Source organism: Balearica regulorum, chromosome 5 (assembly GCF_011004875.1).
Source record: "Balearica regulorum gibbericeps isolate bBalReg1 chromosome 5, bBalReg1.pri, whole genome shotgun sequence".
Lineage (NCBI taxonomy): Eukaryota > Metazoa > Chordata > Aves > Gruiformes > Gruidae > Balearica > Balearica regulorum.
The window spans coordinates 30,491,674-30,731,296 of NC_046188.1; the positions used below are offsets into that span (position 1 = coordinate 30,491,674).

Sequence of the window (239,623 nt, forward strand, 5' to 3'; positions counted from 1 at the left end):
TTGGCCAGACATGACATGCTTTACCTGCCTCTAACGTATTTTTAAATAACAAATACTGAAAGGTGATTATGCAGAATAAAGTAAACCAGATGCATTTGATACATTATGTTGTCTGCACAGGGAAACACTAAAGATGTCAGTGTCATGCCACCAACCTCTCCAAAATGTTGTGTGGTTCTTATTTTGGCTTTGAGGTACAGTTGTAGATTTTTTTTAATTTTTTTTTTTTCCTAAAATGTTCTATGGCTTCTCTGGAGAATAAATGATTTATTACATATAACAATGGAAGGGGAAGTGACATCTAAATATAGCAAAAGCAGGGCTGAAGATTTTGTCTGAGATACAGGTCAAAGCAAAAGCAGGCTTCCAAAGCCTCCTGAAGCAATCTGTGGTAGATTAACTCACATTCACTCACTCTGCAGCCAAATACCAATTTTGCTCTATGGTCCTATCCCCCCTTCCATAATCCCAGTCATCTGAAGTGCAGAATCAGATTCCAGAAGGTAGAACGTGGCATCAAATCCCCTTCCTCTGTGCTTGCACTCCAGCTGCCACTTGCAGAAGAAAACAAATGGGGAGGATGAGTACCAGCCTGTTTCTAAAAGTTGCTGGTAAGAAGCTAAATTTAGTAATGGCAAAGATTGATAAAATCCTATTCTAAGCTACAGCCTTATGAATTGCAATTGTCCAGCCTAAAATTGGATTTTTTTAAAAATCAATGTTAACATTCGTGTATTAAAATCTACATGAATTATCTCACTGCCAATGAAATGCAATATAGAATTGCTGAGACTCCCTGTTGCTACTAGAGGGGATTTTTATTTTTTTTAAATTATAACCTTCTCTGGGGAAGATTTTGATTATGGTATTTTTTTAAGCATTTTTTTTCTGCCTACTGCCTCAGTTCTCAGTACCCGTTTCTGCAAGAAAAGGAGGAGGTTTTATGAGAGACATATTTTCAGTGGAAGTACAGGCCTCAGGGATTCTGGAAACAATTTTGACTTATAGCTAAAAATAGAAGGATTATGCAATTTGTAAATAGAACCTATCATTATGAAGGCAAATGCTCTTAACCTCATCTTCTCTCATGCAAGGTTCACAGCAAACACGAAGAAAAAATTGTCGCGGATGTACGCACGTTTTTCAGGAAACACAGATACAAGGATAACTGGTTCAAGCTGTTGCCACCAAGTTTACCTGAAATTCAGTTAGAGGAATAAAAGAATTTGCCTGTAGGGAAAAAATCAGGTTTTCTTTTATGATACTTCTTCAACTATATTTATTAAATGAGCAAGGATGGGATGAAGAGGAATAATGGAAGAGCCAATGCAAGTAGATGGAGTCAAGTGACATAGTAATGTGGTCAGGGGAAGGGCAGGAGGGTAGATGGGCTTTTTTTAGTCCATATTGCTCCTAGTTCCCTTCTGAGGCCAACAACTCTGGGAATAATTTACTTCTGTAAAATGAGAATTCTTGAGCTGGTTGGGAGAGGTACTGAAGAACAAGTGGCCTTGAGTTGGAGCCACGACCCAGCTGTAGTTCTAGGCACCCTCTAAACCATACAGCAGATATAGATCCATGCGGACCCTTGGGGCTTCTATCCTGATTTTCCCACACAGCCACGGAGACGTGGCAAAAGGCCATACCCCTCCCTGTGGGTACAGGGAGGACAGTCGGTGGGCATGGTATGAACTACCAAAGTAGTTTTCTCTGTCTGAAACCTGAAGCTGAACCTGGGGAAGCTCTGAGTGAAAACCTCTTTTTCCAAGGAGGCCACTTCCTACCTTTCCAGTAGGCTTCTTTAAGTACCTGCTCACACAGGTGCCTGTTCTGGGATCCCACGGGACGGTGCAGCTACCACCGCTCAGGAACACTAAGATGTGTGTGTGTGTGCGTGTTGCTCAGTAACTGCTGGTGGCCTGGATCCATGCCAAGGCTGTTGGTAATCCAATGCAACTAGCCTTTGTGGATAAATCCAAATGATACCTAGAAGCGAGCTGTTCTTCATACTGGTCTGTGCCATAATGTAAGCATGTCTCTCCTTGACATCCTTCAGAGCAGCAGTTGCTGAAGCCTGTCATCGCATGCATATTTACCCATGCAGTGTCCTGCTCAGCTCTCTGCACTTGCAGCAACATTCAGAACCATGAACTGCAATGATTTAGGATAAGCAGCAGTCATTCATAAAGACTCCAGGAGCTTTTCTGGCCCAGACAGAAGAGGAAAGGCTGTTGGATATACAGGCTATCGATATGGAAGATGAGACAACTACTGCAAAGCTTCTGTGAGCAGGAAAAGGGAAGAGGGAGCGGGAACTTACCTGGTTTGTCAAGCTTGCAGTGGCCACCATGGCTGCAACACCTCTGCATACGACAGACCACCCTTCTGTAGTTATGAAAGAATTTTTTTCCATTTTATGAAATTTGCCAGAAACTTCAGTGGCTTGGATACATTAATGAGAGGAGACATAGCAGCTCGTGAAGTGCCTGCTGCTGCCTGTGGAAACTGGCTGTTCCAGACTGCGGTACATCTTGGCTGGATGAGCTTTACGGCTGGTGGTCAGGATTCAAAACTGTTCTTCACTGGTTTGTTCTGGGCATTAACGAAAGGAATGGCCTTCAGTGCTGTAATTTTCTCCTTCAGGAGGTAATGAATGTATTGACTGTCAGGGATTCTCTCCTGACTCTCTAGGTTTGTGAAGCTGTATGTCGGCTACACCGGATGCCCCCAAACCAACTAAATCTTTTTTACTTTTTTCCTATCTGTATTTCTAGTAAGTGCAAGAACTGAGGCAGACAAGCAAGTATTTAAAATCCAGTCCCTGTTCACGCTAATATCCCAGAACTATGTGCAACTCACTGTTAGAGATCTTTTCTGGTTGCCTGCCTTATGTTCATGTAGCCAACACCCAGCCATTGACTTGCTGAGTGACTTCTGCTGGGTGCAAGTGCTAGAGGGCAATAAGCTCCAGAGAGTGAACCAAGAGAGATGGCTGTGAAGATGGGGCAGGCCAGAGGGAAAAGCAGCAGGAAAGGAGCAAATACTGAGGCTGCAGAGGAAGCAACAACATTCTTGAGGGATTATTTTTCATATCAAACAAATGCTGAAGGATTAGGACATGACAGAGAGGAGGAAAGAAGGGGGAAGCAGAACAAGAGGCTTGTGCATGGGTAGTAAGAGAAGGAAGAGAAAATAATAATAAAAACAGTTACCTGGTTGACTCAATGCTTCAAAACAGTCTGTGAGATATCATAGCTTAATAGTTGACTGGAATCCTATCAAATATTTTACAAATTAAACTACTCTGATTTGTAAAGTTCACACAATTTTATGATATGTTAGCTTTGCTTGTTCTGGTTTGTACTGCCAATTATTTATCATCAGGAAAAAAAAAGAGACTGCCAACCATCCATGTAAATCAAAGCAAAACACTTTGTACTAGCAGCACAGGATGAGACAAGTTAATCACATCACTATAAAAAGTAATGCAAAGTTACTTGCATGCAATACTGGGATTCTATACCTGTTAACAACAGCAAAGCAGCCACAACTGGATCGCGTTCTATACGGTGTCTAAGTAAACCATGAAAACAGTCACTGCAATGACAGAAAGTTCAATCAGAAAGCACTTTTTGTTCCACACAAAAAAGAAAATGATAAAATGGTGTGCAAAGTAGGAAGACAAGTTTGAAATGGTGTAACTCATCAGCTGCAACAGCAAACACACGCTCTAGTTACCATTGCCTTTTCAGTACTGGTTACAACACCCATGCATACACAGTTTGTATGTTTTCACTAAGAGATTTTGAAATTACTTATGAGGAGTTACTTGAATTGCAAAATGTTCACCACTCTTCTGAGATTAGGATTTTGACGTAAACCAGTGGGTAGTCTTCAGAAATTAAGACCATTCCTTGGAGGGCGTTCAGAGGGCAGAAAGAATGCAGAGAGAGTTGGGAAGTGTTTGTCACTGTTTAGTGGCAGATGGGTTTTTCTAGGGCAGGTAGATGGGACCAGAGTGTGCTTACCGGTTCCTGGTTATCGTGATCCAACTGCCTGTAATTGCAGGCAACAGCTCAGTTCCTTCAGGGCAGGGAAGAGAGGGTAAATACCTTCAGCCTTTAATTATACCCTGTTCTTACTCCCCAGTTCTGAAGAAATGGAAGCTGCTGATAACGCAGTCTGCATAAAGTAGGGCCTAAGAAGGGAACTGATTTTCAAAAGCGCAAATAAATGTGCTCGTCACCTTTTTTGGGGGGAGAGGGGAAATGGAAACAAATCACAGAGGTGCCAGAGAAAACATTCTGTGAAGACTGAATATTGCTGTGTCCTTGTTTGTACTCCCAACCCAACCCCACCTGAGAAGGTCTAACTATTTGGAAAGTGCCAGTTTTATGGACCTTTACAGACATATATTGAGGCCACATGGACTATTGTCATGCAAATAAGATAGTTCTCACGCAGGTTATCTCGTTATGAGGTCTTAATAGTTGCTCAGTAGCAAATGCTCTCTAGAAATCAAAGCCTCTGAACTCATTCACCAATGCTGATAAATTGACCTTGATAACAGAGTCAGTCCAGTGCAGAATGATAGTTATGAAGTGGTTGAGCTTTTATACTTTTCCCATTTATAAATCCAAGATTATCCCATTTCTTAGCTGAACTACAAGTCAGTCACTGTTGACTCCTATTATACAAACTGGATCACTGGAACTGGTGAATAAACTCGGTAATGTTCCAACAAGGAAGGCAGTATTCTGAAAACAAAACCATCACCGGAAACCTCCAAAAATTGAATAATAATTTGACACAATTACTTGTCAGTTTGAGAAATTTGACTATTTATCACTATACGGTAAAGTGTTTACATAAGCTCAGTGTAGGAAAGCTTTTTTTCCTGGGTTGTTTCTGGTCTAATATCACACTACTCCTTGTTCAAACTAGACTAGAATCAAAAAGACAGATGGGATACTTTCATGAAAGGGTGGTAATGAGATTAACTTCATCTTTTTACATTTTCTCAAGTATTTGTTATATCTGATCAGTCACTGATGTTCTTTGGTTTTCAAGCTGAAGTTCGTGGAACTGGTGTAAGTATAGATGCAGACAAAAATGTGAAATGTGTTATCCTTTTTTTTTCTTTTCATGTTGGTCCACCACTTGCTGCTCTCTTCAGACATCTTCTGGTCTGATCTGAACTTTGCCATGAGGCTGAGCATAAGGTTAGCCTATGAAGAGTATTCTGATCCAATGGCTCTGAAAGCCAAAAGTGACAGCCTGAGCAACATTTAAGCATGATTTAAATAAAATCCAAACATTTTGGTAGCAAAACCTTGATTTAAAATACTGGAATTTGCTGGAATTTCACGTTACTTTGTATGTAAACCTTAGTCTGGAGTGAAAATGGGAGAAAGGGAGAAAAAGATTGGACAGACTGCAAAGGAAAAACTTGAACTTACTGCAGATTGGATTTAGACATGGCATCGTTTCTGGGAAGAAAAATAAGATAGTAGGGGGAGCTAATTTTCAGAAATATTACATCATATGTATTTAAGTGGTTCAGGTTTTTTGGAGAAGTGTTTGCAGTGGCCTAGCAGGTAGACACAGCCTGCGTCGCTACCCCATTTCCAGGCCTGAAGGTGCTGCAGGACCCACTGAGCCATGATCCCAGTGGGAGAGGAGGGGAAGCAGCAGCTGGGGGGGCTGGGTGAAGGGAAATTTGTACTTAGGTGTGCCTGTGAGATGGGGGGGGGGGGGGTGGTGGTGTCTGTGGTACTCCTGGCATCCTCCTTGATCTTAATAAAAGAAAGTCCTTGAGTGTCCTTTGAAGCATGGGAGAGTGTTGTTTGACAGATGGAAAACCCAATGAAGTATTTTCTCCATGTAAGTTATAAATTTGGAGAAGAACTATTTAAAGCACTGCAGAGACCAAAATGTGTTTCCTTAAAAATCTTTTAAACTCCTCTGAAAACTCTGCACCAAAAAAAGAGCTGGTGCTACTGGTATCAGGTATGTGCAAAGAAAATGGGAAGCTTTTCAAGGGAGTGGTGGGGTAGGTGTTGCTACAGTCCCAGAAATGCTCCACATCCGACACGAAAGTCTTAAGACTGACTGTGCCAAACAGCTCTACCAATAAAGGCTGCCTGAAAGAAAACCCAGCAGCATCACTGTGAAGTGATACTGAAAGTACTGGTTTTATTTCCATAATTTCTACTAATAAAATTAATTCAAATATTTAATTCACTTGCCAGTGTTATCTTTGTCTAAGGCCATCAGACAAGAGAATCCTCAGTGCCCTTCTTTAATGCAGCTACTTATTTCAAGATCAGTCCGAGATATATTAGTTTTGCATGATTTTATAGTCTGCTATTCTATATTTTTATAAATCACAACTCATACTGACAGGACCACTCACAGTATTAATTATTAGGTTTGCTTTTAGTCCTCATCTGTGATTTGTGCTTACCCTAACGCGTAAAGCATCAATTATCACGGAGCTATGCCAGGAAGTGTCAGTATGCATCAGCAGTGTGCCGGCCGCTGCCAGTTGCCAAAAGCTGCTTACATTTGCTGCAGCAGGAGGGTGGGGAGTGAAACAAACCTGGAGTTAACACAGAGTCAGCACCACTTTAAATAGAATTCAGCCATATTAGCGACATACTAACCTAGGGTGCCTTTTTTTAAAAAAAAAATAAATGTGTAATGTACCTCATGGTACAATTCTAATGAGCTACCTTTTCATTAAAAGTGATGAATGCAGATGCGTGGTAATGGTGACAGCGTTTTCAAATTCTTTTGGTTTGGAATGTCCCTACCAGTGGTCAGCTATGATTTACAGATTAGAGTTGATAACTACACAAATTCTGTATGCCAAATTCTGCTGCACAACCAAAGCAGCCATGTGGGGTGTCTAAACCCGCTATGTCAGAGCAAATCATCCTACAATAGGTATGGGTTAATACTGGAAGACAGTAACGAGTCAGACGTTTAGTTTATCGGACAAAGTTGTGTATCACTTTACAGCTAAGAACGTTTTGATGCTTGCATCTTCTAACCGTTTTAGGAGACGTCAGGGTATCAGACCCAGGATCCTGTTTCCTACCATAACTGTTAATCAAGGTAAAGAAGAAAAGCAGATGGGGCTATATTCTTGATGTTTTTCATTATTTTTATTGTTTAAAACAGGATATAGTTCTTGCTAAAGTATACATGAGGTGCCTGACCCTGAACACAGAAGTCTCATCTTTCTTGCCTAACACCGTGGGAGGAAGTCTCTGATTTTCAAATGTGCTTTTGGGCTAATTTCTGCCCACAGTTAAACGCACAAACACCTACTGATTTTATCCTGAATTTCATACATCAGTGGGGTACAATGTTGTCATAAAGGGTACAATTTACCTCTCTCTGTCTGTCTTAAGCCAGCTTCCTGAGATTACCTGCTTGAGATAACTTGCAAGTATATTTGCATATGACTTCTGTGGCCAATAACCAGTTGTTTTTCTCAAAACATTGCATATTACTTTCCCATCAAATTACTAGTAATGCTAAATGTTGGGCAATCTTACCAGGCAGAGGTACCAGCCCTGCCTGTGAGACAGGACTGGATTCTGGCTTTGATGTGTTATCTAAGTTTCCCAAAAGGGGAAGAAGCTCTGGGCTAGTGTGACGCTGGGAAGGCCAGCTCCCTGCTAGCTCTGCTCCCTGTCCTTCCTGTGCCGGGACAGAATCCTTCCTCTGGGTGCACCTTCCTTGTCTCGATGGGTCTCCCCTGGGCCCGGAGATGCAGGCTAGCTTGCAGCCGTGAGCCACATGGAGTGCAGATGCAGAACAGCTTCTGGTTTCCTCTTGGCTTTCTTTGCACAAGGAAAGCTCAATACAGTTGGGAAACCACTGATGTGTAGAAGTAGGGGTATGGGGCTTCAGAGTTAAGCTACTAAGCAGCTTCTCAGTATGGACTATGATACTCCCTGATCTGCTTTGTAGCTTTTGTCTGATTTTTCTGTTTACTGTAAACTCCAGGGAGATGTCTTTTATCACACGTGTACAGCGAGGCCTGAATCTCAGTTTGGGCCTTTCAATATTTCATATTAAAAATTCCTACCAATGACACAGATTTGTACTGGAACAGGTTGTGGCTGCCCCCTCCCTGGAAGTGTTTAAGACCAGGTTGGATGAGGCTTTGGGCAACGTGGTCTAGTGGAGGGTGTCCCTGCCCGTAGCAGGGGGGTTGGAACTAGATGATCTTTAAAGTCCCTTCCAACCCAAACCATTCTATGGTTCTATGATTCTATGATTCTCGACTATGAAATACTTGGGAATCACTAGCGCAATGTTCAGCAGCCCCAGGCTATTCCTTCTCTCATCAGGGTCAGAGCAGGGACTGGGACATAGATTAACTGTTGTAGTCAAGGAGCTGTAATTACATACAAACATAATTGTACATGACATTTTACTGCAAAAATGACATAGACAAATATTTCTACCAACAGTAACTGCTGACATCATCAGTGCAGCACACCACTTACTACGAGAACACACTGTGAGCAGGTAACAGTTCTCATCTAACTCTGATGCTCCCTAAAACGTAGCTTGCAAGCGGCAATCTCAATGCTTCTTCGCATTGAAACACAAGCAGAAAGTCTCCAAATGCAATATCAGCTCTTTGTACTCTTTACATCTGCAACTTGCCGCTCCTTAAATAAGCAGATGAGATCTGCCACTGTTGAACTTAATTGTACAGAAGGGAACTGTATTCTTGAGTCAAGAGTTATTGTATGACAGTGTCTAGTGGATTAATCTTCTGTTGGAGATAGACTAGAAATAAAATGTCTAATTCAGCTGCTTCAGTGTCTGGGTCTCACCTTAAAATGTCAAGCCAGCTAAGAATCTTGTACAAAACTTTGTCTTTCTGGAGACTCTGTTTAGCTAAACTTTTATAGTAGGTGCTAGTATTTGAGCCAAATTGCCTGCTGGCCCAAACTGCTGAGGCCTTTTTGACTTCAGGAGAACGACATTTCTTTACAAAGATAATTTGGCCTGCTGATTTTAAGGCTGGCATTGTATGAAAAAAACTGGGTAGAGTACATTCTTGCTTTGATGCAGGCTCAGACACACAATACTTAGTCATTTTAATAAGTTACCTGTGTTCACTGAGATCAGTGTTTACACAGGAATTTATATGGACAGCAAAACCCCAACGAGCTAATGTTTTACAAGATAAAAATATAACCCTATAACACAGAACTGATAGTAAAAGCATGTACAATATGCTTGCATAACAAAATAATGCTAGTGTCTTACCATAGATAACTAAGAGGCAATGCAAACAGGACACTGATATTAAAAGCTTAGTTGCAACAACTTGGGCTGGAATTAGATTGTAACTACTTTACAGGCAGCCTCACTTTTTAAGGTACTGATACCAAGTATATAGGAACTGAAATACAAAATCCTGTGCAGCACTTGGAGTAATGAGTGACCTGTTCATGGAAATCCCATCTTACTGGCATAAGTCAATGGGTGCCCCAAAGGTAAAATGTAGGGTACAACAAGGAAAATGGATATGAATCATTTATCCTGTGCTACTCACTCACTCATCATGTGGATCTCTGAGCTCTTACAGAGTTAAAACACAGGTGATGAAACTTTTCAAAAATAGGTCAATAACCATGCATTATATGCCTTAAGAAGTAAGTATACTTATCATTTTCTTTATGTTTGTGTTAGATAGTTAACTGAAAGCTCTTAGGCAAATAGTTTGATATTTATACCAATTTTCTCCCATGGCCACTGCCGTGGTTTAACCCAGCAGGCAGCTAGAACACCACCACAGCCGTTCGCTCACTCCCCCTTCTCCCAGTGGGATGGGGGAGAGAATTGAAAATGGAAAACAAACAAACTCGTGGGTTGAGATAAAGACAATTTAACAGGACAAAAAAGGAAGACGATAATAATAACGATAATAGAATATACAAAACAAGTGATGAACAGGACAATTGCTCACCACCCGAAGTTGATGCTTCGCAAGACCCTGAGCTGACCCAACTCCCAGCCCACCCCCCAGTTATATATGGAACATGACATCATATGTTGTGGAATATCCCTTTGGCCAGTTCGGGTCAGCTGCCCTGGCTGTGTCCCCTCCCAGCTTCTTTGGTGCCCCCACCTTGTTGTTGGCAGGGCAGTATGAGAAGCTGAAAAGTCCTTGGCTGCTTGGCAACAACTAAAACATCAGTATGTTATCAACATTATTCTCATCCAAAACACAGCACTACACCAGCTACTAGGAAGAAAATGAACTCTATCCCTACCGAAACCAGGACAATCACTTATTCTCCTACAAACATGCAGCTTTGCCACAAAGCTCCCTACTATCAGATCAAAACGATTTTCTTTAATTGGCCTGGGTCACAGTTTGAAATGTAGTGAGCGAGGGTAATGTTTTGAGCCTTCATCACTCTATATCCACTTTTTTCTTCTGTTTAATCCAATACAGCCTAGAATAAGTAAGTACATTTGAAACATATGAGTTTCTCATTCAAAACCTGCTGCTTCTAAGATATTTTCTAAACAGGAATGTATTAATTTGTTTTTAATGTTCTGGGAAGGGTTGTGTTTCTCATCCTTTTCCTTACATTCAACATAACAGAATGACTTTCAGGGCTGTGAGCTTTGGGGGTTATTTTTGCTCTTTTTGAAAACATTTCTGTTAAGGAAGTTCAAAAATAGTAGAGTAGCAAAAGGAAAACCAAAGTTAAGAAAATAGGAGGAATCCTCCCCAGCATCATTTACTACATTCACTAGCAATGGGCAAAGAATTAAAATTAAAAGTCCTTTGTCTCTCTTTGCAAAATAATTTCCCCATTTTCAGCCAGTTCTATTTAATACAGTTTGTAGCCTGGGAATTAGTCCAAAGGTTACAGTGAAGGACAAATCCCAATACATGCACAATATGATCTTTATTTATTAATAAAAGCTAATTAAGAGAAAATCAGGTACACAGTTTACTACCTGCAATATATTCCTTAAGAAATATGTATTCTTTCCTTGCAGGAATATAGACTTGAGAAGCTGCAGAAACCTGGTTTCATCTCACTACTACAATTCTAAATAAAGTAATTTCATCACTTCTGACAAGGATTTAAGTTGTTTGAATGGCACCTTTCCTACAAACCAATCTGAGGCTTAATTGAGCTTGCAGAGTGCACAGATTATCCTTCCAAATGAACAAGCCATTAGTGAAGTACAGTATGAGTGGGGCAAGAAAATTTTCCTGTTTCATTAGTAGACGATACAATTTTTTGTTGTCTGTCTCATGTACCCTAGGACAGTGCTAGCAGTGAACTTTGCCATGCTTCACCATAATATTCTGTTGATTTTTCCCCAGTTTGAATAAAGGATGTAGCTCTTTCCAGTTAGCAACTAATCCAGAAATTCAGGTTTCAGGAGCTTGAGATGATTGTTTCTTCTTTTTGCATGTCAAGACATTCAGCAGTGGTGAATAGGGCATAATTTCATTACAAGAATAGTACAAGGCATTAGTAAGCTTTGAAGTCTGTAAAAATTACACTTTCCAATAAAACTCTAAGTAGCTGGGGGTTTTTAATCCCAGAATATAGAAGAATCATTTGGTGATTAAGACACTTTCTTCTTATTCTAAGTCTTCTCATCAGCACAGATCATTGAAATTCTTTTATAATACTTCATTGAAATTTTGGGATCCACATCATATGCTTGGTAGGATTACATGTGTTTTACTCCCATAACAAAGGAGTAAAACTAGCAGGAACAAATCCCAAATCTTGATTAATCTTCTGATTCAGAAAGTTATAACTTAGTCTGTGCCTTTAAAGCCAGTAAAAAATACTGTGATCTGAGTCACTGATCTTCCCTTGCTCTTGTCTTGGGTTGAGATTTATTGCTTTTGCCTATGTTACCGGTGGATGGGGTACAGCTAACAGCCTGAAATAGATAACTGTTGCCTAATTTCTGCCTCACTTTCCCTTTGGCAATCAGAGGTGGAGGGGACATGAGTGAGGGCAGGCTGTGATTATGGGTTACTTTCTATTTTATGTCCAAATAAGTGATATAGCTGAAGGTAAACTGAGGAAAAAGGAGTTAGAATTATAGAATAATTTGGGTTGTAAGGGGCCTTAAAGAGTTCCACCCCCCTGCCATGGACAGGGACACCCTCCACTAGACCAGGTTGCCCAAAGCCCCATCCAACCTGGCCTTGAACACTTCCAGGGATGGGGCCTCCACAACTTCTCTGGGCAACCTGTTCTAGTGCCTCACCACCCTCACAGTGAAGATTTTTTTTCCTAATATCTAATCTAAATCTACCCTCCTTCAGCTTAAAGCCATTACTCCTTGTCCTAGCACTACGTGCCCTTGTAAACAGTTCCTCTCCAGCTTTCTGCAGGCCCCTGTATGTACCAGAAGGCTGCTAGAAGGTTAAGTGATATGAAGTTTACCCAATTCTCACTCCCCAGCCAGGAACATCAAAAAAGTAAATTTATATTAAAAAAACCCCAAAACAACCCACAACAAAAACCAAACCACATAGGTGAGTTTACTTAGGAATAGGCACTATAATGTATATGATTTTGAACAATAATTTCAGAAAGAAGATAATTTTGGAGTATTTGCAGTTTTCTGAAAACCATGCTCTTCTGTACATTTTCAGGTTTGTTCACTCAGCTCTGAGGACAAGAACTTTCCAGGAAGTTGACACTCCCCCGAGGAGGAGTCTAACAAGAAGAGCAATGACTCAGCCCTGTACCTCCACAAACACCGGCCACCATCATGTCACTCACATATTTATCACGTCAACGTTAGTCATGCGCTCGCCACATCAACATGTGTAATTGCAACACTTGGACTCCCCAAGAAGCAACCTGTCACACGGCGCCTGCCACAGCGGATTGCGTAAGACCGCACATTGCAAACGCCCGGCGCTGTGCAGTGGGCACAGAATTGTTCGGCGATTGCCAGGGCTGCAAAAACTGGCACGTACTTTTGGAAAGTCAAGACGCTGACACTGTGTTTGTGCTCCCCGGGCTTGTGCAACAGTGAAGTGGCCAAGAAGAGGCTATGATAACATAGGAGGATTTAAATAAAACAGCTTCTACCAACTGCATTTCATTTATGAAAAAGTAAGTTTTCTAGAAGAAAATCTTTTTAACAATATGCTTAAGAAGTAAATACATTTAAATAGCCAAATTCTGTAAAACTAAACCTTGCCTGATACAGCGAGGAAGTTTCTGTAGTATCTGACTTCCTTGCTTTGAAATGTGTAGTCAAAGTTTATTAACTTTTTCTTTAAAAGTCTAACTTCCATTATGAAATGTGTATTGAATTATTCATATTTTGTTTCTGGAGGAGTAGGAACTTTCAGTGTTTTCTACTACATTATTGTGTGGGTGGCAGAGAAAAAAGTGTTAAAGCAAAAAGGATAAATAATCCTTAAATATCCTAACTGTTTTATTTGGCTGGGCACAGCACTGGCCTTTAGCATAAACTGCTCAATTAAATTTGTGGAGGTGTTCAGAGTCTGTTTATGTCACCCTCTGATCTATTTGCTGGAGAGGAGTGATATTTTTGGAAACATCAACTTGGCATGTGTACAGAGGTGGGCAGGACAGCTAACAAAAACATCAGTTATACTAGGTTCTAGCTTCCGTATCAATTAAAAATATACAGAGGAATCTGAGGCTTCTTGTTCTGTTTGAATTGTAGGTGTATTTCAGTTTGAGTTTTGGCCAAAGTTTTGGATTTTCTGTAACAAAAGCCCAATCATTCCTATCCGAAGCTTGCAATCCTTACTATCATGCTGTGACATCAACAGTACCCATGACAGATTTTTCCTTCTGCTATCAGCTAAAACCATATAGAAAATGCCAGCCTGAATATAATACAAAAGCAGTAATAAATGTAGGGGGTTTTTTTGAGCTATAAGTGGAAAAACATTTGTGGGGTTTTTTTCCATCCCGGGAAGATTTTACAAAATTCTAGCCAAACATGACTTCCTTTCAAACAGAATCAAATCCTTTTGTGAACACCTGCAATGCCTTCTTACGGAGCAGTTGTCTCAAGTGTTCTTTACAACATGTCTCAGAAGCTCTCTGCATCCGCAGCCCTCCAATCCCTGACCCTTGCTATCCTCCATGGCATATATTTCTGTGGTTCATGTGTCCCTGACATAATATTATGCCAGTAATTGTACTGATGTTTTCTCTTTTAAAGCCAGGTTTTAATTTTCGGGTAAATACACAGCAAAAATGCTGATCATTGCACAATATCATGGTCTACAAAGGTCAGTCTACATTGACCCTATGTGACCTAATTTCCAAAAGCATCCTCAGTCACTTACATGTGTGGTCTGCTCAAGTGTAGTCATAAAGAGGAATTCTGTTTTATAGTATTATTTACGACTTAATATAGTAACATGCCTCAGCAACTCACAGTTCCATAAATGCTAAGACATTTCTGGCTCCAGTATTACTATCTTGTTTTTTTTAATAAAGGAGGAAGCACACATGCAGTGACTAAGGAAGGGATTAGGCCAAGGTCATACATGAAGTACATGTCAGCCAGTGTTAGATCATTTTCTAACTGAATAATATGTATTGTACAAGCATGGGGAACTGTAGTTGTTTTTGCAAGTTTCACACAATGCTTAGCGTGATTTTCTTCAAAGCAACTGTGACGGCCAAGAGCCATTACTTGTCACTTCAGTATGTGGCACTACTTGCCTTCCCCATCTGTCTGCACTAATCCACAGCAAAGTCCTTCTTCCTCAGTACGCTTAGGCCTAGCACTAAGCAAATGATAGCCACAGGCTGGAAATTGGGGGGTCTGAGCAAAACTTTGGTCATGGGAAAATTCAAATGAAAGCAAGTAATTCTGTAAAAATGACTGATGCAATTCTTATGTCTGTCTTATCTGCTAACTGTCCTCTTATTTGCTGGCGATGTCCTTCTCATTAAATATGAAGAGAGCGGTCACTTTTGAAGAGTTAGTCCTAGTCTGTGTCAGTGTGGTACAGAGAGGGAGTCTGAAAAAGTAACTTGAGGAGTGTCACCCACTGTGATATATTTCAGTGGAGTACTCTCTGACAACTGCCGAAAACAACCGGAATGCCCAGTCAGCACATGAATTGGAAAAAGTATTAATCAGACCATGAACATATATACTGTAAGAAGTATATAATCAATAAAGCAGGGATTATCTAGTCAGCAGATCATTTCTTCTTTTTCAGATTCACTCTGGGGAGAAGAAATCTTGTAATGAGGAACAAAAATCACTAGCAAATTCTTAAATATTACAAATGTATCACAATGAAAAAAAATCCTGATTCCTCAGTAAAGCTGTAATGCATGACTTGATACACTTCCTTTAATATGAAAAAAATTATAGGATATATCAAATTGAGCAATTAATGCAACAGGACATGGAAGTATTTATGTTTATCTATTCAGAAATGAATCTGTACAGCACTGAAAACTATGTCGTGTATTTTAAGTATTGTACTCCTACTTAATAGTATTTGAAATCCACGATTTGTATTCTTTGCATGTACAATACTTAAACTTTTGATTTTATTCCTAAGTCAATCTATATTTTGATAACCTCATCTTCTCCATGGATAACCATGTGTCTGTTCAAAGATACCTGAACCAGAAACTCCAGCCTATGTGAAAAAAGTGAAACATTTGATTTCAAAGTTTTTGGTCTTTATGATTGAAAATTAGCATTTGTTTTGGGTCTTCAGAAGAAATTCATGATGTTGCTTTAATTGAACCTCTCTTCACAATAAAAAGCAAAGGAAACTGTTGTAGCATCATGGAACAGGAATGAGGTCACTTAGCAGATACAGTTCTCCTAAGTTTGGCCTAATTCTGCTGCTGCTTCTGCACCAGTGAAAGTGAAAGAAGATCAAGCTTCTAAATTTAAAGACTGCAGACTCAGTCTTCCTACCACCTCATGTCCTTAACTTTAAGCATGTAAGAAGTCTTGCTGACCTCTGAAGGACAAGCATAGGCAAAGGATATACATGTAAATCTTGGCAGGGCTGGAACAAGTGGCCGTTAAGAGAGAGATAATACGGTAAGACAGAAAGGCTAAGCTGCCTTAGAAATCAGAAATAGAGACAAAGGAACTACTGTTCTTGTATTCTGAAAAAAAGCCCTACAGCAACTAAGAGAACACTTTCTAGAAGTGTTGTTACAACATCAAACGATAAAAATTTCTGCATTCGGCAAGTTTTAACCAAGCATGAGTGCTATTGCCTTTTTGTTCAGTGTGTAGTTTTAGCCTCCTAATTACAGGAAATGTCTATGAGGTAGGTAGGAGTGACATTCAAATGTACAATAATCTTATTTACCATACTTATATTAATAGGCTTAAATTCCTTAGAAAAACGCATGTCATCCAACAGAGAAGGAAATTACTTTGAAGATCCTTCGCTTTTAGTCACTTATTTTAAATTTATAGTAGTTTGCTACAAAGTCCTTTTAGTCCTTCATTTTAAATTTAGAACAGTTTGCTTCCTTTGTTTTTTGATCACTCACAAGTTAACTACACAGCATTTTAAGGCATGTGTGGCAGGCGGCTACTCCACTGCTAAACATGTCTCAGGCTACACGGTACAGTTGCAGTATCTCAAATTCACTACGGGATATGGGCAAGTTAAAACCTCTGCTCTGAAAGACCCATTACATTCGTTCACCATCACCCCGTTAATGGCAGTGCTGGAGGTGGATCAAAGTGTTTTCAAGAGGGGGCCCGGCAAGGCATAAGCCCCCCCTCCGGAAGTATAACTACTATATTGAAGTAAGTAACCTGAATATGGCATGAAATAAAATGACCTGTAACCATTAAAAAAAATTAAATCCCTATGCAGCCAGAGAAAGGCCACCCAAGGGGTCATGCTGGGCAGGCCTCGACTCCCACTCCGCGCCGTCAGAGGTGGCAGGGCGCCCTGGGGACGCGGGACCCCACGCCCAAGGCTGGCGCCCGGCCGAGAAGGCCCTTGCGGGGCCCGGGAGGGGGAGCCAGGCCCGAGGCTCCCCTCAGGCAAAGGGAGCCGAGCTGGAGCCCGGCACGGCGCGCCCCAGGGGAGCGCGGCCCCCGCGGCGCTTGGGTCGGTGGCTCCAGCCCCTCCAGAGGCAGGGACTGAAGCGCGGGCCCGGTCTTGCCCCGTGAAGCCGCCGGGCCTGCTGCTCCCGGCCCCTCTCGCCCCACAAGGCTGTCGGCCCCGGGAGGGTGGGGAGCCGCAGGCGCAGGCTGGAAGCCGGCAGCTGCTCTGCCAGCAGTGGCACGGAGAGGAGCGGAATCCGCCGCCGTGCAATGCCGGCAACGGTCCCCGCCTTCTGCAAGGCGGAAGGCGGCCCAGCCGCTCCCGCAGCGCCCCCAGCGGCCACTCGGCCGGTGCCGGCTCCTCCCCCCGAGGCCGCGGCGCGGCTTCCTTCCCCCTCCTCCCACCCAATCCCGTGCCGGGCGGAGCGCCATGGATGCCGCTGGCTGCCGCCTGCTGCGGCGCTCGGGCTGCCGCCTCCTCGTTTCTCCCCCTGTTTCCCCGCGGCGCTGAGGAGGGGTCGGCTCCGGCGAAGGGGCTCTGGGAGGCCGAGGTGAGTGGTGGGGGTGGGGAGGCTGCGCGGCCGCTTCAGCTGGCGCTGGGGAGACGGCGCCTTTCCTGAGCTGCCAGGCCGGGTCACCCTGTGAGGCCTGCGGCTCGTCAGGAACTCGAGCGTCGCTGCCCGGGCCTGGCGAGTCGGTGTCGGCGGGCCCGGAGGGAGCGGACTGGGAGGCTGGGCTGCGGACCGGGGCCCTGGACGTGGGGAGGCGACGGGTGCCCGAAAATCTCTGTGTGGGGGCTGAGGGGCAGAACGGGGCGGCGCTGCCGGGGAGCCCCTCACGTCGCCGGCTCCTGTGCGCGGGGGCGGCGAGGAGGGGAGAGGCGGTGCGAGGGCTCCCCTTCCCCGGGAGGCCGGCTGTGGGGAGGGGGCCCCAAATCCCCGTGCGCTGGCGTGGGGCCCGCCTGTGCGTGCGTGTGTGTAGGCCCGGGCGGTGGGGGGTGAGTTTAGCTGCGGCCTGGCCCCTTTTCTGGTGCGGTTCCCCTGGGAGCCCCAGCCTCTCGCCCTGCTCTGTTTTCTGCTCGGTGGTTCGTTTCCGTCTGGTTAGAACCCGTCTGGGGTGGAAGAACGGCAGGTGCTTGTGTTGAACTTAGCCCACTTTCACTGTCTTTCAGAATTTCCTTGTTTCTGTCGCCTTCACCCTTTCTTCTTCGTCGTGTCCCCCCCCGTCCCCCCCTCCCCAACTGAAGTTAATCATCTAGTGGCGTTAAGGAGACGTACTATACTTACAATACGATCCCACTTGTACTGGCTGAAAGTAGTTTTATTTAGTCTTGGAACAGGAAATACAGTCTGTAAACAGCACAGAGGATCATAGGCATTGTTTAAAGCACAGAACATGAATTTAGTAACATTTGAATTACTTTTTACAGTGAGACTTCAGCAATAACAGAAATGCGTATGAGGCAAGAAGTAATTGAGTGATCTGTAATGTCGTTATGGTCCTATATTATAAAAAAAATTATATCTGTCATACTTTTGTTTTGTCACAGTGAAACAGCACTGCTGATTCAGTGTCTTTTTCTCCATATAATACCTATTTCTGATTCCTTTTTGTAGAAGTGGCCTTGATGGAGTTATTTTTTAACTATTAACTCATTGGCAGCGAGTAAACAAGTAGGCAGACTTTGTCCAGATTGAGATTCTTCCACCTCCCCAAAATTGTGGGGACATTACCCAACATTTCATATTTAGCTTGTGAGTTTGGTACGCTAATTCTTTTTTTATAATCTATGTTTTAAAAAATAGTCAATTTTTTTCTCCTATGTTTAATTTGGACAGATTGGTTTGTGACCTTTGTTTTAGTTTTTATATGTAAATAGCAATGTTTGCTGTGTTCTTAGGCAAGGGGGATTGAGTTTGACTATTTGTTAGTAAAACACAAAGTAAAAAGAAAGAACATAGGTCAAAAATATCTCTTAACATTTTAAAGGGACTTTTTTGGTCTTCAGCTTGCATGTACAACTGTGGCATTATGCCAACAAATAATGTTGTTTTCCTTATATGTACAGGAATTATTTGAATTATTCACTGCATTTTTTTTAAAAGCTGTAAATTAGATACTTTATTTTTTCTAAAAAAACCTCAACAAACCCTTAACTCTTGAAAATGGAAGTGATTCTTAAATTGCCTTTTTTATCCTTTGACTTTAAAAGTTTATTTTTCTTATGGTCAAATGCTATTTTAAAAGATGAAGGATTAATAAAACTTTTGCAAAGAGTCTCCAAGTCTAGTGGTTTATCTCTTTTTTTGGTTTTTTTTTTTGTTTGTTTGTTTTGTGAGTTTGTATTTAAAATGTGATATTTGATGTCTCTCTATTTGAATCTTTAGTGAGGAGGTAATTAATCTTTCAGAAAGCTGAACGCTTTATAATAAAGCGATGTTAAAGGAAAGGGGATAGGCAAGACAGCCCTACTTGTCTCTGTTAGCTTTGAGAATATACAAAAGGGTTAAGCACAATTTTTCTTACTGAAGTTTTAATTTTGAGTTATCTTATAAATAAGAGTAGGCTCTAAGTCTTGCTTGATTGTCAGCTGGAACTAGAGATTTATTTCCAGTGAAACAGAACAAACTCATTACTGTTTACTCATGTATAAAGCTTGAAAAAAAAAAACACTGGTCAAATATGTGGACGTTTTCTTAATGTCATCCCAAAAATATGCTATGCGTTTTAGAGACAGCAAATCCAAAAAGTTTAAAGACAAGATTGTGATGATGATGATTTTTTTTTTTTTTTTTTTTTTACTTTCTAGGTTGAAACTGCAAAAGCCTGGGACTGGCTGAAGAGAGAGATAAATTGTGCTCAAGTTAGTCTGGCTTGAACAATTAAAGGATATTTTTGGTACTTTTTAATTTAAGTGGAGGCGGCTTTTTTTTTTTTTAAAAAAAAAAAAAAAAACCTAAACCCAAACCATGGCAGATGTGGACCCAGACACATTGCTGGAATGGCTGCAGATGGGACAGGGAGATGAAAGGGATATGCAGCTAATAGCACTGGAACAGCTATGCATGCTACTTCTGATGTCAGACAATGTGGATCGCTGTTTTGAAACGTAAGTAGTTTTGGCTTTTGTTTATGGAATGTTATTTTCCTCTCTCGGTAGTTGCATATAACATTTAACATTCCTAGAAACTTTCGGCCTTCAAAATGTTTTTACAGACTAAACTTGAGTGTAGATGACTGAAATCAAGAGTTTCTGTTAATGTTGTGTGAAGTACTGTTGCCTGATTAAAAATGTAGTGTGCTGTGAGTGATCTGCAGTGACTGTCCTGACACATGATCTGATTGTTTAATTAAAAGAAGTGTATTCAGAGTTACCATGTGGAAGTGTTAGGGGTTTTTTTTTGTTGGTTTGTGGGGTTTTTTTTAATTGTAGAGAAAACTTTTCTTTTATATTAATACTATAAAGATCACCTAGATACATTTAAGTATCCATACTCTTGCAACACTTTTCTCAAGACTTACAGAGCTCAGAAAAGGCTGCTCTATATCCAAACAAAAATCACAAATACTAGCGGCTGTTCGCACAACTATTTTGCCTCCTCTTTGAAGAATGTTGCTGGTTTTGCCACCCTGCATCTCAACTGCATTTCTATGCTTCGCGTAGCACAGTCACTGCTCTCTCTGTATTTCTCACGGCATAAAATGCTGATGTAACCACTTCTGTTACTTAATAGTGTTTCAGTGCATGTGTTACACTGCTTCCTGTGAGGGCTCACCAGTAGTATGGGAGGGAGGTAGCAGAAGTGTAAACAATCACAACCTTTAAATCTGACATCTCTTACATTATTTTGGTGTGTTTTCATATATACGTGTGTGTATGTATATGTTTCCCCAGTTCTTTTTTTGATGCTCTTGCATCTCTCCTCTTTTTCATCTGTTTTCATTACTCTCCTTTCTTTTGCATCTCAGAGTATGGTTAGTGTCTTTTCCTGCTTCTTAGGAGCATGGGTTTAGAAGTATTTAGAGAAGGTTGTTGTTTGTTACAGTGTTTAGTTTTGTAGCCTTGAAGAAGAGAACAGTTTTTGGGCCTATCTCTTAAAAGCTCTTCATCTTTCACAACTGCTTTTATTATAGAAAGTGTAAAATTCATACATCTCTAAAAATTAGGATTTGTAGTAGTTTTGTACACTACTTTAGAATTTGAAATTGCCTGTTCTTGGCCTTGACAAACTTGCAGGTAGCGTTTTGGCTTGAGACTCAGTGTAGGGAGATGCATTCCACTTCCCTGTCTGTCCCTTGTAGTACTGATACTGGTGAAGCACTGTTTTCAGCCTCAGAAGAACTGATTTACTGACTTCTTAATTTACTGCTGTAGAAAATAATTTGATAGTTAAGGATGAATTTTTGTGACAATTCTAGGTGAGCTTTCTGCTTCAGTATATTCAGTATAGAACAGAAGTTTGGGCATAAGCATTTGTAAGGATATCTTCTGCGTATTTGAGAATCAGGAAAGAAATGTCAACTTTTAAAATATAAACTAGTTGTGGGTTTTATGCATTTTATTTAGAACAGACTTTCATATCAGTGTAAATGAATTAAATAGTCCAAGTGCTTTTTTTTTTTTCTTAAAGTATAGGTAACAAATGCTCTGTTATTGCGGTGTTGTGGTTTTAAAATTAGTTTTTATGTCTGAGAGGAGAAGCATTTGAAATACCATTTGGCATTTTAACTTTTGTTTTGAGCCTTGGTATGATTTAATTTTACTGGTCTTCTAAGTTGTTGATATCTTTTGCTGTTGTAAGCTTCCCTCAAGGACAAACAGAAGAGAATAAATTGGGAAAAGGTTATCAAGGCTTCCTGCCTGTTCGAGTGATTTTACAGTAAAGTTAAAACTGCTGCTTTTAATTGGCACTGTGAATACACTGAAGATATGATTCCACAGTATTTGGTGAGCTGACATAGTAGCTCATTACCTTCAAAAGGGAGAGCTACTTCTTCTCATTTGTCACTCACCATTTTTATTCCTCCCAACCATATTCTTGGTTCATGCCAGCTTCAGGGCTTACTGGACTCCTGTAATTCACTAAAAGAGCAAGCTGCTCTTTAAACCCACTGAAGAAGCTGGCTAATTTTGTGCTGTTACAGTGAATTACAGCAGATTATAGAGTTGTCTGATGAGCACTGGAGGTGGAACTACATAACTGGAAATATGGGAGAGGCAGAAAAAGGTATACACTCTTCAGTGGATAACCTCTTAGTCTTGGGTGCCTGTGGTATCACAGCCTGAATTTCAAGGTGACTTTATTTTGAAACTCTGTAAGAAATAGACGATGTCTTGAAAAGTATTTCTAAAATCTTTCCAAATGACAGTTCAAGTAGCCAAAACTGTCATGTGCTGAGAGAGTGTAACTAAAATAATCATAGAATCATAGAATCATTTGGGTTGGAAGGAACATTGAAAGTAGTCTAGTTCCAACCCCCCTGCCATGGGCAGGGACACCCTCTGCTAGACCACGTTGCCCAAAGCCCCATAATCTTTGATAATATTTTAAAGTTGCTTTTCAGCAACGTTTTTAAATTGCTTGCCTAAATAGGAAACTTACCATGTGACAGAAGTGTTGCCAAACACATTTTTCAGAAACTAATTTTGAAAATGGTTTCAGTGTATGCCTGATTTATAATGTGAACATATTTTTCTGTTGGTAAGAAAACCAGCCTGTAGACTTTACAACATTTTTTCTTCTGTTAAGCAAGAAGAGCATTCCCAAATTTTTCTATGCTGTGCAGATGTTATTTCAAGATCTTGGAATTGTTTATTGCTATTGCTATTAATTATGTTGACTAAGAAAACTTTTCAAGAAAATTTTTCATCTGTGGAATTCAGCAATTGGAAGGTGGAATCCTAAAACAGTCACTTGGAGAATGAAGTGTGATGTTTTTCAGGGATCAGAGTGACTTTAATTATTTAGTATTGGTCCACTTTTACATAAGAAATTATTTGCTCTTATGACATAAGCTAAGAAAAAGCTCATCCTTTTAGTGAAGTACATCTGGTGATTAAAAGCTGTATATGGTGAGGACTGGCAAAGCTATGAAACAAAGGCATGAAAAGTATAGACCTGAATGCTCTGCATTTTCCCTAAAAGCATAACACTGTTTCCAGTCTGATTTCTTAAAGAGTTATGGGCGATGCACAGTCTCACTTAGCAAAGAAAGATCACAAACTTGGAGGAAAGGAGGAAAAAAAAGGCATTGAAATGATGGATTTAAAATCTTGTACTTCGTTATTGCAGTAAAGTAATAGGGATATTTTGCAAACATATTCTCAAGGAAATAGTATATTTTAAAGCTAATAATTTGTTTCTGTACAAGAGCAATGGATATTCAAATGAGAGTTTCAGATCAAATCAGAAAAACAGAAGTAGGCACAAATGGTGGTGGTGTATTTCGTAGTGTTCTGGCAGTGTCACAACAGATTGCGGGGTATGCAGCCAGTAACAGATAGTGGTGCCAAGTAATTGATGTTTCTTTACTTCTCCCCAGATTTACATATTACATCTGATTAAATTATTTTTAGTGTTACTCATACGTTAGCATTGCAGAAAGCAGCAGCATATTCATCTTCTGGTGATAATGAGTCACAGACACTGTTAGTCACTTAGCGTGAAGAATGGCTAACATTTTACCAGCAGCAAAAGCCACTAGCTTGAACTGCAGAAACTTAATGAGTGAGTAGAAATGGTTCTGTTAAGTAGTTGAATTGGAGTAAAATAGCTAAACTCGTTGTGATTATCAATGTTAGTCCCAAATTGTAGTTAAACTGTGTGCTATTAAGTCAACTTTAGCAGGAGTTTTAAGTATGCATTTTATATAAACATAATTGAAATTGTAATTTTTCAGTGATTAAATTGTTACAGATAATTTCAAAGATAATGTAGAGGCTGTCAGTTACAATCTCATGTTATTAATATAGCCCTCTTCCACATAGGTGTTTCAATTTATCCTTTTTGCCCTGATAGTTTCACTTTATTTTTGGTGAAATAAAATGAGAACTCCAGACCTGCACTTTCTGTTGCTATTTTCTTTCCCTATCTGCCAGAGTAAAAGTATTTAGTAAGGAAGATTTTAATTATTTTCCTTAATTACAAGGAAAACTTACAGAACAAGGCAGTAGTATAACAAGTAAAGTAAAACATGAGTAAAATCTTTTCCAGACTGAATATGTGAAATAGGCCTTGTTAATGCTTAGAAAGAGAAAGCGTATCTTCCCTTTCGGTTGTGCCCTAAGTCACCTCAGTGTATTTAGCATTAACAGATTTGGTCAGCAATGACTTATCAAGAGTTATCACCTTGCTTGAAAAATAAAAACAAAAATTTTACAAAAGGTCATAATTTAGGGTTCTAATGTGTAAAATGGAAATACTTTCCATTTATTTTTAGATCTTGTTTATTAATATACATTAAACCTTGTTCTCATATAGTAGTGAATACATACTTAGAACTCTACCTTGTATTTGCTAACATGTAATAACAAGTGTAAGAAGAAATACTAGTGAATCGAAGGCTGCGTTGATGTGAGCTAGTGGAACTGTGGTAGAATAATGTGGAACAGTTTAGCTTTACCTCCACCTGACCACTTAAAACTACAAGCTCCTGTGTTTATTAGGATTGTATAACTCCAGTAAATCAAAATGAGATTTACAAAGCTAATTTTTCTTGTAGAGATAAGAATAGGAATCCGAAGTGGTGGTTTTCAGGCCTATCTTTAAATTTTGGACTGACTTTAAAGCATCTTTGTAATTTAGACAGTGATGAAGTGCTCTTTAACAAATTTAACAATTGTGATAAAAGTAGCAGGCTGAGAGGGCAGTTCTAACCATATCAAGGTGGTTTCATGTTGTGTGTCCTAGAGATTTGCTTGTTTTGCTACTTTTAAGGAAAAAAAAAAGGCCATTATTACAGTTTTGTGCTGGAGTGCAGCCATGAGTAAATTAAGATAAGTATTTCTGTCAACAATAGACTGCAGTTTTCATTATTTCAAACCATACAAAGCATACGTTCTTTGTGAATTATTGGTTTGGATTAATGCAGACATCTCAATAATTGATTTTTTTTTAAAGCTTTACAGTGGCAAGACTCATGTGATTCCTACTGACTTTTTTGCCGTTTAATGAAGGCAGAAAGTGTGGCAGCAGTGAAATGACAGCACTGGAGTCATTCGCTCTGTGGACTCCCATTTAGTGGGATCTTCAGCATCCTATAGATCCTATAGAGTGCTTTTCTGAAATGGAAGTGGGGTGTGTGCTGTATTTTTCAGGGAGCTATCTTGTTACAGCATGATGTTTAGGACTATTTCTGATTTTTAAGGCTGGTTGTTGTTGCTGGGTGGTTGGGTTTTTTGCAATGGTAAGAGTTTTAACTTGCTAATGTCTTTCTGGTTGCTCTTTGTAAAATGGGAGGTATGGCCTCATTGTCATGGATCTTATGGAGATTAATTAGCCTTGTCTAGTCATTTTGATATAATAGTTACAAAGGCCGGAAGGGAAGATTAGGTCATCTAGATTGACATCCTGTCTTCTATCCTAGGCCCCTATAGTTTACCTGATTATTACTGAATTGAGCATCTTGTTTGATACAAGTATAATGTGTGGTTAATGCTTCTAGTAGGGCATCCTGCCTATTTTTACCCCCTGTTTTGCTATTTAATCTGCTGCCTAGTTGCTGTTGTTGTTAAAATGTGCTTGTCACACATTGGCCAGACTTCTGTATTCTGTGGTGGGCAGTCAGTGCACCTTTTCCGATTGAATTAAAAGCCAATACCATTGTTACTGTGAATGTGCTTGCATATAAGCATCTTGTCAGCTCCTGATCTTCCTTCCCCTCTCCAATTCTTAAATTTCCAAGTTTATTAGAAATATTGTCCAATGTTGCCTTCATCCATGCTGTTTATAGTAGTACATTTAACTGTTACCAGTTATACATCCCAAATTTAGTTAGATGTATCCAAAACATTGTACAGGAAGTGTGGTTTTACATATTTATCTTCAGAGTTGCTTTCCAGACTATGATTGCTTGCTTCTTAGACATGGCTTGATGTATTACCTAGACTAAGATCTGTAACTTGGCATTTGTGTGTGTTAAAGCACTTTTTGTTTAAATGAGCCCATACCTCTGAGTAGTCCAGACAATTCTGCTTAACTTAATACGCTGTCTTTGCCGCTACTTTCTAGTCTGTCATTTTTTCCATTGAAGTATCAGATGTATCATCCAGTACCATTTGTTTTGTTCAGGGCTTTGTGTGTGAGGTAAAATTGAAGTGATTCTTGTAAGTACCACACAAAAGAATTGCAGAATTTTAAGGCAGTGAATTAATGACCTTTCAAAACATTCCATCTCCTAATAGATTGGGGGAGATTAATAAAATAGGTGTTACAGGAATTTCAAATGGTGGGCTTCCTTTCTGGAATAACTCTGCTAGTTATTTTTTGTTTTAAATATCGGCCTCTTACAAAGGGGCTATATGCGAGGCATAGACAGAGTAGATGGTCAGTAGATTGGTAATGGAGAAGTACAAGTTTTCATGTTTAAATCTGTTCTCTTTTTGAGCAGAAGCTAGTGGGGAGATGTGCGTATTTAGGCACACTTAGAAAATCATGCTTTTTGTTTTAATTGCTTATTTTGTTTGGAAACGTTAAGAAATGTAATGTGTACTCAAACCGTTATCTGTTTGCACAATTGAGGTTCCTACTAGTGGAAATCGTAGGCAGAAATATCTGTAGTTTCAAGTTTTTTAATTTATTCAGCTATTGTGGACTAAGTTTCTGCAAAATATTTACAAAATGCTAGAGGTAGGAGAACAAACATGTGGAATTACTACCCTTAGGCATGGCATATCTTCTATAAAATACTGAAAAATGCAAAAGGCAGCCCAACACATCCGTTGTAAATTCAAAAGCAAAGCTAACAATTTATTTAGAAATTACCTATCCTGCAGAATTTGTTTCTTCTTGTGCATTTTTTCTGTTGTTTCATCTTACGCAACTGATATTTATTGAATATGTTAGCTGAGTACTTAGATGATGTGTTCCCTCCTAACAGTGAATTCTCAGAAGACGGTTCAACTGTTTGTCCTTCATTTAGCTAACAGGAAGTTTGAAAGTGTTTCTAAATGTCAAATTTGAATTCTAAATTTATTTTAATTTCTAATAATGCAGAGTTTCTGCTGGAATAGATACAAAATGGACTTGTTAATTCTCTATTATACTGGCCTGAGCTGTAATTGCAGTTGAGAATAGAGGTTCAGAGTTGTAAAAGTTTAATATTTTGTAATTGTGGTACAAGTTCCTAAATTAGCAGTTAAAGGGATGAGGAAGAAGCAACTAAAAATTAAAATCTAGCATGGTATCTCTAAAGGCTTATACATAAGTGGAAGTTTTCTTGCCTTTATTTGTTCTGTAACAGCATTGTAAGAAAACAGTGTATAATATGTTTTGGAAATGGGTCCAGAAGAATACATATAGGGAGCGCAGGTGTGCAGGCAGTTCTCTTGTGGATGATCTTGATTACTCTGTTGATGTTTTCTGGTTCATGTGTGGAAACAAAATGGTATTTCAGCAAAAGAAACAATGAGGGAAAGTCTGAGATCTGAGATTTCATTCCATAGAAAGACCTACAGAAAGGAAGAACAATCATTAATCAAAAATAAATTGGAATTACTATTGCTTTAAGAACAAATCATTTGTGTGGGATGTATGTTCTTTGAAACTTCAAAGTTGTGTGACACGTAAATATTTAACTAGTATATTTTTCCTCAAAAACAGTTACTAATGAGGTTTAAATTCAGCATCTTAATTTTTAGTTATTTAAAATTATTATATATTAAATACTTATTAAATAGTGTAGGCACATATAAATCCTTATTTTCCCACTTCTAACTGGTCTCGGCAGATGGTATGGATTACAGATCCAGCACAAGTGCTGGCAGGCAGCTGCGCTTGGTTTTTTGCCACAAGTCACATGTCTGGGAGCAGGCGCCCGAAGCCGAAGGCTTTGGCACAAGGCAGAGGGTCTGCATCAATCCAATCAAGCCGTACTCCGGAACTGAGTAACACATCCTAATGCTAGCAGTAGTTGTATTAACCATTTAGGGGTTGAAGTGGGGTTGTCTCTCCTCCCCCCGGCCTTTTGGGTTTTGCTTAAACACAACAGTAGTCTTTAAATTACCATTATTGTTGCTGTTTTCACTAAGGCTTTTAAGTGCATTGAGAATATAAAATATAATTACAGAAATGAGTTTACAGTGTCTATTTTTACTTTCTTGATTATCTTTTTGCACTGGCAAGATGTAAAAATCAGCTGAGTCACTTCATTTGAGTTTAAGAGCTTAGCACTGGAGGAGCTTACTGCTGTTGCTATTTAAGAATTTTGCATCCCTATGGATACTCCTGTTCCTAAAGAGGGGGCAGAGGGGAAGGAAAGATTGAGAAGTGTGTCAGCTGGAGTTACACTGATGATAATGCTGTAGTGATAGAATTATATTGATAAATTTCCCTAGCTGTTCTTGACATCAGTATGATTGTGATCTTTAGAAAATGTTTTTAGATAAATTACATTTTCTGCAGAGGAAGAATGTATATTAAAGAACTTTGTAAAGACCATGATTTAATAAATGTATTTTAACACTGAAAGAATGAATTATTTTTTTTTTTTAATAGAAATTGTACAGAATCAGCAGTTTTTAATGTTTAGTTCTTTTCTTGATGTCAGTACAGGGAACAGAGAATGCTCTGCTACTCTAATCTTAATGGATTAGAATATAAAGGGTAAATTTTGATACTGAACAGTACTTATTTGAGATCTTTTAAAAATGTGTCATTTACAAACCTGTCTCCCAGTAAGATCTTTGAAACATGGTGGGTGGAAGACTTGCAAGATAATAAGTAGCAGAAGCTCTTATCCTGGGAGTACAGGAATGAAGTTGGGTGGACATCTAGAACTGAGAGACTAAAGTAATTAGCAAGAGCTGTAGCATTGGTTGCAGAGTAACCTCATTAACTCACTGAAGTTGGTCTTTCACTAAGAAGTAGTACAGAGCAACCTCATTAATTTTCTAAGCTGGTCCCTAATCAATCTTCTTGAGATGACTCTTTTAAAGTACTTTAGGAAGTGCCCAATGTGATGTTAATATAGCTTCTTAGAAATTAAAATTAAAAATATTTTCCTTTAATTTTCATATTCATTAGAAATGTCTAAATAGAAATCTGAACTTTGGAGCTAACTTAGCTCCTGTTAACCATTATTTTGTAATTTGAAAGAATAAAAATTATTTAAAAACAGATTTTTTCTGTATTAAAACAAATTCACCACTATCTTTTTTTATTGTTTCACTGCAAGTAGGTCATTGTGAAATAGAGTGATTTCCACACATTCCCCAACTTTAAGGATACAGCAACAATGTGGGTTTTTTCTGTCATTATATATCTCAGAAAAGACATTGCTTCTTTTAGTTAATATATGGTCTAGATAAAAGCAACATGGTGAAACTGGTTTTGATATTGGGATGTTTTAAGTTTAGAAATTATGGACTTCGCTTTTTTTTTTCCTTCAGTGAGAGTTGAGGCTTGCAGTGATGAAAGGTTTATTTGTGCTCTTTTCTCGTGGAAATCAAAAGCATCATCTGTTAGTAGATGGAAGTGTACTGAAAGCTGAGTATCAGTTGCTGTCCTGTTGTATCAGTTCATTCAGCACTGTAGTTCTGCCCTCAGCCTCACTGCTGTCCCGGGAAGTTTTGGCAGCCTTGTTTTTCCCACGTGGACGGTTTTCTAAAGGCAAGTGCAATGTGTCCCCACTGTGGTAGAGGCATTACTCAAATGCTTTACTTCACTACCTGTCAAAGTACATTTTAGGTGTGAGCATAGTCTTAGTTGGAACAACATTAGGGTCCGTATTACTAAGGGGACCTAATTTGCTACAGCAAATACTTGAGACAGTTCTAGGTCCCTTTGATCTATTTTGGCCTTCCTAAGGAAGCTAGTAGGGATTTACCTTGCAATTAAGGCGTAATAGTGACACATGTATAACACGGCTTGTCTGACTCACTCTGGTTTCTACTGGTGTTGATTGTATTTGCTTACCTCATGCTTCATTAAAAGAGAGACTGGTCCTCAGAAAGTGCTCTTCTCAGGACCTGGATGCTAGAATTGCTTCCAGGTGAGCAGTGGATTTCTCTTTTCCTGTGCTGCCTTTGCTTATACAAGGTGCCTTTACTCAGGATTGGATCAAGTGAAAACTCAAGGACTACTTTGAAAGCTCATTTGCACAATTTTGAAGTGTAGAGACCATTCACTGTGTAAGGGCAAGACTTTCCCTTTTCTTAGGTATCAAGTGCCAGCACACGGAAATCTCAGTGGGGCTGTGGGACGGAAGGGAGTGGCATGCTTTGGACACCTGCTATACGGCTGTGACAGCATTGCATCCCATCTTCCATCATGTGCTGCTGTTCCCATCTACCCCTTCCAGTCCCTTCTCTGGCACTGCTCACACATGCATGTTCTTGTCCCTGAGACGCATAGAGCAGATGATCATAGTTTCAGCCACAAGAGACCCATATAATAGCTCAGTGCGGATATTGGGATTAGAGGGAGATCTCCGTTAACATAACTTGTGTACTTCTGTTTGTAACACAGTTATTCATAGAAAAGTAACCTACAGCATAATTACTGAAGTTCTTCAAAATGACAGCCGTACAATTTTACGCTGTAATTATTCCAGCAACCTGTGAGAAGAGTATGGCTGGAGCACTGGGAATGTGTTTGTCCGCCCTTCTTCTGTGCTATTACAGGCTCCATCATTGATCTAGACTGTGCGTGAGTGACAGAACTGGTTCTTTAGTTCCCTCGCTAGCAGGAACTTTAGGGACTGCTAAGGCCCAAGTAGACTTCAGCAGGCAAAATCGAGTTTATCTGTATGGCATGTGCGTGCTTATGAATATAATCTGTGTGCATCTTTTAAGAGTTCCTGTGTAACTTTTCTTCTCCACTGGAACGCTAGTTCGTGGTTTTCACCATGAAATAAACACAGCGATTTTTTTACTACAGAATGTTGAAGTTTGGGGGGTTTTTTGTTTGTATTGAGGATGTTTTGTGTGTTAATCCCTCTGTTTCAAACTGTAGCAATCCATGTGGTTTATCTAGTTGTGGAGTAAATTTGCTCTCTCTTTATTCAGCTGCTGCTCTTGATTTTACCAAATCTTCTAATGCCTGGACCAAATATTTTTGCAGAGGATGTATCAGTAATTATTACACAACCAAGGTCAAAGTTCTTTTGCGACCTTCAGTAAGCATAGCACTTTGTAGGTTGTATGTCTTCCTCTTGTTCTGAATATTAATGCTCTGAGTAAAGGAAAGTAGAGCATCATTCTTACCCGGTCATTTTGCATGCACATTTAGAGCTGCAATTCAGGCAGCAATTGTGGGCATAACGACAGCTGTGCAATTCATTCCTTTGATAGCTTTTGGGTGAAGCTGGAATAAAAAATTATCTTCCCTAGAAGCTTTCTATTAAAATAGCAGAAAATGCTGGTGATGGGTTAACTGACAGTAAACTGCTTTAAAAAAACTGGGAAGAAGTGGAATAAGGAAATCCAGTGTAATGATGTGATATGCTAAACAGTAAATCGTAGTTGTCAAAACTGCCAGGGTATCAAGATAAGATGTAATAAGGTGGGACAATTAGTTTGCATTCTCTTGTCTGATTCTGTCCTATTGTACAATTATCCTTTAGGTTTTCTAGGATGGAATCTGTTGTTTTGCAGCTGGTAGGGTAGGGAGATCCTGATCTGTGACAAGAAGCCCTCAGATGCTACAGTGTGACAAATACTAATGACTTATATGTCACAGGCAATAGATTAGGGGAAGCAGGTGCTAAACATTATTAGGAACTTTTCTGGGTAGGAGAAGACAATGCAGTGAGAAGTTCAGAGCTAGTCATGAGTGAGGCTCAGTCTTGATCTAATGTGTCTAATGATCACAAGACTGCAGTAAGTTAAGGTGGGAAGGAGGCAGTACTTTAAACTTGCAGGGTGTGTGCGTATGCATTCCTGCCTGATTGCTTATGTGATATTAATGAAGGCCAGTCAATTATATTTGTCCACAAGAAGCTCCTGCTACTGGATTATTTCGCTTGGTTCAGCACAGAAATTTACCATCTTATTCATCACAATCTGCATAATTGGAATACTGTTTAAATTCTAGGAAATAATTTACATATACTAATATGTGGGGTGTTTGGTTTGGGTTGATTTTTTTTTGATATTGTCTCAAAACAGAGTGAAACTCTATCTGAAGAGGCTTGGGCACAGCTTCTTGAAGGTGTATTTCAGAAATGCATACAAATATGACTTGATAATTGTTTTTTTCATAGAATTATAAAAAGTCTGTAGCTGACCAGAAAAGCTGTTATGTATGAGTGGTAAAGAACCTTGTATACTTGGCTGGCATAGTAAACGTATTTTTTTTTCCTGCTGATATCATTACAAGTTCAAAACATTAAACAACTGTGCTGCTTAGAACAAAGTATAGCAATGTATTGGTCTGAAATACAGAGCAGTGGACAAGGTAGCAGAGAGGTCCTGTTAGGCAAATTGATGTATTATGGACTGCATTAGCCAAATGTGTCTTTTGTATCTGAGAATACAACTGATGACTTTATTTTCAAAGTCAGTGTTGCTCTCTTCCTTTGGGGCTTGAAAAAACAAGTCGGATTTCTTGCCAGGTATGGCTTCTTTGAAAAAGTAGTAGCCGTATATAAGAGATTGTTAAGGCAGTGTTTATAAAGCAATAATAAAAATACTTTTTGACAGTCTCATTGGCAGAGACTCAGGGCTGATAGAATCCAGGTCTGTCTGGTTTGCTTTCTTCAGAGATACTTCAGACTTCTGCACGCATTTTATTGCCTGGTATGACTTTAGGAATAACAACTTAATTACTGTAGTGTGTGGAACTTGAACCAAATTGTTTGAGTTGAGAGACACATGAGGGGGAAGAAGATGATACAACTGTACGTATTGTGTGCTAAAATAATAAGCAGCAGCTCTTACTTGCTGGTTTGGAGACTAAGACAAAAATTCCGGTTTGATTTTTTTTTTTGCCATGTTCCTGATAACAATGTCTGAGAAAAATGAAGTTTACACTTCTATTACTTCTAAATTTGCATGAGCTGTAACAACAGCTGTAACATGAGCTTTATAGTGTCTTTGCATGTATTGTTATATGACTGCCTCTTTGTAAACCATCCTAGTTTTAACCTTTTTTACTACGCATTTTTCTGTTACACATTGATTACATGATTTGTTAGATTAGTTTGTAGTTGGCCCAGAGCATTCAATTAGAAGACTAGACTTTTTTCATTGTTAGGTAACAGACTACTGTTTAAAATTATTTAATGAGTTCTGCATTGAAATACAATTAATTAACTTTTAAAAAGAAAATATTAACTATAATATGCATCACAAATGTTTAGTTTGCAGTAAATTAGTGTGTACTGGAGCGGATAGTCTGTAAAATTTCATGCCACGGAGCCAGTGTGTTTTGTTCTGTTTTATTTTCAAGTCTATGATTTCATGTGTGTTGCTGCTTGTTTTGCTGCAGGAAAATGGAGGGGAAAAAAGAATTAGCACTTAAATTAAAGCTTCAGTGTTGCTTCTTCCCCCCCTCCTTTTTTTCTCTTCAGTCTTCATTATTATCCTTCATAAATCTTTATAAAGTGTTTCTGTGGTGTAATCTAGCTGTCAACTTCCTGGTTACTAGCAATATCCAACAAAACTAAAACAAACAAACAAAAACCCACCCCAAAACCCCCGAACTGAACTGTTAAATGAAACAAACATCAAGTACATAAGAGCTCAGAGGTTGAAGTAGCTTGAAATAATTTTCTGTGAAAACTCTTGTTAAAATTAGATCAGTTGCTATTTGCAGAAAGGATAAATAATTTATTTTTTCAGAACAAGTGAAGTTCTTATTATTGCTGCTTTTATAGGAATTCAATGTGCATTAGCATAGTCTACAAAATTAGTTGAAGTCTGGGTAGCTTTTTATTTTGAGAGCTAAGTAACTCCCATAGGTTAAGTGTATGACAACTCTACATGTTTCTTCCTGAAACCTTATGATACAACTTGGTTTCCTTATTGGAGGAAGGGAAATCATTCCTCTAAGTCAGAAAACAAATGTCCTGACAGCAAGTGGAGGTTGTTATTTGCCTCCTAATTGAAAAAGTATGGTCTATGACTAATGTAGCTAGAGGTTCTGGCAAAAAGTAATTTAAAAAAAAATAAATCCTTAAGTTTTTGCCAGTGAGCTGTGCTCTTTTAAGAGCATTGCTGATGCAGCACACTGGCATTTGTGTGCTGACAAAGAATTGGATATAAATGATAGGCTCTTAGTAACTTTGTATTTTTGCTGTATCTGCTCGGTCATTGAATCTCATGGACAGGTGTTCCACAGAATCACAGCATGGTGGGGGTTGGAAGGGACCTCTGGAGACCATCTGGTCCAACTCCCCTGCTAAAGCAGGATCACCTGGAGCAGGTTGCACAGGATCATCCCCAGGCAGGTTTTGAATATCTCCAGAGAAGGAGACTCCACAACCTCTCTGGGCAGCCTGTTCCAGTGCTCTGTCACCCTCAAAGAAGTTTTTCCTCATGTTCAGGTGGAACTTCAGTTTGTGCCCATTGCCCCTTGTCCTGTCGCTGCACACCATTGAAAAGAATACAGCCCCATCCTCTTGACACCCACCCTTTGGGTATTTGTAAGTGTTGATGAGATCCCCTCTGTCTTCTCTTCTCCAGGCTGAACAGACCCAGCTCTCTCAGCCTTTCCTCATAGGAGAAATACTTCAGGCCCCTAATAATTTTTGTAGCCCTCCGCTAGACTGTCTCCTGTAGTTCCTTGTCTTTCATGAACTGGGGAGCCCCAAACTGGACACAGTTTTAAGGACAAGAACAGATTTCTTCCAAATTTTTAAATTTCCAATTTCAAGAAAAAATTAGCCAGGTTCCATTGTGCTGTATGTTTTTATAAACTGTTAAGTCATAGAATAAAAGTAAATGGTAGATTTGCTAAGTATTGTTTTTAACTCCCTGCAAAAATCTAGAGGGTTTTTCTGCTGCTGTCTTTGGAAATCTAAGAAAAATGGTTTAATACTGCTTGCTAGTATTACAATGGAGACAGCAGACTTCCTTGCCTTCTACTTGGTTATATATGTGTGGTATGGACTGCGTATAGGCTAATAAAAGTACTAAATATGTGATTTAGCTTTATCAAAGCATCTCTTATTAATTTATGTCATTAAGGATCATTGGGTAATATATTTATTTGTCAGGCAGTATTATTTAATTACTTCATAAAGCATGGCTGAATCTTCAAGGAAACTATTAGCATTTTGCTGTCCCAGGATTCAGTGCCTTTGTGTGAATCACTATGCATACCAGATGGGATACTGAATGACCTCTGGGTTAGTCTTCAGAATGATTCATCAGCAAGTACTTCGCCTGTCTTCCAGAGCAAAAAGCATGCTATTTATTTTTGTTCTTTCTCTTTGGATTTAGAAAAATTTTAGGTAGACCAAAACCCTACTTTAAGAAAAAACTTCAATATTTGCCTTCTGTAGGTTTAGTTCTGATCTCTTACATCTAGGGATGGGGTATCCAGTTATTTTGACTACTGTCACAGCATATATTACCTTCACTTAATTCACCACCACCACCACCTTGGAAATCTTGTACCGCTGCAATGAATAATCATTATATTAAGTTATTTATTGTTGACTAAGTATGCTATTGGAAGATAAATTGTCTTATGGCATAGCTCCATGTCTTAGAGCTTTTGATCCAAATCAGTCTTAACCACAACTGCCATAATAGTGAAAAGCATTGTTATGACCATCCATTTTCGTTTGTATCCTATTATGTCAGAAGGACAGGAGGAGGACTGTTGGTTGCTTATCTTGTTATAAAGTTGTGGGGATGTTCTTGACTATCCTTGCATATGGAAATGAGGCTACCGATAAAGAGGACAGCCAGAGGCTACCAAGGCATGGATACAAAGAGAAAACGCAATAGAAGCAAGCTCAATGAATTAAATATGTTCTCAGTGTGGATAGGGAAAAAGAATGAGGTGGGGTGGGGAGTGAACTGAAGTAGGATAAAAAAGCAGGTGAGAATGTTTATACCATAGGGAAGTAGGACTACTCATAGAATTAAATTCCATAGCAAAACCAAAATCTTTAACCTTTACATTGAACAAAATATTTCATGGTGAAGTAGCTATTTATCATCATGAACCTTGAAGCTCTGTTAAGAAAAAAATGCGTTCTATTTGGTGATGTGAGATTAATTCCTAAAATGATTTCCCAAGGGGATAAATTTTTCCCTGTATGATTTTAAAATTTCAAGAAATTTTTTTTCTGCTAGGTTCCTCCCTTAATACAGCATCTTTTTGGATTCCTGATTTGACTTTTAGGGTGTGTAGGAGATGCCTCCATCGTAGCATTCTAAATGAATGCTCTGAACCAACTGTAAACTAATTGAGCAAATCATGCCAGCATGAAAAGCATTAATCTGTTAATGTGAAAGTGTATGACATTACTTAATGGAGAGAAATGTAATAATGTTTTGTTACTTTTTTTTTCCCTGCAGATGCCCTCCTCGAACTTTTTTACCAGCACTGTGCAAAATTTTTCTCGATGAAAGTGCTCCAGACAATGTATTAGAAGTAACAGCTCGTGCCATAACGTATTATCTGGATGTATCAGCAGAATGCACCCGTAGGATTGTGGGAGTGGATGGAGCTATCAAGGCACTTTGTAATCGTTTAGTAGTTGTTGAACTTAACAACAGAACCAGCAGAGATTTGGCTGAGCAGTGTGTGAAGGTGTGTATTCTGAAGAACCTTCTGTTTTTAATAAGGAGCTGGAAAATTTGCTGTTTCTGAAGAGCTTCCTCATATTGTAATCCTATTTATTGTATGAAAATGTGAAGCAAAAACATAGAATATGATAAAAGCGTACATGTCAGCAATGCTGCTTATCTTTACTGTCAGTCTGGTGCTCTTCAAAGCTGAGATTCCTTTAAAAAAAAAAGTATAGAAAAAGAAATTACATTAGAGAAAGTTTTCCTGTTTATCTTACATGACTAGAATGCTAAGGGCTGATTTTATGCTAAAAAGGGAATGAAGAATTGCTCCAGATATAGATAAATTACCTGCTGTAAAAAAAAATAAAATTGTTTACTGTCTGCTTGATAGCACTAGATGCAGCTTCTCTGCACCTTTGTGAAGTTTTCAGAAAAACTTACAAGACCCTTCAGATCTCTTGTTTAAAGCATAACTCCTGTCCACATGATAGCATATAGTTTGAGTTCCTGATTACTATGGCATCAGACTTGATGCATGTATTTCCTATTTACTTGTTCTTTTCTACTCAAAAATACATCACTGAAGTATAGGAGTAACAGTACTCTTGGAAGTTTCAGAGCTCTTAGTTGTGTGTTATCCAAAGACAGTTCTCCCAGGTAAAGATACTATTGTCTAGCTGTCTGTCATGAAGACTTGTTATGACTATGCTGTTGGGGGATGTTTTTGTATTTGCTCCTGTATTTTTGAATTAATTACTAGAGTACCGGAGGCTTTGGCCCTTTCTGGGTGTTGAGAAAGAGGGGGTTTTTTTGTTCTGTTTTGTTTTCTTAAGCAGTTCTGTAGATGGATATAAACAAATAACTGACTTTTTATGTGTACTTCATTCTAATTAAACTTAATTTTGTCATAGGTGTTAGAATTAATCTGTACCCGTGAGTCCGGAGCTGTGTTTGAAGCTGGAGGGTTGAATTGTGTTCTGACATTCATTCGTGACAGCGGACACCTTGTTCATAAAGATACTTTGCATTCAGCTATGGCTGTAGTATCCAGACTCTGTGGCAAAATGGAACCTCAGGATTCTTCATTAGAGATCTGTGTGGAATCACTGTCTAGTTTATTAAAACACGAAGACCATCAGGTAATGTAATAGTTGGCTCAATATGCTGTGAATTTAACTTCCATTATGTTTAATAAATGAATGGCTAGGTATTTTTATATAGCCTCCACAACTACATGTTTACACAGTAGTTGTTTATATTTGGATATTACAATAGTTTCCTTTACAGTTCTGATGACAGGAGGATAAAAATACTGCTTAGCGTTTGAGTTCAAGCACTGTTGTGTGAATATGATCTTATTTAACCTCTGAAAACTTTATTGAAAAATATCCTGTAACTTTTTTCAGTGCATTTTGAAATACTTTCTGAAGTAATTATTGTTCTATGTCTGCACCTCAGTCACTATAAAATTGAGCATAAATGAGACAAAAATCATTGTTCTATATCTGCACCTCAGTTGCTATTAAATTGAGCATAAAAAAAGGACAAAAATCAATTTGGTTTGTTTTTCTTTTGCTAAACTAAGAGAAGCAATAAAAACATCCACAATCAATGCTAAAATATTACATTGCAAGCCAGCTTGAATGGTACTACTATAGATGCAGCACCACTTCTTTATTGCAGTTTTATTAACTTGAGATGAAGTAGTCCTTGTAAAATTTAGAAAATGAATTCTAGAGGTGTTATCTGCCTACTAGTAGAATCCTTTTTTTTGTATGTCATATTAATGCTTTGTAATAGCTATTTAGCCAAATACTTGGAGTACCCTGGCGCGGCTTCTTGTCCATACCATTCTCAGTCCCCACTTCCCCCCCCACCTCTGTCCTCATTCCTTTCTCTACATCCCCGCTCACTCCCTAGTCTGATTTATTAAGTACATCGTATTTGGGAGACTAAATCTTTTTGCCTGTGAGCTAAGTTTTTGATATGTTTTTAGATCTTCTTGTAAGACCCAGTTGGCAGGGGACTGTCACACTAGCCATTTCAGAGCAAGCTACTGTGTTTTTTAGACACTATGTAACTTTATTAATGCACTGATTGTCTCGGACACGTTAATTCTGAAATTTAGACCATAAGTCTGTAGTATTTTAACTGTTTCCCAATTTATAATGCATTTGAAAAAGCAATTGCTGGGGCTGTTGGAGATCTGAATGAGAGTTCAAATTAACTTAATCTTTTAGTAGTTAAGCTTTAAGATAACTGTACTTGAGATTGGAGTAATGCAGATGATAGTAAGTAAATCTGTACCGGTATCCTTGAGAAACATGTTTTGTGTGAAACAAAATTTCAGGATTTACATTCAGTCTTGATGTGTATTATGGATTTGCCCAGTAACTTCCTTTGTAAAGTTTTGTTGTTCCCTCCCTTTTACACTGATGGATTTGGTCACTTTTTGTGTGGGCTGATGTTAGTAGCATCACTTGAGGGAAGAGTACAGACCAGATCAATGTGGCCCCAAGAACAGTTTATCTATACGTTTGGTTTTTTAACCTTTCTATTAAGCTTGCAGTTTGTGAGAAGAAATGTACATACCTTCCACAGTATTCTTTTGTTTTGTAAGCTGATGCCACTAATGCAGTGTGTTAAATAAGCTGAACCTTTCTTGTGTATTTCTGACAGACCTGGTAAAAATCCATAAAGTATATACAGGCTACATAAAGACTGGCAGAATTGTTTATCCATTGTGCTGGCAAAGTGCTGGAGCAAAATGCCAGAGGACATGAGTAGTGACCATTACAAGTTAAAGAAAAAATCCCTTGCAAAATAGTCCAGACAAATCAGAATGCTTGGTATGCGGGGACCATGCCAGAATTTTAGCATGCTTTGCATTTATTCAGGGTAAACTTTGATTTTCAAGCCCTTGCAAACTTAATGGAGATCTAAGATTTTAAATTTTCATGAAGTCTGGCTAGTGCTCTAATCTTGTTCTGTGTGTTGATGAGTAACTATCTTTAAGCTCATGGTATGTGATAGCTGACAATCATTTTGAAAATGGGCTGCGCTAAAAGTTGATGACTTTTTAGGGAGTAAGAACTGTAGTAATTTAGAGTTTGATAAAGAGTAGGTATTGTTGAATTTTTTGTGGGGTGTGGTTTGTTTTTTGGTTTTTTTTTTTTACTATTTCTTGATGCCAGTCTGGTTTGCTGCTGCTCATCTGTGAAGGCAAATGTGCCAGAGGCTACTCATCTTGATATGCCTATGCAAACCTCCTGATCTGAAAGATGGAGGCACTTTTAGTGTATAGATGAGAGAGGCAAAACCTCCCTTTTCAACACTGACATGAAAAGAAGTTGGATCCTTTCCTGGGCAGTGGCCAGCAGTATTTTTTTTGCCATATTGTTAAGAGGATCATCAGTAAGCCTTGTTTCTATAGTGTCACTGTTGTGTGGGTTTGGTTTTTTGGGTTTTTTTTTTTTTTGTATAGTGACAAACTTAAATTTTGGAGTTTGTATTTTATTGTCACAAAAATACTTGCATATCGCTGGGTCAGAGGTGCTCAGTGAACAATCTGGATTATCTAAGAGTAAAATCTACTTTTCCCACTTTGTCCTAGCTTTAGGCTTGGTCCAACTGAAAAATTTCTTTTACTTATAAAAAGTACGTAGACGTTTAAATCCAACTTTAATTATCAAACTTCACTGTCAATTTAATACTTTGGGAGTTCTGAGTTGGTGCCTCAGCTAATGACTTGTTTGATAGCATTTTAATAGAAAGCACCAAATTAATACAACATACTGTAATACTAGCATACTATTGATTATAAATATCAAATAATAACATATTACAATGTTTTATATTCTATTAAGTATAGAAAATAAAACTGCAAAGAAATTATTAGATTGTCTTCATTGCTCTTTGAGGAACAAATTTGAAATTCAGTAAATGTGTGAAAGTTAGGAATGCTTCATAGTGCATTTTCTAGGTATTTTGGTGGGTTTTTTTGGTTTTTGAGTTGTTTTTTTTTAAGTTTTGTTATTAGAAAGCTGCTTTACCAGTTTCTACCATCAGAACAACCAGAAGGTGAAGCACACTGTATTTCAATACCAAGCTGTGGGTTGCTTTTATTTTTTTCAAACTGAATTACCAGAACGGACAGTTGCTAGTGGGGATTATAAATAGTTGTGTTTCCTGTAAGAACAATATCTATAAAAACCCCCTGTTTTTAAAATGTACTTCCAGTATCTATTAATTTGGCAATTTGATTATTAAATGTGTTTTTCTAGTTTGGTTTGGTGCTTTGCTGATACAGTTAAGGAAATGCTCACAATGCTGAAATTTAAACAAAGATTTCTATATATCATCAACAGAGAGAAAGGAGGGAAAAAAGAAACCCAACAGCAACACAGTCCTTCAGTGAGCAGTTCAAAGCACTGCTGGTTTCCGACTCCCAAGTTTCTGGGTTAAAAAGCCTGTCTCCTCCATTCATTGATTTCGAAGGGAACCTGGGGAAATCAGCTGCTTCTATGTGTCCTGTATTCTTATGAATATCCCCTAAGCATCTTCCCATCTTAAGTAACAGATTTTTTTCATGTTTTCTCTTGCACTTCTTAGGTTTCAGATGGAGCCCTAAGATGCTTTGCTTCATTAGCTGACAGATTCACACGGCGTGGAGTTGACCCAGCCCCATTAGCTAAGCACGGATTAACTGAGGAGTTGCTATCTCGCATGGCAGCTGCTGGTGGGACAGTATCAGGACCATCTTCAGCTTGTAAACCTGGACGGAGTAGCACTGGTGCACCATCTACAGCTGCAGACTCTAAATTAAGTAATCAGGTGTCAACTATTGTAAGCCTGTTGTCAACCCTGTGTAGAGGCTCTCCAGTAGTAACACATGTAAGAAATCCTTTTACACTACAGCTTTTTGTTCTCAGAGTTTTTCCCTTCCTGTACTTCAATATTTGCAAGATTTGTGTTGCTATTTTATATACAGATATATAGATTTATTATTTTTTTTATACACACACACACACACGTGTGGGTTATTGATAAAGAGGGGAAAAAAGGAAACATTTCATATGGAAATGAAACCCAATTCTGATAGTATTTTCTAAAGCCCTGTATATTTTTTATTGTTCAGACTTTTAATTATTTCCAGGATCTCCTAAGATCTGAACTTCCAGATTCTATAGAAAGTGCGTTGCAGGGTGATGAGAGATGTGTACTGGATACGATGCGGTTAGTAGATCTTCTTTTGGTGCTACTGTTCGAAGGGAGAAAAGCCCTGCCAAAATCCAGTGCTGGATCTACAGGCAGAATCCCAGGATTGCGAAGGCTGGATAGTTCTGGGGAACGTTCTCATCGGCAGCTGATAGATTGCATCCGCAGTAAGGATACTGATGCACTAATAGATGCTATTGACACAGGAGGTAAGCAAAATACTCTGAAAAAGAGAATGAAATAAATAAAGTATCTTTTTTATTTTTATAATCTGTGGTGTCATAACAAATACTTAGGTAGTACCTTGAAATTCTTTATATACAAGTTCACTTATTTTGTTAAATATACAACAGGTCTTGTTAGTAATAATTCTTATGCTACTTTTTTTTTTAATTGCAATTAAGGGCATAAATGCTTTCCTGGAATTATTGAGTATGCTTCATTTTTTTTTTTTTTTTTTTTAAGACCTGCCTCTTATTTAGAGAACAATGAAGTTTAATTTATAGTTCTAGGAGCTTTAACTATTTTAATTAATTGTATCTTTCAGCTTTTGAAGTAAATTTTATGGATGATGTAGGACAAACTCTTTTAAACTGGGCCTCAGCTTTTGGAACTCAGGAAATGGTAAATTAGTTTTACAGAGTTTTAAAAACTCAGATTATTTATGTAAAGAAAGAAATAAAACCCCTGTTTTCTATTTTCTTGTTTAACAGGTAGAATTTCTCTGTGAAAGGGGTGCTGATGTTAACAGAGGTCAGAGGTCATCCTCATTACATTACGCAGCATGTTTTGGAAGACCTCAGGTAGCAAAGGTACGATTTAAACCTGATACTTTTAGAAAGTCTTACATACTATTTTTGCCTTGTTCTGTACAAAATGTCTTTGATGCAATATGTTTAACATGTGCACTGTCAAATAGTCACCCGTTCCTTGCAGTGTTTATCAAAACACAAATTTTTTGTTACGATAGGGCAGTAATATGAACAAAAGTAGTTTATATTAGCTCTACAGATATAAAAAGCATGTAAGGTTCTAACTTTGCTTACGAGCCTGAGAAAAGTGTAGGAAAGATGTATGAAAAACACATTGGCTACTTTGGAAGAAGGAATCTTAATGGTTTTTTCATATTTAAAAATACTTGTTCTCAGACACTCTTACGACATGGTGCAAACCCTGATTTGAGAGATGAAGATGGGAAAACTCCTTTAGACAAAGCTCGCGAAAGGGGGCACAGTGAAGTAGTAGCTATTCTTCAGTCTCCAGGTGAGTGCAGTCTTTAATTCCATGGCCTTGCTAGTGGAAATGCTTATTATGTTAAGTCAATTAGAGTTTTACTCTATTAGTAAATTTTTTTTTTTAAAAAATACAGTATTTTGTGACCGACCTTCCTTAACCTGCAAAGTACATATAAAAACCTTAATGTTTTAGATGTTCTTAAGGGATGGAGATTCCTGAAGAAACTGCTGAGTGGGTATGACCAATGCCAGTGGCTCTGCTCTTCATCTGTGGAATGGGGCTAGGCTGGGATTTTGCTGTGGGTTCAGAGGATGCCAGCCTTGGTAGCTTCTCTGGCATCCTTTCTTTCGAGGTGGAAACTGCACCTTACCTGTTCATGAGGCTTTTGTAGCACTGAAGCCACAGGTGGTTATGTGTTCAAATTTAGTTCGGTTTAGGGACTTTGAGCTTCTCCTATGAGCAGTCTTTGGTTGTACTTGTTATCAAACAGTTTTCTTCAAGAAAACTGCATTTTATGTTTTTAGGAATGCGTATTCCTGTTCAGGTACTCCGATGTTAATAAAGAAACCCCTTACATTTATTTGAAGGAGTTTTTTGGTTGGTTGGGTTTTGCCATTGAACATTTTGGGGAAAAAAAATATTTTCCAGGGGACTGGATGTGTCCTGTTAACAAAGGAGATGAGAAGAAAAAGAAAGATGCAAACAAGGATGAGGAAGAATGTAATGAACCCAAAGGAGATCCAGAAATGGCACCCATATACTTGAAAAGATTATTGCCTGTGTTTGCACAAACATTTCAACAAACTATGTTGCCTTCGATAAGGTAATAATTGTGATAGACAATTTCCCTGCATATTTTGATTTTTTTTTAATATGCTCTGTTAAAAAAGCCAAGGTGGACTTTTTTTTTTCAGTAAACAAATATAATATCTAAAAGTTTAAGTAATGCAAATGAAACTTAAACATATTTCTGTTTGAATAGAAGTGGTGATTTGAAAAGTGTTGCAAGTCTGATTTTTACTTAGTTTTTTAAGTAGCATTTTTTCCTTTCTGGGGAAGTAGTGTCTTGGAAAAATATGGTTAGTTAGTCAGAAGTGGGAGAGAGAAGCATACTCTTGACTATAGTAGCATAATGAAAGAAGATTATGTTCATATGGTACCTTGTATAGACTGTGTATACTGTGTATTTGGTTACAGCTGTTTGTAGCCACTATAATGAAGATACTAATTTAGAAGAGGAAAACTAATGAAGTGGTATTCATTGGAAAATCAGAAAGACTGGAAAAAGCTCTTTTAGAAGGTTTTAGAAGACTTCTTAACAGCTTAAGTGTTAATCAACTGGAGAAGATGCCTCTTACCGAGGGAATTAGAAGAATATAATCTGATTTAATACTTAAATACTGTGGGTGGCATAATGGTTGTGATAAATTGTGTCTGACCATAATCTCTCCAGCCTTTTACACTACAAATACAACATTTGCTTGATCTCTTATTTGTGTTCCCAGTGTTTATAGGTACTTTGAGGGGTGAAAATAGAAGATGGAAAGGGACCTTAGTGGAGAGAAACTCCACATGAGCTGATGATAGGAAGCTTAAGCTAGGTCATTTTAAATGACAAAAATAAGAAACTATGTTAACGATCTGTGTGTGATTAACTATTCTTGCAGATTGTGGAAAGAAGTAGTTGTCTCCCTATATTTCAAAGTTTTCTTTATGAATCAGGTAAATCATGTTTTTAAAAGTTAGTCAAAAATTCAGCTTCGACCATACACGAGTGGCTTCCAAATTAATTGTAGTTCTTAATATGGAAAGCTGCATGATCCAATGGTAATTTTAGACTTTAAAACTATAGTGATCCCATCAAAACATGGGAAGTATGTGACAGAAATGGAAGGCTGGATACCTGGGAGGAACATGAACTGTGCCGAAGTGATCACTAAGAGTGGATAAAGACAGAATGTAGAATAGGTTTACCTAGAGAAGGGTTGAGGAGAGAGAAATACATTAGACTCATAGTGCTGTAGAATCAAAATAAGATCAGTAGGTCAGTTATTCTTAGAGATAATCTAGGAGGTATTAACAATAAGCAATTTTGGTTCCAATAACTGGAACTGCAACTAATTTATTTTTTTTTGTTTTGAAAGCATGCATAAATGGTAGTGCAAAAGCAGTTTTATCTTGAAACTTTTTTTTGCTTTGATTACTGCTTGCTTTATTTTTGTAAGAATCCTTTCCCCCCCCTGCCCTGATCTCTTTTAAAGGAAAGCAAGTCTTGCCCTCATTAGAAAGATGATACATTTCTGTTCTGAGGCACTACTGAAAGAGGTTTGTGACTCTGATGCTGGCCACAATCTGCCAACGATACTGGTTGAGATTACGGCTACAGTTCTTGATCAAGAGGTAGGATGAAAGAAAATGTTGTCCCTTTATGAAACCAGTGCAAAAAAGAGGATTATGCTTATTGATTCCACGTACTTGTTAATAACTAATCCTAAAGCATTTATAGCATCCATCTGTGACCACATGTGAAGTTCAGCATGTAAAGATATTTTTAAATAAAGAGATCTCCTTTATTATTTCCTCTCCATCCCAATGTATTACAGGATGATGATGATGGCCATTTGCTAGCCTTGCAAATCATAAGGGATTTGGTGGATAAAGGTGGTGATCTTTTTCTAGACCAACTGGCTAGACTTGGTGTAATTAGTAAAGTGTCAACTTTGGCGGGGCCGTCATCTGATGATGAAAATGAAGAGGAGTCTAAACCTGAGAAGGTAAGTACAGAATTGATAGCTTTATTTGTTCCTGTAAAGCCAATGCTTCTAGTACAGTTTTCACTGTTATGAAACTGTCCAGGGCAAGGTAGTTAGGTTATGAAATTAATGCATATTGTACACCACTTGTTTTAATTGTTGTTTTCTGTAACTTCATTTTCTGTTGCTTCATTATTATCTGCTGGATTTTCCTATTCATACTTACTTGTGGTCAAGCTGATTGACACTTGATTTTTGAAAATGACTGCTAAACAAAATTAATCCTTTCTGGACAGAGTATATATTTTTCAATGCACATGCATCGAATAATTGCAGATGTTGTAAACATTGTTATGGAATATATTAAAAATATAAAAAAAATTATTTTGTACATAATGAAAACCTTAAGTGTATATTGAAGTTATTTACCAATTTCCAACAGTCGTATTACTGATCACTCAGAAGAACTGAATGGATAACAGACCACTTCTGTTATCCATTTAGTTAAGATTTATAGTTAAGCCTTAAGTGTATGCTTTTCTACTGTGGGTTTTGGGAGGTGGTTGTGGTGGTGTTTGGTGGAGTGGGGTGGTGGTTTTTTTTTTGTTTTGGGGGTTGGAGTGGGTGGTGTTTAGTGTTTAGATATTAAACAGCTGTCTGGACATGGTCCTGTGCAGCTGGCTCTAGGTGGCCCTACCCGAGCAGGGGTTTGGACTAGATGGCCTCCAGAGGTCCCTTTTAACCTCAACCATTCTGTTATTCTTTTCTCACAATACAAGTTTTGAACAGAGGTGGATGTCCCAGCCAGTAGGCTGTTATTGTTGAGTAGATAAATCTGTATCTGAAAGGGAAGTTCTCAAAAGTATCTTAGTCTATTAAAGAATACTTCTACAAGCAGAAGTGTAGTTCCTATGCTTTTGGTTTGAGTAATTCTTTTTCTCCTTAAGCCATTTTAAGTCTGTGTTTTGTGTGTTAGGGGTGGTGGGGTTTTTTTGTTTGGGTGTTTTGGGTTTTTTGTTTGGTTGTTTTTGTTGGTTTTGGAGTTTCTTAATGGGTTGGGCTTCTTTGGTTTTGTGGGGGTTTTTTGGTTGTGGAGTTTCTGTTTGCTTAATACAATTTTATTATAGGAGGATGAACCACAGGAGGATGCTAAAGAACTGCAACAGGGTAAACCATATCACTGGAGAGACTGGTCCATCATTAGGGGAAGGGACTGCCTGTATATCTGGAGTGATGCTGCAGCCCTGGAGCTATCTAATGGTAGTAATGGATGGTTCAGATTTATCTTGGATGGAAAACTGGCCACAATGTATTCCAGTGGCAGCCCTGAAGGAGGATCTGATAGTTCAGGTAGTTTCTTAACTTGGACTTGAACTGTAAAGTTTTGAGGCTGTTATATTTGTTTATATAATTTGATTGGAGCTATTTTGTTTTGCAGGAATTGGCTTACTAAATAGTAGAGGATGTAAACAGGTGGAAGGTGGTCAGTTAATTGTGATGCTTTTTATCAGATAGCATGTGACCATAACTTGACTTCTTGGTGAATTGTGTTAAGTAAACACCTTGCCAGTAAAAGCATATTAACTTTGTTTTTGTTTTGATTCTTCTCCATGCATACTTAATTTTTTCACCCCAGTCATTAAAAGCACTTTGTAGTGGCCGTCCCAGGAAAAGCAGGTTGAAATGGCAATTTGTTGTTTGCTTCTAGCTAGCAGAATGAAATTGCATGTGTTTGAAGACAAAGTAATGGAAAGTTTCTCATTGAGATTGGGAAACAAATTACAGTGTCTTAATTGTCGGAGAGAGGATAAGGGAACAGACCTTATGCACTGGAAATGCACAGGTGGCTTTAATTGTCTGTACAGAATACACAACTTGTTCTGGATGCAGAAACAACCCTCTTCTATTGTTTCATCTCTTTTGCAACAGTTCATACACTTATGAACCAGCAGACATAAAATGCTTTGCAATATTACTCTGTTTTCAACAAGCCATTGAGTGAAATAACAGAACATATTATGATTCAGGATAGAAATGAAGTGTTGATGACTTTATCCATCAATTTTGGGACATGCAGACAAAATGTGATGTAGTGTGTTTCTAGATTATGATGCCTCTGGAAACCACTTCTAGATTTCTTTTTTGTTTTTCTTTTGTCTGAAAATGTACCCTTGCATTCTTTTTAACAAGGCTGATACCTTAAAAAGTAAACGATTTCTGTGTTGAGATACTTCTTTATCATACAATATAATTTTAAGAAGATCCATGAGGTTAATTTCTTAAATCCTCATAGCCCCCCGAATGCTGATTCTGCTCTCTTCCTTCCAAATAATGCGGGTGTGGGATTTCACTATTTGTATCCAAGACGAGTGGAATGGGGACAGCTCAGATGAATTTGGAGTGAAAAGAACTTTAAAAAAGTCAAATTGTGAATTTATGATCATGTGTCTTTTCATATCATTCTTTTTTAAAAAATGAGAATAAATCCCAAGTTTTTGAACAAGATACCTAGCATGGATATTATGGGAGGGAAGGAGCTAAACTAGGATCAAATGAGGCTTCTTGCAATTTCTTGTCAAATAGATGTCTACTAAGAGCGCTGACATTGCAGTGTAACTTGCCTGAATTTTAACCATTTGCTCTAAGTGTGCAGCAGCCTCTCTACTTAAGAGATAACCTAGTATTTGTTAAGTTTAACTAAAGTTGCCACAGTACAGTATAGACTCAGAATAGTATCTTTAAGTCCTGAACTATACTATATGTTCTGCTCTCCTAAATCATTACTGATTAATCTCATGGTATACTTTTTAGTAACTTCACGACTGGCCAAGAATATAGAGGGTTGAGTAGTGGAATTTGTGTGTATTGCATGATGAAAGCTGGGACGGGAGGGGGAAAAACATATACTATGACCATTTTTGGAAGGTCTGTACTCACCCCTCTCCATATTAGCTTAACACTTGTTTGAATTTTTAGGAAAAAAAAAGTTCAATGCAAAAATCGAGATTTAATGGTAATTCTGAGGCTTTAAGTGAGTCTCAAAATTCTAAGGGAACCCACAATTATTCCCAACCATGTGTTATCATTGTATTTTCAGTGCAACATTCTATATAATGACTTTGTTGAAATTAATTATGGAAATTTGGAAAGGTTTCATGAACAGAATTTTTGCATATGAAATTTCAAAATTCCTTTTATAAATCTTCTCTCTGGATGCTATGAATTTTAAGCAATAAAGAATGTTATGCCTCAAGAGTGCATATTTATTTTTGCATAGAGATTATTTTTGTATTATACAACAGTAAAAATGGCAAATTTTAAAAACGCAGACCATAAGTCATTGCAGCAAAAGGAAAACAGCAATTTTACAAGTGCAAGGACTACAAAAGCTGTATTTATCAAATCGGTATGCTGAAAGATGAAGACACTTGTTGATGTTGAAGTTGAGATGTAATCTTTACGTTAGTGAGGTTATTGCATTTTTATATTATATGGAATTTTTAAATTACAAACTCATCAAATTTTCTGGAATTATGCCAATTAACATTTCAAATGTAGTGTGCAGCCTTTTAATTATTACAATATAAAAATACAGTTTAATTAAAATTGAGGTAGTTGTTTGGAATAATTTCAAGCTAGGTTACCTGCATATGCTAAAAGTAGGATATGATCTTGTTTTGTCATCTATTAAATATTTCCATACAAATACTACCTTTTAATCAAGTCTCATGTAGTGCCACTAGACTTTTTGTTTTGTTTCATGTTTTTCTCAGAGATACAGAGGTCCTCAATATTTTTGTAATTACTAAAAAGGGAATAGGTACATCTGCATTATAACTTGAATTAGCATAATGTCACTGTATTAAGGAACATAATTGTGGCTTGCTTTCTTTGAGGTGAATGTAGAAGTTCTACAAATGAGATCAATGAAAGTTTTAATATAGCTTTTTGACTGCCTTTGTGACACTTAATCTGAGCAAATAGCTATTAGCTCAGATTTGTCGATCGTCAGACTCTGTAAGGTTTTGTGAATTATTTTTTGTTTGTTTTTATAGGCTTCAACATCTTTTCTCCACTTGCTTTAAGATACGTAGTTGATTGCTGTTTTCCTATTGGAGGATTCATTTAATTTCCTATTTCTAAAAACTCACTTTTGACAATAGTTCATGCTGGCAACAATGACACAAATTATTTTTGCAAGACTAAAAGTTTATCATGGATTTCTTTGGTCTTCCGATTATAATTGTACAGATGAATTAATACATCTGTCAGTAGTACTATTGAGAAAGAGTTGCATTGTCCACTCTGATGTGATCATGGAATAAATCACTGTTGAAGTACATAAATATACTGGAAAGAAATTTAGAACACTTTAAGACCCTTAACTTCAAACTTAATTTTGCATTGAATGTACTCAGTTGTTTTGCTCTTGCGAAAAACAAAAGAATTGTTTGAAATTTATGATGGTGGAATCAATTGTTGGAAGAAAAATGCCATTTGTTTCTTTTTAAATAGAAAGTAGGAGTGAGTTCCTTGAGAAGTTGCAAAGAGCTCGAAGCCAAGTAAAACCATCTACCACAAGCCAGCCAATTTTGTCGGCACCAGGGCCAACTAAACTTACTGTGGGAAACTGGTCGCTCACCTGTTTAAAAGAAGGAGAAATTGCTATTCACAATTCCGATGGTCAGCAAGCTACAATACTGAAAGAAGATCTGCCAGGCTTTGTGTTTGAATCTAACAGAGGAACAAAGCATTCGTTTACAGCTGAAACCTCTTTGGGTAAGTATGTAGGTATGTGTTATGTGCAGGTAGGAACAAGTGCATATGAGGTAGTTTTTGTTGCTTTTCATACTTGTGAGAAATTGTGACTTTTCTAAAAATATGTTGTAGGGTCAGAATTTGTGACTGGCTGGACTGGCAAAAGAGGAAGAAAGCTGAAATCTAAATTGGAGAAGACAAAGCAAAAGGTTGGTGGGTCTCTGTGAATTTTACGCTTAGAGTGTATTTGAGTTAGTTTTATAACATGCTTATGGAGTTGTAATTCCCTATTAAAGGATTAAAATCTTCTCTGACTTCAGCTAGACACAATTTTGCACTTCTGCAGGTGCTTTTATCCAACAGTCTTAGTAAACGCTGTGGTCTTCTAGAGGAAAACTAATTTTCTATTAAATGTAAGGAAATCCAATCCTCCTGACCTATATTTGTATAATTCTGTAGGTTTTTTTCTTAGGCAAAAAGAAAAGATGTTATGATCGATACTGCGGTTGTATCAGAGGCATATGTTAATTCTGTTCACTAAATTCACATACTAATTTTTGGCTGGGTATCATGACAGATAGGGGCTTGGAAGCGAACAGTCTGTATTGTAAGAGTTATGGTAGTGAAGCAAAATGTATAAACACCCTCATTTTAGACTTCTCTAAAATTCTTCTTTCTCAAACTGAGGGGAAAAAAGAGGAACTAAGAAATCAAGTATTACCCTTTTTACAAAACCACAAAATAACAGTACGTTCTGCAGCCAGCTGATGCCAAGGGGTTAAGCTAATCTTCTGTCTTGACCTCTCTCGCAGTTTCTAACAGTGCAGCTAATATGGTTTGTACCAAAAATCTGCAGCATGTAAGGACACTTACATCTGAGGAAATGTGATGCTAAATTGAAAATTAAAATGCTGTGTGAATGAGGATAGGTGGAATGATAAAAGGAAGGCAGTGTTCTTTCATACCTGAGATGGCACTGTGTAGCTCCGAAGCTTGTGAAACATATAATTGTAGGACACATGATGATAATGAAAAGGAAAATGTTGTTTAATAAGAAATTGTTTTTCAGATCTGTATCTTGTGTGATCCATTACTTAGTAGAAAAAGTAATTCTTAGTATAAGGTCACATAAGGACTTTTTGTATAAATTGGTCTAAGGAACACAAGTAGAGCATTCTAAAACCCCCTTAAGCTTACCTCTAAAAAGATTGCCAGGTCCATGATATGGTTCTAAAGAAACAGATTTACAGATTGTGTCTTGTCTTTTCTCCTACCTTTTGTGCTGTAATTTAAATCATGATGTTAAGCTTAGTTTCTGTAAGTTTCAATAAGACTCTGTGTATTTCCATTTATTTCTCCTGTACTTTTATCCTTTCACAACATTTGCATTTCATGATGTATGATAGGTTTTGGTTCCTATTTGTTTGTGTCTGTCATGAACTTTAAAAAAGTTGACTAAGTTTCTAGTATCTTGGAGAATAATAATAGTCTAATTGCAGTAAGGTATGACTGCTGATTATCAAAATCCATTTGTAGGTACGCACCATGGCGAGAGATTTATATGATGATCATTTTAAAGCTGTTGAAAGCATGCCTCGAGGAGTAGTTGTAACACTGAGGAACATAGCAACACAGTTGGAGTCTGCATGGGAACTTCATACAAACAGACATGTGAGTGTACCTCCTTTAATTTATAATCTGTGATGTAAGTGGAAATCACATAATAATGTTCAAACAAGTCTGTCATGATGTAAAGGAAGGTTGTAGTATGTCTGTCTCGTGGGGGTTTTATATGCATGTAATTTCTAGTTATGTACTTTACTGGGACATTATTTTTCAAATGAAGGAAGTGGAAAAACTGTTACCTTGTTTCACCATGATTGTCTTTTTTGTTTTCCAGTGTATTGAGGGAGAAAATACTTGGAGAGATTTAATGAAGACCGCTCTGGAAAACTTAATTGTACTGTTGAAGGATGAGAATACTATTTCTCCATATGAAATGTGCAGTAGTGGCTTAGTTCAATCATTGCTTACAGTTTTAAATAACGTGAGTTTATAGAACATAAGTCTCTAAGAAAAACTTTCTAAAAAAAATAAAAATAATGTAGGCATGTGCTTTGATTTAAAAAAAAATCTATTATAAATGTGGCCTTTTTCCCATCTTGATGAAAATCAAGCAGACTTGCTCCATTTGTTAATATGGCCTATGTGTTGAATATATGCTATTACAACAGATGACTTTGGTTCAGATAAGCCATTAAAAATCTTTAAATTAACAATGGTCAGTTCTAATGGCTGATATTATTTAGCTTTTCACATACACTTTAAATACAGAATTCAGTGAGCCTGAGAAGATGATTTTGCTGGTATAAAGAATGAATATATTGATTTGTATTAGAAGTAACATTGGTTGGTTTGTTGTTGTTTTTCTTCCTCTTAGAATGTTGATTTAGATGTGAAACAAGACTGTAGTCAACTGGTAGAGAGAATAAACGTTTTCAAAACAGCATTCAGTGAAAATGAAGATGATGAAAGGTAAAACCAAAACCAAACCAAAAAAAATCTTTGCATCTGTGAAGTAGTATGGTATGTTTAAAATAATTTAAAGACAAAGGAACAGTTCTTTCCATTTCAATTTGTCTTTCTCTGAAGTAGAAAACTGGTCTTGAAAGACAGCATCTCCTATTGAAGTACCATTTGATTTTAAAATATTTTTAAATTTTTAAAATTTTACTTGAATTACTTCTGTCTGTAAGAGTCAACTATATTGAATGTACATCTGTTGACAAATATAAAGATGACTCTTGTTCATCACTGTGCGGATTAATATTTTTCTTACTGTGCTGTAACCATGTGACTAGAACAGATGATACCAATAGAAATAGCATGCTGAAGTATCTGCTACTGCTGGGTACTATTCTCTAAAATATTGTAGGATATTTTTTCTCTTTGTTGTGCGGTAACATAGTAACTGTTCACTTTTGCAGTCGTCCAGCAGTTGCATTAATTCGGAAATTGATAGCAGTGTTAGAGTCTATCGAACGTCTACCTCTCCACTTGTATGATACACCAGGATCTACATATAATCTTCAGGTAAACGTGCAGTGGTAACAATATATCATACTGAGTGATACAACTGAATGTTATAGGTGAATTTCAGGAAAAGTTACATTACGTCTGTATGAAGCATGTTCTTCTAAAGGTGGATAGAATTAGGTAAAGAACAATGAACTTTTTGGCATATATTTTCTGTGACACTTAACCTAAATGGGTGTTCCTCTACTGTCACTTTTACACTGTGAGGTGAAAGCAAATTTTGATTGAATAGATGTTTGTTCTTTCTTTTGTCTACCAGTATTGTTCTCTTTATATGGGAATATGCCCCCTAGTAAGTGTTCTTACTAGTTGAATGAGCGTTTTGTTGAAGACAATTATAAGACATATTTATTTGTGATGACTAGGGATGGTTATAATGGTTAAAAGGGTCCCTTCTAGGGCTGTGTGCTCATTTGGTAATACAAGATACCTGCAGGATCCGCCGCTCCTTATAAAGGAAAGCTGCAATTTGGCTAAAGATATTACTTGGTTTTGTCCAGTTTGTGCGGAGTCTTAATTTTTTCTATTTGAAATCACACTTCAGGATTTTACGAGATGGTAGTGAAGTATGAATATTTCTGTTTCGATGTTAAATTATTAACAAATAGTTGCAGAAAGTTGCAAAAACCACTGCTCCTGTTGAACATTTTGAAAAAGCATTTTCAGTTTTTATATCATTGTAGTAGCTAGTTACAAGATTTGGAAATAAAAGCTATGAAAACACATGAAAAGCGAGAAAAAATTAGCTTGAATGTGTAATTGACTGACACATTGACTGTCACATTAAGGAATTGTTTGATTAATTGAAAAAATGTTGTACTAGGGAACTACTTCTTAAAGCATTAAATTAGAATTATAGTTTGCTTAAATATTGCAACAAAAATACTTGATATGCCACTAAAACTATTGTTGTGAAATATATCACTTTTCTTAATATTACAAAACTTAAATAGAAGAGCCTGCATTAATCTTCAGCTACTCTTTCAGATATTAACAAGGCGCTTGAGGTTTCGTTTGGAACGTGCCTCAGGGGAGACGTCTTTAATAGATCGAACTGGTAGAATGCTAAAGATGGAGCCATTGGCGACTGTTGAATCTCTAGAACAGTATCTCCTGAAAATGGTGAGCAGCATACTACACACACAGTTCACATGGAATGGTTGCATTCTGCATCTCTAATACTTGATTTCCTTTGATTCATCTGCAGGTAGCAAAGCAATGGTACGACTTTGATAGGGCTTCATTTGTTTTTGTACGGAAACTGCGTGAAGGCCAAACATTTGTTTTCAGGCATCAACATGATTTTGATGAAAATGGAATTATTTACTGGATTGGGACAAATGCAAAGTGAGTTTCTTCAAAGCTAAATATTTTGAGGTTAGGTACAGTAAACTGTGATCCATGGGGCAGGGTAGGGAGAGAGGATTCATAATGAAATGAAATCTGTTATAATATTTTAGGAGTGAGAGGTATCTTTGCTTTTACTGTTGATCAATAGAATTACAATTTTTTTTGCTGTACTTTAATAGAAAAATATGAATCTCTGAAGTTGTGTTGAGAATTTGTTTGTATGCTTACCTAAGAAATGAAGGGGTGGGGAATTTGGGTCTTTTTTGTTTGTTTGTTTGTTGGCCATTGTTTTGTTTGGGTATTTTGTTGTTAGGGTTTTTTTGTTTTTGTTTTTTTTAAACACTGTAGTACAGAGATGTTTTAAACATATCTAAAGTTATCTAATTTTCTAAAATTATTACTATAATTTTGTTTTGTAATAAACTCAACTGTAATCTACAATTTACATAAAATGTCAAATGTTATTGATACCTGTTTTTGTTTTGTTTTCGGTTTTTTTTATATAAGTATAATTGAACAGTACATTTCTCTTTTTAATATAGAACTGCATATGAGTGGGTAAATCCAGCAGCCTATGGGTTAGTAGTGGTTACATCCTCAGAAGGAAGAAACCTGCCTTATGGCCGGTTAGAAGACATCCTAAGCCGTGACAGTTCAGCGCTCAATTGTCATACTAACGATGATAAGAACGCTTGGTTTGCCATAGATCTTGGCCTTTGGGTTATACCATCAGCTTACACATTACGCCATGCTCGAGGTTACGGACGATCTGCTCTCAGAAACTGGGTTTTTCAGGTATCTAAGGATGGACAGAACTGGACTACTTTGTATACTCATGTGGATGACTGTAGTCTCAACGAACCAGGGTATGTCTGTGTATTTTATTACTTTTTATAAAACTGAGCCTAGTTAAAGATGTACTTGGCTGTAGACCAATTTAATGCGTACTATAGGTATAATAATGTAACTGTATAAAGAAATGATAGGTGATCTAAATTATCAAGGATGGGCTGGAAAAATAAATGATTCATAAGTTCTCTGTATGGTTCACAAAATGGCATTTGTTCTTTTTCCTTCACTGTAAATTTTGCATTTGGTATTTTTTTGAGAGAATAGTAACACCAGCACTTGTCCAGAGTTTGTCCCTAATGTTGATAGGTTTTGTGTGTCTTGTATTCTTGGTAGCTTTCTGATTTTATCCATACATGATCAGCATTATTGTTTTGTTTGCCTTTGATACTAAGCTTTTTGGGTTTGCTTTTTTTTTTGTCCCACCTCCTTTCTAATAAATTTAAAGGTCTACAGCAACATGGCCTTTAGATCCTCCAAAGGATGAGAAACAAGGTTGGAGACATGTTAGAATAAAACAGATGGGCAAGAATGCCAGTGGGCAAACACACTACCTCTCCCTGTCTGGATTTGAACTTTATGGCACTGTGAATGGAGTATGTGAAGACCAGTTGGGTAAGAAAAAGAATGTGTACATCTTATTTGTTCTCTTAAAATGCTAATGAACATACAATATAAAAATCAGTGTGAAAAAGCAGGTTAACTTTTGCAATGGAACTTGCTTAGAAGCTTAAGCTAAAAATTATTCCCCATTCAATACTTTTAAGTATTTTCATTTCAATTTACATTTCTTGTAGGAAAAGCTGCTAAAGAAGCTGAAGCAAATCTGCGAAGGCAGCGACGTCTGGTTCGTTCTCAGGTGTTGAAATATATGGTTCCAGGAGCTCGTGTAATCAGAGGAATTGATTGGAAATGGAGAGATCAGGATGGAAGCCCACAGGGTGAGGGCACTGTTACAGGAGAATTGCATAACGGTGAGCAGGAATTGCCTGAATTTGTAAATGTTTGTAGCATGATTACTTCATGTGGAATTGGTAGCGTTAAAGTATTTCCTTTGTAGTGCCTTGAAGAAGTTTATAGAACTTGAAATATTTGGGCGAGAAGGAACTCAAATGCTACAACTGCTGTTGTTTATTTGTGAAATCCCATTTTAATGCATGAAAAAAAATTTCTTGCTGTAAATCAAACTTTTTAGTGCTTTGCTTAATTAAAATACCAAACTGTTATTTAGATATCTGTTACAAAGAAGAAAAAGTATACGAAGGAGATTGATGCAAACTGATTAATTAAGCTTTGGTCCTGCAAAATCTATAATTACTTTCTTCATTTCTTTTAGCTTAGCATTTGCAATATTTTTCTTGACTTTTGTTGTATCCTGTACCTTTCCTACCTTGCTAGCTTCATTGGGATCAAGTTGTTGTTGTTTTGGGTTGTTTTGGTTTTTTTTTAATTAGAAGCATGAGAAGTAATTAACTTATGGAGCAAAATAAAAACATGCAACATCCAGGGAAGTCAGTGCTCAGGAAGCTAAGATACTGAAGAGGCTCCAGAAGAGGTGATGATCTTGTCAGCTGAACATGCTTTCCACCTTTTTCCCTTTCTCCCCCTATTTTGGGGTATATAAGACTTGCCTTGTTTCTGAAGCATCTTCAGCCACTCTTAGCCAGATTTTTAAATTTATTCTGGTTTGTTGAGTTGTAAGCTCTCAAACATGGAGAAATATCCAAAGTACAATGTCTTAAAATGTTTTGAAACTTTGAATCTTATTTAAGCTATACAGGATAGCTTGTAGGGAATTCTTCCGTCATCTGTATATTGTTCTTATCAGATGCAACAGTATCCATAGCTACATTCTCACTTTGAAGACTTTAGGTATTGTTGGTGAGTAGTACTCTACTAAATTAGTGTTTTCATTCCTATGTTCCAGTAAAACTTTCCTATTTAAGCATAGGTGAAATTGAGGTTCGCTTGTCAAATGGTGATACCAAACAATGTGAAATGTGTATCAGCACACTTTTATTCCTGCCACAGCTGTCTTTCAAATACAATTTTGAAAATAGTATCCCATTAACTTTTTTGTCATTATTCACAAGCTTAGACAAATCTTGAGTTGCTTTAGGGCTGAATTGTTGGAACAGTAAAACTCCAAATACATAATATGTATTAAAATATTGTGCAGATTTAAAACTGTTTGTAACAAATATTTTAGGAAAAGGAACTGTACAAAACAAGAGCAGTTGTTTAGTTAATCCTTCTACAAAATACCCCGTTGAAATATTCATAAAGGTGAAAAATGATACTGTTGAAGCACAGTATGGAACCTTTTTTTTGTATTTGATAAGAAAGACAATTAAACTGTAGAAAGTAAAAAAAAAAAAAAAAATTCAGAGTTGTTTCACAACTTTACCTTTTAAAGGTTTAGTGACGTGAAGCTACTCAGATATAGCTCATGAAGATGGAATAAAATCGTACAAGAACAACATGATCTAAATCTACTCATGTGGGGATGAGATGTCTACTTACCATATCTGAAAACTTTACCCATTTTTAAATACTCTTCCTCCAGAGTGATATTTCTAAATAGAAAATTGCCTGTGGGCTTCTGTTTTGGTCTAGAAGTGATGAGTTTTGCATAATTATAAGGTAAAAGTGCACCTGACAGTATTAAAAAGAATATTTTACTTCAAATTAGCTCCCTTCTGTTTTATTAAAGAAAAATACATGTTTACATCTAGACTTGACATCTTGTAACAGAAGATGACTGAGCTTTAGAGATTTTATTTCTGAAGAAAATGTGTACGAATTAAAGTGGTGACACCAAGTTTTGTTACAGTTAATGTACAGTGAGAAATACTAGGAGGAGTTTTTTTTAGGTGACACTGAGATTGTGGTACATACTCAGACAAGCAAAAATAAATTCTATTTTGCCCCTATTTCTGTCCTAGTTAGCTAAATTTTGCATGTTACCCTCATTATTGCAGATTTATTACATTTAACTGTTTAAAAAAATACTGGTACTCTAATCATTTAATAAAGGAATTGCAGAGTAGCATCTCTTTTCAGTGCTATTTTGGTCCCAGTATAAAGTTTCATTCTAAGAAATGTATTCTCTTTGCAATGCTGAAATCTTACTTGAAGTAGTACTTACCTGACTGCTGTAAGACCTTTCCTATGAGTAGAAGTGTTGGGGTCTGTGTAAATTATTGAACTAAAAAGCTGAGTATCAGTAGATTAATTCTTTCATGCTAGAAGACAAGAATAAAAAAATCCCAAACTAATCAGTTTCATAAAATGTCTTCTGTCAGGTAGTTGTGCTCATACAGAAGCATCCAACAAAGAAAAACATCATAGAATGTCCTTGCAAGAATTACAGTTCCTTGACAAATATTAATATAAATTTCTGATATTAGAGAATCTAATCATAAAAATCTGAGAGATCCTAATAGGTCAGGTTCCTTCCTGAAGGAAACTACTTTTGGCTGGATTCTGGGACCCTGAAGATAGAGGCTGATCACGCTTGTTGCCTCAGCATTAACATCTTAAAATACCAAATTGTTTAGATTTAAACGCTTCCTTTTTAATTGGCATTAAGGGTTATTTAGTGATTTTATTAATTCAGATATGCAGCCCTTATGAGAAGCTGATCCCACATTGTGGAGCTACTGTCTGACACGCTCCTGTCTGCTTTCTGCTGGATCTCACAAACTCCTGTCCCTTTCCAGGCTGGATTGATGTCACCTGGGATGCTGGTGGCTCTAACTCTTACCGTATGGGCGCAGAAGGAAAGTTTGACCTCAAGCTTGCACCAGGGTACGACCCTGATTCAGCGGCATCACCCAAACCTGTTTCATCCACTGTTTCAGGCACAACGCAGTCATGGAGCAGCTTGGTGAAAAACAACTGTCCAGACAAGACGACTGCTGCTGCAGGCTCCTCAAGTAGAAAAGGAAGCAGCAGTTCTGTGTGTAGCGTGGCCAGTAGCAGCGACATCAGCTTGGGTTCGACCAAAATGGAGCGGAGATCAGAAAGTGTAATGGAGCAAAATATAGTTTCAGGCACTGACGTCCATGAACCAATTGTTGTTCTGTCTTCCGCTGATAGTGTGCCTCAGGCTGAAGTAGGGTCATCTTCCAGTGCAAGCACCAGCACCTTAACAGCGGACATGGGAAACGAAAATGCAGAGAGAAAGTTAGGTCCTGATAACTCGATACGTACTCCTGGGGAGTCCAGTGCTATATCCATGGGAATTGTTAGTGTAAGCTCTCCTGACGTGAGTTCAGTCTCCGAACTGACTAATAAAGAAGCAGCTTCCCAACGACCTCTAAGCTCTTCAGCGAGTAACAGACTGTCAGTCAGTTCTTTGTTGGCTGCTGGGGCACCAATGAGCTCCAGTGCAAGTGTTCCTAACTTATCATCTCGAGAAACTTCCAGCCTGGAGTCCTTTGTACGAAGAGTGGCAAACATAGCACGTACAAATGCCACAAACAACATGAATTTAAGCAGAAGTAGCAGTGATAATAATACTAATACTTTGGGAAGAAATGTCATGAGTACTGCAAGTAAGTACGCTATGTTTATTTTTAGTTGAAGCTTTTGTTGTTTCTTTGGCTTTCATTAGACTTAAAGAAGTTTGGATTCTATTGGCTTGATAGAGAAATGAACTTAGAACAGCCTGGACCTTGTGTGCACCAGTAGAACTCATGAAGAGCTCACAGAGTTCACGTCAACTCCAAAGTGTTACGTTCCCCTGTGATGTCAGATTACACTGTGGTGCCCATCAGATAAAAAATAATTCAAATTTTATGCCTATTATATGTTTAGGAAGAGAGCGTGGTTTAGCTGAAGAGCCTGGAAGAGTAGCAACAGTAGCTAATGTGAGATACTCTTGCTCTGTGTTGATTTTGCATACTCATGTTACATCTGCCTATTTCTGTTGTTTTTGCATTTTCCTCAGGAAAGGCAGTTTGTGTGTATTGTGAAGTCTCTGAGCTTAGGAACTAAGAACACAATAGAAAGAAAAAAGTAAACTGCAATATGATGAAATTTTAAGATTCCTGCATTCTATCAGGCTGAATAACTGAATATACTCTTAATACTGTGCAAGTTTTCTAAAGATGGTATGGTCATTAAGGCTTAGATTTGGCAAACTGTTCAGGCATATGAAGTGTAAGGAAGTTTGTAGTTAACAGTGATTTAAATGGCATTATGTACATGCTTTAATATTTGCATGTTCTCAGATTATATGGAGGATCAAGGTATTAGCAGGTAAGTTGTAAACCTGCTTGTTGTGAGTGAGTTCACTCTTCTGAATTTTCAGCATGCTCCCATCAGACTTGTTACTCAGCCAGCCTTATTAGGGATGTTGTTCAGTGATGATGATAGTATTTTAACCAGAGAGCTGCATTTCATGAGGTAGGTGAGTTAGAAAATGTAAAATTACCCAAGCCAGAAAGAAGCACTCAGTTTCTTGTTAAGCTTTCATGCTTTTCTAAGAATTCTGTGCTTCCTTATTTAAAAAAAAGTGGTGTTTGGTTTTAGCATTTCTAAATCGTTTTAATAGTGAGTGGTTTTTGTTGGGGAGGGTTTTTTAATGTATTCTTGCATTCATATTGTGATACTGGGGATGGGGGGAAACATTTGCAGCCTGCATTAAAAATGTAAGTAGGATAATCAAGGGAAGACTTTCAGTAATTGATCCCCTTTGAGGCAGACAGTCAGTGCCTCTGGTTCTTAAGTAGTTTTGTGCTGGGAGGAGAGCAAGCACCTTTGAAAGCCATAGTGAGATACTTCAACAGCATGCTTAACAGATTTCATGAATGTTTGATATCATACAGTGCTAAAGTTGGAAATAAGAATGTGTCAAGTAAAAATTGGATTTAATATATTCATACTTTTAAAATTATCCCTCACGTAGGAATTATTTTGTTTCATGCATTTTATGTAAAGAGAAACTGTAAGTGGGGGTTTGTGTCCCAAAAAGAGATCAGAGACTAAATTGAGCAATCTCACTGAAGTTATATTAGAGCATTGTAAAAAAGCTTGGACTTTGCCCCTCCTGCCTGTCCAGGTTTAAAAGTAAAGAGAACCTATGCCCAAAAACCACCCTCCCACCCCACTCCCCAACATTTCACCCCCTCAAAGTCGTCAAGTCTGAAATCATGATTAGTGATCTCTTGTTGGATTTGCTGTGGTGGTTGTGGGTGCATTTAAAAACAGTATTTGCCAGGAGTTAAGTGGTGTCTAGGGTAGCCAGTTTCAATTTGCTCTTGAATTCAGAGTAAATGAAATGCTGACACTTAATGGCTTTTTCTGTTTATTGTAACAGCACAGAGTTTACTGTGATTAATTAGAAGTGGGTGGAAGATACAAATATTGAACAGTTTACTTTCAAGTTCTTAAACAACAAAATAAAACCCCTTTGGATTGCAAAATTTCCGTGGTCTCATAGAGATGAGCATAGGCTTGTTAACAACACTAAATTTAAATTTCACTCTCTCCCTCCCCACGCGTAGAAATAATTTCGAGCACTATACCTACTTGTGTTGCCTTTGCTGATTTTTTTTTTTATTTGCATTTTTATTTACAAAGTGTTACTTATGTTCCTGAGGGGGAAAAAAAAGGAGTATCTGACAAACAACAAAAATAAAGTGTAACATTTAGTTTTCTCAAAAAGCTACCAAATGCACGTAGGGGAAGAATCTTGGCTGTATTGTACCATTCTTCAATGATAGTAACTTTTTCAAACCTTGATGATATAATAGTCTGAAATTCAGAATTTAGATTAATTTTTCTTGTAAGAAAGCAGTGCCTCAGTTTATATAAGCTGCAGTAATGAAAATGGTTACTTTAAAACTGAAAAACTTGCATTTGATAAATTTTAGAAAAGGTAGATAGAAAAATATAAGGTTTAAATTTAAGTATACGTGGCCCCTCAAATTTGCACCTGCAGAGGTGATTAACCTCCTGTGTTGGAAGACAACCATGTGAGAAAATGTTTTGAAGATTGGGATGTAAATGTGTAGTTACGCATAGGTATAACTTACTCTGTTATGTACACTAACTGAAATTCTTTCTATTGAGTTTATGGTGAATTCAGTCTTGTTTCAGTTGTTAACTAAAATGCATTTACTGTGTTTTACTTGAATATGTGGTAAGGTAATTTCTTAGTTGTTGCTTGCTTATTCTGAAAATTATTTATATAAATTATCCAACATAGGTAAGGTATTAAGTCACATGTTTCGCAGTACTGTCAGTTAGGCTTGTGCCCATCATGTGCTAATAGTTATGTGACAGATAACAACTCAGAGCTGCTTTAAGAACTTTAGAAAAATGCACAAAAATCAAAAGTTTCACATTTGTGTTCTTCTCTCAATTAATTTATGTGTAGTTAAACTGTTTTCCCTGTATAATATTATTGCTGTTTAGAGGTTAAATTACATTTTAGGCTTAAAGACAGACAGAGTATTGGAATAACAGATTTTAGAAATAGTTTTCGTATGTTGAAAATGAAATTAAGTAATTTCAGATTTACAGTGGGATTTGGGGATTTATTTAATAGAATTATTTGTTTTAAATATATGCAAGACAGTACACTCAGAAGTGGGCATCTGCGTTGTAGGGTGCACTTTTGTCCTGGGAAACCCTTCCCCTTTAGTCTGTTATTCTTTATTGTAAAATAACACCATTACATCTGATAAGTGTTCAACCCCAAATATATTTGTCAGCACAGGGCTCATGCATGTAAATTGTACTCTTCAAGTCATCAAATCATTTATTTTATCTTACCATATCTTTATCTATAGCTTCTCCTCTTATGGGTGCCCAAAGTTTTCCTAATCTGACTACAACTGGTACCACATCAACAGTGACCATGTCTACATCCAGTGTTACTAGCAGCAGCAATGTAGCTACAGCAACTACAGTTTTATCTGTTGGTCAGTCGCTTAGTAATACTCTAACTACTAGCCTAACATCAACATCTAGTGAGAGCGATACAGGTCAGGAGGCAGAATATTCTTTATATGGTAAGTTTCATTTTTAAATGAACATAAGCAGACTTCCCATTAATGATTTTTCCTTTTCTTCTGTTGTTATGATTTTCTCATGTAGTAGTTTCAAATACTTTTCAGTAAATAAACTTGAGCCATTCATATGTTACTAGTTCTGTAAGGCAGTAAGTGAAATAATGTTAATGTAGTAGTATTTTCTTATGTTTTCAGATCTTTATTTTCAGCAATTTCTATCCTACATTACTATTATTTATGGTATAGTCTATTTAGGTGCTTAATCTTTTCCTTAATCAAATGAGTTTATTATCTAATGTGGTTTGCATGTGAACCTCTAATTAAAATCAAAATGTTATTTCTTGCTGTGTTGTACAGGGATGCTACATGCTCAGTGTGAGGTACCTTGTATTACTCAGTGCTTGAAAAGCATCCGCTATTAGGTATATTATAAATTTAAAATAATATATGAGGTTCCGTGTATCTCGATACCATAACAGTAATTGCAAAAAAAATTGGAAAGAACACAGAAATTAAAATAATACGGAGAATGGAATTATTTGATTTGAGGAATAAAATCCAGAGTTATGTGGGCACTATACGTGAGAAACAGACATTAGGACAGAAGTTATTTGCAGGATATGAATATTGTGAAAGAAGATTGAAGTTAAGTAGACTGATAATATCTAGGAATTAAGTTGATGAAATGAAATCAAGAAAAACGTGGGCTAGATACGGGGAAAATACATTGCAAGATGCTATTCAAAGATGAGATACTTGATTTGTTTAAAATTTGATTGGATTAAGATTGTCTTCTATTTTGTCTCTCCTATAGCCTATTGAAATTGCTTGAAAAATATCTGGCAATTTCAATGGATATTGGAATTGAGCTGCTTGGAGGCAGTTGGTTAAGATATCTGCATATGCTATCTTCCTTTATTCTTTTAATATTTAAGTCTCATATTTTGTTTGGGTGACAAGTCTTAAATCATAAAGAACTGGGCAAATAGTTACCTTACAGTTTCTGTTGGGGCATTGGCAACAATTCAAAGGGTGTTTGAGTGGTACACGTAGTTTGTATAGAAAAAAGTAAAAGTTCAAAGATTCATCCCAGTCCACCTTGGATTGCTATGAACTTCTCTTTTCTGGTGTTGGGGGATTGATTTTTAAGCCTTAGTACTAGGTGGGTGAAATTAAACTTTCTATCTGACGTCAGCTTCTTGTTACAGAAATTAATTAGCAATTGAATCTTTAAAAATATCACTCTTAAGTGTTTATTTTAAATGTCCTTTACATTGTAATTTGAGGTCTAAGTCATACATTCTTAGTGGAAATTACATCATTAACCTGTTTTTAAAATTAATTAAACATAGAATCAGACAGTATACATTTGTGTACCATTTTTGGGGTGATCTTTTGTAATTTAAAATAAGCATAATTATAAAATGATATATGCAAATGAGAAACTGATCGAGTTTGCTGATCACTCTTAATTATACAAATGTTAAGTGCTTCTTTTGTTAGTCATGTTATTGACTAGACCCCTGGACTTTGTCAGGTGTATGCTTTTATCACAGCTTTTAATCTTGTTATGCCATAAACAATGTTTTCGTTTTCTCTTTCTCTTGTGTGAGATTTTTTTTTTACTCTTCCTAATGCTCCTGTTCTCTAATTTTCAAAATTTTGCTTTAAAAGTTATTCTTGTCTTATATATATGTAAATATATGTATGTATTATAGATTTTCTTGATAGCTGCCGAGCTAGTACTCTGTTGGCAGAGTTAGATGATGATGAGGATCTGCCTGAACCAGATGAAGAAGATGATGAAAATGAAGATGATAACCAAGAAGATCAAGAATATGAGGAAGTTATGGTACAGTATAGTTAGCATTTGACTAACAGATGCATTAAAAATTTTGGTTTTTTTCCCCTCAAGATGGGGTCCTAGCTATAGTCTTTCCATTAATAAAACCAAATGTATTTAGGACTATTGGTTTGGAGTACCTACACATGAAGACTCTGAATGAAATGCCAAAGTTAAAATCATGTTGTACTTCTCAGGGGCTGCGAACTGAATACTATTTTATGAAGACAGTTCGTTGTCCCTTTTCCCCATTCTCACATGTATTTTGAGTGTTAAGAAAGCTGTGTTCTCATGCATTCAAATGGGTGTGATAAAATTACAAGACGTCACTAGAGAGGATAGCTAACAGGGCAGTCCCCTTTCTGTACAAATTTGATTGTACCACCTTCAACATTTATTCCAGAGAAAAGCGTTTTTGAACATCAGCACACCCTGAGACCTTATAGGTCAGAATTAACATCTTAAGAACAGCCTGGGAACAAGTTGACAGACAGTAGAAATGATGGATCATTATTTCACTGGCTGATAAAATGGTATAACTTTGAGTAGGCTGCTGAATTTTGTAATGATATGGGTCTGGGATGTGTTTAACTGTAGGCCTGGGTGAAGCAAGCTGTAATAATTTAAGTATGCCAGAGGAAATACCGCTTTAAAAAAAAAAAAAAAAGACAGACAAAACCCAGCAGGTTGGTCCACATGGGTCTTGCCTATGTTATTGCGAGTTCTGGCTTTTCATTTGATTCTTCTTTAGTGGTATGATGAATCCTTTGTCTTCTAACACCGTTGATCAGAATGGATATTGCATGGTCCAAGAGAAAAAATCTAAGACTTCATTAGGGATTGGGGATAAATGTAAATATTGTTTTATGGAATTATCAAAACTTCCTCTTGTAATTAATATGCACAACTTTTAGCCATTTGAACCAAAGTATTTAGCACTTTAAACCTACTGTGTTTATGCTTTTAATAGAAACTCAAGTACATTACTAAATATTTCTTCTGCACAAAGATAGGAAGTTAGGAATGGGAAAGCCGATAATACTGAAATGAGTCTACAATGCAAGCAATAACCTTAGTTTGTAGATTGTTGATCACTTTTCAGAAACTATTAAATGGAGTTACTGTTGTTGTTCATGGTAAGAAGCAGAAACAGCTAAATTATTCTTTGCTTACAATTATACAGCAAGAATCAGATTGGGAAAAGAAAATTTTCCTTTCTTGGGTTCCAGTCCTGTTCCTTCTGAAATACTATGTAATTCTTCTCAAGGAGGAGTTGAACTGATTAAAAACTTGTAGAAAAGTCATAGGCAATTAGTACTTGTTAAGGCTTATTGGAAGTTAGATTTCTTCCCACCATAATAGTTCCAGTATTTTGGTATTTGATTTAATCTCTGGATAAAATGTGTATACGTTATACATCAATATATGTATACACTTTCAAAAAATTACTTCTTGTTTTCAGAAAAGTTAATGTGTTTATTTTGACACCATTGATTTTTTTTAAATTTTTGCTATTCCAAAGTTTGTGGAATACACAAAATATATATTCCAAGTTTGTGGTCTACAATACTCTGTATTTCCCTGTGTTCTGACACTTCATAGCAAGTTTTATTCTTTCCAAAAATTGTAAACGCATCTGTTGTAAGGTTAGCCCTTTTATGTTGATTTCTGTATGTCTGTGACTTTGATAATTCTCTTGATTCCTGCTTGACCAGTTAAATGGAACTAATACTGTTATGTGCCAGCTTTTGGTATCTTTTGTGCCAATTTTAGTTGACGTGACTGCTCTATTCCCTAACTAACTATTATTTTTTTGATCAAATGATTCTTTATAGCAGAATCTAAAAAACCAACTACTTTTTTTTTTAGGAAGAAGAGGAGTATGAAACTAAAGGAGGCCGTAGAAGAACATGGGATGATGATTATGTATTGAAACGGCAGTTTTCTGCACTAGTTCCTGCTTTTGACCCAAGACCTGGTCGTACTAATGTTCAACAGACAACTGACCTAGAAATTCCTCCACCAGGTATGCTGACAAGACATTTGTGATACTTGGTCTGGCTTTTGTATGGAGACTCACTGTGAAGGGCCCACTGGGCTCTGGGGATCCTATTGCTGTTAACCGGTACAACATGCCTTTCTGGCTGTTTGGCTTTTCTGTGTTTGAATAAGAGTTTCATCTCCCTGTGTAGGTCCAAGCATTATTGAGAGAAAAGTAAATTAAATGCTGTGTAAAATAAGCATATTCATGAATTTAACTCAGATTAGTGATAAATCTCTTGCTATGTCTGGGCCCACCTGCAGGGAAGAATCTGTGTGTTGAGCTACCCAGAATAGCTTTGATTGGAGAGGGCTTGTTGAAACAGTCCAAAGCAGAGGCAAGGAGAAAGCTAGTACAGTAATTGAGCTGTCTGTATGACCAGCAGCATAGCACCTGATCTTGCTCCTTAGTTCATTCCTGCTTAGCAGTGTGGGTGTAGTCAGTGTTCACTACCGAAAAGAATATGTAGGTTTAGCTTATGTGGTGGAAACAAGCTGTTGTAGATTTTGATGAACTGAAACAAGGTAATACAACAGGAAGATACTGTGTATGAAAAGAAGAATGCATGTGCTGTGATAATATTAAGGGGATGCTATCAAGATGTAAGGATCAGTAGGGATTTAAAAAATTCCTGTCAGCTTTACTCGCATAGAGAAGTGCTGCAGTTGCAGCCCTTAGATATAGTTCATAGTTACAACTCAGTATCATTTTTGACGTGTGCAGGAAGTTTTCATGCTTCCTTATTTATTACTTTATTAATGTTTAAGCCAACTTGTCATGTGTTATATTTTATTTATTTATTTAATAGATTCTCAAATTATTTTTCACATTCAGGTACACCTCATTCAGAACTCTTGGAAGAGGTTGAGTGCATGCCTTCACCACGTTTAGCACTTACCTTGAAAGTTTCAGGTCTTGGAACAACTCGAGAAGTAGAACTGCCCTTAACAAACTTTCGATCTACCATCTTTTACTATGTACAGAAATTGTTACAGCTTTCCTGTAATGGCAATGTGAAATCTGACAAACTGAGACGTATTTGGGAGCCAACATACACGTAAGCTCCAAGTTTGTTATTCTGTGTAGAAAACACTGTGACCATTTAGGAAATGGGTGAGAAACAATGTTAAGTTTTTCTTCCTCCTCTGTAGAAAGCAATGCTAGAATTAGTTTTTCTTGCATTTATGTGAGGATGTTTTTAGAGGTTTTAAAGGTAGTGCTGTGACTACGAAACAAAAAAAAGTCATAACTTCTAATGCTCAACTGTGACTTGTTAGTAATGTTTCACAAGTCAAGGAATTGACCAAGAGAGCAGAATTTGGTCTGCTTGGGATCTGCGTGGAAGAATCCCATGAGGGTGTAGTCCTAGACAGAAGAGAGGTCCAGGAGAGATGGTTGATTTTTCAAGGATTACTTCCTTCAGGCTCAAGAGCAATCCATCCCAATGTGTGGGAAGTCGGGCAGAGGCAGTAGGAGACCTGCATGGATGAACAAGAAACTCCCAACAGAACTCAAAACACAAGTAGGAAGCATGCAAGAGGTGGAAGAAGGGTCAAGTTACCCAGGGCGCAATATAGAGACATTGTCCCAGCGTGAAGGTATGGGGTTAGGAAAGCCAAAGCCCATCTGGAGTTGAATCTGGTGAGGGATGTGAAGGGCGAAAGGTTAGGGAACACTTAAAGAAACAGGATGTACAAGTCCGTGGAACCCAGTGGGATACACCCACGAGAGCTGGCCACTCTTGATTATCTTTGAAAGGTCATGGTGATTGTGAGACATTTCTGAGGACTGGAGGAAAGCAAGCATCACCTCTGTGCCCCAGAAGGGCAAGAAAGATCTAGGGAATTACAGACCAGACTGATCACCCTTTCCTTCATCCCTGGAAAGGTGATGGAAGTAGTCCTGAAAACCATTTTCAAACAGTGAAGGACAAGAAGGTGATCTGGAACAGGTGGCATGGATTTATGAAGAAGAAATCATTTTTAACCAACTGATAGTCATTTAGTCATAGAAGGCTAACTCAGTGGATGAGGAGAAGGCAGCAGTTGTTACTTTCTTCTACTTTTGCACGGCTTTCAACGCTTTCTCCCTCGTTGGCAAACTAATAAAGTATGGAGCAGATAGTGTCTGAAAACTGCCTGAACTGCCAGGCTCAGATGGTTGTGATCATTTGTATGAAGTCCAACTGCAGGCCAGTCATTAGTGGTGTACCTCAAGAGTCAATACTGGGTCCAGTACTGTTTAACATCTACATTAATGAACTGTATGATGGGACAGAACAGATCCTCAGCAAGCTTGCAGACAAAACAAAACTGCGAGGAGTCGTCGTTGTACCAGATGATTGTGTGCTGTTCTGAGAGACCTCATCAGGCTGGAGAAATGGTGAGACAGGAACTTCATGAAGTTCCACAAAGGGAAATGCAAAGCCTAGCAGCTGGGGAGAAATAACTGCTGCTACAGGTGGGGAGCCAACTGGCTGGAAGGCAGCTTGGCGGAAAAGGCCCTGAGGGACATGAAGTTGAATGCCAGCAAGCTATGTATCCCGGCAGCAAAGAAGGTCAATGGCATCCTGGACTGCACTAGGAAGGTTGAGGGAGGTGATCTTCCCCTTTTGCTCAGCACTGGTGAGACACATCAGGAGTGCTAAGTCCAGTTCAGGGCTCCTCAGTACAAGAGGGTCTAGCAAAGGGCTGCTAGGATGATTAAAGCATCTGACATGCAAAGAGAGTCTGAGAGATCTGGGACTGTCTAGCCTGGAGAAGAAAAGGCTTGTGGGATCTTGCCAGCATGTACGAACACCTGATGGGACACAGTAAGGAAGACAGAGCGTAGACTCTTCTTTGTTGTGACACATGAAAGGACAAGAAGAAAATGGCTGAAACTGAAATACAGGAAATTCCATTTGAACATAACATTTGAGCAGGGGTATTGGACTAGGACTCAGGATGTTCCTTCCAACCTCAACTATTCTCTCTACCCTAATTTGACTGTACTTGCTTTATATAGACAGAAATTATAAGACTATATGATTGTGTGTATTTTCCATTTACTACACCAATGTAACTTCTGTCATACTAGGAAACGGAACTATATGATAGCAAGAACTGCAGTAAGGTGATTGCAGTTTTTCTAACTTTATATTTCAGATTTCAGCAGTGCTCATGTGTTGCATCTATTTTCTGAGTTGTTTTGTGTCAAAAATTGTGTGCTGTAACAAAACTGTTTTCTAGTTAGAAAGCATGAGAAACAGTTGTAAATGTGCACATCTCCTAAATTAATACACAGCAAACTACCCTAGAATGTCAAAATTTTGAAGAGCTGGTGCATGTGTTGTGAAGAACCTAAAGTTGGTTTGGGAAATTTGCACAATGAAGGTTGTTTTATTACTCAAACTGCAGTTAAGGAAACATAAATTAAATACTTTGCAAGATAAATATTAAAATCTCAAAAATTAAATATGAGTTTAAGAACTTTGCTGCATCAGGGTATCCCAGATGTTCTGTGCAGCAAAGAGCAGTTGCTATTCCTGGTTTACATCATGTTATCTAAAGGTCATTGAAGTCTAACAAGCCAATGTATAACTTCAGAATTTAGATGATGTGCTATGAGTATGAAATATTAACTCATTGTTTTGATATCTAGAATCATGTACAGAGAAATGAAGGATTCTGATAAAGAGAAAGAAAATGGAAAAATGGTAAGACTTCTCTGTCTTTGTGTATATTTCTATGGCTGTTTAAACAAAAGCAAAACAAATCTTACTGCAGTTTTTGAAACGCTACATTAAAAAAAACTAACAGTTTTCAATTATTTAAAGGACATGAGTGAGTATATTTGTAAATGCATGCTCCTTTAAAAAAAGACAAGATGTAATGCATGTGAAATCTTAAAGACTTTACAAGCAGGAAAAACCAACACTTGGTGGTTCCTGTTGTAGGGTTGCTGGTCAGTAGAGCATGTGGAGCAGTACCTTGGCACTGACGAATTACCAAAGAATGACTTGATAACCTACCTGCAGAAGAATGCAGACTCAGCTTTCCTGCGCCACTGGAAATTAACCGGCACTAATAAAAGTATTAGGAAAAACAGAAATTGTTCCCAGCTCATAGCTGCATACAAGGTATATGTCTGCATCCAAACTTTTGTTGTTATGAATGGCTGTGTGCTTTGTTTTGCAGCTTTAAAGATTCTTGTGGAGGAGGGATATGCCATGGATAGGAAAGTTGAATTTTCACATGCCAATATCAAGTTTAGGTTTTGCTGCCTTTTTTTTTTTTTTGTCTTCTATTAAATACAGTCATGTTAAAATGCATTTGAGTCATGATTTGAACCATCCACAATTTAACGAAGTGTTCAGGTTAAGCACAGTAACCGTTCTGATTTTTCAAATCATTAACTTGGACTGTGCAGTCCTAAAGATAGTAACACACACAATTTTCATTCTTAACAATTCTTTTTTTAGGATTTTTGTGAACATGGGTCAAAATCCGGATTAAGTCAAGGGGCCATTTCTACTCTTCAAAATTCCGATATCCTCAGTTTGGCAAAGGAACAACCTCAGGCCAAAGCTGGCAGTGGGCAGAACTCCTGTGGAGTAGAAGATGTTCTGCAGTTACTTCGCATTTTGTATATAGTCGCCAGTGACCCTTACACAGCACGAACTTCTCAAGAAGGTACGTTAATTATCTAGCAGGGCTTCTTAATGATTTAGTGAAACCAAAATAAAGAAAAAATTTTGTCTTGGTATTTTCAGAAGGAGATGAGCATCCTCAGTTTAACTTTCCACCAGATGAATTCACAAGCAAAAAAATTACTACAAAGATTCTGCAACAGATTGAGGTATTACATTAACGTATTATGCACAATGTATATATGTAATACTGGTTTTAAGACTCTATTACACTCTTCCTTACTTCAACTGTTTGAAATTATTAGCTTTTTTGCCATTTTGACTTTTGAATCGTTTCATGTGTTACTTTCTTCCTTATATTTTTGGATGAGTAAATTCTGCAAGAACAGGCTAGTCTGAAAAAACATGTCAAGAAAAATGTTGTAATAGAGTTCTATCTTTTGGTTAGGAAGAATAATTTTTTTTTTCTGTACCAAACATCAATATTACCATGGAGTGTATGTATGTAATTGGATGATATTGTAATAAAGGGAATTAATTATGTTAGGGTTCACAAACATTTTATTATTTATACATTCCACATAAAGTTTTCAGAAATAGCATTTAGAAAACATTCTTGGTACTAGATCAGTTAGATGTGTTAAAAGGAAAACTTTTAAGATGTAGTTCTTCAGTAGAACCACATTTTCTTTAACAAAGATTTAAAGAAGATGAAGATTCTTGACTTGCTTGGCTCTTGTGTGCTTTTTGAGTGTTGGGTTTTTTTTATTATAGTTAAGTTGCTCCAATTATTCATTAGAAAAAAAAGTTCATTTTTTCATGTTCTTTTAAAGGCTGTTCGGGCACCCTGAATATCTTTGTAGTAATAATTTCAGCAGTCTTTTTTATTATACTTGTATTTTAGAAGGCACTGTAGTAATATTTCAGTGGGGATCATCTTTACTACCACCAAGTTTCTTTTGTGTCTTCAGTATCTAATGACTTTTGGGCAAAACTCAGAAGTAATTCTCTCCAGGTAATTGTATACTCTGATCTCCCTACAGTGCTTTGAATAGTAAATATCCCAGAGATTTACTACCTTTTTTTAGTGTGTTTGTGCCAAAGCACCCTGTGTTCACTCTTGAGTCCTAGAAACTCTCTGAAGTTCTCATTCATAGCATTTAAAAGGAGGAGGGGCGGACAGGGGGAAAGTAGCTGTTGCTGAGAAGGAAGAGACCTGCTCAAGCTCAGGTGAAAACTCTGTACTAGGGTGTATTGGGTGTCTATGTACTTAGTAACGAACCGGTTGGGACAATCTGAGTCTAATATTAGAAACGCTTTATTTATTTTTTTTCTTTGCATTAAACTACAGGAACCCTTGGCACTAGCAAGTGGAGCTTTGCCAGACTGGTGTGAGCAGCTAACAAGCAAGTGTCCTTTCTTAATTCCATTTGAAACAAGACAGTTGTACTTCACATGCACAGCATTTGGAGCATCAAGGTAAAAAAAAAAAAAATGAAGACTACTTCCTTTTTAAAAAAAAAAAAAAAAAAGGTTTTTTAATTGCTAATTCACAGAAGGACCTTATCCTAACAAGACAGATTTTGCTTGCCAAATGTGAAGCATTTTAGAAAGTAGAAAAAAAGGGAAGAAGATTAAAAACTTCAGGAAGACTTTTGGACACTTGAAACGTTTCTTGTTCATTGTGTTAGAAGTGTATGACGAGTAGCTTACCTTCTGTTTGATATTATTCAGGAAATTCCTTTGAAGAAATTTCATTTTTCGACTTTACATGAAGACTTGTTTGTGTACCTCTAGCTAGGTTATCATATCAGGCAGTAATTCGACTGGGTTGCAGTTCATTGCATAAAGGAGTAAGAAACAAAATTTTAAAAATCTGAAAATAAACATAAATTAAATGTTTTTTGAAAACATACACCAAAGCACATATCTTTTATAGTTTCTACAATGGTTTGGTGATTGTTTTGATTCATTTATTTTTAATTCACTAAAGTCTTAACAAAATAGACAAAAATCTAACAAATAGGTGCTATTTCAAAAGTTAGTATTAGCTGCATAATGAAACTGTAACAAAACCAGACATTAAAACATGTAAGGGTACCCTCTAAAGTGTTTTCTTACTTAAGAATCCTCAATATTTTGATTGCAGCAGTGATTACCTCAAGAGTATGTAGACAGTGTAAACCTTTTTGCCAGCTTACTTTTACATAGTGAGAAGGTAGAATTAGTTTTTGTGCATTTTCATGGCTGATTTTTTGTTTGTTTTTTTTTTTTTCCAAAGAGGAAGAAAAGTGTAGACAGTTGCAAAAATTACTGTTGTGTCTAACATGCAGTGGAAATGCCTCATGAAGAATGTAAAGTGGGGCATTTAGAAAGAAAGTAAAAAGTATTGTCTTGCAAGGCATCAATTGAAATCTTAATATGGAAAAATTGAACTTCTATGGAAGAATGGTCTGGAAAACTGGACCATGTGTGTTTTGGTTTTTTGTTTCATTTTTGTTTTGAAAAAAAAGTAATGTATTAGAAAAACTGTGTGTTAAAGGGATCCTTCAGGAAACATTTCATGGTATCTACTTGGTAAGCCATTAAAATATTGGAAATAGTTTTTAAAACTCATATACTGTATATGAACTGTGTGGACACGCACTTGGGTGTGTACACTTACTGTTTGTCATTACACTTGACCATACTTGCAAAATAACTAACAGATGGTCGCTTTGTAGATAGTCTGTTGCTGCATCAATGGCAATACATACAAGAAATTTGAACTTTGACTTCATGTAAATCCTGCTATTGGAGGCAACTGTTCTTCCTTCACTGATAGGGGTCTATGTGCACATGATTGCGCTTCACCTTTGGTTCTATGTTTCTCTAATAAGTGTGTAAGTAAGTAAATCTTGCTGTAAAACTTGGTCAATATCAATGGAGTGAGGTACAACTGCCTTGTACTGCCTTGCAGTATATAATGGAAGTTGTAATAAGTGTCTATCAACAATTTTGAGCATCTGTGATTAAAACATACTATAGTAAATGCTGCCCTCTGTTCATCCCACTGTACTATGAAAACTATAATAATTCAGATGAAGAATTGTATGTTTTCATTGGTGCTGTCTATTACATTAGAAGTTATGGCCGGCTCTTCATAGTAATTAAAAATGAATTAGTTTGCTAGACTCATAAAATATGAAGCAGCCTGTATTTGGGCATTTTGGATATTTCTGAGAAATACTTTGGGATATAACTAAAAAAACAAATAGGAGGAGGTAATTAGTACTTAACAGGGTAAGTTTTACTTAATGGCTGCTTTGAAGTTTTCATGCTGGTAGACGTCAAAGCTTTAAACGACTGGGTTTTTGGGGTTTTTTCCAGAGCAATTGTATGGCTACAGAACAGACGTGAAGCTACTGTTGAACGGACAAGGACCACAAGCACAGTGCGACGTGATGATCCGGGAGAATTCAGAGTTGGACGCCTCAAACATGAAAGAGTGAAAGTTCCGCGAGGTGAATCCTTGATGGAATGGGCAGAAAATGTCATGCAGATTCATGCAGACAGAAAATCTGTTCTAGAGGTAAAGCATATCTGCCTAGCAGTTGAGGTTAGATAGCTATTTCTGATGACCTGGCCGGGATATTGAATATCCTGTTCCACAACCAACACTTGACCATTTCACTAGGATTTTCTTTTATCATTAACACTCCTTATGTTTTTCTAGGTTGAGTTTTTAGGGGAGGAAGGAACAGGCCTGGGTCCCACCTTGGAATTTTATGCATTGGTGGCAGCAGAATTTCAGAGGACAGATTTGGGAGCTTGGCTTTGTGATGATGACTTTCCAGACGATGAGTCTCGTCAGGTATATTTCAATTTGCATTTTAAATTGAGTGCTTGTATGAAATAAAAATGAGCTAGATATCCAGGAAGGGAAGAATACGTGATCAGTGAGCAGCCACTCATCATGATTAAGAATGATCACTCTGTTCCACAGCTTGCTTTCTTACCTATTCTCTTTTTAACAGAGAAGTGGAGTATAATAAGTTAAACAGCACAGATATATAATTAAATTCACCTTTAACAATGTCAACTTTTTTTGTGTGTCTGTCTTAAATCAGGTTGATATTGGTGGTGGATTGAAACCCCCTGGCTACTATGTACAGAGATCATGTGGACTCTTCACAGCCCCATTCCCACAAGATAGTGATGAACTTGAAAGAATAACCAAACTCTTTCATTTCCTTGGAATTTTCTTGGCTAAATGCATTCAGGACAATAGACTTGTGGATTTACCCATTTCTAAGCCTTTTTTTAAACTCATGTGTATGGGGGATATTAAAAGTAACATGAGTAAGTTGATATATGAATCACGGGGTGACAGAGACTTGCACTGCACTGAAAGTCAATCAGAGGCTTCTACAGAAGAAGGGCATGATTCCTTGTCAGTTGGAAGTCTGGAAGAAGACTCCAAATCAGAATTTATTCTTGATCCACCAAAACCTAAGCCTCCTGCCTGGTTTAATGGAATTTTAACATGGGAAGACTTTGAATTAGTAAATCCACACAGAGCTAGGTTTCTAAAAGAAATAAAGGACCTTGCAATTAAAAGGCGTCAAATTTTAAGCAACAAAAGTCTGTCAGAAGATGAAAAAAACACAAAACTACAGGAATTAATGCTGAAGAATCCATCGGGTTCAGGGCCTCCACTTAGCATAGAGGATTTGGGGTAAGAGTTTTCATGTTTATTTATAAATATGCAAACAGTTTTATGTTAGAGACAAATGTCAATGTGTATAATTAAAAACGTAAGATCTCTCATTTTAAATAGTATCATTGCAAGGGGGAGTCATTAGAGATGCAGCACGGTCCCAGTTTGCCATCTGTAGCTATATTCTTGTTCCTTAGTTGCGGATTTTTTTCTTCTCGCTTGCTCAGTTTCCTAATGTTGAAACTTAAATGTGGCTGCACTGCAATGCCATATGACTCTAGAAACACCCAAATACTTGTAAAGACCTTTAGAAAAGTGCGAATCGGTAATTTCTTTGCTATGATAACTATTGGAGTTTATCAAGTTTTTTTGAGAGCTTTTAGAGAGGACAGACTGAAATTTCAGATTGTGTTAATAGATGCACAGTGCAATGTTTGAATCCCTGTTAAACAGAACACTTGCAAAAAGTTAGCAGACGTTGAAGACACAAAAGCGTTCATACCTGCGTAAACTTGTGTCGGGATGTCATCCTTTGTAGTTTCAGGTTATTTCTTTTGAAACAACAGTAGTTTATCTACCATTAATATTATGGGATATTTGTTAAAATCTTGTGCCACAAGGATTGCGTAGTCAGAGGTCAGTTAATTGTTTATGGCCGTGTTGGCTTTAGCATGGCTTGTTAGAGAAAGCAAGTAGCACCATTGGAGGGCCTAAATGTCTGGTATGTTAAGTGGTTCTATAGCTGTTAGTGCTGGAAAGTAACGTAAAGGATTTTTTGAGTTTGTGAACTGAATGAAATGGTTTGAGTAGTTATGAAGCTGATAACTTAAAGGTATCAAACTCTCTGAAATTTTCAAGGGTTATCAAATGCAAATAAATAATGGGTGAGTACATGCCTGTGCATGCCATAGATTTGAAACATGTATTATCTGTGTAGTCCATTAGTTCTGTACTGTGGTACTGCTGCTCATATCCGCAAAGAATGATTGGAAGTGTAGTGAGATACACTTGAGTGTGGGGGCTGCAGTTTATAAATCTGGTGTATTTGCAAAAGCAGTAGCAGACTTGTTTCCAATTAGTAACTATCTTTGTATTTTGAAGGCTAAATTTTCAGTTTTGCCCTTCGTCCAAAGTATATGGGTTTACAGCTGTGGATCTCAAGCCAGGTGGTGAAGATGAGGTAAGGAAACAACCTACCTTTACAATTTAAACAGCAGTTAATTTTTTCCTGTCTCAGCGGTAACTCTCATGCAAAGTGAATTCTTACAGTATTTATCCTTTGTCTTTGCAGACTGTAACAATGGATAATGCAGAGGAATACGTAGATCTCATGTTTGACTTCTGCATGCATACTGGCATACAGAAACAGATGGAGGCTTTCAGAGGTAACTTTCAATGTGGCAAAATATATATGCAGTTAGGTGGACTAGTTGGTGTTCAGGGTGCGCTGGGTTAAAGTGATGGCACAGAACAGCTTTCAAAACCAAACTGTTAAATTAAGATTGCAGTAGGTAAGATATTAATTTCATAACACCTTTGCATTAGTTATGCCATTTTTAATCTTGAAGAGGTTTTGTTTACCTTAATCAAGAAACTGTTGATTGGTTCTGGTTTGATCAAAATATAATTGAAATGCTGACGTTATTTTGTAAACATTCTTTTGACTTACGTGTATAACTGTATGTTGTGTAAATTAAAGATGGCTTCAATAGAGTCTTCCCAATGGAGAAGCTGAGTTCCTTCAGCCATGAAGAAGTTCAGATGATTCTTTGTGGAAATCAATCACCTTCTTGGGCAGCTGAGGATATCATCAATTACACTGAACCTAAACTGGGATATACACGAGATAGGTACTTACATTCTGAGTGATTTTAAAATAGTAGCTAAAAGATACATTAAGTGATAAAATATCCAGAATGTTCATTAGATAAAGATGCCAAACTGGATGGGATCGGTGGTCACTGAAGAGCAAGTGATTGTCTAAAACTACATGAAGTAACCATGTACGTTACAACAGATATGTTAGAAGGTACTTCGTGTTTTTGTGATGAGAGAGGAAAACAAAATTTAAAATACTAAAATGTGAACAACTAGTGGACATGTAATGACAGCTAACTAATACAGGCTATTAAAAATAGCATTTTTAGACTTATGGTTATAACTTCTGTTCAGTTGGGTGTAGTTGTTATTTGTCCCTTACTTCTTTCTCTTCAAGAGTAGTTAAAGAAAATGTACTGTGCAGGGAACAAATATAGTGGTGATTGGCTATCAGGGGTGGTCTCGATGGTTGGGGATGTGTTTGCTACTTACCACGTTTGGTAGCAATAACGTACAAATTACTTCTGGAACTATGTTAGTATAAGCATGCCGAAGGATCCTAATCAGTCTAAGCTGCTATGTGGAGCGATTCTTCTCTTGAACCGTGCCCTATATGCAAAGATGCAGCAGAGATTGCAGTGCCTGATGCCCGAGGACGTGTTTGAGCAGGCTGTGCTTTCTGTCCTCTCCTCCCCCTCCTTTCCCGGCTGGTATGGATGAGGGCAGCTGCAGCTGGAGATCTATTGCTGTCTGTTACATTTTTTTACATGAGGGTCCTTAACAGGATAGAAAAGAAAGCGTATTTAAATTGAAGTGGCTTTATACTGCAGAAGTGGTACAGAAAAAGTTTTAAGATACAGTCAGTTGGATTCTTCTCATAGAATAGGTTTGAGCTCTGTCTACTTCTCTACCCATTCATACGTAAGATACCCAAATAATGCTCCAAGATAAGTATAGAGAAAAGTTCTTATTTACCTACATTTTTCTGTGTAATACTCACAGGGAGACTAAAGAAGTATTTATATGGGGTTTATGTTTTATTCTTAATTCAATACTGAACATGCCCTTACGGTGACCGCTTAGACGTGACTGAAGATCATAATTGTACTGTCTCAAGAGAAATTAAAAAAACCACACTCTTGTTGTGTTATCATAACGAATTATTTTAATTTATTTTAAGCCCTGGATTCCTTCGCTTTGTGAGAGTCTTGTGTGGTATGTCTTCAGATGAAAGGAAGGCTTTTCTGCAGTTCACCACTGGTTGTTCAACACTCCCACCAGGAGGACTGGCAAACCTACACCCCCGGCTCACTGTTGTACGCAAGGTATGGCTTCTTCAGCTCGCCCTTCAAACCTGCTAATTTGGCTTCTGAATGTAATTGTTGCTACATTAAGAAATAACACTGATTCTGTTTGGTTTGGGTTTTGTTTTTCATTTATGACACTATACTAAGCTTCCAGTACTAACCTGTTCTGGGTCTGTTCTCTGACTTCATATCTGAATAGAAAAGAATTAATGTTCATTTAAGTCAATACATTTGTAAGTTGGTCTGTAGCTTTCCTGATGCTACCGTTTCTTGACAACTGGTGTTACGTATGCAGTAAATGCCGTGAATTAGAGGACCTTACAACTTGTAACTTCTGTATCGAGGGCTGTGAACAACTGCAGTGAAAAATACTCTTTCTTTTCCTCAGGTTGATGCTACAGATGCAAGTTACCCATCTGTGAATACATGTGTGCATTACCTAAAGCTGCCTGAGTATTCTTCTGAGGAGATTATGAGAGAGCGTCTGCTAGCTGCTACCATGGAGAAAGGCTTCCATCTCAACTGAGCCGCTGACCGCAGCATGGGACAGGAGAAAGTGTTTTTTGATACTAGTGAAGCCTCTTGTGTTTGTGTGCAAAAAATATGATCTCCACGCTGTGCTCTGATGAGACTTGCCTTTTTTTTCACCTGTGAGGCTTTAGGAACATGTGGAATAAGTTTGTTAGCTGCTAATGACAAAATAAATCCTTGTAACTACACAGCCAGCAAGAAATTGGCACAGAACACTGTGTGATGCTTCAAGGGCTTGCACAACTGGAAATTAAGGTGGTTCTGTTTGACTGTTCCAAAGAACAGATCATCAGATTTTCAGTGTTCACCGATACAAATTTCTAACAGTGTATTTGTGTAAAGTTTGTCATTTAATACCTTGTACACTACAGTTGCCATCACTGATCCCTGTTTCGCTGGCTTTAAGCTAAACTGGTCAGAAACTTGCTTCCTTAAAACTTAGAGCTAATGGGCATCTCCAGCTTTTTCTTTTTTAATGGTGCCTGCACTATTGGAGTATTTTAGTGGGTTTTTGCATATAATCATGCACAACCTTTTTTTTTTTTTTTTCCTCTTTCAAGTGGGAATATATTTTGATTTCTCAAATGCCCTGCTATATAAAGATCAAATCCTTAAGTGTGTTTGTGCAGCTCAACAATAAAGCTATTAAAAAACACTGGTTCCTAGTGCAAGGCACACTTAAAGCAAGTTTTACTTTTGGTTGTATTTTCTTTGTATATTATAAACATTTATTTAACTTGTTGCAGTTTGAAGTTTAAAGGAAACACCCAATGTGTAAGCTCAAAAGTAATCATTAAAATGTTTGCAACATATCAAACTGTCTCCTCCGAGTAGTTCATTAATACTACTTATGTTATTCAATCTCTGTACACGTTCTGAATGATGTGCCACGCTTTTTTTCAAGGTTTAGAAGAACTACATGGCAATAATTGATCTCAGAAACTCACCTCTGTGCTCAAATCTTTCAAAATTAGTGCACCTTTTTAAGAACTAGCCTGGCAGTGATAACGCTGCATGTGGTGGGTTTTTGCATGGGTGTGCTTCTGTGGGCCCGTGTCACCTGAGGTTACAGTTCTTTGTTACATTGGAGTAAAACCTGGGTCAGACATTGCAGCTGATTCAGCTGTACTTGTGATGGAATGCCTGTCTGGGTTTTGGTGTGTGCTGAGGGATTTACTGGTGAAAAGTGGCTTACAGTAAGATAATATGTCTTTAAAGACATTTAAGTACTTAATACGAGAGAAGAAGAATTACTATTTTAGTCGAATCTGTGTGGTAAGTTTTGTTCTGTGCCAGTTCTCTTTGGTAATGACCTTTGCTTGGAGCAGTGCTGAGGGAGGGCTTGCCAAAAGATTCTGCCTCCTGCCCATACATCAGGTTCATGCCAGATTTCTTCTCGTAGCATTATTCATAGGGCCTGATGGGCATCGTCTCTGAAAATTTCTCCAATGCAAAATTGACGGGGAATCCCCCCTCCCAGCTCCTGTGACTATTGTGCTTCAACAAAACAATTGCATAAAGCTTGCGTATCTGCTGCAGATCCAGCATTTTGCTGAACGTGTTGTTACTTTAAAGCTATGTGGACTGTTCTCCCACGCAACGCTTCCCTCGCTGCTCCTTAGACCCTGGTTTCTAGGTGCAACGTAGATACGACTGTTAGGTGCTTTCACACACCGTGTGTGCTCTTCCAGTGTCAAGTTATGCTTCATGGTGTAAAGGTTATGAAGGAGCAGCCAGAGACCTTCATTCTGGAAAGGTAAGTGACAGTAAGCTCAGATTGCAAACTCTTCCGTGACTTACAGCATACTGTACAGGTATGAGTCAGCATGTTGCATGCCTTGAGAATACAAGTTAGCGTAGCTATGTCCTCCTCCTCGAGAAGGAAGATCTGATTTGGTACCTCGCTGGTACTGAGAAACTTGCGTATCTTTTGTAAATGCTTTAATCGTGATGCATGGATAGAATATACAAGAGAAGAAAAATACACTGGTGTGCCAAAATAGAAAAGATTTTGTGTGATCTATGAAGCCAACATGATAAAAGATGATCAAACTTTTAATTATCTATCTTTTATTAATGTTATAATATTTAAGCGCCAAATACTTCTGGTTACAACTGACACAGTATGCAGGAATACCAAATGTATACTTCTGTCAGTTACATTTCTTTTGTAACCATGACTTACATGGAAAAGGGAGTGAAACCAGCTTTTTGATGAAGGATGAATCTAGTTTAAAAATAGTCATGAAGGTTACAGAACTTAACAGTACATTTATATAGAAATAAAAAAATCAGGTTAGTGCTTAAAGGAAGCACTGAAACTGTCTGAATTTATATTTCCGTATTTTCTGTCTTCTAGGTCTGGCACAAAGCTACGGAATTCAAAGTGATGCCCAGATGGTCATGTGTAAGTTCCCATTACTTTATCCTCAGTCAGATTTAAAAAATGTTGACTGTTCTTGAAAGGTTGCTGCTGCATCAGTAGAGCTGTCTCTGAAACAGAAGGTTCCACTTTAGGTTCAGCTGTATCTTCCGTTGGTACATAGGGTATAGGAGAAACAGGAAATATTTTCCCACTACTCTGAATATTGCATGAGTTGATCTTACAACATCTGAAAACTGCTGTTGGTACGCTCCTGATGGTTTCACCATCTGTAAAACGCTGTGGTCAGTTGTACACCTTGCTAGCTTTCTGCCACTTTGTCAAGCACAAACAGAGGGGCGAGAATTCTGTTCCTGTTTGTTTCCACGATGCAGCCGTTTAGCACCATTTCATCCAAAATGATGTGCACTCTGTCCAAATTGAACATGATCTAGAAATGTTTCAAGTTAAGTATATTTTGAACAACACGAAGATAATTCAGAGAAAATCTTAGGCACCTTAGTCTTTGATTAAAGTTTACCAAAACAGTTATTTCTTTATGAAAATTAACAGCCAGATAAATGAGAATAAATTGATCTAGGGCAACAGTTCAACTGATGCTTTTTTCCTGGCCACAGATAAGTCAAAAGTTTGTAGCAGAGAAGTTAAACCACCAACAGGATCCCATCTTGGAAGATTACCACATAGTAGTAAAAGAAAGGCCAACTTAAACTTAGATATAGGTGGTTAATTTTACCATGTATAGCTTGAATATAAAATGTTATCAAAGGATAGCCGCCTTGTATGTGAACATGCAGAAATTCTGCACTTCTTCTTAGCAAAGTAATTGTCAATCAGATTCTTAAAATTTGATTCTCAAATATAATTTTCCTTACCCTCAGTTACTGATACTATTTATTTGATCTGCTTGCAAATAGCTTCCTAAGGGAATATGCTGATATGTAAAGTTGAGGCACTGATTTAGTAATAAATCTCATAAAGGAGAGTAAAAGTAAATGGTTCATATGTAAAATACTTTCTAAAAGATATTTTCTAATGTTCACTTAAAGGAAAATAATCTGAAGCAATCTGAATTTGTACTGTTCTGATATATGAAATTTGTCCATAACCACATCTGGTTTTCCTTAATGTTATCTAACAGCATCTGTCAAAAAAAAAAAAAAAAAAAAAAAAAAGATGATGGGCCTGACTCCAGCATTAGGCAGTGGGCATTCTTCTGCATACATTAGTGTTTTAGGTATCCACTGAACTGCAAAGGGTTACTTAGTGAAAAAAGATTCTTACGTTGCCATTTATCACCATAACCTGAAACAGAAATAGGCACAGCAAAAACGCCTGCTGGGTACATCTGTGACGCCCAAATGACACGCTGTTCATAGCGAGGTGTGAATAACCGTTCAGCTGCCTTGCTCTCCACCTCCTGCTGGTCTTTAAATGTGTTCTTTCTGCTCAACACATCAGCTTTGCCTTAGTTTTACTCCTTCTAGTTCCTCCCTGTATATTGAGGATTGCTGCAGTGGAGCTAGCAAGATACTTTACGGTAACTTCTAAATGGATCACTTGACACTTTTTCTGCACTTTGATGAGTCTCTTGAGTGCCTTCTCTGCCCATTACGTTATTTTTGATGCCATGGTTTGAGCTCAGGAAGACAGCCTGGTTTTGCTGCAGTCCGTGTATTTCTGTTAGTGGACTTCCAGTTCTAATCAGTGGAGTTGGAAGAGCCAGGTTTTTGAGGGCATCAACGTTTTCCTCTGCTCAGCATGATAAAGCTTTGCTCTCTTTTTTTGAACGTGGCTCTGGCATTTAGGACTGCTCTGTCCCACGAATTGTAGTGAATCCAACCACAGCCGTCTGCCCTGCTGCTCTGCCAAAGGGCAGGAACAGTGGGAGTACTGAACTGTGACAACAGCTGCAGAGCCACGTATTTGTATGTACTTGTTCCTCCTAGGTGGCAAATGCAAGTGGTGGGGAGACCACTTAAACCACCAGAGCTGTAGTGATGCGAGCTCGTGAAAGTGAACAGTCTTGCGTCTGAATTCAAGAAATGGGTTTAAGTTAAGTAATGTTGACCATCCCCATGCCTAGTTTTTTAGCATCTGGCTTTGAGAAGGGAATTCCTTAATCTAAGTTAGGTGCCTTATTTTCTCTGCAATGAGCGGTGAAAGCCAGACCCATCAAACAATTCCCAGGTTCTAAAGAACCAGGGCTGAAGCCAGTACTTGGGAATGCAGAGAGGGATTTTTCTGCACTCCTTTCTCTCGGATTCAGAAGCCCAAGTCATTACTCGAGGTAATGATGGCTGGCTCGGTGTCTTTAAATGTTACTGCAGAAATGCTGCCTGCCTGAAACCTGTGCAGAAGGGAGGCTGGGCCTGTCCTCAGCCTGGGGAAGAATCCCAAGCCCACCTTCCTCTGTGGGCAAGCTTAGCTGAGCTGGTAGCAGCTGCACCTGCTGCCTTCTACTTCAGGTTGTCCTACTGTCTGTAAAAGTTCTTCAGTGGGATGGTCCAGCCTGGCCATGAGAGAAGCTTATGTTTTTGTCCCTGTCTTGGTGATTGCTTCTGCTGTGTATGTTGAAGTAAGAAGAAGGGCACAGAGTATCTCATATCAGCGTTGTATGTGACCACCCTTCTAAGACATGAAAAGTAGAAGCTTGACCTTGTTCAGGCTGAACTGTAGCATGAACCTGTGTGGCCAAGTTGATGAGAGTTCAGCTAGCAGGCAGCAGGCTGCCGCCTTCCTCTGCCATTTCAAATTGCCCTGAGTGCTCTGGGATGAGCTCAGAGCTGCCGCCGTATATTTGTGCAGAAGGGTAAGCAATTGGATCGCTGCTCCAGCAAATGCATTCTGCTTGACCAAGAGAACAGTGGCAGAATTCAGGCCTCCAAATAACTTTACTACTAGTTACTGTTATGTGAGGAAGAGAAACTATAGCTGTCAACAGGATCTTGGGTATGTCTGTGATTCATCACATAGCTTCTAATCTGCTGGCCTAAACTTAATCACCTAATTAAATTCTAAGTTGTATTTAAAATACCAGACTTCTTCCTGAGTCTGACCCTAGGCCTAAATTGTTTCTAAAAATCAGACTCGTGCCTTTCAATACTGAGGAGCAGTACTGTCCTTAAAACTTCAACAGTCTCAGTTTCTGTGGTTTGAGACAAAGGCAGATGTTTTACTTTTCTTGGCAGATTAAAGACTTGACACAAATTTCTTCCTATGGTATGCTTTTCAAGTAAATCAGTCTTTACACAAATATTTTAATCTGAGAAGTTAAGATTTCTTTATTCCAGTAATGTGACACTCTTTAGGAAGACAGCTCTTCTGGTGCTGCTTAGTTCACCCCTGGCACTGCTCTACACAGCGCAGGAGGCTCTGTTAACGAACTTCGATAACATTCCATTCAGGTTTCAACAAGTGATAAAGTCAACTCCTCCTGTCTTTTAAATTTTACACTCTACCACTGATTCACAGTTCCCACAGTGGAGCGAGAGCTCCCACCTCTCCAGGCCTTCCTCTTCCTTGGAGAGTCCCAGGGATCTGCAACCCAGAAGACTGGATCAACCAGGATCAGTGATGATGCAGCAGCTTGCCACTCCCACCTGATTTTTCTGCATGACCTTGTTTCAGAAAACATTTAAAACACACTTAGCACTGCTGCATTTCCTAAAGAGCTGATACCATGTCAAAGGAAGACTGAACCCACCCCATAAGTCTGTTGCAGCTGTTCTACTCAAACTCACTATGGTTAAATGAGACGTCAATTCCTCTGCAGGGCTATTCCAAAACTGGCCTACTCCATTCCAGAACATAGTGGTATGATTTCTGTCCATCTGTAACCTGTTAATCTCACACTTGTCACTCCAGAACCTGTGATTTCACCTGCAGTTTGAATGGTGATGATAATACCATTCTGGAAAAACCTTCTTGATTTTTGAAGGTCCCAAAGCATTCCTCACCCTCTACTCTCAACCTAACATCCCGGCTTCCTTTTTCGGTTCCCATCCCACCTCCCTTTACTGTGCTGTTCTTGGCAAACAGATTGCACAGGGAGCAACCTTGGCTTTATTCCCCTTCCTGTAAGTCTCGTGACTATCCTCTATGATTACATCTCGTCATACACACACTGCTTAGCCATTCACATCCGAGTGCCCTGCCCAGTGAGGGATGTGTATCTCTGATCCTCAGCAAGGCTCATCCTCACCACCTGTCACTTGTTTGGCAAGTGACCCCAAATTTCAGGGTTTAAAGCCCTGAAGTCATAGATCCACACCCAGCTGAAAAGCAGCACAGCAAACCAGTCTGAGCAACTGGCAACAGGAAAAAGGCACATTCCCTGTGTGCGCTGCCATGTGCTCCACCCAGAGCTGTCATTTAAGGTCCTGCTTCCAGTAACAATCCTGGCTGCCTGCAAAAGAGTACTAAGGGACTTTCACTAGACCCGTGCAGAGGGTAACAGGCATTTTTAAACAAGTGTGCAGAAGAAAACATGTATTTCTGTGCATTTGTAGATAAAAGTCTGTAATAACAGTTTTCAGGGCACCCAGACAGGAAATTCTCGTAAGTTTTTGGCCTAGGCAAAAGGTGAGCCCTTACCCTCTTTGGTTAGGGATTTCAGTCAGTGCTGTTGTGGCTGCGTACCTGGCAGGAGAGGTAAATGGCATCTACTACAACTGGTATTTAAATGCTACCTTGGCTTTTGGTAACTTTAGTAACTGCCCTTATTAAAGACATCCGTGGTACTTTCTATTCTCACAAAGGGTTTTTATGGCACTTACATACTAAGTGGAGGTAAATGTGACACAGTCCTGTGTGTCCTTCCCCAAAATGTTATATAGGCAGATAGTTAAGCAGGGGAGAAGGGAAGGAGGTGGGAAAGAAAGGAAAAAGGCACATGTAGAACTTGCATGTGATAACTAACTTCAGATAGAGACATTTTAAGATATCTCAGGCTTTTCCAGGCGAGTAATTAAGGGTGTGTACAGGCTTAAGAGATGATAAAGTGCAGCCAACACCTTGTGAGCAGGTAACACACCTGGGAGCACAAACAAAAGCTTTGTAGATTACAGCAGGGGCACTTATGGGGCAGATGGTTCACTACTGAATATACAGCATTACAAAACTGATTTCCATCCTGGCCCTTCATCTTCAACTAAAGATTAGTTGGGGGTTGGTTCTTTTTTAAATCGAGTCACACATTCTGACTTTATTTTTGCTAACGTTTACTTTAAGTAACTTAGTCTATCTAATGGTAGGTAAATTTTAGGCACTGAAACCCATTTAATGCTTTCTGAGCATGTCTTCCTCAAACGACTGTGCTAACATTAAAATAGGAGACAAATGAATGGTGCCTTCAAGTTCTGTGATATTCTAGGATATTTGCTCCTACATTGAGGTTAATTTTTGCCAAGGTTTGAAGGGGGCTGATCTACCTGATGTAAGTACATGTTCCCTGACATCACAGACCTAGAGAGAAACTTTCACCCTTAATGAATATCAATTTTAAGCTAATCTTTATAGGTTTCCATTTCATCCACTTATTTTTACAGTACAAACTTAAATGTATCCTTATAAATTCTCAGAATAAATTCATCATTCAATTTTCTTACCACTTAAATGCTCTGTAGTCTGAAAGTGTTATTCCATGGGGGACTGAAAAATACAGTTGATTCACAATGAAGTGTTCCCTGTATCAAAGCGTTTTATCTATCCTAGGAGTAGCAGCAGCTAGTTGCAATGGAATGTAATGGTTTTTTTGGATCAAGACAACATTCTTCAAATGCTTGGTCCTAGAGCACCCTGTCTTCCCCCTCCCCTCCCACAAGGGGAACGTAAGTATCTCTTTCTTCCCTAAGTTAATAATGTGTCTTCAAGTAAGCTTTGCTTCACCAGTTCAAGCAATGGAAAAGTCAACTTTTTGGAATTTTAGAAACTCTCATGCTTACCGGCATATCGTTCCCTACAAAACTGCTGTGGTAACTCTTACGTTTTTATAGTTTCTTTGTCATCATCACACCAAGAAAGCAGCTCCTATGCCATCCCAGCTGGAGTTTTAGAGCTACAGAAAATCCCACCCACTTATTTCATACACAGAAGTGAGGCTCACCTAGGGCTATTACCACATCAGGAAGCAACACCCCTAGGACAATTTCAATGCTTGTTCATTAAACTGGCCCAACAACACTCCTTACAGATATTTTAAAAACAAACCAAACAACTTCAGAAATGTTATGACATTCTGTCATAGGTACCCTTAAGTACGTGACTGACTCTCAGAATGAAAGTGGACATCATATAATGGCTAAATGCTTTACAATTCCCACATAAAAGCTTTGTAAAATACAAAGCATTTGGGTGTTGGGACCTAAATGAAAGCTGGAGTCCTGCGTTAGCAGGAGCTGCGCTGCCAGGAGTACTGGGGTAGTGCACTGTGGCTGGGGAAGTTTTAAGAATCTGTGCATTTCAATTGCGTGATCGTTTTAGCCTTTAGATGTAACTGTGTTTTGCTCTGTGCCTGAGTGAAGAGCTTTCACGTGTCATGATCTATTTTTCATGTATCTTTTGATTTCATGTAATTTCCTACTATTTTTTTCATGTTAGTAAACACCAGTTTCTATATAGAATAGCCACTATTACTTTTGAAATAAACTTCCTATGGATCTCTACACAAAAATAATAGCACAGAGACAGGAAATCATGACAGTCTCCTGCCAGATACTCCGTATACAAAGATTCTGTAAATACTATTTGGTGTTCACTGTTACAGCCCTTCAGACAGCACTTCCTCCAGCAGATATTTTGCATCCAAGCTAACTGTACTGAATATAAGAGCTGGCTTAAGACTAGTTGGCACAGGAAAGGGTTTAATCCCAGGTGGGAATGTTATTTTACATGCTATGAAAGGATTATTGCTTGCACTGCATTAACATCTAAGACACTTGTAGTCCAGATCTTATATTGTTCTTCTGGGCCTTCTATTCAAGCTGTTGTCAAAAATAAATACAATCCTGAACAGCCCACTTCTTCATCGTTACACCTCTGCTTTACATTTAATGCTGAGGGTATCTCACTTCATTTCAACTATTTTATGTATCCTCTCAACTTTTTCTTAAACGGCAGAATTATTTTTACATATATAGAAGTAAAATGTTTTATTTTAAAATTGTTCCTGAAATGTACAATGTAGAGCTTTTCTGATATTATTTCCAATATTATCAAGTAAGATAGTAATGCACACTCCTATTTTCCAAATATTTATATTCACACCCTCATGCAGATGAGACCCATATAGAAGACGAATTTCTACAGGAATCATTCAGACACTGTATTACACCAGTTGCAAAGGTTAGTGTTGGCATGTAATGCAACAACTTCTCTAAACAATGCGGACTAGCACCTGATGCAGCAGCTTGTTGGATACAGCAGCAGCCTTCTCAGCTATTAAGCAGGCTACTGGTGGTAACTTTAAGCGTATAACTACAGGACATTCCTCTCAGTATGAAAATGATGACCAGAGGCAGGCAGAATTTAGAATCATCAGTACTGCAAACAATCTAAGATAAAAAGAATCAGGTAACTGCACACTCAAAATACACCATATGGAAACAGAGGGACTATTTTTAAGTAAAATTACTGAATAAGTCAGGTTAGTCTCTAATCCAGTAAAGCTGATATACAAGTACACATAGTTCTAATAAAAGGTCTTATATTAATACCACAGTATTTTGTGAATTTCAGGAAGGAAATATGGACAGTATATACGCACATACATATACAGACATAAATATTTAAGTTCAGTAAATGAGACAGAGTTCCAGCATGTAGCAAGCATTAAAATATTTACAAAAGTGACATTAATTATTTCCTTTTGGGGTTTTTTTTTCAGTAAAGAAGAACAATTACAAGAAAAATTACAGAGTTTTTCCTCTGTTCTTCGTATGTACTAATTCTTAAATAAGGCAAGTAAACTAAATTACTGTACAGTGTTTGATTGCAGGGTGACAACTGTATTTCAGGTGTATAATTGAAACTCTTTGTACCAGTCGATCTGTGTTTAACCAACAACAAACTGGAGTAGAGTGAGCAGGCAGTGGGGTTAGAAGAACTGAGGAGAAAGACTGTTTGCACTACATTCTCCTGGTTTAATTTTCGTTGAATTCCGTATTGTATTATATTTACTTGCTATTTGTGTTTAATTGTTCAGGACTGTATTTTAGTATTTGTATTTGGGTTTAGTTCACTTTTTAAATTATATTTTAGTTAGTACCCTGCAAATCATACACATGAAAATATAGCTGTGTAAGGGGAGGGGCAGCAAAAGAAAAAGGTATCTGTGGCAATGCCTTGTTTCCTAAATTTCCTACTCCCAGGCATTTCTCTCTTTCCATTGATATAGAAAGTAAATCTCACTTAGACTTTCATGAAGCAAGATCAAAGCACAAACCTAATTTCACAGTGATGCTACTGCTGTTTGGCTCAAGACACAGCTGTATCATTCAGTTCTTATTACTGCAGTCATTTCAATATCTATTTTATTGTAAACTTAAAGCAAAAAGTAAAAGCCTGAAGTAATAATTAGTTAAGCCTTAAAGTAAGTTCCCCCATGAATATAACTTTTCACGTCTAGGCGTTAATGGTACTTAGTTCTCTCTAAGCAAGCTCTCTCTGTCTTACTTTAAATGGTACCAGGCTTATCTGAATGACTGAGGTGACCCTTAGGAACATCAGCCATGCTTCCAGAAAGGTGCCAAAATGGTGCTACTTACTGTAAGTGCAAAACTTGGAAACCTCTGCATTGTCTTGACTGTTTGACAGTCAGTGCTATGAAGACAGTAGGAACTGGAACATACACCAAAAAGACAATTGCATTTCTGATACTGAAAAGGATACATCTAATTCACTCTGCAAGGAAAGGAGATAGACAACCATTAGTTACAGTTTGATCTCTTATCTCATAGTCATTAAACATTACACATACCTTTAGAGGATAAAGAAAGTCTTCAAAATAATGATACAAAATTTTAGGGCGATTCAGATTTCTGGTCTGGACTGTACAATTACATACTCTTTTCTGCAAAGCTGCTTTGCCTTTGTGTTACCTGCCTCCATAATAAAAGCTAATGTTCTGAATTTTTTACTTAGAAAAACCCACTGAGGTCACCCACAAGTAACAATTTGAATATACACAGTGCCATCTGAATGAGTGGGTGGAAACCCAGCATCTCTAATCATGGCAACTCCAGCCCTATATTCTGTCTTCCTCCTCCTGCAAAAACAGGATGTTAATGCCAAGTTTACAATTTATGTAAAATCACAGTTAAAAATGTTGCTGCAGATCATTTCAACAGCAAAATCTAGACATTGTATATACCCATGGCTGTGGTAGCCATGGCTGGATATATTAGGAGAGGGGAGGCAACGCCAAGCTTTGGACCCAGCAACACAATTCTTCACATAGTCATCATTTCCCTTCTAGTCTTAGCTTGGATCTACCCCAAGTAGTTTTATTCATTTAACCAAAATATCTGAGCTAGAAGCCCTTGTGGTCTCTCTGCAGTCAACAGAAGAGATGGCATCTTCAACAGTTGACTCAGCACACTTGAGGCGTGACTCACTTTCTCCAGATACTCACCGGTCTCTACTGCCAGTAATGGGAGCTTAGGATGACCAAACTTCTAACTTAGGTGCCTCAGTTAAATGTCTAAATTTAGAAAAAATTAATCACAGCCTCAGCAGTTAAGATCTTGCACAGGTGGAGCAGAGCCTCCCCAGCCTCTGCTGAAAGAGGGAATATTTATCTGCTACCAAGGGAATTTAGTTTGCTAAGATGGTTTCCATTCACGGTTTAACCCTGGAGTTTTAGGCAGAGTTTTCACTGGTAAAATTGCTGCTACTTCCATGGTCCAAAGATGCTCTAAACTGGACTAGTTGTAGTCTACAGGTCTCTGCTGAGTAACTCTGCCATTCTTCAATTAGAAATTTTTTATGCACCACAAAAATTGTATTTTAAGAGCCTGATCAACTTAAGTTTCCATAGCATTAAAAAGTAGTTGAAAACATTGGAATATTTATTCTGAGCAGTATGCCGAGTTTTCCGTGAGTAACCGTATAAAAGTGAAGGGAACTCAGAATTACATCTCACAAGCAACTTTGAAAACTTTTCCCCTAATTTTGTTAATGTTTGTTCTGATATCTGAATTCAAGCTCTATAAACTCCATATGATAAAAATAGAGTATGTGAGAATGTTTAAAGCTCACAAGCCTAAAAATAATAGATGACAAAGTGTCCCTCTAGAGCAGGACAGATGTTCTTTCCTTTCCCAGAGTTCTGTCTCCGTTGTCATCATCATAATTTGGGATTCTGCTAAAATTCTGCAAATCCTGAACATTAATCCATAATAGTACAGACTTGTATTTTCTTGCTCTGTGGTTTCTGCCAGAAACCCCAGCTAGAATTATAGCCCTCTTCTTCTGTGCTCTGCCATTTATGGTGTTATATGCTATTAAAAATAGAACCATGGAATGGCATGAGATTTCTTTAACCACCCCCCTTTTCGGTTCCCCTATTTCAAACCTGAAATGCTATGGAAAATACAAAAAACTCTGGTATGATGAATTCAGCAAATTTCTAAGAACAATCAGTGGTTGGGTTATATACATGGTCAAGGAATTACATGTACTACATTCATAGATACAAGAACTACATCTATTTTTGCGCTGCCTCAAGTAAAGAAAATAAAACTTGAGAAGTGGTCGGCAACTATTAGCTCAATTAGATAACTAAGATGTGACTAAATTTTTATTGTGCATTCCTGCACTGCCAGGATCAAATTCCATTACTGGTTATCACCGCTTATGTTGGGACTGCAATCATAATTCTGAACTTAGTACAGTCAGAAAGTGACATACGTAGTTCCAGCAGTTTCAACAGGCTGGTGCAACATTAGTTGAGATAATAGCCTAAAACATATTCCAGGCATCTAAGTAGTAAAGGGTGCAGATAACTTTTTCAAGCATGTCCTTGAATTCCCAGAGGGAACTCTGCCACGTCTGCTGTGGTACTAGGACTGAGTACTCATCTCTTGTATGTATAATCACCAACGTAATAGCTCAAGTGCCTGCACTACAGAGGAAACTCTATCCAGTCCTCTTTTCTGAGAGGGATATACAACATGTTCCAGCATAGATAAACTGAAATTGTGCCAAAGTATGATTTCGGGCAAATTGGTTTATAACAAGATTATTACAAACCCAATATTAAATAGCACATGTTCTAACCAGGATTATAATGCTGCATTTTCAAACTTTGAAAAAAAAAAACAAAAAAAACACCCAACCAAAAAAATCTCCCACCAAAAGGAGCACTGCCATTTTAACTGGAGCCATGTCTGATGTTGAATCCTTAATGAAATGACTATCTGTATAATATGTGTTTTATCAGATATCTGCTGTTGCATGACAACAATATGGGGAGCACAAGTACAGACTGGTTTTTGAGGTTTCATTTGTTCCATCCCTCTGATCTTGTTCAGTAAGAGTGATGTCAGCTCCCTGCTTAATGCTTACACCATCTTTATCATGAATGAAGTTCATTTGGGGGGTGTAATGCAAAAAAAGAACTATAAAGAAAAACCTCTCTATTTCTGTAAAATGTATAAAATGCCAGTGGCTAATTTAAGAGTGGATGACCCAAAGAAACCCCTGAGTATAAGCATATAAAAGCAAATTTTCTAACAACTATTTCTGGTATTCCTTGTCTGATGATTTATAACCCACATATATTTCTCTGAAAAATCAACTAATTCTGCCTTTATTTCCTTTTTTTTTTTTTTTTTTACAGTGGTAATATTCATGGTTAAGTATTCAAAATTCTGAATGAATATGAAAAAAAAAAAATTCTCCTTTGATTTATTCCCTGAAATGACATAGTCACTAAAGCTTTGAAAGAGAAGAAATATTTCATAATAGATACAATGTCTCACTCACCACTCGGCTGAAGTATTTGTCCAAAACTTCCACAAAATTATGAATTAGTTCATATACTGCCATCTCATTCTGAAATTAAATTAAAAGGCAAGTGAATATTAAATGAATAGTTAGAAAATGTAATAGTATTCTCTGTGTTATTTCAGTTTGTAGTATATGAAAAGCAACTGGAAAATAAGACCTACAATGAAGCGCACAAGCTGAGGCCACCACAGTGAGATGAGGTGTGGTTACCCTGCAGAGGGAGGGAGAGCAGGGGAGCGCTCGGGGACAGAAGCTTCAGGCGAGCCACGCAGGCGAGCACTGCGCTACCCGATGCAGTTGTCTCCCCTCCGCTGCTGCCACCCCACTGCACCCTTTGGTCCACCATCGCCCAGGTTAGCTAGATAGATACAGCTGACTACCTGTGCTGAAGTCACAGAGGCCAGCTGCAGCACAGAGCCAGGCTATGCTGCAGTAGTATAGATGGGCCATTTTTTGGTCCGTGTAGCAAAGCCAAAAGGATTTGCGCCAAATTGCACGCTATTAGAAGCCTGACTTGAAGACACTGGTAGTCAGCAGCTACCTTCCACACCACCCAATTAAAGTCTCCAAGAGTAAGCTTTGAAATGATTTCTGAGAACTTGGAATCAATGTAAACACTAAAGCTTTACAGCCTGAATAGATGAAGTAACAGTACTTGTCAATTTTCACCCAGATACTTCCCCCCCCCACCACCTTTTTTTAAAATACAATACAGTGGCATCATTCTTGCTGACAGTATGGAAATTTTTTATTTGGCCAAGGAGGTTAAAAACAGTGAGCAGCTGGAAAGTCACCGCAGATCAGCTGATCTGGCTGTAATGCTAACAATTGTTGAGAAACCTCACCCTATATAAATTTGTTTAATCAAACATAAATTTAGAAAGCAGAATCAGTATAAGGCTCATGAAGACTACCTCATGGTAACAGTTCAGTCTACTGCTATAGAATGAAGTCAAACATACATTTTCTTTTATAAGTCTTTTTATTTCACTCTCATTTCAAGAGCGTACATAATTTCTTACCTCTGTCTCGTTGATTCCAACGACTACGAAAAGGGCTGCATACTGTCGGTATACCAGCTTAAAGTCCTTATATTCAATGAAAGAGCACTAGGCAGAAGCAAAATGAGTCAAACACAGTAGCTGCCATTTAAGCATATGACAGTATTAAGCACAGAGTGCTCAAAGAGCCTATGCTTTCATGTTGGTAAGGCCCACAAAGAACAATGGATTTCCCAAGATACGCTAAAGAATTTTGACTTGAAAGAAATTTAGTGGGATAACTGTTAGACAAAACTTTTCATCTACTGGCAGAAAACTTGCTATCGCTTTTTAAATTAGAAAAATTGAAACATACAGAACTGAAGTAATTTGTTCAGGTTTATAAGACAGTCAGTACTTCCCCTAAATTTTCAACTGGAAGCACTTCCAAAAGAGATGCCCTCAAGTTCATTTTCATATTTAAAAAATTATTTATATTTTAATATAAAAATGAAGAGTATTAGACTTCCAGACCTGAGGAGGGGGGAATTCACATCCTTCCCGGTAAGACAAGAGCCAGCAGATGGTGCTGTTAGACACTGCTTTACAAAATGCCTCCCTCGTTTTTAAAGTATCATTTTGCTCAGTCCTTGTAATGGCAGAAAACCGTTAGTTCTTTTGGTGAAGTTTCTGTTTGGAGATGCTCTTGCAAGCAGTATGGAGGAGGTTAATTTCTTTAGTCACTGTCAATTCTGTAAACTGAGGTACTTTATAGAAATTGTTATTTTTTCTGAGGTTTTTCCAGCATGAAATATGTGAGGACCACTCTTCAAGGACACACGTAATTAATGAAAAATAAAGCAGCTGGCTTCAGAACACAAACAAAAAAAACCCCCACACAGCCCAAGTCACAGATTTCTCCTTCAATGCAAATTAATGTTTGCTAAGTACCAAATTTGCTAAGTTTGGTACTTTTCTTAAAGAACCAAGGGGTCAATTAAGTGAGTCATGAAAATCTCAACTTTCATCTAAGAAAACTTCCAACTTCCAACTTTTCTGACTGTGGTGGATTGACCTTGGCTGGACTCCAGGTGCCTACCAAGCCACTCTATCACTCCCCTCCTTGGCAGGGCAGGGAGGGGAGAAAAATAAGATGGAAAAAAACCCCTTGTGGGTCAAGATAAAGGCAGTTTAATAAAACAGAAGCAAAAGGCTGTGCATGGAAGCAAAGGAAAAAAAAACAAAAGATTTATCCTGTACTTCCCATCAGCAGGCAATGTCTGGCCACTTCCTGGGAAGCAGGGCTTCAGTATGCGTACCGGTTGAGCCGGAAGACAAATGTCGTAAATAACAAATGCCCCCCCCCTCCTCCCCCTATTCTCTCAGCTTTTTATTGCTGAGACATCATACAGTATGGAATATCCCTTTGGTCAGTTGGGGTCAGCTGTCCTGGCTGTGTCCCCTCTCAAGATCTGCCCACCCCCAGCCTATTGATGATGAGGGAATGTTGGCCAGAGGCTCTCAGTGCTCTGCCAGCACGGCTCAGCAGGAGCCAAAACCCTGGTGTGTTACCAGCACCTTGCTCACTACCGGTACACAGTACAGCACTGTGGGGGATGCTGTGGGGAAAAATAACTCCATCTCAGCCAGACCAAATACACTGACTTTCTTGCAGAAAGTGTGATCACTTTTTTTAAATCCAAATGCCTAATACAGAGGCCTAAAAATTTGTGTTTCAAAAAACACCTGTGTTTTAGGTAGTAATTTCATGATTTGGAATTCTTTCTCATAAGTTGTTTTGTTTAAACTTGGAGCTGTCAGTACTATCCCTACCACCTTCTGGCAAAGCATGAGTAGTATCTCTCTCTCGATCTCTACCAAACAAGCAATTAACAGGATAAAAGAAATTCTTCCTGGACTTCTGACCGTCTTCAAATAAACAGGAGGAATCTTCATGACAGCAATACACAAAATTCCAAAATCTCTGTAAGCCTCAGAAAATCATATTTATTCAAGGCAGAATAACACTTCAACTGACTGAACCCATAATCTAGAAACGCAATCTTTTACTTCATGAGTACAAATGAAATAATGACCTGCAATAGAAACTGATGTGCCTTCAGAATTATTGACATGAAAGATGTGAGATGTTGATAAAATAAAATGGCTAGGGGAAAAACTACAAAACTTACCTGATCCTTTGAACGGGAGAGACAGTTTTTGATTACTTCAGCTTCCAAGATTGTCCGTTTATTAATGTCTACATGCTCATAATACCTAGAGAGCCTCGTTTGACCTTGTTTGTTTACCATAAGAAAAAATTTTATCATTTTTGTTGTTGATCTCAGCAGTAGATTTGAATACAGGGTGCAGGAATCAAGAAGAGTATTTCTGTGAGGAGAAAAAAAAAAAGAAAAGAGTATATGCAGGAGTTATAAAAGACTTCCTAAAAGCTAGCCAGTCCAGATCCACATATATTTAAGACTGAGTTTATTGCCAAAACATAGAATATAGGAAAAATATCTCTAATCTTTTGCACGCATCCCATGAGTAAAACTCCATTTTTCCCCACACAAATAATCACAAACTGTCTAATAAATAATCACTTTCACATTATTCTCCCGTCTAATTTCCCACACTGACACAAAAGGTGAATTCTGCACTTAATGAAAACTAAGTGTGGGGTTTTGATAGCTAAGGAGAAATTTGTTCATGTTAATTACTCAAAACAGCTTAATCTCAATCTAAGTAAATATTAATCCACACAATGCCACTGAAATATAGTTGTAGAATATAAATATGCTACATGTAATGTACAATGAAAAAAAGCTATTAGAGCACAGCATATATCAGAATCTGCTTGCTAAACAACTGAATTCATGTTTTGAAAAGTATGCAAAAAAAAAAAAAGGTAAGCTGCAGATATAATTTTTTGAAACAGAAGTTCTGGGTTATTTTCTTTAATGCGAGAAAACAGTCACTGTAATGTTTTCCATCTGACTCTCTATTTGGATCACAGATTTATTGGCCCAAATGCTCTTGAGGTTTATGCACTGGAAATACAGCAACTACCGCAAAAGCTATTTCTTTATTCCAGTTCTGAAGAGTTGCTCTTTGCCTGGTACAAACATTCCCTCCTAAGGTCTCTCAGCTCCTGTGAGAAAGTCCGAGCTGAAAAAAACATCGGAATCCACAGTGTAGCTCTTTGTGTAAAACCAGTGTATCTTAATGCAGAAAAGCAAAAGGGGAAAAAAACTCAACAACCAACATAGGTCTCTAAGGCAGCAACCTCACAGACATTTAAACGTATGCTGATTTTTTATAACAAGGCAAGCTGCATAGGTGCTGCCTCGTATTATTAGCAACTTGAATAAACTGGCTATATACCATTGATGGGTGATAATATCTAAATCTTTCATGACAGTAATACAAAAAATCCCAATATATTGTGCTGACTTCTGATTCATATTGGTCACCTAAATATGTTTTGCAAGAAAAGCCTCCTCTATTATCATCACTTGGATCTCAAGAAAGAGATCCCGTTTTCCTCAGTGTACTGTGGTTTACTCCATATACAAAGAAGTTTAGATTTCTATACCAAATGTCTCTTCACTAATTAGACTTGATACCGAGAATTCATTTCTTAACTGACACCTCCAGGGAATAGGAGTCCGGAATCAATCCTCAGGACAAGAGAATCTGTTTGGAATCGTGACAGTCTCAGAGCTTTCTCACCTCCACCAGGCTCAGTGAAGTCTCTTCACGTCCAGAACAGCAGCGCACTTTTGTTGATTCGCTCTGACTGAAGATTCATGGATGCTGGTCAGTGCTGCTGCAGTGGTGCACGCAGCTCGTTCCCTTGCACCTCAGGCTTCTGAGGCATAAAGAAAGGTAAAACAGTGAGAAGACATTTTTTGATACAAACCTTCCAAGAAGCAAGGGTACAAATGAACGACTCCTTCCAGCTCAGAATGAGGCACTCTAGTAAGGGCCAACCTCATACGCAGAAGAAACCTGAAGCTTTAAAGCTACTTAACAACTAAGAAATGCTGCCCATTGTTTTAATGAAAAAAATAGCAAGCTCAGACACAGACCAAAAGCTATGCACGTTGTTCCTACCAACTGCAAAACATGTCTGTCCAAGCTAGACAGATAATGACAGCCACACAGACAGCTTTTTTCTTCCTAGTTTTAAGCTTCATCTTTGTGTTTGGTACTGCTGAAACATGAATAGTCCTCTGCTTTGAACAAGTTGTTTCCAAGCTATTTTAATAATTTAGGCATAAATAATACTGAGGAGTGTAAATCCTGTTCTCAGAAATGAGCAAGTTGCACAAATCCATCCCAGAAGAGTAAAAAACTGAGGCTTAACATGTCTGCAGATGCTCAAGTGGGACCTGTGAACGGGAGGACAGTAAAACTACCCCAGGAGCACTGACAGAGCTGTTGTACTTTGAGTTACTGTTAAGCAATATAAACCAGAAAAAAATATATGAAGAATTAATACGTATGGATCCTATTGCAGGATTGGCCCCTAATCCTAATTATTCCTTTATTAAGCTAATCTTTCTACATGGTTAATCCCTTTCTGATGTTATGACTATTGTATCTGTGTGTATTCGTATGAATGGCCTGGATTGTTTTACGTATGAAAATACTTTAGACCAGATTATTTTTTTTAAATCCTCACAAAGGCTCTTACCCAGAATAGATATAAAAAAATGAATCACGTCGTAACAGAGATAGAACCATAGTACTCAAATGTGTTATCTGTAATTTATGAGACAATAATTATTCACAGTATTAGAACTAGTATTGCTAATCATTTCTGTATTTTCCTACCAGCCCCAAAGATAGCTTCCAAAATTTTAGCCAGAAATTTTGGTCATGTAAATGGCAGCACAAACGCACAGATTTGTGCAGAAACACAGGAATAAATTTACATGTACAAATAATTTTTAAAAAATTTACAAAAAGCATGCAAGCATAGCTGTGGAATCTGACTTTCAGAATAACACCAGTTATAATAAATATCTTAAGAGGTTTTTAATTCCTTTTAAAATAATTCTGAGAAATATCACTTGTAGAAATAAAAACATTTGCTTGCACAATTTAGGTAAAAAAAGGAAATGACTGAGTTTTGTTTCTAACGAAGTTTATTTCTTCTCCTTTCATCTTGGCTTTCAGATACAGACAACATGTTAAAATTAGTTTTGCATATATAAGATGTAAAGAAATCTGTGAAGTATAATAAACAAAAAGCATATCTGTGCATGCTGATGGGTGGAGAAACTCCCATTCCTTCATCAAGTTCTATGTGTTTGAGGAACTACCTTTTATGATCAATAATCAGTACTCTACTAATGAAGATAGCTCCACTTCTGATACAACTCTTACGTGCTTTTCTGTGCATTCTCACGCACATGCCTGCGTGTAATCATGCACATACACAGAAATCATGATGCTTTTATGCATACAAAATCAAATTGTTCAAGGGAATTGGTGAGAAGATGCAAGCCCTTCATATCTCTGCCATTATTTTGTTCATTTTAGTAATGACAAGACATTACTATCTGAAGGCTGCTTGTCAGAAATGAATAGGCTGTCTCATTCCAGGTCACTGGACAACTATTCGCATCACAAATGGGCTTAGGAATGGAAGACTGGAAGGGACTATCCAGATCTTGATGGACTGTCAAGTCCAGCTCTCCCTATCACAGTCAACTACGCATTAGAATTTTTGTCCAGAATAGCCTATGGTTTATGCTTCATGCATACCCAATCTACAAAACACCTACAAAACTCTATGACAGAATGAAGACTCCCTAGAAACAAAAAACCTCAGAAGGTATGACTTGAGGAAGATGCAAAAAGTCTTGAACTTGCAAACTTTCCTTCAAAAGAAATTACCTCCCAGAGTGACTAAGTAGCACTCATTTCCTTTACAAAATATTTCTGCTGTAAGGGTAATTTGGCATGCACACAAAAGACATAAACTTTAACTACTGTGATTTAAATATGTGCTGCTACACTGTGTTAGATCTCACCCTCATTAAAGTATCTCTCGTAGATAAACATCTATGAGAGAAAACTAGTATCACGATTTGCTTGTGTGACTCACACTGGTAGACTGATGGAGTATGTAGTTGTTGATGACTTACAATACGATGGCTTTAACTCCTTCTAAACCAGCACATATGCAGCAGACTATGGACCCAGGCTCATGAAAAGAGATGCTTCTTGATTTTAGTGCCCCCAAGCAGGCTCACGCCCCCCCACCCCCCCGCCTGTACAGGTAACTCCAGTCTTGTATTTCAAGACAAACTAAAACCTGCCTGGTTTGCTTCAAAATGCTGAAACAGAAACCACGATGGTTCAGGAACTGCTACCAGGACATGTCAGCTCTGTAGGCTGCATAACCACATAGAGACACCTCAAAATAAGTTGTCCCTGTTTATGAGTCACACCCCTAAATGCTGTCTTTTGAGATACTGGTTGAGTCCTCTTAGAGAGGCAAAGCCTGCAATACCTGTTCTGCGGATAAAAAGGTCTTAAGTCTCCAGCATGGCCAACCCAGCTGATTCTACGTGCAGTAATATAAAACATATTTTAAACAAAATTTTAATTATTCCTCCAGTAGACACAAGCACTCAACATTAATTTATTTTGTCAAAGATTTCACCAATATTTATACATACTCTGACATGTAAATTATAGAAAAAAAACCAAAACCTGAGTTTGAGACTTCTGGCCGTACAGTTATCATTCAAATCAGATGCATCTCACACTAAACCCACTCTAGTCAATGTCCACAGATCTAGACTTTTTTTTTTTATTGTGCTATAGCAAAGTTTTGAAACACTCTATGGCTCTCAGCTACAATGTAAATAAGAGATCAAATAGCAAACAAGAAATGCATGACTACATTTTTACACAACAGCTTCACCAAGAATTAAAAATAAATGTTAGATGGAGCTATAAGCCAATAATTTCCTGCACCATCCAACTCTAAACAAATTGGTTTTCTGGATGCAGAGGTCTGATTAGACTTTATGTGTGTACTAAATGTAGAACAAAATTGGTTAAACTGGAATTAAAGTATTAATGAAAAGAAAAAAATTACTAAATGGTAGAGGCACAAGCAGGTGACAGCAGCAGAACAAATATTTTTGAGGTATATATTAGGCTATTGAGCCTCCTTGTTATGAATTTATTGCACAGAAGTATGTAGCAAATGAAGACCACTCACATAATTGATACCCTTGCTCTTCCTATTTTTGTTTGGACCATGGACAAGGGTTTAGTAAAAATAACATTCAGTATTAATAATATTTTTTGTATTCTAAATCTTATTAATGCACACATTATAATTTATCCAAAGAAGAAACAACTATGTATATGTGGCTTTAAAATAAAATACTGTGTTCAATTTCAGGATCAGGGATTTTAAAAATGCAGCCTTATTAATCTAGGGAAGTCAGGGAGGAAGGAAAGAGTAAAAAAGTTTTCCTTTGCTGATGAGCTGTCAAAATGCTGGCTGAATATAGTAATGGAACTAAATTGCAGTAACTCTCATATACTCAGGAATGAGGAATGTCCCGTAAGATCGGAACTAAACAAAAGGCTAAACTGGTTATGAGGTAAGTCTGAATTTTTAGTAATGATTTGATACTGTCAGTAGACAATGAAAAAAATTAGCTGAGGTAGAAAGGAGTTGGATTTCGATTGGCTAATCTCTGTATGGAATCAGGAAGACTGTAGGATGAAATTTTGGTAGGAAATGATTTAATGGAAAAGAAAGGAAGGACTGGATAAACTAACTGAAATATCAATACACACCTGAGGAGAGATTAGTAGAGAAAGGGAACACCAGTACCAAGACATGCAGTACTTATTTTTTCAATAATTAAGAAGATTCCAGCTCTATAAAGAATAAGCCCTGTTTAGGAAACTATCTAATTTATTTTTTTTTCTGAATGAGTACAACATATAAATATTTTGAAGAGAGGCAAAACCAAACTCCTACCTTACTTACAATGGGTGACCTACAGATAATTTCAAATAGGATGTGATGAGAATTTGTAAATATTGCATTTCAGAGCAGTATTTTACAACTGAGGTAATTTCACCATATTCAAACTGCAGCATCAAACGCAGCATTGCTATCACTGATAAAACTGAGCCAGACGAAATAAAACAGCAATTTATTGCAAAACCTTCCTCACGTGGAAAAAGACTTTTGAATAGCAAACACTGCCCTTTCCCCTCTCATCGAGGGAGGGGAATACACTGCACACACCCCTTACCACGAAGACCACCATTCATTTAAAAAAGGATTAGCCAATTTCTAGAGACATACCATAAATTTAAGAAATCTATTCTAAAGTCACCTCCTCGCGGGACAAATTCAGTGCACCATTAAACTGCGCTGAGCTCTAGAGACTTCAGCGTTTTAACCCCCGATTTGCTGCTTGCACGCCGGTTTAGGAGCAGACCCAGGCCCACCCGGCGGCATTCCCGCGGACTCTTCCGAGGGCGTTTGACACTCCCGAGGCACGGAGCTGCCGCGGCGCCGGCGAACCCAACCTCCGCCGCCTCAGCGTAATGCCACCGCTTCCGCTTTTCACTTCAGGGCGGACAGAAACCACCCGGTCGTGCTCCCCCGCGGAGGCCGGGCCTGGCGCCACCAGTCCCGACACCGACCCACCCGGGGCTGGGCCGCGGGCGGGGCGGGCGCCTCCCCCCTCCTCACGCCAGCGGCGAGTTACCCTGGGGCGGGCGGGGACAGCCCGACAGAGACGGAGGCAGACAGCGACAAGGCGGCTGCCTCACGGCTGTCCCCTGCGCGGTGCGCCGCCACCTCAGCCTCCCAGAGGGGAATCCCGGCCTCGGCGCGCTCCCCGGCCCCGGCGTTCACCTCCCCTCCTGCGCATGCGCGCTCCGCCGCTTTGCCCGGCCGCGAGGAGGAAGCCGGAGGGAGAGGGGACAGATTTCCCAGCGTGCCCCGCGCCGCTCCCCCTCCCCGCCCGGCCGCGGGTGGGTGGGCCGACGGCTCGGCGGCTGTAATGGCGGCTGGCGGCGGCTCCGCGCTGCTCTGACACCCGGATACTGCTCGGCGCAGTCCCCCCCCTCCCCGCGCCCGGCCCGCCCCCCTCCTCCCCGCCCCAGCCAGCTCCGCTCACCCCCTCCCTGGCCCCTGCTCCAGGCCCTCGCCGCGGGACGAGGAGGAGGGCTCCCCGCAGACAATGGACGAGCACCCCGGAGCCGGAGGAGGCGGTGGGATGGCGGCCGCCCCGAGACCGCAGCAGCCGCCGCCACAGGCGGGTGGGAACATGAACCTGCAGTCGGGTGGGGGCTGCGTGGGGGCCGGCGGAGGAGGAGGAGGGCAACAGCCCCAGGGCCCCGCGGCCCCGGCTGGTCAGGAGGCGGCGGGCCCCGCCGAGCTGTCCCGGCCCCAGCACTACACCATCCCGGGGATCCTGCACTACATCCAGCATGAGTGGGCTCGCTTCGAGATGGAGAGGGCGCACTGGGAGGTGGAGCGGGCCGAGCTGCAGGTACGGGGGGCTGAGGGCAGGCTCCGTGCGGAGCGAGGCGCGGGCTGGGACCGGTTTGGTGGGCTCTGGGGACCGGGCCGCGCTCGGGGTGCGGGAGCACAGCTGTTCGGGCGAGCGAAGCCCCTCGGGCCCCTGAGGTCGAGCCGGTCGCTGTGTCTCGGAGACGGTACCTGGGCGAGGTCCGGCGGGCGAAGCGGCGTCGCCGGCCGGCGGAGGCGCAGCCCCTCACGGCCTGAGCTGGGCTCCTTTCCCTGGGGCAGCCATTTTGGTTTTTAGCATGGCGCCCGCCTGGGCTCCTGGCTCAGTAGGCAGCCCCTGCTCCGCAGGCCTCTCACCCGGGCTCGAGTTGCGGGGCCCGGAGGGCGGCTGGGGAAGGGCGGGCGGGCGCTGCCGCGGCGCGGGGCTGCTGACCCTCCTCCCCGCCCGCCCGCGGCAGGGCGAGCTGCGCCTTGACAGCTGCGATCATCTCCCTCGGCACAATGACTCCGGGGCTCCCCGGGCCGGCGGCCTCCTCAGCCCTGGGTGCGGGTTAAGGGGAGCAAGAGCCTCCGGGCCTGGGAGGGCTGGCGCCTCCCCGAAGCTCAGCGAGCGGTTGCTTTGGGAGGAGAAGAGGGGGTTGCGAAGAGGCAGGAGGCCTCCCGAGCAGGGAGAGGATGAGGAAAGACTGTCCAGGTAAATCTCAAGTAAAGGACTTGGCCAGGCACTCGTTTGAGACACGTTGAGCCTGTGCTCACTTCTGTCTCGTTTTGTTGGAGATTACGTGTGGGAGAAACAACCGCTGAAAAATAGTTAGGAGTTGATGGATCTGTAGCATGGTCATCCTAATATACGTAAAAGTATGAACTTCATCTTGGGAACAAAAATTGAGTAACTCTTCAGGGTAGAGGGCAAGTGTTGAGAGTTCCAGTATAAATCTCTTGCTTTTAGTAATAGAAAGGATACCCCCACTAATTACGTTTGCATGTAAAAATAAAACCATCCGTAGACTGTGACAAGTTTGTGTACAGATTGCAAAATCCACTGAATATGAGGTGTTCGTATAGGAGTCATTGTTCTTTTTTAGGACAGAAATGTAGATGATAATAGTTAACAAGCTTTACTGCTTCTGAAGAATTTTTGGTGATTTTTGTACTGAGTGAAAGTTTACTATCTTGAAGCAGCTTTCCATCAAATTGCACTGTAATTAGAGTTTTTAATAGCATGCTGCAACAGGAGCCAGCATTTGTGATGTATTTACTTTCAGATTTCAGAACCAAGCACTATACCTGAGCCTGGGCAGTTCTTTCAGCTCTATAATAAGCATGTCATCTGGACTATTTTTGTAACAACTATAATTAAGAATTTAAAAACACCACCAAGAGAAACAAATGAAGAGGTTTCACAGTTTCCTTCACTTACTGCCTGTCTTACCATTTTAAGCCTTGTGGAACGGCTGTTTTTAAAATTAGTTTGGTGGATATTGGTGGGCATTTTTAGCAGAGAACAGTTTACTATTTCTCTTTAATGTCTTAGTAATATAGCACTGTGTTTATAAATAAGTTGCATAGTGCCATTCATTAGCAAACAAAACCATCTTGAACTATTTTTTTATGTATAGGCTAGTTTAAAACAAAGTACCACATTCTGTATTCTAATGTAAAGCTGAGTTCGGAGACTTTGAAAGCTCTAGCTGACTGAAAAAGTGCTGCTATGAACTCAGGTGGCCTCTAGACACTGTGATGTGTTCTTGCCAAGTCGGCTACTTTTGTTTATAATTGCTGTTTGTCATCCATGGCCATACTGTTTCAGTTGCTTATTTCTGAAGGTACTGTAGTAGTTCTGACTCTGGCTATATATGTGTTGATTCACTCTACCTCATTTGTGCATGAGGTCGTGGAACAGAGAGAGCATAGTCACCGCACAGTGTGTATGCATGAGGGTGGGGTTTTTTATAACTTCGGAAGCCCAGGGTAGAAGGGGTGGAGGGCATCACCTTTGGATTTTAAATCTCAACTTGTACAGTGGTGAACACTGATGCAGGAATGTGTTGACAATATTCTTGGAAGAGATGTGTTTACCAGGCCTGTGGGGTTTTTTTTTTCTTCTTGTTCTACATCTGAAGTTGTAAAGTCCCAGTATATTTCATGACTAATAAAGCCCTAATATTTTGGACCACAGACAACAGTTGAACAGTTGTCCATTGAAACTGCAGAGGGTGTTATTCATCTGTGTGATACTATGTACAAGTGTGAGGTTTTTTGATGATTGAGGCCTCCTCGGTTGAAAGGGGAAAAAAATTCTGTAGCATGACAGTAGGTAATTAGTATGGAAGTATGAGAGTTGGATGGCTTAGATGCAACTCTCTTCATGCACGTAATTTCCTCCTCCTTTCAACATTACAGTAAACTCTCTAAACATTGTTTCTCAGTGCTGGCAATTATAAGTTCTTTCTAAGTTAACTAGATAATTTTGAACATGATGCTTTATAAAAAGTATGTGAAAAACCAAATGACTTAACAATATGTGTGAATTTATGTACCTGTCCTGAATTTATGACTTTTATTCTTCCAAAGAATAAGATATTTCCTTATCTGTGGTATGAAATCAGTGGGACTCCTGACTGATTTACCCACCCACCCCCTTTTTTTTTCTGTATAGTTCAAGTGACTGGAAGAATTGCACACCCCTTAATAAGAGTGCTCTTTGCGCATGGGGATGACAGTGCAAGGAGGGATGATCTGCAGTAACAGATTATTCCGCCTTGGATCTTGTAATGAGCATCTTGTCTATTGTTCTACCTATGGGACACGTTTTTATAATCAATGTAAATTGCATGTTACTTCATCATCTTGGGGTTTATACCAGAGCCATGACTGACAAAGGGTCTCGACCCTTTGGATCTGAAGAAGTCATGTACTAGTAGACTTAAGTCTACGTTCACATCAGACTTTGAATCTTAAATATTACTAACTGTTTGGGTGCCTGGCTGTTCTGTCTGTGTGCACAAGTGAAGCCAAATCTGTGTGTGCAAATCAGTATCAAGTACAGAAATGTCAAATATCAGGAGTGCAGTACTTGAACCATAGTACACTTTTTTCCTTTCACTTGTAACACTGGCTGCCGCAGTAACTTTTTTAGTACTTTGCTGCTGTGTTGAAGGGAAATAGTCTGGACTTGCGTAGTGTGTCAATTGCTTGAAGTGATAGACTCAATCTATTCTGTGAACTGAAAGAATTATTTTTGCTATAACAATATTGTGTAATTGTAACTGTAACTTTGATTTGTCAATATAATGACCTTGATGTTGGAAGCTGTTATACTGAGATAAATTCGGTCCATGTTTTCTAAGACATTTATGCGCTGTAGAGGAGTTATAGCAAGCCTGTATTGTTGGATGTTATGTATTTGTTAGAAATAATTGTTTCCTTTAGGAGGTAAGTGGCTCTGTAGACTCGTAAAAGAAAAAGAAAGGTGGATGGGAAAACACTTCGGAGGTGCACTGCAGAAACTCAGAGAAGGATGATAAAGTTGTGTCAAAAAGGAGTATCATAGAAGACTTGCAGCTTTTGAGGGAAAATCAGTAGAGTACCACTTGCTTTTGGGTCTTACAGGCTGATAATGCTTGGCTGGAATAAGGGTCTCAATTGTGCAGTTTCTTCATGTTTTCTGAACTAGATAAAAATGAGATTGAGTACTCTCTGATACTTCAAAATCACGCAAGAATGCGTTGAGAGAGAATCAACAGTAGATGCTACTTCCAAATGTTTTAATGAATAGGAAGAATAATTAAGAAACATAAACACTCAGAAGAAACTATATGCAATTTCAGTAAAAACAGTATCCATCCTTTTAAGTAGCTTAAATGTGCATAGAGAGTAATATGATGGAAAGTGTATTAACAACTGTATAAAATGACAGCTTTAGTGACATTTAGTTCCTAGTATATCTAATTTTACAAATGCTGTTTTTCCCAACTATTCAGTAACACTATGGAGGCATTTTGTTATCTAGCATTTTGTACCTTTCGTGTTCTTTACGTAAGTGTTAAAAAAAAACCCAAAAAACCAACTCATAGATTTTACTTGCATGCTTCTCTTTTTTTTTTTTTTTTTTTCCCCCCTTCTTCTGGGGGTTGGAGAACAGCTCATTAAAGGAATTTTATGAACTTTGGGAACCTCATACATATTGCAGAATTACATCCCAATAGTACATTCCTTAAAATAAAAAAAAGTGTATCTTTCTGGGAATCTTCCAGATTTGAGGTGATTATCTAAATTAGGTAGGTTACATGTACTTGTAAGTATGTAAACATTTGTAAATGTGTTAATATCATGAACTAGATAAGACCGTGTTCAGAGTATAGATACACTTATGCACTGCTTCAGCATTTTTCAAAGCTTCAGCATTTACAAAGTATAGCAAGAATCAGTTGCTGAAATATCTGGCTATGTGTAGCTTGTTTTGCTCTGTTGCAGGTTTAAAGAGGGGGATAATGTTAGGAATGTTGCTCTTGAAGTTGGAGGAACAATTCTTCTGATAGCACAGACTTCACCTTGCTTTTGGAAAGCAAATAATTTATTTTGATGATGGATTGGAAATGAAAGCTGTTATGAGGGTTGTAGAATGGTCATCAGTTTGCTAAGGAAAGAATCAGTGTGTCTCGGTCTGCAGCTAGGAAGCATGAAGTAAAATTAAGTATTTTCAGGAAAAAACCCTGGCTTTTCAGGAATTAGTGGAGTTTTTTGCAGGAGGCTATTGTAGATGGCAAAATGTTCTTGGTTTAAAAAGTGTTTGGATGAGTTCATTGAAGAAAAGTCCTTGGGGGTGTCTAAATTCAAAGATACTGCCTCTGGCTCAGAATATTTTTGATTGACGAGTTTTTGGAGATTTGGAATGTTTTCTGAGGTTTATTCTTCTGTTTTTATACTAATCCCATGGAGCTGCCTGTTTGCCTGTGGTTAGAAGTGGGATACTGAGGTTGATGGTTTGTTGGTCTGACCAGACATAGCCATTCTGATATGGTCATGGCTAATGAGGTAGCTTTGAAATGCTTTTGATGATTGTTTGAAAATATGCGTAGTGCTGTTTTGGTACTGTTTTGCTTAAATAAAAAATCCTGATTGATATCAGGGGCATTAATTGTGATAGAACATGCAAAGGTTCCAGGTAGGAAATGCAGATGCTGCATTGTTGTGAAATGCACAGTGTATTTAAACCACATGCATTGTTTATCAATTGCGTTCTAGATGGTTGAAGTTGGAAAATATGTATAATCAATAAACTGCTATTTCATTGGGTCTTACAGGTGTATCTACATATTTATGCTGAAACTAAGCACGACTGATTACTAAAGCAGTCCTTAAAAAAAACAAAGGATACTTAATTAACACGGACCAAAAATAAAATTAGGTGGGTTGTAAAAAGTTGATCAACATTCGTATTTGTGATAGTTGTAATGCCATGAGGTGTGTGGGTAATATATGCATCTGAAATGTCTAATTTCTGTTTGTGCAAGCTGTTAACGTGCTTGCTGTAGCAGGGGTGTTTGCTGTAGCAGGGGTGCAGAAGTACCTCTTTGTACAAATAAATAATATTTATTCACGTAATAAAGTATTTGAGTATTTAATACCTTTGTTTTATAATGAAACTTTTTTCAGTATACAATAGCATGCATATAGAAGTTAAAAACCAGAAACTTCTGTTCATTAATCATTTTTCTAAGCTAATGGTGAAAACAGCTGCATATTTTGTAAAGTCCCTTTTGCAATTTAAATCACTGAATTGAGAGTTCTGTGTATTTTGGGTACAGGGCAATTAGACATAATCAAGGGTTTCCCTACTGTGGTTTTCCATAAGCTGTTCAGCCAACTGCGTTAGAGGCAGATAGCCTCTAGTAGAACTTTAGATGCCTGTTTACTAGAGGTTGAAAGTCTGTTCTTCTGCATGTGTATGGGTAAATCCTACCTTCCTCATAGGCTTCTTGGCAAGACTTCCAAATTAAAAATGTGCAGATTTGTGGATGAATAACCTACACAGAGAAGACCTGATTGTAAATTAAAAGGCAGCTGCTATATAGCAGAGCTTACCCTAAAAGATACACACACAAATTTGAAGGAGATTTCTTATTCAAGATAAATAGGAATAAGGAGATTTTCTCCTGCAAAAAGAAGGTAGGTACATTGTTAATATTTCATTTGTTTCTCTATAAAATTGAGATACTGTTTGTGGCTCTAAAGGATTAGCGTGTTCATCATAAAAAAAACCCCTAGTGTTTTGCTTTTCTTTGATGCCTCATTCTTCCAAATTTATTTTTTAAACAGTTGATTTAGATCTTTAACATTTCTATATATTTTTCTTGCAGTATTCATCTCATAGAAGCAAAACACAATAAAAGAACGCAGGACATTGAGTTACATAAAGATCTATGTAGATAGTGAACAGGAAATACTCGGATAGCTATGAGGTTTATGTACAGGAAGATATTGATCAGTATAGTAGTTGTGTAGTTTTTTCTGGAATATTGTCGCTAAATAACTCACTTCTATCAACACTCAGGATGAGTGTTTTACTGCATAACGATTGCTCTTTCATAAGTAATTATTTGGAATAAAGTCAGTTACTTGGAAGCAGTGCACAGAACTGTTACTTCATAAGTTATACTGGTGAGGTTTTCTTTTAGACACAGCCTAAAAGTATGTGGCAGATAAATTATATAACACTTCTTTGTGAAGAGTTACTTTTTTTAACAATTGACACGTATTTTATTTCTTATTTGCATTGCCATCATGCCTATGCATACGTAATAGCTCTTTGAGAAACCTCACTTTGGCGATTTTTTGGGGGTGTGTGTGAAGTATCTGGTGGTATAATTTCTTTCACACCGAGAGTAGATTTTGAGGTAGTAGTATTTGTTCATCCTTTTGTCATTTAATAAGTTGGGAGAAAGTGATAGTGATCTCTTTTCTAATTGATGAAGAGAGTGGCTAGGGAAGTTTGATCATCCGCTGATTTAACAAATCTTTATGATGAATGTATGACCCGCAAGAACTTTGTTTGCATATCTGATTGTTAGTTTTTGTCACTCAGACTGTTTTTTAATTACCCTAAGCAATGGCTCAGCAGGATGTTGAGTTTAATGGTATCTTCTGCCTTCATCTGTGCAACTCCAAGGGGTATTAAGAGCTAATTATGAAGTTGGCTGTTCTTCAGGACCAGTCCTGAACGTACAGTATGAATTCAACCAGTCTGTAGGGTTTTTTCTGCCACAATAGGATTTTTATTAAAATGGCTGATTAGAGGTAACCTGCTGTTAGCAATTAAGGGTAAAAAAATTTTTTTCTGGGTTCAGGATAAATTCAACTTAATGTTGCTGAGAAATGGAGTGCATTCTTAGCCTTTTTGAAGGTATTGTGCATGTGTTTATATATATATATATATGCATTGAAAAATCCTGCACGTTGACTGTAACATTCTGAAAAACTGTGCTTCTTTTAATGCTGATGGAAATGATCCTGAAATGAGTGGACTTCAGAAATTCCAGATGCCTGAAGTTCTTCCCAATTATTCTTTTTCTAATGGATCACTTGCTATAAAGTTTTTTTTCTATTTGCTCATCTTGGTTTCTCTTCATGTAAAATATGGTCACTCCTTAACTGCTACCAAATTTGAGGGTGGTAATCCTCTGATACTCCTTCTAGAAGAAAAAACAAACAAAAAAACCCCTTGGCTTTATACCAGTGACCACTGTATGAAGCTGGAGAATGCTTGATTCTAGTATTTAACTCAAAACTGTGGTTTGTTTCTATGTAAAATAATTTTTATCTCAAAATACAGTTTTTCAGGTCAATACTATAATCTTTTGTTTGATACTAAGTTTACCAGCATACAGCTTCAGTACATTTGCTTGTATTTCAGATACCACAGTATATCAAAGTAGAGAATAAGAAGTGGTAACAAGCCAAATGAGTTTAACTCAAACCACTTGGCAATTCAAGAATAGTGAAACTAAAATTGTTTGCCTTATTTGAGGATAAGGTGCTTTAACTCACAGACACCGGGGTACAGGAACAGAATCCTGGGATGAACCTTGAGACCCTGGGAAGGGAAAAGATCCTGCTTGGACAAACAGAACTCTCAGAAGTATTCAAGGAGAACATGTAAACATGTTTACAAGTTTTATAAGACCTATTCTGTTTCATAGCTTTAGCAAGATTCATACAGTTAAATTGGTAGAAGGCAGGACTACTGGCTGTGTTATCAGAAGGTGGTGTAAATTAGAGAGGCTGGCCCTATTGTGTGCCAGGAGGCTGGATTAACACTTGGGAGGTGCAAAATACCCATTCCTTGTCAACCTTTCTGCGATGTACTTACACACGTGTATTTTAACTGTCTTACTGGTTTTTTCCATGAACGTGATTGTATTCAATTTTGTTATTGTCAACATTGCCATTGCCTTAATGATGCAAAGCTCTTTAAGGTCTGTAATACTGCATTCTTTTATCTATATATAGGTGGCTTCTTATATTCTGCTTCTAACACTTCAGCAGTTTTTGCTTTCTTCTGTCTGTTCCTTGGGAATGCGTGTGATTGACCTGTAGCTGATGCACATTGACTCGAGTGTTCATCACTAGAACAGTCTAGGTCAGTTTAGGTCGCTGTGTTCACAGTCTGCTGTGGCTTGTTACGTTCCCCTTCTATATTCCTAAATAATAAATAGATCTTCCTGGTTTTGGAAAGGAAATGTACTTTCTTGAGGGTGTTTGCCATGCTGCAATTTTTCCTTCCCTTTCCACTCTATAGTGATTGTAAGGACCTGCGACACTACAGAGTGCATAATTTCATTCTCATTTCTGTGCTCATGTATCACAACTACCAGTAATAATAAAAAAAGAGAACAAGCTTAATATTCTTAGTTCTATTTAGTATGAAGTGTCTAACGAAGTTCAAACTGTGGCACTTCATTATTAGTTGTATAACTTAACAATATAACTTCATCTTAATGGAATAATGTGCCAGTATAGTGATGCTGACAGTAAAGATATTTTTAATCTTATCAAATTCAAATACTGTGTTTGGTGTTACCATCAGTGTATAATTAGTATTACTGGTTGTAGAGGTGACTTTCTTGGAAAAACTTTTTTAGTAGCTCAGATGTGTTCCAAAAAATTCCCAGCAGTTTAAAAGACTGTATGTGAATCTTTTTACAGAGAATTGGGCTGAGGTGTGTAACCATTTTTTGGTTTTTAAAAGATACTACTTGCAAGGTTCATGATTTTAGGAGAAATGTAGAAAATATAGGTGATAGTGACAGAATGAGAAACTGCATCTGAAGATGAACTTGTGTTGAAATAAATATGCTGAATTGTTTTTCTCCAGGACTGCTGTGAGTTTCCTGCTAAAAGAAATTCATAAAACCTCTGAATGATCTGTGGCTTTATAAGTGCAAGCTATAAATATAGAAATTGGGAAGTGATTTCTGTCTTGTGATCTGTGCAGAACTGGCAAGGTCAACATTACAATATAATGTCCCATTCTTTAGTAGTAATTTTGAAAAGAATGCTGAAATTTGACATAAAAACAATTTTAGGGCTGGAAATAACATTTTGAAGAATGATCCATATAGAATTCAGCCTTGTTGACTAATCAAAAAGAACTCTGAGAGGTAGCCTTATTAGGTGCCTCCCTGGATTTTAAATGAATTCAGATACTTTTCAATTTAAAGTAGCAAATTGTTTAGTTTAAGGGGTATGACACAGCACACTGGAACTTCATCTTAAAAAAAAGAAAATTATCCCAGTGAGGGAGTGTAGATAGTGTGACAGATATATGTGAAGTCAGTTAACTGCCTTTTTTTTTATTTGGTATGTAGAACAGCCCAATAAATAATCAGGCAACAAGTGTACAACATACTGAAAAAAATTTTTGTACAGTGGAAAATTATCTTTTCTACATGAAGACACGGAAGAAATATAAATGGATTTGAAATAAGCCATCCATTACTCTATAGTCTAATCTACTGCTATTAAGTTTGTATGTTCTTTCCATACTTCTTCTTAAGGCATCTTAAATGAAGAACTGGACCCTTGGAACAAGCTACTGAGGGAACTAGGGGATTTCTTTCTGTCTGTTTTGGTGGCGCTGGGTTTTTTTGATTTTTTTTTTTTTTTAAATCTTAACTGATGAATTTGATTCAGTAGGAAGGTAACTGAATAAAATATGTTCTATCTAAATGTCAGACTACTTTAATTGATCTTCCTGTCTTTTAAATCAATTTAATTTGTATTATTGTTGGTTCAAAACATGGTTTCTTAGGTGCCCCCACTCCAGTTATCCTGTTAGAGAAGCTAGAAAACTATTGTTTTCTTCATGGAAGATAGAGAATTTATAGACGTATTTTTAGTTGACTGCATTGCTCTTCTGTAAAACTAAGTCTCCAGCACCTTGACTTTCAGTCACACATAAATCTCTTAATTAAATGATTGAAAATAAAATATATTGCTTATTTTGGATAGAAAAAGCATATTATCCAAAGTAAATTCCAGTAAAATGTGTGTGTATATAAGTACATACAGCCACACAAATGCATAGTTTGCGTATTTTCAGTATTGCTCCTTTGGCTTTGTGTTTTCTAATCTAATTACAGAGAAAACTGCAATAGTAAGCAGGAATTCGATCATGAGAGTACTGTAGATTAATCTTGTATATTCACAGTATTGAATGGCTGTCTTAAATGAAAAGGAAGCCAGTGCTATCTGTACTGTTACTCGTGAAATGTACTCAACGCAACTAGTTTCTGCTAAGAAAGGCAATGACCTTTTTATTTATTAACTCAAATAGAGACCTAATCAGATTACTGATAGCCAGTATCAAAGTACAGTAGTTTAGTGGTGGTTTGGTGGGTTGTTGAGTATGCCTGTCCAGGGCTAGAAGCTGTTCTTGAAAAACTAAAATCAGAAGAAAATGTACAAGAATCTTTGCAGTGCAAATTCTAAGACTCTCAATTGCAAAATAATCCTGACCTTTAAGAAGTTCTCTTACAATTGCTGTGGTTGCACTGCACTTTAGTCTGTGTTTTGCAATCAGTTTGTGATGTTAGATCCATATATACATGTTATGTGTAAATTGCAGACCTGTCTACAGCACCCGTATGTCATAGAATAGTTTAGGTTGGAAGGGCCCTTTAAAGGTCATCTAGTCCAACCCCCCTGCAATAAGCAGGGACATCTTCAACTAGATCAGGTTGCTCAGAGCCTCGTCCAACTTGACCATGAACGTTTCCAGGGTTGGGGCATCTACCACCTCTCTGGGCAACCTCTTGCAGTGTTTCACCACCCTCGTTGCAAAAAATTTCTTCCTTATGCCTAGTCTAAGTCTACCCTCTTCTAGGTTAAAACCATTATCCCTTGTCCTGTCACAACAGGCCCTGCTAAAAAGTTTGTCCCCATCTTTCTTATGAGTCACCGTTAAGTACTGAAAGGCCTCAGTAAGGTAAGGAGTAAAGAAAGTAAAGGAGCTTTCTCTTCTCCGGGCTGAACAACCCCAACTCTCTCAGCCTTTCTTCATAGGAGAGGTGCTCCAGCCCTCTGATCAACTTCGTGGCCCTTCTCTGGACCTGCTCCAACAGGTCCATGTGTTTCTGTACTGGGGACCTCAGAGCTGGATGCAGTACTCCAGGTGAAGTCTCACCGGAGTGGAGTAGAGGGGCAGAATCACCTCCCTCAACCTGCTGGTCACGCATCCTTTGATGCAGCCTAGGATATGGTTGGCTGCAGGCGCACATTGCTGGGTCACGTCCAGCTTGTCATCCACTGGTACCCCCAAAGCTTTCTCTGCAGGGCTGCTCTTGATCCCTTCATCCCCCAGCCTGTATTTTTACAGGGAGTTGCCTCGACCCAGGTGCATATCTGTGTTTCAGTAATATAGGGAGAAGATACAAGCAATTTCAACAGTTTATTTTGAATCTCTGATTATTGTGGTATGGGATATATATATATGAGTGTTTGAGTCTGGGCAGAAAATTACTTCAGAGACTTCAAAGTCGAGTGAAAATTTATTAGGGATTATTTTAGCATTACTTTACATAGAACATTCCATGAATAAACTGACATCGATGCTGCTGCTAAAATTCTTCAAAATACTTGCTGTACTGTGGTGTTGTAACTGTGATGGTCAAGAGTATTTCTCAAGTGGTTAAAACACAATCTAAGCTATGGTTACAGTGTATTTTGCTGTTGTTTATTGGACCTGGTAATCGGGCTCTGGCTTGTCCACAAGCTTGTCTGTGTCTGTGTTCATTAGTTTGTCAACAAGAAGACACTGCTCACGAGCTTTGCTTCCCTTAAATATTTCAGACTGGAATAATATACAAAATCTTCCAAAATAGAAAGTTTACATAGGAAATACTATATACAGGCTTGTTAATTGAGGGAGGGAGCACTTACAGTTGTTAGCTGATGTTTTTGGCAAGAGTTCAGCTTTTGCCATTGGTGTTGCAATTGTGTTGTGGTTTTCTTCCAGCATGGACATTTGGAAAATACCATGACTTAATTGATTTTAAAAATGCAAAACTTAAACAATTTCTTACCAAACAGTAGTCTAATAAGAATTTATTTTCACCTGTGAAAAAAAAAATTAATTTTTTGACTGCTGTGTTGGCAAAAAAAGAATGTAGCATTGAGCGTGCAAAAACCCAGGACACTGAAGTCCTTTATTCCCAATATTTTGTGAAAGATTGTGTGACTTCTTTCACTGTCTTGATAGTTTTTATGTACTAGGTCCGTGAAAGACACGTTAAGGAAACTAATTTGTTTGAGTAGATGCTCTTAAGCTCTACTTTGTTAAACAATAAAGAAATTTGGGAGGCTTTCTCTCTCTTTCTCTTTTTTTTTTTTTTTAATTTCTTCTTTTTTATATACTGCTCTTGCTTCATTTGGTAATGTGTGTGAGAGACTTTCAGCAGCGATCCATTTTGGACATGAACAAAAGCTAACTTTGCTCTTTGTGCTACTGTGAATATTGCAGCAGAGACCTGCTGGGTGGTTTGATAAAGAAACACTGACTGGAGATGAATGCAGGATGTATTTTGTGTTAAGTTTTGGCATTGACCAAACTACATATTGGTGAATCAAGCTACATAACTTGGGTTCTGGCAGTTTTCTGTAGTCCCATTGAAAGTGACTGTATGTTGATATGTAAAACTATTGAACATCCTGTATCAACTTTTATCTGTAAAAGGCATATGAACACTAATATTCTTACTTTATTTATTGGAAAAAATGATTTGAAATGAGTCAAAGTCCCATAGCAAGTCGGTTAAGAAAATAGATGTAGGATTCTTAGTTTTATTTTACACGACTTGATATTCAGGAAGTATGTACTTTCTTGAGGAAGGATAATTATGTTTTCAGACAGTCCTAATTGTAAAGAGAACTTAGTTATATGTATATAATTTATGTTTGTTTGCAGAGCTTGCTTAAATTATTTTTAGAAACATGACTGCCGCAGAGCCTTGGGAGCTTATGTTCGAACATGTTTCATAGATTAGTTAACCTGCTAAAGGAATGCAGTTGAAATAAGCTATCCAGGCTCTTCACAGAATAGTAAGTGTTTGAGTAGTAAAAAATACTTTTGCTGCTGATGTTTTACTTTGCTATTTAATTGTCTTGAGTGATGGCATTCAGTTTGATGTGGATGGAAAGGTTGTAATATCTCAGTAGAATTATATTGATATTGTTGAAGATAGAATAACTTGGAGGTAAAAAATGAGTGAGTGGTTTTTTTGAGGTCAAAATGAGCATTTGTCTGGTTAGGTGGTCTAGTACCTCCAGGCATTCCAGTTAACTGCCATTTGATTTAAAGAAATAATTATGGCTGTTTAGTGGCCTTCAGTTAAAATTTACTGGATCTTGAGTCTGCTTAGACTGCTGATGTTCGTGATGATTTGTATGTGAGATGCAAAAGAAAATGCAAATTTGCTAGTGGAGGAGTCTTTAATGATGCTAAAATACAATGCCTACAGGAATTGTCAGGTGCGTGGGGAGAAAGAACTGGCATATAGGGACAGTGGCTGATATTCTGACACTGTGGTGTGGAGCATTTTAGTAGCTCTCTTACAGTATGTTGATGATAATGACCAAATAAACTTCACTTTTCCTGAAGTTAATGTAATAATTCAGTCTTACAGAATAGAATTTTTTTCCAGGAAGATGACATTTCTTCTAAAAATTCCTAGACAGGAACTTCCTTTTCTAAAGGATTGCCTCTGGGACTGAAATTGAAAAGAAAAACTTATTTATAAATTAAACTGCTCAGTATTTTGTAAGTTTTTAACTGAAACAAAATTTTAGAAGCCTATTGTTGCATAAAGAACACTTGAATACAAGAATGGTCAATGAATGATAAACTTCTAAGGCACGTGCATTTTTTTATTAAAAAAATGTTTTATGTAGTTTCTGATTCTTAGATGTATACGTTTTAGTCTTTGAGGAGAGAGCTCTTTGTAGCAGATTTCGAATCCATCATTTTTAGTGGCTTCTAAAATTTTTGGACTTGTGGTCTCAATTGACTTTTTTTTTTTTCCCCTCCTACTGGCTTCTGTGCACTGAATAGAAGATGACTATGGACAACTGGTTTACCTAGTTTCCAGACTATGAAATTTAGAGGGTATTAGTCTTTTAAAACACATCCATGAGTTGCACGAGTTTTGTTCCTCTAGTATTCCTAAATACCATATTGGTCAGAAGAGTGGCTATAAAAATTCTAGCACAAGAAAAAATTATTCTGTGAAAAAAATTCTAGTAAGGAATAGCGACAGAATGAAGGTAGTCTTACACTGACTTTAAGTTGTGACTTAGCAGTTTGACTGTGGCATAGAAGAGGAGGAAATTAAAGGCTGGATTTTCTATAAATTGTTCAAAGAAGCTGATGAAACTTGACAGTACTGGGCCCTGTAGTGAAAAGAAGCAAAATTTTAATCTGAATGACTGGGGGTGATATGGTGGCAGTGGAAAAGTGGAAGGATTGATTCAGGGAAGGAGAGAGTTTTGTAAGCCTGGTCTTTGTCATACCTGTTGCAGGACTGAAGGAGACTTATTCTCTTGTATCTGTCAGTTGTGTCATTAACCTGCCAGTGAACCTGGACAGTCACTCAAGGATGTCACTTTTCTAGTGGTTAGGGATCTCTTTTGAAAAGTCATCAGAAAGTGATGAGTCTTTGAAAAAAGTATCAGTTGAGGAGCAAGAAATGATCAGCTCAAATGGGAAAGATCTATTAAAAAGGCAACCTTCAGGAAACATCTTAATACCATTGCTGCTTTAAGTGCAGTAGATGCTGACTTGATACTTAACTGACTGCTCATAAGGTTCCACAGAAAATTATCTTCTTTATTTGCAACTGTTGTTCGAATGTGTGCTAGTGTTAACTAGTTGTTGAAATCTTTAACCTGGACTTATTTTATGAAGTAAAGGTTTTCTGTTAACATATGAGAGCTGATGTTTCTAATTTTTTAAGTCTTCCAATTATTTTTTTATTCTACAGGATCTTTAAAAGTGGTGTATCTTTGAGACATGTGTAATCCTTATATGACCAGTGACACCGATCTTACTGCACAGCTTACTAGAGAGAGAATCTTGCTTGAGACTTAAATTGCCAAAAAAAATTGATTTTTTTTAATATATATACTTGTTTATTTAGAATAGTCAAGGCATCTTTTTTTAATCCTCAGTTGACAGTTTAAGCATTAATTGTAATAAATGTATAGACATAATCAGATCTGTAAGGATACAGTGAAACCCTTCTAAATGGTTAATGCTTTTATAAGTGTGATGGTTTAGATGTTCTGAATGAGATGAAGTTTCAGACTGTTTGCTAAAAACTGAAGGTGAAGGCTTCTCCTCTTATGTTCAGTTTCCTTTTTGTAAATGGGAACTAGAACATTAGTAACTACACAGGTGTGTCCACTATTAAATTACTGGTATGAGTCAAATCTTCCACCTCCCCAGTATTTTTTAGTTTTCCAAAACAGTGTTCTGCTTCATCTTTGGCATAATAAACATCTAAAAATTAAGATTGGCTTAGTCTTTTTGTATGATGATAATCTTGTGATTAAAACAAAATGTTAACAAAAATAGATAAATCTTACTATTGTTTTGAGGTTTATGACATGCCCTAGTAGGATAAGCACACACTTATGTGTGCACCGGGTATGTATATTCAAGCTGCTTCAGTGTATTGCATTTCTTCCAAAAATACTGCAAGCCTTTCCTTCCTTCCTTCTAGAAGTCTGAATGGGCTTTAGAAAAACAAAACGCAAACATCTCATTGCAGCTGGCATTGCTTTACATATAGTTGACTTTTTCTTGAAATACACTTCTAGAGTCTGAGAGTTAACAATGTTTACAACTGAAATGGAAAGAAAGTATACTCACTGAGTATGTTCCTGTGTTGGTAAATCCATTAGAATTTGATTGTTTGAATTGTACAGAAAAGTGTTTGTGTTTCAACAGTGTAAGATAAGTCTTCTAATCAGTCTTACATGCTTTACCATTCAGGTTTTGTGCCTCTTTTTCCTTTGATATGTTTTGCTAGGTATGAGATGTTGGACAAATACTTCAAATACTGCATGTCAGGATTTATTAATAAAATAAGCCTGTGAAATCCTATATGTGTTTGTTATATAACCTTTAGGTTGCATATGCAATTTTGCCTGCCCAAAAAGATGTAGTGAATTCCCTCCCTTATCCTCAGTGGCAAAGAGAAAAATGCTTGATCAATGCAAAGATTTTTAAGTCAGGCTCTTCTGTGCAGTTGAAGCAATAAAAAGCAGTTTTAATGTGAATGCTGCTATTATGGGTAATGCTGTATGAAATGTAGAACAATAATTCTTAAGTTTTAGGACCTTTCAAACTTCTTTAAAAAGGAGGAATAAAAAAATCATCATTTTCTTCACAGAAAACATTTTTTTTCTGTAAATTTTGATTTATCAACTTCTATGTGTAATGCAAGGTTTTTTAATAATTTAAAGTTATGTGGAAGTTCTCCAGTAAACTACTTTAAATCTTCTGTTATGCTTTGATCAAGCAGTGTAATTGCATGCTAGGGATGTGGAATGTCAGTGTAATCAGTGATTTACTTGTTCCTACTGTTCAAGGAAAACTTCAGTTTCTTGTTTGAGATCTTGGAGTTTAAGTTGAAAGACTATTGCCTGGTTTGCGCATGGTCAGACTTCCTGTTTAAAAGATAAAACCCCTTACAAATACAAAATGTAGTGCATGTATGTCTGAAATGCAGCATATCATTGAAACAATATTAAGTTTACAAAGTCTAGAATATTATATCTTAGAATTTTAATTTGTTCCCTTCCATATGCACACTCTGTAGTTATTTAACCACAGACCTTTTTTTGTGGGATCTATACTATTCAAGTAGCTGTTAAAGTAATTCTTTTTATCCTTGTATTCTATCTTGCCTAGTTTCAGGCATTATTTCATGCATCCTTGCACAAATACAAAGTATCTGTCACTCTAACTGCTTCTCAGAGCTCCCTGAATTCACTTTTATAATAAAACAGGACAAGGTCATGTTGTGGTACTCTTATTTACAGTTGAAGACCAAGGTGTAGAGGGAGACTAGAGCTATCAAGTGTCACTGAATTTTGTAGAAAGGTAGTGGATCTTGGGGATCCATGAAAATACCACAAATATGAAAATATACAGGCCGGTAGAAGGAGAGGAATCTGTCTTGAAAAAGGGGCTCCTGGTTGAGCTTGTTTGAAGAGTCTGAAGCATAGCCCCATCTGTGGGGAAAAATATTCTAACAGAATCTGTACACAACTAAATTCAGCTCCACTTTTTTAAAGCCATAGGAGGCCATATTTTTGCTTACAACAGAACTAGCGTTTTATACATGTTCTGTAAAATAAAATACTTTCTTTTCCTTAAGAAATGGTCTTGCTAATATACTTTTAAAAATACATTTTGATTGAATTTGTAATTCAAAAGAGTTAGGGCTTGTCTTGTGTTTGACTTTTTTAGTCTCTATGCTCTTGTTCTTGCAACTGCTGTGCCCTGGATGTGTAGGTTATGATATCATGGTCAGTTTAGCCTGATCTAAGACCATGTTGCACTGAAAGGAGCTGTTGCTTTGGTATCCTGTTTGCATCCCTTGTGCCAGCCTAAGTACTCCCATGGCTATACAGAGCAGGATCAGGAAACTGATGTAATTCAGAACTGAGTAAAAAATAAATAGAATTATTTCCTCAGTAGGCTTAATGTGTGGCAGCAGAAGCAGCTAAGTCAGCACACTAGAGGGAACAGAAATAGGAGGAGGAGGATTGCTTCTCTTAGTATCAGCCTGGAGACTTACAAATTGGTTTAAGACAATGGAAAGTATTCTGTCTTAACGGGGAGGGAGGGAAGGTGAGTACTGCATTGTTGTGTGGCATTTTGTTTCTCAATTTTAGTGCCAGTCAGTCTTTAATAATCAGTATAGTTATAAATCATATCACATCTAGCTCTCCCAAGAATTATTTCAAAGGAAAGGAATATCTAAGGGTTAGGAAAGTGGTATTTTGTGGAGAGCATTTTTTTAAGCATTTGCCTTTGTGTATGGAACCTAAGTTAGTTCAACAACCCTGAGGGAGACTGATCTGTTTACTTTATCTGTTTTTATCGAACCTGAAATTTACCGCATTTCAAAAAAGTTGGTGTTGGGAAATTGTGTGTTGATTCTTCAGGCTCGTTGTCATGCAGTACATCCAGTGGTGGTTTTGACACCCCTCATTTCTCAGTTCAAAACTTAAGGAAGCAAGTTGATTAATGTAATTTATACAGCAAATCTGCAGTGATCTTATTCTTGGTTTTGCATTGAGGATCTTAATGACTAAGTGATTCTAAAGTCTAATTTGATTTTCCATATTTCTAAAGATCAGGCTCTTAACTTCTGCATAGATAACTTCTGTTAGGTTTTAGCTGTGTGATGGTTACAGTGGGGGGGGACGGACCGTAAAATCAGTCAAATGTATATACAAGCAATTACAGAAAGTGATGCTAAAAGAAGTTTCTATTATCAACCAAAAGTGTCGAAAATCTGACTACAAAGTGCATTCTTGTGCGGCAACCTTTCTGTTCAACCTTCTGGACCCTGTGAAGATTGTTATAAATACTGTCGTGTATAAAAGATTTTTTTAAGGGCTTTTTGTAGGGTGTATTTTTGGTGTTTGTTTTTATTTTTATAACATTTCTGTAGTATATTGATTCTCAAGATCACTTAGTTCATTAACTTGTCTGGTTGAAAAGTATGAGATCTAGGCAATACCTAGTAAATATGGAGACTTGATTCTGCTTGGCCAACTACTCCAGAAGTATTTCCGGAAGAAGGAAATAGTTTGGCTATGAGCGTTTAGGAGGCAGATGCCTCCCTCTGTGCATGATCACAGCTATATTATTTTTCACTCCATTATCAGCAAACCGAGGATGAAATTAAGGCCTAACAGTGCGCTGGCAACTAAAATTTGTCCAATTGTTAGAAAAGGATGCTGGCCAATGAAAGAAGACTAATAGAAGGGGGAAAGACCATCACTTACAGAAGACCTGAGTTTTAGAAAGAGTTGAGAACTGCATTCAAGTCAAAGAGCATAAGAGCTTTCATAACCTTCCTTAGATGATAATTATTAAAGCATTTAGTTCTGGTTTTATTTTTCTGAAAAGAGTTTGTGTGCATGCAGTAACTTCCAGATGTTTGAAGATTGGTATCATGCATATGTGCACATAACATGTTACTTTTAAAAAGCAATTACTCTTGTAACTGTTGTATTTATGTATAAGGACACTGTTTACTTTTTGTTGTCTTATCCCAATTTTCACTAGTCAAGGCTAACAAGTTGGGCTTGTGAGATTGTCTAGTCATTTGCTGCCTTAGATACTAGAGGAGTGCAAATTATCATAGAATTGGTTTGGTTGGAAAAGACCTTTAAGATCATCAAATCCAACCATTAACCTAGCACTGCCAAGTCCACGGCTAAACCACGTACCTAAGCACCTAAGCACCTAAGCACCACATCTATGTGTCTTTTAAATACCTCCAGGTATGGTGGCTCAGCCACTTCCCTGGGCAGCCTGTTCCAGTGCTTGACAACCCTTTTGGTGAAGAAATTTTTCCTGATATCCAATCTAAATCTCCCCTGGTGCAACTTGAGGCCATTTCCTCTTGTCCTATTGCTTGTTACTTGGGAGAAGAGACTGACACCCACCTGGCTACAACCTCCTTTCAGGTAGTTGTAGAGAGCAAGAAGGTCTCCTCTCAGCCTCCTTTTCTCCAGACTAAACAACCCTGTTTCCCTCAGCCGCTCCTCGTAAGACTTGTTCTCTAGACTCTTCACTAGCTTTGTTGCCCAGTTATGTATAATTGTAGTTTTCTCCAGAAGGCCGTTAACTTTCTATTGGATTAGAGTCAGTTTTGTAGTATTTTTTAGAATCAAAGTAACATCATTGCAGTTGAGTATAGTTGTTGGATTTGCTCAACTCCCTCCATCCCCTTCTATGTTTTAAACAGCCCACTGTTTAAAATAGTTGATTCTGCATCTTGGTCTCTACCTTTTATCTTGAAATATTCATGCAATCATTACAAAGTCTGTATTTTATTTGTTTTTTTTCCTTCTGTATTACCCTGCATTGACTGTTTGGTGCATTGTTTTTCAACAAGTGACAGTGGTTAGTTGAGAGTGCTTTCATGACAGACTTTTAACTGAAGTACTCGTAACTGCCTTGTTCTCGTTAGGATTTTAAATTTTAATTTATTAAATCATTAGTTAGCTAATGCAAGGTAAAAGAACATATTTTAATTTGGTTTACCATTGAGCATAAGGCCAGAGGGGCTAAAGTCAGGGCTGATGTGTGAAGTTTTATATGGTGATATCACTTAGTCTTGAGAAAGGAGCAATGCAAAAATGCTATCCTCCTGGTTAGATTGTTTCAGGCTCTAATGACTGAGAGTAATGAAAATATGCAACCACTCCCTATAAAAAAAACTTCAAGGATAGATTATGTGCCAGTTATAGCTCTGCCTTTTTTTTTTATTGTGCCTCCTTTAATAATGAAATTGTGGTGTTCATCTTAAGCTCTGAGAGCAGTGTGGCCCCTACTTTGCTCTCCTTATTCTATTTTTTTAATCCCTCTTCCAATAAAATTTTATATTGAATCTTGTCTTGAATTAGCTACCCAATGACTTCAGTCAATTTAAAGTCATAATGAGGACAACTGAGTTTGTGGTTTCCTGTAATGATGGCCAATCCAGTAATATTGTTAACTGTTTAAATTGTTTTCACATCTGCAAATTCCCTTGTCTTCCCTAGGATTTTGGCTTGCAAAAGGCAAAATATAAGACCTTACACTTTGTAGTGAAGAGACAACTTTTTTCTCAACAAACTTACTACCTTTATTTTTCAAGTACTTTTAAGTTTTCCACTAGACCTTTTGCACTAGTTGAGATAAATTCAGTAAAAGATACAAGCTATCTACTAGGTTAGCAGGCAAGTAGGAAGCTTCATTGCTTCTTTGTAAGTTAGAAGGGTAGTATAATTGATTTTTTTTAAAAAAAAAAAACCACATTATTTTTCTCCATATAGAAGAGCACACTAAACCCAATACTTGCGTGATACTCTAACCTTCAGCTGTCTTCGGTAGTAAGTAAAATGTGAATCATTAAAATATATAATGGAGTTGTAAATTCTGTATTTGAATTCATGTATCTATTTCTAAATCTGTTCAATATACTGGCATTAAAAACTAAATTGCTTGAAATCATGCTGAGTACTTATTTTAATATGGCTTTGGGTTTGTAAGAAAAAGTATAACAATTTATGGTAACAATGCAATAAGGATACAGATGTGTGCATATATTAAAATGTTTCGTATGGTTACTGTTTGTGCCTTCTTTTAGAGTCAGTATACTGACTTTAATACTTTTATTTTAAGGCAAAACCCCCAACACTTACGAGCAGAAAATAACACTCTGTCTCTATGGCAGAAATAATTTTGTTGTTAATGACTGACTGAAGTGATTAATGCAAAAGAGTTTCTTCCTTTTTCTTTTTTTTTTTTTCTTCTCTTCTCCTTCCCAGCCAGACTTCACTGCTTTTTTTTGGGAACAGACTGGAATAAAATTTGTTATCTTTTTTTTTGTGTGTTTTCAGGCTCGGATAGCATTTTTACAAGGGGAGAGAAAGGGTCAAGAAAATTTGAAGAAAGATTTAGTGAGAAGAATAAAAATGTTAGAATATGCATTAAAACAAGAAAGGTAGGTATACAAATTGTTCTGTTTTTTTCTGACCTAGAAGACATTACAGACTAAAAGGAGTTCCATCATGTTGTGTAAACTGTCTTTACTAGATGATTCTACAGTTACTTTGTGTAAACTGTCTTTATGGTTGATCATCTTTACACTATGTTTTCTGATAAACTTTAGTGTCTGCTACAATAAAAAGTTGCATATTTTTCAAATTGTTTGGACTTGTGTCATAAACACAGAAAGTTCAAATTGGACTGTTTCCCTTTTCCGAGTTAGAGTAATGGTGTACTACGTAAGAATAAATGGTCAAAAAATGCTTATACTTTACTACTGTGACTTCACCTGCTCTTCAGTGGTATTAAACTTGAAAGGATGAAAAATACTATTCTCTGGATTCCCTACAACGATTTTGTATTTGTTGCGTGATGAAAACTATATTTCATGGCAGAACAGAATCTTTTAAAAGTTAGTATTACGTTTTGAAGTATTGTTTTTTCATGTGGTAGATGCTAGAATTTCTAGTCTCAGTAGATGCCTTTTCTGTAGCATTAATTGAAGGCTTTAAAAACTAAAATTCCATTCAGTCTATGTAGGCTAATGTCCTTCAAACCTACATGCTCTTCTGTTCCCTGGCTATTTCTTTTGACCAAAATTAGTAGTTAATTTTGCAAAAACACTAGAAAAATAAGCTTGTTGTGTGTCTATACTTTCAGTAGTGGATTCAATTCTTACAGTTAATTTTATCTTGCTCTTAAAGTAGCTGAATCCAACAGTGTAAACATCTTGAGGATCAGGCAACAAAATAGGTAGCCTTTAGTTATTTCTTTTGATTTGAGAGGAACATTCCTTCCAGAGTAAACTTAAAATTTTATAGCAAAGTGTAGTGAGGCTTCACCTAGACACTTTTAAGTTAGTTGTCCAAGAGTAAGGATGTCTAAATACATTTTACATTATGAATTAGTATGAGTGACTGGTACAGAAATAACTTTGTTTAGTGGGTTTCATATTAAAAATTAATGTTTTGGCAAGGATGGCTATGTACCGCTGTGTGAAGTGTCCAGTATAAAGGTGCTTCAGAAAACAGCATATGCTCATACAGAAAGCCATATCAGTGCATCATGTGTTTTCTGGTGAAGTAATAGGCAGAAAGGATCTATTTATTCATTCAGTCCTGGCCTCAAAATGGTAAGTAACTCAAGGTGTCCAACAAGTGTAAGACTAAAAGTTACATTGTTTATATCATACTGGTAATGTGCAAATCACTCTGGATTCAAGGCAGATGAAAAGTATGCAAAGTGTTGGGGTGTGTATACTCTTCCTTTAAAGTACATTGAACATATCAAAGGAATAATGTGCTGCTATGGCAGACCCAAGTGTCTTGGGTAAATAACTTTCTGAAGTTGGAGGAAAACATTTTGGTTATTTTGGTAATAATAAACCCTGTGCGCTGCACATAAACTTTCTGCAGATGCACACCATAAGGCTGTGAGGATTGCTTAATTATTGAGGCAAATCAGAGGTAGGTAGTTACAGCTGGAATGTGAAGACAGAATGCAGGATTTGAAGATGAATGGCATTGGTGAAACCTCGCTCCTGCTTTCCCCTGAAACACAGCTGCCTTTATAGTTTGAATTCCCATGAAATTCCAAAATTCATCTGATGGGCAGGAAACTTGTAATCATATGTACTACAGAAGCAGAACAGCAGAAACATACAGTTCGCTTTAGTTCTTGCGGCTAGTGGGTACAAGCCAACACTGCATGCTTCTCAAAAGGGAAATCCTTGCTAAAGTCGCAGCCAGCACTGTCATGAAGATTGCTAAAAACAGAACGAAAACTCTGAGATTGATTGGTGAATGTGTTGGAGGTCACAAGGAAGCCTTCTGTTGGTTTTGGGTTTTTTTTTCTACAAATGCCCAGTGGTTTGAGGGGCTCTAGTTGCGAAAGCATGATGGATTGACTAAGGAAAGCAAGCAGGTACTGACTTGTCAGTATATCATCCAAGGATGATAGCAAGTTAGTTTCTTGGCTGTTGCACTGAATGAAGAGTTCAGGATAATAGACGTTATTTTTTTGCCATTGTTCCTCTGAGTGAAGAATCGTGACTAATGAAAAGAAACCAGTCCCAAAGCAAAATTCTGAGAATTTCAGATCTGCAAATTGTTGACAGCAATTTTCAGTGTTGCATCTGATTCCCCCAACTCCTTTCTCCTCTTCTTGTTGCTAACTCTGTGATGCTGTCAAAAAGTTTCATGCTGTGAAATATCAGATTATAGGGAGTTAGAAACAAAGTCATTCAGACACTGATGACTGTTGTGATTTCTCAGAAAAAGGGTATGAAACAGGACATCGCTGTGTAAGATTAAATAAAATGCAGTAGTAGTTACAAAATAGTTTATTTCTAGTATTTATCTCTAAGTGTATGTGCAATGGGTGCGATAAAGTTTTAGAGAAGTAAAATGTTTATTATTTTAATGGCCTTAAATATTTTTGTAGTTCTGTATGAATTTTTGTAATAAAATTAGACCTTAAGTAGTTACATATATGAGATTTTTGGTTTGTAGCTAGTGGATTATTCCTTGATGGTGCTTTGCAGACCCAGCTGGACGACTTCTCTTGTGTGCTCTGAGCCACTCTACTCCAAGCCTCATTAGCACAGTACTATGCTTAAATTAATAAGACTTGCTGAGGTCATAAAGCTGTGGCTATATTTTGACTTCATGGGGTTTGGACTAGAGCTGGCTTACATACTTGTAACTGAGTGGTAGCATTCAACAGCTAAATAGCAACAAGCAGCTAAATCAACTTAGGACATTATTTCTCTTCCTCTTATTTTTTCACTCATGGAAGCTTAGCCTTAGAAGAATATCAGGTCAATACTCAAAGGATTCAAAAGATGCCTCTTGTAGAATGATGTGTGGGAGTAACATCACTGACTTGTCAACAACACTGTAGCTTGTAAGGGATTTTTAAAGATACATAATAATTGCCCTTGTTTTTGTGACAGTACGGAGAGGAATACATGTGCAGATATATAGTTTACTGAAATTTAATAAGATTAATTTCTTACTGTAAAATTGAAGTTGAGCATCAACTTTTCAATTACAGTGCTTTATTGGCTTCACTTATGAATTGAGCAAAACCATTTTGGCTTTATTTAACTACACAATTTCTTAATTAAAAAAAATAAATCCCCAGAATGTACAGTACTTTATAGGGCATATAAATCATAGTATGTACACTTTATCTGGAAAGCTTGGTGGAACACTGCTGTATTACAATGTGGAACAAAGCTTTGTCGTTCAAAGAGACCACCTAGGATAAACAGTCTTAGAAATAGGAACATATTCATAGATAATTAAAAAAAATATGATGCTATTTAATTGGCTGTCAGTCAGATTCAGGTCACACAAATACCTAGTCTTCAGGAGCCTTACAGTTTTTCAGTTACAATGTAGTTGCTATGAAATGCAGTATTTTATCTTACTATAAAGGGTCAGTAGTGCCATCTACTGACAGTTTGTTAATGAGACTGTTCCTACTTGCTATTTTAGCAGAAATTTCTGTAATTTAGAAGAAGAATATTCTATACCATCAAATATGTCAGGCAGCATTTGAGATGCAATTTTTTCCAAATTGAAGGTAAAAGTTCAACAGTGGCTCAGCCATTTGAGAAGATAATTTGTTGGAAATCCTTGGTTTTGTCCAGCACGTGTTCCGTTATGTATCTTTCCTCAAGAAGTTTCATGTTTAAAAGCTGTCTTTAAAATTGAGGGAGCTAAATGTGGGTCAGTTATTCTTAAAACTGGTCAAATGTTTAATTTAGAATTATGAAGACAGCTGTATTTTATAGATATTTCTTTAAAATGTGGCTGCTAACCTTTTTAGAGATCTTTCACCTTGGCTCTACTGTAGAACATCTAGAGTTCTTTTCCCGGAGATTTTGAGTATTTTTGCAGAGGATCTATGACGCAAAAGTCAAATTGTGAAAGGTCTAGGGTAAAGTTAGAGAATTCCAGGATATGGGTGTAGGTACTTCATGTGATACTCCTGGAGGTAAGGGGAGCTTGATGGCATTTTGATAGGCAACTTGGGTAGAGAATAAGATTTGGAAGGCTCATTCACACCTGCATGGAAATAGTATCACCAAGACTGATTTTTAAAGAAATGATGGAGAAGTAGAGATTAGGGGATCAGAGATCAAGCAATGGGAAGGAGTGAGGCATGTTCGCATAGGTGGACTGAGGAGAAACTGGAAGCTAAGCCTCCAGTCTATGAGGAGGAGGAAACCAGTAAGAGAATACATCTGATGAGGGAATCTAGCACTCTAAAACTGGTTCTTCAGAGGGAAAGATCTTCATCATGAGCAAAGACATAGCAGGAGAGAAATTGAAGGTGGCAAACAGGCAGGAATCCCGAATGTGACCTTCATTCATTGTAGTGTGATTGGCTAGCTATGACAGTGCTCCAACCAAAAACATAATCTCTGCTAAATAGTTGAACCTACTGGCTTTTGAAAGGTTCTTTTAGTAGCTGACACACATGAAAAAACCCCACTACATTCTTAGAGAACATACTAAACTCTCATCCATAAATTATTTGATAATTGTGAATAATTGTAAGAAGGTTATCTCAAAACTGCGTTCTTGAAAGACTAGAACTAACTGTATGATGCAGTAATTATCACAACAGTTTTATTTGGATAAATTGTATTGTGGTACTATGGTTGTTTTAAATGGGAATAGTAGAATGTTTTGAGTTGATAAAAGCATTGTATGCTACTTTGTTAAATATTTGCATACTTTTTCAGGGCAAAATATCATAAATTAAAATATGGCACAGAATTGAACCAAGGTGACTTGAAGATGCCAACTTTCGAATCAGGTACCTTTTTTTACAATAGCCTGTTTTAGTGTAATTTGTTTATACGCTGTTCTAGATTTGCTCTGTTCAATTTATTGCAGCTTTCATTCTTTCCTTCACCATCCCTTAGGTGTGTTGCAGAGAAGATATCTAGAAAAGGTTTTGCTATTGGATAAATGTTGTTTAATCCGCAAATCAAAATTAATTGACCTTTCCTTTTTTGAAAGAGCTCTGAATGTTGAAGAAACCTTTATTGAAAGTTACACAACTCCTTATTTAGCTGCTGCTGTTCATTATTTCTTATAATACCCCTTCTTAAAGGATTTAATATTTTTTTGCTGCTGTGCCATCCATCCAGAAGGAAAGCATAAGTGCAGAATATACAGAAGAAATACTTTTGGATTTGGGTGTGTTTTTAGGATACTAGTTTTTAAAGAATGAGAGACAAAAATACTGTACTGCATTGGCCTGGAAAAAAGTGTTGTTTGAGCTTCTGTTTTTATCTTAAATCAAGGGGAAAAAGTCCTTATTGGTATTTTGGAGTGCATCTGATTTTGCAGTGTAGATACGAAGTTGATCATAACAGTTGTGCTCTTCACAGTTTTCCAGATAGAGGAAACTATTTTTCATAACAACATTGAACTATTTAATAAGCAGAATTGCGTGTGGCTTCTCTTGAAATGTAGGTCTTTGAGAAGTCGCACTGTTGGCCTGTATTTGTGTAATGTGCTTTAAAACTGTGGTCTACAGATTTATCTCCCCCCCCCTTTTTTTTTGCTTTTGTTTGTTTTCTGCTTTAGAAGTGCCACACTTCAGGTAGTTTTGTACCTGGTTGAAACTAGAGATTTTTATTTATATTTCTTGCTTGATAGGATTTTTCATATATGTTTAAAAGCAGTGTAAGTTAAATGTTAAAATCCTTAAACTGTTACTTTATACCATGTTTTATAGTCTTTGCCATAGTAAAAGTGCGGTGGGTCTAGCTTTTAGTTGTTGATAGTAAACTGGTGGAATTTGCGTTAAACTTGACATGGCTGTTTTCTCCAAAGGCTGTTATATGTTGTCACTTCTCCTATTTTAACTGTGTTTTCCATGTTCCTTTATAAGCATCTCTGCTTTGTGAAAGATATAATAGTCTGTTTTCTTAGCTGTAACACTTCAGCTGCTCAGGGCAAGGTTTTCTTTTGTGTACAAGTTAAATATTTTTCTAGTTCCTTTTCTGTGTGTAAGGGGTCAGGATCTTTTAACTGAGTCTATTCTGTTAAATGATTTGCTTGATGCTTTAGCAAAGAATTGGAAAAAAATACTTTTAAATTTAAAAACACTGCATGAGACTGTATCTAATTTAAACCTTTTTTTTTTAAAAAGATTTGCTTTTAGTTTCATTGGTGTCTTGTAAAAAGTAACTTGATCTTTAAAACAAAAAAACCCAAAAAACCCACCCAACTGTGGCACTGTATCTTTCAGATGAAACCAAAGATACAGAGGTTCCCGCAGTACCTCAAAATAGCCAATTGACCTGGAAGCAAGGCAGACAGTTACTAAGACAGTAAGTAACATTGTTAAATATTTTCCCTGAAATATGTATGTATGCTTACTGTATGAAACAGAGTAATTGAGGTGGACAAATAGTGGTTCATTTTTCAGGACTTTGTAGTCTTGAGCTTTAAGCCATATAAAGTAAGGTTTTCCATATGAGATGGATAGCAATGAAGCTTATTTTCCATAAATGATATATTAGTGGCATTAATTTTTAACAGTCAATACTAATTTCTTTCCTTTTCCATCAAATATGCTTTCCTCTTTCTTTCTTCTCTTGATGCATTTAGGTATCTTCAGGAAGTAGGTTATACAGACACAATATTGGATGTACGCTCCCAGCGGGTAAGGTCTTTGCTTGGGCTCTCCAATTCAGAACCAAATGGTTCAGTAGAGACAAAAAACTTAGAACAGATCCTCAATGGGGGTGAATCTCCTTCATCAAAACAAAAGGGACAGGAAATCAAAAGGTAAGTGAAGAGATAAGAAATGCATAAAGTTTGTTTGTTTTACTTAGTCATTGATATGTACTGGTCATGATTATAAACTTAACTGCAATTGATTTTAGATAGGAACATATGTATCTAAATTACATACATATTTGTTATCTTATACATATCTACATGCAAATATATAGTGTATTGAAGCTGAATTTGTGTCATGTAACCACTCTGGAGTTTTCATTTTAAGGAAAGATTCTGTTGAGTGGTGCTTTTATAATAAGGAATTAGGCAGCTGTAGAAACAACTTCATACAGCCATTTCTTGTTGTTTTACTAGTTCTATACCTCTTAAGCTGTTAGGTCATAATTGCATTTTATATGATTAATCTTCCAAAATTTCTTCAGCAAGTAAAATGGATTCTCTGTTGATGTTTTTATTTATGTAGGAATTCTGGGGATGTTCTTGAAACATTTAACTTCTTAGAAAACGCAGATGATAGTGATGAAGAAGAAGAGAGTGACATGATAGAAGATATTGCAGAAGGAAAAGAAAAGCACCGGATAAATAAGAAACACAAAGTAAAAGTCTTATATTATATAAATCTGAAATCTCCTTTAAAAAAATAATTTTTTTTTCCCCCCCAGATGATTATAAATATGTCATGTTAAAATGTTTGTTGTTGTACCTTTCTTATCTGAATGGATTGTAAGCAGATGCATTATTGGTAAATTTGGTGGTTTAGTTAATATATTACCTTGAAAACTTAACCAACCTGTTTGCAAATGTGAATTAATTGCTGAAAGAGAAAACTGATTTGGCCATCTCAGCTTCTCTGCATACTTTGAGTCCCTTTATAAGGCAAATTTAGCACAATACAACGTACATCCTTTCTGAATTTTGGAGAAGGTAGGGACAATTCCTTAGAAGAAACTAATTTAAGTAATGCAAAAAAAACCCACAAACAGTTCTGTGCCAAATACATGGTTAATTTTTCCTTTTATGCAGATTTTTACTAAGTATGTTAAGGACCTTGCAGAGACTTGTTTCCAGTAACCTTCTGTGTAAGGTTCAATTAAGTTTTGTTCTATTTTCCCCTTTAGTTTTCTAGTCTGTGAGCAGCTTTCTAGGTAGGATAGACTGTATTACCTGTTCCTTTTTAGTTCTTTTTCTCCTGAACTGGAAGGATCACCCTGTCATTGGAGTTTCTTACAATTGATATTTTAAATAAAAAATGAAGACTGGGATGTATGGTGGTGTTTTTGTTGCTAAACCTAGTGTCAATTATCTTTCCGTTTCCTAATGGTAACTAGACTGCACTGCTTTGTTGTTGTTTTATAAGCAGCTCTAGATCTGCCTATATCGAAGTGTCTTTTTTTTCTGCATTTCATGTTGAAAAATGTTTTCCCCTACAACCAAGTACTCAGACTAATCTGTATCAGTTCTAACATAAAATTTTGAGTGGCAAATATTGTTCATGATTTAAATGCAGAAAAATGTTTGTCTGCTTGCAGATTGGTAATGAAGGTTTAGCTGCTGACCTTACAGATGACCCTGATACTGAAGAAGCTTTGAAAGAATTTGATTTTTTAGTGACAGCTGAAGATGGTGAGGGAGCTGGAGAAGCTCGAAGTTCAGGAGATGGAACAGAATGGGGTAAGGTGCTAACAAAAGCATTTAGAAATAAAGGAATACTTGTTCATGATGCTACATGAGAGTTGCAGTACCTACTAAGATGGTGTGGATGTGTGGATGATTGTGGTGATCAAATGCTGATGCTTAGGTAATAGTGTATTGGATGCTGAAACTTTCATCTATATATATGCAGTTGTGGTTGCCACAAATACAATTACGGTTACATTTGTTTCAGGTTTTGATTTTGATTCCAAAACTAAAAGAGGAGAAAATTTTCGTTCTTCAATAAGAAAGGCTAGGATTCTGAATGTTTTCATAGGGAATTAAATTTGCTTTCAAATATAGATTATTTTTTCTTTTCTTGTTTGTTTCTGATCAGGAGCCTTACACTTTTTGTGCTCGAGTTAAATTAATTTCTTTGGTATACTTGTAAAAATGGGCAATTAGTATATTTATTTTTTCTGGCTGAGATTTTTAGATGTTATTGCTAATGTGTGCATTAATAGCATAAAAAAACCCAAACAACTTTTGTACTGGCACAACTTTTTATTTATTTTAATGTTAGAGTAGATGATAAAATTAAGTAGGCCATTAATTTGATGTGAAACAAAATATGCAAAGTCAGAAACTCCTGGAGCCTGCATGTTTCAAAAGAAGAAATTGAAAGAGGGAGAGAATTTGGGTAGGAAAAAGAATAATGAACCAAGAAATTTACATCTGCCTTGAAACAGGAAATTGACTGTCTTAGCTTCTGAGCTGCGGTACAAGAAATTTTGTGGTTGCATATCGTAAGGCAAAAAGGTGCCACTAGATCATCTTGACCATTTTCTGTCGTTGAGACAATGAATTTGTCATACTTGGATAAACACCTTGGTAAGCAAAGAGAATATAAAGATCTACAGAAATCAAAATACTGGCACATCTTTCAGGAAAATCATCCAGTCTTGATTTTGAAGGTACCAAGGATTAGAAAGCATTTCTTCGTGGAAATTAGTATCAAAGGCTTAGTTACCTTTATTTTTAAAACTCAGTCTTATTTCTAGTTAGAAGATGAAGCCGGACAAACTGTTACCTTTAGTTTTTGTAATACCTCTCTACTTCTGGAAGTGTTTTAGTTGCTAGGTGTTGTTCCCCTTTGAAGGGGATTAGTTTCTTGGTCATCTTTTTATCTAGGCAAACACGCAGATATCTTGGTATAAGACATCTTGTAGGCCCTGAAGCCAACGTTTTGACTTTCAGTTTACAACATCCCTTCAAATGTGTAGTGATGCAGAAAGTTCTGGTTGTAGCATCAATCTTACTACTATTGTATAGAGAAGGAAAAACAGCTTGATATTATAATTCATGCAGTCAAAGATTTAACTATTTTTTCACAGCAGACTCCTGAAAGTTACTGAATTAGCTTGTCTGTTGAAATTCCAAGTCATTGCTTTCCAAAATTGCTTTCCAGGGTGTTATCTCTCTGTCATCTACTCAGGTAGTTACCCAGAATGGGGGGATTCTGATTTATTTGCAAGGCTGACTTTGCAAGTTAAATTTTTTCAAACTTGTTTTCAAGCAGTTCAGTTGCTGTCTCAAACTTAAAAATAAAATACAATAAAATTTTAAAATCTATTTTAAAAATCAGATTGGCCCACCACACTTTTCAGAGAGCAGTTTGAATGTCTTTTATTACAGTTTAAGTGAACCCACAGCAAAAGTGAGGCAGAGCATTTTGGGGAGTTTGTACAAACTTGTGACAGCTTTTCTGTGGCAACTGGTTTAGCTGCAGTAATTCCATTGTTACCAAAACATTCATGGCTGAGGCAAGGAAGTAGGGAGGAGGAAGTAAACATAAACCTACTCTCATTTTAAAAAGTATATGTTCTGGGTTTTGCCATATGAAGACAATATCCCTAAGTTTGTTCTGTATTTTGTACTAACTTACTATTTAAATGAGTTGGAAGACATAACTTCCATAACTATAGTAGCAATGCTCTTTTCATAGTATGTCACTGATTTTAGTACAGCTAATCTTTCCTTAGATGGATGTTTAAGGATACAGTCTATCAGGTCTTGTGGTTGAGTGTCAGTTTGAAAGATCAGTGTGTAAATTTTCAATATGTAAAGTCAACGCTTCTTTATTACCTATCAAAACTAACATTTCAAATATTGTCCCACTTAAATGCCTTCTAAATAAAAAAAAAAAGTACTTTAGCCTGTATTTTGAACTCTGTGAAACTTTTATTACTTGAAATCTCCAGGTCCATCCATTTATGTATTTGTTTTTGAGGGGGGAACTTCATTCAAATGAAACTTGCCATCGCTTTCTAAACAATTGCATCAACCATCAACTGAATTATTTCAGTTATAATTCATATCTTTATCTTCATAATCTAGATAGTTGCTCTGTTCTGTGTTCTTCTCAGCTTTTTTTCTTCCTGTTTTTGTTTTCCAGTCATTGGCATCCTTCTATCACTTCTTACTCTTGCAAAGATTTAAACTTCACAATACATGTCTATTTCTTTATAGTGCTTTTATTTAGTATCTCGAAACCAACCTTTGATGTTTAGGCTCTAAACCTATTGCCTAGTCTTTATTATTACTTTCAGTACTCAATCGTAAAAATATTCTCTCTAGGTATAACTTCAAATATGCTAAAATATTTCACTGCCAAATTTGATAGTTACATTTTTGCTATTGGAGACTTCTGCAAACCAGCCAGCGAGTGTGAAAGTTTGGGTTGCTTTTTTTCCTTCCTGTGATACGGCATTTTATGAACACATTCTTTTTTTTGCAAGAGCCTCATTTAATATACTTTGTGTCTTTAAATCACAATGTCTGAAAACAATTTAAGTGTCCTGTGATGCAACATGTTTTACTTAAGAGCAGCTTATCTTCAAAACAGTGAAAGATGAGCAAATTCAAACAGCGTTGAATAAAGAATTAAAATATATAATACATTCAAAAATGAATGTACAGTTTTAGATTAAAAATTTCTAAATGCCTTGTGGTGATACAGTATCACCAAGAAAAAGATGCATATAGAACTTGGGTTTGCTTAAGCAAACAGGAATAGATACATATTATATTATGTTACATATTGCAGATACTACATACTATGTAGTCTTTTTATTCTGCTTATGATTTCAGTGACTAAGCACATGTTCATCATTTCTCCTCTCCATGAGACACAAAAAGTTCTGTTTACAGTTGGGTCATGAGTCAGAGAATGACTGACTGTGCCTAGAATTCTGGGTGGCAGAGTGTGACTGGAATTCAGCATCTTTTGGGTCATCTTTTAAATTTAAAAAAAAAAAGTAATTAAAAAAAAAATCCTGTGTCCACTAAATGATATTGGCTAGTGGCTGTCCTAGATCCTCCGCACTGTCAGATGTCAGTATAGTGGTTATAAACAGTGCAGGCAATTTGAGGAAGTTCGCTACTAGGGGGGATTAAGGAGTTGGAGTTACATGGCTCTGTTTGAAATAGCTAAGTACATCTAGGCATACCTGAGAGAAACACTGTTGGGTTTTCCTAAAAATCTTCATTGAAATTCATTTCACAGCCTCTCTGGTTAATCAGAGTTAGTGTTTTATCTAGTTTTCTATTTATGACCTACATTTCAGCAGTCACTGGCATTGGTTTTGAGCATTTATGTTTGCAGGCTTATGCTTTTCCTGTTTTCTGTTGACTGAATGAGCCCAGTTCCTTCGAATTCTTTGTCTTGATATGTAAATGCCCTGTTTGTTTTGCAATCTAGAGACATTTTCTAAGATTCTAGTGTAGAACACAGACTGCATGTGTTACTTCAATTTTGTCATCACCATCACTGAATTATGTGAACTACTCTTGGTTTAATATACCACATCTTTTAAAACTTTTTTTTTTTTTTACAACAGCATTCATTGCTGTTATGTATGGTCACCTTCTGGTTCAGTTTAATTCCTGAATCCTTCTCTGTAATGCTGCAACTGGGCTGATTATTTTCCTTTTATTAATGGTGCTTTAGATATTTTTCTAATGTTAATTTGTTCTTAATTTCCTTTCATTGGGTTTTAGAGGTTGGGGGTTGTTTTTTCCTTTTTTTTTTTCCTAATTTCCTTCCTCTTTTAGGCATATGCTCTGACTTATCATTCTCTGCCTCTTGTACTTCCTGACTAACCACTATTCTTCTCTGTCAATGTTTTGGCCATGCGATCATAAAGGTTGAGGTCTTTGTGTTTGCAGTTTGGTAGTTGTAGCTGAGGTTTGGTTAGGATGTCATTGTTCTGTTCTCTCCACAGTTCTTTGTGAACAGCTCAGGGGACTTGGCCATTATGTTGCCCGTTTCATGCCTTCGCCACCCTTGCCGTTTCTATATTCCACCTCTTTGATCAAGATTGTTTCTCTTTGTCATGATCAGCCCTATTTGAATGATGGTCTTTTGGTAGATGCATCAATATCCTTGGATATTTTCTCATTCGTTGTCATGTTTTGTCATGAAACGCGTACTTGGAATAACTCCTACTGGTTTGCATCCTAAATGCATGTTTCTTTGCCCCTGCTGTGTATGGCTCCTCTTGTGCACTTTTATGACTGCAATGGTTATAACTTCAAAAATTGCTTTTTTAATGAAAACACTGATATCGTAGGTATGATTGGAAGTTGGGAACTGAGGAACTTAGTTTTATTATTTTGTGTCTTAAGAATTTGTGAGCATAAGCTTAACTGGCACACAAACCAAGTTTGGTGGTTGCTGCTGCCTAGTTGTCTCTTAGCAAAAGTCCTTCTGCAAATGTTACATTTACCTTGTCTTAGGGACAAGTATATCCTTTTACTAATTCTGTTTCTAGAAATATTTGCGACAGTTTAGAAAAGTGGAGACTTGACTTTTCTTGGAGAATAATTAACTCTGCAGTATTTGTCAGACAGAAAAAGACATGCCTTTTGAAACTACAGTGGAATGTTGTATTTCTGCTAATTATAATTTAATTGCCGGAATGCAGTGGGATGTCAATTTATTCACCTATGCAAATTACTTTTCTTCATCTTTATGTAAAAAGCTGTATTTATAGACTTGTTGCTCTGGTTATATGTAGGACCAAGGTTTCATTCTTGTGCATGTAGAATGAGTGCAAGAGGATGCATGGTGGTCTTCATGAATAAACTGGCACTGACTTACTCAGCTTGCATTTTCATGAGTGATATAGCATGAATACTTTTATTTGCTTATTCAACACTGGCTGAATAATTTCTTAACACTGTCTTTCTAAAGATGCAGTAATCGTTTCTGAATACCAATGAATTTTGTGTGTTTTGAAGTATCTAACATAAGCAGTTACTTATGAAGCTTAATTTGTTTGCTCCTTAGTAACAAATTAACATACAATTTTCAAATATGTAACTGATATTATCCAGTGCCTTGGAAAACTCTATGAAATGAGACTTAGTATTTTGTAAACTTAAAACTGAGACTGCACCTTTAAAGTAAAGATTTAATAAGAACTTTTATTAATGCTCTTATACAGCTGTGATAGTAAATCGCCAACAGCTTGCATTGCCAATTGCTGATTATTTTTCTTTTAATAATATGCTGCATGTAGACAAAGATGACCTGTCCCCAACTGCTGAGGTTTGGGATGTAGACCAGGGACTAATAAGTAAACTGAAGGAACAGTACAAGAAGGAACGAAAGGGGAAGAAAGGGGTAAAGAGTAAGTGCAGCTTCTGAATTTTGTAATACAACGCTTTTTTTGCCTATCAATGTAGAAAACATTTTTTCTCACAAGTTCTGTTTTTTGTTTTTTTTCATTAAGCATCGTTTTCTGTAACGGGGGCAACCAACTTTAACTTTGTACCTGCTGAATGTGAATGTCAAACCTTTTGACAGCCATTTCTTAGATGAGAAATGTTGAAAGCACATGAAAATTTGAGGTTAAATAGGTAAAGAGAGCTAAGTGCTTTGAAATGTGAGTGTTAAAATAATGAACAACTTGCATTTTGAGGATATTCCTACTCTGAGAAGTTATCCGAAAGATTTAAACTTTTATCTGCTTCTTAAAGTACAATACTATAGTACTGTTGTGGGTCGGGTTTTTGTTGTTTTTGTTGGTTTTTAACATGAGATTGAATCAACCTATAATTGTTATTTATAGGCTTGTAATTATTTTATGTAATTCTCTAAGGCAATGAGAATAAAAAAATGCCTGTGATGTACATACAAACCTTTTTTCATGGCTTTGTTTAGGGTATAACATTTATTTTATGGTGCCCTTCACTTTTCTGTGCAGTTACCATGTTGTGGTTGACACCTCTTTACTCTTAAAGAGTTTTCAGACCAGTTAACCTATTTGAACTACATAAGTTAAACCAAACTTCAGTACTGAAGTACCTGGTAAAAATGCTTTTATAACTTATCATTGGCTATACAAAGCTCTTAGAGCAGATAAAGTGTTATTAAATCAATGTCACTCTAGAGAAACTCCCTTGATTGCAGGGTTTTTATTTTGGAAGTACATTACAACAATTTCTGGCAATACTTAGTAAAAAATTTTTTTCCCTCGATTTAAAAAATTGTGTGAATATGTACTAACTAAAATTAAGTGATAATAACATATAACACTTCATGAAGAGTTCTATAATTATTAAGATTTGAATTTACTTTGTAATATCTAACAAATTAAAATTCAGTTAGCGCATGTTGATTGGGTTTTTTCAGTAATTTTGCATGACTTGTACATACACATACACAAAAATATAAAATCTTTGAAGTAAAGGTTTTTTTGCCTAGTCTTTGGTTTGATTAGAATTTACAGTAGTAATCTGGGTGCTAGTGGGTATCCTCATTTAATGTGTAAAACAACAGTTGACACCAGATTCTCATGAGGTATTTTGTAGGGTTAGAAACTTCCTTTTATTACTAAAATGGACTTCTTTTATTTGAAACTTTCTTATTAAATTTCACATTTTAGACTTCTGGAAGCACAGTTGCTGCAAAATAACAGCAAATGTTTTGAATTCTGGGAAAAAAAGTATTTAGCAGATTTTTATATTTCTCTCTCAAACATTGTGCCTTTAAGTTATCATGTACAGAAAGTTCTTCAAACAATACTCTTGTTTCGATTCTAATCTTCTAGTGCACTGTCAGTTAGTTTCTACTTTCTGGCTTGTGCAAGGTAAGCAGGTGTGAAGCAGGGAGGACTAGTGTTGTTCTAGGATTATAAATTCTATGAAAAACTCTTCTCAGGCCTCCAAATTTGGTTTTAGTGGAATTATTTTGGCTTGTCTAGAAAGGATTTCCCTTTCCTGTATGTGTTGCTTTCTTGGCTGCTATGCAGCTTTTTGGTTTCTATCTGGAAGTCTTAAAATTTCCAGAAGAGGAGCATAAGTCTCACCCATCAAAAATAACTACTTTGTCAAAACCTGACATTTTAATGATCTACATTGATGATTAAATTGGTTGTGACTATCACTTAAAATAGTGATTTTTCTGTCTGAAATGTCCAGTTGCAAAATTTAACTTTGCAACATTATTGTTAAAACTTCCCTTCCTGTCTGCTTTCCTGCAATTGCTGCAAATGGTATAAGGTTAAGTTTTGTACCATGAACAGTGGGACATGTTGGCCATCAGTTATTTGAAGTATATTGTCTCTTGACAATGTATCTTCCGCTATCAAAACTTAAAGGAATATTTTCTTCATCTAAAGTAATTTTGAAGCCTGCTTATGTTCACAAAAGAATATTTAGGAGACAACTGTGTGCCACAATGCTGTGAGGTCGTGTTTAGCATTTTGAGTTTAAATTCTCCTTTGGGAAACCCTGAGCTCATACAGATGCTCTTACAGGGTGGTTTGTGGAATTGTGCACTTGTGTCATGTTTGTGATAGTTTCTGATTGAAAAATTGGCCTCTAAATCACTGAGCTAATTGAATGAGATAACTCCACACACAGTAAAACCATGCATTTAAGATTGGACAGGGTTGTTTAAATTTAGTTTATTTGATCCATAGACTTCTTTCTCAGCTTTTTTTTATCATTCTGAGATTGAAAATAGTGTCGAAGGCTGCCTTTACTCCTTTATTCTCATGTCTGATCATGCATGAACTTCATTCTGAACATTCATCTTTTACTTTGCTCTTGAGTGGATTGTCAGACTTGTGCCAGAATTTATTTCAAGCAATATCAGCATTTATATGTATGGCACTATATGTATCATCATAAAGATGAAATAAATGCGCATTGACTGTCACCTCTTACAATACTTTGAGGACAGCGTATTAAGGTAGACATTCTAACAGATTCTTTTGTTGGATGTGCATCTGATAACAGTTCACATGCAGATTGTGGTAGTTGTCTTTATAGCCATGGGCCAGATATGGTAACTTTCATTCCAAATGTAGAGATAAATGAACAAACAGAAGTAGATTTGATTCTGTTTTCATACTTCTATAGTCTGCATTCATATGTTTTCTTTTGGGTGAAACACCTTAATTTAGGTCATCTTCTGTCAGCACATATGGTTTCATAATGTAATACTCTTTTTTCCTTTTTTGGGGTGGTTTTTTTTTTCTGTCGTTATAGTCACCATGTTATATGGAAATACTACTTTCTTATGAAAGGATCTTTAAAGAAAAAAAAACAACAAAAACCAAGCCCCACCAAACCAAAAGCCACCTCACACTTTAATTGCCTTTATAATAGCAGCTGTAAAATAACTCAAAACCTATTTATTGAAGAGGTTTTCAATTTAAAAAAAAATACACAAATCAGCCACAACCTATTTTGGACTTCATTGTGATAAATAGATAAGGAGTTAGGTGTGATTTCTACAAAACCAGGCTTACCTTTTACAGCAATATGCTGAATTTAAGGCCAGTTTCTTGCCCAAGTTTGATACGGTCAGTTTTGGCAGGTGAATCAGGGGATAACTGTTTTTCAGATATAGCCTGTCACATTTTCAGAAAATAATAGTGGAGATGATGTATATCTTATTTTATTCTAATCAAGTCAGACTAATGTGTTCTCAGCAATTTGAAAAACAGTTTTCACATCTTAAATTGTATGTGTATATCACTGTTCAAATGAAGATCATTTTACTGATCTATCTTAGTTTTCTTGAAACTTTCCTCACTTTTTACTTTCTTGCTCTTTTCCTTCAGTCTAATTGTTCTGTATTTATGGAACAGTATGTCCCAATCACTTTGCTAGTCTTGATTTCTAGGAATACAGTGTAATAGTTGATAGGCATGAAAAGAGATTTGGATTTCACCATCTTCTTTAGCATCACCTGTTGATGTAGAAGGATCCCTGTGTTATTCAGACTTGAGCTATTACATCTAGGAGCTAATAGAAATCTGTTTATGGCTTCTCAGACTGCAACTTTTCAGCACTGAATATTCAATTACCTCTTTCACTTCTAATCTCTGAAGAAAGATACACTGAGATGGGATTGCAGGTGTCTTGCTTTTGTTCATAACAGGTTCATGTTTACTGATTTTTTTTTTTTGTTCTAGTCTTTTCTTGAGGATAAAACACACTCATCCAGTTTGTGCCTTGAACATAGCTCCTTATACAGAGACAGCACATCCTTAAACATATCTTTGTAACATTTAAAATACTTCAACAATTATGTGAAGGTACACTCGCACTTCTTTGAAAGCAGAAAACTGCACAGTTTTGTGTGGTTGTGGCACAATCTGAATATTGACATTTTTCAGCATGCAATACAGAGAAGTTGTTGGGAACAGCAGCTGCTCTTTTATAAACTTTATAAAGGAAGTTTCTCTGTGCTGTATGATGGATTGAGGGCTGTTGTGAGGTTATGCCTGAAGGACAAGAAGTGACTAAAAATACTGAAAGACATTAAAAGGCAAGGCTGACATTCCCCTAATCAGTGGCATGAAGTGTGGCCAGAAGGTTGAGGGAGGTGATTCTGCCCCTGCACTCTGGTGAGACCTCACCTCATGTACTGTGTCCAGCTCTGGGGTCCTCAACGCGGGAAAGACATGGACCCAGTAGAGCAAATCCAGAGGAGGGCCATAAAAATGATCAGGGGGCTGGAGCACCTCCCCTATGAGGAAAGGCTGAGACAGTTGGGGTGGTTCAGCCTGGAGAAGAGAATGCTCCAGGGATGCCTTATTGCACACTTTTAGTACTTAAAAGGGGCTTATAAGAAAGATGGGGACCGACTTTTTAGCAGGACCTGTTGTGATAGGACAAGGGATAATGGTTTTTAGTTAAAAGAGGGTAGATTCAGGCTAGACATAAGGAAGAAATTTTTTGCAATGAGGGTGGTGAAACACTGCAAGAGGTTGCCCAGAGAGGTGGTAGATGCCCCAACCCTGGAAACGTTCATGGTCAAGTTGGACGAGGCTCTGAGCAACCTGATCTAGTTGAAGATGTCCCTGCTCATTGCAGGGGGGTTGGACTAGATGACCTTTAAAGGGCCCTTCCAACCCAAACTACGACATACTAAATGACTGGCTGGTTCAAGGTAGCAAAGCAGGGGAGCTACTTGCGTGCAGAGAAGCATTCTTGGTCTTGTGTTTAGTAAACACTTCATACAATTTAAATACCATTCAACAGCAGGGAAAGTTAATTGTTCGTTGCACCCCCATTATGAGTTGTTTGTGCTTTTTCCCTCATTTTTAAGCTTATTTTTTATTTGCAGTCTGTTTTTCAGTGTTACATTGTTTAGTATAGTTAAAGCTGTGTAATAGTGTGAGCAAATGTTTAATTCATATGTATTTTGTTTAATAGTTAATGTTCTTTTAATACTTGGCTTGACATCTCAGTAGGGCTTTAAGATAACTTTTCTTTTCTCTCCTACAGGAAATTGTAGAATAGATCTACAGAACACAAAGGAGTTATTCTTTGATTCAGTGAATTAAAACTGTTTGCATGTAGTTTTCAGATTTGGTGTCTTAACTCCTTTGATTTCCAAAAGATCAATTTTATTAATATACAAAGACAAAAGCAAAGCATTGTTTTTATTTTAATGAGGTCCCATCAGTAATTATTCTTGTTTAATTACTTTAATGGATTTTTAGACTTCAGTCAAGTCAAGCGGTAGCAATCAAATGAATTTTTGCTGCTGACATTAATTTACAGGAGTCAACAGGACAAAACTTCACGACATGATAGCTGATCTGGGCGATGATGAGATACCCCACATCCCTTCAGGAATCATTAATCAATCTAGGTCACCCTCTTCTAGAATGACTGATCATGAAGGTGCAAGAGCAGAGGAAGGTACAAAAAATTCAGCTACTTATTACATTTCAGGAGATTTCTTCTAGAAAGCACACACTGTAATTTACTGTCCCTTCTATAAAGCTTAATGCAATTGCAGATTGCCACATTATTATTTTATTTGCAATTCTTCCCAAATGGTTTTATGAGAATATGGCTTGAGTTTCTGTGGCTTATCATAACTCACCATTATTTCATAAGTATTTTTAAACAACTTAATGTACACCAGTGTGTTCTGAAACTATTCGCTATTAAATCCCTGTTTGCAGGCACACACACGCACATCCCCCCCCCGTTAGCAAAACCTTTTACAAATAGGGTGTTATTGATTGAGGGGAAAAAGGTGAGTATTAACATTTGTTACACAGTTTACATTTTAAAGTGAAATTTAAAAGTGGTTATTTAACTTATGAGACTAACTTGTCTCTTCAAGCTTAATGTTCTCTTTTTAAAAATTTTCTTGGTCAATGTATACAAGTGTTCAAAGACACTATTTATTTCTTTACAAAGTATTGGTTTCAGTTTCAGGATTATCTTAGGCAATGGAAATTAGTGGCAAACTATTATCTAAATAGTCCAAAATCTTTGTATTAACTTTGAGAATAGAATACCATTATGTAAATTCTGTTCTCTACTCAGAAAATATTCATTCAGAGTACTCAACTGAATTAATATTTGGCTCCTTTATCATGATCTTTGACCCATAAGCCCTGGCATGGTATCAGCTATACCAGTAGTGGAAAGAATTTGTATTATTACTGATTTTGATAATCTGTTGGTTCTCCTATTCTTCCTTCACCCCTGCCCCCACAAATGCCTGTCACCAGGCAAGCAGAAAAATAGAAATTTTTCAGGGAGGTTTTTTGTTGCTCTCCCAAACTATTATTTTACAAAAGTGTTTGTCTTCCCATCTTCTCTTTTACTGCCTTCCTTTTCATTTTTGTTTTTATTTACGACTTAAAGATAAATCAGTAGCAAATTTACCTGTGGAGTGCAATTGAAAAACCTACTGGTGGTTCCAGTAGTTCCACTTGCTAAAACTTGTGGACATATATTTAGGTTGTATTTAGGTTTAATATTTACATGATTTAGGTTGCCTTTTAGCCTTGCTAAGGTATTAAGGGCATGTGACTCTACAGTTACTGTTCCCTTAGTCTGTCTTAGGCTATTTTTCTTAATCTTAGGCCATACATGTTGTGCAGATGCTCATTGTTAAGGACAGCCAATATAGTTGTCTCTTTTTGAGACTTTACATCTAAAATAATATTGGACAAAATAGTCTTTTTGAAGAAATATACACTAAATTTGAATCTGATAGGGACTGACTTTTATTACCTGGTTTCTGTAGCATAAACACTGTGCTACACTTCAAATAAAGATTGTTCATACTATTTTCAAATAAACTGTGCCTTCAGGGTTATATTTTCATGCTATCTAATGTGCTCATATGTTTTCAGCTTATGGGCTTTACTCATTAAGAGGAGTAGCAGGAATATCTCTACCATCCTATCTGCTAATTGTGATTTCTGCATAACTTTTAAACTTGAATATTAGAGTGTAAATTTTGTTGTTTGATCAGAAATTCTATCCTGAATACTACGTGGCTTTTTAAGTTTTTGTCTGTATCGTATGGTGCAAAGCTGCAAACAAACAAGCTCAGTGTTGTCTTTGAAATCCTTCTAGGTCTGTCTTTTGTTAACAAGGCCAATGATAATTTCATTATCATAAAATGCAGATTTTGCACAATTATTTATTCAGCTGTGTTTTAAAAGCTACGTTTTTTGCAGACAACTTTAGGCTTTCTAGCTGGGACACACTAGCCTATGCTGAGGAATGTTACCAAGCCATAATGTTCTTGTGACTGTATGTAAGGCTTATGCTACACTCTGAAGTGTTACAGTGCTGAGACAGTGGTTGATAATTTTGGTTTTGTACAGAGAATAAAGTATTATTAACCTCACTTTTCTTTTTCTTCTTGATGGGTGGAGGAGGTTCAGAGAGGAAAGTAAACTACAGTTCTAATTGGCTGGGAATATATCTTTTATACCTCTAAAGGTGTGGGGGTTTGTTTATTTGCTTTTTGTTATGCTTTTTTTTTTCACTCTCAAGTGCCTAGTTAAATATGATGAGAAAATTGTTATGCCATAATTATAGTTTTGGCCATAAGAAATTGGGGGTTCCGTTTACCATATTGCATGACTTTCAGAAGCAGAATCAACTGCAGCATGATTCTCCATCCACTGTATTGTACAGAGAAATATTATTTTCACATGTTGTTTTTCTTTTAGTATCTATAGATTGTGGGGGTGTCAATCTTTAGATTGACAAAAAAACAGAAGTAACAGCTAATTACTCAAGCATTAACTACTGTTTTTGGTTTACCATGTATTAACTTTCTCAAAAACAAGATTAAGATGTCCCTGTCATATAGTAGACAACAACAGCATATACAAACATACATATTTGATTAGAGATTAAAGCAGTTTCAATCTGTACAAATATTACTGCTTGATTTTGACTTAATTATGTATAATGTCAGGAACTTGAGGATAAGAAATGCTGGTTAGGATTGGCCAAGCAAATATTTAATCATTGCATTTTTCTCACCTAGTTTCACCTGCAAAGAAACTTGGATTATCACTTACACTTTTACTTGGTATCTATCGAGTGCAAACTCAGTCAAACATACATATTATGCTATGAGGATAATATTGTACTCTGTGTGTTACAAAAATACTTGCATTTTTTTAAAGGATTAAAAGCATTCAATAAGTAACTTATTTATCATTTGCATATATCTGTTGATGCATTGTTTTTGATGTGCAGAGTGTGAGTATTTTTAGTAGTTATGCATCTTTCCTTGTATTATTTTTCTTCCTTTTTATAAAAAGAGCTTGCAACCGTTTTTTAAACTTCTTTGACTATATCTTTAAAATAATGAAATGTGCAAATAAATTAAAATGTAGTTATACAACATATTATACATATTGGCAACTTGAGAAAGAGAAATATGCTTCTAAATTTTCAGATAGCATTAATTTTGAAGCTTTAAATAAAGGAATATTCATCTCTGCAAATAAAGCTTGATAAATTTATAATATAGACTCAATATGGTAGTGTTTTTCTGTGGTAGAGTTTCATTTTTAGTATAAAGCATATGAAAGTTGATCTGTTAAGGACAGATGACAGTAATTTCACAAAGAATTAGTATGACAAGTTCAGGGGCATATTTAAACCTTGTGGGCCTGTCCTAAAGATCAAACAGGAGTCACAGCATCACAATAGGTGGAAAGTGTCGTCAAGTTTAAAATGAGCATATGGCCTCCTTTCCCCAGTGATCAGCAGCTCTGGTCTATAATAACTTGGGAGGTTTGGCTTGTAAATGGATATTTGTATTTGGGAGGCTGGGACCTTGTCAAGACAGTAGAGATGAGCCAGTTTGGGAAATTCCAAATAAAAGTATTTGAGTCTTTCCATGGAAGACACAAGAAAAAAAAGAAAAAACCACCACAACCCCTCCCAACCAAACAACGATGACAACAACCTAAAAACCCCCTCTGTTTCTTTTGTAGCCTTTATAATTTTTTTCTCCCACTCTTTTTTCTGTCAGAAAAGAAAAAATTTGGTCTCTGAGGTAGTTGAGCGGCTAATTGTTATTCATTTGAGGATTTCACAATTTAGCTTCACCCAGAGAATGTTTGTGATGTTATTTTATTTCTTGCTTCATATAAAGTATTGTTTCTATCTCCTTTTATACTCAGCTCAGACACTTTCACGAAGAAATCAATCCTTAGAAATTCTGATCTCATCTAATAAGCATGGATAACTGGATACCCCCCTCACCCCTCCCAAAAAAGCCCAAAACCTAAAAAACAATAATGAAGGAAATAAGTGGGAACATGGAAAATTATTAGGTGTTCTCTAGGAATATGGCTTTTTCTGAAAAAGAGTGGTTTGGAATACACAGTCAAATTGAGGGATTTAGTAAAATATTAATGGAAATTAACAGCCCAAAATGGCTTACCACGGCCTTGTATGAATAAACTTTTAATGCAGTATTCTGTGCAGTCAAGACCTTTGTATGGATTGTGAATGTTTTAAAAAGAAGTGATCGTGCACAGTTAGAATGCTATTTGCTCTTCTTATGCAATGGTAGGAACAGCAGTCTTTATTCTTACATATATGATATTCTTACATTCTCACATACAGTTGTGTTGCCTGTGCTAATAAGGTTACGGTTTTTAATAGTACAGTAGTTCTAAAGCGTTAGAACTTGTTTTATTCCTGAGAAGTGATTTTTTTTTTTTTTTTTTTTTTTTTAAAAACTAGCTGGGCTCACTCCTCTTTGCATAGCCATAGCAATGATCCTAGGCATCTAGAACTTTACACCTGGTCCTAGTTACTTTTCTTCAGCTGGAGTCGAACATAACTAGGTTACCATTCAGATAGTCACAATACAAAATAATAAAGATGCACGTTCAAGATAGGAATGTGTTGATTATTAGTCCTCTTGTTTGGAACTATTTTTGTAAGACAAAAACCAGGATATGGATGTTTTTCAAATCTGGAAACTTGATTTTTCCTGAGTTTCAAGGTTTTTCTGAGACGATTAGAAACAAGGGTTGGTGTTAAAGTGACACCATAACTCTCTATTCCAAATCAGTGAAATCCAAAAGTCGAACAAGTTTAATTTTTAAAGATGTGAAATACAGTTTAACATACTTTGCAGATGTTTGCACTTGGCTAAAGTTCACATATAGCTAAAGCTTAAGTATTCTACTTAACAAGTGTCCCAATTTTTGCACAGAAAGGAATACTGATAAGTAAAAGCAGCTTCTAAAGTATGCTAAAGTATCACAATGTTTAAGCCTTTATTCCTGTTTCTTACTGCTGAATTGATATTTGTGGGTAGAAGGAGATACACAGAATTGTTGAAGAGTGTAAAGAATATGAGTGAATATTTGAAACTTTATTATTCAGATGTAAATTCAGAATGAATGGTTATATATAATTTGTATTCATTCTAAATGATAATTAACAGAAATGTTACATTTTAATTTGGGGAAGGCATAGCTAGCTAAGATAAATATCAGTTGAGTGTATTTTAAATTAGAATCCAATGTCATGCTGAGAAGAGATGTTTTGCAGGAGGCCTTTAGCCTGAGAGATAATAATTATACATGCAAGTAGAGATATTTCAGTAGTATAAAGCACAGAGACTTATTTGCAAATGGATGGAAGGCAGATAGCATGGTGTAGTGAATGTAGTATTTAGCTGAGAACTTGGAGACCTGGGATGTACATTTGATATTGCAATGTAAAGTAATGTCAGTCAAGTCACTTGTCAGTAGTGTTGAATACCTCTGTAAAGTAAGTTGCTATCAAATGACAAAGCATGATATAAGAATTGTGTATTTATTATATGTGTGTGTTTGCACATGTGTGCGTGTTGTCATGCTCTTTTTTTTAGTTGGGGCAGTATGTAGTACGTACAACTTGAGTTTTAAACTCTGCTTTGCTTCTAAGTGATTAATAATGCAGTTTTTCATCAGTTTGAATTATTACATTGAGACTTAAAGAAACTGTTTTGTTCTTTGTAGCTGAGCCAATAACATTTCCACCTGGAGGAGGCAAGTCATTTATTATGGGTTCTGATGATGTGTTGTTAAGTGTACTGGGCCTTGGAGACCTTGCAGACTTGACAGTAACAAATGATGCAGACTATAGTTATGATGTAAGTGCAATTTTATTTTAAAATTCTTTCTACAGTTTAATTTAACCAATAATAGTTGAGTTCCCTCTCCCCCACCCTGAACACCCTGAACATTACAGATGCAGAAAACAGAGTTTTCATTAGCAAAAACTATTACTTGGGAGGAGGAGGAGGGAGCACCTTGTGAATGGGCTAAATAATGTGGGTAATCAAAATTAAGTGAGATGACTTGTTTGTTTTCTACTTAAATAACTTAATACAGATTTTGTCACTGGGGGAATGTGTTATGACATAAAATGCAGATTGACATCCTAACATGAATTTGTTTGAACAAAAATGGCAATTATACACTGATATGAACTATTGAGAAAACATGGCATAAACCACAAATATTAATATTAACTTATTTCTTTGCTCTCCCCTTTGTGTTTATGTAGTGTTAACAGCATAGACTATATATAGTAGTATATTTGAGATGTAAGCTAGTAGGGTGTATTTTTATTATAATCCAGAGTATTCTGACATTCCTTTGACCATAGTCAGTAAGTTACTACCAGTAGTGTTATATGAATTTTTCATTGGCTAGTAACATTTGATGGCTGGTTAGGGAAGTGTTCAGGTAAGTCGTATGTATTGTATTTAAACTGTTTCGTAGGTTTGGATTGCAGTTGTTGGGGTTTTTTTATTAGTAGTATTGTTGTTTATAAGGTACCTCTCTGTTTCTGTAACTTTTTGAGTTAGATACATGGTGTTTGTACTGGAAACCATTACTAGGGATTTTATTAAAATCTTAGAATCTGCAAAGTGAAGAAATAAATGGTTTATAGCTTTTTACAGGGTTCAAAAATACTTGTGTGTGACTACACACCTTTTTTTTTTTTTATCATAGCTGTCCTTCAGTATTTATAACTGGTAGGATTATTAATTGCTGTAATGAAGTAAAAGCTAATAAATCAATCTGTTATTGCAGGGCATTATGTTACATAGTTCTGTTTTCTGAATAACAAAAGAAAATGTTGATTATCCATCCTTCTATTACTGGACTGTGTAAAAAGAAACAAAAAGACTTTTTAAAATATTTGGAGTATTTTCTAAATTTGTATAATATATCGTCCTGTTGACAGTAAAGATTAATCTTAAGGTTGTTTCATTTCAAATGACATAACACTTCTGGGAAATCAAGTAACAATATCAGAGTTCAATTTCAACTCTGCATCTTAACTTTCTCAGGATTTTGCCTTCTGTCTAGCTAAATCTTTTGTGTAATCGCATGTAAAATGTGTCTGGCTTGAGGGTCATGTACAATTGTTTAGAAAATTATCACTTTTTTAAAGTTTCATTGAAATCTATGAACAAGTGGACTTCAAAAAAAAGTTTTTCAAAAGCTTCAATTGTAAATGCTTTAAGGCAGTTTAAATTTGAAACATTCAGTACTGGATGTTCCTAACTACCACTCCAACTAGTAGCAAATTCTGCTGGGAATTATGAAGTTGAGTAGTTTGGGGGTTGATTTTTACATAGTGCTGTATTTCCTTGGTTGAATAACTTGTAAATACTCCTGTCTGTATCTTCATCAAAGAATTAAGGAAAGTTTGGTTTAATGCTAACTTGCATGAGGAAAAATATTTACTTTCAGCAGTTTAGAATCTCAGATAAAGCTTCTGAACTTGTCAGTTGATTATTTTAATTTTTTTAAGTGTTATTACCATTTTACTGACAGTAAGTATGAGGCATCACAAAACTAAATGGTATACTTTCAGTAGTGAGGCAGCTACAGTTGTGAGATGAGATCGCAAATTGTTTTTGCAGTTGCATTGCATTCTATGTCTGTCCTATTCCTGAGTTCAGAACTTTGGAGTATCAAGGTCTGGTGGGTCACGCTTGCCCTTCATTAAATTTATAAAGGTATTGTGACAACATTTGACTCTTAAGGCACATGTTCATACTCACAGACTTCTTTCTTTTAAAAGGCTAAAATATTTGTCAAGCACCTTTCTTTGCTCTTCTGCCAACCAAAATCCCAAGTCAGCCTGCATGCTGGAAAATTAGTGCATGGACTAATTAGTATGGTGACCCTTAGGGTTGGTCTGTAATACTGTGTTTTGCATGGCTCCATTCTTGGTTGGCTCTTTTAATGTCATGAGAATGATTATCAATCATGATTCATAGCATAAATCATAGCATAAAAATTCATAGCATAGAAGGAACAAAGAAGTTCCTGGGCTGAAATGATAGCAGTCTGGAAGAACAGTAGGAAGAAGCATCACTATTCTTGTACTTTTTCTTAGGCATTTTTGGTTGTTTTTAGCTGCTGTCAGAGGCCAGTGCTGAGTTAGAAGTAACTTAGATCGAAATAATGCAATCATTAATATGCTCTGATGCCATAATGGCAAATATGTGCCATACTTCTTTCTATGCTAAAGAGATTGCAAGAATGTCTCTGATGTAAAAGAAGGAATTTGTGAGGTCTCCTTCAAGAACTCCAGCAGTGTAGGGAAAGGTCTATAGAGGATGGCCTGTGAGAGACTTTCAGAAATGAGATCGATTTTGAGTAATTGTTACCAAATTAAGTGCTCTGATTTGTATATTCTTGGATTCCATAGCTGCATAGGATGGTGGTGATTTTCTGCTGTAGGACTGGCTGCAAAATGGGAAGTCCTCATTTATCAGAGCATCTGAGTTTGGAAATCTCCAATAGTTCCCAACATTGTCAAGAAAAAAGTAACATTAAAACATTTAAAGACTCTGACTACAGTTACTAATTTTTACGTTCTAATCTGTTTGTTGTAGGTGAGTAGTTGATTGAGACAGGGAAATACACATCTCCTTACTAGGCTGTAGGGTTTCTGTTCACTGCAGCAGCAAGGAAGAGCTTCCTTCCCTGGTGTCTTTGTTTAGCTCAAATGTAGTTTCTTTCAACCTAGTTTGCTGGTGGTTTACAAGGCAGAATGAATATGTTGCTTGCCTGTGTACCCATACAGACAAACAAAACAAAGGCAAAAAGGGATTTTTTATTCAGTTAGTTTGAGCAAGTATTATAAAGCAGGCATTTCCAATTCTGATTGCTCTTCTAATCTGTTTAGCAGTTTCTTGTGGTGTATGGTTTGCATGGTTTTTATTTTGCTCTAAATATAAGGAGATTTTGTGTAAACGTTTTTTTAGGATATGTAAAGTGTTTTGTGTCTCCTGACCTAGACAGAGTTTTCATTTGAGTGTTGGTGGGTGATTTCGGGCAGGAGAACAACTCTTTCAGTAGACCTTACTATTCTAAGCATCTACTCTGTGGCTGTTTGCGGAGAGAGGACTAGGATCAAGGATTCAGCTGATCCCTCTTGGTCCTGTTTGGTAAAGTCCACCAAAGTTTAGAGACAAAGGGAAAAGAAGCCAGTGAAGGTGTATGGTTCCATAGTCTGTCTTCTCACAACTAGTTTTATCTTTTGGTATTTACAGTAGAACATTAAGACTCAGTGGGACAGTGTGTCCATGCCTTTTGTTTTGAGAGGCATTTGAGATGTCACATTTTAGAACATTGATATGCAGTGCCACATTTTACTTTTTTTCCATTATACCTCTGGCCCATTTTGTATCTCACATTTATCCTTTGTAATCAGCAAATCCCTTTTCCAAGTCTTTGTGTTTTTCTGAGGTGTATATTTTTTTTGAAATATACAACTGGTCAGCTTTTTTTCTTAGAGATTGCAAGGATTATTCTTTTTATGAAGCTTGTATATAATATGCAGTGTAGTGCTAAATAACTTAAGTCTCAATAAAAATATTTTGGTATTCAGTATACTCTGAAGTAGGAAGATTGGAAACAATGCTTTGTTGTGAAATGTATTTGGTTGGTATTAAAAAATAATAACCCAGTTTACTTGTCTGGTATAACAAGTTTCTGTTGCTTGATCTGAATTTGGCATAGTTTGCACTTAGGTCAAAAATGTATGTTAATATAAGGGAAGAGCAAATGTCTACACATCTGTAACTCAGAACAGTAAATTTTATTGTCTGAGCCTTTCTATTTATTTTGATTTGATAGAATCAAATTTAGTTTGAGTGAGTAGTGGTAATTCAGTCCAGGATATAGATTTGTTCCAAAAATACTACAGTATATGTTACGTTATGATCTGATTTTTATTTTCAGTCCTGACAGATATAAGGTACTAAGATTTTATTAGCTATGGGAGATTTTAATCCCTCTTAAGAGTGTTGCTAAAAACCACAGAATCATAAAATAGTTTGGGTTGGAAGGGACCTTTAAAGGTCATCTAGTCCAACCCCCCTGCAATGAGCAGGGCCATCTTCAACTAGATCAGGTTGCTCAGAGCCCCGTCCACCTTGACCTTGAAAGTTTCCAGGGATGGGGCATCTACCACTTCTCTGGGCAACCTCTTGCAGTGTTTCACCACCCTCATTGCAAAAAATTTCTTCCTTATGCCTAGTCTAAAGCTACCCTCTTTTAGCTTAAAACCATTACCCCTTGTCCTAGCACTGCAGGCCCTACTAAAATATCTTGGGATACAGAGGGGTTCTGGCCTACAGTTGAGAAACATGCTTTAACAATTACATGGTGAAGAGATAGTGTGTATGGCAGAGGATAGGATTAGTTTCCATTCATTCTTAGTTTGCTAATTTTGGTCATCTAACTAAAGTCAGTTTTCTAAACTCCCTTTATAATTACTTGATAGGAAGAGAGAAGTACCTGCACATGTATATCTCCTTATGATGGTGGCTTAGGATGAGTGGGATGTAGTCTTTTAAGTGTCCACTCTCTACATAATATAAATTGTATTCAAAGCTCTAAATTAGTCTCTTGCAGTCACTAGAACAGTTTGAGGCTTTCTGGCAACTCTTCACTGTTACCTATAATTAATATTAAGCAGCTGTATTTTTTGTATTATAGCCTAACAATCTATAGGTTAAGAGTATGAATTGGATGTTCACAATATATAAATGTAAAGTTTGTATACATTGCTTCACATAGTAATTTACTGTCTCGTGGATGTGTTTAAAACTCATTAAAAACTTTAAAAACACTGATATGTAATGTTCTTTAAAACCATGGCAAATGCATATTTACATTTGGATTACCTATTTCTGTGTACATACCTTCACATACAGAAGTATTCAAGAATTACGTGTGTTTTCTGTCATTCTCGGTCAAGTCTTTCATCTGAGGAAGATCACTCACTAGGGACCTGAAGCTCATTTTTATTGTGTTTAAGTGATAAATGTGCTTTTGACAGTTGTAATCTCTTCCTTGGGTGCAGAGAACATGATGAGCAATGAAACCTTTATCTTTCTTCAGGGAGAAATATCATTACACCAAAGGATTAAAACCAGTTTTTGAAAATCAAGGCTGCTTGTCTGTGTATTCAGCATTTTATTCCATTCCACTCTGGCACGAAAGAAGCTATTACAGTAGAAGAATTTGCAGACTACCTTGCGTGCCAGAGTGGGAGTTATAGACAGATCAGTAGATAAATGCAAACTTAAGATTGAACGTGTATTAGCTGAATCAAAAATAGCATGTTTTCCTATAATACAGGGAGATATATATTATACGTATTTTTAAACCCAAGATAAAATTACTCCTTTCCCTTTCCTTTTTTAAGCTGCCAGCTAATAAAGATGCCTTCCGAAAGACATGGAACCCTAAGTATACGCTACGCAGTCATTTTGATGGAGTGCGGGCATTAGCTTTTCATCCTGTAGAGCCTGTGCTGGTTACAGCCTCTGAGGACCATACTCTCAAACTTTGGAATTTGCAGAAAACGGTTCCTGCCAAAAAGCAAGTATATGGGTTTTTATAAAACATCAATTGTGTTTTTAAATGCCTTTGAACTTGATTAAACTCTTAAATGTTTTCAGAGTTTTTCAGTAGAGATTTCATGTAGTGTAATAACTCTTCCTTTCTCTTTCAGGAGTGCCTCTTTAGATGTAGAACCCATTTACACATTTAGGGCCCACATGTAAGTGTTTGACATAATTAATACTTGATAAAGGTATTGTTATCTCATGAATTCATAAAACACTTCAGTTTAAAAGCCACAAATGTATTCTATTTTTACATCTTATAGACAAGGTTCATTATATTTGTAAAAACAAGTAAATACTGAGTCCCTGTCATGAATTGCACAGTCCATGATAAAACGATGGCAAATGTGGTTAGTTGCAATGGAAGGGAGAGATTGTAGAAGATGATAATGAAATCACCTGTGTGATGCCCATGTCTTGGAACGTGGATTTTATATATAATGTGTGGAGAAGATCAGGTTGAATTTATTAGTCTTACCAAATAATCTTCAGATACAGGTCTGAGAAATTAAAAGTACACATGCAATCATCAGCACCAAAACCCCGTTGAATGTGGATGCAACGAGTGAAAACTCAGGAGATCAAGCAAGTGGCTAGAAGGATTCTGAATTTTTTAGGGGCTTGAACAAGAATCAGAGGTAGAATTTCATTGCCAGGATAGGCCAAAGTAGTAATAGGGCATGGGTATTAATTCACGCATATGCCTCTAAGGCTGGGGGAACCTGGAAATCAGTGAGATAATTGTTGTAATCAAAAAGTGGATTAGCACCTGAGTAAAGTTCTGATAGCTACAGTCAGTTCCCTTGCAATGTCTACTCAGGGTTCCTCCTTTCCCATCTCAAGTTTCCCTGCTTTGTGTGCAGATGGTGGTTCATTACACACCATAAGAAATGCTCTCACTTCTGATGGTGGTCCCAAGATCTTGGGAAAACAGATTGCACAAACTAGTCTGAAACAAGGAAAGGTCGTTGTTGTGGCAGATGGTGACAGCAAGCTAACCGGAATTAAACAATGTTAGTAAAACTTGCAAGTTGAGATGGAACTTGTAAAACTCCTAGTGATGTTTCAACTCACATTAACTGCTTTATTACTGCCAGTTAGCAGGTGAGCTTCACAAGAGCTCTTTGATATGCATAAAAGTGGATAACACTTCCTGTGCTAGCCTTGACAAAAAAATGAGACATTATGAGTTTGTATTAGGAAGTCTACACATAATATCATCACCCTCCTCCTTCCCTTAAACCCCATTACTTGATAGAATGTAATGTCTTATTCTTGTGCTTACTAGCTAAAGGGTAAAGCATTCTTCCCTAGGGCTGGGTGACTAATTTGTCCTCACATTTAAATACAAGTGTTCTTTTGACTGATAGAGGATCACTGACCAATTGAATTCTCCTCCAGATCTCTTTCTCTATCTAAATTTGGGTTATTATTTGGGCTTTTGTTACTGAATACCAAAAGGTAAGGCTTGGGGAAGTTTTGATACAGAACTGATCCCCACACTGTGACTTCCAACGAGACTGGAAATAAAGTACTTTTACTATTTTTCCCCTCAGGCAGGGTTTGAGCAACATTCCCTTTCAGCCAAGCTTTGTTCTTCACTTTGCCAGACACACAGGTGGATTCAGCCAATAGCCTTCCTTTTTACCATCTTCAAATATGTAATTCTAGTTTGCTCGTTTGCACTTAAACAACCAGTGAACTCCTTATATCCTGAGCATGGGCCGTTAAATGAGCCAGGCATCTCAGTTCAGGGATATAGTTTTACAATACAGTTAAACCTGACTTAGTAGCGTATCCAAAGGAGTAGACCTGCTGCTTCCTTTGGGCTACAGCTTGTGCTTGTCTGATATCACAGCAAACAGGTTGAAGTTAAACCAGTAAAAGTCTAAGCTTGGCCAAAAAAAACCTCTCTGGGATCGTTTGCTGAACCAGTTTACTGGGGCATAGGTTACTCTTGGTTTCCTAAAATAGGATGAGAAAATAGTTTGGGGGCGGGGTGGGGGGAATCAACCACCTCTTTTAGCACAGCTTGCTATTAGATTGGCATATATGCACTGTAAAAACTCACCTTTTGTAGGTGTAGTTACTGTTGCTTCTGAGAAATAAGATCGTATTTGTTGAATTGCTTGAGTTTGGCTAGTTTTAGTTAATTTGTTATTAATCTTTTAATACAGGTTGTTATCACTTATAGACTTAAAAAAATTCTAACTCCAAAGAAACGATTCTGTTAAAATCTTTAACTGCTTAATCCAATGCAATTTTTTTTTTTTTTTGAAAGTAGATAGCCAAATTTTCACTTCTGTCCTGTAGGCAGTATCAATTAACTTCTTTGTCTCCCAACAGTGGACCTGTATTGTCATTGGCAATTAGTTCCAATGGAGAACAGTGTTTCAGTGGTGGTATTGATGCAACCATTCAGTGGTGGAACATGCCTAGCCCTAATGTGGATCCATACGATACCTATGGTAAGTACCTTTTAAAAGAATCAACTCATGACTATTGTCTTCAACATTAATTTTCTAGTTGATGCTAATCTGTTTTCTAGAGCTTTTGTGAAACGGAACTGCCATTTATCAACTAAATTGTGTGTTTTCAAGGTTTTTTGTGTGGTAAACACTAATTATTTATTCCCACTTGCATTGGTGACTTATTTTGTATAGAACTGTAATAGGAAGACTGGCAATTTCTGAAGTTTAAACAGTAAAGAAAAAAATTAATCATAACTTAAGAAGCATGCGTACTACTTTGAACTAAAATTCCAAATTTTTGAATGATTATTTATTTCTTCTGATAGGAAATTCTCAGAAAACTAAGATAAGTGTACTTAAATTCTATGTTCTGTGTTTCTGATTGGCATCTCAGTTCCCGTAACCCACGTCTCTAAAGAGCCGATAACTGCTTGGAAAACTCTGCATTGCTCTCCTGCCACTGATGGTGATCAGCATTCTGTGTTTAGTGTAATTCTAAGGGTGCAGTTCCATGGTTGACTGGAGTTTGAATGGGGCAGAGTCAAGAATTCTTCCTCTCTCCCTTGTGTCAATGTAATGAGTGAGCTAATACAACACTCAGGCTGCATGATCTGTGGCAGTGAGAAAGGGAGAGATGGGAAGAAGTGCTGTCTTCCATCAACTTAGGAAGACTGCTACACCCTGTCCCTTAAAAACAATATATAGCTCAAATTACGCCTCTCTGCTGAAAATTTATTCAATATAATCTAACCGCTAAAAATGGTCCAATTTGTTCATACAGGTAGGATTGTTGGTATAATTTTCATGGGCCTCAGACAGAAGTGTCTCTACTCAAGTGATAAAGTTATTTTTGAAAGAGAACTCTAAAAGATCTTTTTCCTCCCTAAAGCTTGTTAGTGTGGTTTGGGTTGCAAGACCAACTGGTTTTAATTTTCTGCAAAACTAAATTTTAGTGATTTATCTGGCTTTATTCCTTTCCATTTATCTCTTTCTCTCACTTCTCAACTCAAAGCCTGGTAGAGAATAGATTAAAAACCCCTCTATAAAAGACAATTATAAAGTATCAGGGAGAAGAAAATAAGAATGTGTTTACCTGTTCCACAACAGAAATAATCTCGGTTTAATTATTCAGGAGCTTGACAGTTTTAGAGCATGCCCCAGTGTCAGCAGAGCACATTGAGTAAAAACAGCATTAGGCATCAGTGTTTAAGTGGAAAGCTGGTTTTATTAGGTGGTTTTGCACCTGGTACAGAGGAAGGGCTGTCACCAAGCATCTTTACGATGATGAGTTTGAAGGGAAGAAGCAAGTGCCTCACAAGAGGTGATAACAAGTGTGTATCATTCTGGAAAAAAAGGATGTAGTTGTTTGTGGGCTTGCGTGTTTGTGTTTTTCTTCTTTGGTGTGGGGGTGTTTTGGTGTGGGGTTTGGATTCTTTGGGGTTTTTTTGTTTTTTGCTTGGTTGTTTTGGTTGAGATTTTTTTGAGAAAGCTGAAGTGGTCGTGCAAAATCACCTCCTGTGTAATATTCCAGCTGTTGCTTAAACAGGAAGGGCTGGGGGGGAAATATGACAGTTTTATGTGGAATATAAATTATATTGAGGTACAATAAATACTTATTTAATGTTTCTTCACTAAAAAGGTTTCATTTCTGAACTTTTGTTTTTTCCAGAGCCAAACGTTCTAGCTGGCACATTAATTGCTCACACAGATGCAGTCTGGGGTCTTGCTTACAGTGGTGTAAAGAATCACTTACTATCTTGTTCAGCAGATGGCACTATTAGATTATGGAACCCACCAGAAAAAATGCCCTGTATTTGCACTTACAATGGAGAGAAAGGTAAGTTTTTTGCAGTGGTTTTGAAAATCTGTTATGAGGCAGCTGGTGATGAGTCACTACTTTCATTTATCAAAACTGGCTAACAGGACTAAAAGGAAAAGATCTTTTAATAAAGGAATCCTGGTGCTGTAGCATTACTCTAAAGAAGGGAGCAAATTTCTCCTTTATGAGTATAAAAACAAACTAAATGTTTAAACTGCCAAGAATTTTAAGTGTTTCATTCTTTCTAAAGACAATTTTTTTTCTCTTTCTAGAGCATGGAATACCTACATCAGTTGACTTTATAGGTTGTGACCCTGCTCATATGGTGGCATCTTTTAACACTGGCAGCACAGTCATCTATGATTTAGAAACATCCCAGTCAGTGGTAATGCTTTCATCACAAATAGAATCTGGTAGGTAAAGCTTTTCTGTATTAAATACCCACCTTGGATGAGGTACCTTTATCCAAGTTTTATTATATGGTGAATTAAATGAAAAAAGTTTTGCTCCTTTCCTGCATCATGCAATTTGAAAGTTGGTTAGATGCTTAAAAATGCTTGGAAGACACACGATAGAAAAAATTGTGAATTAGCAGGGTTTTAAAGTGGTTAGAGATAGTGAAAGCAACAGTTTTTGTTGTCTAAGCTAAGGTTTCTTGAGATTCAGTTGACTGAATTGCATATTAAAACAGTTTTCATTATAAAGCCTTGACATGGAAGATATTAAGAGAAGTAAATAAGTGAATTAAGCAGAATATTAGTTCAGCATAGAATTCTGCACAGGTTGTGATTAAACACTCTCCTGTGGAACCTTTAATATTAGTAATTCTGTTGCTACAAATAAGGTGCTACAAAGATGGAGCTCTTTAAGAATTGTATGTATCTGATGAAACTCCAGATAGAGGAGCTTTTGTTTCTTGAACCTATGAAAGTGTTCCATAAGGAAAACCTCCAGTTTCTGGTCATTCCTTTCTATGAAATGAGATCCAAAAGAATAATGTAAGGGGAGAATTTGCTTCTCGCCTCCAAGCAGTCCAGTTTACTTAGTGATTATACTTTAAGTAGCTTACATAAAGACTTCAGCACAATCTTCAGCACTTTACAATACTCATAAAAGCTATATTCTAGGTAGTTTGTGCAAAAACTGGCATTGACAGTGAGAAAGTACATCAAAAATTGGAGAAACACCTTTGCTAGTTTGAAGAGAGAATCTTAAATGGAATCAACAAAAATTAAGCACATTTCCTAAGCATTAAGAAATTAAGGGAACAGGCCTTAAAACACTGTCATATCAAGATAAGAAAACATTTTTTAAAGAGTATTCTAAAAACTTGTAGAGAGATTCTAAACCATTCATTGTTTCTTTCAGTTGAACTAAGACATAAATATATCTGACAGAATCTAATAGGTTAGATTCACTTCAGTTACTTGGATTCTATCTTTTTTTCTTTAAAGCTAAATCTTTTTTGATGTGGAGGTATAAGAGTGTGCTAAACATGGACTATGGATGCCACAGTTTCTACTTGGCTAGTGCTGCCCTGCAGCACTTGGTTGGTTTGCTAGTTCTCTCAATCTTTCATGCGTATAAACCACTTGTACAGCTTTAACCTTACACTACGTTGGTTGGAGTCTACCTGCCTTAGCTTCATCCTGTAAAGCAAGTAGCTATTATTTATTTCTTAGGAGATTCATTGATGCTCTTTTTAAAATGTTATTTATATAATATGAGTTAATATGGTAAGCCACAGTATAATGCTAAAATATTCTCATTTTAACTTTGATCCTATCTTTAAGGCAGGTGAATATTACTATTTTTTAATTTCATTTTCAGGTGTACAATCAAATAATCATATTAACAAGGTAGTAAGTCATCCCACACTTCCTGTAACTATTACAGCACATGAAGATAGACACATCAAATTTTTTGACAACAAAACGGGTAAGGATAAAGAGAACTTAACTTGTATGTATGAATGTGTTTAAAGTAAATGTGGATGGACATAGGGAGAATCCATTTGTAGAAAACTTGCTAGTGATGCAGTTTTACACCAGAGAACTTTTAGTATTTGTAACATTAAACCTCTTCAGTACCTTTTCCGTGAAATAGCGATATCCATTGCAATTGTGACTTTAGCGGTCAGAAACCACTCTCTCAAAACAGGCAGAGATCGTTGTGAGGGACACGAAGGTCCTCTTAAGTTAGCTTTTTTTTATATTTTTTTGGTTTTAAAAACAAAACTATAAGACATTTTTTCCTTTCTCACCTGCCATGAATGTACAGGTTTGAATTGTGGTCATTAAATTCATTGCAATGATTGTCCTGAAATTAAAATTTATTACTTTAAAGACATAGATGTAGAATAAGGACAAAAATCTTGCATGAACACATAATTGGGTCAAAGACTGGAAACAGAAGGTAGAAGTAAATGGTCATTTCGTGGAAATAAAAAAGTTACCAGGCCCTCGAGAGATCAGCTGTAGTTCAACATAATACAAATCATTGGAACAGGGCACACTATGTTGATAGTTTACTGACATTCATTAATTCAGGGTATTAAAGATGAAGGCTGATGAGGAAGAACTGAAGATCTTAACAGACTTAACAAACAGGCAAATTAAATTCATGTGGATAAACGTGAAAAGATGATTTTAAGGAAAAACAAACTTTATAAAATAATAATCACTGAGCTGACTGTTCTTACCCAAGGTAAAACCTTGGAGTTATAAGAAGAGGTTGGATGAAAATGTCAGTTTGGTGCTTAGCGGTCAGAACAGCAGAATGAATGTTAGGAGGGAGGAAAGGAATAAACAACAAAAAGAATCATTGTTAATACTTTTGTACAAATTCTTGGTGTTATCCACATGGGTACTTTGTGTTACTCCAGTCTTCCTTATCTCAAAAGGGGATAAAGCCAAATCAAAATGTTTCAGAGCGTCTCTGATCATCTTTTTAACCATTCTAAGTAGCTTTCAGCTTCTTCAGGAAAAATCTTAGAAATTAAATAGGCTGAAATTCTTCAGGAAGACAGACAACTCAGCAACAATGATATACCTTCTTCATGTTGGTCATCATCTTATAGGGATTTATTTGCTCTCTTTTCCAATACATGAACTAAGGTTCAGTTGATAACACCCAACAAGTGACAGGTTCAAAACAGAAAAATGTGGTGGTTCTTATAATATACAGTTAAACATTTCGGAACTCCTTTTGAAAAGCATCATGAGATGCTAAAAGATGTTATTAAGAGTCTGAGAATGGAGGTCACTTAAAAGAAATGCATTAAGAGTAGTTGAATGCAGAGAGAACACCTCTGGTTAACACCTGAACCATTTATTATTAGAAGCTGGAGAGCATTCTGGGCAAGCATCACTTATAGTTCCCTTGATTTTATTTTCTTCCCTGGTTTGTCACCAATAGCTTCTCTCCTAGCAATGACAGAGACGGATGGACTTTTGATATGACTCAGTAAATCTCTTTTTACAAAGCTTTGTCAACACTTTGTCCTACTGGGGCAGGTATTAGGACCCTTCAGGGACTAAAAAACGTAGATTCTCACCCAGTCATTTTAGGATTGGTCTTCATTGTCATTCCTACCAGTAAAGATGTGATGGATAAAAAGAGTGCTTACAATGGGAATGCCTTTGAGAGTTGTGTGCCATTTACCCATATGCTTCTACAAAAGTTGGAACTTAATAATTTCTAATAGAATTGTATAATTCAGATATTATTGGAATCTAAATAAGTGTATTGTTCTATATTGCATTTAACGGGAATGTTATTTTCAAAGGAAACAGTACTTCACAGGAAATTCACTCTTTATTTTGCTTTTAGGTAAAATGATCCATTCTATGGTTGCTCACTTGGATGCTGTCACAAGTCTAGCTGTAGATCCTAATGGAATCTATTTAATGTCTGGAAGTAAGGGGTTTTTAATCTTCTGTATGCTCTATAAATTTTGCATTTATGATGCATGTAAGTGTCTGACAAATCTAACTGTCTTTTGTCTTTTTTCTTCCCCCCCCCAACAGGCCATGATTGTTCCATTAGGTTATGGAATTTGGACAGCAAGACATGTGTGCAAGAAATAACAGCTCATAGGAAAAAGCTGGATGAATCAATTTATGATGTAGCATTTCATCCATCAAAAGCGTATATTGCCAGTGCAGGAGCTGATGCCCTTGCCAAAGTATTTGTGTGACATAGCAGAACAAACCTGCATCGTAACAGCAGGTCTGTTTGGACAAAAAAGAGGGAATGCGTCACTGCCATCAATGATAAGGTTACCAATAAGACACTACATCTGATCTGCCTGGGTGACGGCTCTATGTGGGGCAGGTATAAGTTGGTGAAAAGTCACCACATCTTGAACAATGTCAGGCTCATTCATTAACTGTAATTACTGTATTTGGGGGGGTGGGAAGAAATACAAAAAAGAAAACCAGTATTTGTAGCCTTGACTGGATATGAACTGAGCGTATGTCTGTTCTTTAGGTGTCTTTAAGCAAACGTGGAGTCTGATCTTACAAAAGACTTTTATTTTGGACTCTGTGTGCTGCCTTAGGGTTAGGAATGTGGTGCTCTTGTGGGGGGAAGTGAGCTCCAAGAGTAGCTTTCTTTTCATCTCTTAGTAATCTTCTGTTTATCAGTTGAATGCCACAGATTCCCCTTTTAAACTTTTATTTTGCTTTAAAGAAAAGGAAATTTAACTTAAAATATTTTAGCATTAGTTGCACAAAATGTTTGGATAAAATTCTAGTTTTTATAAGTCTTTTTATATATTTAGCCTGTCACAACAGTGCTCAAGATTGTATTGATAATGTTTTTCTGCATTATAGAACCCTAAAACACAGAGATCTCACTGACCCGCTGCCGTGTAACCACACTCTTCCCTTCTTTTGCCTAATACAGCTCAGCTAAGTCCTTGCATAAGGATGCTAATTCATCATCATCGCATAACTGTCTTCATAAATAAAGGACTGTAAAATGTGTTCAAATGAAACACAGAGGGGTTAACACCCCCGAATGAACTCTTTAAAAAAAAAAAAATTAATCTTGGCATCCTATCACTATGTGATATTTTGTACATCTTACTGTATTTACGAGTTTATTTATCAAGGATTACCCATCTTGCTAATGGCCTATTGTTATTTATTTCACTTTTTGTTGGTCTTTATATCCTTTTATGTAGTGTGTTAAAGGGCCCTGTATATCTATTATGGCATTCTTCGAACAGTCTAAAATAGATGAGAAAATGGGACATTTGATAATTCTAAAGTTGCAAACCAAGAATTTCTTTTCTGGTGAAGTACTTGGAGTGGAGTTGATTCCAAAAAAACAATCTTGTTTCAGAACTTTTGGAGTGAAAAATATTTTTATTTGCGTTTCAAATAGAATGCAAAAGTAGTTGATTCAAGATTCATAAATCTGCTGTGTTATGACTAGTTATTCCCTGCTTTTATTTTTATTTTCAGATGTGCTTCAGTTTATGGTGTAACTAAAGATTTTGTTTGTGTAATGCATGATTAATACAATAAAGTATTTTTTCTAGTCTTCCACAAAACTTTTCTGATCAGTTTGCGAGTTTTGATGAGTTTTGTAAGGTTTCTGTTTTACAAACTATGAATCAGCAAATTTTTAAGATTGTACCACATAGCAAAAGTACAGCTGTTGAAAAATAATGTATATAAAATGCATATAATAAATATTAAATGGTGTACCTGTATGTTACTGTTGGCTACATTATTTTGTGTTGCACAGTTTGAAAGTGTCATTCTACAAATTACTAAATTAGGTCTAAATTTTAGCAAAATGATCATTTGTTTATTATGCTTATAAGCTGCTTTGCTTTTGGAAAATTGTAATAGTTGTCTGGATGTCAACCAACTGTTCGGTTTCAAGCAGCAGTACCCACGTATAAGAACATGTTTCCACAATATTTTTGAAGCTTTTTACAAGAACAAATTGAAAACTGCTAGTGTATTCTTAGAGCCTTTATAAGATGATAATAACACTGGTTTTCACTATCTCTGTATATGAAGCGATTCTCAAGTGATTTAGGAACCACAAAGATACTGGTTTTTATTGCAGACTGCCACTAAATCATTGTGTCAAGGTAAAAAAAGTCATTTTTAATGCTTAAAATCTGCCCATATGTCAAATGTTACCTATTGACCTTTGTCCATCTCTTTACAATTCCTCCAATAAAGGTGATGTGCAAAAGGGCGATCTTATTGCAAACTGCTAAACTGCAGGTCGACGTTTATCAGCAGAAACACAATACCACAATGTGAATCTTAGATTTTCATATAAAAGTAGTATTCTTAGGTATAAATTACCTTAAGCTGGAACATGTTCCTGTAAGTGGTTGTAACTGTATTGTTCCATGTAAGTTTCCAGTTTTGCAGTGAGAATGTATCTCATGTCATCTCATGTCAAGCAAATTAGATTTAAAAAAGGAAAAAAAGGTGCTCATGGTAGGCAGAATACTGCAGTTATATTCTGAAATTAATTTTGGTTTAGTAATAATATTGTTTGAAATGTTATAGTAAATTCTAATTGTATAGAAATTGGAGAATTTTGTCCTTTATACTGAAGATTGAGGTGAGGCCTTTCAGTAACTGCTTGTAGGACACTAAGACTTTACTTTTGAAAGTAACATTCAGCTGATTTGCACTTTTTGTTCTTTCCAGTCTAAAGCATTCAACTAATCAACAGACAAGAGAGTATTTGAATTTTGTTGGAAGTAATTTCATAATCGCCTTTTCTGAAGCCAAACATTGTTTCTGGCAGCTTTTCCAGACTGCTGCATTTTAATGCTTAAATGAAATGTGATTGTTTAATAAACATTGCCATGCATAACATTTACCTTTTTTTTTAATTGTATTAAAATTGAAATGGTAAAACAAAAAATTTGCTTATTTTCCTTAATTGAAATCTTAATGGTCATCTTCACCACCCTCATAGTGAAGAATTTCTTCTAACCTAAAGCCATCCTACTTCAGCTTAAAGCCATTACCCCTAGTCCTGTTGCTACACATCCTTGTAAACAGTCCCTCCAGAGCTTTCCTGTAGCCCCTTTTAGGTATCCCCAGAGCCTTCTCTTCTCCAGGCTGAACAACCCCAACTCTCTCAGCCTGTCCTCATAGGAGAGGTGCTCCAGCCCTCTGATCAGCTTCGTGGCCCCCCTCTGGACCTCCTCCAACAGGCCATATTATGATGATCGTGGTTCACTAATGCATAGTGGATCAAATGCCGTAGTGAGGCTTCATTTATTGAATATTGACAATAATCTCTAATACAGTCTTAGTTTGTTTATTGTGGGATATAACATGCTAAAACCTTTGTTTGTTTTTTAAAACAGAAGACCTATAGTACTATTGATGCAGAAAAATGATAATGCTGAAATAAATGTTTTTGTTTAACAAAACCACCTCAACTTATGAAAGGCCTGATTTACCTCTCTCTTGTAAGTAAGACCCAAAGGACTCTTGCTCAGAAGCTGAATGGAAAGATAACCTAGATGCAAAATGTATTATTAAACACATTTAGTTATGATTGATGTAACAGACTTCCCATCTTGCTTTTTATTGTAGGAGCTGTTTTAAGCAGATGAGTGGTGACTGTAGTCCAGCATCCTGTCTACATAAATATCAAATACATCTGAAAAAGGGTGTAACAAGCACTGATCAAGAACTTTCCCTAATTTAGAAATCCTAAGAAAGAATTTATTTGCCAAGAGATAATCGGTAGATTTTCCTAGTGGAAAAACTCTGTGGGCCTGAGGATACATTATCAGAGGCTATCCATTTCTCCTGTGTTAATTGATTTATTTTAAAATTGATAACAGTGTCTGTACTGACATACTTTTATGTGCTTCTTTAGCACTTCCCATCTCAAATCAGTGGAAAGCTTCTTGGTTACACAGTGCTGACTACTCTGCCTTCTAGCTACCATGTAACATAAAAGGTGTCTCAAATGCATCCCAGTTGAGCAACTGGTATTTTTGCAGGGAGACTAAACACGCAGATAAGGTGGTCTACAGAAATCCTGCTGGGAAAATTTTTTCCTCCCAGTTAAGGTACATGGTATGAAAATACGGACTGACTTTACCTTTTAGTTGTGTTTTTCATTATAGTTCTGTGTGTATATATGTATGGGGTTTTTTTAAAAGAATTTTTTTAAAAGAAAAAACAAAACCAGAAGGTTCTGGAATTGGTTGTAAATGCTACGTCTAAGGTGAGCGTGAATGAAGGTTTAAGTTCCATATTTAATACTTGCTCTGTTGATATTCGGAGAATACACATCCTTGAGTCCTGTGCAAACTAAATGGCTTATATTAATAGATTTTTCAAAATAAAATAGTTCAAGTTACAAAGCATTACAAATGTCAGAAAAATACATTGCTTTATTTTCTAATTTTAACATAGAACCAAATTTTGACCGACTTGCTAATGGGAAACAACGTGCTTTGGTTTTAGTCCTCCCTCTTACCTGGGTATCTTAATGGCCCCCCCACAAGAGAAGTCATCTAGACTTTCTGAAAGTATGTGTATAGCAACAACATGCTTCTAGTTTTGAATACTTACAGAGTTTAAGGAAGTTAACTCTGGCGAGATCCCTAGTAACAAAAAAGAGGCAATGTGAGGTAGCCTTGGTCATAAGCCTCTCGTTTTGAAGAATCACTGCACCTCTGACTTCGGTGCTCTAAGTCTCTGCTGAAGACAGTAAACGGAAAGTGGTTGACATGTACTTTACAGTAGTTACAGTTTAAATCTTTAGATGCACATCAAACTGAACAATGTCGGTGAGGCCTGATTTTTTTTTGTGTGTGATTTAGAACCTTATCAGGAAATCTTTAATTTTCATACAACATACACTTATTCAACAACATACAGTTACACGGAGAGTATCTGTAGTGTTCTGTTACTTAAATCTTACTTGTGCAGTGAGACTTTTGATGTTCTCTTTTTAAATTGATTCACATTAATGGATTTATTACAGAATTAAAAACTTTCTAAAGGATCAGTGCTGTGAATTTATATATCTATTTGTAAAACTTGAGATTACAGATAGGAATTTAATAGTGATACTGTACTAGCTGTGCGGGTTTAAAGCTGCCTCTTTTAAACCGAGTATTACCAGGACCTGTACCTGTTTTAGGAAGTTCAAAAGTATTGATATTGCCCCATTCTTTACAAATGAAAAGTGATGGTCTTTCAAATAAATATAATAAGCTAGCATAATCTTTATGTGGCTTGTAAAATTGTTCATTTCTATCACAAGATACGGAGTGAGATTTATAACCTATTAAGGTGAAATGCTCCATTTTACTTTTGAGAGTACTGGACACCTTAGAATAAATATTTCAGCTGGTGATCAAGGAGTATTTGCTTTTCAGGTGTCTTTGGCTTGGATGCGTTGGAGACCCTTTAACCTGAAGGGAGAATAGCACCGTAAGAGAATGATTTGCTGCTCTGTCCTTTCTGACAAAAAATAAATAGGATCAGCTACATAACCAATTTTTTTTTTAAGCAGTTTTCATCATAACTTGAAGAGGAGCTTTTTGCAGCTGAATGTTTTGGTAATATTATAAAGATTTTTAATTCTACTTGTCTTAAGCATTCATTAGTGCTAGCTGACTTGCTAACTTCCTTCTCCCATCTGCTTCTGTCTCTCAGCTTTTCTTGAAAGCTCCAGAGGCTTTGAGAAACCTGTAAGAGGAAAAAGTAGCTTGTATAACCATCAGGTCATGAATCCAGGTGTGATCTACAGAAATACATGTCCATTTGAACTCTTGAGAGGATGACTTTATGAGCTCGGTGCACAGAGGCTGGTGGCTTGCCTGCTGTGGCTGGGTGGAGCTGAAGGGCTCACCTAGCGGTGCCACCTGGAGGGAGGCCATAATGGGCGCTTCTGGACTGGGGACAGCAGGGCTGCAGGAGTCTGGCAGCAAGCTGTAAGTAGGCAGGACGGGAGGGACATTGCCCTCCCTGACTGCAGCCATTTTGGTGTTGGTGGAGGGGGAGAACTGTTTATCTTGTCTGCTGTTGGTCACATAGCCCTGAGGTGTTTTATGGGTCTTCTCCCTTGCTTCTACCTGCAGCTTGACTTGTGTGACTGTTGGGAGCCATCACTTCTCCTCTGGCCACCAGCCTGGGGTGGCCCTGGGCGGTCTGGAGGCTGGGCAAGGGAGTGACTGATTGCTTCTGGGCACTCCCTAGATGGAGCCTGAGAGCCGCTGGCTTTTGGTTCATGAATGGCGGCTGACCAAGAGGGACATGGTTTTCCCTCATGAAGGAGGATTGGGTGACAGGGTTGTATGCTATTGGTGACTTGGCTTTTTTAAGCATATTTTTTCCTATTGTTTCATGTGTCTTCCCTCTCCAGCTGCTGTTTTTTACCTCGAAATGGGTGGCTTTCTTGGTTTTTAATTGATATGTGGAGTTTTTTCTTTCCAAAAAGAAAGCTTCCCTGAGGAAAAAGCTTCTCATTTGATTAGGGGCATCTTGCATCTAAGCTCCTGTCAGACTTACAATTCAATGTGAATAAAGAGCTCCTGCTTCATGCAGAAGTAATGTCTTCCTTCCCCGAAATCTCAGCAACAGCTGGGAGCAAAAACCCCAAACCCTTCAGCTGCCTTGGGAAAATACGCTGCGTGCAGCAGGCAGGGAGGCACCGACGAGGGTGCAGGGCCCTTGCTGCTGCCCCTCACACAGGCAGACTGCCGTGGCTCGGCCGGTAAGAACTTGGCCTCTGGAGAAGCAGTATTTGGCAGCTGTGGATTCTGCTGGCAGGAGCTCAAAAGCAGAAGCTCTTGTGAGGTCCTGCAGACATTCTGCATGCAGTGGCTGTATGTTGAGGTCTTTGTCATCGCTCCATTTTATGTGCCTGGTGCTTTTGGTGGACTGTTCGGTAGCCAGAGATCTCCCCTGGATTGCCTTATTTGGTGTTTTTCAGTGTTACTTAGAAATATCATTGCATCTTAATGATAGGAAATCTTTTAAAATGCTTTTCAATACCACTTCATTACTAGTGTAGTTGTTAGCATAACAGGAGCTGTATTTTAGCTTCTAGAATTAGTGCTTTCACTCTTTTGCCTTTGATAACCCAGGTGACTGATTTTGATAGTCTCAATAAGTGTAGTTTCCTGTTAAGATGGTTTAGCTAACAGTTGCTGTACAGAAGAATTTCTGAGAGGCTGGAAATATTTTCCCCAGCCTGAGTGATCTAATACCTGACAGTTTCCATGGTGTGTATGGATTACATTCTGTCAGAAACCTTTTTTTTTTGGCAGATCTTTGGGCTTACAGAGGCAAGTAATCATGGTTGCTTTCTCTTAATTGTGTCTGTTAGTCTAGTCTCTGTTTAGATTTGAGCAGATCAGGCCACTGGGGAGTAAAGTCCTTGTTGAAGTATTCACTACCAGCATGCTAAGCCAGACAGTTTTGCTTTGTTTCTAAACTGGCTCCTAGTCCTCACCTGAATTAGTAGTTCAATAGGACGCAGTTGTGTGCCTCACCTTCTTTAGAATATTTATATAGGAGAAAGCTGTTGTGTCCCCATCTTCCTTTTCTGAACAAGTAGTATATTATTAAAATACTCGAAGGTGTCAGAGAATTCCAGAAAGTACATAATTGTGAATTTGCTTTTGATTTTAAAAAAATACTACTTTAATGGTATAGTTTGTTTGATTTGAAACTTAGAAAAAATTTAAAACTAGTGCTAAGTTGGTATGTAATTTTTGGTTTCCAATCTAATTCAAATTATTTTCCTAAACCTTGCCAGTCATTTGACTTCTTGTTATCTGTGACTTGTAGTCTTTGGCGGAGAATTGGTTATCATATTTGTAATCTGTTCGCATACACCAGGGCAGAAAAATAGTTCTTATCCCTTTGCTTACATTCTACCATACTCTGCTGCTAAGTAGTAAAGGCCATATCTGACCTGAGCGGAGGCTGGAAAAGTTAGCATTTGCTAGCAAAAACAGCTATGCAGGATTCTCATCCTGGTGTCTTGGGAACTGGTCCAGTATGAAGTTCAGCTATAGGTTCAGTTATTCCCTAAGGCTGAGGGTATATTCAAACAATCAGCACCTGGCTTCCAGGAGGGTGCCCTCAGTGTGAGGTTAGGCTTCATGGCAGGCAGGAAGCCATGCTACCTGCTCCTTTTGGCTGTAGTAAACAAACTGGCCAAAGCACTGCTCTTTCCCTTCCTTATCCCAGGATGGCTAGAGTTCAGCTGACCCTGCTAGCATTTGCAGACTGTTCCAGTGGTGGGATGTAAACAAAAATAGTATTCATTTGTATGTAGACACAGATGAATGCAAATAAATTTTAGAGTAATAAAACAATAAATACCCTTCAGGTAATGAGAGTGGCTTCTGATCAAGGATACTTCACTAAGCAGACTTGATTGTTTGAAAGGAAAGAAGGAAATTTTGATCCTAATGAGATTAAATTTAAAGTGAGCAGTGTGCTTCAAAGCAGAGATTAAGCCCTTGGATTTTATCAGAGACTGAAAATTTTCAAGGCCTATTCTTCCTTCAGCTGAAGCCGGAGGCAAAATTCCTGTTGAAGCCAGATCAAGCAAAGGAATGGGTGCTCCAGTTGATAGATATATATAACTGGAAAGTTACTCAAACTTAAATTACAAACTGTTCAGTGGAAATTTCTGTATATTTGGTGCCTATATTTGGGTGGCAGTTGATCACAAGCTATTCAAACACAGTCTGCTTCAGCTTCTCAAGAAAACCCTTTGTTTACTATCCCAAATAGTCCAAATGAAAGCCAGTCAGGAAGAATTTTTTTGATTGATTTTATTAGGCTGGGGATCTAAGCCTCCAGTTTCCAGGCAGTTTTTTAAAGATACAAGTTGATCTTCTTTGACAATGTGCTCAGGCCTTCTATGGCACTTGCGTGCAACAGAGAAATTTTCTGATTTTTATGGCTTTGATGCTTTCTGGAGCTGACTTACCCTTCAGCCTAATGAAAGGAAGGAAAGTCCTGAGAAAACTAGAATCTCTACATTTAAAAGCAGTGACTTACGTGGCGCTTGGCAGTGAAATGAGAGTTGCCTCATTAGAAATATGGCTTAAAATCAAGGCCTAAAAAGTTGTCACTGATTTTCTTCTTCAGAGCAGGGGAAAAGAAAATACAGTATTTGTATTGTATGGTGCCGTACTTGGTAGAAGACCTATGTGACAACACTAATATGAATTGCAAATAAAAATAATGAAGAACATTTATGGGAGGAACGACTGTTCTGATGAAACTATTCTACTTCGTATGTGCCAAACCCCTCCCATTCTTCCTGCTTCAAAATTACTTTGTAAGTAGAGAAGTATAGTCATTGGTTTTGATACAAATATTTTGGGCTGGTTACTACACAGCTGCTTTTTACTGGCATTTATTTTGAAGGGCAAAGTAAATAGTTTCAAAGTGATTATTTTCTTGTAAGACTATTAGGATGGTCTTACTTTTGGATTTTTCATGTTCCTTGCTAGTTCAATATTAATAGTTTCACAAGCAGTGATAAAGGTTGACTTCTGAGACCTGCTCTTGCACTTTGGTTGAAGGTGTAACATAAAAGCTTTTTGCTCCCAGGTCGCAGGTCTGACAGTATGGAGACTTCTCTGCTGCTTACTGACCTTCAGTCCTGAACTGTATACCTGTTTTTCCTACATAGTACACTTGTGAAACAAGCGTACAGCTAGAAAGCATTGCGCTATCAAAAGATGTACGTACAAGGTGATTCATGGTCAGAGAGGATCTAAATACCTAAAATTTGTGTGAGGTGTAGAATTTGAGGTGCCTTAGAACTGGAATCAGAGACTCTGGCCTGGGTGTGGAGGCAGTCTCTGCAGAGCCTGGGGCCATGCCAGGACCTTGGGATAAAAATTCCCAGTGAATGACCTGCAAGTTCAGCAGGGAGCTGCTTTGTACAGATGCAATCTTTACACCTCTGTGCTGAGGTAGCATGCAGGAAATAGCATGGAAATTAGTCTAACGTATCGTGTGTGTGTAATCCCTGACTTGGAATCTCAACTTGGAGATAAGCATTTGTAACATTTCCTTCAAGGACTGAGAAGGGCACACTGCCATTGTAGGAGGAAGTTGTGTGCTTCTTTCAATTATAAAATATCCTATGAGTAAAGAATTCACCCAGGAAACGTAAGAGACAGATTTGGTGTCTTCCTTGGTCTTCTGACAGTGAAGGATTCCAGTGCTCAGATGTATGTCCTAACCAATGCATGGCTGTAGGTTGCAGCCCTTACTAGAAGTTATCATGGTACAAAAAGTAATTTCAATTTCTTTAGGACAAATAATTAATAGAGTTTTGTAAATTTAAATTGCTCTGGGAGCTCCACAGGGAAGGATGAGTTTTGGATTGTGTTAACTACTATTTAATGTAAAATTCAGGAACAGCTCTGGGAATTGCAGTAACTATCTAAACTACTAACTTAGAATCTTCTACTCTTTTCTGAGTGAAGGAGTCTGAATTTTTATGTGCAGTGGTATGTTGTCAGCAGTGGGGTTGCAAATCCAAGGCCCCTGAACCTTGTGAGTACTTTTCAGGGAAACAGAGAATCACAAAATAGTTTGGATTGGAAGGGACCTTTTAAAGATCATCTAGTCTAGCCACCCAGCCATGGTTTTCATCAGTCTCACCAGAGAACAGAACTGATCCCTCCAGGCCTATTCTTGATTGCTAGTTCTAATACCTGCAGCAATGCAATTGTAGCTGCAGCTCTGTTCACATTCTTTGTACTGCTTGGTTCAGTAGCATAAAACCAAACCCTCCTACTGTGGCTTTACCTACCTTCTTACCCAAAACAGAACTTCACATCGTGTCTGCTACCCTCTACCACACTGTTCTTTCTCCAAACTTACCTTCTACTTACAGCACAGTCCACATCCTTTCCACCCTGGCTCAGTATCCTACCAGCTCTCAATCCTTTTATCTATATCCTGCCAATGTTTTTCCAGATCAAAACTATGCTCACAAATGCTTGCTCCCACATAAAATTTGTATATTTAAAAAAGTATTTTCTGTACCCACCACTTCCTATCACAGTGTAACTAACTGGGCTGTGTGAAGGGTGCAAGTAGTGTAGCATCACCATTCCTGTGAAATGGAAATATGTGGATGTTTGAAACCTGCAGAGCTAGTGTCCCAGAGATTCAGACCTGCTTCTTCCTTGATGAATGAATGACATCAGTAAAGCTGCTGACTCTTTTGCAATAGTAAAAACAAAGTGGGGGGGAAATGTGATTCTGCTGAATATAAATTGCACATTGGCTAGAAGATTCAACCAGCATCATGCTTAGTATGAACAAGGACTAAAACTTTGATACTGACTCAAATTAAAGTATTTGTATAAATAGTATCCTTGCTATTTGAGGATGATTTAGGATTTTTTCTTTTGCAAACTGGGATTTAAGATAATACAGAAAGTTAGGAAGCATCATGTGCAACTTAACTATACTACATGAGGTTCATGATAAAAAGACTTTTTATATTACAGGATATTAAAACAGCAGCAGTCCCAGTTTTCTTGCAATATATATTTCTATAAAAAGTTTATAAACTTAAATGAATTAAACTTTTGCACAAAGTTGATATTGCATATGAATTTATACAGCAATAGCTGAATATTCTTACCTATAAACACATAACAAAATTAAGGATAACAATTTATAGAAAAATACAAAGTATCTTTGCCATTCATGTTTAGTGTAATATATAGCCAGTCATAAGTTATTAAAAAAAATAATAAAGCACAACAAAAGCCTGATGAATACAATCCCTTCTGTGCCACAACTACTATGAATTTTACAATCAATGGGGGGGAGGGGGGGAATGAAAAAAGGGAAACCCTAGATTGATAGGGAAAGTGCTGTTTTGTTTTCTACTATATTTTTTGCTTGCAAAAAACCCTTCATTTTTCTAAAGAATACTTGAAGTCTGTTCTTCACACCAGGAACCTGGAATAACTTGGTGAATATTGTATTGTTTTAACCACATGCATGTAGGTATAAATATATCAACCCATTACTAGGTATGAAATCAAATTAAAGCCTTTTCTCAAGAAAACTATTCCTTTCATCTTTGGCGAACCTCACACATCTTTAAAGATGTTTTTCCTAGCATTAGAAAGTTGTTATTCTGTGAGCTACTGAATCTCTCTATGTGTCTGCCTGCTCTCTTCTTTTCTAACCATGTAATTTGATATAAATCAGTTAGGTTTCAAGGTTCGAGATACCTTTAAGATTTGAATGCTTTCAGTTCCCAGTGTGTGGTCTAATTGAATCTCTTTGCCCCAGATTCTTGTCTCTGTCTAGCCAATAACAACTTTGTTTTGCTTTTACAGTAAAAGGCAGTAGACAGGAAAAAATCCAGTTATAAGATATATTATGAATATCACTGTTGACTTCAGTGGCATAGGAAGCAGTAGTATCAGCTAATATGTTAGTTTCCAGATCCTCAAAAACAACTACTGTGCCTTAAATACCTTTCAAAAATCTGTGCCAAAAGAATTGAATAACATAGCTCCACAGAAATCCGTGGGTAGAAGTTAAATGTCTTTTAATGTAAACTTTGCCAACCAGATGGCAGTATCATTCACAATAGCAACACCTCAACTAGTAAAAATACACTGTTTAGCTACGATCTGTTGTATCTTTTCTTAACTGCCTGGCAATAATGGCTGTTGCGCAACTGAAGCACTGGAAGTACTTCACACTATCAGGAGAAGTCCTTGAAAAGATACAGAATCATAAGCTTCAGAAGGCTTACAGAAGATAGTACCATGTATTTAAAATTATATTATTTTTAACTTGTGAGAAGACCTCTGGCAAGTGACAGCAAAAATGTCAGAGCTGTATTGTTTCCTCTGCTGATATCTGATAGCCTTAAGTGCACAATATGCATAGCTTTAAACTTGAGGATACTATATACGTATTGAAAATAATAGCTGTTGGCCAAATTCTGCATTCCAGTATTAAGTACAAATTCTAACAAGCTCACAAGAATCCTTGGCTGACTACAGGAACAAAAAAATAGCCCTTCTTCCCTTGCATTGTGATAATATATATATGAGTAAAACATTTGTACTTTAGAGGGACCATTTCAGTTTCATGATTTTTAGTTTCAAAAGTAGTAATATCCAACAGCAGAATTTTGCTTTATTGTTTAGAGTCCAAAAAATCTTTACAGATGCCTCTAATAATATCAGGAACCATCTGCTCCAATCCTGTGAACTCCCTAGTGAAGAAAGTATGAGATTCTCTTGGTTCAGAAGCCATGTCTTTCAGATCATCCAGAGGTGCCCAGGCAACACCAACAGAGAAGACTGTTATTCCTACAGTGTAATAGTACAGTAAGAAGAAAAAAAAGTTAAGACCATTTTGCCTATGGATACAAGAAAAACAGCCATGTCTACATCCATGAATTAATCTGTTTCAATACCTGCAGTCTGTCAAAGTTGATTAGATTTCAGGAATTAGATTTGTCTCAAAATCCTGAAGGAAATATGGGGTATCTTAAGAGCTACTGTCTTAGTTGTTTTTATTGTAACTACTACATTCATGTGTTTCACAATGTCAGTCTTGAAACACACGAAATACTGTGTAAAATAATTTTTAAAATAAATTTGGATCCTTTGTGAATGCTTAATACTTTTAAGCATCAGCAGCTTGATAAGCTTTTTGGCCAAAAGAGCTTATTTCCTTCCTAGATGACGATAGAGTAGAGCAGTAATGCCATATTGGATGGTATCATTGGTTGGGACTTCACTACATGGCTCTCTAATCTACTCATTTCTCTCCTGTTCAGGAAAATAAGACTGGGTGTACATTTTTAACTGAGCTGCCACGAGTGAGTCCACTTATACCTGGCTCCAGCACTGATTTTCCATCCTAATGGCAACCAGTTCCCTAGAGCTCACATTTTCCTGAATTTTAAACAGGTATGGGTACTTGATTCACTCAGTGGGGCTGTATTTGCAAACTTTGTTTAAAATCTGGACATTCACAATACAACATAAACAGGATGAATTAGCTTCCATTGCCTTCAAAGAGAAGTCATTTACCTGCTTTTTGTGCAGCAGCAGCAGGTCCTCTAACGTCATCGTAAGACTGACCATCAGTCAAGACAACAAGGAAATTTTTGTTAGGTCCATCTTTCACAGGCCCAAACACATTTCTGGTTGTGAAAGAAATGGCATCACCAGTAGCAGTGCCACCACTCATGTAGCGGATGTTCCGGATAGCCGAGAGGACCTTTTCTTTTGTGGTGTAGTCTGTGAAGCTGAACTCGGTACGCTGATCATATGTGAACTGCACAGCTGCAATCTTGGAACCAATGTCAGAGATCTCAAAAGCCTTTGCAACATTGCTGATGAATTCAAGCACAAGGCGGAAATTGCTGTCTCCAACGCTGCTGGAACCATCTATCAAGAAACCGATGTTGACAGAGTTGTAGCATGTCTTGCTACACAACATCTGCTCATGAGAACACAGTTTCTGGACGAGAGGTTTCACGTATTTGGTAGTACCAAACCAGGTGGGCATTTGGTAAGAGAAGAACCCGTTGTTTCGACAGACAGCCTGTTTGAAAACAAAAAGGCAACAGGTGAATACTGACACAGTGGCTGTACAGGTAATAATCAGGCATCTGTGATTTTCTTTCAAAGACAGGTTAAAAATGGAGCCTGATGGTGGGAGTTTGGGGTGGGTTTTTTGTTTGTTTTTAAAGAAATTGAGGACAAACCTCAGCAGTTGAAGGCAGTTAAAACTATTATATAGCTTATTTTATTCAATAATAAAGTCAGCTCTGCTCCTCGAGCTCTGGAAATTTCATATCATTTAACTTTATTCATATGAACTGTAATAACTGGAAATTATGATTTTTGAAAGCAAAAGTAAGTCATACTACCAAATATCCAAAGGATTGAAAGATCTGTATGTTTGCTTATCCACTGAAAATTAGTCTCTGTATTTTCCCTTTGAATCTGGTAAGTCCCTTATTTTTTTAATCTATAATGTCATAAGCACAGACGTACAGTTGGGTAGAAATATAGCTCCAGGTCATTCAAAGTAAAATTTCTTTTTCCTCTGGCTTCCATAAGATGCACATAAAGTACAAGGTATCTGAGAAAGGGGTTAAATTTAAAATCAGCTCTCCAAGGTGATAACTAATCTGGGTAAGATCAAAATGCAGAAGGGAAGAGCAGGCCTCAGTCACCTGAAGTCAGGTTCTTTCTGTGCCTGAGTACACAGGAGTTGGACCTGCCTGCAATACCACTGGGATCAGCAGCAAGCTATCTTGTGCCTAAAAGCAGCAGAGCTGTAGTGCCTCATTCTGCTCTTGCCCTGAGCTATGAAGTTTCTGCTGAAATTAGACATCTAAAACCTCCCTGTGGGAAATGAGAGGTTTTCTCACTGGACAGTAAGTAAAGACCTAGTGATTAGAAAGCTCATGTGAGAGTGGGTGATCTGTGTTTGAATTTATACTCTAACTCATACAGAGCAAGATCCAAAACTTTTCGTCGAAGATGAATGGCTCACGAGTGAACTTGTTAGGGTGTGGTTTTCTCAAACTTTTCTGTCTGTAATGAAAGTAAGTAAATAATGATCCATAGAGCAGGTACTGAAAGGTATGCTTCCCTCTCTGCCATTTCAGGATAGGAGATATAGCTGCATTCCATTGCTGTGACACACTGAACCATACCTAGGTGAGGGGATTCTCCTATTCCAAGTATCTTCATGTAATTACAAAGTCCAGGAGCCACAACTTGGCCAAGACTCTGAACTAAGAGGATGGCGATACCACGTTGGTACCCTTTGTGTAGCCTCTTTAGCAGGAAAACAAACCAGTGCTGCTTTAGGTTTCCTAGTGCTATTCTTTCAAATCACTTATTAGCAGGGATAATTTCACTGGTTTTTTGGAGATATATGTATATAAAAATATTAAGAATTAGTTCATTAGGATTTTAGCATGAAGTAAATTCTCTAGAATCATAGCCACGACTGAAAAATGTATAGTGATATTCTCTCTTACTTTGTCAATAAAAGCAATGTCTTGTACCATTCCCAGCTCCTCTGTTGTGGGTTTTGCTACAGATACAATGAATACGTTGACTCCAAATTCTCTGGCCACTATGCCAGCTTCTTCTATATCATCTGAGGGCCAGCCATCTAGGAACACTACAATGATCTTGGGAATTCCTTTGCGTGCTCCATTTTCCAAAGAGAAGAATTTCTGAGCTGTGTGCTTCAAAGCTTTCCCTAGTTTTGAACAGAAAAAGAATATGAAGAACGAATGTGATTACATTTTGGTACCAGTTCCCTGTATGAAATTGTGCTGCATTTCTGTTATGATTACAGTTCTCAGCCAGTGTAAAAGCAAAATAGTGTCCCAGGAAATTTGATAATAATGAAGCTTGAGCAACCTATAAGTTAAAAACCAACCAACCAAACCACTCCCACAAGAAAAAAAAATTCCACAGGTAAAGCTGAGGAAAAAAAATCACTGACTTTTTTTTACCCACAGGTCTAGTTTTGTAGTAAGAAGTAGATATGTTAGTGCCTGCCAAAAGAATTGGAAGGAAGAAAGTTGAGGAGCTACCTAAATTTAGCTTGTGAATTGCAATGTATTTGGAACCCTTAGTTTCCTCATTTGGCAAACATCTCTTCACAAACACTTACTACTTATTCTAAGTTTATTCTAACTCTTTAATTAGCCACTCAACAAAAATGAAATGCTAAGCCTTTTAGATATGAATTTGTCTCAAGATATCACTGTTAACAGTGAAAAGTTGATCACTGTTTAAACACAGGAAGTGATATTTGCACTTCTACTCTAATTAAATGTGTAATAAGCAACCCTAACTTCTGGAAATGAAATGTAAGATGTAGCAATGTTCTAGCGGAAAAACGTTGAACCTAAGATAAGCATGGCATTTAAAACACTTTCTTACCTAAGAAAGAGAAGTATAAGAACTTCAGTATATACACACACATAAATATGTTATTAAGTAATTTCTATTTGCATGGAAGGATGGACTCACCTGTATTAGAATTGCCTCCTCTGAACCCTAATTCCTTTATGGCAAACAAAACTTCTTTTGCAGCAGTAAAGTTTTTCAGATAGAATTCAATTTTTGGATGTTCACTGTGGAAAAAATAAAACAGTAATAAAGTATATAGTTCATTTTTCATACCACTACGGCATTAGCAAGATAAAATACACTGAATAATTTTGTTCTTGGTAATATATATTCTTCTCTATATTTTTAATTAATAAAACAGAAGAATGCTCCTTGGTTAATAATTCTCACAATCCTTAGCAAGAGGAATTTATTTACTTGGGTAGGTAATTTAAGAACAGGCTGATTCTTAGGCTTATCAAGCAGCTGAAAACATTAGGTTGATAAATGTGTACAGAAAAAAAAATTGAACATGCCAAATGTTAAACTAACTGCATTTGTATAATTGAAAATTGGTAGGTTTACTACTATTTGTATAAGAAATACTTTCTTTATAAAAAAATCCTGTGAAATGCAGTTTGAGTTACTTAATTTGGGAAGTCTGAAGGTATGCTATCTGCTGACTTGGTTTAAGAAATGAAAGATTTTAGCTATGCTAAGTTTCCAGATTTCACTTTTGATTTACAGTAGTAAACCAAAAGAAATTCTTATTTTGCCATGCAAAGAATAGAAGGATAAACACCAGCAGGTCAAAGAGCTGCTGCTATGAATAAATAGCCCAATCCTGTATCGGAATCGCTAGAATGAAGCCTTGTGCCTGCAGTGCTGATTTTCATGGCAGAATAACTTAAAATGATACATTTTGAGATAGAAATATTATTGCTTGTAAGATTAATTTCTAATGAAGAAGAGTTGAACATTGAAGGTGCTAAACCGATTATTCAGTTTCTCCACAAATTGTTCCTCACCTTATAGTATTTAAACCCAGGACATCAAGAGTGGGGTTCATTTCCCCTAGCTTTTGATGTTTACAGTGGATAGAAAGTGGATTTTTCAGGATGGAATTCATCACATCCTAAAAGGAGTCATCCAAAGCAGTTCAGATGGTTTGTGCCATGAATGTGGTCTTTCTAGTGACTATAAAAGTAAGCCTAGGTCTTTAAATCAGACTCAGACATCTACTCTACAGTCATCTAAAGGCAGGGGAGAGGAACAGACTTTAACGATGAAAGGTGTGATAGAGAAACCATGTGTTAATCTAGCAGATGTTTCATCTTTTTGGAGTAAGTTAAAGCTTTCTTTGTGCTTCCTTTATTTCAGAAGCCATAGCCAAAGTAATGAAGCCTTGGAAAACTGCTATTGCTGAGCACTAGCAAACTAACCTGTGGCTCCAAAAAACCTTCTACTGATGTGTTGGATGTTGCGGTGGCTTTTAGGCAGTTTTGCAGTCTGCAACCATACACAGTAGTATGAATGGTTGGACTCAATGAGCTTAAGGGTGTTTTCCAACCTAAATGATTCTATGCATAGCCTTGAAATAAAAAAGTGACCATTCACAATTTGAAAATATTAGCTGTAATAACCTGTATGTTGGCAAGAGCAGTTTTCTGCTTTGTACATGTACATAGCTATTTGTGACAATTCTCTCTCTACAATTTTTAAAAAGAGCCATCTCTCCTTTGCGGAGTGCTTTCTGCTGTTTCACTAAAATGAGCTACAAAACTGTAAGCAGCAGAGAGGCTGTGAAAAGTCCAGCTGCTCTCTCTATCCAAATATCAAGTATCACAGAGGCAGAAGATGATCAAATTTGTCATGTCCTCTCACATGGACATCTCAGCATAGCACAGAGCAAACAGCTGAAAAAAGTTTGCTTTCTCTTGCTATTTGTCAGTCACTATTGAGTGAATACTTTTTGCAAAATAGGGAGTGATGTATTAATTGATTTCTCTTATTAATTGCTCAGTTATATTTTCTATAGATCTGTTCTTACCTGGCCTGTACAACTCCAACGTGAGGCCCTTCTGTTCCAATTCCCAACATCACAGCTACTTTTCCAACAAAGTTTTTCTGCAAATTAAATCTACGTTGGCCAATGTTGTAACTTCCATCAATGAGAAATGCAATATCAGCTTTACAGTCTGTGAACATCCAAAATAATTAGACTTAATACCAAATAAATGTTAGGGTTTTGCTTTGCAAAAGTTAAATTTGTGGATTCTTACCTTTGTTTCCAGCCTTTTTATCAAGTGGCTTCTTAGGTCTTTTACCTTCAGTGAAGGAAACAGCATGGATCATTTAAGAACAAGATGATGAATGGCCAAAAGTGAACCAGAAAAAGCTCAGACTCCAAAAATTGCATTGCAATCTATCTGCAGTAGGAACTGTTAATCAGTTTTTTTATTAAACTTGCACTACTGCTTTGCTCCTTGGACAATATTCTTTTTCAAATGAAACAGTTTAACATTCCACACCTGCTTAGCTGATTACTGAAACACAGAAAGCTGGGTGGATTGCTGTAGCTCACCATTTCTCAGTTAGCCATCCTGCTGTTCAGTGCACAGTTTTAATGGTTTAGATGCAAACCAAGACTTAAACTGTAAAGCAAATGGTCTATTCACAAACAACATCCAAGTCCAGTATTTGTGTACCACTAACCTTCATAAAAACTGATCTAGCCTTTTAATACAGTATTTTCTCTGGAGAAATTCACATAACATCTAAATTTCTGCTGCACAAATCCTGAGAGCTGTTGAATAGTTCTGTAAGAAGGAATGCATTATCTCTGTCTTCTGTCATTTAACAGGACTGAATATCCCTTGAGCTCATGAGCTCTTTTCTTCCTTTATGTTATCTGCATTACTTTTCCAAATTAATTCAATTTTTTTTTAATTTACATGAACACTACTGAAATCAGAATCAATCTCCCCGATTACATGATTCCTCTTTTTGCTGATGAAAAATATACTGCCAAAACAGTTATTGTATATGTTTTCTTCTTTAAAAATAAATGAATTGTATGAAACACATCATTTTAGGTCTGGATTCATGAACTTTGGCACATCTTATCACAAGCGGCTTCCTTGTTGCAGAGAGCTCGTACCTGTAGAAGGACGCGCTGTTGATACCGATCGTCCAACTGCTTCAAGCGCTGTGTTCTTGATACCTGTTCAAATATTGGAAGAATAAGTTTACTGTATTTTAGTGTATTTAGATATAAATAAAGTGCTCAAAGAATACTGTATTTCCAATAACCTGCCTTCATCATCTGCCATTAGCTACTCTGGGAGTAGGACACAGGCCTAGACAGATCTTTGGTGTAATCCAGTATTACACTCCTTGTTGTACAGGTAATGAACTTCTCTGAGCTTCTGCATTTGAAACAACAGCAGCTAATGAGTAATTATAGCATACCTAATTGCTGAGAGATTTTGAGCTGTAGCAGCCATTATTTCTAGCAGATGAATTCAGGACTTGATCTGGAGAAGTGGATTTCACTTACGCCCTGACCAAAAGCACCTATGATTTCAAGTTCTTAGCTATTAATTTGCGATGGACGCTACACAAGGATTACTAGTATCTTAGGGATAGTAGGCTGAATTTTAGCTATGTTAACAATAAGAATGCATTAGAGACATCTGTTTCCCAAATTTTGGAAGAATATACTAGAAAACACATATACTTTAATATTTTTAAGCCACAACAACATATATAACTAGTAGGCTTCTTTATATGATTTTATGAGGGTGATTTAACCTCACCCAAGTGGCAGGGCACAATAACTGGTTTGCAATCAGGCACAGCATCTCACATATGCAGATAAAAACTTCTGAAAAAACCACTATGTCACACTGTAGCTTAATAAGCACATCACATCTAAGTAGACATTATTCCTATTTTTGGAGGGTCAGTGTTCTGTTTGCAGGGAATGCTGCACAAGCTCTTTGAAAGGCCCAACAAGTGCCACTGCCTGCACAAAGGCAGGCAGGGGGAGAGAAGGGGTAAAAACCTTACAGCTGGAAGTGGTAGGAGGACAGGACTGAAATAGCAGGATTGAAGCACTGACTTTGATCAGCTTACACTGTTGTGGAACTGTACTGTCAACTGCCTGCTATCATGTCATTATATTCTAAATAACTGTAATCCATCTTTATGTATTGCCTTCTGCTACAGACTGGCTAGTCTAGCTGGAATAGTATTTTAAGGAAATTGTGGAAAAATGAAGATAAAATAATGAATTAAAAGTGAAAGTTTTTGTTACTACACTTCAGAGAGCAATCACATTTGTTCATGCATACAGGAGCATTGAAGAAGTTTCCTACAGTTCTGTTAATATTTCAAATATAGTTTGCAAAATAGTAAGTGTGATCCACCTACGAGTCACTGAGAAAGACGAAGCCCATCTTGTGAGCACCTGAGACTGGATCCCATTGGCATTTACAGCAGAGTAGTTTTCTTGTCCTGGGAGAGTCTGTACCCTTACAGCTCCTCCTGCATTAGTGATCACCCCGCTGAGATACAAAAATAGTTGTTACAAATTAGACACTTTAATCACAAGCAAATTCAAAATAATTATACCATCATTAGCATATCAGACACTAGCCTCCTGAAAAATATGCCGCATAGGCAGGCAGTTGTGTTCAGGCTAAAACAAGCCATAAGCAGCTGAAAAGACTTTTAAAAGAAACTATTCTGTGGAGCACCACATAGACTTAGGAAAAAAAGGTCAGGAAATTCTAAAATTCTGGCAGTGTTCAGACTGATGCAGAAGAGTGATGTTTCAAGGACATGTAAATTCCTAAAGGAAAGAACTCCAGCAAAACACATTTGAGCTCGTTATGCCTCATGAATATTTGTGACAAACAAAATTTGGTAATGCTTTTTAGTAAATGCAACTACAAGATGACCAAAGCTAAGAAAACTGGGAAGAAAAATAACTGTGGATAGTGGTAATGGATATGTAGGATATCTTGTTATGCAACTGCAGACTGAAATCAGAAATGGTATATATTTTTGAAAGCAGTCATCAGATTACTGATAATTATAGAAACAGAGCCAAAAGCATCTTATTCTTCTTATTCACCTCTAGTAAACATTAAATGTAAAATCTGAAATGAATTAAATAAGCTTAAGTTAACGCAATCCATGTAAGATTCTAGAATGCTTTCAGTCTAGACTTGGAAATAGTATATCAACAATAGATGCAATTCAGCTGTGTAATTTTCACTAACAGAGATGTAGAGTAACATACCAAATTGCAGCCTCAGAATTTGGAACACTTAGGTAATAGTTAAAAAGTCATAGCTATCTTCATTAGTTTAAGCATACTGCAGTGCATCTTTAATATACAGTTATAATGGATTAATTAAAAAAAAAATTAAAAAAACAGAACAAATACCAAGAAGCTTTCTGTTTAAAATATCTTACAAAGTCATATTCACTATTTTAAGACTATTATACTCCTTAATGCCTTACTAGAAGAGTCAGTTCAGAAACACAGAGGCAACAATAAAATTTGTAGCAAAATCTGTGGGGGAATTTTTCCAAAACTGAGAAGAGAGTGAAACCTAAAACACCCAGACCCTAGACAAGTTTTTAGAGATATATATATAATTTTTCCCTTGTTGAATTTCATTTCATGATTCAACAAACAGGTTTTGAGATTGCTTACCAGATCCATCCTGCCATCTGAAACAAATGAAGGAATAGCCAATTTGCAAATCTTACTGATGCTTACGGGCTGAGGATCATGTGAACACCCAGCAGGACAACAGATTTATGCATTTAGGAAACTTCAGGGTTAAACGCAGCCCAGAGGGAACTTCACTGTTTTTCACAGAGAGGCTGTTGTGGTTGGTTATATTTGGATACCTCAAGCGACAATAATAGGCATCAGAACTAGTTAGATCTCTTTTTATGTGCTCCTGCAAGAATGGTTATTCTTTTTAGAGGCCAAAATTCAATGTTGGGCTTTTCTAAGAGGGAGTAAAAGCTTGATGCTTTTTAGTACTCGGGCAGGTACAGTACTGCGGGAGACAAACAACCATTTCAAGACTCTTTAAACAAAGCAATGTGCGCCTTTGTGTTTATTTTTCTAAATAGATAGGTCCCAGCCTAATCTGATTTTAAAACATCATAGAAGTAGAATAATCAAGATCAGAGATTAGAAAATTTTGCATATATTTCTGGTAATATGAGCTCTGAGTATCTGTGGCAAAGATGGCTTCCACATAAATCTCCTTGTGGACCGCTGTTAAAATACATTCTTCATTCATGGACATGATTTGCATTTCTAAATTGAACTGCTGTATATATTTAGTGCTTGTAACTTGGAAGATTATGGTAGTACTTTCAAAATGTACAGATATTTTCTCATCTAGGAATAGTGTATAGAGTATATAGGCAGAGGAGCTTTAGTAAAGTTACCCTGAACAAGTTTAAAATCAGATTTAAAAATTTGGTAAATTCAAACAGCACTTTTACAGTTCTTTTGAAAATAACCAGTTAGATGCTCTGGTCTAATTTTTCTCTCACTGTTTTTTAATGACAGGACAATTCAGTAAGGCAAGATAACACGTTAATGTATTTAGAATATTTCAGTCCAGCTGGAACATAATTTTCTTCTCCAGTACCTACCTAGTTCTCTTTGGCATTCAAGCCTTCCCTAGTGTCTCAGTCTTAATGGATAAGGAAATATGTGTCAGAAACAGAATACATTTAATTGGAACAGTTTCTAGTTTAAGTTTATACTTGCAATTTTAGCGAAGTTACTTTGAGCTTACATCAGCAAACCTGATGGATGCCCAAGTTAGCTCCCAAGGAAAGCTTAGTGTCTCTTCTCACTTCCTTTGTTGTGGACTCACAACTTTTAGCACTGGCTGTATTAAACTCAAGAACACATTCATACTGAAAGCTCAGCCTAAGAATTATTCCCGGAAGCAACAATTTCAGCTTATTTTAGTCATGGTGTGACTAATTTTGCCTATATTGTTCTTCTATTTTGTCTATTGGTCTTTTCATTTTGATTCCCATGCGGGGTGGGGGGATAATCTAGCTAGTCTCCATCAATTTCAGAAGCTTTCCACTGAAACCAGAGTAGATTTATTTGCTTCTTGTCTGTTTATTGAAAACACTTGATTCTGTATTTCATCACAAGCTATAAAGCTCTAGACTGCCTTCTGAAGATACACTGTTTCCATATAACAGCTCTGCTATTTTTAAAGCAAGTGGGAGGCTGCTATTAGAGGTGAATATAACATGAACTATAGCTTTATCAAAGTTATTCCTCTTTTCTCGCTATTTTGTTCTGTAGGTAAATTAACAACTGTTTAAGCCATCTTTTACAATCTCATTTGTTCTACTTGGGATGTTTCTCCCAGCAAGTTTACTCAGAGTGCATGCTCACAGATGCTGAAGTGGAATAAACCATATTGTCAGTGTGCCTTTGTATTCTGAATCAGCTTGGTAAATTCTTTTCTGCAGTCATTTACAATTGACTTTAAAAGTGAGATACATTTTGTGTAGATCTGCAGTGGTATTTAAACAGAGAAGAAGTGCCTATGCATTTCCTCAGTGTGATTTATGTCATTACAATCTGCTTTGATTTTCATCACTGTTCTTTGCTCCTGTGTGATTGATTTGCATGCCACAGCTGTTTTGATTACACTGGAACTCTGCAGATTTTCCATGAACTTTTACTTCCTTACTAAGCTTTTACTTCCTTACTCTGTGTTCCATGTTATAGTCGGGGCTACTTGGCAGCAACTTTATATAAAAGCTATCAGTTCATTCTCTTGCCTAGCTTCACTGTTAATAACAAATCAGAATTTATACTTAAATGGTATTTTTCACTCAAAAAGGCCTACAAATTAAACAGAAAAGCAAATACACAAGGAAGCAAACTAGTATCTCACTGCACAGTAACTCATGGGAGAGACTATACTGGCCAAGGGCAGCAGAAGATATGGGAAGGTTTTATGAAAGATAGGAATTTCATCTAAAACATACTTAAAAATCTGAATTGAGGTAAACAAGCAGATGGGATTGAAGCTTTTTAGAGCCTCATGCACCTCCTCAAAGTGCAATAACTGTTTTTCTGCCCTCTCAGAGAAAGGGATACAGGACTGGCTTGCCTTTGCTGAATTATGAAGGAATTTTAATTTTTCAAGGAGTCTGCACATCAAAGCTGATACCCAGACCACAAAGAGACTTGTTCAGCCATGGGAGATGACCCTTATAAGTGTAACTGCAGTCAGTAATCTTAGACACAGCAGTAGAAAACTGAAATACCATCTCCTGTTAAAAGAAAAAGGAAACAAGATTTTCACCTTTTGAAAAAATCTTTTTCCTCTGGGTAAATTTTCCATTGTTTCTTAGGATTTGTAATAATTGCAACAAATTTGGCCGATGGAGAGAACACTTTCTGCAGCATGCTTAGAAGCTGTTGACTTGTTAAAAAAACGGAGAGGAAGCAAAGATGATTTCCTTAAATGAGCTTAATTCTAAGTGTAAGGTAAGGATCAGCTAGATAAAATTGTCTAAACATAACAAAACATTGTCAGTGAAACAGACAAACAGTGTTTTCCCCCCTTGTTGTATAATAATGTTAAAGAGAAATAGATTTGAACATAGACTAAATGTTCTACACCAAGGAAAGCTCCCAAGCCCAACGGCAGCAAGGCAGCTACTGGGCTGTTAAATGAAGTACACATTGAGCAGACTTAGTCTTGCAATCCAAAAGCAAAATGTTTGCTCAGAAACTCACATGGTATGTTTTTATGCTAATCATTGTGCTCATCATATGTTTATAGGTAGGTTATCTGCTTTTTCAGAAGGGAGAGAGCAGAAAGATGAAGGCCTGCCGTGCTACCCAAGAGCATAATTTTGACCTGAAAGTTCCTGTTCCCATTGCTAACAGTGTGCTGGCTGTGATAGCAGCTGGCATTTTCTGTAGGGTCCTTGGATGAAAGTAGCTGTCTTGTCTTAAGTCCCTGAGGATAACTGAATTACCCAAATTCCCATCTTTCCTTCCTATTAACAGCAGCTGCACCAAACTCCTTCCACATCATCTGCCTTTCTCTGTCACTCCAAGGAGCATCCTCCCCTTCTCCAAACTGCAGTTACCTACTGCTGCCTGGTTGCCTTCAATCAGCAATACGAAGCTGCTCAGGGTTTTCATGCCAGCATGCTCTGGCCCCCTAAGTTGTGCTCTTTCTGTCTCCTCTGCACCCCTATTGCTTTTGGCAGGAAAGAAGGCTCAGCAGCAGCAGGAGGCACTATGCCAAAGTTTCCCAGGGGATCTACAGCTGTTCAGAAATCCCTCTGGCCAGACAACCCTTTTGTCAATAATCTTCCAGCAAACACTAGGACAGCTCAGGAGCCATCATCTGTGTTTGTGGTCACTTTGCGACCAGCTTGGTAGTACCATGATATGCTTTTGTTACATTGGAGTTTGAGACTCTGATGTTTAGTTAGAAATTGTTCCATCCTGTGACTAATTAGGAAGGCTATAAAAAAGCTTACATGCCTATTTAGCATCTAAACACTACCACATTGGGCTAGGTCTCCATTTAGTAGACCTGGCATTAGAACAGAACTGCACAAGCTGAGAACCTAGTCCTTCATTTGACCTCCTGATTATTAATCCAATTAATCACTCAGTAGTAGATTTAACTCAGTTCTTCATGCCTGCATAGTGTCAGCCTGGTAGGAGGTTCTCCATTCTTCCCCGACAAATAAATCTTTTATTCTTCTGCCCAGAAAAAGAACAATATTAAATAAATATTCTGTTTCCTGAGAGTATTGCACATAAAATAAGGAGAGAAAAAGCCAAATATAACAAACTAAAACAGCCAGAAAGCTTATTCATCTGTAGTATATAGATTTATTCATTGCTGAATTCTTTATATGCACTACATAGTATTTTGTTGTCTTAATTGCCTCACAGTAATGGAACTACTCATAGGAATAAGCATTATTCAGTTTATATAAATGGAAGGAATCAGGCCTCAGTTTGGATCCAGCCCACAACCTGGACTGTATGTGGAAGGGAAAATGGACCTATGCTCACACAATCATTTTCAGTTAAAAACAAATAAGCACTGCTCCCAAGACTGATGTTTCTTGAAATGGTGGATAGTTGTCTGACTATGCATTACATAGGACAAAAGCAACAGTTGTGGCACAGGCCTGGTACTCACTCAGTGCTTAAACTAGTATGTGGTTGTTTCAGTTATTTGGAAGAAATTTCCAAAATTCTCAAAGCAGGTATCTAGTTACATCACAATAACAGCAAATTATAGTGATTCACTATTAGCAATATGGTCTTGGTGTTACTTTGACACCAACGTGGAGCTTAGCCATTGCAACAGAGCAAGAAGGAGCAAGTGTTTTTGTATGTTGTTGTTGGATTCTGTAGTCTGCCCTGAAATTAGCTGAGAACTGAACAGCTATAGCCCCTCCTCTATCCAGCAAGCCTTTTTCACTGGGACCAGTATTTATGGCTGCTAATAGTTGCAGCAAAACCAACAAAACATTCTCATGTAACAAATTCTGTTCTGAGTATGAAAGGCTGAAGGACTAAGAGCCCCCAACTTAGTCTCTAAAACCACCATTTTCCTAAATAGGATTTTTCACCTATAGTCTGCTTTTTCCAAATTCTGTACTACAGTTTATCATATTCAGAAGACTTGAACATTGTTAATGTACCTCTCTACAGGAAGAGAGATTAGAATGGTGAGTATATTTTAATCCCTTCATTGCTACTGGACACCTCTTTGTTCTTGCAATGTCTGTGGAGACAGATTGTTAGATGCAGATTTTACAAACGGGTGCACATTTCACAAGAGGTATGATTTGGATTGACACTGACTATGGAAAAATCCATATTTTTCCATGCTTCTATGCTTCTGGCCTGGAGAACAATACTACACACAGCTAAGGTACAGACTTTAGTGAAGACCTAAGTGGTGTAGAAATGCCTGTGCTTCATTATCTTAGGGGAATACTATACAAATCTTGAAAAGAAGTCTGTTTCTTCCATTTCGTGTACCTCCTTTTGTAAATGTCTAGATCACATGAGCATTTTTCAGCATTTTCAGTATTCTAGTATTTCAGTATTACACTTTTCAGCATTTTCAGTATTTCAATATTCTACTTTTACTAACTCCCAATGATTTAAATTAATAAAGAGTAACACAGATCTTGCTGCATAGGGCTTGCTGTTTTCCTGCAGCTGGTGCAGCACCAGCTCCCAGCTGCAGGGGAACTGAGCTCCACCAGCCTTCTTGGTGGGATTTCTCTAACCATCAGTCACCACTAGCACGGGAGGTTTAAGATCACTGGTTAGTTGGGCTGGTTAGGAACTTTTGCGACATTTCAAAACACTCAAGTCCTAAGTGCCTTTGCAAAAAGATCTTGAGAGAAAAAGCTTTTTTCTCTTTAAGTAAAGAGATCTTTGGCAACCAGTAAAGAAACAGAATGTTAAAAATAAATACCTACATCACTAAATACAAACATAATGTTAGAAAAAAAGACATGAAGAAATCTCAGTTTCCCTATATATATTTTTTTTTTAAAAAAGACATTTGATCCAGACATTCTTTCATAAACTTTTTGTATATCCTTAAGCTAGAAAAAGTTAAGAAATTAAATGTAACTTTTTTAAATACTCATGATGACACTTAAAGGATGAATGGAGGCATTCATTCTTTTCATAAAAGGATCAAAAGGAAGCCTGTTCTAGCAGTAAAACATACACAGAGACATATAATTATCTTTGAAATTAACTCTTAAGCTTTAAAAACAAATACACACAGACCCCACAATACCTCCCAAGTTCTTTCTAGCTGCCCTTCTAGTACCTTAGGTCTTAGTCTCCTTTATCACATTTGAGAAATTCCAAACAGAATTTCTACTCAAAACCTCTCCTTATATCAATTTTTTTTTTTTTTAAATAGTTTACTTTGAAGTTTAAATACTAAAAAAAATATCCTGAATTTGGGAAGTCTTGTTAAAAGTTATAAAAAAGTTTAAATAAGTTTCTGGGTAGTAAAGTTAGCCCCCTAAATATTATTTAAAATACTTAAATGCCAAAAAACCCCACATACTAAAGTATCAAACAACAAGTGTTAACTTAAACCCCCTTTATTTTCTTCCTTTATCTTCTAGTAATTTATTTCCCTGTAAAATTTTATGTGCCTTTTTTAAAATAAAAAAATACTCTGATAGAGTTCAGCATCACATCAATATACTCTGAAAGTTTCTTTCTGTTACTTGGGAATAAGATTGAAACTATTCCTCTATTTCTTTTAAACACTTTGTTTCACTTAAGCTTTTAAGAATAGTTTCAGCCTTTCTGCAAGGGCAGCAGTAGTCTTATCTGGAATATACAAATGTAATAAGATAGTGTGGTTTTTGTTTTACCTGTAGTAGCTTATGTATATGTTAACATGAATGTACCTAGAAGCTAAATAAGACTAGTTTTAAGAAGTTCAGTGATACTTGAAGGGATTCTGGATATCTTATATCATAATCCACAAATGCTAATGAACTCTCATTCATAGGAATAGGACATTAAAAATGTCTCTGTAATATAGTATGATACCTCAATATAATGATTTGTGTCAAGAGTGCCTCCTGAAACTCAAGTTTCATGAAGTCTTACTTTTAAATATATTCATAATATTTAATTATAAATTTCTCAGATTAAATAGCAAAAGTGGGGCAGGATGATGAAGTCTGTACTTTTGCTTCAAGATAGGATCGGTTATAATTATCTAGCTATTCTAGACAGATGATGTTTATTGTTTTTGGAAACTGCACTGTCTATTGCAATTCTTATACTATCCTAGGCCACCTAGTCTGTCCTTATTGTTAAATTTGTCTTCATGTCTAATCCAAATTTCTGTTGCTGAAATGTCAGTTCTACCTTAAGAGTCATAACACCTTACAAAGTTTTGAATCTACTTTGTGGTAGGAAACATAGTGTGAAAAGGTCTAAGTACCATGTTGTGCAGCCAGTTAATAGATGAAGCTAAAAAAATCCTCCGTTATAACCAAAAGCTTTCTCAAAGTATTAAAATCAGTCTGAAACTCCCTGTAGACTGACAGTCAGAAATCAGTCTGGCTTACACAGGCATCTGAAATAGATAGCTGTCTCCAGCTGGTTTTGTCCAACATTTCCTAATTAAAAATTGATCCAAGAGGAAATTTGCAAATAAGTAATTAAATCTTTGTCCTTTCTTCAAAAAAAAAAAAACAACCACCAAACCCCTAGATAACCTCAATAAGATATCTGTCAGCCTGTTTTCCTTCCCCTGTAGAATTATTATTGCTTTTCTGATGACATCTATTTAACATGTGTTATCTGCATATATTTCTTAGTCTTCAGTTTTCTATTTGATACAGAAGTGAATTCAGCTAGATACTGGTCTAAGAGATCATTAAGTAGACTAACACCCAGCAAGCAACTATCAGAAGAGCAATGCTGTAAGAAAACCACATAACACTGATTAAAAGTAATAGCCTATGGACTGCGTTCAGCCAAATCACGTGTAGGCCTGTTTGCAAAGGAGCTTAAACTGATCTCAAAAATTTCAGAAAAAATATCATGTAAATGAAAGTCAGAAAGTGAATCTGCTTTTATTCTCCAATTAGTTACTGTTTACACCATATCCTTCCGTGTCTACCAGTGTAATCTCACAGTGAAAGTCTGTCTGCTGCTGTGCCATTTCAGATAAAGTGTTTTTCAGGAACACTTAAACACAACTCAGATAGGAACAGCTGGGCATCTTGCAGGTTTTCTTCCTTGTTCTCTCTTCTCCTGATGACACTCCTATTGAGTTACTATGTTTCCCAAAGTCCAGAAATATCTTATGATGGTGTAAAAAGTTTTACATTTAAAAGTGTGGCAAGACTATATAAACTTGCTTAACACATTGATTAGAAATCATCTGACTTACCTGTGTATGGCAGCTCCGCAGATACTGGAAAGAGAGGCATAAACTCCATCCCCAAAGACATAAAATTGCCATAGAGGACAATTTGCTGGGCAAAGGACATCTTCTGTCTCCTTTTTAAGGTCAAGTCCTCTTGTAAAGCATGTGATAGCAGTGGAAGCTAAAGAAAAAAGAAGAACCTGTCACCTGAAAGTCTTAAGGGTTTGTTGGGTATTTTTTTTGTTTGTTTTGTTTGTTGGTTTTGGGGTTTGTTTTTTTAATCTCTCCAAGCTTAAAGCAATGTTTCAATTTGAAATTAGGTATGATGTCTTGTCTTATGCTCCAGTACGTCTCTAAAGACATCTTTGAAGAAGCTTACAAATGTACAGTTATGACAAGGAAAAACACACTTAAATTACTTACGGGAAAGAAGTGGCAGGAAAAGGTGGAAAGGGTAAAAAAAAAAAAAAGGAGTAAACAACACTAAAAACATTAAAATATCCAAAGAATATTACAGGGGGAAAATGAATTCACATCTGTAAGTTTACTGCAGAAACAGAAAGGCAAGGGAAAGACTTTTGACAGCTAGTGGAACATAGGAGTGGGCGGCACTCTCCAAGAAAGAAATTAAATGACTCTGATATCCCCACGGTAATCTCCAGCCATAAAACATCTATGAATCTTGGGAAACTTTGAACCATCCCTCCAGTGGTATTCATGAAGCAGGTTGACAGCAGCAGTTCCTTTAGCCCCTGTGATAAATCCTACTGATGCCAGCGTGAAAATTACTGGGGCAAGGAGATGGGTAACATCTAGAACATTCGTATCAATTCATTGCAATGAAGTTTACATCATTATCACTGCACAAAGGATTGTCAGATTCACCCAGTGAGACAGAAGTTATTTATTCAGCTGAGACACATGCATTTTTCACACAGAACTGCCCTCTTTTCCTAAGAGTTACTCCTCAGATTATCATAATTAAGCTTTCACTAGGCTTGCATGTGCGCAATGTAGGTATGCAGACACAGATTTACACCAGTATACTATTTTGCTTGGCAAATTGATGCTTTTTCTTTCAAAAACTTAGAGGTCATTATCTTGGATACTTACTACCATCCTTCTACTACACAGGGCAGCACATTCAGCTGCTCTGATAGCACAGCAAGTTAGGGCTTTGGCTGAAATCAACATCAATTCAGCATCATAAGTTCAACCCACAACTGGATATTTATTCTGAACTTCCTAAGAGCACATATTGCCCTTGCTGTGCACAAACCTTTACTATATGCACTCAGAGTATCACTTTTTCACAGTATTAAGATGAGAGCTGACAGAGGCTGGCCAATGTATCAGTGCATACGCTACAACATTATATCCCAAGGATAGTACGTTTAGGGGATCAGTGATCTGTCTTTCACCTGATTCCCTGTTCACTCTTACCATAAGGTGTTTACTGACCCTAACATAAGCCACTGTTATTTGAAAATATTTGGAGCATACACTGTTCCTCATCAGTGGATGGAAGAGATCATACCTCCTGCTAAGCTCACTGACTTTAGAGCTGAAAAGCAGAACAGTTACAGCCAGAGGTGCACAGGAAAATGCATCTGTTCATTCTGGCTGCATAAATTAACATACGTTTATAGACCATACATGTAGTTTTACATATATGTATTCCTCATTAATGCTGTACTGAAATTATGTTAAACTACCTAATCACATCTTCCTGAAAAATCTTTGCTGCTATTTGCCAGCGCAAAGATGTAACTTAAATATGCTAAATATGTCCATGTAGTCCAGAGTAAGAAAAAAAAAAAGAAAGCAGTAAATACTTCATTTTTCCCTTCTCAAGATAAAAAGCTGCCAACTAGCAAGACCATCAGAATCAAATAGCAGCTAAAAGGCTTGATGTCCTTGGAGGAATGACTGCAGCGAGCACACTGGTAATCTCTGTTCTCACAGTACTGCTTGTGCCATGCACCCTGCAACATTTTCCCAGCCTCTAAAAGTGCAAGACACCACAGGAAGTTTTAATACCTGTCATTTCTAATGTACTGTACTTGACTATATGCACAGCCTGCCAAGAAATTCAAAGACAATAATTAGGCATGTCTAGTTAATGAACCCTTATCACTCGGAGATCTGCATTTCTCTCACTACCAGGTACTTACTAATTAGAGTCATATGTCAGACTAATATTTTACATAGGACAGAAGATGGGGAAAAAAATATCTTACTTGTTTTCCCTGGCTGTGAAAGCAGAGAAATCCATTATAGCCCAGCCATGGGATTTTTATGTACTGGCAGCCTAAATACTGTCATGATCCTTGTCTACACCATGAGGGGGAAGGGGGCAAGCTGCTGCTGTGTGATTTGGAGAGCTGGCATACTATAGCTAGGGCCTTTAGCAGTTCATACCTCAGTTGGATCAGCACAGAAGTAATAACACATGCTTCGAAGTACATGGTGCTGTTAATTAAAAACCAACAACTTCATTTTGTTTTTCTATGTAGATAGAGTTTTCTATAAGCTATAATTCTATAGATGAGACTAACATTAGAAATGTTAGATGCAGTATCAAAATGAGAAGTACCAGGTACCAACATTAAGACTTACGATATGAACTCTGCAGTGGATTTTGTTCTTCCTCATTAAAGCATCATCAGCGATCTAACCCATACAACTACAAGTAGTCCCTTGTGAACAGGAAAATGTATTAATCAGGTCTGAACACTAGACAATATAGAATAGTTCTTTGTCAGCTTACGTACTAAGCATTCTCCCAAATTTAATATATATTACTATTAAAATTGAAGGTAGTTGGTTTTGTTAGTGTACCTTTCTGCTATGATGAAGTAACTGAGATAAAACCCATATGTTTTAATCATTGTAATTTAAGAATGCAAGAGCAGTAGCAGTTGAGACATTTCTCCAGATACTTATGTATTATGTACTCTAAATCCATGTATTTTTGGGACAATGAAAGATAAGCTTGTAATTTACAGGAAAAGACTCAGTCCTATACTCCTACCCATTCCGCACTCTGATGAAAGCTAGAGACCTATGTTACATGATATAAAATTAGGCCTTCAGAACTGTAGTTAAGTGACCATCATCTCACTCTGACCAGACACACACTCTTTAAGTCTCACAGAAACATGCTGCATCAGGGTACACCATAAAAACAGAAGTACAAAGAACAGAAACTGTATTTCTTCCTGATTTGAGCCATATTTAAAGGTAGGGATGACTATTTTCCATCAGTGTTGACCTAGAAAAGAAAAAAAGCAAAGGCTCACTTTTCTCCTAAAACATCCATCCAATAACCGTACTTTCCATTATTCCATCAGTTTCCATCCTTTTGATGCCTCATCCCACTCTGATTTGCCCTGTTTCTTATAGATGAGCATAAGAGTTCTCAATAAATTTTTGACACGAGTCACTAATTTAAAAGACTCTAGAAAAATAGAATACATAGCCAAAATCTGAACTTCTCTAATCCTGAAGTTTCCATGCATCACTTTAGGAAAGCCAAGCTTATTTATGCAAAGGAAAAATTATCTCTATGTACATTATTATAAAAAACAATCTTAGGGATTTCTAAGTGTAAGATAGCTTTAGGAATCATAAAATAGGGAAGTACATCCCTATTATGCTTCTGATTCCTTTTAGTATTTAATATTGTTTCTTGGCAAAACAGGAATATTTGAAGTCCTTTTTTATCTTGAGGATTCAAACAAGCCTGCTATTTATATCTTATGCAAGGAATACTCCTACAAACCTTGTCCATTCTAAGAAAAAAAAAGATATACTAGTAGAAATACACCTGTTTATATTTTAGAACACATGTTCACAGATTGCATACTAATTAATCTAATCTTAAGTATATATCCTGATGTGGGCAAGGACAATGGCATTTTACAAATCTGGTCAGGGCTACACCATTCATTGCCATCTGAAACTTGTCTTCTGATCAACTTAAGGTTGCTCACCATCACATGCCAATGTTCACCCACCCATCAAACTGTTGAACTCCACACCATTTGTATGTATTTCAGGGGTAATATAAGGAAAGGTCCTTTAAGATCTCCCCAAATACTTATGAGCCTAAATACAGTAGACTTTTGAGGAAACACATGTTCTTTCATTACTTTGAACAACAGAATTTAAGCATTTCTATAAAAGTTCCTGCAAGCTTCTAGTTCAATAACCAAATGCTGCTGAATTCAGGCTCAGAATAATGGTGAGAGACAGTATCTTACAGTAACAGTTCACATTTTATATTACAAACACACCCTGGTACTAATATTCCATTTTGCAAATATTCCCTTAATGTTATTTTAGCTGGTTCCAGATACCTTCAGATTAGAGGCTTCTTCTCCAACCCTGGCAGGAAGCATTACAGAACGTTTTTCACTCGTTTCCTGACAGACTGTCGGCACTTCACCCGTAATGCATCTGTAAAATAAGAAGAAAAGGAATTGCAGTTGGAGTAGGTTTTCTTTTGCTGTGCATTTTTTCCCTTTTTTTTTTAGCTGTAGCTATTATCAGTTTAGCACAAAAGACTTTTTCAAAACGAGCAGCAAATCGTGCTTCCTAATGACTCTGAAATCCTGAACAACAGCTCAGAAGAAGCTTGAGGTCACTCACCTTCTGCAGGCCAGGCCTGCATCTGGAAGCACATCCTTCTGGAAGCTCCTGCCCTCCCTTGATGAAAGGCTCCCCTGGAAGGGGCAGACAAACCGCTTGCTTCCTTCTGACGATTTATTTCTTCAACTGCTTCCTGTGGCTCCTGGTTCCCGTGGATTGCCTCTGGCTCCAGGAGAGCCCACTCTCCAGCAGCAGGGATGCAGTCCAATAGGGCACAGAGCCACGGGCAGCCCCTGCCCTGCTAGGCACGTCAAGTACAATCTTTGCTTTCCAGGTCAAAATAACGGCAGGGCAGGTTTAAAAAGTTTTTAACCGATTCCATGGTCAGAAATACGCTAGAGATCCTCAAATTGCCAAACACTGCCTTTATAACACACACCAACACACCCCCACTCACTCTTGCTATCAGCACTCCCCTCGATGGGGACACTTGTCACCGCTGCTCTCCTTCACCCAGGAGGGAGTCTCACCCCTGCTTGGAAGCGTTCCCAGACATCCTCCGTGCCCCTCTGCAGCCTCCCCCGGCGCCACCTCCGAGGAGCCTTACACGGCGGGTCCGGCCGGCCCCGGGGCAGCGCTGCGAGCCCGACGCCGCGCTGCCCTCCCCGGCGGCAGCAGCCTCGCAGCTCGCACCGCTCCCCGGGGGCAGCCCGCCCGCGGCAGCGCCCACGCCCCGCGGGGGTCCGGGCGGAGGGCACCCGGCGGGGACTGCCAGCGCATCCCGGCGAGAGGCGGCCGCAACCGGGCGAGCCGGGAAGCGCCGAGCCGGAGAGGGACGGGCAGAGACGGTTCGAGGGGGAAACCCCCTCCCGTGGGGAGGTGGAGAACGGGCAACTCACCCGAGCCGTCGCTCCCGCGCACGGGGCTGGAAAGCAGGAAGACGCCTGCGGACAGAGAGCGACCGGGTCAGGGCGATGCTCTGCGCCCGCCCCACCGGCCCCGAGCCGCTCCCCGGGGTACCCACCGAGGAGAAAAGGGGCTAGCCACATGGCGCGCCCGCACCCCGAGAGCGGAGGCAAGGCGAGGAGAGCAGGACAACACAGCTAGCCCGCCGGGCCGCCACACCGCAAACCACCGTCCCCTCCGCGGAGCTCTACAGCCGGCAGCAGCCGCCGCGCCCGCTTTAAACCTCTCCCGAGGCGCATGAGCACTAGGGCGGGCGAGGGTGGCCGGGGCGGGGGGGAAGGAGGGAGCGGACACGGACTGGGCGGCCCTATCGCTGGGCAAGGCCCGGCAGGTGCTGCCCTCCCTCCCCCGCCTGCTCCTTCCACCTGGGCGCAGCCTGGCTCCTCCGGGAACGGCGCCCCAAAGCCGCCTCAAGCAACAAGGTTAAGCTATTCGTCCCCCTCCCCGCTACCTCCCGCAGGGGCTCGTCCGCTCCGGACAGGCAGCGGGGCATAAGGACCTTCCCGTGCCCGGTGAACATCCCTTTGCCGTTTGCCTTTCCAGATCTACCCGCACACTCCCCTAACTCCCGTCGACCTGCAGGTTTTGAATACCTATTTCGTTATTATTATTATCATTATTATTTTTAGTATACCTTTTTTTCAGACATCTTTATTTCAGGTATCTTAAACAATACGACTGAGCTATCAGTTACTTCGCCACACCACCTGGCCCTTCTCCAAAATGAAGGAAGGGGCAGAGCTTTCAGGAGTACTAACCCGGCTCATTCTGCCTCGCCTCTTGCCCGGTACCAGCGCGGGAAGCGCTGCCGAGGGCAGAGCAGCCGGTGCCCCCGGAGCCGTGCGCCCCTCGCTCGCCCCGGGCCGGTCTGGCGGAGCCGCAGCGGTGCTGTGGCGTTAACTCGTTCCGCGGGGTGCTGCAAAAGAGAGAACTGGGAATTTAAGACTAATTTAATCTTTCGAAGAGATGGAAATACCCTAACCAGCATTATTGTATCGTTTGTGTTTGGTCTAAAATGTCAGCGTGAATATTACAGGTACCTACCTTGCATTTAAGCAAAATTTTGCTTAAAGAGAAAAAAAAAACAGCAAAAAAACAAAACAAAAACCAACCCAACAACTCCCCCCAGGAAAAAATAAAACCAAACCAACAAAACACTCCACTTTAGAGCTTGCTTCCTTTTCGTAGTTCAATGTATACATTCGTAAAGTATGAGCTGGCACGAGTGTGAAATGATCAGATTACTTATGAATGGGTGGGAAGAGAGGCAGGAGTGTCTTTATTTCAACGAATGCCTTAAAATCGGGTCCCTTGCTGGCTGCCGGCATCCGCTGTTTAACTTCTGCTGAGAAGGCTGTTCCCAAACATAAACTTTCAAATATAAATAAACTTTCAGAATTCACAGGAATTAGCATGTTAACAGATTTGCCGGGGCAGAAAATTAAGTGCAGGCATTGCAGTCAGCTCCGGGAGCGAGTGGGCACGGCAGCAGCCGTCTTATAGGAGGCAGCTGATCGATGCAACTCGCTTTCGGGCTTTTTTTAAATAGCTGTCGCATAAAAACGCGTATTGTGAAATATCTCTTCGTATAATTGAAAATAAATGTATTTGAGAACTCTGCCATCCGTTCAGAAATAAGCCGCCTATAGCAAAATAGGAAGCACGACCGGGTAAGTTATTCGTAATTTTTTTTTTTTCTTTTTTCGGAGTTTAATTCAAGCAAAGCGTAGAAGCCGTGAGAACACCATCCCCTCCCTCCCACCCCCAGGCTTTGATCGCCCCAGAGACATTTTCGTGCTTCCCACACAGGATAAAGGTGGCGATGCTTCCCTCCTGACATGGGAAGCATCTCAAATGCAAAATTATTCAAGGCAGTTGGTGCAGATGTCAGGAACTTCTGCTGGCGTTTCTCTCGGCTTCGCCGGATCCCGAGAGCTTGTCAAGGACTTATTGATGGCCATCAGGCTCCCTCCTCAACTAGAGGTTCACTCGAGGGGGTCGGTCATCTTTCACCTTCGGCGATGAATTAAAGAGTTGGCAATGGCTGCTAACAACTCCGTCCCTGAGCTCGCCTCTCCCTGAGGTGTTTCCCACTGCGGGTACTCGGTACTTTTCAGAAATCTTCCGCACTTTCTGTTGCAGCCCTCCGTTCACGATTTTCTCAGAGCTGCGGTAGTTAAGAAAGAGGGCTTTCTTAATTGTTTATTTTTAAAGAAAGAATTCTGGGATGCCAAACGGCGTGCTAGAGAAGATGTCTGCCGTGCGGCTAGCGGCGCCGACGGTGGGTCTTCTCCCTTATCTAACCCCCGCCCTTCTTCCCCGATGCCCCTGGCCCTCACCGCAGCTCGGGGAGGGAAGGGACTGAGCTCCCCGTTGTCGGTATCCTGCCGCTCCCCTGCAGCCAGGCTTAAGCAGGCCGGCAGAAAAGGGGAGATCAAGCCCAGCCCGGTTGGAGAGAGCGGGTGTTTGGCTTGTTCTGGGCTTGTGTCGCATCTTATCTGGTGGCGAAAGCAAAGTACGCGCCCGAGAAAACGGCTTTCATGCGGGTTAATGCGTTTCGTCGCAGTGAAACTTCCCGGGAATGTTTTCCTCCGGAGGCTGGAGGCAGGAGGAACAGGGAGAGGCACCCCGTTTATTCCGGGAGTATGGGAAATGCCTGAACCGAGGGACACTGCCTGTCCTTCCCATACAGCCCCACAGAAATCTCTCTGTCCTCTCTGTAAAGAAAGGCTTTGTGCAAAGATCAAAAAGGACAGAATAAGGTACTAACTTTCAGCCTACGTACCACTCGGTGAGTGTCCCATGCCTTGCAGTTCACTCACCCATCCTCCTTGCAGTCCTTTCCCTCCTCTAGACATTTTCCTTTTCTCTGATTCCCTTCATCTTCTGGGGTTTTGTGTTTCTGCATTCCTTTGAGACTTACGATGCTTTTTAAATACACTTTTTCCCTTTTTCTCCAAAGGCTAGTTAATTCATCCTCCAAACTGTTTTGCATTGACTTTTGCACATCACCTTCAGTTTTATGTTTAAGAGATACTGAGTGATGCTTGAATTTTTCGGTTTGAAAAAGTTTGCTGTCTTGGGAAAGTCATTAAGGTGTTACCATGAATGCTAATACGAGACAGGCAAACTGGTGCCAGGCTGGCAGAGAACACGTGCTTGGGGCAGCCACCTGTAGCAAGGCTGTTTGGTGTCTTAGTAGCGACATTTGAAGGGACCTTAGGGGGACATGGGAAACATGACAGTGCCTGTGTGTGCAGCCCTTTTTGTGACACCCTTGGGCTCAATTTGTTAATTCATACCACCCATCGTTATGAAACTTTCATTTTTGTTTTGTTGCTGAACTAGTGGCTTGTTAGTAAATCAAACAGAAACATACCCACTTAGGAAAAACACCTGGAATAAATAATAACATTTGAGCCAGAAGAAGGAAGCAAATGAATGGTGGAAGCAGCACCCAAAGCAAAGACTGTGTAACACCTGACTTTTTGATACTCTTTGAGCTGGGTGCCTACAGCCTTGCCACACTGCAGGGCAGGTGAAATGCTTATGTCTACGTGCATACTTGCACACATACATCCAGCATTAAGCAGCACCAGGGCGCAGGCTGGAGCACTGGAGCTCTGCCACTGCTCCCGTCCCGCTGTTGAAATGCTCCTCGGCAGCCCTTTGGCCCCCATCACCTGCCAGGCTCCCAGCAGGGGTTACTGCAGCCTGGGAAATCTGTCACCTCCTTCTGGAGGCAGAGAGGACTCACGCATGCGGACAGGGGCCAGACCACAGCAACTGGCTAAGGCCCACTGGGGCACCTCAGCTGGCATTGCACAGCCTGGAGTCCTCTCCAGGAAGGCTTTCCTGCAGAGGGCTTCTAACCATGGCCAGAAGCAGCGCTGAGCCGTCCTCCGACACACTAGCCTAGTAGCTCGAGCACTGAGGAAGGCAGGTGGCTGCATGCAGGTCTCTCCTTTCACGAATTCAAGCACGACTGCTAGCAAACAGTTCCTGGTGGGCAGCAGACCCTCATCGACCGACAGTTTATGTGTTGCAGATTAGCAGTTTATTTTGTTTTGGTTTATTTTGGTAACTGCAGAGTTCTGTGAGGAGGGACCAGACGTGAGGCTGTTTCCTCTCTTATCAAGATCTTGCCCACGAAGGGGCAGAGGACCTGCCACCTCTCACCCATGATCAGTACTGAGCTCGCCTCTGCCCCTTCCTGTTGTGTGCTCTCCAGAGTAACCTGAAGGCTGGTTCTTAAGATGATCTCTGAACAGACTCTTTTTTAAGATAAAATTTAAAGTACGTTTGTTACTATGGATTCTGTTATTTTAATTAAATAATTATCTTACATGTTTCGCTGACATGAGGATAAAAATGAAGGCTGGGGACAAAATAATAAAAATAATAGCAAACAGATTAAATTTACTTCACATGTGAATTTTAAAAACACATATAAAACTGTAATGATTATTTCAGAAGTGGTTAATGACCCTGGATTCATTCTTGGATGCTTAGCTTGGGGTATCACGAAGACTTTAGTTAGCCCAGAGGTGTATTTTTATGAGCATTTTGAAAATGTTTTTCTGTGTGCAAACATTGAGGACTCTTACTTAATAAAGACAAGGATAGGGCCCCACTTCCCTCTGCTGCCCATTCACTCTTCTGTTTCACTCAGGCAGCAATGACATTGTGTGCAGGAGCAAACTGCTAGTCAGAACATCTTTTTTTTTACACTGAGAACTGGGGATGCTGATCTTTGGGATGAAACCCAAGGTGTGCTTTCTGGAAACAGATTATGACTTCTGATAATTTCAAATCCTGTTTCTGCAGCTAGTACTTTTAGTCTGCGGGCTCACCTGTCCGTTCAGTCAAGAGGCCAGAGGTACTGCTTCCTATTTCAGGGGCACACATGCCTTAGAGAAATATGTAGCTTTGGGTAAGCGAGGTGCATTTTTCTGCTTCATATAAACATTATGTTAATCCTGAATGGGAAGTGCCCAGTCAGAGCCTGCCTGTAGTCGTATGGGTGTTGTTGAACGTGTGGCTTCTGTTATTCCTGGCTCTGCAGTTGGTGAACATGCTGTTCCTTCCACTTCCTTTGGTATGGTCATCTGCACATTTTGAGGGTAATCCAGGGCACCACACACACACACTGTAGCCATTCTTAAAAAAAGATTAATTCTTTGTCTTTCCTTCACGCACACTTCCATTTGCACACAATATTTTCAAGGCTTCATAAATGGAAAGGACGTTTTCTGATTAACTTTCTAAAGTGAAGGTACAGTGAATTCAGTTTATCCACTTTAATACCTTATATTTGGAGCAGAATGGGACAAACAATATCCCTGGGTTAGAATTTGAATTGATACCTTTTCTCTCGATTGCTCTGACACATGAAGAAAAAAAGAAATGAATGAGAAATATTTGTAAGGGTGTAGGACATGCAAAGACCCTCTGTAACATGCATTTATTGCTATTCTAGAAAAATACATTGCCAAAACTATCCAGTGCCTGGCCATTTTGACAAGCAGAAATGTGTCCCTGATGGATTGCCCCAAATCAGAATAATACAAACCCATTTGTAACTCTTTTACATTTCATTGAGATTTTGAATATTATAAACTAATGAAAGTCTGATCTAGCCATAGTTTATGCATTGAAAGAAAAAAAACCCCATGTTTTGCTGAGTATTATTTAACCATCTGTAAGGCGGACTGAAGAGACCCACTTATCAATTTTTTGAAAGAACAGTTGTTAAAACACCTATTACTAGAATATTTTGTTTAGAATATTTTCAGCAGACATTTAATACCAAACAAGTAAACAGCTTTATGATATCCACTTATGCACCATTTTATCTTTATTTAATATTGAGACTCTGAAAACACTCAGAGGTTTCAGAAAAAGTTGGGTTCTTGTTATGTTCAGTGCAATATGGACTTGCAGAAGAATAATAGCTGACACAGGGAAGCTTAGAGTATCTAGACATTCAATGTCACTTTTTCTAAATCAAGGACATTATTGTCTATCACTTATAATGATGAACTTTCAGTTCAGATTTCATTTCTGCATTTATCATAAACTTTTGTTGCATTTTTTAATATTTTATATATATATATTTATGTTTATATATTGCAGATTTAAAAAAAAATCTAACCATTTATGTTGTTGAATCACTATATTTACATTTGGAATTTGATTTATACCCAAAAATTTAGCTCCTTTGGGGTCTCAGCCAGAACTCATACCAGTTGGTGGTAGACTTGGCCTCTGCTTTTTTTGTAGTTGAATTATTACTCATCTCCAGCAAAAGATGGAGCTGCAAGTATTTGTCTCCCTCCTTACTAGCCCTTCATTATTTTTCCTTTTTTTCCCCCCCTTCAGTAGTTATTTGAATACATTTTCTTACTGTGGGAAACATTTACTACAACACAGATTTACCATAACTCCAAGCTATGCACTGATGTATACACTACCACTTCAGTAACTGCACCTCAGATACAGAAAGGGTGAGCAACAGGCAGAGCTGAAAGTAAGTTGCTTACATTTTTCCTCTTCCAGTGCCAGTCTTCATTCTTTCTGCAGAGGGAAGGAGCTGTGCATGGTTTGTGGCATCAGGGAACGATGCCTGAGAATGTCTGGCTTTGCCTGGTGCCTAGTTTTGTGTAGGTGTGAAGGAGTGCTTGGTAAGACTGCATACCTCTGCTTGAGTCAGCCAAAAGCAAGACTTTTCCACGTCCACATCCTTTGCAACAAAAAGGATCATTTAAAACTAGAATCATTCAGAAACCCATCCTCATCACTCAGCTCTGCTTGGGCAGATGACTGGAGGGCAGCCAGGGATAAGAGGGCAAATGCAAAGACGTCACCTGCACACAGATTTGTAAAATGATGGATTCCTTGAAGTATAATGGTCTTAGTCTGGGCAGCTTTGTATAGCCACAGGCTGCTTTGCTGGTGAAATATGTAGTTACCTTTGGCAGCGAAACATTGCTTTTCAGAGGAACATTTAATACTAAGGGTAGATGTTTTTTTCAGGTCCTCTAAGAATGTACTGCAGGCTTTTCATATTTTATGCTCTATGACCAGTCTTTCTTGTGGCATATTAACAGCCTGCTGGTTTTGCCTGTTGTGAGGCTGCTCTTTCTCTGAGCCATTTCAGTGTATGCATTGGTGTAAGGAGACATGAGCCTGGTTTCTTTTGGAAGAATAAAAGTTTGAGAGGAGAAAGCAAACAGTATATTGGCCGCTACCAGTTCCAGTCAGTTAAGAGAGATGATTTATTATAATGGAGAGTATTCAGCACAGTGTTGGAGTGGAGAATTAATTTGTTTAAAACTTATTCAAGAGAATGGTAGTTTTGAGCCACCAGAGATTTCTGGGTGAGTCCCTTCTGGTTTTATTTAATTTATTTCCTTCTTTTAACACTGTATTCTGTCTCGGTAAATGGCTCTTAAAAACTTATTCAGATCATGAAATCAAAAGAGAGGAAATATTTTCCCCTCCAAAACAGCAGAGACTAAAAGATAGGAAAAACAATGCTTCTTTTATTTTAAAAAGGCATGCTGAATGATGAATACACATTTTCACTGCGGTGCAAACTTTTTTTTTTCCCCTGTAAGCTATCAATAGTTTGAAAGAGATATAAAATATTTCGAAATAAGAAGCAGTGCAGAAATTAGTGGCCATGCATTTTTTTCCCAGTGGAGAGAATTTTCAAAAACAAGTGTTACTGTAACCCTTTGCAATGGAAATTTAAGATACTTCATTCACATATAGATGGCATATTTTTGTAGGACTAGGATCTCTCTGAACTGCTAAGATCAGAACTGTTTGAAAAATATTAAGAGTAACATGGTTTATGGTAGAATTGTTTGAACTGTTTGGGATGACAATGTTTACCTCGATGTCTCCGAGACTGACACCCTGTAAAGGATTTAAAGGCCTTAAATTTGTACGCTTTGTTCTCAGATTTTTGTTTTAATTCCTTCTGGTTTTACTGATATTTATCTCCCTTCTTTTGACACTGTTGTCTATGTTGGCTCTTAAAATCTTACTCAGATCATGATATCAAAAGAGGGGAAGTATTTTCTTGTATCTTCCAGCTTGGCAGGGGGACCGGCTAGTTATTAAAATGTGAGTGTGGTATGGGATTTGAAGTTCTTATTTTGTTACCTCCAGTATTATCAGCATTCACTATCCCTGAATTACACATTTATTTCTATATATGATGACTTTTGCTACTGTGATGTATGTAATTTCTCTTTGTAGTGACAGTTATGACACAAATTGATTATTGCTAGATAAGTAAATAATATATTTTTGGTTCATATCTGAACCAAAAATTGAAGCATTTTATTTCAATTTGATCCCAAATTAATGACTTTGTTTTATTCTTTTTTTCCCCATCAAAGTTTTATTCTTTTTTTTCACATCAAAGTTTTAATTAAAAAATAAATGGAATTTTTAATTGAAAATATGGCCAGTTTTATTTTTAAAGCATCAATAAAAACCTCCGCTTTTCTGAAATGAAACATCTGATTTTGACATATTCTAATATTACTATTAGTTAAAGATAGAAAATCTGAACCGGTTCATCAGATTTAATTTTACTTTGTAGAACATCCCCCTGCGGTTCTGTTTTCTGAATAATTCACTATTCATAAAAAATAAAGTTCCTCGGCTGTTTTTGCAGTTTTATGCATTTACTTATGTCTATTAAAAAAGTTCTGTAAGAAATGCTTACAAATATGAGTTGATATAGTAGGTGGTTCTAACGCACAAAGTCAAACAGGCATGCTGAATTTTTGAACTCAGTATGTGTGAAGCAGTCAGTATCTGTCAAGATGGAAAAATTAAATCATTAAGGAAAATTTTGTTTTTCAAAACCGTGGAGAAGTAATTAACAGCAACATAAAAATTATCACAAGCTTTATTTATGGCTAAAGGGTCTCATAGCTATGAAGGTAATGGGAGAAAAAATATGTGATAGACAGGAAAATGCGGAAAAAATATGAAAGACATAGGGATAAATCAATAAATGGAGAGGGCCAGCCACTGAGGAAGCCTTGAGGTTCCCTGCTGGGCATCCCTTCACTTTTCCTTTCTAAGCAAGCTCAGGCCCCATGCAAGGGGTGGACATTTGCTGGGGTAGCTGTGCATCCCGCAGAGGGTTGCCCATCCTAAGCACCCGACAGCCCTCCCTCAACGGGCAGCTCAGGCTGCTGGGTGCGGGGGGCACAGGGGCTTTTGGGAATGTGCTTGATCTGTCAGGGAGGCTATTGCTACACCTGTGTTGGAGAAATCGTTTTGCTTCTCCATTGGAAAGTGGGCCTGGAAAGAAAAATTTTGGTTGGGCATATTTGAAAAGGTGGATAGAGAACATGGTCTTGTTGGCAGGTATTAGGATAGCAGTTCTCTGAAATCCTGGTTACTTAATGAGGCCAGACCTGAAGCTAAAGGGACCTTTGAGTAAGGTTGGATCCTTACTTAGCAGGCAGATCAACGATCAGTACAAATAGGTTAATCTGTAGCTAACACTCATGGGACTCAAGTGTCCACAAAGCCAAGTACTTCTTGTTTTTCAGCTGTGGCAGGCGTGGCACTCCTACATTTTTTTCCATGGATTTGGCTCTCCAAGATATCTGCTTTTATTAGCAGCAGTTGATCTCCCTGTAATGAGGTGACCACATTATGGCTTTGTCAAATTTTTTCCCAAGAAGGGTACTTCATGTTCAGATTTTCTGTTTATGTGACACAATATCACACAAAGAGCCGATACCTGTCTCAGAAGTTGATTTATTGCAAGTGCTTCTTGCTGAGAAAGATTATTTATCTTTTTTGTGAATATGCATCTTTTTAAGGGGAAGATGACTACTTTCTCTTGACTTTTTTTTATTTGTACTGTAGCCATTTAATTAACATTATTTTTTTAAAAATTCAAATTAATAATATCTTCCAGGAAATGATGCTAAAGGAATGCTTAAATGTACTTTTTTAATGTTTCTGAAACAAACATTTTTTATAAGAACATTAGTAGGAGGTCCATTCTTCAGTTTTATAAACATTTTTTCACCTCACTAAGGTCCACAAGACCTGGGATAAGGCCAATGTAGACCAAAAATAAGTTGGCTGATACATGCATGTGCAGAACTCAATGCCAATATAAATGCATCTATGAAATGTATGTGTATGAAAAATCTAGGGAAAACAGTTTGAAGACGACCACCAACAAATAGATCACACATGAACATTTCTTTCATGTGCCTGAAAGAGAATCATTGCAGAGATGTTTAGACAATTTTATTTGTAGATTGTCATTTACTATATAGCACGAGAGAAACCAGTGGTTTACTGCCATGTCCAATCTGAGAGATGTCAAAAATAAACTGTTGTGGCACATGGAGAGAAGCATATTAATTTTTAAAGAAGAAGTTTTCATAAATGAAGCAGTTGTTAGAATGCAAGAAATATATATATAAATTTATGATGTTACTTTGTAGTACATCTCTGAAGAAATGTTCAATCATTTAGGGAATGCTATAAGCATTTGCTAAGCTAAGCTGATTAAATACGTCAGCTACCACTATGAATGCTGTACTTCATCAGCAGATTTTAATAATGCATTAGGTGCATGCAAGATATCCCAAATATAAGAAAAAACACACTTTGATTTGGTAGGTAGCAAATGGAAAGTGGTGTTAGTAAAAGACCTGGGGGCTGTAACCCATAGTCATGTTCACGTGAGTTGTTCTGAAGCCTGTGACAGTAGGCACTGTTCTGCCTTAGCAAGGGTTGCAGATTTGCACTGTTTATTAGGATTAATTCTGTACTCCAGCTTTCAAAGGGAAATGTCACACTAATGCCAGCATTTATTGGTGTCCAGCAAAATTTAGAGACAATGAGTTCTTGCTCTTTCAAAATCAAACACTCTTGTGAAGCAATTCTTTCCCCAGAAAGGGATTTGATCTCATTGTCGCATCTGGCATATGCAAAGCCACATCTAACCGTTTTTTCCTGGCTTCCAGGAGAAAAAAGCCCAAACACAAAAAACCCAAACAAACAACCTCCCCTCACAACCCCAGCTACAAGAAATATATTGTGCTGCAGCTGTCCCTCCCTTGCCAAGTTTCCCTGTTCTGTTCTTTGTTGTTGGAGATAATGCTTTCTTTTCATTTTGAATAATTATTAGATACGTATTTTAAGTAAGTTTTTTTCATCATGACCAACTATTTGTTTATTTTAAATTCTCTACTCAATTTTAAGTTTTTCATTTGTAATCTTGCAATCCAACTGCCATAAGAAATTCAAAGTCCAAACTGGGATAATTTCATGGGGACATATGTAATACTGAGTTAGCTAAGTTAATTTTCTCATTAGGAAACACAGTGATAAGACATAACTTTGCAGGTTTTTGAAGAAAATAGTGTATATAGAGTGTATTTCATAGTATAAGTTTTGCCACATACTTCAAATTCAATGGTGTATTTTACAAATACAAGATGACCCCCTAATGATGTCAAGCCGTGTTAGATGTGACATACATGGATGCCATTGACTGGTAGAAACTGTAATGATTAAAATGTCAGTGTTGGCTATTTTTCTTTGGGCAATATTCATTACCACCTTATTTTGGACTGCAAGCTTATCTGATAATTTAGAAGCTAATCACCTTTGGCTTTCTCTGCAGGTAATACAGAAGACAATGTCATACAAGGAGTCTCAGTCAGATGTGCTTCACTGAAAACAGAGGGAACAAAGAGAGCTTTTCCCTTCATTTGGGAACTCCTCGCTAGTGTGGGTGATAAAGATCATTTAGGAGATGCTAATCCCCTCTTCCGTAAGTAAGTGCCTTTACTGATGTTGTGCCTGTGACTCCATTTGTTGTTTCCTGCTATGCTGGAATGACCCAGGGATTCTGGCCAGTCATGAATATCCTGTCTCCATAACCGGTAGGAAGCAAAGCATGGATTTCCGTTGTGTGTAAAGCCACTTCCACTGCCGTGGATGTGAATGATGGAAAAGGCAGTTGAATGTGTGAGAAGACTTTGCATTGAAAGCTGAAATCAGGTTGGTGGTATAGCATCAGCCAGATGACAGTTTTCGTATGCTAGGGATAGATTGGATGATAGTGGCTAAAGGAGCAGTCAGGAAAATTAGAAGTGAATCTGAAGGACTTCAGGTGTTGTACATGTAACGGCAGTGCGGAGGAAGTAGTCTGTGCATGTCAGTGTATATACATGCATTGGCTTTTTTGTGGGGGTGTTTAAAAAACTGATGTATGTATTTACATAAATATATATATCTACACATCATATATAGACATATATTTATAAAGTCTGGAAACTACAAGGGAAAATATGATGGGTTAGCAGAAGGGTTTCAGCATGTTAAGTTTAAGGATAACAGAGCAAATAGCATGCAGTAAAAATGTTAGCACTGAAAATTTTAGGGGCAAAAGGATTTTTGAAAATATTTGCATTGTAGATGAGGCCTATAGCTACAAACTTTTGCTGGAACAGTAGTTGGTCGCAGATGTAATTTTTTTTTATGTCTGATATTGCTGTAACAACAAGATGTCACCTGGAATTTGGAAAGAGCAGCAGTGAACTGTTGGCAACGAGGGTGAGACCGAGTGAGGAAAGCACAGAAAAAAGGACGAGGCAGGGAATGAGGTGTTGAAAAAAGATGCCAAGTGGGATACAGGAGGAGGGAAAAGAGAACAGGCTGGATAGGCTGTATTTGTTGTTTCTTTTGCCTATTTATCATTTGAAGCACTGATCTTATTCTACTTTTCTCAAATGCTTTGAGGCTTTTGTCCAACCAGGAGTTGCAAGAAGGAGTAAGCAGATATGGTGAATATTTATTGACTTAACTGGAGTATAATATTGTTAACAAGGCAAAAGCCTTTTAGCTACATGGCAAAGAATCAGGATTAAATAAAACCCCAAATCCTCTCTGGCTGCAATATCAATCCCAGACCAGTCTCAGAGAATAAGAGTCATGAAAGCATTAAAAATAATCTAAAAATAAAGATTAAAATAGCTAATATTGATGTTCTGTTTAGGTACAGAAGCACCATTTAAACTGCTTGTTCTTACAGCTTGTTTTTGCAGCCAGTCCTTCTTCAAACAGGCAGCCAGGGGCCAAATGCCTATTGAAAAATGCATGGAAGATGTGAAAGAAAAGCCAGTCCGAGGATGTGGGCTTTTCCATTGCTGCTGCTCTTTGAGCTAGGAAACTTCCTCTTTATTCAAAAAACTCCTCATAGCAGCTAGTTCCTAGAAGCATGGAGAAGAGAATTGCTTCTGAGAAAGGATAGGACTCATCTCTCAATAAATAAAGGGGAGAGCTTCTTAGGAAAAAATTTTATCTCCCTCCTTCCAGTGTTTATTAAGCATTTATTGTGCAAGTGCATAGACACCACTTTGGTCTCTGTGGAAGGGAATGCACTTCACGTGCATCTCTCCCATTTTTCAGAGCGATACCCCTCTTCATTCCTGATGGAAAGTGGCTTCATTTTTTTGGTGTGCACATATTTTCACTTTTACCTGAAAGACACTACTATTTGCTCTCTGTAGTTACTATTGCTGAATGACACCATCATTAGAAAGGTGGTCTAGAAGGTGCTGTGTTACTAGTGCTGGAAGTGCTTCTGCTGTGGATAGCTGCCATGCAGTTTGTTGGCAGAGATTTTTATTGTGAATGTCTCTGACACCCCATGACTTGGCTTTGACAGTCGTTTAGAAGAGGCCTGGTTCAGTGAATTACACAGAGGATAGAGAAAGTGAGGGACATAGTTATTTAATATTGCAAGAGATCATCTCTGTGTGTATATTTAGCTACAGGGCCACAAAAAGAAAGGAAAAGAAAAGTATTTTAATGTTTTTTAAGGATTTGGGAACTTTTGTGTTCTCTCATGGGTATGACAGAAAGATCTGTATTCTCTCTGCTGTGTATATTGTGTATACACGCAATTGTTAAACACGGACACAATTTCACAATACTCTGCCTTTAGGGGCAAAGCCAGATTAAAGGGTCTTCTGTGTCCCGTCCCTCCGCCAAGCTGTTGGCAACTCATTATCCTGCACTACTACGCACCCCCACGCACCCAATGGCTTGTGAGGCCCCCCTGATATGATCTGAAGCGATCCAGGTTAAAAATAACCTTCCAAAAGGGCTATTTTCAGCAATCCGTTTTACCCTGTGCTCCCACAAACAGTTGTTGTGGCATAATCGGAGGGGGGAAGCTGCAGTGGAATAGCAGGACCACGCAGCCGGAGGTGGGAAGGAGCAGCTGATGCCAACGCCTTGTGGCCCTGCGCTGGCAGTCCCAATGCAGGATGGACTCTGCTGCCATTAACACCTTTGCAGTGATGGGTTTGGTCTCTTTCTTGCTGAAAACAATAGGCTTCTTTCCACTGATGTTAACCAGGGGTACGAAGGAGGTGGTCTTCTCCTCACCTCAACTCACTAAAACTGCAAAGGTCATTTGTTGTCAGATTTTTTTCCTCTGAGAATACTTTGCTGCATCTTCCCTAATTAACAATTCTACAATCATCTTGAATCACTCTTTTCCATATTTGCATATTGGATTGTTTGTCTTGATTCCATATCCTCATGTAAAATAAGAACTCTGCAGTCAAAAATTAGCAACTGAGAATATTGTACCATAAACCAATACAAAATTAACTTCTGATTTGAGTGCACAACTGAAGCAGATGTCTTTAAAACTTAATAGAAGTTTTTAGTTGTGTTTAAGATATTTGAAATCTCAGCTGAGTGGGTTTTCTATGTCAACATTTTTTCTGTTTCTGAATCACAAAATTGACTAGATAAAAATAATTTATAATTTTTTTAAAATTGTTTTTAATTTAAAATTTTTAAATTTTAAATTTTAAAAATAGATATTTTGAGCATATTCACTCAGTCACTTTTAAATTAACTGAATCTGTTTTTTGAAATATTTCTTCTCTTGACCCGGGACTTTTATGTCTTGCATGTTACTTAAGTGTCACATGACAGAGTATTTTTGTAATATTAACATTGGAAATATTTATGGATAGTCCATTTGGCTGAGAATAGAAAGCTTGCGAAGGTGTGTGAGAGCAGGAAACTGGAAATGACTCAGTGTGAGTGGACCCATAGTAAGCAATGCCTGCCCTCCACTCCGACCAGCCAGCCAGATATAGAAACCATCATACAAATCAAAAGCATTGAGCCCAAAGAAACAGAAGCAGAGAGAGAGATATCTACTTTTATTATGAATATTTAAAAATATGTAGTCTTTTTAATTTTTACATGTTCCATAAATTAATATGAAAATGCTGCTTGTATCAATCTGTTAAATTTTAAGAACTGCCCTAACTTCCAACTCTTCCCTCTCTCATAGTCTTGTGGTTACAAGGCCTGGTTACACCTTCTGTTATGGACCTCAACTGTATTTATTCTTGAGCTTTAATTCATAAAACTCTCCTGAATCATTTTGATATCATTAGACCCCTTCATCTACTCTCTGCCCTTTATGTGCAGTTGTGGAGGAGCGTGGTCATTCACAGGCACATCCAGCACTTGGAACCAAGGAGAAGAAATTTCCTTCTTATGGTTGCATCAGCTGTCTCCTCCACGTTGCCTTGTTTCGTATTTTTTGCAGCCTCTTCTGCACGGAGAGAGAAATTCCCTTGTCTCCTCACATTGGCATCAGGTTGCTCATGTCTGCTCTGTCAGATCTGCAACAGCTGATGATATGTATAGAACAGTCAGAAACTGATCCTGGGGATTAAAAAACAGTAGGTCTTGTGTTTAATAGGTGCCAACCTACATGTGGATGAATTTCCAACCCTCTGACCACCTGTCACTCCCATCAAGTGCTGTGGGAGTTAACGAACCTTACAGGATTTGGCCCAGGAATAATGGGAGTAATTTGTAAAATACATTGTCAGATGTGAAGCTCCCCATGGAAACTGTTACCAGTCTGCAAAGTCACGTGCAGAAAAGTTGAGATGCTGATAGACAACCTGATCCTTATGCTGCAAAACTGACTGGGTATCACTGTGGGTATCACAATTTCTATGGTGCTTCCATTGCATTTCAGCAATGTCTAATCAGAAAATTATTTTAAAGCTATACTAAAAGTAAATTCAAGCAAAAAACCGCTAGTAAAATTATTAAAGTTGGAGTTGATGGGTTTTGTTATACTTGGAAAAATGTTAAGTGACTTTCCAGTAAAAATGGGGTTCATTTTACTGTTTTGTCATTTATTGGTACTAGGATACACACAGCTTCAGCAGTGGGAGAGTTTGCTACTTAGTGCAGATGGAGGGAGCAGAGATATAGGAAGTCGCTTTTCCATAGACTTTTGAGTATATATTAATAGAAGGATCATGAGTTTTTAAAAACGATGATAATGGGCCAAAAGTGGAAAGTTAAGCTGCTTACAAGTATTGTCAAAGACAGGTCTATGATGTTGCCATTTTGACGAGGCTGTTACAGTGCCAGTAATCTCTGCAAAAATAATCTGACAGGCACTCACAAAAATGAATAGAAAAAAGCCAACAATCACAGTTATAAAATGCTGCTTCTAAAAACAGATTTCTAACACTGCTCTGTCAAAACAGCAGCAGAGGTTAAGTTCGTCTGAGATTGATTCTGATATTGATAATTACTTGGAAGAAACTTTGAATTTAGCTTTTAAAATTAAGGAAAGAAAACTTCACAAAAGGAGTGCTAGTGATCAGGAATAGGTTTTGAGTTCTGAGACAATTAACTGCAATCGTAAGAGATCATACTGAATATCAGTTTAAAATACTTTGTGGTTTTTTAATAACAAATGACATTCCTGATTCCTGAGAGCATCCCAGAAGGAAGGTCTGCAGTAATGTAGGGATGGTTCAGCAGACTTGTGGAGTTTCTGACTTCATAAGGCAAACTGACTTTAATGCAGCTCAGGTATGGTTATCATCATGATTAATTCTGCTTTCAATTTCAACATCACAATTCACCTTACTTTCCTAAAACCTGTGGCCCATCTTCCTTAGTGCCTCTCTTGCCCCAGTTTCCTTCCTGGAAAGAGGTGACTATAAGTGTAAAAAGAGGTGACTATAAGTCTATCTAGATGCTTGCAGTCAAATCCAAACTACCCACTACTTGCAAGCTGACTTGCAGCCTGAAGCAAGCCAGCTGGATCTGTAGGCAGTGAAAATCTGTCAGGGGAAAGGGAGGAGAAGAACAGAATGGGTCTGGTTGAAATTCAAACTTCACAAATTCAGGCAGCAACAGATATGTCTGTGTTCCTGTGCATAGAAACAATCTGAACACCTATGCGAACATGGGTTCTTAAAAATATGGATGTAGTCTATATGTCTAGAAACCTAACTTAAACTTAACAAAGACCTTTAACTTAAGAGAGAAAGGTTTAACTTTCTCAGCTTATATGAAGATTTTCATACTTTGTTCTCAAAAGTAAAATCCAGTGACACTTCTCTTCTTAGGTTTCATAAATAGAGACAGATTCATATGCAAATGTCCTCTTGTAACTAATCCTAGAGCCTTGTGTCTGCCAAACTGCCAGAGCTTCGCCCAACAGCTACAAGGTTTGGCAGAGCAAGACATACATACATACACACACATACATATATAGGTTTACAGAACATTTTGCCATCGTGTTGCTCTGTGGTCTGGAAAAAAGGAATGTTTGAAAGTTTATGAAATGTTACTAAGAAACTCCTGAATTATAATGTAAATATATTCTACCACAGAAATTTGAAATAATTCACAAAATATTAGAGTATGATAGATCAATGGTTACACTTCTCATGTGTCAGTGAGACATACAAAGTAAGAGATGAAACTATTTGCAAGAACACTGAAAATGACTAGTTCTGCGGTCTTCTAATCATCAGGACGAACTATGATTTCTGACAGGGCCAGATGGAGCTGCGGTCTGGACTGGCAGCACAGACCCTTGTCAGCAGCGTAGAGGTCTCTAGTCTTATTGGCCTTGATCTCTTGCAGAGCTTGCGTCAGTCCTCTCTGTTGAACCACACAGTCTGCTCTTGGGAGATTGGGGCTGTGTGACTAGCTTTGCTAGTTTTGGAAAAAGTCTGTTAATGTCGCTATACCTCAGTTTCCTCATATGTAAAATAGGTATGATCTCTGGTGAGGTAGCTGTAAGACATCAGTGCTTGCACACGTTGCTGCTGTTATTATTTCTGAGTTTGGGACCAGCGTGATGGGAGTACTCTGAGAGACCAGGCAAAACCTCAAAACTTCAAGCATTTATTTATGCTCAGATAATAGGTAATTTTTCTGTTAACTACTAAACCCCAAACATTAATCAATTTATTAGTCAGGCCTTATATATATGATGATGCATGTCTGATACCATATCGCTGGCTCTGATGGCTTTGGTGGTTCTTCCCTGTGAGACCAAGATGGCTGGGCTCAAGAGCTTTTCCCCGAGGGAAGCTTTAAGGTTTCCTGTGCTCTGTAGTGTACCACTGATGTTTATATATGCTTTTCCATGGGTCGAGATCTATCTGGTCCAAAGGATTATTTTCTCCTTTCATGGATCAGCCTCTGTTCTGGCTTGCTGAGGGATGTGTTACCCGCTGGGTGCCACTGCTTGGGAGCCAGTCTACTCCAGCTTGTTCTGAGCAGTGCTACCTGCTGGCAGATTGGGTGCCAGTTCTCTGATTTCTTCTAATAGTTGTGGACTGGGTACTGTGAACTTTGTTTTAAAAAATTTTATGCAACTATGCCAAACAAGCAGATATTAGAAAATATATTTTGCTTCCTACTCTGAATCAATCAGTCTTGTGGTAAGTCTGGGTACAAGACAAACAGAAATAAAGCACAAGCAGACCTTCATGCTACCTTGAGATAGTCTGATGGAATCACTATAGAAATATAAAATGTTAGTCTGGTAACATAAGAAAATACCATTATAGTTTAAAAATACATTAGAAAATGAAAAGTCAATAGTGCTTGAAATGGGATGGCACGCAGAGCTATGACACATTGCCACCTTTTTGAATGCTAACAAATACTTCCTATTTTGTGGGAAAAAATGGCTGCATCTGTACTGCAGAGAAGTTAATCTCTGCAGGTTTGATCTCTGATGTGTCTTGTTTGTGTCTCAGGCAAATTGTGAGTGCGTGTGCTGTCCCATCACACACACTGTTTTCCTGCAGAAGAAACTAGAAGCTGTAAGCATGGAAGAAGATAAAGTCCTCCCTAATTCATTCTCCTAGACAGTTAGTGAACCAGGACTGTGCAAACACACTTTTGTGCTGTGCCCCCTACCCTGTGCCCCTAAGACCAGGACTACGAAGTGCACTGTGGGGCATAACTGCCTTATCTTACAAATACAGCCAGGGAGAACTGTATCATGGCAGTGGTTTGCCTTACCTCTAGTTTTCTACCGAACTTGCATTCGTTCCCCATTTGCTTTTCCTTCAGTTTAAGCACCCCAGCATGCAGACATGGCAGCTGATCCTTACCCAGCAGAAGGGGCTACAGACAGCTTGATCTCAGGGCACACAGCCTCAGCTGGTGCAGATTGACATAAATGAAGTTCTAGCAATTTACTTCAGCTGAGGATCTGTTTGTCTGCCAGTTTGTTCCATAATCCTTTCAGTAGCTTGGCTACTTAGTTTGTTCTTCTGTTCAGCTAAGTGAAAATCTTTAGTTTCCGTCTAAAGCTTTGTAGCTCAAATGCTGATTTTTTTTCTGCTAAATCTCTGTTGAAATAATTGCTATATGTGAAGATTTGGATGTAAACATCTCACAGTAAGTCAATGTCTGTTTTACTTATTTTTATATCATACTGCACTAAATCTGTTGACATTTAGTCATTCCAAATGCACTTCTTCTGCATTTGGAAGGTGTAAAACATGTAGTCAAGCATGAAAACTTCTTATGTATTTGAGTGTATTTCAGTTAAATAGTATACCTGGAAAAATAAATATGAGTGATAGTTGTTTGGGTTTTTTCTGCTCTTGGGCTGTGCAGTGAAAAGCTGTCGTATTCCTTCATGCTGTTTCTGTTTTAATCATGTAACATTTTTAGAGTATTGTAGATAATTTTGGTAGATAGCATAGAAAAAAAAATCTTTGTTCAAATAGTAATTTTACAACATCCATAAGCTTGGGTAAAAAAAAAAAATCCAACTTTAACTAACATTCAGAACTCTGATAGGTCTGAGTTTCCATGTTCTCAGGTGCTTAAAAACTTCCATAGCTAATCTGATTCCCCAAAATGCTTCAGTCCATGGAGGCTAGAAGTCATATGTTTGGAAAAAGTACATTTAAGTATTTTAGAAAAAGAGCTGAGAAGGGGTAATGTGCAGGGGAGGCAGAATAAGGAGGAGTACTTGAAGAGCAGTGGGAAAAGTTATGAGATCAAAGCTTAGCACCATTTCAGTCACTTGTTTTCCTGATTTCAGTTATCAAAGTGCTAATGTAGTTTTCTGTGAAATGTTCTCTTATATAAAAGCTTTGTATCTAGTGATGATTTAGCACTTCAGCTAAGTAATAGCTAGAATTATTGACTACAGTCTTCTAGGTGAAGAAATAGTCTTAGGCTGTGATACTTGGGAAGACAGGAATAAATAACATTGTGGTGAAATGGTTACTTGTAAATAAGGATAGGATGTAATTGGAGCTTTTTCATTTGTGTAGAGAACCTGGAGAGGGATCCAAGACACATTCTTGGGTTATTTTGAAGATTAAAGTATTAAAAGGATTTTATTAGAATTTGGAAAACCTACCTAGCACACAATTTTCAACTCTTTTTATTATGTTTCCCAGGCTGATCAAGTAAATGGAGAATTTCAACAGCTGGTTTACAAGCGTGAGGGACACGCTAGTGAAAAATAAGCGGTAGTAAGTGTGTTGGGGTGTCTCTTTTAACCAGTTGTATACTCTGGAGAGGAGTGTCTTGGGAAAGGAGTATCTTGCATTTTCTGTGTGGCCTAGGTGCATCGTCACCGTGCTTGAAGAAGCACTGGAGATGCTTTCTCCATCGCCCTTCACTGAAAGAAGCGTGCCCTGTCTTGTACAGGGAGGGGAAGAAAGAGGGTCATCTTGAAGGTAATTACCTTTCTTGTAGAAAACGGACTTCCCTATGGCTCCCTCTGAAGCCGTTCAGCTCTGCATCATCTCAAGGAGACATATCCCATCTTTCCACAATTACATGAATGAGATGACATGAACAACGCATGCTATACCTTCTAGTGTTAGAACGGGTCCATCACTTCAGCTCCTTGTAAAAGTCTTGCTATTAACCCATGCAAACCACTTTTCTGATATCTCTGGGGTTGATTGCTCCACCAACTGTACTGTACCCTGACATAAATCTGGTAAATGTAACCATGTCTGCTAATAAAAAAAATCTGAATGAGAGTTCTGCTGGAGCTAGACAGGAATCAGCAGAGCTGGCATGACAGAGTTTGCTTAAATGGGTCAGAGATAAGGAGGAGAGGAAGGTGTAAACCTTCACTGATTACAAAGATGAGATCTGCATCACATGGCAAATACCTGATCCAGCAGAAACAAAGCAGCTTTACCTGTGATCTACAAGCTGCTTTTCAATTAGGATCATCTTCAGCTTCTTTGTCACCAGATTTCATGCTGTCAGTCAAAATGCTATTGAACCACACAGTTCCAAAGGGGCTTCCTATTTGAAAGTGATTATGATGAAATAAAAATAAAACAATTACAAAGACCATATTTTAATGGGAAATTCTGCAGGCATGTTAAATAATTTTGTATCAGTTTGGTTTTTTTAATTTTTTTTTTTTGGTGCAATTCAACCAAAGGCATGTTTGTTTGATTTTTTTTCATGAGATTGGTCTGGGTTATGCTGTTACATTGTTAGTTATATTTTGCATTTTACTGCAATTTACATCCTTCAGTCAAACTATTTATTCAACATATTTAATAGATATAATTTTACTCTTTGAGTAAAAAAGATAAGAACATAATATAAATCTAAGACCAGTGGAACTGAGGGACAGAAAAAAAAGAAAATTACAGTTTTCAGAGTTCCAGGAGCTAAATCTAAGCCAAAGTCCTTTCAGATCTTTGGCTCTGAGAGTTGTCTTCTGGAGGGCTCTCTGGAGTACTGTGCACCAAATCTGCTCTAGTTAATGTAGAGGTAGCGCTGAAGTCTGTTGGGTTTTGGTACGTGCTCTGAAGAATGCTCCAGTTTCTGAGGTAAGTGCTTTGGATTAGCTTATAGCCTTCTTGGAAAGTCTTTTAGTGCTGATTGAAGCACTCTGCCGTGCACAAGTGATCCCATAGCTCCATGTCCTAACAACAAAGCCTTGCTTAGCATTTGCTTTCCTGCCTTTTTTGTGCCCTGTGACCACAGCAGTGTGGCATAAGACATTAAGCCTCACAGTTTTCCAGACGACTCTTTGCATTTGCTGCATCCTGCTGTCATTGCAGCTGTATGTGAATTGCATGACGGACCATCCCTCAGAGCTGCTGACATCCTGAAGAGTAAAGGGCTTTGATTGATGGCCTGGAGTGCAGGATCACTGGTGTCTCCTTAACCCTAGACACTGAAGGCAGATGTCCTTGCCCTGCGTAGTTCAGCTCAGCTCTGGCTTTCTTTTTCCAGAAAACTTTCTTTGTAGGGTCTAAGTCCTGGTTGACACCAGCCATCTTCTGAGTAGCTGTCAGCTATAGCAGTGGGAGAATAGAGAATCAATGCAGAAGGCAGCAAAGGGCAAATCTTTCACAGTATCTGGAAGTGCAAGTGCTTTTGATGGTTTTAATGTTAAATCAGACAGGAGAGAAACAATAAATGAACTAGAGGGAAAAAGGAGAGCACTTTGCGTGGTGTGTTGAAGAACAGCAGCAACAGGGTTTATTTAGAAACAGAAGCGATGTGAAAACGCTAGATTTGACCATATACTATTACCAATATTGTTCTCTGACAACAGTGGAATTGTTGTCATGTAAATCCTCTTTTCTTCTTGTATCTCCTCCAATATGTTCATCAATCTCACAACTAGCTCATGAAAAAAAGTCAGGTGGGATTACAGAAAGTCAGTTTGTGCAAATAAAGTTATTTTTTATATTCTGGCTTTAGTCTCTCTCATAATGGCAAGTAACTTCACTGACTGTTCGTGGCTACAATGTTCAGTGTGCGTGTTATTAAAACTTACTGTTATTATTATGCTCACTAAGATTTAATAGAAAAACAGAGCATTTTTAGGATGTGGGTAATGCCAAATTCATGAGCAGCCAGAAAAAAATTGGACATTGAAAAAACATCATGTTTCAGGAAAAATGTAGGTGGCCCTCCATCCTTATTTCATTGTGTGGTTTATTTATTTGATTTTTGTCTCATTTCTCAGTGGCAGTTTGTTTGAATTTTTAAATTACATTGGTCCAAGATTATTATTGTTATTAAATTACTGATAAACTCTATCTTATTCAAACTAGTTGTGAAGAATACTTCTCACCTGACAGTCTCAATAATAACTGCTCCTCCAGCAGGAGCTGGGCAAAATTCTTTCCTTTATTGTGATAAATATCTACTCAGTATTTTGAAATGAAATTTAGGAATGCTATTTAGTTTGCTCCATATCTAGTAATAATTTTATTCCTAGTCTTAGTCCCCAAACCACTTTTGCTTTATTTTAAGCATGATTCAAGTTTAACACCTGTTTGTCAGGTGTGATGGAAGGTATCTTTCCCGATTAAACAATTCATTTTGCTCCTTAGTGCCCAGACCTGTCCCTTTTGTTCTCCATGTAAATTTCTTCTCAGATTTGTTCTGCCCACTGAGTTCTACCTTTCCTTTTTTTGTTAGATCTGGGATTATTTGTTCTATACTTTCTCGGGGCTTAATCTTCCTTGCTACAGGGCTGGCCAAAAAAGTCAGAGGCTGTATGCCTCTGGAAGAGGAGGACATGGATTTCCTTCCCCAGAAACCTGCAGTCATGGAGGACATGGATTTTCTTCCCTAGAAACCTGCAGTCCTTTCATTTCTTCCCTTTTCCCAGCCTGAATTTCCTGTAAATTCAAGCTTTTGGCAGGCGAGATGGAGAGAGTACCTGATTCTTGTAATATTTCTACTAGCTTACCTGCTAGGAAATTAATCTTCTTTTCTCTCTCCTGTGGTTTGGGGTAGTAAGTATGAAAAAATTCTGTAGAACAGTATTTTAGGCTTCTAAATAATTTTGCTTTTGTTTTTCTTCCACATTCATTTTGCAGGGACTGAACTTACCTCCATGTTTAAAATTGTTTTTTCACTTTTCATGTTCACTGACCTTGCCATGACCAAAATAATTAATCTGATACATCTGTAATCTTTCTCTAGGGTTCCATTTTGTTTTATTTTAGGAAAATTGAGACAAATTAGAAAAGGCATTTGGGAAATTTTCCTGCTTCAGAAAAATAAGATTAACTCACCACTTGAACAATTTCCGAACTCTCTTGGCTCATTGTATCTCCAAAATAGCTCTGTATAGAACTTCCAGATGAGTACGTTGACTTGATCTGTTAGCTTTGGCAACTACTAGTAGTGTTGAGTAGACTCTCTCCTTGCTGATAATGGTTAAGCAGTTGTGGTTGCAATTACTTTGTTGTTAGAACAGTTTCCACATACGTAAAAGGCTCTGAAAAGCTGATGAACAAAGCCATGGGTAGTAACAGTAATCTGACTCTGTTTTGTGGCGCTATGTAGAAATTCTGGAAATTCTGTAGACATGTTAAATAATTTTGTATCAGTTTGCTTTTTAATTATTAGTTTTCAATCTAGACTGTGAACCTTGTATCTTCCAGTTTTGAATTTATGAATATTACCCTTACTTTAAATATTTCTGATGTGCTGTAAGCTTTTGCGCACAAAGAAAACAAACAGGCAGGGCAATTGACGCCTTGGATGAAGATGAATTTTGTGACAACATCACAGCTGTGGAGTGCCAGGGATGCAGCTTGTAAAGCCCAGAGGGCATTATTGACCAAGTGCAAGGAGCAGGATTACTTGAGGGTCAGCAAGAAACGAAACAGTTTTCGCCACTAGAATTTTACCTTAGCCTGCTTTCTTACATTTAAGGTTTTAAAGTGTAAGTTCAAAGTTAATTATTTGGCCTTTTCAGTATTTAAGTGGTTTGAGGAAGAAAAAAAAAATAAATTCAAGTATTCCCTTCTCCTGTCGCCCTTTAAGGCTTTATTACATTACTGATTTTCAGACTTCAGAAAGTGCAAAAATCCTTGCCCTCCTGGCACTTAACACTCTTCAAACTTAAGTGGTCTCAAACCAGTCGTGCTTTAACCTTAATGAAAAATACATTGAAACAAGTTCTTTTAGTGTGGTGTAGACTAATCCCTTTGTCTGACAGCAGCTGGGGTATCTCTTTCAATGGTTGTGCAAAGAATAGTTCAGAAAAATGCATTATTACCTCTGCTTGCTTGAGAGATGTATTTGGAGCCAGAGGGTGTATTTTAAGATTGTAATGTCTAATGGTTCCTATTTCATGTGACTAAACTATTTAAGATGCTAGTAGAGATTTAAATAAAAATATGCCCATACACAGAGGCTGATTTGGGGGCGGTGGGGGGGAAGGGGGCAGATTTTCTACCTGAAATCTGTAGGACTTCTCAGGGGGAGACACTTGCCATTAGGTCAGTAGAGAACAGTTCAGTGTCTTCCCTCACCCCTCCAGGTTCTTGCTTTTCTATCACGTTGGTTTAAATGGATTTTAATCCTGTCTTTTTAACTGTGTCCTGTAGTATTTTAGTGAATACCAAGTGGAGATTTGTAAGTGAGAAAGAAAATCTGCATGTGAAAAACATCTGGGGAGAGAGTAGAGAAAAGAAATTTGAGCATAAAAGAGAACTTTGTAGAGTCATTTGGGGAGAGTTAGCAAGTCAGCAACAGGTGATACCATTAGCATTAATAGTGAAATAATTTTAGTATGTCTCCTTAGTTTCCTAGAAGTAGTATAATAAATGCTAAAATTATAAAAGCCACAGTTAAGATTAACAAGCATATGCAGTTTACATTTTCAAGAAAATAAAAAGATACTAAATATTTACTTGCATATCTTTTCTGTCTGTTATGGTGGTAAAAAAATACCTCAAGGACCCATTAGCAGTGGCAGCCATCCTTTTAAATGTTGGGTTGGCTTCCCACAGCTGTCAAAGCATTTGACTTTTAGAAGACTCATTATTGTTGCTTTTTTATTCAACTGTGAGAAAGGCAAGAGAGGTGATTGGGATTTTGTTGTGTGGATCTCCCACTACCTTGTCTCATGGACAGAGATATATATTGTACTGTCCTCGGTGTTTGCAAATCCATAACTCTGAACTTGCAGTTGGCACTGTGGTTTTACTTGGAGAAAATGTTTGTGTGTTTTATGTGTGTATATTTGGAATTTTAAAGAAGGGCTCAAGTTGGGCTGTTAATATTAACCTTGTGACTTGGAAAAAAAAAAAAAAGCTAGGGCACAGCTGTCATGTCTGCAGTGTCAATGAGATCAAATGCACAAATGCAGTAATTGTAATGACAAGGTTTTTCATAGTGGCTTATTAAATATCGATAGCTTGGACTAATTTGCTGCCACCAGTCAACAGTGGATGAAAATCTGCATTAGAACCAAGTTCTGGGCTGCAGAAATATTTTGTCTCTGAAGCTGCTGGTACTGACCATGCTGGAGGTGCCAGGCTGAATGGATTGCCTGGTGCTAATATGACTGACTCTTGCTGTTCCTGTGTCTTGCTCACTTCAGTTGCAGCAGAATTAATAATAAGTGCTTGCAAAAAAATCTATCTAACTTTATATGAAGCATGTGCATGTTTAATAAAATCAAAGTTTTTAACAAATGTCTAACTTTGTCCTCAACTTACAAGCCTTTGGATCACATGCTACCTGGTGACAATGAATGCAAACATGTAGCAGACCTGGTTGAAAACAGTTTTAAGTGCCCTATATTATTATTAAACATTTAAAGCTGTTAAACTTTTCTTAGTGAGCTATTTGTAAAGATACCAATAGCTTTGGGGGGTTTTTTTGGGCAGTGGTGGTGTCTGTGATTTCTTAATTATTGATGGAAATAATTAAACTGACCATCAAAGGTTTTAATAGCTGTAGTAATTTATGCACTTGTGTAGTTTCTGGTCAACTAAATGGCAGAACATGGTGGCTTCCTGCGTGTTAGCTTGTTGCAGTGAGTTGTTGCATGGGTGCTTACCAAAGAGGCTGATGGAAGTGGAGTCTCCTCAGGAGCAACGGGCACCACAAGGGATCAGCAACTGGGCAATATCCCATTTGTGTTGGGACTGCTTCACCCTACAGACAGGAGCTGTAGAACACTGTCTTTCTCCTGTTACTTGCATTGTGGTTGCAATTTGTGGGATTTTACATAGATTTAGCTCAGCTGATTATTCTCAAATGTTTGGACTTTTTACTAGAAATGTAATGCATTCAAAACCTTGAGGTATTAATTCGGGACTTCAGGTAAACGTATCTTCAAAGGTAGCTCTACAACTTCTGCGTGGCCATCTTTTCATAAGGGCTCTGTGAACATGGCACAGCTTTGTGTGTTCAACCTCAGATAAAAGTGCTCTTTTCCAAGTGTTTACTGTGGGCAGAAATAATAGCATGAAAACAAATGTTGCTGGCCACAAGCAATTTTCTTCATAAACACATATCTGCATTTTAAATTAGACCATATGTATTTTAATACTTTTCTGCTGCTAGTGCTGAGGAGACATTTGAAGTTACGTTATTTTAATTTCATCCTGTAGAAGCATTGATGGTGGAGCAGCATTAGGACAAGGTTTTTTGGGCAAGGGTTTTTCAGGCAGTGATGGGCAAGACAAGCACTGGAAATAGTTCAGGTGTATTTATGTGAAAGGTGCTGGTCAAGCACAGAGGTTTAGGGTGGGGTATGAGTAAAATAATGTGTTTTGCTGTCTACAACTTGCATAAGTGGTGGGTACAAGGAGGCCACTGACCGCCTACAGCCCAAGTGCTGTGGAGGTACTTGCAGACAGGCCACATGGCTGCTCCTGGGCCTTTTGTCAGGCAGGAAGAATCAATGAGATTAGGGAAATTCTTGAGTTTCTTGCTACTTAAATAGTGGTTCCTTTATTCAAACTTCTGGAAACTAAGTTCATGCTGAACAACTTTGCTTAACTTTTCATTATGAATGGTGCCATTGCTTCAGCGAAGGCCCATTTTAAAAATGAAAGCTGTTTAAAGGTCAAACATAGTTTATAGCATCATTATTCATCTCATGTGCTTGTTCTTTGGGAAGTGCATTCAGACACCTGGTTGTTGCAAAAATATTTTTGCAAAGCAAAAGCTCTTTTTCTACGTGCTAGAAATGTTAGTTTTGAATTCAAGTGAAACACATTATTTTACTAAGGCTGCAGAGCGATGTATGAAAAACAGATAAGATTAGTACTGTTTGCACACTTTGATTTAATAAAGCCCATTTTCCTTTTGGAGGTACCTTTCTTGGCCTCCTGCCCTTCTTCCTCAAACAAAAATCTTTAGCTACACATAGCTTACCAGCTTAAGTACGCTTAAAAAATGGTAATTTAAAAGCCCTGTATCGCCAAAATAGCTCTGTTCCGGAACGACTCACAGCATGGTCTTTAAAACAGAACACCCAGCTACTAAGCCATTCTGTGTCACCTCAAAACATCTGCTGGAAAACAAGGCTATAATAGATACATTGTTCTCAGTTGCTCTTTTTTCTTTTTTGTTAAGTCTTGTTAAATAGCCAGTTTTTCATTTCTGTAGAATAGGGCCCTTTTCTCTTGCAGTAGGAAAAACTTTCCTCCTATAAGGATAATTCTGTCTGCATGCATGCCTTTTCTCTTGAGAGACTCAAATGAAGAGCTAATTAAACTCAAATGGCAGCTGTTTACCCCTCTTAGCCGTTTTTTTCCTACCGTGTGTACAGCTCCCTACTTGTTTCCCATTCCTTCAGTAGCACCAATGCTCTTGCCTCACTCCCTGAAAAAGGATGTTCACGCGCGTGGCTGTAGTGCATTTTCCCTTTGCTCTTTGTACCGTCACTCTAAATGTCTGCCACTCTCTAGGTTCTGTTCTTCATCCACAGCCCTCAAAGCAAGTACTGTGTATTCCTCCTACAAACATACCCTCTTCTGCAGTCCATGGAGCAACACCACTATCCTATGGAGAAGATGACCAGATCAATTGGGTGCTGACGCCATGGCATTGGCTTCCATCCACAACTCCCCTTACCCCTCTCCTTAAAAGTAGCGTGTGAATAAGATGAAGTATGCCTATTCGACAAGGAAGCTTTGTAGTTCCTTTTAGGTCCACAGGTCTAGAAATTTTGAAGATAAAAATAGAAACTAAAGGTAGCTTTGAGATTCAGAGAGCTCGTAACCCGAGAGGACCCTTTGGAGGTAGCCAGTGGAGAAGGAATCTCCTGAGGCCTTTCTTTTTATTCATCCTTTGATCAAGAGTGTTTGCCTCTGAAATGGCAAAGTTTAAAGACTATCTACAAAGCGTCTGCTATGAGCCAGCCCTTGAGAAATGACTGTATCTGTAGGCAAACTGGAAATAACATTTCTGCTGCCAGATGAACTTTCAGACAGTTAAATTCTTATCTCAGTGGGAACAGGAAAAAGGAACACTGAGTTATGAAAAACACTTTTAATAAAATAAAAAACCCCAACCTATTTCAAGTTAGTTGCATTCCATTTTAAGCATGGCTTAATACCCACCTACCAGCGAGGTTTAATGTAAACAGCAAGTAAAATAACTTGATGTCATTTGATTAGTAATAATTTTATTTTAATTCACATCATGTCAACTCTCTTCCCATTTCAAAACAGCTGACCTACTGACTTCTTAAATTTAGACACGGTCAGACCTTTCAAGTATCAAATACAATAAAAGTACTTGCATAAGGAAGGGAACACATTCGTCTAATTATAACTGTGATATGGAAAATATTAAGATTCCTAAAACCATCTTTTGTGTTTAATTGTGAAATTTGCTTTTGCCATTATGTGTGTGGAAATATATATTGCATGTCTGCCATTGTAGTACATAAAGTACTGATGTTTCTGATAAGTTTTGATGAATTTGGAATGAACAAAAAAATACAAAACAGCATGAGATACTGCAGGTAGATATTCCTTGACTGTTGGTCTTTTGTTATTTTTCCAGAATTTGATTCACATAGAGTTGCATGTTCTTGTAGGAGTACCAGTCTCTCCAAAAGACTTGGCAACCTGGTCGTACGCATTGCGAGGCAGCCCACTGGCATAAACTGACGTTTTCTAGTGCTTCCTGTCAAAATTGCTGTAGTGGTATTTGGAGCAAAAGATGATTTTAGTTTATAGCCAACTTGCATCTGATACATGGACCTGCTTAAGATTTTGTTTCCTTTCCAATAAAAGAACAGCAGGATCAACCCAATGTTTTTAACCTTTTTTTTTCCCCAGTGATTTATTGCCAAACCACTATATCTTTTGTATACCTGCAAAGCTTTATACAGTGGAACTCTAGCTGTGGCACCAAATGTGCAAGATCTTGGGGGACTTGTAGTCGCTTGAACTGCATTTTCTTTGTGCTTATAGCTTCTGTTGACAACAGATCTGCAAATACTCCCTGGGTAGGCAGCATTCATTTTTCCTGGTATTCAGTACTGTGCCTAAATACGTGAGTTTATTCAGTAGTTCTTTGGTAGCTGATTCTGCTAGTGCAGAATGCTGGTGTGTACCCAGTCTCATCCCTGGCTCAGCAGGATGTGATTTTTGGTTGCTGGAGTCTTCCTCCCGGCTCTGTTTGCTGATGGATGCTACCAACCATACATGGTCACTAGAGGTTCATGGCTCAGTGCCCTGCTCTTCTCTCGGCCATCCTCTTGTGGAGGAGAGAGGAGGAAGGGAGAGAGATGACCCCTATCCTTGAACCACCCCTGGGATAGGGCCCACTGTTATTGCCAGGTCCTCTGCTCCTGGCTACTTTGGAAAGACTGTGAGAGCCTGTGTAGCATGTCTCTGTAGGCTTGCTGACAGGTAGCATTAATTTCTGTCCTTGTCTTTCATTTTAGGGGAGACTCTCCCTCTTGGACTTGTGCTGGAGTTGTTTTATGATCCCTCCCCTTCTGCACTGCTGCCTGAGCGATCTCTGCACCTTGATGCCTTGGGAAGGGTCTGATTCTCCATCTTCCTTTTCTAAGACAGGCTGAAACCCCCTCGGTTACCAATCCTTACCTGTGGTCACACCGAACAATGAGCATTTAATCTTTGACTGTTCCAGAGCTTTCTGAAAACCAAATAAGTTAGCCCCAAGCCCTGCCAGCCTCATGAACCTTTCCTCCTGCTTGTGTCATCCCAACACCTTCTGATTTGGGTCTTCAGTTGGGAGAAGGAAGGTGGCTCATCTGGACCTGCCTTTTTTCATAGTCCCTCCTGGCCCGTACGGATGCCAGCCAAGTCCCCTACCTGGGCAGCAACGCTTTCTGTGCTGTCTGGCTTGGGCCGTGGCAGCGGGCTTTGTGGAATGCTGCTTCTCAGGCTTCGGATGGGCGAGAATTTGAGCAGCCGTGGAGTCCTTATCACAATCTGTGTGCTGCAGAGCTGAGATCCAGGCTGTGCTGCGCTCGGGCTTGCAGCTCTGGCAGTCACAAGGTCACAGACACAGCCAAAATTGTTCTCCAATGAGCAAGGGAAACGAAGATGGTAATCAAATGCATCTACAAATTGCAGTCAGTCCTGCTATCCCTCTCCAGTTTTACCCCCATTGTGAGGAGGGGAGATAAAACAAAACCAACAAACCTCTTCGAGAAATTGGACTTGGACAGAGTGGCTGCTCACATATGGACTTCTTTAGGATGCAGCTGCAGCAGTGGAAGTCATCTTACATTTAGGAGCGCTAGGCATGAGCAGAAAAATTGCAATATCGTGTATAGAAGGAGTAAATTTTGGCGCATCAGTAAAAGCACTTGAACGAAATGGAATCCCTTCAATGTAATAATTTTAAGTAAAAGGAAGGAGGAGAGTAGAGTAAGATTGCCTTTCAGTGAATACCCATTGAGGTCCCTTAGCTTTTCTATTGTCATTGTGAAATAATAATAAAAAAATTATATATATCTGAACAGCATAAAAATGTGACATATTAACTGATAGAGGCATTTGTCCTTGATTTCTTACTGTGAAAATTTCCAAAGAATGCAGTCCAGGTTTCATCTTTTCTGGATCCAAGTCAGCCGGAGTTGCATTTGTTTTCTTAGCACTGTTTTCATTCCCAAAATGAGTGTTTATTAGAAATAGGTAACAGAAAGCAAGGTCATCTTGTGCCAAAAGATTCTTCTAAATTTGATGTGGTTTTGCTTCAGGAACTTTAGATGTACAAATATTTCTGTGGGTTTGGGAAGGGAACTAGCTGTTTCCTTTGAGGTATCAATACGAGCATTTGGGGGCTAAATCCTTGTCTCTGCTGGGACATTGGAACAGGTTTCTAAGGCCCTTATGTAATTTGGGGCTGATGCCAGTGTTGATGGATGGACTTTACAAACTGTCAGGCTGTGTAGAAAGCCTGGCTGGGATACTGGTGAGCTTGGCGCTTGAAGCCCAGATCCTGACCAGATAGAGACTGCACGTCGGGAGGCCAGGCCAGGAGAATAGCGGAACAAATTGCTAATGACACCTAAAGGAGGAAAAAGAATTTGGAAAACATCATGGATTTGGTGTTCATGGTTTGACTGCCACAATTATAAAACTACATCAGTTTTCATCAGGTTTTCACTGACTGTTTGACTAAGCTGGATCCTATCCTAAAGTATAGGGACTATACTTTTGATCATGGGTATTGCAGTGAATTGAGGGGAAGAGGTAAGGAAAAAAAGACAGAAACTTCAATAAGTGTGAGTTTTTTTATCATTAAAAAAAAAATAGTGAACTTGCTCTGCAGAAGGACAACCTCTTTTTGTTTCACCTGTTTTCATGTTGGGCCCTGAGCCTGCAGAAATTTCACTTTTCCAGCAAGGAGTGAGTGTGGCTAAAAATGTGAGCACTTGCTCTTCTCCCCAAGAGCTCTAGGCTGAATAACACCACTGCTTTTTCTTGTCCTGTGCAAGGCAAGGCAATGGACCAGATGCTTCCCCTGGGGAGAAACGTGGTCTGCACAACCATCAGAAATCTGGTGACGTGGCTGGCGAAGGCTTGCGCAATTTTGCAATGGGAGCTGCAAAACAATCGTGCAGCACAGTGAGAGTCTACGAAGTGCGTTTGTTGTCTTTGACATTCACTCCTAGAGGATTTTCAGTTGTTTGTTTGGTTTTCCTCCCTCTTGTCCTTTGACAAAGGTGACTTCCAGACTGATGGAGATACAAACCCCACAGGTGGTAGATTTATGTAGCTACCTTCCCTGTGTAGCAGTGCTTATCTTTACATTGTTTGCTTTCAAAGAACTCATCAGAGCGTGGTTACAGTGAGGGAAGGCTGGCTAGCCAAAGCTTTTGTCATGGGGAAAGAAAAAAAACCTATCCTCAGTACTGCAGTTGGACAGGCTATGATTAGAAGTAGGTATTGTTCCCTGTGAGTTCCCAATTCAAACTATATCTGAGTGAACAGGGCCCACGGCTGATTAACGATCTATGGGAAACGGATTGATGTTCTAGTTCAAGGGTGACTTCACATCCCAGCTGGAGCTCAGTAGTTTAGCTGTCAACAATCCCAGGAAAATGAAGCAAAAGAGAACTTCCTAGAGGACTGGAACATACTAGTAAAGGAATCTGAAAAAAATATTGCACCAGCAGTGTTTCACTTCATTCACATATAAAAAGAGAGGGTGTATTTCAGTGGTAGCAAACCTGGCAATACAACAATTACCTTTGCTAATAGACAAGCTCTACACAAAAATTTGGGTGCTTGCCTGTGAAACATTTTGTGTCATAATCCATCATCTTTGGCTGATACCTCTCCCTTGCACGGTTTTGTGACCTGATCTGATAGTCTTTGCAATGGACAAAAAAATGCATAAAAGAGCGAACAAACCAAGTAGGAAGACACCAGTCACAGAATTTATAGATGGAAGAAAATGTTGCCCTTATTCAATCTATTTCATATGGTGCATATCTGTGCTCTAGAAAAAATGTACAAACACAGTTATTGGTATTTGAACCAGATAAAACCTGTATGCGTTCATTTACGGTTTACAAAGTCTTTTGAGAGGCCTATATCAGATTGAATGCTTGGGTTCTAGTTTTACGTCAATGTAACGCTATGCTTGCATTGTAATAAATATTTCGGAGCAGAGCTCCTGACATTAGTCATGTATAAAGTGCCAAATGTGGCACCTTATACAAGGTGTTGCAATTCTCCTTGTTAGAGATGCGGTAAGGACTGAGAAAGCTTTGCCATTGTAGCTGAAAGTACAAAATGATTCATTTCAGGGAGTAAATTAAACAGCGAAGTCCACCACAAAAAAATTATTTGAGCTGGCCTGTGTAATTTTACCCTCCAAAATAAAGTAGGAGTAATCTCATTATTTGTTAAAACTAAATCGTCAGTATAATTTCAAAACCTTTGAAGGTCTGTATGTAGAGGGAAGATATTATAAATTTATTTGGGGAAGGGAGAAAGAGGGGTGGAATGGTTTTAGCTATAGGAGATGCTACGGAGAACTGTATTCTTATCAGATCATTACTACCAAATTCAAAACAAAACCTCTCGGCAAATCTGGAAAGAATCCACACCAATTCTTGTCAAATTCTGACACTTCATTTTCATCCAGGTTAATTTCCATCCATTTATTTTCATGATACGTACATAATACAAGTGCAGCAGAAAATAAGTTACATTGCATGTCCATGCTGAGATGCTAAAAAGCACTTTTCCTTAAAAGCATTACGCCTATGATCTACCGCTTAGATTGCCAAAAATTAGGAAACATGCGTATGAGTTGGGAAGATAGGAGTAGGACTGGGGACTGAAGTCCTGAGGCTTTGGGGGATGTGTCTGGTTTCACAGGGTAAAGATCACTCCTCTGTTGCCAAACCAAGAAAGCCAACCTATGCAATTATGAGCAGGAGCTGGGATAAGTTCAAAAGAACATTTTAAAAAATGTAAAATTTGGCCCTGCTTGGTTTTCAGAAGGAGAAAGACACTGGCAGATAAAGGGAACGCTATGAAATTTATAACTAGAATTTCAAATTCTTGTGGCAATTGAACTACTTAAGGGTTTATAATTTTAGAAAAAAAATTATGATGCATTGGTAGATTAAATATGCAGATTTTTTGATGCCTTTGAAGGAGGACATGCATGTCTCAGTGACATGTGACCACATTAAGGAGTAGAATATAT

General features: G+C 37.8%; 4 protein-coding genes across 31 annotated transcripts; 2 read left to right on the plus strand and 2 right to left on the minus strand.

The window, feature by feature from the left end:
- Positions 1–17,482: 17,482 nt before the first annotated feature.
- On the plus strand, positions 17,483–81,954 carry HECTD1 (HECT domain E3 ubiquitin protein ligase 1). Of its 23 annotated transcripts, none has more exons than XM_075754039.1 (43): positions 17,493–17,630; positions 19,889–20,188; positions 36,770–37,004; positions 37,897–38,124; positions 41,597–41,878; positions 42,141–42,411; positions 42,750–42,826; positions 42,916–43,014; positions 43,351–43,465; positions 44,087–44,261; positions 45,700–45,838; positions 46,042–46,212; positions 47,319–47,541; positions 47,630–47,674; positions 50,707–50,982; positions 51,082–51,158; positions 52,486–52,620; positions 52,850–52,996; positions 53,390–53,484; positions 53,937–54,042; positions 55,033–55,167; positions 55,253–55,392; positions 55,938–56,261; positions 56,693–56,859; positions 57,042–57,218; positions 59,967–60,803; positions 64,047–64,268; positions 65,987–66,120; positions 67,981–68,137; positions 68,987–69,209; positions 71,795–71,849; positions 72,090–72,272; positions 72,615–72,825; positions 72,906–72,991; positions 74,134–74,261; positions 76,152–76,353; positions 76,498–76,635; positions 76,892–77,499; positions 78,583–78,661; positions 78,773–78,866; positions 79,181–79,331; positions 80,480–80,624; positions 80,995–81,954. In XM_075754039.1, exons 2-43 carry the CDS (start codon positions 20,049–20,051, stop codon positions 81,130–81,132), a joined length of 7,770 nt encoding a protein of 2,589 aa, XP_075610154.1. In that variant the 5' UTR covers positions 17,493–17,630; positions 19,889–20,048; the 3' UTR covers positions 81,133–81,954. The 23 variants fall into 23 exon arrangements, with proteins under 23 accessions (XP_075610170.1, XP_075610175.1, XP_075610174.1 ...); XM_075754041.1 differs by having other exon boundaries at positions 50,707–50,970; XM_075754037.1 differs by having other exon boundaries at positions 17,494–17,630; positions 42,123–42,411.
- A 1,729-nt stretch (positions 81,955–83,683) lies between these two features.
- Positions 83,684–106,369, minus strand: AP4S1 (adaptor related protein complex 4 subunit sigma 1). Of its 4 annotated transcripts, none has more exons than XM_075754067.1 (7): positions 106,237–106,369; positions 100,245–100,383; positions 98,702–98,900; positions 96,552–96,638; positions 95,506–95,574; positions 92,398–92,421; positions 83,684–83,950 (listed from the first exon to the last, which is right to left on the minus strand). In XM_075754067.1, the coding sequence occupies exons 3-7, from the start codon at positions 98,837–98,839 to the stop codon at positions 83,822–83,824; spliced, it is 447 nt and encodes a 148-aa protein (XP_075610182.1). In that variant the 5' UTR covers positions 98,840–98,900; positions 100,245–100,383; positions 106,237–106,369; the 3' UTR covers positions 83,684–83,821. The 4 variants fall into 4 exon arrangements, with proteins under 4 accessions (XP_075610182.1, XP_075610183.1, XP_075610181.1 ...); XM_075754068.1 differs by lacking the exon at positions 106,237–106,369 and adding an exon at positions 105,427–105,562 and having other exon boundaries at positions 92,410–92,421; XM_075754066.1 differs by lacking the exon at positions 106,237–106,369 and adding an exon at positions 105,427–105,562.
- STRN3 (striatin 3) lies at positions 105,544–169,558 on the plus strand. 3 transcript variants are annotated; one of them, XM_075754063.1, is made up of 18 exons: positions 105,544–106,066; positions 128,233–128,336; positions 133,137–133,210; positions 134,657–134,738; positions 135,019–135,198; positions 135,617–135,749; positions 136,683–136,824; positions 142,368–142,478; positions 147,874–148,014; positions 153,615–153,748; positions 159,340–159,515; positions 159,649–159,696; positions 161,888–162,009; positions 163,682–163,849; positions 164,104–164,244; positions 165,662–165,769; positions 167,663–167,749; positions 167,860–169,558. In XM_075754063.1, the coding sequence occupies exons 1-18, from the start codon at positions 105,755–105,757 to the stop codon at positions 168,027–168,029; spliced, it is 2,433 nt and encodes an 810-aa protein (XP_075610178.1). In that variant the 5' UTR covers positions 105,544–105,754; the 3' UTR covers positions 168,030–169,558. The 3 variants fall into 3 exon arrangements, with proteins under 3 accessions (XP_075610178.1, XP_075610179.1, XP_075610180.1); XM_075754064.1 differs by lacking the exon at positions 142,368–142,478; XM_075754065.1 differs by lacking the exons at positions 142,368–142,478; positions 147,874–148,014.
- Positions 169,559–179,379: 9,821 nt separating this feature from the next.
- Positions 179,380–204,501, minus strand: COCH (cochlin). Its single transcript, XM_075753067.1, has 11 exons — positions 204,369–204,501; positions 204,244–204,288; positions 198,776–198,932; positions 189,192–189,325; positions 187,918–187,980; positions 187,040–187,084; positions 186,808–186,955; positions 184,899–185,002; positions 183,890–184,116; positions 181,920–182,436; positions 179,380–181,190 (listed from the first exon to the last, which is right to left on the minus strand). The coding sequence occupies exons 1-11, from the start codon at positions 204,391–204,393 to the stop codon at positions 181,015–181,017; spliced, it is 1,641 nt and encodes a 546-aa protein (XP_075609182.1). The 5' UTR covers positions 204,394–204,501; the 3' UTR covers positions 179,380–181,014.
- Positions 204,502–239,623: the final 35,122 nt, after the last annotated feature.

Coding starts and splice junctions, on each gene's coding strand:
- AP4S1 (XM_075754067.1), bottom strand. CDS start 98,839: ATGATAAAATTTTTTCTTATGGTAAACAAACAAGGTCAAACGAGGCTC. Junction 95,575..96,551: donor TTGGAATCAACGAGACAGAG/GTAAGAAATTAT, acceptor ATTTAATTTCAG/AATGAGATGGCAGTATATGA. Junction 83,951..92,397: donor AATTAGATGTATCCTTTTCA/GTATCAGAAATG, acceptor AAACATTTCTAG/ATCATGTTCAATTTGGACAG.
- COCH (XM_075753067.1), bottom strand. CDS start 204,393: ATGTGGCTAGCCCCTTTTCTCCTCG. Junction 198,933..204,243: donor GCGCGGGAGCGACGGCTCGG/GTGAGTTGCCCG, acceptor TTTTTTCTTTAG/CTTCCACTGCTATCACATGC. Junction 182,437..183,889: donor ACATTGCTTTTATTGACAAA/GTAAGAGAGAAT, acceptor GTTTTCAAACAG/GCTGTCTGTCGAAACAACGG.
- STRN3 (XM_075754063.1), top strand. CDS start 105,755: ATGGACGAGCACCCCGGAGCCGGAGGAGGCGGTGGGATGGCGGCCGCC. Junction 133,211..134,656: donor GATGCCAACTTTCGAATCAG/GTACCTTTTTTT, acceptor TGTATCTTTCAG/ATGAAACCAAAGATACAGAG. Junction 163,850..164,103: donor CACTTACAATGGAGAGAAAG/GTAAGTTTTTTG, acceptor TTCTCTTTCTAG/AGCATGGAATACCTACATCA.
- HECTD1 (XM_075754037.1), top strand. CDS start 20,049: ATGGCAGATGTGGACCCAGACACATTGCTGGAATGGCTGCAGATGGGA. Junction 51,159..52,485: donor TGGAGAAGACAAAGCAAAAG/GTTGGTGGGTCT, acceptor ATCCATTTGTAG/GTACGCACCATGGCGAGAGA. Junction 53,485..53,936: donor GAAAATGAAGATGATGAAAG/GTAAAACCAAAA, acceptor TCACTTTTGCAG/TCGTCCAGCAGTTGCATTAA.